General features: G+C 47.0%; 1 protein-coding gene across 2 annotated transcripts; it reads right to left on the bottom strand.

The window, feature by feature from the left end:
• Positions 1-90,823: 90,823 nt before the first annotated feature.
• On the bottom strand, positions 90,824-268,856 carry ZNF217 (zinc finger protein 217). Of its 2 annotated transcripts, none has more exons than XM_086932446.1 (6): positions 268,370-268,856; positions 253,365-255,061; positions 220,679-220,804; positions 218,673-220,208; positions 167,722-167,852; positions 90,824-92,704 (listed from the first exon to the last, which is right to left on the bottom strand). In XM_086932446.1, exons 2-5 carry the CDS (start codon positions 254,782-254,784, stop codon positions 167,743-167,745), a joined length of 3,192 nt encoding a protein of 1,063 aa, XP_086788572.1. In that variant the 5' UTR covers positions 254,785-255,061; positions 268,370-268,856; the 3' UTR covers positions 90,824-92,704; positions 167,722-167,742. The 2 variants fall into 2 exon arrangements, with proteins under 2 accessions (XP_086788572.1, XP_086788573.1); XM_086932447.1 differs by lacking the exon at positions 268,370-268,856 and adding an exon at positions 267,203-267,359.
• Between the last annotated feature and the right edge of the window lie 19,502 nt (positions 268,857-288,358).

Genomic DNA, 288,358 nt, shown 5'->3' with positions numbered 1-288,358 from the left:
GAACTCTGTCATATGAACTTACTTGTGGTGTGTGTAACACAAGCTAGTAGTAAGACTCTGTGGGCCAGATTCACAAACTTTTGAGTAAGCTTACTACTTTTGTCTATACACAAAATCTGAGTGTAAGTTACCACTAAAATAAGGAAAACAGTAGTAAGTCCAGCAGCACACAAGACCAACCACTGATACGGCAAGACCTTCCCAAAGAAAATAAGGTAAGCAGGGAATAACAATAAAACACATTCAGGAAATTATGCTAAATTAAATTAAATTACATAAATTTGTTAAAACATATAAATAAATATCATTTAATGTAAAAGAATCTAAAATTAGTAGATATTAATGATTTAATTATAAAATACTTTAATGCCCTATTTTGTATAAATTATGTAACAATTATTTTTCATAAAATATAACAAATTAGTTTTAATTAATTCTATTCACCACTTTTCATATTATTAACTATATTTTCATTATTTAAAGATAAATTGAAAAATTAAGTTAATATGGTTGTAGAATTTTTAATTTTATTCTACATTTAAAATAAATGAACTTACTTTAATATTTAATATATAAAAACATTTTAGTTAAATATTTGTTTTAATTTTCCCTATACTTTACCACGTCTCTGATATGACTGCAGAGTCTCCGTATGGAAGCAGATTGCCAAAAGGAAATGAAGACAGGAGCAGCCGGTGTTGTGAATGGAGTCTCTTGGTGTCCCTGAGCAGTCCTTGCTCTGAACTGTACCAATACTTTAAAGTTCCTAGCATTTTCAAGTCATTTGGCATCTCGACTTGTTCCTGAGAGATAGGTGCTGCCACTTCTCATGTCATTGTTGGAGATCCTCTATTGCTGCTGATGCAGATGCCTTGAATGGCCTGGAGGTGGCAACTTTCAAATAAACCCACCCACTAACAAACAGCCCAGAGCACTCATTTGCCCCACCCAAGCACCAGTCTGCACCTGACCTGGAAGGCCACTACTGCTGAAGACTGTGTAGCCTGCCACATTCATTCTGCATAGAGGCCAAGTTTAATTTTGCCGGAAGATTAAAGTCCTTTCTTTAAACAAAAAGATAAGCACTGAGATAAATAATACATTAGTGTGTCTGTTGATTTACTATTGAGTTCTGCACTATTGTCCCCCCACACTGCATTCCTGAGAGGCTTTTGACTGATGGCCCTCTCTACCCTGAGAGTCAGATGTCAGGTGTGCAGAGATTTTGCAGCAATGTTATCATATCATATCATATCATAGAATATGTCATGATGGTGTGATATGTGAGGTTATTAGCAGTGCATGGCGAGGGCACGAGTTATAGTTACTTTAGGGAATGAGTTATAGTTACTTCACATAACCCAGTGGGAGCAGAAATTCTGTGTTTGTCTGCCATTGACAGCTCAAGCAGGGAGAAACGTATCTGTTCCCACCAGGAGCATCTTAGACTTTGCTGCCAGTGCTTTTGTGGGACCGGAAACCACCTTGTCCCATGGGTTGAGGGACCTGGGGCACCCGTCCTAGAGTCGACCCAGAGGATTGGGGCCCACAGGGCCATACAATAGCTCAGGGAAGAAGGGCCATGTATGTCCTCCTCATTATTAAAATTCTGGCCCCAGAGGATGGGTCCCTGGGGCCTAATAGAGGGCTCAGGGAGGGGGGCAGACAACCCCAATTATCTTTATCAGCCTTGGAATGGGGTCTCCGGGGCTTTGAAGAGGCTCAGGGAAGGACTCCGCACAACCCCTCCCTTTATTAAGCAAATTGACCTCATGGGATTGTGTCCCTGATTGTGAATAGGCTCAGGAAGGGGGCCACTTGCCCTGCTCCCCTTTTAGTTGGGATCCACAAGGCCAGAAATAGCATTGGGGACAGGGCTGCATTCCCCACTCCTCCCAAAATGATAAATTCTGTGACCCGAGGCCCTGGCCCACCCCAGGGGTGTATTTTTTAAGTGTGGGATCCCACACTTTTTTGTTTTATTTTACAGCTGATCCGGCACTAATTTGCAGTATAATTTTTATATTAGTAAGTTTAGCGTCATTCTTGCCATATATATTTAAAAACAACTGAAGGTTAAAGAAAGGGATGTTATACTTAGGTTAAAATGTTAGTTAAAAATAATGTTTTAAACTAACAAAACAACAGGAAATTCACCAGTTATACTTATCTCAAGTATCTCAAGTACAATAACTTGTGCCCTAAATCAACTACAACTTGTGCCCTCTCCTTGCACAGTGTTGTTGTCAATGATGTAATTTCAGATGTCATAAGAGATGCTATCAATGCAATCATTGAATATGTCATGGCTAGTGTAATATGTGAGTGTACAAGCAGTGCAAGGCGAGGTTACAAGTTAAATGTTTTAACTGACTTTTTCACCTCACTATAACATCCCTTTAGCCTTTGTTTTTTTTCAATGAATTTCATAAGGTTTTTGTTTAATGTAAAGTAAGATATTATTATAATTTCTTCCAATATCATCACTTTAACCTTTGATTTTTCCAGTGAATATCTGTGTTTTTTAAGATGTCCATCTCCATGTCTGGTGTCAGATTAGGCGCAGGGCCTGGCCTCTAGCCAAACCCTGCACCCAACCACCCAAAGGCGGCCTACACCATGTTGCATACACCCTTCAGTCATGAGTGGCACAGGTTTGGGCGCAGGGCCTGTCCTGCAGCCAGACCCTGCCCTATTCCCCCGCCACAGGCATCCAAGCCCCTTCCATGCACAGCCTTCAGCTAAACTCCAGCAAACATCCAACACCCTTTTTTGTGTTATTATGTGCCATGGAACCAGTGATCTGATGAGATTCTACAGGGGACTGTACTGGGGCTCACAATGGAACAGTGGATCCACAGAACCTCCCAAATGCTTTTGGTGGTTTTTCTTTGCAGTAGGGGGTCTCTCTAGGGCTACCCCCACATGGCCCTGGATATCGGGGCACTGCTAACCTGTCCCCTTTTATCTTTTTTTACTTTATTTCAAAGAACTTGGGGATCAAGTCACCAAATTCTAAGTTGGTGGCTGCCACTATTCTTTAGATTCTGGCTAGCCAATCACAATGCTTGCGTGAGATTGCGGCTCCGCGGATGCACTGCAGCAAATACATGGTTGAACCATGACATGAAATATACATAACTCTTGAGCTTTAATTTAAAAAAAAACTACTGAACAGATTTACACCAAATAACAAAAGCACGCTTTCTGGAACAAGAATGAGATTTCTACCAAAGTTGGTGTATTTTTCGTTCAGCCATTTTAGGGAAATTTCATTTTGGGAGCCCTCCTTTTTCTATGGCTCCACTTTGCTGGTGACCCCAAAACTTTCAAGGGAGGAGCTGAGATGAATAAGACTTTTTTGGGGAAGATTCGTGAAGATTCGTCGCACGACCCCAAAGACATCCATTCCAAACTCCAATACAATTATTATCATTAAAATTAGTAAACGTATGTACAGCCAACAAGAAGTATTTCCTATTGTAAACATTTACATAAACATATAAAAAATAATGGTATGATAAATGTTACATTTAATATACAAATTAAAACTTTACCAATGGTAAGGAAAGTGTGGGACAAAGGAGGGGTTAGGTTTACTATTCCCACTCCACTCTAAACAACACTAGGGAAAGTGTTGGACATTAGAGTGGTTACATTTATTATTTCCACTCCAGTCTAAGCAATAGTAGGGAAAGTTTTGTACTTCAGAACAGTTAGATTTACTATTCCTAGGCCAGACTAAGCAACAGTAGGTAAAATGTTGGACTTCAAGGAGATTTGATCAAAAAATAAATCTAGTAATCATTTACTGAAAGTATTTCAACAACTAACAAAAACATATTAAATTATGTTACATAGAAAAGATATATTGATTTATTTAATGAAAGAAATTCAAAATTACAGTGTTGCAAAACAAGTACCAAATTATTTAATTTAATTCAAATTCCAAATTCAAAAAGCTTTATTCGAAATTCACAATTGAAATCATAAAAGCGTACATTTAAAAGGTGCATAACACATACGTTACAAAATGAAGGGGTTGTTACGTTCACCAACATTAAAATCTACTTATACCAAGAAGTATAAAAGAATCTAAAATTCAAATAATTTACAAAGTTCTTTACATTGAATTCCTGAATTTGATCGATAATTTTCAAAAACTCGATACAGCGTGTACAACAATATTATTTTCTAGCTGTTGCAACCTGATAAAAGCAGTTCTACAAGTGCGGTGGCCCCATGCCCTCAAAATTGGTTTCAGGAAGGCCACCCTAGGAGCTGAGTAAAATTTACAAAAAAGAATACAATGAATGTTTGATTGGGCGGAGGTTTCATCGCAAGGGCAAGTAAGCGTCTCCCTTGACCAGGTATTACAGACTGGAAAGGTGATTAAGCGAAAGAAGGTACCAAACCTAAAACGGATCAGTAACATTCTAGAATAAGAGTTGCTTATAGGATACAGTTGAGGGCCTTTATTGGCTGTAATTTGTTGGTAGTCCATGACTGAGTTTTTAGATTTTTCCATATTCCATCTTTTATTAGCTAAATAGTCCAGAGCCGTTCTTTTCAGTGACTTTCTTGGGACCACCTCCATACTAGATGGTCTCATAAAGTACTCTGGGTGGCCAATCTCGGTCATCAAATTTTTAACAGAAGCCAGCCATTTAATGTTGCTGACTCCGTCTAGGGTCAAGCAATCAGAGATCAAATTACGGTTTAAAGAAGTCTCCGGGGTGACCCACACCTTATGCCATAGTAATAAGGGCGCGATTTTTATGACATCTGAAATATACGTTAAGCCCAGTTCAATATGTGTGAGGTAGGTTTCTGCTGTTTTAGGGGCCCCAAGCAAGTATCTGAGGTACTGGTTCTCGGTTAGTTGAATCGATGGTGCATGCTCGATTCCCCAGATTCCTGATCCATATATGGCTGTGGAGATGCATTTGGCCTTGTAAATTAGGGTCAGTTCCTTCACTGGTCTGCCCCCTATTTTGGCCGCAAAGTTGTTTAGGGCTCCTACAGCCCGGGAAAAGGCTAAGTTTCTTGCCCTCATGGTAGTGCGCCAATTACCTCTTCTATCGAAATTTATTCCTAGATAGGAGAATTGGTCGATAGTCTCAATCTCCCTGCCCTCGAGGAATATTGGGCAGGATACTTTCTTAGAGCCAGGCCCACAAGCCATAGTGAAAGTTTTCGTAATATTTATTTTTAAGCCCTTATCTTTCAGGTAGTTGGAGAATTTCAGGATGGGCCTCTGTAAGCCTACCTTGGTTCGGGACATAATGGCAGCGTCATCTGCGTAAAGGAGTATTGGCATTGGCTGCCCCTTAATCGATGGATAGTCAAACTGTGACTCTTTGAGGTGATTACCAATGGAGTTTATATATAGGGTGAAGAGTAGGGGTGCTAATATGCACCCTTGTCTCACACCCGTCCTTATGGGGAACTTGTCCGAGCACTCTCCCTGCGTGCCGTACCTTACCCTGGCTCCAGCACCCCTGTATAATTCCTGGATGAATGTAAGAATTTTATTATCAATGCCCATATCAGAAAGTGTGGACCACAAGTTATTGTGGTCCACACAATCGAAAGCTGAACTCAGGTCAACGAAAGTGATATAGAGATTGCCCTTCTTTGCTTGGGTATACTTTGATAAAACAAGGGCTAGGTTTAATCCCTGTTCAACTGTGCCTTTGGCTGTTCTTAATCCGTACTCGAGACTGGAAGTAATATCACCCTCCTCCGCTCATATTTAATTTAAATTAATACTTAAAAAACAAATACAATTTAAAACAAAAATCATTCCACAGAGAACACGTCAAAAAAATCTCTTACCTTTAAATTAATTAAGAATTTAAATAAACCAAATATTTAACCTGCTAATAAAAATTGTACTAAATTATTTATCATTTAATCCATTACATATAAATAACAATTAATATAAGAAACAGTACAACTTTAATATCTTCCCATACTATTTCAGAAGCCATGTATAATAAACATATAAAAATTCAAATGCACTGTAAAAGAAATGAAAAAACTACAAACATTAAGCAACAATAAATAATTAAGTAATTTACATAATTAATATTGAATTAAATATTTAATTACCATGAAAAATACAATGTTAAATTTAAGGGGGCGTGGCGGGCAAGACAGCTGTGTAGGACGTCTTTCATGGAGCTCCGTCCCAACACGGTGGCATCCTTCATCATCTTGTGGTGTTTTTGAAGTACCGATCTCATCCCACACATCGGCCCGATACGGAGCGCTCCCCGGTTCAAGAATCAAGCACCGGGGTGCAGTAGATCAGGCGCACGAAATGCTGAAAATTGTGCGACTTTGTGATGGACCGCTATCTTGGGAGGGACGGAGGAACCGGCGTGTTCCTTGGAGGATGGGATCGCCTGAACACCTAGGTGGGGACCCTGTCGTCTGGAGAGGCATCACTGCGAATGTAGCAGTGGCGGCCTTTACGACCTGCAAGCCGGCGGTCCCGCGAACGGAGGTACAGACCTAGATCTCCACCATAACAATGAACATTGTACGGGCAGCGACACCATAGTGATTTGGACTGTTACCATGATGCACAGGGTCAGACTGATTTGCAAATGGCAATGTCTGAACTGGGGTGGCGGAGTGAGCTAAAGAATGGTGATGGACTTTGGGTGAGTGTTTGATTTGCTCAAGCGCACCGTCCATCATCCCCTTTTGTATCGCTTTGTTCGCCCTAAGTTGGCAGGGTACGCTCAGACGTGAGTCACTTGCTCACTTTGCCACTGGATTCAAGCTAGCCTGGCTAATCACGGTTGAAATGCCAGAAACCGGTCCCAGGATGCTTGTTTCCGGTCCAGGGAAGACATGGCTTTGGCAGTTCGAGCTGGACTGTTCCCATGAGGCACAGGGTTAGACTGATTTGCCTATGGCCATGTCTGAACTGGGGTGGCAGAGTGAGCTAAAGAATGATGATGGATTAAACCCAGATCAGTTGACTGGGGGTGAGTGTTTGATTTGCTCAAGCACTCCGTCGATCATCCCCTTTTGTATCACCTTAGTGATTTGGAAACGCTCAAATCGGTAGAAGCTCGGAGCTGGCTGGGTAGACCACCGCTATGGTAGGATCGAGGGGAGGGGGATGGGGGACCCCGTCTTGGACGGCGCGGATGCCTGGATCCTTGGAACTTGCCAGCTGAGGGACACCCCGGTGGGGGGAGAGTTGTCCTTGAGGGGCCACGAATGTGGGAGACAGTACTAAAATTACAGCTGACCCCCCGAGTGCAGAAGGTCTTTAATTGAAGGGCTGACGTCCATTGAAATACACTTACCTCAATGTCTGGACCTGAAGGGAGGTAGATGCCCAGCGCCTGAAGAATCTGTCAATGAGGGTACGAGAAGTATCGCTTTAGAGGGCGGACCCACCTGGCCTCCTTGATCCTTGGGGCTGGGAGACAAACTGAAAGGCCACATTGGAAGAGACACTCCCTGTTGGGGCAGAGCCGGGCTCCGAGGAGGGGCTGCCCTCGGCACCCATAATTGTTGAGGCTGGGGCCAACAGGAGATGTAGCAGCAGTGGGTGGCTATTATCTGGAGGAGTAGAGCAACTAGGATATCCCTTGCCTTTCCGCTCAGTCCAGCAGAGTGATAGAGGCTTGCTTGTTGGAATGTGAACACAAACTGGATCAGTGATACCACCAGGTACGGCTGTGTTTTGGGGACGCCTGGAACCCGGGAAGAGGTTTTGAGGGGAGGACTTTTTCACGAGGTGGCCCGGTGTTTGGATTGACTGGCTCGGGTGAGGTGCGACATCACTGCTTAACATGAGTAAAGATAAAGGCACCAGAGCGCAATCCAATAGAATATCAAATTATGCGCCACCCCTCATCCATATCCCTAATCACAGGGATGCGCATGGTGAAGATGGAGCTGAGATGGCGTGAGGGGAGGAACAAAGGGATCCCTCCATAAATTATATTTTATTGGCCATCCAGATTGCACGAGATGAGATGGTAACCGGAATCAATGGAGTGGAGTGGTGTGGCTCACTGGTTAGAGGCGGCAGACCCGAGAGCAGAGGACGGCCCGGGACCAGGGTTCAATTTCCGACGCGGCAGGGTTGTGGACCAGGGTCAGCGGACTTGATAATTCTCATCTCGGTGCCTACTCTAACCAGGGATCACACTCGGCAACTCTGGGCATTAGCTTGCCTCATCTCCACAACGGTCCCTCACAAACGCCGGGGATGCCTGGTTTCACCTTGAAGATACCCAGTAGAGACCATCTCACAGGGAAAGCCAGGACGGGTTCCCCAGCGGTCTACTGCGCAGAGATACCCCTTCGGAAGTCGATTCTAGCGCATTACAAACCCACAATTAATTTATTAATTAATTAATTAATGCATTGACGATTGATGTCAACCTCCTCCGATGTGACCTACCTAAGGTCTCGATCAGAAAAAACATGAATGCGACCCAAATGGAGGTTAAGTCACTGCAGGAGACAGTTGTGGAGCTTCAGAGGAAGACGAATAAGCTGGATGACTATGCTGAGGATCAGGAGAGGCTCTCATAAAGAAACAACCTGTTACTCGTGGGATTCCCGGAGCGGGCAGAGGGCCCCTCTGCAGAGCTCTTCCTGGAGGACTGGATAATTAAAGTGTTGGCACCAGGCAAAAGATTCAAGTTCTTCAACATTGAAAGGGTGCACAGGGCGTTGGTCCCTCCCCCATGTCCAGGGGCCCCACCGAGAGCCATCATAGTCCGATTCTTTAATTATAGGGACCGTGATATGCTCCTTCAACCCACTCGTGCCAGATCCGACCTGCAGTATGAGGGGCATCACATTGCGATCTTACCGAACTACAGGCAAAGAGTGCCAGATCTGCGACGCACCTTCTTAGCGGTCAAGAAGCCCATGAGGGAGGCAGGGATGAAATACAGCCTCCTCTATCTAGCCAAGCTTTGAATTGAACACCAAGGCAGGGCTCTGTTCTTCAGATCAGCTCAGGAGGCTTCAGACTAGAAGGATGCCGCGGGAAGCCCTGAGGCCTGACAGAGACCGCATTCCAACTCAGGAGCATTCGCAGACTCGAGGGACATGCTGGGGAGACAGCGGAGACGGTCCTAAGAAGCAGAACATAAAGTCTCAAATAATTCTGGAAGAGTTCAAGTGCATGAGGATGGTGCCCTACAGGTGGTTGACGGATCGCAGAACTCTGACCTAACCTCGTCAGAGGTTATCCCGGAAACTAATGTTGACTGAGATTCAAGGGAGATTGGGGAATGCTTGTTTGGGGTTCTGAATACTCAGATAAGTGACTGTTTAGAGAACTAATACAAATGATTTGTTTTTTTTCCTGTTTCTCTTTTGGGTAATGGATGATGAATATATTGTATACATATGCAGTGGAAGAACAGGGACTCGCCCCTCAATAGTGGCGGGGACCCATCTGGGGAGCTGGACGCTCCAGTCTCGTGCCCGGTTGAGTGCCCAGTCACTTGCACAACACCTATTTTGTAGCTCCTGTTCAGCTCTTTCTCATGACACTTTTAGTCTATGTAAAGCAAATATTGGTAATGCTGCAGTGCATGTATATGTTATCTGAGATTTCAGAAAGGGGTGGTTTAGAGCAGAGGATGGGATTGTTCGCTCTCTATGACGGTGGGAGGGATAGTCCTGTTACACTGCCCAGCGGGTGGGTGGGAGTTGTGGGTGTTCAAACTGTTGTATTTGTTCCCCTTGCTTTTCAGGGAAGTTTAAGGGATCCATATCTGGGTGGTAATTCTCTAAAGTGTGCTCAATTTAATGCTGAAATGCCAGGCTGGGAACGGAAAAGTGATACCCATTGTGTGATTTTATAGCTCCCTCTCTAACGAAGCTTCTTACGTGGAATGTACACAGGATGGCAAATCTGGAAAAGAGTAGAAGAGGAAAGCCTATCCTAGACGGTATAAAATTGGTATAGCCGGCTTTCACGAGACACATTTTTGGGGTGACATGTTACCATACTTTTGCCTCCGATGGCAGGGACAGCGATATGCCACTTCATACTCGAGATTTGCACGTGAGGTGCTTATTTTGGGGACTCCCTTCCAACATATGCATCACGTGCTTGACCCAGAGGGGCGATACGTGATCCTACACGGTAGGCTTGACGGAGATGAGATGTGCCTTATAAATGTATATGCCCGCAATTCAGATGCACAGACCTTTTGTTATAGCGTAATGGCTGCAGTGACACCCTACCTGGGAAGGGAGATAATCATATTTGGGGACGTCAATTGTGTAATGGACGGGATGCTGGACAGTGAGCCTCCCAGGCTGGGTACCAAACCGGGCATGACGGGGGCCTTAGTGAACATTACGAGGGAGATGGGGTTGGTGGACGCATGTAGGGTCAGACACCTAAACAGTAGGATTTTTTCCTGTTTCACCCCTGCGACTAATACGTTTAGTAGGTTGGATCAATTCTTTTTAATGTAGCATTGCGGAGATGAGGCAAAAGACACACAATTGATGGACGGAATGCAGAACAAATCAAAAATTCACCCTTAGTCTAGAGATCTGGGTTAAATCCATCATTCTAATATTGCGGAGATAATGGGGCATATTACCAAGCAATAGCGATAATTATCGCTATTGCTTGGTTAGAGACAAAAATTTACCGCTGCGCTGCGGCGATTTTTACCGCAAAAAAACCTTGGTATTACCAAGGTTTATCGCAAATGCGATAAAAATCGCTGCAAAGCATGAATATCGCTGAAAAGTCAGCGATATTCATGCATTACCGAGCTAATGCTCTTAGCCATGTTATCCACCTCCCATTGGATAACATGGCTAAGAACTGCTCAGGGCAGGTGTTAGCTTTTGGAGATATTTGCGCTTAGCGCGAATATCTCCAAAAGTTGGTAATAGGAGATAGCGATGTTAGCAACTGTTTTCAGTCGCTAACATCTTGGCACGCCCACTTTGCATATCATTAGTGATAAATATCACTGACATGCAAAGTGGGGCCCAAGATGGTCGCTATCTCCTACTAGCTGTCGCTAACTGTTGTTAGCGACAGCTAGGTAATAGGGAGATAATTTTATCTCCGCTTTCTTGGCTTTTAAAGCCAAAAAAGCGGAGATAAACCCCCTTGATAATATGCCCCCTTGTATCTACCGAGACATATCGAGGATCACTCCTCTCTACTCTTAAATTTAAGTACTGGTAGGCCCATAGCAGCAATTCACTCGTGACGGCTGTCAACAGAGGCACTCACTAACCCACCCTTCGTCGCAGAACTGGAAGAAGAGTTTGCTCGCTATTTCGTGACGAACTGGGGGTCGGCATCTTCAAGAGGTATGGAATGGGAGGCAATGAAGGTGGTTTTCCAGGGGTTTTGCATCAGCTCAACTTACAGGATCTGGGAGCAACTTGAGAGGGACTTTAAAATGTTTTAGAAAAGAACCTAGCCAAGCTGGAGGCGGAGCTACATGTGGACCCTGGTTGCTTGAATGAGTGACGGGAGAATTGGGTGGGGCTGTTGGCAGTGCTATGTAGGCTTGAAAAATTCCATTACACTGCATATTGACAGCAGCTACACATGGAGGGGGATCGTTCCGGGGCGCTATTTGCCAGATTGATCCGTAATGAGAAACCGGTGGCCCCATCATCCAGATGAGGCCCGGAGATGGAAGGACGGTATACAGTCAGGAAAAAATCTTAGACACCCTATCTGATCATTTAGCCGGGGTATATGCTGGGTGCCCTATGCCCACTCTGGAAGGAGTGGGGGAATTCTTCACTAAACTGAATTTACCTTAATTGGATTGAAAGGTTAGCCTATTATGGAACCGTACATTGATAAGCCAAACCTGACTATCCTTGGTGATTTCAATTTCCATTTGGAAAATTCGAATTCGGGTGACACCGTATTCCTGTTAGACTCTCTGGCGGCCTGTCGCAAGGGGTCGGAAGCTCCACTCACTTAGCCGGGCATATCTTGGACAGGGTATTCACTAACTACCCCAGGCTGGAAATAGGCCCCCCTACCCTTATCTTGGTCAGATCATATGGCCGTCCCACTTGAGTTCACACCTTGACCTCTCTCTGTGCCCACCCAACAACTGGGAACTGAAAAGGAACTACAGGGGCCTGAATAATGAGTCTCTTGCCACTGTGATGACCAATCTCAAGCCCCCTCTGACAATTGACACTGACACGGCTGCCCTTGATCTGGCCAATACTATTTTGAATGCTATTGATATCTTAGCCCCGGCTAAGCAGCATTATTCCGCCAGGAAACGTCCTTCGGCCCCCTGGTTTTCAGACTCCCTCAGACTGCTAAGGCAGGATTGTAGGAAACAAGAGAGACTCTGGAGGTCCCATCTTGATCCGAAGGAAAGGGCTAAACATAAAAGTCTGCTTAAGGGGTACAAAGCTGCGGTATTGGCAGAAAAAAAAGCACATTTGACTAAAATGACTGCCTCCCTTAGCTCCCCCAGAGAACTATGTAAAATTGTAGATGCTCTGTCTCTCTCTCAGCCACCCGATCCTATTGTTGCAACCCAGAATCTGTGCGATCAGATTTCCAATTTCTTCTACACCAAGATTATGGACATTCACACAGCCCTAGAAGTCCTTAATCTAGATCTACAGGCTGTGCCCCTCTTGGCTGTTCCTCCTTTGGAAGGCCCGGCTAATGGACCTTGCAACAACCTCTCTAACTTCCCCCCTCTCACTCCTGAACACCTGAATCGACTCTTGGATAAGCTTAAATCCGGATCCCCCTTGGATCCTTGTCCTCTAAAGATTCTTAAGGAGTGTAGAGAGGTTCTGCTGCCACCTCTTTTGGAGGTGATGAATCTGGCAATCTCCAAAGGTGTCTTCCCTGCTTCATGGAAGATGGCAATTGTCAAGCCCCTTTTGAAAAAGGCTACTCTAGACCCCACGATCTTGAAAAACTTTCACCCCATTTCCCTGCTTCCTGCCCCCGCTAAGATGTTCGAGGCCCACCTTAATCATCATCTGAGCACCTTCCTGGAATATTCCAGCCTGCTTGACCCCTCTCAGCACGGCTTTCGGAAGGAGCATAGCACTGAATCCGCCCTTACAGTGGTGATCAATAACATTTGCGCTAAGGTCGACAGTGGCCAGACCACCCTTATGGTCCTGCTCGACCTTACAGCTGCATTTGGCACTCTGTCCCCCACCATTCTGGCTACCCGCCTTAGTGAGATGGGAGTGGAGGGAAAAGCATTGAGCCTCCTGACGTCTTTTCTCAACCAGCGTAAACTAAGGTTCAAGCTGGGTGACTTCCTCTCCCCCGTTAAGCCTTTGCAGTGTGGGGTCCCTCAGGGCTCGTCCTTGAGCCCCACACTCTTTAACATCTATGTGGCCCCACTTGCCAGGCTAGTAAGATCGTTCGGGTTGGAAGTACTGTCGTACGCTGACGACACCCAGATTATGGTATCTCTCTCTCAATCAGTGGATATCACGGCCCTTAATTTCAGGAATTGCATGGAAGCAGTTGTGCGCTGGTTGATTAAGAACTTCCTGAAATTAAATGGGGAAAAAACCGAAGTACTCATCTTCAGAGGTAAACCGGAGGTCTGGTCAATGGACTGGTGGCCTCCGGCCCTTGGAACCTGTCCCACGCCGTCTCAAATCGCCCGCAATCTGGGCGTAATTCTTGACACCACTCTCTCCTTTGACAAACAAGTCAGCAGGACAGTTTCTACCTGTTGTGGTGTTTTAAGAATTTTGAGAAAGATCACGCACTACCTCTCCCCTGAAGCCCAGAAACAGATCACAGTGGCTCTCATCTCCTCGAGGCTTGATTACTGCAACGCACTATATCTAGGCATGAATAAAAGATTCGTTCAATACCTACAAATAGTGCAGAATGCAGCAGCCAGGTTTGTGGTGGATGCCCCTAGACGGTCATTTGGCTCCTCAATTAGAAAAAATCTGCATTGGCTCCCTGTGCAGGCCAGGATAAACTTTAAGGTCCTATGCCTTACCCACTGTGCTTTGCAAGGGTCTGGAGCCGAAGACATTAGGTCTCTTGTGTCCTTTTATGCTCCAGGCAGGGCTCTTCTTTCTGCCAACAAGAACCTGTTGTCTGTTCCTCGAACTGCCAAGGCCAGATGGGGAGAGAAGGCCTTCTTCTCCCTTGCCCCCAGATTGTGGAACATGCTTCCAGCTGAGCTCAAGGGCCAGGCATCCCTCGCGCTCTTCCGCAAAGCCTTAAAGACCTGGCTCTTCACAGAAGCTTGCCTGTAGTCGGCACATGTCTTTACATCTCAAACAGCGGTACCATCTCGATGCGCCTTGATGCCTATGGGCTAAGTTGCGCTTTACAAATTTTAACTCACTCACTCACTCACTCACTCACTCACTCACTCACTCACTCACTCACTCACTCACTCACTCATTATTGGATGACCCGATCTCGAAAGAGGAAATATTAGAAGGTATAAAGTCCCTGAAGGCTGCATAAAGCCAGGGTTGTGATGGTCCACCGGCCGAATTCTACAAGAAATTCACCCCCTGATAGCGGATCGCTTTCTGGAGGTACATCATGAAGCATTTCAAAATCGCACCCTCCCATTCTCCATGAATGAAGCACTGGTATTCATGATTCCCAGGGCGGAAAGGGATACTCAACTGCCGTGATCATACAGGCCTATCTCTGTTGAATATTGACATAAAATTTCTTAGCTGGATCATGGCAGCCCGACTGGAAACAAATACGGAACATTTAATACAACCTGATAAAGCGGGATTCATCCCCAAACGCAGCACAGCCCATAACTTGAGGCGGCTGGCTCACGTGTGGCTTTCGCCCCTCGTGCGACAGGAAGAATGTGCCCTGGCACTAGTAGATATCGAACAAGCATTTAACTCGGTTGGATAGATATAACTTTGGGAGGTCCTTACAGGCATTGGGTGTGGGGCCACAATTCCTGAAATGGGTGCAGATATTATTCTTGGCCCCTAGTGCTAGGATCAGAGTCGGGTGGCTAGTGTCACAAGCTTTTTGGTTGCACTGCTGCACAAGACAAGGTTGCCCCCTGTCGCCACTTCTCTTTGCCATGGCATTGGAACCCCTAGCATTAAGCTTGCGAAAGGTGATGGAGGCCTTTGGGATCAAGCTGGGGGAGACTACTCATTTGGTATCCTTGTATGCGTGCAAAACATTAGTGTACCTACAAAACCCGGCTCAGGCGATACAGATTCTCCTTGAGTTTTCTTGTAAGATTTGGACACATGTCAGGTCTACGGATTGACTCAGGGAAGTCCCATTTAGTAGACTGACTTTGCTTCCAGACGAGGGTTTGCCGGAGGTGGGACTCCCATGGGCAAGATCTGCGCCAAGATATCTACGAGTTAGACTAGCGGAAAAGGTTGAGCAGTACCTGACGCTTAACATAGGGAAAATCATTGAGGGACTGCGAGGTTTGGTTTGCTTCTGGTGTGAGCTACCCCTGTCCCTTATGGGGAGAATAGCCCTGTCCAAAATTGTTGTCTTACCCAGATGCCTCTATGCAATGCAGCATTCCTTTTTTAAGATCCCGGACACTTTTTTGTAATGTTGGGTATGCTCCTAACTGAGTTATTGTGGTGGCCTAAGCGTCGACAGGTAAGCGTGGCCACTCTTCAGAGAACCTGGCAGGACCAGGGTACTGGAAGTTCCATTAGTAACAGAAGAACAAACTGCTGACCAAGGTTAAGCACACCAAACACATGTAAACAGTCTATTTAGAGGTGGTGCAATCGCTTCCAGCATCCACCTTAAAAGGATGCAGAAAATGACAAAATGTTCAGGAATTAGGAAGGTGCACACAATGCGAAATCAATCGGTCGGGCCAAGTTTATCCAAAAATGCTTCTTTTATTAGGTTAATAATAAAAACTGGCACACAGCCAATGCATTTCGATTCCGGTTGCCAGAGGGAACTACGTCAGGACTGTAACAATTACAAACAAACATAACATTAATACCAAATCCCAACAAGATAAAAATAATAACAAAACCACAGACTTAAGATGACCTACATGAGACCACAATTATATAAAAACATCAACATACACAGAAAGCTTGCAAAATTTCCCATTCATTACAACATGTATACTTCACATCAACCACAGAGAAATCAGAAGAAAATCATAAAGCAATCAATTTATAATTCCAAGAGAGAGAAAGAAGGAAAGCAGATAATAATAAAAATTGAAAAACATACAATTGTCTATGGTGGATACACATATACATATATACAGTGTTATAATTTACTTACAATAAAATAGTAAGTTACTAAATGCAATAACACATAATTATATCCACAAAAAAAGGGAAGTGGGGAACATAAAAGTACCTCATATAAGGAAGGCAAAATACAGAGGAAAATAGAGATAGAACCTGGTAAAGCGGATAAGTGAGCATAAATATCCGCAAGCAGGAGACAGTGTGCTGTTTAGAAAGTTAAGAAGGTGAAAAAAATCTCACCTCAGTAGTGTTAAGCTTAGAAATAGACAAGTCGACTATAAAATTGTATATAATATGTAAGGTACGCCGCATTGACTAGACATCGTACAGGTAGGAGGGTGACCATATTCCTCACCTCTAAAATATCTGTCTTTGAGCTCAGTATGTAGGTTGTAACACTAATTATATCAATCCAAATTGACACAGATAGAAAAATCTATAATAGAAAAGAAAGATTAACACAGCTGTTGTCCCATAGATAACAATAACCAACTCATAAGCTCTATATAGTAAGTGCAAAACAGCCTGCTCTAATTTAAATAAAAGAGCTCCATAAGTCGGATGATCTGTGTGTTCCAAGGTAGAACCATCACCCATATACTCAAGATTATGGGTTCAAAAGAACATTCTCACTCATCATATACTCCAGACTCACCTCCAAATTAAGGGAGCACACGGATCATTATCTCAAGCATATGTGAAAGCCATAGGTTGCTCCTTAATCCAAGAGCTTTATGATGAATGGTTCATGTTATACGGCCTGTTAGAGAAATGTAAACAATCAGGGCATCATTGTGGTGTGTCAAGTTAAGAAAAGGAAGCCAAATATAGTGCAGTAACTCCAAGAGAGTGCAGAACCACCACCTCAGCAATGTTACAAATACAGCACAACTTCTCATTGTAGGTAGGCACTAGATTGCACAAGCCCAAATTCTACAAGGGCCCAATCCAGTGAAATGAGGAATAATCGCTTCAGCGGTTATACTGACATACAGTATCATCTCCAAATGATTGGAAACAAATTACATGTCTAAAGCAGCCGGTATCGAAAGGACATTAACCAGGAACGAAACGCATTGGCGGTGTGCCAGTTTTCATGATTAACCTAATAAAAGAAGATTTGTGGATAAACTTGACCCGACCAACTGGAATTTCCATGTCTAGAATTTTACTACACGGCTTCGCAGTTGCAACACGCGGTACATTGGCTGGACGATGATCTAGAACTAGGAGAAAGCCCTGCTGGCGGGGACCTTCGGGAGTGCAACAGTTCCTGAATTATTTATGTTGGGAGCACAGATTCCACTAACGAGCCCTTTTATCATTCGGCATGTGGCATAGATATGGGAGCTTGTCGTCCAGAGGGTGTTTAAAAGGGCCCCCTACGCCCGGGACATGCCGCTGTGGGCGATCCAACCTTTTCACCAGATTTCGGCATCCATGTCTGTGCGCAGATGGCAGGAGGGGGGGATGCCTCACCATGGGGGGCCTGTATATTAATAAACAGTACATCACACGTGAGCAGGGGGTAGAGGACTTTACGCTGGGACCAGGACAGTTCCTGCAGTATGGGAAAATCGCCCAGGTGGCCAGAGAGTTGTGTCCCATGTTCCCTGAAGAACCCCCTGTCTCTAATGTGTTACGGACTATGATATTGATGGCTAAAGGGCGTAGACTGATGCCGCACCTATACTGAGCAATCCAAGAAGATAAGGTGGTACAGACTCTCCCGATCCAGAGAAAATGGGAGACACTGACGGAGGACCCCATAACAGACAAAGACTGGACAAAAATCCATGAAGGGGTTAAGCAGGTGTGCTCGAATGCAAGGTTCAAGCTGATTCAGTTTAATTATGTACACCAGACATATCTTACCCCAAAGAGGTTACACAGGCTGTACCCAGAGCGATCAAGGGTTTGTCCCAGATGTGGGGAGGCGGAGGCTATATTTATTCACAAGGTTTGGTCCTGCCGAGAGCTTCAATTATACTGGACGGACGACTTGACTGCGCTGCGAGACGCGACGGGTTAGAAATATTAAGAGAGATCTGGGTGGTGATGCTTGGGCTGCTGCCCCGCCCAAAAAACAAGAACCTTAGTAGGATGTTTATCGATATGGGACTGGTGTTGGTGAAACGTCAGATAGCTATTCCCTGGCTCAGCTGCAAACCACCTAAAACGACCAATGGGTGCGAGACATGAAGGAATAGGCGACAGCCGAGCCGATTTAGATGCAACAGGTCAGACATGACGAAAAACTAGAGGATGATGTGAGGGCGTGGAGGGCATTGTTGGATGAGATAAAAAAATGTAGGGATAGACGACGAGCAAAGGGAGGAGGTCAGCGGGACTGAACAGCCGGGTGGTGAGCCAGAGGGTACCTAAATGAAAGGGGAAGGACTTGTCGGGGACATAATGGATAGCACTTTGATATGAATAAACGGCTAAAGAAACAGGTTAACATTACAGAGATGCATGCCAGCCATGGGGGGGTATGTTTTAGTTGAGGGTGGGAGGATAGACGTTTGGTTTAGTTGATAGAGAAATGTTTCTGACTACACTGAAAACTTGACCTACAGAATTAGGGGCTGAGGAAACGAGGGCTGATGTGGTAGAAGGAACGGCGATGGGATTAAGGGGCATATTCTCAAGGATGTATCACTGAGTTAACAGCACTTATTCGCAACCAAAGTGGTGACACATATATTGTCCCATTCACAAGCTGGTGCTAACAGCCCATATCACCAGTTTACTTGTGATAGCAGCCGCAAAAAACATCGCCACAGATGACCCCGGCAACTAATGCTAATGATTTTCAGAGTAGGCGAACCCGTGCAAAAAGAAACAACAACGCCATGGCACAACATTCTCAACGACTAGCCCGATCTACGATAAGAACACAAAACAGGCGATAAGGCGTGTTAGCAGCAGGAAATTAACACCTGCTCTTACCTGGTGTAAAGTCGGACGACAGCCTGCACCAGAAAAGGGAAACCATGCCAAAGCCACACCTGTAGGGCAACAGATGCTGTAAAGCCACTGATCATGCAGCTCGGAGCCCCAAGAGGTCCGCAACACCAACCACCGCCCCAGGAAACCCACCCCTCCCCCCCGGACCACCACAGAGGCAGCATAGACAAAGACAGCGACCTTCAGAAAACGCACCAACCTCACAGACCCAACTCCAGAGAATGTTATTGCCCACTACAGGCTCAAAAGGCCAACCATCCTCCGCATCCTGAACATCATGCCCACAGGCTGACGGTACCAACACAGCGGACAACCAACATCTTACCTCAGACAAAGTTGCTTGCCGTGCTGCACCTGTTGGCCTCAGGTACCTTCCAACCAACAACCGCCAGAGTCGGAGGAGTCTCACAGCCAGCCCAATCCAGGTTTCTCACAACAGTCTTGGATGACATCATCCGCTTGGTACCCCAACACCTCAATTCCCCCACACTACGCAGGAACAGCTGGAGACCAAGCAAGGCATCTACACCATAGCTGGCTTCCCGCACGTGTTAGGGGGCAATTGACTGCACACATATCCTACTTGTGCCCTCTGCCGACACTTCACACAATCACCGCAACAGAAAGCACACACATTCCATCAATATGCAGGCAATAGTGGACCACCGGGGACTCCTCACCAACGTCGTCAACAACTACCCACGCAGTGTGCATGACACCTACATCTACCGACATTACATCATCCGCCAGTGCTTCCAGAATGGCACCTACCGAAATGCACTGCCCGTTGGCAAGTACCAAATGAACATACCACACACCTCAACTTCACAATCATGTAACTCACAACACTGGGAATGCACACATTACAAACTTGCATACAACATGCCAAACAACATGCCCACCCACCAGACATGACAGCACAACTTACTGTGGGAACCTGGGCCAGCCATGTACATAATCCATCAACGGCAGGGCACCTCAGCCACACAATAGCAGATTGTGTAGAGAGTTGGGGACCAGGCATGTGCGAAGGAGGCAAGTGACCCATGAATGAGAATGTACACAATGCCATCTGTAGGGTGGATCATCACGGCCTACGCGACACAGGCCCGCAGTACTCCTTTCTCATTGATGTACTCCACCACTGCCTCCGGCCTACACTACGGTCAAGTAGGTCACACATTTGGAACTGAGTTTTGATATCCTGATGGCCAAGTTCATATGTTCATGGGACGTTTGATATCACTGTACTCCCTTCGATGTGGTGCAACCGAGTCTGTGTGTAGCATTCCAACCACACGTGTCTGTGGTCCCTCACTGACTACTGCCTTCGGCCCACACTGCGCACGAGTAGGTCACACATGTGGAGCTGAGTCTTGATTTAGCAATGGCAGAGTTCATATCATTGCACACAAGGAGAGGTGTAAGAGGAAGACACATGTCAGTCAGGAGGAAAAAGGATCATCGTTACGGAGGTGATTGAACACTACCAACAACTGCCCTGGTGTCACTAACTCTGTGCATCGCAAGCCAACGACACGTGGCTGAGGGCCTCTGCTGACCGCTGTTTCCGGCCTACACTGCGGTTGAATAGGTCACACATTGGGAACTGAGTCTTGGTTTAGCAATGGCAGCGTTCATATCATTGTACCGGCCTCATTGCAGACTGCATCCCCTTTCAGCCCTGATGCCACTAAGTCTGTTCCCCGACATTCATGGACACTCTCGGGTTGAACTTTAGTGGAGTCTGAATCTATGGACGGGGGTTATCTTCATCCTCATGTAGCTTATACCGAATTGGTAGTGAAAACGAGGCTGTAGCATTCCACTCCTCCATTTGCTGCTTCCGGACCGCTTCTGCCTTCTACATCATGCCCTGGAGGACACCTTCCACTGTCCCCTGCAACCCTCTGCCACATTCACCTTGGACATCGACGAGGACCCGCTCAGTCCGTGTGGCCCGACCTCAGTGCACCACAAGTCACCGTCCCATGGCGGTATGCCTGTGCTGGCCACTGTGCATCCTGGGCCGCTAACACTGCGCAGCTCAAGTCAGGGACCCTGTTTGCTGAGATATTGGATGGCCTCTGAGGCGATGGCCTTGGGGCCTTCAACGCCATGTGTCTGTGGCCCTGCGCTGTCCGCTGCTTCCAGCCTCAACTGCGGTCCACCAGGGTTTACACATCAATTCGAGTCCTGACCGGCCCGGACGTCGCATCACCGCCGGAGGCACAAGCCACCACCGCCAACACCACTGCCTGATCCCCTGCGCAGCACTTCAGGTGCCACTAACTCTGTGCACCACAACTCATGGACCATTTCTGATTGAGTTTTGTGCTGTGGTGAGCTCATGCAGCAATGTCACCTCAGGCAGTGTGGGAGACCTGGGACGATGATGAGGAAGATGATGCAGGTGTAACACACCCCACTGCAGCTGCATCAGGAATATCCCAAAGGGAAACAATCCTAGACAATTTGTTCACATGAGCACGCTCAGCTCTAGTGGCCCAACCTCAGTGGGCTGCAACTCACGGACACTTCTGATTGCATATGGGGTGACCTCTGTACTTGCTACTACCACCATGGTGCTCCGCAGTTTTCTCTGTGATGCTTCGGTTTTCTGTTTCAATAGTGTTTACTGTTCAAGTTGTTACTAGCACCATCCACTTCTTGAGTGGCTGGCCTACATTCACCCCACACACATCCAGCACAGGAGTCACTGTACATGTGACCCTGCCAATAAAGGGTCCGGGCGCATGTGCCCATTGCCACTTGAACAAACTTTCTGTGTGTGCCTGTGTGGTCATAATGTATGCATTAGAGCCCCGGGCCCTAAAATATTACATTGTGCTGTGTACAGCAGACACAAACATGTCACCGCAGGCAGCGGGTAGGACCTTGGACATGTAGCTTTGTCGTCACTGACTCAATCTGTAGGAGTGGATTGGGCCGTGGTACGCAGGTCCAGCGTAGGTGTGTGAATGCTAATTGCGGGGCTCTGGGCATGGCTCAGTACAGGAAATGTGCAAATGCATGTGTCTTTGTCACAGCGTGGGTCTCCTTTGTGCGGTGTAGGTGGTCCCTGATGGGACTTTAGACACCCACGTATGTGATGTTCACATTGTGTTGACATGTATGTTGGCGCATTGTTCTTGTTTACATGCAGACTGTATGACAATGTATATTGTGACTGTTTGGGAGGTGCTGCATATTTGATGCGGGACAGGGTACATTTGGACTACATGACGGATGTGAGGTTGTACACGTACATTTCCATCTCACAGTTTCCTGCTATGTTAGATGTGATTGGCCTGTTTCTGCGCATGAGCGGACCCAGTTGTGTCCTCCGTTCTGCAGTGTCAGTGTTGCACTTTGTACCACATTGTCGTTGGATGTGCTGTGAATGCTATGTGTCTGTGCTGCAGTGTGCCACGGGGATCAGGGACATGATCCTGAGTCATTGTGGGTGTGCAATGTGCTACACATCGTTGTGCATGTGTGCCATTGTGCCCAACTTCACCCGCCCTCCCAGTCCCTGGTTGTTACACACCCTGTTGATGTTGTGTCAGGTCCTATCGAGCTGTGTCCGTACTCCCAACTCCTTGCACCGCCTCCCCACTGATGACTGTGACCTCCATTTCCTCCATCTCCTCCTGAGGCGTAGGACTCCCACCTCCTGTCGCTGTTTCTGCCTTCCTGTTGGCAGCGGGTTTGTGCTTGGTTTGGCTTTTCATATCATGCCAGCGCCACTTGGCCTCCTCCATCGACCTCCTCGACGCTCCGACTGCATTCACGTTTGTCAAATTGATGTTCAGTTGATGGTAGTGTTCTGTCACTTCCGTGACACTGATCTAGTTTTCCTGTGGACTGCACCCCATCTGCCTCGTCCTCTTCTCCTTGGCCTTCCCCGACCACGAGGTTCCTTGCTGGTGGTCTGTGGGACTTGTGGGGTTTGAGTTGGCCTCTGCATCAGTCTGGGTGCATCCATGGTGCTATGCAGTTTCTTTTTTTCTCCCTTTTTGTTGTTGCTTTTATGGTGTATTTTCCCACCTGAGGCGTAAGAATTGCAGGCCTGTCGCTGGTTTTCGCTGATTTTTGTATCGCGATTTGCCTCATTTCAACTTTTTTTGCGTTCGTGTTTCGCATTTTTGCGGCGTCACATTGAGTATATCGCGGACATTTGGGGCCCGATGTAGGTGGCCGTTTCAGGCCATTTACCGACCGGTAAATGGCCAATCGGTATGTAGGGGCCTAAATCCAAGGCCACATGTAGGGAAATCTACATTTACAGAATCGGTAAAATTACCGATTCGGTAAAATACCGAATCGGTAGTTTTACCGATTCTGTAAATTCCATATGTAGGTGGGACTCTTCTGAGTCCCAAAGGCCTTAACGAATCGGTATTTTACCATGAAATCCAACTTCATGGTAAAATACTGATTCCGGTGTGCATGCACATGTGTGCATGCACACCTATGCCATGTGGCAGGCAGACCTGCCCCTAGGGCTTGTATGCCTGCCACATGGCATTCAATCCTGTTTAGGGGGTGCCAGGGGGTGTCAAAGTGACACCCCCTGCACCCTTGTGAAATTCGAATCGGTAAAGCCTATTTGCTTTGAAGCCCATAGAAATCAATAGGCTTTACCGATCCGGTATTTACCGAATCGGTAAATACCGACTTTTACCGATTCGGTAAAAGGGAACATCTGGATTCCCTACATACCCACCCCTCACATTTACCGATTCTTAATTACCGAATCGGTAAAATTCGGTAATTTTCGGTAATTAAGAATTGGTAAATGTTACTTACCTACATCTGGCCCTTGATGCGTTATCATGAGCCTATCGCATGGTACCGCCGTATTGTGAATAGGACGTTAACACTGCATTATTTTCCCACGATTGACTGTGATGCGAAGAGTTGCGTTAAGCTAATTTTGCAGTACTTATCACATGTTCTTGAGAATATCCCCCTACATTTTTTCACTGTTGGCTTAACACATATGCATGGATTGTATCTCATGTAGTTAATCTTGTGATCATGAAAAGGTGGCGATTCCTACTGTATAATCTCTGAGAATGTCCAAGTTGTATTGTCATAATTGTTGCAAATACCAATAAAGATATAATTAAAAAATATATATATATTACATTTAAATGCATTTTATTTTAATTACCTTCTCACCTATTGCCCTTCAAAACCAACAATGCGCTACTAAATTCAAACATACTATTTACTAATAATAAAATTGAAATACCCATTAAAATTAACAAAATAAACTGAACAATATATCTATATATAGAAGAATTACCTGAATTATATAATTAACAAGCAGATAAATCATGATTTCACAGCAAAAAATAGTTACCATTAAATATAAATTATTATTAGTTTAATTATTGTCCTACCTTACTCGCCTACAAGTTTACCAACAAACGCAACCACCAGCTACTACACTATAAAAGCCTGATTAAATTTAAAAATAAATCACTAAATCAGTTAAAATTGCAAACTATATTTTAAAAAGGTAAAAATCATGCTAACAATACTAACACCTTAAATGTTTATATTAGCTAAACAATTTTTTCAGAACCATATTAAGAAAAACAATGTTAAAAGCAGCCATATTCTTGAAAACTACACTTTATACAAATAAAATGTGATATTCTTGCCAAGGATATGTTTGTCCCAATCAATCCAGTGAGGCAGTTCCACCACTTTTCGGCTTGGGCACAACAATACATTCCAAGGAACCATACCGACACTTCTCAACAGGAGATTGAGGGGCATATTATCAAGCCTGTGCGCTAAAATTATCGCCGCTTTATCGGCCGAAAACGGCCGATAAAGCGGCGATAATGGGCTTGATAATATGCTCTGTGGAATTCCAATCGAAGCCCATGTTAGATGTCTTCACATCCGATTCGGTAAAATTCGGTATTTAAGAGTAGGTAAATCGGAATTACCTACATCTAGCCCTAGATCGTGAGACTTGTTTTCCATGTTTTGTTTCATTTGTTGGTTTTAAAAAGATAATTATCAATATAGTCGGATGAGAATATATATATATTCTTACATCCCTCGTGCTTTAGGGATCATTTCTTGCATACTTCCACTTGTGAGTGCCAATAGAAAAATCGTCTGTTTAAAAATCCTATCTTTCCCTAACTTCTCCGTGTTGTTTTAAGTTCAACATGTGTGGAAGTGGCCTGGGCAGCTAAGATTATTGTGATGCAACACTGCCATCGTGTGGCTAAATGTTATTATTGCGCCTTGCTTCAAACTTTCGCAAATGTATCCACTTTTTGTGTTTCAAATTTGAAACAAACATTTCTGCCTAGGTGTTTGCAGTCTCTGGAGCTGGAGCCCATGGTATTATTAACTGTAATGGCAAGGAGCCTCAAGCCTTTCATAGCAAACTGTCTCGGGTGAAATAACATCTTGGACAAGTGAAAGTTGTTTTGTATTCTGGGCTGTTCATTAACGAGACAAAGTAATTTCTTTTTTGGATGGAGCCGCCTTTGCTTTTCTAAGATTGTAGGCCAAATTTACTTGAAGTTGAACAGCACTGCATGAAGACCTGCAGCGTTGCCCGAACGTTTTCCAATGGGTAGTGCTCGGATGAGGTCAACGGTGCATTTACCAAAAAGAATGGCAGTTTAGCACGACACAAAGGGACATATGTTCAAGGAAGTGGTGGGTGGAGTTAGCCGTCATGGCTTAACGCCTCACTCAGCCACTTTATAAACCAAGGCTGCACCATATTTACCACAACATGGTGCAGCCTTGCGTTTCCCCCTGCGCTGGCGCTTTCCGTAGCAGTGTAGCGCAAACGCAGGCACCCTTGCACCATAGTGCAAGGGTGTCTGCGTGCAGGGCAAAGATTGTTTATGTACAGGAAGGTCTCACTTTCTGTACATAAACAATCTTTAAATGCCGTGTTGTCACTTCTTTGTGTGCTGCTTAATGCAGTACACACAAGAGTCAATTCAATTTCAAATGTCTTTATTTCGATTATTTCATCATAAAAGACAATGCCATGCTAAAATACATCATTAAAACATACATCAATATATACAATGGCATTTAAAAACATTTTATGTACAATTTAAAACATACAAACAATTTAAAATAAAGTTTCAAAAGCATTGTAGTGCAATCAAGTCAAATCACTATAGGGTCACTCCACTGTATCCTGTTTGGCCCTCAAAATCCACACCCATCCCCAAAATTTGGCGACGGCTATGACAATGGATTCGCTCGTGTCAGACCTAAGGATCCTTAAGGCCACAGACCCTACCCTTATGGACATATTACGGCAGATTGGTTTAAGCCATTTAGCCCGTGGGGCTGCATAGGCCGGGCACTCAAAGAATATATGGGCAATGGACTCTTTGCAGTCTGGGCACCAATGACAGGAATCAGACTCCTGACCCTTCCACTTTTTTGTAAACATTCTCGTTGGAAGAGAGCCTACCCTTAACTGGTGGTAGAGTCTTCTATCGCTGGACCTGGTGATAGTGTCCCAATAATGTTCTAGGTGAGGGTCTGCTTTGAGCTCCAGAAATAATCCAGACAGGGATGTGGCTGGCACTTGCTGAACATGTTTCTGATATATTGATAACCAGTAGAGGCTTTTAAATGCTTTTTTAGGAGGAAACAAGTTGGTAGCAGGATCAGTCCACAGATTGCCCAAACCCATACACTCCAGGAGTAATCTGATTTGTTTAAACCATGAGATGTTACCCAAACCCATAATAGATCTAACATCCATAATTGCCTTCGCAAATGGAGCTAGTTCGGGGCTGGTCCAGATCCTCCTCCATAGAGCCACTCGCTTAAAGTGAGCAATTTCGTCTTCAGCCTGGGTCCATTATTAATGGCATCATTGGGCTAGAGCAGGGAAGACCTGTGAGATTTCTTAGGAATTTATTCTGTAATTTGACTAGCGGTGACAGATCTGCAAAGCCCCAAAGGTCCGCACTGTACAGGATCGCTGAACCTATCCTGGAGTTGTAGATCTTCATAGCTGGGCCTATCCTTTTGGACTGGGATATTCTCTGCTCTTTAACCAAACACCCTGAGAGTTGGGCAAACTTAAGGGATAAGGCTTCGATCTGTGGCTTCCAGCTCAATTTGCTCTCTATGACAATTCCCAGATAGGTCATAACGTTAGTCTGCTCTAACTTTGTGCTGTTCATCGTAACATGGCCAACCACTGGTCTACCTTTTGTGAGAATCATGAATTTTGTTTTTGAAACATTGACCTGCAGATCGTGGTCATGGCAAAATTCCTCGACCTTATTCAGAGCCGCCTGCAGGCCCACCTGTGTCTGCAATAGTAGGAGGGTATCATCCGCAAACATTAGTAGCAGAAACTTGATGCCACCCAGGGAGGGTGCGTCTGTCGGGAAGGCTGCGTAATACTGCGCAACCCTGTTGATGAATAGCAAAAACAGGGTTGGCGCTAGAATGCACCCTTGCTTGACACCCCGAGACACTGCAAATTTATTGGTGACCTGCCCTTGCTTACTCCAGCGTACTTGTGCAAAGTTAGCCTCGTGCAGCTTGATCACAACGTTCAAAAGCAAAGTAATGTGTGCGAGTGGTGTAGGTGATGGTGAATCCTACCATCAACTGGACACCCATGTTCTTGAAGGGCAAGAGTAGGAGGGTTTGGAAGTTGAAGCTGCCAGGGGGGTGATGGCTGTCCGGACCTCTGGCTTCCCGACCCACTGGGTCGGGGCGAACTGCACCCTGGTCCACACAGGGGTTGGAGACCTTGTTCAGCTGAGTGGCTCAGGTAGGAATGGTGTGGTTGAAAGCCCCTTCCGTAGACACGAAAGGAGTGAAAGGCAGACTGGGGACAGAAGGCAGCTGAAAGGCCCAAGAACTTGGCCGTAGCCCGCGAGTCCTTAAAGCACTCCAGCGCCATATCTGCCTTCTCTCAGAAGATTGCCAAAAACACAGTTGATGCGCAGCCAGGCCCACGTATCTGCCTGACAAATGTCCTGCAAGAGAACGTCACGTCCCAAGGCAGTAGTGGCTGCCGTTGCCCTGGTCGAATGGGCACGCAGAGTCATAGGAGGCTCTGTTGTATGGCGTTTTAGATTCCAAATGGATTTTTCCGATTCATGCCTTACATAGGTATAATTCACGTTGCCCTTATATAGGCATAGAAATCAAGCCCTTATTTAGGCATAGCCCATGCTACCCAAATACAGGCATAGTTACTTCCGCCCGTTCACCAAACGTCACGATTTCTTGGAAAACCATCTTAAGCCCCTTGCTTGAATATTGATTTCTCCAAGAACTCAGTTTTACAATGAACAACTATTCCCGAGGGGTTCATTCATGACTTTCATATGCCCGACTTTACGTCAATCATAGCATTCCTAAACACCTTCAAGGTATAAATATACCTTCCATTGCTATAGCAAGGTACGGTGGTTCGGAGCAGTTAGACGACCTACTTGCCCGACACAGCTCGCTACAGCAAGTGCCAAAGGAAGCAGACTCTCAAGCTGACGCACTGGTCAGGAAGCTGCCCTCCTCTGCTGAGAAATCCAGCTCCAGTGTTTCTGACTCCCCGGCGGGGTGTTGGGAAATCGAGACAGAGATACCAGACCTCCTTCATTCTAAGGTATGGAGCTGATTAGAACCTAGAGAAACCTTTGGTAGTTTCTTGGCAAAAACTAAACCTATGCTAAATACCATACTTACTTATACCCATGTACTATATCTAGGTTAAGAACATTGGGGTAGGCGTATTTTAGAAGCACCAGTTGAGTATTTTAGCCTGTTTTATTTATGTATGTATTTTTATATGGCTTACAAACCATACAATGCTATTACAGTATTATTTTATAACACTATTCTCGCTGTACGCATTATACTTTGCATTCTGCCTAACGATTGTAGCAGTTCACCTCTCTTGCATGAGAAAGACGACCGTTCAATAAACCTTTTATTGAAAACGCCTGTCTCTCCATTTCTCTGCAACTTTGTAGAAATGAAGCATGCACGATTGGCTGAATAAAATAGTTATCTATTGTTTCCACGACTCTGAAGATAGTTATCCCAGTAATAGGAAAACAAAGTGGTCATGTTTTTGCGATTGTCAGAAACTAATCCCTTCTTGTGAATCCGAGAAAGTTTCTAATGACCTCTGAACTAGCTGGCACTCACAATTAAGTTTAGTATATTCGATAGAGACCTGACAAGTCCTACGTCAAATCTATAGGATATATTATTCCAATGCGCAGAGCCTATTAGGAATATAGGAACTACACTACATGGCGCCCAACGTCTGGCAAGGCACGAATATAACGCTAGATACTAAAGTAACTCAGTTGTGCTTTTCTCAGACACTCCTTTTGCCGTAATACTCCAATAGACGTCTGGAGTGGGTAAAAGGATAATATCCGCCATAGCTGAGTAGGATGAAAATCCTATGTATTAGCTTTTTGGTTTGTTCAACGGTGAAGAATACAGTGTTCCAAAATATTGTGCACCTTATCTTTGTTTCCTTGAAGCTTGCTCTGCAAACTTTCAGTCAACCACATTTCGAATAACGGCAACAACACCGAGAACGGTGGAGCTGCGGCTGATTCAACCGATGCAGCTCTTAACTTTTCAGGTTTCCAAGAAACCGACGATGATGCTATAATCATTCCTCAAAATTTAAGGAGAGCCATCACTATAAAACTTATAAAAAATGGCCTAACATCAAGAAGTGGTAGGGCAGTTTGTGTGATAGAGGCACATGAATATAACCAGACAGAGGTATTCTATTCTTGGATAATCTTACCTGAAGCAAATCCAGTAACAAATGTGATTCACTTATACAAAGAAGATGAACCACCAACGGAATACATTCCATTCGAGGATATAGAAATTACACTAACTTACCAGGAGCATGCGCTCTGGTTTAAAGGCACCCTAAAACATATAAATCACATAACCAGGCTCGGTCCACTAGGTAGACCAGAAGCAACGTGGCTAGCTTTAGCCAGCTACAGACCTGACACTGACACTGAAGCAATGTCGGATGAACAATTACTTAGTAATATACAAAATTTGATAGAATCATATAGTTAAAAGGTCTTTACTAAGACAACTCCTACTCCTATTAAAAAGAGGTGGGAGAACACTAAAACTTCTAAAGAGAAGCGTTCTCAATCCAGAGGTAGGTCTCCTCAAAAGGAGCCCTCTGAAAGAAGATATAACCTCAGGAACAGGGATAATTTGAGAAAACATGATAGATATCAAGATACTGATACACGTTCCTCTCGTACCTTTCAGACTTCGTCACAGAAATACGAAAGAAGAGGACGGTCAGAACACAAGGAAGAATGCGTGAAGTCCAAAGACAATCAACACTTTCAGAAAAACAAGAAACCTAAATTCACCAAAAAGAAAGTAGCAGGTCTAAAAATCAGACATGCCGCGGATCTTGAGGACACAACTCAAGAACGGGGAATGGGCTCAGACAATGTTGTACAGTGCAGCAGAAGTCACCATAGCTTGCAAGAACTTGAAGGATCATCTAGAGACAGTGGATTGTATGAATTCATTCAAGTTGAAACTGCAGATACCAGGGTTAGTTGTCCACATAAGTTATATGAAATAACACTCTGGATGAAGGGGGACATACCAAGAATAGTGAGAGCACTCTTTTGGGAGAGACTCTCTAAGGGTTATGACATTCTTCTAGCTGAACAAGACTGGCTACCATAATTTGTGAGGGAGTGCCCACATGGCGAAGACATCATTATGCCAGCCTTCTACAACCACATTCCAATTCGTTTAAAATATCCTCATGCCAGGAAATGTGCAGTGGCCCAAGCTCCTGCATTACACAAAAATCATGTAGGATGGGAAGAGGATTCTCCTCACAATAAAATCCAGTTAAAAAATCAATCAACTGCACAAAGGCAGTATCCAGTTAAGCAAGAAGCTAAAAAACAGATCAGGGAGATATTAGATCAACTTGAATACCAAAGGGTGATTGAAACATGCACCTCGTCCATGAACAATTCTTTGTTTCCAGTCTCCAAACCAGACAATACATATCGTCTAGTTTTGGATTACAGACATTTAAACTCTTGTTGCAAAACTGTTGCAGTACAAAATGCACACAGTGGAGCATTAATGAATAACATTGTGCGTAAAAAATATAAAACCACATTAGATATTTCTAACGATTTCTTCTGTCAAAACATTGCACCAGAAAGTAGGTAAAAAATAAAAAAGGAAGTAGGCCGTTGGTACCAGCATCTTCTCGCGGCAGCAGATAAGAAAATGGAACGCCCATATCTGGTCTGGGAGAAGTACTTGCAGAGTGAAGACCTGGAAAAGTTATGGCAAGTATCTTTGGAAATTTTATACCCTCTAATTAAATCTGCTGCACTCAGGAAAAATAATTTCTTCACGCTGCACAGGATATACTGGTCCCCCTTGAAGCTTGCCAAAATAAAGGGAGGTGGAGAGTCTAATTGCACAAGATGTAAAGCCCTGAACGCGGATGATGTTCACATCTTTGTGGCTTGTCCCGGGTTCAAGAGTTTTGGGGCAGTGTGGGGACGACATTGTCTGATCTATTGGGCATGGAGGTCGAGGTAAGCCCCGCTCTTATTATTTGTGGTATTATATTGAAGCCTGATGGTTTGTTGGGGTTCTCGGGGCTTTGAGAATAAATTGGTATTCTACCTCATCCTTTTGGCAAGAAGGGAGATCTGTAAGCTCTGGCGCCAGGCCCTCCCACCAACTTGGAGAGCCTGGTGGAATGCGGTACGATATTTTAGGGACTTGGATCAAAAGGTCAATCAGAATAGGGGTAGGGCAGATGTGGGGTTATTTTGGAACCTGTTAGTTGGTACTGTTGGTGTTTAATCCATATGTGCTATCCTAGGATTAGACCTCTTGGTCAGCTCCCGATGAGTGGTGAGGCCGGTCGTCTCCATCAGGGATTCAAGAATAGTCCTGGGTTATTTTCAGTGAGAGTAACAGACTTACTACAAACGTATGACAAAGCCTTACCATACGTGGATGACATCTATCTGACAGATGACGACTTGGATATGCACTGGAACAGGGTGAATAGAATTATATTGGGATTTGCCTCAGAAGGGTACAAATTCAATTTAAAAAAATCTAGAAATGCCCATTTAAACGTCCTCTTTCTAGGATATGAACTTTCAAGTGAAGGCAAAAGCCTTGCAGCAAACTTTCTGGAGAAATGTGCGCTGCGCCAACCTCTAAAAACGCTGAAAAACTTAGTCGATTTTAGGTTTCCTGAATTTTGGAAGAACCTAAGTTCAAAACTACGCAGAAAGGGTTAAACCTCTCTACGAATTAATCAAACTTGATTTCAAAACAGTGAATTGGACACAAAAACACACAGAAATGTTGCGTTCATTGCAAACAGACATGTTAGCAACAAAAAATGTGCAAACGAGTAAACATACGCAACTTAGTGATGAGAATAATTCCAGGACAGTGCGGATTCACGTACTTAACTTTTAACGAAGGTGAAAAAGTACCAATAGCTTACAAATCACACTTGTGCACACAAGCAGAAATGAAATTCACTACAAAAGAAAAAATTCTGACAGCGGTTCAAACTGCAGTAGCAAAAGAGAGAGCCCTCGCACAGGGTAAACTAATTATGGTCCTTACACCTGCACCTGCCTTAGAAGCAATTAAAAAGTGCACATTCCAAAAGCAAAAGCTTTACATCCGAGGTGGATAAAATGTGTTAATTCTCTTGCTGTAACAGACAAATACGTTTTTGATCCATATTTGAAAACACAAGCATTTCTACAATACGAACAAGAATGTCCTTTGCCTGCTAAAATTCTGCCTCCAGAGCAGTATGAATGTATAATTTACAGTGACGGATCAGCTCAACCCGCTACGGGGGGGGGGGGGGGAGGTTTACAAGCCTATAGTGCGGCATGCGCGATCATTAAAGGTCATTGGCGCGATGGCAAATTCCGACTAATGGTCACTAAAACTCAATCTCTAGGAGATTGTACAGCTCAGCGAGTTGAAGTACAAGCATTCCAAACACCTCTGCACGCCTGATCTTCGACATACCACGCCACAGCCACATCACCCCTCACCTGAGAAACCTGCACTGGCTCCCCTTCAAGCTCCTCATCCACGCACACAAGGCACTCCACAAGACCTGCCCAGCCTACCTCAACAGACTCTCCTACATACCCAACCGCCAGCTCCGTTCCGCCAAACTCGCTCTCGCCACCGTCCCTCGCATCTGAAAAACCGTCGGGGCAGATCCTTCTCCCACCTCGCCACCAAGACCTGGAACACCCTCCCACTGAGCCTATGACAGAGCCACGACCTGCTGACCTTCAGGAGGCTACTCAAGACCTGGCTGTTCGACCAGTAGCGCCCCCCCCCTTTTTTTTCTCCCAGCACCTTGAGACCCTCACGGGTAAGTAGTGCGCTCTATGAATTCTTGATTGATCAATTGATTGATTGAATCATCAACGTGATGGCGTTCACGTTGTAGGGAATTAATTGGCTGATGAAGCCGCAAAGGCAGCTGTGCAAACGGCTTCCGTAGCTGCAATCACTCGTTCAAAAACAAAAATAGACAGCAAAATAATGCTAGCTGTCAATGCTTCAAGCAAAGACAGTGGTAAAATATTACAGAAAGGCTTTCCACTCAAATACTCGTATATAACTGAGGTGAACAATGTTTCATTTGCTCGAATCCCTGGAGTGGGGGAGAGTAATTCCAAACATGGAACATAGATTAGGACTAATGAACAAGTTACTTACCTTCGGTAACGATATATCTGTAAGAAACAGTAGTTAGTATTAGATTCCTTACCTTAGAATATCCCCAGGCGTCAGACTGGATCCGGAAATTTGTGCGTAGCAATACCCCTGCGCGTCGTTCGGTGTCGTCTCTGGCTCCGCCTCCGTCATCGGCGTTGTCTGCGCCAGAATGACGTCGTCGGAGTACTTAGACGCCACCCATGCGCGCTGACGTCAGTTCTTAGACACAGCTTTTCCGCGCCAGATACGCAGAGCCATGCTAGAACCAACACTGGTGCCAAGAAACTAGGGCCCTGAAAGGGGATGACCTTAACCCTAGGTATCAGTTCACAGAACGGGGAGGATGGGTGGGGTGGTAAGGAATCTAATACTAACTACTGTTTCTTACAGATATATTGTTACCGAAGGTAAGTAACTTGTTCATCTGAAAGAAACAGGTTAGTATTAGATTCCTTACCTTAGAATAGATACCCCAGCAATACCAACCCCGGTGGTGGGTCTGCGAACCAATACTCACACCAGATAGTCCTGGAGGACGGAACGGCCAAAGAAGCCATCCCTCCGGACTTGACTATCCAGGCAGTAGTGCCTTGCAAAGGTATGCAGCGAGGCCCACGTAGCCACCTGGCAAATGTCCTGCAGGGGGACTCCCCAACCCAGGGCAGTAGTAGCCGCCGTGGCCCTAGTGGAATGGGCTCGCAGCCCAACTGGAGGCTCCTTTCTAGCCAAGGAGTAGCACGCCTTGATGCATAGAACGACCCACCGAGCGATGGTCCGCTTATGCACCGCCCGTCCTTTCTACACACCCACGTAGCCAACAAAGAGTTGGTCATCCACCCAGAACTGGCGTGTGCGATCCATATAAAATGAAAGCGCACGTTTTGGGTCCAGACGATGGAGCCGCTCTTCATCCTTGAAAGGATGCGGAGGCGGGAAGAAGGAGGGCAAAGTGATGGACTGCCCGATGTGGAAAGCAGAGACTACCTTGGGCAGGAAAGATGGTTTTGTACGCAGCACCACTTTGTCCGGATGCACAGACAGAAAAGGGGGTTTGCAAGATAGAGCCTGGAGCCCACTCACTCTCCTGGCAGAGTTGATGGCAACCAGGAAAGCTGTCTTGAAGGTGAGAAGACAGAGAGGACAAGAGTGAAGCGGCTCAAAGGGAGTGCACATCAGGAAAGTAAGAACCAGGTTCAAGTCCCACTTAGGCATCACAAAAGGAACAGGTGGAAACATGTGCATGATGCCCTTCAGAAAACGAGTTACTATAGGAGACTTGAACAAGGAAGGTTGATCAGGCAGCCTTAGGAAGGCCAAAAGGGCAGAAAGGTAGCCCTTGATAGTGCCCAGAACAGAGCCCTGCTGGGCAAGAGAAAGAAGGAAGAGAAGGACTTCAGAAAGAGGGGCAGAAAGGGGATCCACAGCCTTTGCTGTGCACCATGCCACAAATTTGTTCCACCGGCACGCGTATACCGACTTAGTGGAGGGACGCCTGGCTTCCAGAATAACAGTACAAACTTCAGGAGGAAAGTCAAATGGCCTCAACTGCCGCCGCTCAATCTCCAAGCATGGAGGTGGAGAATGGACAGGTTCGGGTGGAGGACCGTCCCCTGCTGCTGCGACACAAGGTCCTCCTGAAGAGGCAGACGGATCGCGGGACCGACTGACAAATTGAGTAGCTCGGGATACCAGAACCTTCGAGCCCAGTCCGGAGCCGCAAGGATGGCTTGGGCCCGGTCGCGCCTGATCAACTTCAGCACTCTGGGCAGAAATGGTATAGGCGGAAAGGCGGATGACTTGGGCCCGGTCGGGCCTGATCTTCTTCAGCACTCTGGGCAGAAGTGGTATAGGCGGAAAGGCGTATAACATACCGCAACTCCACTCGCGACGAAATGCGTCGCCGAGGGAGTGCCGCCTTGGAAATTCCAATTCCCAACAGGTATTATTTAAAAGACGGTTTCAATTGAGTATGCCACAGGCATTACTGAGAACAGAAAACAAGGAGTCAAAAAGGTTTTGAAGGAGGGGTGGTATTATTCACCAAGGACAAAGGGGCATTCAATATGCATTTACAGTTAAGACAGCACTGTAAAGATTAGATCTTGTGACAACCCAGTGGCACTTGGTGCAAGGTGCTATATACAGTTTTAAGTGAGGTAAAAAGTGCAAGTGCTTTTTAAAAACAGCATAAGTGGCGCATAGATGAAAGTATATACATCAATTAAAGCTTCAATTACAAAACAAGTTACAATCACTTGGAAAAACAATTATTTTCTGGTAAGAGCTTTAAATGCGATATGCGTCATATGATTCAGGCTGTGTGGTCGACGGCGTTTCGATCCCCTTGGGTCGGGATCGTCATCAGGACGGGGTTGTCGATGAGTACAGTGAAGAAGCCAAGCAAGGATGCGTGGCTGGCGGCACACGGCGGTTATTAAGGCCAGTTGCTGGTAGTGGTTCGTCCTAGGACTGCTCACGTAGTTGGGCAGCGTCTGAAGGAAGGAAGGGCACAGAAGGCAGGAGCTCATCTGGCGTGGCTGTTCGGCAATGAATGCGGGAGCTCCCGCATTCATTGCCGAACAGCCACGCCAGATGAGCTCCTGCCTTCTGTGCCCTTCCTTCCTTCAGACGCTGCCCAACTACGTGAGCAGTCCTAGGACGAACCACTACCAGCAACTGGCCTTAATAACCGCCGTGTGCCGCCAGCCACGCATCCTTGCTTGGCTTCTTCACTGTACTCATCGACAACCCCGTCCTGATGACGATCCCGACCCAAGGGGATCGAAACGCCGTCGACCACACAGCCTGAATCATATGACGCATATCGCATTTAAAGCTCTTACCAGAAAATAATTGTTTTTCCAAGTGATTGTAACTTGTTTTGTAATTGAAGCTTTAATTGATGTATATACTTTCATCTATGCGCCACTTATGCTGTTTTTAAAAAGCACTTGCACTTTTTACCTCACTTAAAACTGTATATAGCACCTTGCACCAAGTGCCACTGGGTTGTCACAAGATCTAATCTTTACAGTGCTGTCTTAACTGTAAATGCATATTGAATGCCCCTTTGTCCTTGGTGAATAATACCACCCCTCCTTCAAAACCTTTTTGACTCCTTGTTTTCTGTTCTCAGTAATGCCTGTGGCATACTCAATTGAAACCGTCTTTTAAATAATACCTGTTGGGAATTGTTTTTTTGTTTACATGATACACCCATCCCAACGTGGTCTATGGGTTCCCTCCTGTCTTTCCTATAACTAGCCTTGGAAATTCCAACGCGCAGAACTGATGACATTGCGCGTTCTCTTCGGTGGCGAATAGATCTAACCAAGGCTCTCCCCACTGCAGAAAGATGCCTTGCGCCACGTCCGAGTTCAGACGCCATTCGTGATCCATCGAGCACCGTCGGCTGAGTTTGTCCGCCCTGGCGTTCAGAGAACCTGCCAGGTGGTGAACCACCAGGGTCACGCCCTGATGTACCAGCCACTGCCAGAGCTGCAGAGCCTCTTGACAGAGGGTCCAGGACCCCACACCGCCCTGTTTGTTGCAGTACCACATGGCGGTGGTGTTGTCCGTGAACACTTGCACTGTACTCCCTCGGACAGAGGGGAGGAATGCCTTCAGTGCCAGACGAATCGCCCGCAGCTCCAGAAGGTTCATATGGAGCTGGGACTCCGCTGGAGACCAGAGGCCTCTGATTTCCGCCTCTCCCATGTGGCCTCCCCAGCCCTGGAGGAAAGCGCCCGTCACAACTACGTGCTCCGGTTGGGGAAGGGAGAGGGATCTGCCGCTGACCCAATCACGGTGCGTGAGCCACCACTGCAGCTGTCTCGCAGAGCCCTCCGAGATCAGGACATGGTCGGACAGGTTGCCCTGATGCTGGGCCCACTGAAACTTCAGGTCCCACTGCAGAGCCCGCATCCGCCAACGAGCGTGATGCACCAGAAGGATGCAGGAAGCCATCAGACCCAGAAGCCGCAGCGTCAACCTGACCGAGACTCGGGAAAAAGGCTGAAAGAGTGGAATCAGAGCCTGTATATCCCAAACTCGCTGCTCGGGAGGATAAAACCGAAACTGCGCCGAGTCCAGCACAGCTCCGATGAAGAGGAGCTTTTGGGAGGGGCACAGGTGTGATTTCGGCACGTTGATGGAAAACCCCAGCAGATGCAGGAGATCTGCCATAATCTGGAGGTGGTTGACAACTGTTTGGGGCGAGCCCGCCTTCAACAACCAGTCGTCGAGGTAGGGGAAGACTGAAACCCCTAACCTGCGCAGATGAGCTGCGACCACCGCCATCACTTTCGTGAACACCCGTGGGGCGCTGGTAAGGCCAAAGGGGAGCACGGTGAACTGAAAGTGCTCGAGTCCTACCGTAAACCGCAGGTAACGTCGGTGGGCCGGCAGGACGGGGATGTGAAAGTAGGCGTCCTGCAAGTCCAACACCACCATCCAGTCTTGCAGGTCAAGGGCACCCAAGACCTGAGCCAAAGTCAACATCTTGAACTTCTCCTTCCGGAGGAAGCTGTTGACGTTCCGTAGGCCCCCTTTGCCCTTCTTGGGTACCAGAAAGTAGTGGGAGTAGCAACCACACCCTACTTCTGGCCCAGGAACGCGCTCGATGTCCCCCTTGGCCAAGAGGGCCGTAACTTCCTCCTGCAGAAGTCGCAAGTGGTCCCCCGACACGCGGTGGTACTGCGGTGGCATGGCTGGAGGGGTCGCCTCAAAGGGGAGGGAGTAGCCCCTTCGGACGATTTGCAGCACCTGTGAGAAGTTGGCCTGATATATGATGCTCACTAGTTCTAGTGATCACCTTGTATCAGTCCAAACAACCCTTATGGTGAATGGTTGTAAGTCAACCTTATAGACCAGCTATCCTAGTAGCGTGGACAAAAGCAGTCTTTAGGCTAAACTCTTTATGGCATGTGAAGCCAGCTGTTTTACCACATATAACCTTGGAATACCAAATGAAAAGGACACCACACAGGTAGTTATGAAAATAAACAGATATTTATTAACTAACATACGCCTCTGAACTCTTTATGAGGTCAGAGGGCTAAGCACATGACAAACTCTTAAGAAAAATACGTTTAAGTTGCACGATTTACAATGGTGCCCTAGGGGCACGACAAACCATATACTAAATAAATGGAATGTGAAAGTCAATTAAAGAATGGAGCTGTCCAGAGGTTGTAGGATCGCTGGGACCACGCTATACTAACTTGAGGTAAGTAATAGGAGGCCCACGGAGCGCGTGTGCAGAGTGTGAACTCACACGCGAGATGCGTACAAACGTCTATGGACAGTACAGTTTAAAGAAAAGGTGAGTACGGACGTTCCTGACTAGATAGGACTGAAACGACAATGGAACTGGACACTAGGAGAGTCAAGCTCGCCTTGAGCACCAAAATGCTCGTGTTACCTCACCCACAGGCTGCGGGTGCATAGGTGCGAAGTTGTGTCGGGTTTCCGCGTCGAAGTCTATGGAGCCTTGAAGAAAGATGCTGCAGGCGACCAGGAGGAAGATGTCCGGTGCAATCCAAGGGTGGATTGGTGAAGAGAGGAACCTGAAAGCAGAGGGGACAATGTTCAAAGTCACTAGCCAGTGACTGGAGTGGAACCAGATGTCGTTGTCGCGATCAGGTGAAGGTGGATGCTTGTCTCTGCAGCCACGTGGACCAGGTGGTGTCTTCGACGACCAGGATGGAGGCACAAGCTGTCCCACGCAGGCTCTCGCTGTCTGCGGTGTCGTCTCCGGATTCGGGCTCAACAGGCCTTGGCAAAGGCAACCCACGCGGTGAGTGGAAACGGCGTCTGGAGTGGACCAGGAGGGTCCGGGGTGCTCCTCTTTTGGAAGGGAGCAAGGGCCAGTCTGGAGCAACCAGACCAGCAGCAAAGTTGTCGGTGTTCATCGTCTAGGAGGTCACTAGCCAGCCGGCAAGTGACCAGACAACGCGTCGAGCAGCAACCAGGCAGAAGGGCCCCACTCAGATCTCGGGGATGCTGAAGGGCTGATCTTCGATGCAGGAGCTGCTCGGGGTTGGGGCTTCTCAGTCCCCAAAGCACTTGGACGAGGATGCCTCGGACGTCGTGCTGGAGCGAAGTGCTGCTTCTTTCAAGATGGCCGGTCCCACGTGTCTCATCGCACCCACTGGTCTCAGCTCTGCTGCAGATGTGGGTTGAGGTCGGAGAGGTCTAGGAATCCGGGTCTCGTCGGGCTCTGAAGTCTGGATCCTTTGCAGGAAGACAACAAAGGGAAGTCGCGGTACGCTGATGGTGCCTGCAGATGCAGGGTGGACACTCCTTGCCCACAAGGGAGATTCCTTCTGTCTTCTGTGGAGCAGAATGTCGAGGTCCAGAGTTTCTTCTTGTGAAGTTGATCAGGATAATCTAATTTGGAATGGGACCAGCTCCTACCTTTATTCAGCTAAAGGGGGCTGCACTACGACTAGGTCCCTCCTCTGGGTGGGACCAGGAAGGGGGTGGTTACACCCCCTTTCCTTTGTCTGGTCTTGCGCCAGCTCTGGGGCTGGAGTGCCCCAGGAACTGGTTCTGACCGGTGTATGCACAGGACACCTTGTGTGCTCCAGGCATGTCTCATTCCTTTCAGCCCTGTCCTACCTAATACACAAAATCCTGTCTGGGGTGGTGCTAGCACCTCCCAAGGCAAGAAACCCTTTGTCCGAGCCTCCCTCGCTGGAAGGACTCCCAGCAGCAGGAGGTCAGACTTGTGTCTGTGGTGGCAGCATCCATTTTGTGATGCTGATGCTTGAGTTAACTTTAACCGGGGTTCACAGTTACATACATGTCGTGTCCCTCTAGAAGGGTGGAATGCTAACCCCGTCGCCAGAATTGGCGAGGGGTTAGTATTCCAATTCGTATGACACCTTACTCGACATGTTTTGATAATGCTATGCCAAAGTTAGCATTTGACCGCGAGGTTCATAATGCACTTAAGAGTATTGCGTTATCATGGAACAGCTATTAGGACTTGGTTCCGCAAGCTGCAAACGGGCTCAGCTCATGCCAGAGCACCATCTCACATAATTCCAAGCACTCTGCCTTCAGGATTGATAAGGCCTGCCATAGGAGTATTTGAGGTTCTGCGATGGGTTTGTGAGTTTTCAGAAATGTTTTGGCGCTCAACAGGTAGTGGATCAGTCAAAAGAAATGTTTGTTTATGGTTAGTGCAAATGGATCAGAGAAAACCCTAAACTCTGAGAAGCAGGGATGGCGGAAATCCTTCCCTGTAGTTAATTGTAAGCAAAAACCGATGCACACAACAAATCAGTGTGATATGAATGATCACCAACAAATTATAAGGATGGAGTGACACGGATGTGTTCTTTTTGTGTCGTTTTTTTATTGAAATGCATATATTGAGAACATGAAACCAGCCGACACATGTTTCGTCAAGCAGGGAGTTAACCTGTGACTCTTCAGGGCTGTTAAAAGGTCATGAGGAGCGGGGTCGGTGGAACGGTGATACTTCTAACCCGGTCCTGATCGGGTGTTCACGCAATGCGAGCGTCTTAATGGGAGAATATCAAGATTTACGTGGGAGAGCGATGGAGAATGATGCTTGCGGCGAATGGAGCCGAATAGTAATAGTCGTAGTATTCACAACTAGGGTTCGAGGTCGATCCGGGTGTTTTGAGATGTCTCGCCATCTACAAACACCCGGACAACGGGCCCTGCCCCCCACTGGCGTCACATGGGCCTGAAAACTCGGACTAGGAAGGTTTTGAGGCGGATGCTGCGGGAGCGGGTGCGGACTGGCCTCGCCTCGCCTTTGACCCCAACCGCCTCCCCGGCGGTTTCCACGGCCGCCACCGCGCTGAAGATTCTGTTGCGGCGTGTGGCTGGCGGTCCGTGTGGGGACACCCCTTCCTTGGCCACAAAAGGAGCGAAAGGCACCCATTTGCTGGTGCGGGGCCGAGAGGCCCAAGGACTTGGCCGTAGCCCTGGAGTCCTTAAAGCGCTCAAGCACGTGGTCTGCATGGTCGCCAAACAGGCGACGGCCATCAAACGGCATGTCCAGAAGTGTAGCCTGGACATCGGCCGATTAATTGGCGCACCGTAACCAGGCGTGGCGTCGGACCGCCACTGTCGTGGCCATCGCTCTGCTTAGTGTATCGGTGGTATCCAGTCCGCACCGGATAGAGTACCGTGCCACATCTCGACCCTCCACTAGGGCTTGGGCAAGTTTAGCCCTGACCTCCTCAGGGCATTGTGGCAGCACGTCCGCAACCGTGTCCCACAGGGTGTGGGTGTAGCGGCCCAAGAGGCATGCGGTGTTAACTGACCGCAGTTCCAGACTAAGGGACGAGAACACTTTCTTACCAAATTGTTCAAACCTCTCCCTGTCGGGAGGGGCCGACGGGAACGCGGTCTGGGAGTTAGAGGCCTGGATAACCAGGCTCTCGGGGGTAGGGTGGGTCGACAGGAAGCTGGGGTCACCCGGAGCCGGGCGGTAGCGTCTGGCCACGCTCCTGTCCACAGGCTGTCCTGAGGCGGGCTTGGACCAGGTGCCCAACAGAACGTCAGATAAGGCCTCATTGAACGGCAGCAGAGGCTCGACCGAGCTTGACTGCGGTTTGAGGACCTCGGTGAGGAGAATAGTCCTCACGGCCGCAGAGGGGAGCGTAAGGTTCAAGGCCTTAGCCGCCCGCATCAGAACTACGCTATAGGCTGCCCCCTTCTCCGTAGCCACGTTAGGAGGGGAGACAAAACCAGTGTCTGGAGAGAGATCCAGGCCGCTGGCCTCCCCAAGCTCCTCTGTCCAGTCCGCTTGATCCTGACACTCCCGTGTCAGAGGGTCCTCAGACCCCTCCCAGTCCTCTTCGTCACCCAATGCCTGGTAGCCAGGATCAACAATCGGGGCCCGTTCGTTAAAGTAGAATGTACCCACAGCTGTCTCGTACGGCACCCCAATGGGGCCGTGTCGACGGCTGAACGGGATCGATAGAAGGACTGGGGCCGGCGTCTCCCGAAGTCAGCGCCGGTGGTGACACCCTTGGGGGCGGCGCCGGCAAGGTTGTGAGGTCGACCGGATCCGGACCCGGCCGGGGCCGGCGGTGAGGTTCCGTGACAATTGTAAGTGGTGTTTTCGACTCGCACGAATATGGTCGAGTCTGGTATCTATGAACCGCAAATGACGAGTTTAGTAAGTGTGCGCAGTTTCGCTGTGCTAACTTAAACCGTTTGTTTGTTATGTGGGTTTTTCATCTATACCCACGGGTTCCATCTTAGATATGGCATCCATTTTGTCTCTTGCCCTCAAGTAGCCAGCGAACGGACGTTGTCCGCTTCGCGACCCTGGGACTCCCAAGATATTTGCGGAAGACACATGTTCTTTGTGAGTGTCTTTATGACGAGGGGGTTGCTACTGTAAGGCAGATGGCGCCGCTCGAGGCTCATCTTGCCGCACGGACTTATTGTCTCAGCCGTGCATCTCATTAGGCACGTCCCTTTGATGCCTGTATCTCGTGTTTCTCGATACCTCCCCTTTTACACCCTTTCCGATCTCCCCACTGTCTCCGTCTTCCTCTACACCTGTCCTTGTTCCTATTTCGATCTGTTTTACTGCTGATTGGAATTTTGCTAATGGTGGGAAGATGGTTTTTACAGTTGGGAACCGCCAAATGTTTCCGCACTTATGTTCCGGACCTCATGTGTTTCAAAGTGACCAAAGCGACCCCTCTGGGGGATAATGGTGGGAACCGGGTTGTAAACTTTTGTGTTCAATGTTATCCTATGGGTAAAAACTGTATAAAAGGAGCGATCCACAGAACCAATTTGAAGCAGTCTCCCCAAGTTGCACGCTGTGTACTTGCCGTGATCTCTGTGTTCCCTGCAGCAAATAAACCTTGAATCTTTGACGTCGAAGGAAGTGTCCCGTGTCTCTGTGATTTGTACGCCGGAGCAGGTTACCCACGAAGGTTTCAGGTGTTGTGCCCTGGCACCGCTGGGTCTTAAAGAACCCAGTCCTTCAGTTGGCGCCCAACGTGGGGCTGCATCAGTGGTACCGGTCCAAGCCCGACGATCGTGAGGAACTTCGTGTGAAATCTCCGAGGGAAGGTGCACTCCGCTTCATCGATCCTGTTGTCGAAATAAGTGGCCCGAAGACTTTTCCCGCGAAGATTCCCGCCTCCGGACGGCTGCGACGGACTGCTGCCCTGACTGTAGACCTGTTTTGGCGCCTGGCGTAGACCTTGGTATAGCGAGACGATTGACGGGCCTTCCTGGTGACGCCATCGATTTCTGAGTTAAGTATTTGTGGGTCGCTCCCATAGTTCTTGGTTGTTGACACTTTAGCGAGTGTTTTTGTTGTTAGCGCTGTGTGAGTGTTTTTGTCGGTGACACTTTGCTAGCGTACTTTGTTGTGTTGTTTGACGACTACAGCCGCCAAAAACCGAGGGTTTTGTTCTTTGCTGGGACTTGGTAAATCCCGTAACCCTTGAAGTTTGTGAAACTCGGCTAGTGTGCAAGATGCCTGGTCGCAGTACTTTGTTTAGTTGTTTCAGACCTTGTGGTACGGATTCCCGACTGGAGGACTCGTGTCCGATACCTCCGGTTGGAACTCCCACGTATGAGCTCTATAGTAAGCATGGGCTAGGCCCAGTTACCTTTAACGATTACTGGATTAAATATACGAAAAAGGACGGCGACCTTCGTTGGCCACCTCATGGTAGCTTCGAAGCTCCGATCTTAGATAATCTAGAGATTAAATTGTTTGAGAGAAAGTCAAGGCCGGCCATGTTTGATGCCTTTCGGTTGTGGCGCAAAGAAGCCCGACAGAAAGAAATCAGACAGACTAAACGTAATCAGCGAGATAATGTTGCTACCATAGTGAAGAAAGCAGAGCAATTTCAGCGAGATAAGGAGGATAAGGATAAGGAAGTGTTTGACCGATTACAGCGTATGACTGTAGATAAATGTTACCCCGCTTTGCCTACGGAGTCGGAAAAGAAGGAAGAGTCAGTTGAGGATCCCTTAATGTCTTATCTTATGAAGTCGCCACCTCCGTACGTACAGGGTACCGCAGCTCCTGTGGTCCCTGCCGTACCTATTCTTCCGCCTATTCCTCCTCCGCCTGTTCCTCAACCTGCACCCGTTCTTCCGACTGTTCCTGCTCCTTTGTCTGTTGCTATCCCTACTGCTCCTCCGCTTCCACATACTCCTGTTCCCGCTACTGCTTTTACTACTGCTCCTGTTTTGTTAACCCCTGCAGTTGCTACTGTTTCTACTCCTTCTCTTGTTAGTCCTGTATCGTATGCTTCTCCCTCTACTCGTAGTCGCAATTCTCCTCTTGCGGCTAGTTTCTTTCATTCGCTCGGACCTGTTCATGGGTCCGCTGGTTCCGATGGTCCTCAGAGACGTAGTCAGCTTCCTGGAAACAGAGAACGCGTTGCGCTATATAATATGGCGATGGGTTGGATGGTAAATCCTCAGAGAAGTCCACCCCGTGTTGTCCTCGAAACATTTTGTCAATTCAATATACCAACCCAGAGATATGTGTTTAACGAAATGTGTAAGTTCCTTTATGATCAAATAGCGGCTGATGCGCCTGACGAGGTGCTCACCGCTTTGTCTGATCTCCAGCTTCAGTTCGCAAATGGACTGATAGTGGATACTAACGTTCGACGTGCTGTTGAACGATTGTTATCTCTTCGTCCCGCTCCCATCCCTCACGCATTGTTCGTTGAGGATATTGAAAAACAGCCAGACGAGTCTGGCCAATACCCTATGCGGGAAGTTCCACCAGTGTGGATGCCAGGCGATGCTACTGCTATTCCTATTATTCCGCCGCATTTCCAGAGAGTATGGATACATCTCCCATGGAAAAGATCGGAAGTGTTGCAGGTGAAGCAATCTTTGCCTGACCCTCGCAAAAATCCTGCAGGGTATTACAAAGAATTATCGCAGCTCGTAGATGCTACGATAATGAATCTTGCCGATATCGACATGTTGTTTGGCAATGTCGTACCACAACCGGTATGGGCTAAGATTCGTCAGGAAAATCACGCAAATGAACTAGGTGGTGATTGGGCGGCCATTGTAGCGGCAGATGGGTTGCAAGTTGGTGGCGCTAAGCCTGAACAATTGATTGCTGCTCTCCCTCAAAGAATAATAACATTAATGAAAACTCTTATGCCAGCTATGAGGGTAAACTGGGACAAATTGTCAGCCTGTAAGCAGAAGAAAGAAGAGAGTGTTTCCGACTTCTTTACGAGGTTCGAGGAAGCATTCATCGACCATAGTGGTCAGGATATGGGCACGGAGGGTGGTCAAAGGTTGTTCGTGGATAAATTTGTTTCAAACTTACTGCCCGATTTGAGTAATAAATTGAGAAATTCGGAAAGTGCATGGGCCGTTTCTACTTCGGCTCAGATATTGGCTACGGCACAATACTATGAGAATAGAGAGAAAGAAGAGAACGACCGTGCTGATAAAAAGACGAAAGAGCTAAAAACTAAAGTGTTGTTGCAACAAGCGTATCCTCCGCGGTCAAATCAGAATAATTCACAACAGAATAGGTCACAGCCACAATCGAACAGATCCCAAACCCGTAATGACTCCTCCTCCCAAAGATCCTCGTTAGGGTACAATCAATGTGCTTATTGTAGACAGGAGGGACACATTAAATTCAATTGCCCTGTTTTAAACGAACGTAATAGTGGTAACTCATCTAGAGGAGGTCGTGGTGGTTCGCAGCAAACATCACGTGGTAGAGGTCGTGGTGCTCAGAACGATCGCTCAGACAACTCGTCTAATTCTAATTGTTTCGATCAACGTGGATCATCGCAAGGACGATCTGCGCAGTACAATGTAGACGATTATTACGTCGATCAGGGAACTGACGACAGTAATTACTAGGACAGCCATAGACAAGGAGAGGGAGTGGTATCAGTTCCGGTTGATCAGAGAGGGCCTTACGTCGCAGTTGCTACATCGGGCGTCGTTGAGCCTTTTCTGTTGGACACTGGTGCAGCGAAAAGTTCTATCATGTATTCGAAACTCCCTGGCGCACCTTTGTCTGGCTTAACAAATGTTTCCGTTGGATTCTCTGGCGCCCCCGTTAGCAATCCAGTTTCGTGCCCTTTGCCCCTTAAAATTGGGCCACGTGAGCTAGAAGCCCCGTTGATTTTGACTACGGGTTGTGGTGAAAATCTTTTGGGCCTGGATTTGCTTAAACGTTTGTACGCAACTTTGTATTGTTCTCCTGCGGGTGTAAAGCTTACGTTAGGAGAGAGGGTTGTCTCTCCCATGTACTTGTCCCTCGATAAGCTCCCACCGGAATTGAGTTCTCTTCCTGCATCTTTGTGGGCAACAGGTCCAAATGACGTGGGCCTGCTTGATATCTCCCCTTATGTTGTTCAGTTGAAATCTAATGTGCGATTGCCACGTATTCCCCAATATCGTATCTCCCTTGATGGTGAACGAGCACTGTTGGCGATCATCTATGATTTGATCGAGAAAGATGTTATCGAAGAGACTCGAGGAAACGTGTGCAACAGCCCTGTGCTGCCCATTCTTAAACGTACTGATCCTTCAAAACCGCCTGTTTATCGTTTTGTTATCGATTTACGGGAGGTAAATAAAATTGTGGTTCCTCAATTTCCTGTTGTGCCTGACATCACGGCGCTACTGACTCTGATTCCAGCTTCTGCATCATGGTTTTCGGTGATTGACTTGAAAAATGCGTTTTTCAGCATCCCAATTGCCGAAGAGAGCAGGGACCTTTTCGGTTTCTCTCTCGGTGGACGTAGCTTCCGGTTCAAACGCGCTCCTCAGGGCTACTGTGAAAGTCCATCTATTTACAGTCAAGCCTTGAAGGGTCAACTGGATGCATTTAGGTTGCCGGTTGGTGCGGCCTTGATCCAATACGTCGATGACTTATTGGTGGCTGCTGATACTCAGGACATTTGCAAGATTGCTACGGTGTCGTTGCTGCAACATCTCTGTGAGTTAAATCACAAGGTGTCACCTTCTAAACTCCAATATTGTTGTCAAGAAGTAACCTATCTAGGTCACTTATTGTCAAAGGAGGGAAGGAGATTGACCCCAGAGAGAATTGCAGCGATTGCGCGAATGGCTGTGCCAAAAACCCAAAGAGATGTGCGTGCCTTTCTAGGTATCACGTCGTACTGCAGGCAATGGATTTTAAATTTTTCATTGCTAGCGAAACCATTGGTGGCTCTTACGTGCAAGGATGTTTCAACTCCTTTACCATGGACGGAAGAATGTCAGAAAAGTTTTTCTGAACTGCGTGATTCATTGTGTTCGGCTCCTGTGTTAGGTACCCCTGATTACAGTAAGCCGTTTACGTTATATGTTCACGAGAGGGAAGGTTGTGCTTTGAGTGTCTTAACGCAACCTTTTGGTGGTAAGCAACGTCCATGTGCATATTTTTCCTCGACCTCGGACCCAGTAGCTAGAGCATTGCCGAGTTGTTTACGAGCAACAGCGGCAGCTGCGGTCTCCATCCGACAATCAGCAGGATTGGTCATGAATAATATGCTTACGGTGATGGTTCCGCATGCAGTCGATACTCTTTTGAATCGAACGAAAACTCAGCACTTGACGAGTGCGAGGTTGTCTGGGTACGAATTGACGCTCTTGGCAAGCCACATTCAGATAAAACGTTGTAACGTTCTGAACCCGGCAACTTTGTTACCAATTAGCACAGAGTCAGATGAAGTAGCAGAACATGACTGCTACTTGAGGACTGAAGAGGAAACGAAAGGTCGAGTGGACCTTAAAAACACCCCATTGGAAGATCCGGATGGTACTTTGTATGTGGATGGGTCATGTTTTAAGTTGCCGAATGGCGATGTGACTACTGCTTATGCTGTTGTAACATTGAATACTGTTGTTGAGACTGCAAGGTTGAATCAGAATTCTGCCCAAGCTGCGGAGCTGATTGCTCTTACTAGAGCATGTGTGTTAGCAAAAGGGAAACGTGTGAATGTGTTTACTGATAGTCAATATGCGTTTGGTGTTGCTCACAGCTTTGGACGATTGTGGAGAGAGAGAGGTTTCTTGACGTCGCACGGTACGAAGATACAGCATGGCCAGCTTGTGAATGATCTTTTGGATGCATTGACTTTGCCTACGCAAGTTGCGATTGTTAAATGTAGTGCACATCGTAAGGTGACGGATGATGTTGGTCGTGGTAACGCGTTTGCGGATGAGATTGCTAAGGAGACTGCCCGGAACCTTAGCACTCGAATGTATGTGACGAGTTCGGTTAGGTGGCCTACAGAATCGAGTATGTGTGAAGACACTATCGAGAGTGTGAAAGCAATTCAGAATGAGGCCACCGAGACTGAAAAGACGAAGTGGAAAGAAAGTACGGGAAAGTTGGATGCGAATGGTTGTTGGATTGATTTGTCGGATCAGAAAAGATGGATGTTGCCGGATGCGTATGTGCTGGCCGTTGTGACAATGGCGCATGGGTTAGCACATATCAGCGCGAAAGGTATTTGTAAGTTGCTGGCTGCTGTGTGGAAGAATGATGGCATTACGAAATGTGCTGAACGTTTGGTGAAGAATTGTATGGTGTGTATAATGTACAATCCTGGCAAAGGAACCCCAACTCCTCCTGGCAGTTTTGCTCCCCCTTCGTATCCCTTTGAGGTGATTCAATTGGACTTCATCCATATGGAGCGATGCAATAACCTGAAATACGTTTTAGTTGTGGTTTGCGCATTCTCCCGATGGATCGAGGCCTATCCCCTCAAAGATAATACTGCTTTGTCTACTGCGAAAATCCTACTGAAGGAATATTTTCCTCGGTATGGAATGCCTAGAGTCGTGTGGTCGGATAACGGAAGTGAGTTTGTTGGAAGTGTGATGAAGAGTGTGTGTAAGGGCCTTGGAATTAATCAGAAATTCCACAGCGCCAATCATCCCCAGTCAGCTGGATTGGTTGAAGGGTACAATGGCACCCTTAAACTAAAGTTAGCAAAGATTCAGGCTACGACTGGTCTTTCGTGGCCTGACGCTTTACCTTTGGCATTACTGTCAACTAGGGCGACTGTACACTCCCGAGTAGGGCTTAGTCCCTACGAAATAGTGTTCGGCCGTCCTGCGAATGTGTGGGGGGTTCCTAGGCCAGGAATGTTTTCTGATCTTGAGTACCCAATGCTGATTGATTATCTACATGACTTGACTGCTAAACTGAGGTTAATTCACCAACAGGTTTACGACGCATTGCCGACGCAGACAGAGGGTCCAGGCCACCAGCTCCAGCCCGGAGACTGGGTGGTGACAAGGAATTTTTCACGCAAAAATAACCTGGACCCGAGGTTCACCGGACCCTATCAAGTGCTCCTGGCCACGAGGACTGCCGTTCGTCTCGAGGGACGTAAGAATTGGGTGCATGCTACGCACACCAAACGAGTCCCCATCCCTTTGCCGGCAGACCCGTGGGTAAGGAGAGGCATTGCGTCATCTGAAACAGAAACATTGCCGGCGTTTGTGCCTTTTAGCGACGCACAGCTTGTTGAAGAACCCTCAGCGCAGCAGAAAGACATTGTTGAACAGTCGGCATCAAAAGACTCAAGACCAGAACACTCAACTGATCAGCAGGACGCTGTCTCTTCAACGGATCCTTTGTTTGACGAGCAGACACGTCCTGGGAAAACTCGATACTTTTTGCGATCTCGCACTAAGGACAAATAAAAAGATCTTGCCTTGCCGTATTGACAACTGCATTATCCCGTTTTCCGTGATCAGTTTTGAACTTTCGTATTACTGTAATCATTTTTGTACATATATTTTGAGCTTCACTCCTTGTATCTTTTTGCCTTTACAGCTGAAGACTTTGTTTTTGCATTTGTACATATTGTGCATTGAAGGCCGTAGGGCCGCGCGCGTACTTCCTTCTGGACGGTAGGTCTTGACGCTAGGTTAAAGGCCGTCGGTTCCTGGGAACTCCTAGGGATTAACTATTGCTGCACAGAACGAAGTGCGTCAAGAAACGTTGCGGACGGTCGTAGGGAATGGCATTCTCGAAGCTGAATGATTTGGAGGGAGCTCAAGTCCACAGATTCAAGCTGCAGCAACTCAGTCGTACCAAATGTTTCATATTCCAACTGTTTGTATTGTTTTTGACTGCTTCTGCATTATTGGCGGGTGGGGTGTATTACACGATGTCTTACTTCTTACCTGCTACTCCTACTCCTACTCCTTACCCTAATCTTACCTCTACTGCTTCTCCCCATTCCTTTCACATGTTACCGGAACACGAGCAGGCTAGACGTGTAGAATTCCGCAACAATTCCTTTATTCAGCTCCTCCATCAGCATCAGTTAGTGGTTAACACTACCAATTGTTGGGTGTGTGGGTTGATGCCACATACTACGGATAAGGGAATTCCATATCTGGTGTTACCGTATAGTTCCCAAGGGTCAGCTCGAGCATTTCAAACAATGTTTCGAAGCGCACTGGGTTTCCACCCCATTCGAGAGCCACGTTCCCCCTACTCTGGTCCTACCTCGTATCAAAAACCTTTGTCGATAGCAATAGAGGATTTGGATAGTGATATCTATGATCCTTCGCTTATTCCCGAAGAAGAGGTACAAGCCTATAGAGTCCTAAGTAGAGGTGAATATAGTGTGTTCACTAGCGAAAAGCAGCTTAAAAGCTCGCCTCCGATATGGGTCGTACCCCACACTGGTAATTTTTGTCTTATGGGTCGTGGCCGAAGATCGCAAGCCCGACTTGGAGCAAGTGCTTGCACTGAAAATTACATTCTGCCGATGTTCTCGTCCCCTGTGTTTCTGGCTGCCAAGGGTACATACTTTATCTGCTATGATCGTGCATACACATGGTTGCCCGCTGACTTCATGGGCTCATGTTTCATTGCAAATCTGTTGCCTCCGACGTTTACTGTAGATGCCGATTATCATAAGACTAGAGTTGTACGAGGCGTAATTAGCGAAGAGGATACTGCCGGTCAAGAGGCAGGAGACTTTTTCAAGGGTTTCCTCCCGTTTTGGGGACCTATGGTCAATAGTAGGAACCTGAGACAGTTGACTCGGGTGGTAGAATCGACAGCTAATATTACTGCCAGTGCCCTTGGTAATATCACCACAGAACTTCAGGCGGAGAGACTTATGACGTTACAAAACCGTATGGTTTTAGATGTCATCTTAGCAGATCGAGGTGGGGTATGTAAGGTGATCCATTCGAGCTGCTGCATTTTCATTCCAGATAATGCTCCTACTGTCTATCAAGCCATCTCGAGGTTGCATAAGATCTCCGAATCCATACACGTGGATGTAGGGGATTGGACGCTACTTGGATGGTTTTGGGGCCTGATGTCGACTTGGGGTTGGAAGATTCTGATGATCATCGGAGTCGTTGTAGTGTTCCTGTTCACGTGTTGCCTTTGTGTGCAGTGTGGTCCTGCCTTATGTGGCCTTTGTGCTACAACGTGTATGAGACAACCACCTGTTACCAAGGGGACTCAGTTGGACAGAGCTATGCTACAGCAACATCTCGATGGTTTGATGAATATCGAATATGATTCCGGCTAGTGCTTGCCTACATGAGGGCAAAAGGAGCGTCTGAGGTTCCGTGACAATTGTAAGTGGTGTTTTCGACTCGCACGAATATGGTCGAGTCTGGTATCTATGAACCGCAAATGACGAGTTTAGTAAGTGTGCGCAGTTTCGCTGTGCTAACTTAAACCGTTCGTTTGTTATGTGGGTTTTTCATCTATACCCACGGGTTCCATCTTAGATATGGCATCCATTTTGTCTCTTGCCCTCAAGTAGCCAGCGAACGGACGTTGTCCGCTTCGCGACCCTGGGACTCCCAAGATATTTGCGGAAGACACATGTTCTTTGTGAGTGTCTTTATGACGAGGGGGTTGCTACTGTAAGGCAGATGGCGCCGCTCGAGGCTCATCTTGCCGCACGGACTTATTGTCTCAGCCGTGCATCTCATTAGGCACGTCCCTTTGATGCCTGTATCTCGTGTTTCTCGATACCTCCCCTTTTACACCCTTTCCGATCTCCCCACTGTCTCCGTCTTCCTCTACACCTGTCCTTGTTCCTATTTCGATCTGTTTTACTGCTGATTGGAATTTTGCTAATGGTGGGAAGATGGTTTTTACAGTTGGGAACCGCCAAATGTTTCCGCACTTATGTTCCGGACCTCATGTGTTTCAAAGTGACCAAAGCGACCCCTCTGGGGGATAATGGTGGGAACCGGGTTGTAAACTTTTGTGTTCAATGTTATCCTATGGGTAAAAACTGTATAAAAGGAGCGATCCACAGAACCAATTTGAAGCAGTCTCCCCAAGTTGCACGCTGTGTACTTGCCGTGATCTCTGTGTTCCCTGCAGCAAATAAACCTTGAATCTTTGACGTCGAAGGAAGTGTCCCGTGTCTCTGTGATTTGTACGCCGGAGCAGGTTACCCACGAAGGTTTCAGGTGTTGTGCCCTGGCACCGCTGGGTCTTAAAGAACCCAGTCCTTCAGTGGCGCCGGGACCGAAGCCACCGGCGGCATCGGTGCCGAAGCCACCAGCGGCGTCGGTGCTGAAGCACCCGACGCGCTAGGCCCAGGAGCCCGACCCACTGGGCCCAAAGGCACCGTGGGGCCCGGTGGAGAAGAGAGCGACCTCATGGCCATGAGGTACTGCTCGATCTCCCGCATCACATCTTGCTCAGGGACCTGAAAGTGTGGGGCAGGATGCGGCGCTAGAGACTTCTGCGGAGCCGCGTGGGTGGTGCCACCCAAAACCCCGGCCGCGTCGGGCGAGCGTTGGGGGCGGTTGGAGAAGCGATGACGCCGCTCCGACCTCTCATGCCTCTTACGTGAGGAGGAACCAGAAGACTGATGCCGACTTCCGGAGCTGCGAGGGCTCCGTCCCCGTGACCGATCCCTCGACCTCCCATGGGACCGGGACCTCGAATGGCACGGGGCCGACTGCCGGAGCTCGAGCCGCTTGCGGGACCGCTCCCGCCTAGCCTTCGACCTCAGGGCTCAACAGTCGGAACAGGAACGGTCATCGTGGTCGAGGCCTAGGCATTGCAGACACCGGCGATGGGGGTCGGTATTCGACATCACTTCGAGCAGGGTTTGAACCCGGGCATCCCTACCGGCACCTGAAGAGTCGAGAACGACTTGAAGAAGATCAAAAATGATCAAAAAAGTTTTAGTCAAAAAATGACTAAGGGGTAGAGCTTCTCCGGATCTGCGCTAGCTGTCACGGAAAAAAGAAGAACTGACGTCAGCGCGCATGGGCGGCGTCTAAGTAATCCGACGACGTCATCCCGGCGCAGACGACACCGACGGACGCGGAGCCAGAGACGATACCTAACGATGCGCAGGGGTATTGCTACGAAAAAATTTCCGGATCCAGTCTGACGCCTGGGGATATTCTAAGGTAAGGAATCTAATACTAACCTGTTTCTTTCAGATCTTAGCAGCACATGAAGGGCTTGCCTCTGCACATGCAGGTGTTTCTGCCACAGTATCATTATGAAAACAGATATATTGGTGGCCATGCTTGAGGAAACAAACCAGAAACTATGTTTTGGAATGTGAAATATGCCAAAAGATGAAAGTCTCTACTGTGAAACGTCCTGCGCAGACGCCCCTGTTAATTTCAGATAAACCATTAGCTTGCGTTTACCTGGACCACTGCGATCCCTTACAGAGGGATGGTAACTATAAATATATCATGGTCGCATTGGATTTGTGTTCAAGGTTCATTTGGATGTGGCCTCAGCGCTCGGGTGACGCTCAAACTGTTATAAAAGATTTGCGAGTCATTATCGGCACATACGCAGTCGGCACGCCACATTCTGACCAGGGTACTGAGTTTAGCTCTCGAACTTACAAAGAGGGTGGGCCAAATTGGGTGTTGCATTGCGGTTCTCTAGTCCATTCCATCCTGAGGGAAATTCGGTAGTGGAGAGAAAAAAAAGGGACATAAAGCAGTCTATAACAGCGAGGCCCCTGTAGCTGCCTGACAGATGTCCTACAAGGGGACTCCCCGACCCAGGGCAGTAGTAGCCGCCGTGGCCCGAGTGGAATGGGCACGCAGCCCCCAGGAGGCTCCTTTTTTGCCAGAGAATAACAAGCCTTGATACACAAGACGACCCATCGAGAAATGGTCCGTTTGTGCACCGCCCGTCCCTTCTTAGCGCCCACATAACCAACAAAGAGTTGGTCATCCACCCGGAACTGGCGTTTGCGATCCAGATAGTATGAGAGCGCACGTTTTGGGTCCAGACGGTGGAGCCTCTCTTCCTCTTTCGAGGGATGCGGAGGCGGAAAGATGGTGGGCAAGGTGATGGACTGCCCAATGTGGAAGGCTGTGACTACCTTGGGCAGGAAAGAGGGTTGCATCCGCAACACAACTTTGTCCGGATGGACAGAAAGGAAATGAGGTTTAGAAGAAAGAGCCTGGAGCTCGCTCACTCACTCTCCTGGCAGAGGTAAAGGCAACCAGGAATGCAGTCTTGAGAGTAAGGAGACGAAGAGGACAGTTATGAAGTGGCTCGAAAGGAGCGCAAATCAGATAAGTCAGAACAAGGTTCAAGTCCCACTGAGGCATCAAGAAAGGAATAGGAGGAAACATGAGTGATGCACTTCAAGAACCTATTTACAACTGGGGACTTGAACAAAGAGGGCTGATCAGGGAGCCTTAAGAAGGCGGAAATGGCAGAGAGGTAGCCCTTTAGAGTGCCCAGAGCAGAGCCCTGCTGGGCAAGAGACAGAAGAAAGAGGAGAACCTCAGAAAGAGGGGCAGAGAGTGGATCCACAGCCTTTGCTGTGCACCATGCCACAAATTTGTTCCACCTACTGACGTATACCAATTTTGTGGAGGGACGCCTGGCTGCCAGAATCACATCACAGACTTCAGGAGGCAAGTCAAATGGCCTCAACTGTCGCCGCTCAATCTCCACGCATGGAGGTGGAGGCTAGACAGGTTCGGGTTCCTCCTGAAGAGACAGACGAATAGGGGGATCGACTGACCTGCTGAGTAGCTCCGAATACCAGTATCTTCGTGCCCAGTCCAGAGCCACAAGGACGACTTGGGCCCAGTCGCGCCGGATCTTTTACAGCACTCTGGGCATAGTCGGAAAGGCGTACAACAGACCGCAACTCCACTCATGACGAAAAGCGTCTCGGAGCGAGTGCCGCCTTGGAAATTCCAACGCGCAAAACTGATGACATTGCACGTTCTCTTCTGTGGCGATTAGATCTAACAAAGGCTCTCCCCACTGCTGAAAGAGACCTTGCGCCATGTCAGAGTTCAGACGCCATTCGTGATCCATCATGCACCGACGGCTGAGTTTGTCCGCCCTGGCGTTCAGGGAACCTGCCAGGTGTTGAACCACCAGGGTCACGCCCTGAGGTTCCAGCCACTGCCAGAGGCGCAGAGCCTGCTGGCATAGGGTCCACGACCCCACCCCACCCTGTTTGTTGGAGTAGCACATGGCGGTGGTGTTGTCCGCGAAACACCTGCACTACACTCCCCCGGACAGAGGGGAGGAATGCCTTCAGTGCAAGCCAGATCGCCCGCAGCTCCAAAAGGTGTATGTGGAGCCGGGACTCCGCCGGAGACCAGAGACCTCTGATCTCCGCCTCTCCCATGTGGCCCCCCCCAGCCCTGGAGGGACGCGTCCGTTACAACTACATGCTCCGGTTGGGGTAGGGAGAGGGATCTGCCGCTGACCCAATAGCAGTCCGTGAGCCACCACTGCAACTGTCTTGCAGTGCCCTCCGAGATCAAGACATGGTCGGACAAGTTGCCCTGATGCTGGTCCCACTGAAACATCAGGTCCCACTGCAGAGCCCGCATCCACCACCTGGCGTGATGCACCAGAAGGATGCAGGAGGCCATCAGCCCCAGAAGCCGTAGCGTCAACCTGACTGAGACTCGGGATAACGGCTGAAAGATCGGAATCAGAGCCTGAATATCCAGAACCCGCTAATCGGGAGGATAAACCCGATACTGCGCTGAGTCTAGAACCGCTCCGATGAAGAGGAGCTTCTGAGAGGGACACAGGTGCGACTTCGGCAAATTGATGGAGAACCTCAGCAGGTGCAGGAGGTCAGCCGTAGTCTGGAGGTGGCTGACGACTGTCTGGGGCGAGCCCGCCTTCAACAACCAGTCGTCGAGGCAGGGGTAGACTGAAACCCCTAACCCGCGCTGATGAGCTGCGACCACCGCCATCACTTTCGTGAACACCTGTGGGGCGCTGGTAAGGCCGGAGGGGAGCACGGTAAACTGAAAGTGCTCGTGGCCTACCGTGAACCGCAGGTAACGCCGGTGGGCCGGCAGGACGGGTATGTGGAAATAAGCGTCCTGCAAATCCAACGCTACCATCCAGTCTCCCGGGTCCAGGGCAGCTAAAACCTGAGCCACAGTCCGCATCTTGAACCTCTCCTTTCGGAGGAAGCCGTTGATGTTCCGTAGGTCCAAGATAGGGCGTAGGCCCTCTTTGCCCTTCTTGGGAACCAGAAAGTAGTGGGAGTAACAACCACACCCTACTTCTGGCCCAGGAACACGCTCGATGGCCCCTTTGGCCAAGAGGGCCGTAACCTCCTCTTGCAGAAGTTGCAAGTGATCCCCCGACATGCGGTGGTACTGCAGTGGCATGGCTGGAGGGGTCGCCTCGAAGGGGAGGGAGTAGCCTCTTCGGACAATTTGCAGCACCCGCCTGTCTGATGTGATGGAGCGCCAGTGGAGGAGGTGATGGCGAACCCTGCCCCCCCTGGTGTTGAATGGGCCTGAAAGCTCAGACTAGGAAGGCTTCGAGGCGGATGCTGCGGGGTGGACGTGGACTGGCCACGCCGTTGTCCCCTGTTACCGCCGCGACGGTAACCACGGCCGTCGTGCTGAATGGTAGTCTGCGGCCCGTGGCTGGCAGGATGTGGGGGGCGCCCCTCTCGTGGCCACGAAAGGAGCGCTGGGCAGGAGTTTGCTGACGCGGGCCAACAGGCCCAAAGACTTGGCTGTAGCCCTGGAGTCCTTAAAGCGTTCCAGCGCACTATCTGCCTTGTCACCAAAGAGGTGGCTGCCATCAAACGGCAGGTCCATAAGGGTGTTTTGGACATCGGCCGAGAAGTTGGCGGACCTCAGCCAAGCATGGTGGCGAACCTCCAGAGACGTGGAAATCGCTCTTCCCATCGAGTCCGTGGTATCCAGTCCACACCATATTGAATCCCGTGCTGCGTCTCTTCCCTCCGCGAGGGCTTGAGCGAGCTTCGCCAGGGCCCCCTCCGGGCACTCAGGCAGCACTTCTGCGACCGTATCCCACAGAGAGTGGGTGTAACGGCCCAAGAGGCACGCGGTGCTGACCGACCGCATACCCAAACTAAGGGAGGAGAACATCTTCTTTCCAAATTGCTCATACCTCTTGGATTCCCAATCCGGTGGTGCAGTCAGGAATGCGGATTTGGAAGTAGAGGCCTGGATAACCAGGCTCTCGGGGTGGGATGGGTGAACAAGAAACTAGGGTCGTCCGGAGCAGGGAGGTGGCGCCGAGCGACGTTCTTATCTACAGGGGTACCTGTAGCGGGTCTGGTCCAGGTGCCCAACGTCGGTGAGAGCCTCATTAAACGTCAGTAGAGGCTCTGGAGAGCTTACCTGTGGTTTAAGGACCTCTGTGAGGATGTTAGACCTCACCTTCGCGACGGGGAGCTCAAGAGCCAAGGCCTTGGCCGCCCTCGTTAGCACCACACTATAAGCTGCCCCCTCCTCCATAGCCACGATAGGAGGGGAGACAAAACCAGTGTCTGGGGAGGTATTCTGTGTCCAGTCCTGAAATGACTGGCACTCATGTGCCAGGGGGTCCTCAGACCCCTCCCAGTCTCCCTCGTCGTCCATGCCCTGAAAATCAGGTGTAAAGGATGGACCCAGATCCTCGAAAAACTCCGCTTCGGCCGGCGCCAAATGCGGCATCGAGCGACGCCGCTCCGATGCCAGACCCAGACCGAGGGGTGGACCAGGGACGGCGTTGTGCGGGGACGACGCCGGGGATGACACCCTAGGGGCCAACGCCGGCAGGGCTGTAAGGTCGACCAGCGGAGACCCGGTTCCGGAACCGGATCCAGCGGGTCCTTGCGGTTGTCGGGACTGAAGTCGGCGACGGTGCCGGGGCCGAAGCACCCGACGGCGCCGGGGCCGAAGCACCCGACGGCACCGGGGCCGAAGCACCCGACGGCACCGGGGCCGAAGCACCCGGCCCGCTTGAACTCCCAGTCGGGGCCGCATGGCCCAAAGGCGCGGCGGAACCAGACGGAGGAGCCATGAGGAAGGCTTCGATCTCGCCGGCGTCGCGTTCTGCCCAGGGACCGGCGAGTATGGAGCAGGCCGCGACACCTGCGGCTCCGGCAGAGCCGCGTGGGCGATATCACCCAAACACCCAGCCACATCGCGCGAGCATCGGGGTGGAGTCAGAAGAGAGATGTCGCCTCTTCGACTTCTTGTGCCTCTTACCTGAGGACTTGGAGCCCGACGAGTGGTGTTGACTCTCCGAGCTGTGATGACTCCGGCCCGCAACCGGTCCCTCGACCTCCTTCCGGACCAGGACCTCGAACCACGCGGGCCGACTGCCGGAGCTCGAGGCGCTTACGGGACCGCTCCTGCCTAGCCTTCGGCGTCAAGGCCAGACAGTCGGGGCACGACTTGTCATCGTGGTCGGGCCCCAGGCAATGTAGGCACCGGCGATAGGGATCGGTAACCGACATCAGTCTGTTGCAGTCGGCACAGGGCTTGAACCCACGCATCCCCACCGGCACCGCTGGAGTCGTGCGACTCGATACAGATCCAAAAAGGATCGAAAAAGCTTATTCAAAAAGTGACTAAAGGGTACCACTTTCTCCGGACCTGCGCTTGCTGGCGCGGAAAAAAGAACGGACGTCAGAGCGTGAGAGCGGCGTCTAAGTACTCAGACGACGTCATCCCAGCGCCAACGACTGACGCGGAGCCGTAGACGGCGCCTACCAATGCACAGGGGTACTTCTACGCAAAATTTTCCGGATCCAGTCTGACGCCTGGGGATATGTAAGGTAAGGAATCTAATACTAACCTGTTTCTTTCAGATACTATTCTCGCTGTACGCATTATACTTTGCATTCTGTCTAACGATTGTAGCAGTTCAACTCTCTTGCATGAGAAAGAAAACTGTTCAATAAACCTTTTATTGAAAACTCTATTTCTCTGCAACTCTGTAGAAACTAAGCATGCACGATTGACTGAGTAAAATAGTTATCCATTGTTTCCACGACTCTGAAGATAGATACTCCAGTCCTAGGGAAACAAAGTTGTCATGTTTATGCGGTTGTCAGAAACTAATCTCTTCTTGTGAATCCAAGAAAGTTTCTAGTCACCTCTGAGCTAGCTGGCACTCACAATTAAGTTTAGTATATTCGATAGAGACCTACTGACATAAGTCCTACGTCAAATCCATAGGATATATTATTCCAATGCGCAGAGCCTATTGGGAATATAGGAACTACACTACAGCTCCTTCTTGACCAAGGAGTAACATGCTTTGATGCAAAAAACAACCCACCGGGAGATGGTCCGTTTGTGCACAGCCCAACCTTTTTTGGCGCCCATGTAGCCAACAAAAAGCTGATCATCCACCCGGAACTGCGGAGTAAGCTGCAGATAGAATGCTAGCGCACGTTTTGGGTCCAGACGGTGGAGCCTCTCCTCTTCCCTGGAAGGATGCGGAGGCGGAAAGAAGGTGGGCAAAGTGATTGTCTGCCCGATGTGGAAGGGCGTAACAACCTTTGGCAAGAAAGGACGGGTCCTTAAAACCACTTTGCCCAGATAAACATAAAGGAAAGGAGGTTTTTGAAGAAAGGGCATGGAGCTCACTCACTCTTCTGGCAGAGGTGATAGCAACCAGGAAGACAGTCTTTAGAGTGAGAAGACATAAGGGACAGTTATGAAGGGGCTCAAAAGGAGCGCACATCAGAAAAGTCAAGACAAGATTCAAGTCCCACTGAGGCATTATGAAGGGCATGGGTGGAAACGTATGTATAATGCCCTTCAGAAAACAGTTAACAACCGGGGACTTAAAAAGAGAAGGCTGATCTGGAAGCCGTAGAAAGGCAGAGGTGGCCGAAAAATAACCTTTCATACTGCCCAGAGAAGAGCCCTGCTGGGCCAAAGAGAGAAGGAACAGAAGAACCTCAGAAAGAGGGGCAGAAAGGAGATCCACAGTCTTCGCTGCGCACCCCGCCACAGATCTGTTCCACCTGCAGGCATAGCCCGTCTTAGTGGAGGGACGCCCGACTGCCAGAACGACATCACACACTTCGGGAGGAAGATCGAAAGGGGTCAACTGCCACCGCTCAATCTCCACGCATGGAGGTGGCGGCTGGACAGGTTCAGGTGGAGGACCATCCCCTGCTGCTGCAACAGAAGATCCTCCCGAAGAGGCAGACTGATCGGGGGATCGATGCTCATATCAAGTAGCTCGGGATACCATACTCTTCGAGCTCAGTACGGAGCCACAAGAATGACTTGGGCCCGGTCGCACCTGATCTTCAGCACTATAGGCAGAAGTGGTATAGGTGGAAAGGCGTACAACAGATCGCAACTCCACTCGCGACGAAAAGCGTCTCTGAGCAAGGGCCGCCTTGGAAATTCCAACGCGAAGAACTGATGACATTGTGCCTGCTCTTCCGTGGCGAATAGATCTAACCAAGGCTCTCCCCTCTGCAGAAAGAGACCTTACGAAACGTCAGAGTTCAGACACCATTCGTGATCCAACATTCACAGGTGGCTGAGTTCGTCCACGCTGGCGTTCAGAGAACCTGCGAGGTGTTGAACTACCAAGGTAATGCCATGATGTTCCAGCCATGTCCAGAGGCACAGAGCCTCCTCACATAGGGTCCAGGACCCCACCCCACCCTGTTTGTTGCAATACCACACGGCGGTGGTGTTGTCCGTGAACACCTGCACTACACTTCCACGGACAGAGGGAAGTAATGCCTTCAGTGCAACTGGATCACCCGCAGCCCCAGAAGGTTGATATGGAGCCGGGACTCCGCAGGAGACCAGAGGCCTCTGATCTCCGCCTCACCCATGTGGCCTCCCCATCCCAGGAGGGACGCACCCGTCACCACTATGTGCTCCGGTTGGGGAAGGGAGAGGGATCTGCCACCGACCCAATCGCAGTTTATGAGCCACCACTGCAACTGTCGTGCAGCGCCCTCCAAGATCTGGATGTGATCGGACAGGTCTCCCTGATGCTGTGCCCATTGGAACTTCAGGTCCCACTGCAGAGCCCGCATATGCCACCTGGCATTTGTCACCAGCAGGATGCAGGAGGCCATCAGGCCCAGAAGCCGGAGGGTCATCCTGAAAAACCCGGGATAGGGGCTGAAAGAGCGAAGTAATAGCCAGAATATCCCAGTCTCACTACTCGGTAGGATAAACCCAAAACAGCGTCAAATCCAGAACCACTCCGATGAAGGGAGCTTCTGAGAGGGACTCAGGTGCGTTTTTGGCACACTGATGGAGAACCCCAGCAAATGGAGGAGGTCGGCGGTAGTCTGGAGGTGGGAGAAGACTGCCTGGGGCGAGCACACCTTCAACAGCCAGTCGTCGAGGTAGGGTAGACACCCCTGACCTGCGCAGAAGAGCTGCGACCACCGCCATCACTTTCGTGAACACCCGAGGGGCGCTGGTAAGGCGAAGGGGAGCATGGCAAACTGAAAATGTTCCTGGCCTATCATGAACCGCAGGTGAAGCCGGTGGGCCGGCAGGACAGGGATGTGAAAATAAGCGTCCTGCAAGTCCAACGCTACCATCCAGTCTCCAAGATCCAGGGCAGTCAGGACCTGAGCCAGAGTCAGCATCATGAACTTCTCCTTCTGGAGGAAGCGATTGACGTCCCGGAGGTCCAAGATGGGGTGTAGGCCCCCCTTTTCCTTCTTGGGGACCAGAAAGTAGTGGGAATAACAACCACTCCCTACTTCCTGATCTGGAACGCACTGGATGGCCCCCTTGGCCAGGAGGGCTGTGACTTACTGACGGAGAAGAGCCAAATGATCCCCTGACATGCAGTGGTACCGAGATGGCATGGCCGAAGGGGAGGACAGAAAGGGGAGCGAGTAACCTTGGCAGATTATCTACAGCATCCATTTGTCCGATGTGATTACGCGCCAGTGGTGGTGACGGACCCTACCTCCCACCAGCGTGGGGTGCAGCCTGAAGCTTGGATTAGGAAGGCTAGAGGTGGAAGCAGCGGGGGTGGAAGAGGACTGACCCGCTCGCAGGTTACCAGCCCCGTCCCTGCAGAAGCCACGTCCTTGGCCGTGCTGACTCTGCATAGGCTTCATGGAGGAGCGTGCTTGGGCACCTCTACCCTGGCCACGAAAGGAACTAAACCCAGGCATGGCAGGGCTCCTCGTGGAAAGACCCAAGGACTTGGCCGTGGCCCGCAAGTCTTTAAAACGCTCCAGGGCATTGTCAGCCTTGTCGCCAAAGAGTTGAGAGCCATCAAAGGGCCTGTTCATGAGCGAGCTCTGAACATCAAGCGAGAACCTGGTAGACTGCAACCAGGCATGGCGCCGCAACGCCAGTCTTGGAAATCACCCTGCCCAAGGAATCAGCCGTGTCCAGACCACACCCGATGGCAAACTTCGCTGCATCCTTGCCCTCCGCAATCGCTTGGGAAAGGACAGCCTGAACCTCTTCAGAAGACTGAGGCAGGACCCCTGCTACTGAATCCTACACGGCTGGGAGTAACAGCCCAATAAGCAGGCGGTATTAACCGACCGCAAAACCAAGCTGGCCAAGGAGAACAACCTCTTGCCGTACTGGTCCAACTTCTAAGAGTCCTTATGGAGCTGTGGGAAAGGCACTCTACGACGTCGAGGCCTGAATGACCAGGCTCTCAGGCGCTGGGTGAGTGGCCTAGAAGGCAGGGTCATCAGGTGCCGGGCGATGACCCCTAGCGACGTTCTTATCTCATCCGCCGGTGCCGACGCCGGCGGCAATCAAGTGCCCAAGAGGACTTTGGTAAGAGCCTCATTGAAAGGGAGCAGTGGTTCCGACGACATAGATGCCGTCTGGAGCACCTCCGTAAGGAGGTTGGACTTAAGGGTCACCGTAGGGAGGTCGCTATGGAGAGCCTCCGCAGCTCGACGCAGCAGCATAGTGTAGGAAGCGCCCTCCTCCATAGTAGGCGGAGGGGAGGCAAACCCCGGGTCAGAAGACACCTCAAATTCACCCACATCTTGAAGGTCATCCACCCGATCCTGCTTGGAATCACACTGCCGCGTAAGGGGGTCCTCTGAGCCGTCCCAGTCCTCATCCGGCTCCAGAGCTGGAGGAGCCGTCTGCGGGGGCAGGGCCGGAGAACGGCGCTGGCCGGGGCCAAACCGGAGCCGCATCCCAATCTGGATCCCAGGTCGGAACGAAATGGTCCGAGGGCGGGATAAACGGCACCCAGTGCGGCACCTGTGGAGGAGCCAGGGGTGAGGCTGGGGCCGGAGCCAGCGGTGCTGCATCTTGAGGCACCGGGGCCGGAGCCAAGGGTGCTGGATCCGGTGGCTCTGGAGCCGGCGCCAGAGGCGGTGCCACCGGGCCAACAGGATCTGGACATGGGACCGCGGGGCCCGCAGGCGGGAGCCCGAGGCCTAAACAGGCGGTCCATGGCAGCAAGAAACTCTTGCATCTGTTCGGGAGTCGCCAAAGTACCCAGGTATAGTGGGTAGGCCACAGGACTCCCAGGCCCCCTCGTCCGCCTCCGAGGAGCGACAGGGGGACGTCGGAGAGCGAACACATTTCTTCGACTTCTCATGGTGTCGCTTACCCGAATCTGAAGGTGAAGACTTAGAGCCCGAGGAGCGGTGGCTTCGATCCCGCGAGCGGTCCAGCGAACGGCCCATAGAGCCAGAGCAGTGAGAGGATGCCGGACCTCCTGCAACTTCCAACGCCGCTCCTGCAAGACCTTTGGAGCCATGACACAGCAGTCCCGGGAGTCCTGGTCGGTCTCCAGGCAGTAGAGGCAGACATCATGGGGTTCCGCCACCAACATATTACGGCGGCACGAGCCACAAGACTTAAAGCTGGGCATCCCTACGTGCACCAGGAACAAGAGGAGACAAAAGTCTCAAAGAAGTGGTAAGAAAATTAGAGGAACGTGCTGATTCGGCACTTTCGGCACGGAAAAAGAAACTGACGTCCGAGCGCATGGGTGGCGCCTAAGTAGCCTCTATGATGTCATCCCAGCGCTTACGTTGCCTATGGCCGACGCAGAGCCGAACAACGCCACCTACTGGCGCGCAGGGGTACTGCTAAGCAGAAAACTTTCCAGATCCAGTCAGACACCTAGGGAAAATTTTAAGGTAAGGAATCTATCACTAACGAGTCTCTTTCAGATATAGGTCATGCTTGGTATCAAACAATGTGGCTTCTCACTCCTGACACTATTCTCGAATCCTGGGTGATGTGGCATGCACCATTGTGGCACCTTGCCCTAACTTCTCTGTGTGCTGGCTGACCAGACCACACTTTCTTGCGCCGGCTGCCACCAAGAGAGGATTCAGACCTCCTGCCAGGCAGTGCGATCACTTCAAGGCGTCAGAAACAAAGTCTTGGGCAGGAAGGTCACATCTCCCTCCTTCCAGGCTGGCTAGTGAAGTGGCACTTCAAGATCACAAGCTTCAAAAGCTACGCTCTGCTATGCATCAGGGCTGACTCTCAATGGAGGAAACAAGTTACTTACCTTCGGTAACCCTTTTTTTGTGGATACAGTATCTGCCTGTGGATTCTCACCATATAAATATCCCCTGTGCCAGCATTCTGCAGAAACTTTTCCTAGCTGTCCGTGCCGATGAGGTAGTCATAGCGTCGCGGCTCCGCATGACGTCACCGGAGCCATAAGAAGTCCACATCAGCTTGAGGACGTCAGTTCCACCCATTTTTTCCATTCCACTGAGGCAAAACGGGCGAACCGACCATAGAGACAATGCATACATAGTACACAGTATTCACACAAACACACACAGTGTAAAGTGAAATAGGAAATAAAAAAAAGCAAACATTTCCTATAAACCTAACAAGGTCATAACAGCGGCAATATAAATTTCAACATGAAACAACCATATTAATCAATACCTCTTTTAAGGTATAAAAGGGTGAACAACGGAGAGGCGGGTGAGTCAGTGAGGAATCCACAGGCAGATATTGTATCCACCAGAAAAAGCGTTACTGAAGGTAACTAACTCGTTCTTCTGATGGATACATCTGCCTGTGGATTCCTCAAATTATGAATAGAATCACACAGCAGTCCCACTCCTGGAGGAGGGCGTCCACCCTTCTATACCAAAAAGTCTTGTAAAACAGAGCACGCAAAATGGCCATCCCTCCTCACCTCGGAATCTAAGCAGTAATGCTTAGATTCCGAGGTCCAAGTTGCAGCTTTACATGTGTCCAACACAGGAACACCTCTAGACAATGCAGAAGTAGACTATTTAGCCCTGGTGGAATGAGCTCTAATGCCTAATGGAGGCTCCTTACCGGCCAGGCGGCAAATGTTGATGCATAAAATGACACATCTGGATAAAGTGCACTTGTGCACCGCCTTGCCCTTCATACGACCAGCATAGAGCTGGTCATCTTGACGGAAGTCCTTTGTTCTGTCCAAATAGAAGCTAATTGCCCTCTTTGGATCCGAACAATGAAGTCTTTCCTCCTCTTTGAATGGGTGAGGGGAGGATAGAAAGTAGGAAGGGTAATGGACTGACCAAGGTGAAAGGGAGTCACCGCCTTAGGCAGAAAAGCAGCCCTGGTCAGGAGTACCATCCTTTCAGCATGTATGGTCAGAAAAGGAGGCTTTGAACTCAAAGCCTGAAGCTCACTCACCCTCCTGGCCGAAGTGATAGCTACCAATAAGACCGTTTTAAATGTCAAAAGCATCAACAGACCACCATGTACAGGTTCATACCTAGAACCCATTAAAACAGTTACCACCAGATTCAAATCCCACTGGGCAAGATAAAATGAGTGGGAGGAAACATGTTTGTCAGCCCCTTAATGAATCATAAGACTATAGGAGACTTAAATAAAGAAGGCTGATCAGGTAAACACAAAAATGCGGATAATGCCGACAAATATCCTCTGCGAAGGGAAGGGAGAAAGGCCTTGAGTGCCGAACGTATCGCCCGCAATTCCAGAAGGTTGATGTGAAACAACCTTTCCTCTGGAGACCAAAGACGCTTGATCTCCAGATCCCCCAGATGTGCACCCCACCCTAAGGTAGAGGCATCCATTATCACTTTGGTCACTGATGGAGGAAGATGAAAGGACTTTCCTTGAGACAGATTGCCCTCCACGCTCCACCGAGAAAGATCCGCTGCAGCTTCTCTGGAGACCCTCACAGACTCCGAGATCTCCGTTGTGCTGATACCACTGCCTGCGGAGACACCACTAGAGCATCCTCACGTGCCAGCGTGCATGGTTGACCAGCAGTATGTGGGAACCGAACAGACCGAGCAGGCGAAGAACCTTCATAACTGGAACAACCGCTCCATTGTAAAACAAGGGAATCATTACCTGAATGTCGAGAATCCTTTGTGGAGGAGGCAAAGCTTGACACACAGTGGTATCCAGTACCGCCCCTATGAACAGGTTGCGCTGAGAGGGCACCAGGTGAGACTTGGGAACATTTATCAAAAAACCCAATTTGTACAAGAGCTGGGTTGTAACCTGCAGATGACACCATCGCTCGGGACTCTGCATTCAAAAGCCAGTCATCCAGGTAAGGGAAAATCGGGATTCCCAACCTCCTGAGATGGGCAGCAACCACTGCCATCACCTTGGTGAAGACTCGAGGTGCGGTAGTAAGACCAAATGGAAGGATCGCAAACTGGTAATGTTGTGATCAAACCGTAAACGGGAGATACTTCTTGTGCGACTTCAGAATTGGGATGTTGGAATAAGCATCCCATGAGTCGATGGACACCATCCAGTCCTCTTGCTGCAGTTGCTGAAGAACCTGCACTAGGGTAAGCATCTTGAACGTCTCCTGCTTGAGAAACGGATTCAAAATTCTGAGGTCCAGGATTGGACGTAACCTGCAATCCTTCTTGGGAATCTGGAAATGCCGGGAGTAGCATCCCTGACCCCTTTCCTGCTTCAGAACTACTTCTATTGCACCTTTCTGTAATAGGGTAAGAACCTCCTTCTGAAGAAGAAAATGATCCTCCATGCAAAACCCCTGACAAGGAGGGTAAGTAGGAGGGAATTCCCTGAAGGGAAGGGCGTACCCGTTTTCTACAAGATCTAAAACCCAAAGATCTGAAGTTATTAATTTCCAATCTTGTAGAAAAATAGTAAGATGGCCTCCCACAGGACCCAGGATGGGGATCTAGGACTGTGAGGGGGGGGGTTTCGCACTCCGACTCACCCACCAGCAGGTGTGCCCCAGGAGCATCATGGTCGATGCAGTCTCTTAATAGTGTGTGCGCTATTACGTTGAAAGTGTGTCGTAGCAAGGTTGCAGCACCAACTCTGGACACCGGTGTTTCGGAATTCTTGTTCCTCGTCAGCAGAGTGTAGGTTTTTCGGGGTTAGCTGTGCAGGCTGCCAAGTGTTCTCAGGTATGTACCTCTCTGGCGCGGGTGCGATCTCCGAGCTCGTCAGCTCTAGCTCGAGGGAGCCAATCAACTTTGAGGGGGGGGGTTTCGCACTCCGACTCACCCACCAGCAGGTGTGCCCCAGGAGCATCATGGTCGATGCAGTCTCTTAATAGTGTGTGCGCTATTACGTTGAAAGTGTGTCGTAGCAAGGTTGCAGCACCAACTCTGGACACCGGTGTTTCGGAATTCTTGTTCCTCGTCAGCAGAGTGTAGGTTTTTCGGGGTTAGCTGTGCAGGCTGCCAAGTGTTCTCAGGTATGTACCTCTCTGGCGCGGGTGCGATCTCCGAGCTCGTCAGCTCTAGCTCGAGGGAGCCAATCAACTTTGAGGGGGGGGGGGGGTTTCGCACTCCGACTCACCCACCAGCAGGTGTGCCCCAGGAGCATCATGGTCGATGCAGTCTCTTAATAGTGTGTGCGCTATTACGTTGAAAGTGTGTCGTAGCAAGGTTGCAGCACCAACTCTGGACACCGGTGTTTCGGAATTCTTGTTCCTCGTCAGCAGAGTGTAGGTTTTTCGGGGTTAGCTGTGCAGGCTGCCAAGTGTTCTCAGGTATGTACCTCTCTGGCGCGGGTGCGATCTCCGAGCTCGTCAGCTCTAGCTCGAGGGAGCCAATCAACTTTGAGGGAGGGGGGGGGGGGGTTTCGCACTCCGACTCACCCACCAGCAGGTGTGCCCCAGGAGCATCATGGTCGATGCAGTCTCTTAATAGTGTGTGCGCTATTACGTTGAAAGTGTGTCGTAGCAAGGTTGCAGCACCAACTCTGGACACCGGTGTTTCGGAATTCTTGTTCCTCGTCAGCAGAGTGTAGGTTTTTCGGGGTTAGCTGTGCAGGCTGCCAAGTGTTCTCAGGTATGTACCTCTCTGGCGCGGGTGCGATCTCCGAGCTCGTCAGCTCTAGCTCGAGGGAGCCAATCAACTTTGAGGGGGGGGGGGTTTCGCACTCCGACTCACCCACCAGCAGGTGTGCCCCAGGAGCATCATGGTCGATGCAGTCTCTTAATAGTGTGTGCGCTATTACGTTGAAAGTGTGTCGTAGCAAGGTTGCAGCACCAACTCTGGACACCGGTGTTTCGGAATTCTTGTTCCTCGTCAGCAGAGTGTAGGTTTTTCGGGGTTAGCTGTGCAGGCTGCCAAGTGTTCTCAGGTATGTACCTCTCTGGCGCGGGTGCGATCTCCGAGCTCGTCAGCTCTAGCTCGAGGGAGCCAATCAACTCTGAGGGGGGGGGGTTTCGCACTCCGACTCACCCACCAGCAGGTGTGCCCCAGGAGCATCATGGTCTATGCAGTCTCTTAATAGTGTGTGCGCTATTACGTTGAAAGTGTGTCGTAGCAAGGTTGCAGCACCAACTCTGGACACCGGTGTTTCGGAATTCTTGTTCCTCGTCAGCAGAGTGTAGGTTTTTCGGGGTTAGCTGTGCAGGCTGCCAAGTGTTCTCAGGTATGTACCTCTCTGGCGCGGGTGCGATCTCCGAGCTCGTCAGCTCTAGCTCGAGGGAGCCAATCAACTTTGAAGGGGGGGGGGGTTTCGCACTCCGACTCACCCACCAGCGGGTGTGCCCCAGGAGCATCATGGTCGATGCAGTCTCTTAATAGTGTGTGCGCTATTACGTTGAAAGTGTGTCGTAGCAAGGTTGCAGCACCAACTCTGGACACCGGTGTTTCGGAATTCTTGTTCCTCGTCAGCAGAGTGTAGGTTTTTCGGGGTTAGCTGTGCAGGCTGCCAAGTGTTCTCAGGTATGTACCTCTCTGGCGCGGGTGCGATCTCCGAGCTCGTCAGCTCTAGCTCGAGGGAGCCAATCAACTTTGAGGGGGGGGGGGTTTCGCACTCCGACTCACCCACCAGCAGGTGTGCCCCAGGAGCATCATGGTCGATGCAGTCTCTTAATAGTGTGTGCGCTATTACGTTGAAAGTGTGTCGTAGCAAGGTTGCAGCACCAACTCTGGACACCGGTGTTTCGGAATTCTTGTTCCTCGTCAGCAGAGTGTAGGTTTTTCGGGGTTAGCTGTGCAGGCTGCCAAGTGTTCTCAGGTATGTACCTCTCTGGCGCGGGTGCGATCTCCGAGCTCGTCAGCTCTAGCTCGAGGGAGCCAATCAACTTTGAGGGGGGGGGGGGGGGGGGGTTCGCACTCCGACTCACCCACCAGCAGGTGTGCCCCAGGAGCATCATGGTCGATGCAGTCTCTTAATAGTGTGTGCGCTATTACGTTGAAAGTGTGTCGTAGCAAGGTTGCAGCACCAACTCTGGACACCGGTGTTTCGGAATTCTTGTTCCTCGTCAGCAGAGTGTAGGTTTTTCGGGGTTAGCTGTGCAGGCTGCCAAGTGTTCTCAGGTATGTACCTCTCTGGCGCGGGTGCGATCTCCGAGCTCGTCAGCCCTAGCTCGAGGGAGCCAATCAACTTTGAGGGAGGGGGGGGGGGGGTTTCGCACTCCGACTCACCCACCAGCAGGTGTGCCCCAGGAGCATCATGGTCGATGCAGTCTATTAATAGTGTGTGCGCTATTACGTTGAAAGTGTGTCGTAGCAAGGTTGCAGCACCAACTCTGGACACCGGTGTTTCGGAATTCTTGTTCCTCGTCAGCAGAGTGTAGGTTTTTCGGGGTTAGCTGTGCAGGCTGCCAAGTGTTCTCAGGTATGTACCTCTCTGGCGCGGGTGCGATCTCCGAGCTCGTCAGCTCTAGCTCGAGGGAGCCAATCAACTTTGAGGGGGGGGGGGGTTTCGCACTCCGACTCACCCACCAGCAGGTGTGCCCCAGGAGCATCATGGTCGATGCAGTCTCTTAATAGTGTGTGCGCTATTACGTTGAAAGTGTGTCGTAGCAAGGTTGCAGCACCAACTCTGGACACCGGTGTTTCGGAATTCTTGTTCCTCGTCAGCAGAGTGTAGGTTTTTCGGGGTTAGCTGTGCAGGCTGCCAAGTGTTCTCAGGTATGTACCTCTCTGGCGCGGGTGCGATCTCCGAGCTCGTCAGCTCTAGCTCGAGGGAGCCAATCAACTTTGAGGGGGGGGGGGGTTTCGCACTCCGACTCACCCACCAGCAGGTGTGCCCCAGGAGCATCATGGTCGATGCAGTCTCTTAATAGTGTGTGCGCTATTACGTTGAAAGTGTGTCGTAGCAAGGTTGCAGCACCAACTCTGGACACCGGTGTTTCGGAATTCTTGTTCCTCGTCAGCAGAGTGTAGGTTTTTCGGGGTTAGCTGTGCAGGCTGCCAAGTGTTCTCAGGTATGTACCTCTCTGGCGCGGGTGCGATCTCCGAGCTCGTCAGCTCTAGCTCGAGGGAGCCAATCAACTTTGAGGGGGGGGGGGGGTTTCGCACTCCGACTCACCCACCAGCAGGTGTGCCCCAGGAGCATCATGGTCGATGCAGTCTCTTAATAGTGTGTGCGCTATTACGTTGAAAGTGTGTCGTAGCAAGGTTGCAGCACCAACTCTGGACACCGGTGTTTCGGAATTCTTGTTCCTCGTCAGCAGAGTGTAGGTTTTTCGGGGTTAGCTGTGCAGGCTGCCAAGTGTTCTCAGGTATGTACCTCTCTGGCGCGGGTGCGATCTCCGAGCTCGTCAGCTCTAGCTCGAGGGAGCCAATCAACTTTGAGGGGGGGGGGGGTTTCGCACTCCGACTCACCCACCAGCAGGTGTGCCCCAGGAGCATCATGGTCGATGCAGTCTCTTAATAGTGTGTGCGCTATTACGTTGAAAGTGTGTCGTAGCAAGGTTGCAGCACCAACTCTGGACACCGGTGTTTCGGAATTCTTGTTCCTCGTCAGCAGAGTGTAGGTTTTTCGGGGTTAGCTGTGCAGGCTGCCAAGTGTTCTCAGGTATGTACCTCTCTGGCGCGGGTGCGATCTCCGAGCTCGTCAGCTCTAGCTCGAGGGAGCCAATCAACTTTGAGGGGGGGGGGGGTTTCGCACTCCGACTCACCCACCAGCAGGTGTGCCCCAGGAGCATCATGGTCGATGCAGTCTCTTAATAGTGTGTGCGCTATTACGTTGAAAGTGTGTCGTAGCAAGGTTGCAGCACCAACTCTGGACACCGGTGTTTCGGAATTCTTGTTCCTCGTCAGCAGAGTGTAGGTTTTTCGGGGTTAGCTGTGCAGGCTGCCAAGTGTTCTCTGCTGGTGGGTGAGTCGGAGTGCGAAAACCCCCCCCTCAAAATGGGGATCTAGGACTGCTTTCCTGCATTACCAGTAGGGGTTGGGGAAGCAGAGGAGGAGGAGGAAGGCTGACATCCGGCTCCATGAAGGCGACCTCTGCCTTTTACCCCTGTAGCTCTTATACAAGGGATTTTGCTAATGTTGCATCAGCCCACCCATTCGGCGAAGCTTCGTCATCTGGAAACCTAAGAGAGAAGGTTCATATGTAGCCAATGTTGCTCCAAGACTAACATACATGGGTACTAGACCTCATACTCTCAGAAGATCTCAGCCACTATGGTTGTTCAAGGTATGAGGACACACACGTTTATCACTTGCACTGCACTCCATCAGTTTCCTCATACCTTGAACAACCATAGTGGCTGAGATCTTCTGAGAGTATGAGGTCTAGTACCCATGTATGTTAGCCTTGGAGCCACATTGACTACATATGACCCTTCTCTCTTAGGTTTCCAGATGACAAAGCTCCGCCAAATGGGTGGGCTGATGGAAACTCTTCTCAAGCCAGGTATCGGGCAAGCTATGTAAAACTGGTGAACTGGGTATTCCTTAGCATTCGAGGTTCCTTTGTCACACCAAACAGACCAATTTCCACCCAGACATGGGGGACATTATCTATGCCGGGAGGTGTAAACCCCCAGATGGCTAGCCACACCTCCAAAGTGAGCTGCCTGGTCTGTAAACCAGTTTGATTTCTGCCATCTTTAGGAGTGGCAGAATTGAGTTCTGTGTGGAAAAGTTGAACTACATCCCAGGTGTGGTCACCTCAGGGTCAGATTAGCACTGGCTACTAGCTCCCACACACCTAAATCTAGGATTTGAAGGACACCCCCTTGAAATCAAATCCTCAGATCTGAATAACTTGCATCAACGAAAGAACAGACCCTGTCAGAAGGACCCATGCACTCCCTGGCAGAGGGACCATTGTGGAAGCCTGAAGCACCCTCAGACTCCACTGGACTAGTGGCACTAGTCCCCTGCAACCTGCAGGAAAATAAACTGTCCATATCTGACGATTAGTTGGCCATTGTGCCCTCCCTGGGATTGTCCAAATCCAGATGGACTAGTGCATTGTGGGAACTGTAGTCCTGCCTTCCACAAAGTTACCGGCAGCTACCGCGTTCACTGGGTCGTTCACCGGTTGACGGATGTAAATTGAACAGAAATCTATGCCGCGATGCTCGGATTGTAACGGCTGCTTTTGGTGTAATCGCCGCCCGAGTGGTGCATCTAAGTAAAGGCGGATGCGAAACACGAGCCACCCGTTGCCGGAGCACTGTGTCTTATAGCGGACCAAAAAAGCCTTGGCGCCTTCTGAATCATAAACACGCCAACCAGAAGGCAGAAGGTGACCATCGACTCGAACCTGTAGATACTCCCCGCCCCTCGCCAACATAAAACGCCCATTTGGGACCGAAAAGAGGGAGCTGAAAACGTGCCATCTATTGAAAAGGATCGGTCTTTACTCCTCTACAGAAGATACATAGTAGTGTCTTTTGAATTCAAGAGTGCCTGGATATCAGAATTATTTATCTTATTGTTCAGTACAACCCCTCCCCTTCCTATTTCCTGCCCTGACGAAGGTGCGGCCCATCTTTGGGCCTGGCACCGAAACGCGCGTCGGCGTTGAAACCATCCACCCTGAACTTGTCACCTTTATCCCCGGCCTATGGCTGAGAGGAGCATTCGGGAGGTCCTCAGAGCAATGTACCTCGAATTCCATCTGAGTTGAATGTTTGAATGAGTCCTGTATGAGTATGATTAATAGTGATGTTTGAATTTTGTTGAATGTGTGAATGGTGGAAGGTCTGATGGGTTGTGTATACACATTTATGTTTTTATCCTATTATCGTGAAACTTTTCAAAAAAATGATTTTGTACAACTGTGTTATTTATAATATATGAACCTATTAAGAATAAAAATTATATATTTTCTATAAAAGTGCCTCTGTCTAAAATATATATGTTTTTGATGAATTGGTGAGCGCCAAAATGGGTGATTTTTGAAGATTTTGGACTCTAATTGAGCCTATACCTGATCAAATACGGGGCAGATCTATTCTCTTTTTGACTTAACCGCGTTCACTGGGACCACCGAGCATCTGTTACTTTTCGCACTACTTACACATGCCAAGGTTTGTTGGTCACCAGTCCGACAAGAGACCCCTTTACTCGACACTGCAATGAGAGGGAATTCCATTCGACATGTGACCATCGCCAACAACCATAATCCGTTGTAATCCATTTGCATCTCTATCCCTACAGCATCATTTCAGTGGTAACAGCAGCTCTCCTGAGCCTCCTGTTCAGTACCATAGATAGAGAGGACAGATCTGCACCTGGGTTCCATGGGCAGGTAAAATTGAACTGACTGTTGTGGATTGGAACCAGGACCCAAATCACTTCTACCCTAGAAGGGTACAACGTAACTCTACCTGCCAATGACTGATTGTCACTAGTGGTTTTTCTCATTGACTGCAATGTTATTTTTTCTTTTTTGCATTGCTTTTCTATTGCTTCTAAAATCTATAACTCAGGTTACATGCATGCTATTCAGTTTGATTTGCTGTCTAAATGAAGATTAAAGTACTATATTTTTATAAATTGGTGTCTGATTTCTCTCGAGTCATGTCAATTACCTATCGCTCTTGTTCATACTCTGAAATGCTTAACACATGTTCCTCTAGTAAAGCCAGACTGCTCTTTGCCACTCTACCAGGACTGAACTATGTATCTATTAGTGTGAATTTAAAGACCATCTTTGGGGTATTGTGATAGTATTACATGGTGAGGACTAACCCCCACACCACTATACACCAGTTTCTTACACCATCATTCCAATAATTCTCAATACGGTACTCAACGTCAGTGTCTTCACATAAAAGTAAACCAGTTACTGCAAAGGAGCCACTCTTTTGTATGGGGCACCTTTAGTCTTCACTGTGTCAAATTCTGTGTTAAGAAATCCTGCGAAGACCAGATTGAGTACAATTTCTTCACATCGAGAATCCCTACCCAAAAATGGTCTGTATTCCGTTTCTTGATCATTTGGCATTGTTGGAATGTGTTTACCTTCACTAATGCTAATGTCTAAGTAAGGGTCAACATAAATCATTGGCTTCAAAGAACAAGTTATTGAACTTTTGTAATGCCTGTGCATGTTGGTAGTTGGCGATTGGCGTCACGCGTCTGCGGTGGAAGTGAAGTGTGCAGCAGCTAAATACCCGCCACCCCAGGGTGGTGCCATAAGTTTATTTCTTGACATTTTTGTACAAGAAAGCACAGAGCCACGCCAGAAGCTGATGGACCTGTGTGTAGATACTAAGGATCTACAGGGGCCTTTTAATTAGAAGTATCTCATTCCCAGAAGCCGAGAGATTGGAAGGGTCGGTAAGGAATCTGCAGCTAGATTGAGTGTCTACCCAATAAGGCATTACCGTAAGGAATTCATCTGAAAAACCTCTAGCCACAGATTCCTTACCTTAAAATAGATACCAAAGCAATACCTCCTTGAAGGCAGGACTGCGAACTGGTTCAGACAACAGTCCTGGATAAGTTCGACATTAGGGACCAATTGTCAAGGCAGTAATGTTTTGTAAACCTCTGCAGAGAATCCCCCCCCAAGAGGATGACAGACGTCCAGGACAAGGACTCCACAAGATAACAGTGGTTGCAGCCTTGGCTCAGGAGATATGAGCCCACAAGCCTTCAGGAGGTTGCTTCATGGCCAGTGCGTAGCAGACCTTAATGCCGAGCACTACCCATTTGAAGATGGGCTGTTTCTGCACTGCTTTTCCTTTTTTCACTCGGGTGAACTCAAAGAGTTGCTCATCCACTTGGTGTTGTCTGGTATGATCAATGTAGAACAATGCTCTTTGAGTCTAAGTGATGGAGTCTCTCTTTCTTTTTAGAGTGTTGAAGTAGAGCAGAGGTCAGCAAAGTGATGCTTTGGACGACGTGGAAAGGTGTCACCACATCTGGAAGAAAAGAGGCATGAGTGCAGAGAACCAGTTTCACTCTCAACAAATGGTGTATGGAGGGTGTTCAAAGAGCGCCTGGAGCTCGCTAACCCTTCTGGTCGAAGCAATGGTCACCAAGAAAACGGTCTTGATCATTAAGCGACAAAGAGGGCAGTTATGCATCTAAAAAGCTCAAACCCAAGTTAAGGCCCCAACAAGGAATAATGAAGGGTTTATGTGGAAACTGTTAAAGTCCTTCCTGCAAACGAGTCAAAACAGGTGACTTCAACCGGGAGGGCTGACCTGGCAACCACAAAAAAAGCTGAAATGGCCAAAAGATATGCTTTAACTGTGCCCAAGGTAAAGCCTTTTGGGGTTAAAACAAATAATACCTTAGACAAAGTGCAGAGAGACAGTCAATATGCTTTGTAGCACAGCAAGCCACAAACTTGTCCTAATGGCTTCCAGTATCTGTCAACTGTCACTGCACAATCTCCATGCAATTTCCACGCTTGTAGGTGGAGCCTGAGCAGATTTGGGTGGAGAACCCTGCCCTGTTGCCGCGACAGGGGATACTCCTGAAGGGATAGACTGAAGACTGCTGCTCAGGTGTTCTGGATACCACACTCTTGATGCCTGATCCAGAGCCAGAAGGATGACTTTGGACTGCAAGTCCTGATGATCAAGGGAGGGGTGGTATGGCAGGAAGGCATACAGGAGTCCTGAACGCTACTGAAGACAACACAAGAACCGCTTTGCAAACTCCAAGGTGCAGAAGTGCTGACACTGCATGTTCTTGTAGCAGAAAAGACCTTGCACCACCTCCGGATGGAGGTGCAAATTGTGATTCACTAGGCATCATCAAATGCATTTGTCTTTACTTGTGTTCAGAGAGCCCGCCAGGTGTTGCATGACCAAAAAAATGTTAGGACATTGCAGCCATGTTCAGAGATGCTGGGCCTCTTGATACCAGGCCCATGACCACACCCCAGAAGGTTTGTTGCAGTACCACATGGAGGTAGTGTTGTCTGTGAACACCTAAACTAACCTCCCTTGATGGAGGGTAGGAAGGCTTTTAATGCCAGGCAGATCTTCTCAGCTTTAACAATTTGATGTGAAACTGAAACACCGCATGAGACAGGTCCTCATCTCCTCCTCCCCCAGATGGCCGCCCAACCCACAAGGGAGGCCTCTACCGCTGACAATTGTAGTTTGTCAGCCACCATTGCAGGTCTTTTGCAGTTCCCTTCAATATCTGAACCAGGTCAGAGATTTCCCTGATGCTATGCCCACTGGAATTTAAGGTCCTACTGAGAAGTCTGCATATGCCAGCGGTTATGGTTCACCAGCAGAATTCAGCAGGCAATGAGACTCAGCAGCCTCACCAAAGTCCAGGATATAAGCAGAAATATCAGAATCACAGCCTGAATATCCTGGACTTGTCGCTCCGGAGGGTAGGCACAGAAATGTATTGCGCCCAGAATGGCTCTGTTGAAAGCAAGTGCCTTGGAGGAATCAGGTGTGATTTGGGAATGCTTACAGTAAACCCCAGCGAATGCTGGAGGTGGGAGACGACTGCCTGGGGTGAACTCAGTTTCAACAGGCCAGTCATCAAAGTAGGAGAAAGAATTGAACCCCTGACCTCCGCAGATGGGCTGCAAACACCACCGTGAACACCTGAGGGGGGGTGCTGGTAAGGCCAAAAGGGAGCACAATTAACTTTAAGTGCTATTGGCCAACCGTGAACCACTACCATCCAGTGTCCCGGGCACCCAGACCTAAGCTTATATGAACATTGTGAATGTCTTTCAGTAAGTAGCTGAGAGGGCTTAGGTCTAGTATAGGATGGAGGCCTGCATCATCCTACAGCCTCAGAAAGAAGCAGGAATAGAAACCACAACCTGCTTCTGATGTCGGCATCCTCTCAATAGCTCCTTTGGTCGAAGGAGCCTGTACTTCCTAAAGTAAGAGGGAGAGGTGGTGCTTCGTCAACCCATTTGAAGATCGTGGATAGGGTGGCATGGTTTCTGTAAATGGAAGTCCATTACCCAACTGGACAAGTTGGAGCACCCAGTTGTCCAAGGTGATATGCTTCCATTGGGGCAGATAGTGCTAGATCCTGCTACTGAGCAGTTACCCATGATAGAGAAAGGGCTTATTAAAGGGGTTTGGATACTGCAGTTGTCGCAGGGGAGGAGCTAGTGTCGCAGAAAGGGCAGATTGCTGGCCTTTTGTCTCACAAGGCTTGTTGGCAGCCACAAAACGACTGGGGTGTCTGCTGGCCGTGGTGGCTGGGCAGAACAGACGTGGCTGGTAGTCCGACCCATAGCCATAGAAGGCAGAGTGGGGCTGGTGTGGGGCAGAGGACAGTCAAGGACCATGCGATGGCCCTGCTGTCACTAAAGCATGCCAGGGAAGAATCAGCATTATTGCCAAACAGGTAAATGCCTTGAAGGGCATGTCCATAAGGGATACGTGGACCTCCCCAAAAAATCCAGGTGGCCTCAGACGTAGCAATAAAGTATCACCAACTAAGCAACCGCTCTACTTAGTGAGCCTGTTATGTCTAGCTAGTGAGTCTGTTGTGTTCAGTGCTCAGCATATTGTGAACTTTGCTGCATCACTGTCTGGGCTAGGATGGCTTGGGCATTGTTGAACAAGTTACTTACCTTCGGTAACGATACATCTGTAAGAAACATTAGTTAGTGTTAGATTCCTTACCTTAGAATATCCCCAGGCGTCAGTCTGGATCCGGAAACTTTTGCGTAGCAGTACCCCTGCGCGTCGGTAGGCGTCCCCTGCGGCTCCGCGTCAGTCGTCGGCGTCGTGCGCCGTGATGACGTCGCTGGAGTATATAGACGCCGCCTCCGCGCGCTGACGTCAGTTCTCTGTACACAGCTTTTCCGCGCCAGAAAACGCAGAGCCATGAGAGAACCAACACTGGTGCCATTTGCAACTAGGGCCCTGAAAGGGATGTCCTTAACCCTAGGTATCAGTTCGCAGAACGGGGAGGATGGGTGGGTTCGGTAAGGAATCTAACACTAACTAATGTTTCTTACAGATATATCGTTACCGAAGGTAAGTAACTTGTTCATCTGAAAGAAACACGTTAGTGTTAGATTCCTTACCTTAGAATAGATACCCCAGCAATACCAACCCCGGTGGTGGGTCTGCGAACCAATACATTCCTACACCAGAAAGTCCTGGAGGACAGAACGGCCAAAGAAGCCATCCCTCCGGACTTGACTGTCCAGGCAGTAGTGCCTCGCAAAGGTGTGCAGCGAGGCCCACGTAGCCGCCTGGCAAATGTCCTGCAAAGGGACTCCCCGGCCCAGGGCAGTAGTAGCCACCGTGGCCCGAGTGGAATGGGCCCTCAGCCCAACAGGAGGCTCCTTCCGAGCCAAAGAGTAGCACGCTTTGATGCACAGAACGACCCACCGAGAGATGGTTCGTTTACACACCGCCCGTCCCTTCTTCGCACCCACATAGCCAACAAACAGTTGGTCATCCACCCGGAACTGGCGTGTGCGATCCATATAAAATGAAAGCGCATGTTTTGGGTCCAGACGATGGAGCCGCTCTTCATCCTTTGAAGGATGCGGAGGCGGGAAGAAGGAAGGGAGGGTGATGGACTGCCCGATGTGAAAAGCAGAAACTACTTTGGGCAGGAAAGAAGGTCTAGTCCTCAGAACCACCTTGTCAGGATGAATGGAGAGGAAAGGAGGTTGGACAGAAAGAGCCTGGAGCTCACTCACTCTCCTGGCAGAGGTGATGGCAACCAGGAAAGCCGTCTTCAAAGTCAGGAGACGAAGAGGGCAAGAATGAAGGGGCTCAAAGGGAGCACACATCAGAAAGGTAAGAACCAGGTTCAAGTCCCACTGAGGCATCACAAACGGAACAGGTGGATACATGTGTGTGATGCCCTTCAAGAATCTCGTTACAATCGGGGACTTGAACAAAGAAGGCTGATCAGGAAGCCTTAGAAAGGCTGAAAGGGCAGAAAGGTAGCCCTTGATAGTGCCCAGAGCAGAGCCCTGCTGGGCAAGAGAAAGAAGAAACAGAAGAACCTCTGAAAGAGGGGCAGAAAGAGGAACCACAGCCTTTGCTGTGCACCATGCCACAAATCTGTTCCACCGACAGGCGTATACCGACTTTGTGGAGGGACGCCTGGCTGCCAGAATTACATCACAGACTTCAGGAGGCAAGTCAAATGGCCTCAACTGCCGCCGCTCAATCTCCAAGCATGGAGGTGGAGACTGGACAGGTTCGGGTGGAGGACCGTCCCCTGCTGCTGCGACAGAAGGTCCTCCTGAAGGGGCAGGCGGATCGGGGGACCGACTGACATGCTGAGTAGCTCGGGATACCAGTACCTTCGAGCCCAGTCCGGAGCCACAAGGATAACTTGGGCCCGGTCGCGCCTGATCTTCTTCAGCACTCTGGGCAGAAGTGGTATAGGCGGAAAGGCGTATAACAGACCGCAACTCCACTCGCGCCGAAAGGCGTCGCCGTGCGAGTGCCGTCTTGGAAACTCCAACGCGCAGAACTGATGACATTGCGCGTTCTCTTCTGTGGCGAATAGATCTAACCAAGGCTCTCCCCATTGCAGAAAGATGCCTTGCGCCACGTCCGAGTTCAGACGCCATTCGTGATCCATCGAGCACCGACGGCTGAGTTCGTCCGCCCTGACGTTCAGAGAGCCTGCCAGGTGTTGAACCGTCAAGGTCACGCCCTGACGTTCCAGCCACTGCCAGAGGCGCAGAGCCTCCTGGCAAAGGGTCGACGACCCCACTCCGCCCTGTTTGTTGCAGTACCACATGGCGGTGGTGTTGTCGGTGAACACCTGCACTACACTCCCGTTGACAAAGGGGAGGAATGCCTTCAGTGCTAGACGAATCGCCCGCAGCTCCAACAGGTTGATATGGAGCCGGGACTCCGCCGGAGACCAGATGCCTCTGATCTCTGCCTCTCCCAAGTGGCCACCCCAGCCCTAGAGGGACGCGTCCGTCACGACAACGTGCTCCGGTTGGGGAAGGGAGAGGGATCTGCCTCTGACCCAATCGCGGTCCGTAAGCCACCACTGCAGTTGTCTCGCAGTGCCCTCCGAGATCAAGACGTGGTCGGACAAGTTGCCCTGATGCTAGGCCCACTGAAACTTCAGGTCCCACTGCAGAGCCCGCATCCGCCACCGGGCGTGATACACCAGAAGGATGCAGGAAGCCATCAGTCCCAGCAGCCGCAGCATCAACCTGACCGAAACCCGTGATAGCGGCTGAAAGATGGGAATCGAAGCCTGTATATCCCGGACCCGCCGTTCCGGAGGATAAACCCGAAACTGCGCCGAGTCCAGAACCGCTCCGATGAAAAGGAGCTTTTGAGAGGGACACAGGTGTGATTTCGGCACATTGATGGAGAACCCCAGGTCGTGCAAGAGGTCTGCCGTCATCTGAAGGTGGTGGACGACTGTCTGGGGCGAGCCCGCCTTCAACAACCAGTCGTCTAGGTAGGGGAAGACTGAAACCCCCAACCTGCGCAGATGGGCTGCGACCACCGCCATCACCTTTGTGAACACCCGTGGGGCGCTGGTAAGGCCGAAGGGAAGCACGATAAACTGAAAGTGCTCCTGGCCTACCGTGAACCGCAGGTAACGCCGGTGGGCCGGCAGGACGGGGATGTGAAAATAGGCATCCTGCAAGTCCAACGCTACCATCCAGTCTTGTGGGTCTAGAGCAGCCAAGACCTGAGCTAACGTCAACATCTTGAACTTCTCCTTCCGGAGGAAGCCGTTGACGTTCCTTAGATCCAAGATAGGACGTAGGCCCCCCTTGTCCTTCTTGGGTACCAGAAAGTAGTGGGAATAGCAACCACGCCCTACTTCTGGCCCAGGAACGCGCTCGATGGCCCCCTTGGCCAAGAGGGCCGTAACTTCCTCCTGCAGAAGTGTCAAGTGGTCCCCCGACACACGGTGGTTCTGCGGTGGCATGGCTGGAGGAGTGGTCTTGAAGGGGAGGGAGTAGCCCCTTCGGATGAGTTGCAGCACCCACCTGTCCGACGTGATTGTGCGCCAGTGAGCGTGGTGATGGCGAACCCTGCCACCCACTGGCGTCACATGGGGGCGAAAGCACGGACTAGGAGGATTTGGAGGCAGATGCTGCGGGGGGAGGTGTGGCCTGACCCCGCCGTTGACCCCGACCGCCGCCACGGCGGTTTCCAGGGCCGCCACCGCGTTGAAAGGATTGTTGCGGTGCGTGGCTGGCAGCACGTGTGGGGACGCCCCTTCCTTGGCCACGAAAGGAGCGAAACGAACCCGTTTGCTGGCGCTGGGTCAAAAGACCCAAGGACTTGGCCGTGACCCTGGAGTCCTTGAAGCGTTCCAGCGCGTGGTCCGCCTTGTCACCAAAGAGGCGACAGCCATCGAACGGCATGTCCATCAAGGCATTTTGGACATCGGCCGAAAAGTTGGCGGATCTCAGCCAGGCGTGGCGACGAATCGCCACCGTCGTTGACATAGCTCTGCCCAGCGAGTCGGTCGTATCAAGACCACACCGTATTGAATATTTAGCTGCGTCTCGGCCCTCAGCCACAGCCTTGGCGAGCTTCGCCCGCACCTCCATGGGGCATTCTGGCAGCACTTCCGCGACCGTGTCCCACACAGAGTGGGTGTAGCGGCCCAAGAGGCATGCGGTGTTGCAAGACCGCAGTCCCAGACTCAGGGACGAGAAGACCTTCTTGCCATATTGGTCATACCTCTTGGATTCCCGATCGGGCGGGGCCGACGGGAATGCGGACTGGGAAGTAGAGGCCTGGATCACCAGACTCTCGGGAGTGGGATGGGCGGACAGGAATTTGGGGTCGTCCGGACAAGGACGGTGGCGTCTGGCCACATTCCGATCAACAGGCGAACCTGAAGCGGGCCTGGACCACGTGCCCAACAGAACGTCTGACAAGGCTTCGTTAAACGGCAGCAGAGGCTCCTGTGGGCATGACTGCGGTTTGAAGACCTCAGTGAGGATGTTAGGCCTCACGGCCGCGACGGGGAGCTCAAGGTGTAAGGCCTTGGCAGCCCTCATCAGCACCACTGAATATGCAGCTTCCTCCACCGACTCCACAGAAGGAGGAGAGATAAAACCAGGGTTAGGAGAATCGTCCAGACCACTGGCATCCCCCAAATCACCTGTCCAGTCCGGATCATACTGGCACTCACGTGACAGAGGGTCCTCAGACCCCTCCCAACCTTCCCCGTATTCTTCATCATCTCCATACTCGGAGTCAACGATGTAGACCAGCTCCTCGGGGTTCACAGGCCCCATCGGCGTCGAACCCGGCGTCGATCGACGCCGGTCCGACTCCGCGTCCGGATTCGGGGAAGGCATGGGGACGGCGCCGCCCGGAGACGGCGCCGGACCCCCGGCGCCGGCCGAAGCCGGCACAGGAGAACCGGCGCCGCGCGGGGGCGGCGTCGGGGGTAACCCCGATGGAATCGGCGCCGAACCAGCCGGCAGGCCAGCCGGCGTCGACCCCGAAGGCCCTTGCGGCGCCGGGGTCGGAGCCGTCGGCGGCACCGGGCCCGGAGCACCCGATGGCGTCGAGCCAGGGACACCCGACCCGCCAGGGCCCTCGGACGGCAGCACTGGGCCCGAAGGCGCCGTAGGCCCCGTCGGAGAACTGAGCTCTCTCATGGCCATGAGGAACGCCTCAATCTCCTCAGGCGTCGCACCGTGCCCAGGGACCGGAGGGTATGGGGCAGGCCGCGCCGGTGACTCACGCGGAGCCGCGGAGTTGGGGTCACCCGAACCCCCGGCCGCGTCGCGACGCGAGCGTCGGGGGGAGTCGGGGGTACGATGACGACGCCCCGACTTCTTGTGTTTCTTACCTGATGAGCCCGACAAATGGTGACGACTTCCGGAGCGCTTGGCGCGGCTCCGCGACCGCTCCCTCGAACGCTCCCTGGACCTCCGGCCGGACCGAGACCTCTCCTGACGCGGGGCCGACACCCGGAGCTCAAGCAGCTTGCGGGACCGCTCCCGTCTAGCCTTGTTAGTGAGGGCCCGGCAGTCGACGCAGGCGTCCACGTCGTGGTCGGGGCCCAGGCACCGGAGACAGAGTCGGTGATGGTCCGTGACCGACATCGTGCGGTCACACCCGTCACAATTCTTGAAACCGGGCATCCTACCAGGCACAAAAAGAGTAATAGAGTTGAACAAAGTTGGTCAAAAGACCGGAGTACTGCTCTTCGGATCTGCGCTTGCTGGCGCGGAAAAAAGAAGAACTGACGTCAGCGCGTCAGATACTCCAGCGACGTCATCACGGCGCACGACGCCGACGACGGACGCGGAGCCGCAGGGGACTCCTACCGACGCGCAGGGGTACTGCTACGCAAAAGTTTCCGGATCCAGACTGACGCCTGGGGATATTCTAAGGTAAGGAATCTAACACTAACGTGTTTCTTTCAGATAGAGACCATAGAAATAACTTGGTCAACAGTCCCAAACTCTGCAGAACCTGAGTGAGGGCTTCAATAAAGGGGAGAAGAGGTTCAGGGTAGCTGCCCTAGGTTGAAGCACATCTGTCAAAACAGTCTTGACTGCCACAGAGGCCGGTGTAAGGTACAGGACTTCAGCTCACCACGATGGCAAATACAGCCCCTTCCTCTGTAGCTACACTAGGAGGAGAAACTAGACAAGGGTCAAGAGGTATCCAGACCACTGGATCTGCTAGTTCCTCATACCTGTTAGCCTCTGCCAAGGGCTCTTCCAGGGAGACAAGATAACGATGGGGACCCTCAGATCTGCGCCAATCATATGCCCCATAAGTCATGTCAGTAAAGGGAAGTACTGTCTCAGTCCCAGATTATCTTGGTCCAGTCAGATGACATCGGAAAATGCTGGTCTGGCTCCATATTCTACCCGGACATAACAAAGTAGTCAGCGCCGTCAGGAGCATGCATAACTGAAAAAGACTCTGCGAAGGCTGCAGACTCACAACCAGAGCCGGTCTGGATACTGGAACAGACCAAAAGGACTCAATTGGTGCCGAAGGCAACCCTTTCGACTGAAATTCAGTTGAGTCATATGCATACCCCGTGAGGCCCGAAGGCGCTAGAGGTTGATTTATTCAAATAGGAGGTGCATGGCATCATAAAATAATTTTAGCTGGCCACAGATCGCTCTGGGTTCTGGGACCTTTGGGAGGCATGGAGCAGACCTAGACTTGTGCTCCATGATTGACATGTGGGAGCAAAACCTAGATTTGTGATGTAATTCTCAGACATCGCCCGATATCTTACAGTGGCGCAGCCCGAAATTGAAAAACGCTTCGACTTCTTAGATTATTTTTCTTGAACGACTTACCTAACAAGGATTTGATGCACGACAATAACTGTTAACGACACCAAGAAAGGGCCTGGTATCTTCTTCGCAACAGGGACCCGAAGCAGTGCAAAGACTGGTATCAGGACAGCCTTGGGGTGTATCATTCAACAGTCTGGGGAGGCATTTAAATTGATGCCCAGCTCCAAGCACCACTAGCAAATCAGGAGTAGGTCTGTCACAGACATTTGCCAGTGACAGTATTCACAGGCATTAATACCTAAAAGATTTTTAGAGGACATCCACAATGCATCCTTGGAGCTTCTTGCTAAAAATCTTTTGATAAAATTTGAACAGGTTAGTCAAAAAAGGGCTAAGGTAGCTCTCTCTCTGGATCTTTGCTGATGGTGCGGAAATAGAACTGATGTCAAAACACTAAGGTGGTGCCTGGGAAACATCCTCAACGACTACTCTGGAACAACGAGTTCCGGAGTCATGAAAGCCGAATGACTACTTGCACAAATACAAAGTGAAGGTAAATAAAAAATATATTACAATAAGCTTCGTCGCAGTAGATGTCTCACACAAGGTTCAGCTCAAATCACCATTCCATGGGCTTTAGTCCGTATAGGATTATAAGACATGCTTAAAGCAGTGGCAAATTTGGAAAATCGCGCTATTGAGGGAGGCCAGCCCAGGACCGCAGGCCCAGTATTCTAGCTAATTACAGAGTGTTGCTTCTTGTTCTTTTTTTGGTGTGCAAGACCTCTGGCTCTGCACTCCAGGACTATAATGGTCACCACAATCATGGGGGAACCTCAAAATTACATGGACGTGAGGACTCTACTAGAAGAACAAGTTGCATACCTTGGTAACGCTCTTTCTTGCAGAAACTCCATTTAGCCGTAGATTCATCATGTTTTGAATATTTCCCAGGGATCAGACTCGAACCTTAAACGTTTTTCCTCTGTGTGCCGGAAGGTGGTGCTGTGTGGATTTGCACTGACATTTCTGCCCTGGAAGCGAAGTGCGTGGGCCTATAAAAGGTGTTCCTCCCGAGTGCTTTCGAGACTATCCGTGTCTCCAGACTTGGAGACCCAAAAGCAAACTGGTAGGCCAGTGTGCAGATGACTAGCCTTGCTAACTTTATAATGGATAAAGTCCAATCACAGAATGTTGAGAATGGGAGGTACACAGTGTCTCTACCAGAAAGAGCACTAAGGAAAGTAAATAAATTGGTCTTCTCATATAGACTTCTGGTGCAGATTTCTCACCTTTTCAATATACACTAAATCAGTACCTATTTGGAGGCTGGTGTGCGAGTAGAAACAGAAAATCCTGCATGACAGAGGGCAAAATGCCACTCTTGGGAAACCTGACTGTACAGACAATAAATAGTGGCTCGTAAACACACAGAGGGACACCCATGTAGTCGCCTGGTTAATGTCTAGGACAGGGACTCTGTGTGCTATCGCACTGTTGTAAGCTTGGGCCCGGGGAGAATGAGCACTATCCAGCAGTAGATTGTCCGCTTTTGCCCTGCTTTTCCCCACAAAAGGCGAATAGTCCACCCAGGGGTCTTTGGTAAGATAGATACAAAAGCAGAGCTCTTTTGGGGTCCAAGCGATGGAGTCTCTCTATTCCCTTAGGGTACGCAGGGTATGGATTGGCTGACAACTTTCAGCAGAAAGTATGCCTGCATCCGCAGAAGCAGTTTGTCTAGGAAGGTGGTGTAAGGCGGAGTGACAAAAACAGCCAGAAGCTCACTTATCCTTTCTACTTGAAAGGTAGCTATAAGGGACAGCTGTGAAGTGGCTCAAACGGAATACACATCAGATAAGTCACAACCAGATTAAGGTTCCATTGGAGCAAGACAAAGGGAAAAGGTAAAAACATTGCAGCCCTTTTAAAAACCACATCACAACCAGAGAAACAATCAGTGATGAGCGGACAATAACGCCAGGCCAAAAGATAGCCCTTAAGTGTGCCTAAAGCAAGACTTTTCAGGGCAACAGACAGAAAAAACTGTGAAAAGTCAGACAGTTGGGCCTGAAGTGGGTCAATCTGCCTCAATGACAGGCCTATACAGTTTAGTAGAGGGACACCTGGCTGCCATGATCACATCAACCACCTCTGAGGAAGGTCGAAGGTGTTCAGCTGAAGGTAGATGTTGCAAAGGCCAAGGTGAAAACCCTGCCCTGTTGCTGCGACACTAGGCTCTCCTGCAGGGGCAGACGAACCGGAGGACCGATGCTGAAACCCAGAAGGTTTGGATACCCTACTCTGTTCCAAATCCAGACACACTAGGATGACTTGGGGCCAGTCTGTCCTGCTCTTCTTGAGAACTCTCGTCAGAAGTGGTATAGGCAGAAACGCATACAGGAGTCCAAAGTTTCACTGAGGAGGAACGCATCTCAGAGTGAGAGACACTTTGGAAACACCAACGTGCAGAAGCGCTGCACGTTCTCGGTGGGGGCAAATAATTGAGTCCAGGTTCTATCCATTTTTGTGGAAAAGACCTTGCACCACATCTGGCTATAATGCCACCTGTGATCAACTAGGAACACCACATCTGGCTATAATGCCACCTGTGAGCCACTAGGTGCTGATGGTTAACTTACACCATAGTGGCATTCAGTGAGCACACCAGGTGGTTCGCCACTAGGAAAATTCTTTGGGATCTAGCCATTTGCAGAAGCGCAAGGGCCCCCTGGCACAGCGTCTGACACCACCCCGTTTGCTGAAATACTACATGGCGGAAGTAATGTGCATGAGCACTAGCACCAGCCTCCTCTTAATAGATGGCAGAAAAGCTTTAAGCGCCAAGAAGATGGCCATCAGCTCCAGGAAACCGACAGAGCAGGAACTACAGAGTCCTCTGATGTCCACCTTTCCCAGGTGGCCGCCCCAGCCCATAAGGGATGCATCGTTAACTGAGGTTAGCTCAGAACAGGCACGGGAGAGGGGGTCTGCCTCTGACTTAATCGCGAGTCAGTAGCCACCACTGCAGATCTTTCACAGTCTTGTCCAAAATCTGGACATGGGAAGAGTTTCTCTTGATACTGGGCCCACTGCGACTTCAGATCCCACTACATAGCCTGCAAATGCCGCCGGTCGTGCTAGTCCATCAGGAGGTGGGAGACTATCAGTCCTCAGAGTCAACCACACCGAAATCCAGGACTGAGGCTGAAAGATCAGATCATAGCCTTTATGTCCTTTACTCTCTCCTGAGGGAAAGGCATGAAACCAAATCATATGCGGAAATGCGCCAATGAAGGGGAGCATCTAAGGAGTTGAGTGTTACTTTGGTACAGTGATTGCGAACCCCAAAGATGACAGGAAGATTATCATAAGCTGGACTAGGCCGAGCGAGCAAGTGGTAGTGGACTCTCCTTTAAACGTTCAAGAACAGAGTTGCCCTTGACTCCAAACAGGCGTGTCTCATCGAAGGGCATGTCCATTAGGGAGGACGAGATGTCGCCAAAGAACAGAGTTGATCGCAGATATGTATGACCACGAATGGCAACAATGGTCCCTATAGCTCTTTCATAGCGGAATGGAATAACTGTGGAGCGCACAACACTACCTTCTAGCGCAGAGGTTCTAGGAAAAAAGTTTTCAGATCCAGTCAGACGCCTGGGGATCAGTCAAAAGGTGTGGAATCCGGAGGAAGAAAAGTGTCTGACAATAGCGCTTTGCTTTTCCAACTTAAAATCTTACAAAAGTATTACAAGCTGAACAACATGATTAAGCTTGCTGCAGTATGGACAGATATAAAATACATTTTACTTTTTTTAGACCATAACAGTGTCACTGACATCAAATGCAGATAATAATGGATACCTTGAAAATGTTGGCGAGGACAGTTTATTTTTGATACAGACTTTTTCAGCTTGTGAGGTGAAAAGGCTCCACTGCCCCAGTCCCCACCCCAATCCACTGAACTTGTATATGCTTAGGATCAGTAAAATTGTGGAGGATGATAGGCTGAAGTATCTGAGCAAAGTTCCTATGCTATGCGGTTGGTCAATAGGAAAAACTGTGTACACATGGTACATAAGAGTGTGCATGATTTGTGCTTAGTTTCTTTACAATTCAACTTTGCCATATCATCAAATATAAAAGGAAGGCAGTCGCGAGAATCCCATAGACGGGTCATTTCCTGTTATACATCCAATAGTTCCACCATTTAGTTGGGCTTTCGGTAATTGTGTCCTTGAAGATCTCGTTCCCTGCTATTCTTCACAAATCTCTAATTACCATAAATCCAATATGGCTACTCCAAACATCTGTTTCAATGCTGTCTGGAAGGGGTCTCTTCCGAGAATTGTGATATCAGAGAGTGGTGTTTTCAGCTAAGTATACTCTTGTGTTGCACTGGTCACACTAGACCATAAAATGGGGACTGTGTTGCCTCTTAATGGTACATTTTCGTGTATAAATAATTTCTGACAAAAGAGTTATTTTGAAAATGTGTTTTGGAGTCCAGCAAATGTGTTGCAATATGGTAGAGAGTGTATTAATGTCAGAGATCCCCTCCCTATAAGGGGCAGCTCAAATGTTTTAATCATTGGATCAGACTGCCTTTCAGCCATCTTTCACTTAATTTTCACCTATTTTGGTAGTCAGAGTCTTATAGAATACCTAGTGCAGTTTAAGAAACTGCATTAGTTTTACATTTCAATCCTAATACATTCATGTTTAAAAAAAACAATCAATCACAAAATTGAAAAACCTGAAATTTATATTTACATTCATATACACAAACACGTTCCTACTGAATTGACATACATCAAAAATTGAGAGTAATCGTTTACTGCATGAAAATCTCAAATCATTGTGGAAGTATATAAATACAATCAAAACAATAACTTGCATCTTTATACACTCAGTATTTACCAGAAACAGAACAGTAGCATTCCAAAAGTTAATACTGATGAAAACAATTATGAAAAACTGGTTTACAGAACTCTGAAACAAAACCTCCCGTAACATAAATCAATACTCAAAGGAGTATGTAGTTTGGGAAGATAAAAATGTAGATTCTTAGTAGCTGTAGAAAGGGAGATTAGGATGCTACTATTAGGTTTGGTATTTTCAAAAGATTTACAAATATTATTAAATTCACAATATTCATTTAAAGAACAGCCAAAAAAACATATCAAGCATTTTCCCAGTGTATTAATCTCTGAAACACGGTATACAAAAGTGCAAAACCCCCAAAACAATCATTGGTATATACACTTGGCTCAGCCTATGAACAGGAAAGTGGCAAATCTAAATTCTGACAAACTAAGGGCAATAAAATATATGGCTATCTTCAGTAAGATATAGACATCAGGTTGCATTTAAAGGGGACAGTAAGAGAAGGCTTACCATTTTTGGTACCATATTGCATAATGAAAGTATTTTCCATTAACTTTGCTACTTGAACTCTTTAATGTTTGTAAAAGATGAGTATTCAAACCAACAGTGCAAACTAAATGCTCCGGTTCCAACAAGTGAAAGAAATCTTTCAAGGTCTTCGAGAAACAAAGAGGCACTTAATCGTAGCAAAACGAAAGCGGACCAGAGCTACACATTTTATTGCATTTGCTTATCAAAACCATGTTGCTGTCATTTTCAGACCAGTAAACTGCATAATTTGTTAATTTAGTTATAACATGAATTGAGTATGCAGAGCTTAAGACTTCTAACTAAACTTGAGCATTTATTTTTGAAGTGGAATGTAAGCGCAAGAAGCACCGAATAGCAAGTTTTAAGTTTAAAATCCAAAGCACTGTCAAGGGTTAGTGGACTGCAAATTAATACATACAATAGGAGTACCAAAATATACATTTTCAAAATGTTTGGCAAGTTTTATCACTGTGTAATGCACCAAATTGGTTTGCTCACTTGCTTTGCACACATACGCTTGATTTATTTTGCATTTCCACAGATGAATAAATGTAGCATGAATCACAAAACAGCACACTAAAATAATGACGAATGTGTCGAAAAACATTCAATAACTATTATCAGTGTCAACACCTGTAGGTGTACAAGCTTCAATTTAGAAACACCATACCGTGATAAACGCACAACATTGTGCTACGAAGGGGTTCACATCAATGTTTTCAAAGAAAACAATGTAGTAAGTGTCCTAATAGTATGCAACATGGAATTAATTTGGAGACAGTCTGCAAAAGGAAAAACATACAATTCAAGAGAATAAAAGTAAAATATCAAAAACTGCTCAAAATATTTGAGATAACCATTCACAAATCATTTTTAAATTTCTCTGATATTTATAGTTACCTGAGATGCATACAATATATTCTTCAAGACAGTTTATCAGCAGCACTCAAGTACAAAAACACTATTTGCCTTACATTTGGTCAATTATAAATAAAAAGTCTGTCAAGGAAGGCCCTTATATACTCAGGAGTAACATTTCAGGAGCTCAGAACACCATTTATTGCCATACGGTAAGAATTTCAAAATATAAATTATAAAACTGTAGTGTTCTTCAAGTGTAGAGTACAATCACAGCTTATTTCTTGAGTTGTCCCTCAATGTGCCATCTTGAAGTTCAGTACTCCTCTGCCAATACTCAGCATCCACATGCCTGAAAGAAAATACATTGATCAGCTGGAAATATTACACTGGAATAAATCATACTTTTCCACGTTTATCTAAAAGGCATGGAACAAAATCCAGTTTTGTCAACTTGCATGCAAAATAGTTTTTCATTTATCTAAATGAAGAGTGACTAAAACTTGGTCATCAAACTGAGCAACCACTCCACAAGTGTACGCTGGCATCAATGACTGACTTCAATGAGAAATTATCCAAATTAATTTTATTTAGATTGTTGAAGGAAAATAGGCAGACATCGAAGAAGTTCTTTATATCTGAAAACAACAAGTACAATGGCATGAGGACAGGAAACATTTAGCAATGTTCGTTGCTCCATGTAAGGTAATCTTCAACCCAGTGGAAGGCTCATCTGGTTGTCTAAGGTTCCAAAAATACTTTTTAATCCACCTTTTCAGATCAGGAGTAGATGTCCTGGCATCTCAAGTTCTAGGATGAACCGTTATACTAGCAATAACGTGTCCAATCTCACAAAAGCAATGAAAGAGGTCATTTTCTCTGGTCGATATCAGAACAAATTGCAGAGCAACCAGTAGACACCTTAAATGCAAGAGACTACTTGCTTATACCGACATTGCATATTTCCTACAAGCAGTGAACTACTTAACTAAAACTATGGATCAATGAACCGTGGTATTTAGAGAAATGACAACTTCATAGTAACTTTTGTCTGTGATTTGAAGTAATTTTTTTTAAAAATAGTAATTCCTTTCTTTTAAAGGGTTGAGATTCCTTCACACAGACATACATATTGGTAGTAATAAGGAGCCCATTAGGAAGACCCCTAGCACAGATGATGTATGCATACTTAACTTGGCATATCTTAATTAAATTCATAAAGACTAAGGGCCAAATTACGAGTCTGGAGGACCGCCAGACCCTGGTGGCGGTCCAGCCACCTCCGCACTGGCAGTCAAACTGCCATATTATGACTTGGGCAGTCGGACCGTAATTGGACCTATGGCTCGCCAGGAACCCATTGTTCCCCGACTGTGGCGGTCAGGGGCAATGTAATATGCAGGTGGTGCCACTGCAGAACCGCCATATATATTACAAGTTTTAGGACAGCCAGCAGTTTCATGGAGGTCTTTCCTCCATTAAAAGGCCGACAGTGCTGAAATGTGCCCCTCAGTCTGGGGATGCATGCAGTGAGGCACAATATGTGCCCCTGTGTGTGCATTCACGCAGTTTCCTGCACTGCATTGACTTTATAGTCCAAGCTGTGCAGGATCCCCGTGTGGTGTTCCCACTGTGGTGCCTCTTTCAAAGGCACCACAGCCTTTGAAAAACACACTGCAGCAGGACCACCAGGCCGCCTTACAGCACACCACAAAATAGGTCAGAATTTGGCTGGCGGAAGGGACCTTTAGTGGAGCGGTGGTTGGCACACTCGCGCCACCGCTCTGCCAGAAGTCGTAATTAGGCCCTGAATATCTCTACTCATTTGCTACATTTTGAAACAGGGCTTGAAGGCAATTTCCCTTTAAAATATGTCACACAGTTTATAATTGGAAAAAAGGGCAGAATATGACCTTTCCATACAGGCAAATAGAAAAAAAAGACCGTAAAGCCATTATCTAGATTTAATATACTTTTAACTCTTCGGCCAACAATTCAAAAGTAGGAAATGTTACAGGTCTTAGGGAGGAACTGTGCACCATATTCAAGTAAGGCTTCTCCAATACAAAGAAAGCAGTAAAAAGGCAGGAAGGCTCAGTACATTTTGACAGGACAGTGGATGATCGGTCTACAACACTAGTACAAACTAGTGCCCAGTCCGGAGTCACAAGAATGACTGTCTCGGTGGTTCTCGACTTTCTTCAGAACTCTGGGCCCAAGTGGTATGTGCAGAAAGGCGCACAGGAGGCCTGAGCTCTACTCTCAACGATAAGAGTCGCCGAGCGATAGCGGTCTTGAAAAACTGCTGACATTGCACGCTCTCTTTGGAGGCGAACAGATCTAACCAAGGCTCTCCCCACCACTGAAAGAGACCTTGAACCACCTCTGACTGGAGATGCCCTTCGTGAATCGATGGGCATCGACGGCTCAGTTAGCCAACCCTGGTGTTCAGAGACCTGCCAGGTGTTAAACCACCACGGTTATGCCGTGCTGTTACGAGACGTCTTGAGATGCAAGGTATCTTGACAAAGGGTCCACGACCCCACCCCACAGTACCATGTGGTGGTGGTGTCCGTGAACACGTGCACTAACCCCCCCCTTGACAGAGTGAAGAAATGCTTTCGAAGCTAGCTGGATCACCCTAAACGCCAACTAGTTGACGTGGAGCCAGAGATCAGTGTCCTCTGATATCCACCTCTCCCAGATAGCTGCCTAATCCCAGGAGTGATGCATCTGTCACTACTGTGAGATCTGAATGGGGAAGGGAGAGGGGTCTGCCTCTGACCCTATCGCAGTGCATCAACCAATACTGCAGGTCTTTTACAGTTCCCTCTGAGATCTGGAGCACAGAGATTCCTCTGATGCTGCGCCCACTGAAACTTCAGGTCCCATTGCTGAGCTTGTATATGCCATCTGCCGTGATTTACCAAGAGGATGCAGGAAGCCATGAGTCCCGGTAGCCACAGTCATTCTTGCTGAAACATCAGTATCAAAGCCTAAATATCCTGGACTCGCTGCTCGGAAGGATAAGCCAGAAACTCCACTGTGTCCAGAAAAGCTCAGCTGAAAGGGAGCATCTCAGAAGGATTAAGGTGAGACTCTGGCACGTTTATAAAGAACACCAGCGAATGCAGGAGGTTCGCTGTAGTCCGGAGGTGGAGGACAACAGCTACCAACTGCCATCCTCTTGGTAAACACTTAAGTGGCGTTGGTAGGGTCAAATTAAAGGATGGTGAACTGAACGTGCTTGTGGCCTAACGTGAACTGCAGGTAACACCTATGTGGGGGTAAGAAGGGGATGTGAAAATATGCATCCAACAAATCCAAGGCTAATAGACAGTCTCCATGGTCTAGGGCAGACAAGACCTGAGCCAACTTGAGCATCTTGAAATTCTCCTTCATGAGGAAGAGATTTATCTTGGTTGTTTTTCGGTATCAGAAAATAACGCAAGTAACAACCATTGTCTACTTCTGAAATCAGAACCCATTCTATAGCTTCCTTGGCCAGGAGAGCTGTAACTTTCTCTGGGAGTAATGCTAGAGGATCCTCCGCCAGCCGTGCGTGAATTAGTGGTAAAGGAGAAGGAAAATACAGAAAAGGAAGAATAGCCTTCCTGAATGATCTGCAAGACCCATTTTTATGATGTTATGGACCTTCAGCATAGAAGATGGCATTAAAATTCTCCCTTCGAATGGTGTAACATGGCCTTGCAGAATCAAACTAGGAATGCTTGGAGGCTGCGGATGCAGAGGGCTAGGTAGCAGACGACTTCTGGATACCACTGAGGTCTGAATGAACCGCATCCACATTGTCTCAACTTAGGAGTCATGCAGGACAGTGGTTGGCATATGGCTGACTTTGAAAACCCCTTCCACTGCCACGAAAAGGGAGAAAGCTAGACTGACCACGAGGTATTTGAGAGATCCAAGGATCTGGCCATAGACCAAGATGCCTTGAAGCGCCCCAAGGACTAGTCCGCTTTCACACATAAAGGACGAGTCCAGTCAAAGGGAACATCCATAAGGTTAGCTTGTACATCACCTGGAAAGCCAGATCTTCTCAGCTAGGCATGGTGTCAAGGCCACAGTTGACAAAACCACTCTGCCCAGTGAGTCAGTAGTGTCAATGCCACAGCCACACCTAATGGTAAATTTTACAGCATCCCTCCCATCCATCACTGCCTAAGACAGCATGGCATGGGCCTCCTCTGGGACCTGCGGCAGCAGTTGGCCAACCGTTTCCTAAAGGGTGCGCAAGAATAGGCTCAATAATCATGCTGTTTTCACTGACCGCAATGTCAGGCTGGTAGAAGGACCCATCTTCCCAAATGTGTCCAGCCTTCTGGATTCCCTATCCGGAGAAGTGGAAGGGAATGAGCCATGCGATGTTGAAGCCTAAACTACCAAGCTCTCAGTGGAGGGGTGTTGGCTGCGGAACCTTGGATCGCACGGTGCAGGGCGATGGCAGTGTGCAATTGTCCTGTTGACAGGAAACCCTGTACTAGGCTTGGACCAAGTGACTAGAAGGACATCTCTTAGTGCTTCATTAAAGGGCAATATGGGTTCAGACATGGAAGCCTCAGGCTGAAGCACCTTGGTCGAGAGACTTCTGACCTGCACAGACGGCAGCTCCAGGCCAAGGACCTCAACTGCCCTTCTCACCACCATGGCATAAGATGCCCCCGCCTCCATAGCCACACTAGGTGGAGAGGGCATACCAGTAGCTGGAAATGTGTCCAGTCCACTGGCTTCCTCAAGATCCTCATACAAGGCAATTGTTCCACATGAATATTCAATTGTTCCAAAGGAGTCCATAGACCCCTACCATTCCGCACTCATACCTAAAATTCCCTCAAAACACACAGGCAACAACGTAGAACCTCTTGGCTCGCTGGCGTCGAGCGGCGTTGACCCGACTCAGACGTTGGGTATCAAGATTTGGAGGGTGCAGTTAGGTGGGGCCAGCGGCAACGACTTCGGGCTAGATGTCAGAGAAGTTCGCGTTGGCGCGACTGACGTCGACAAAGCATAGGTTCCATGACACGTGGGTGTTGGCGTACAATCTGGTGGGGCCTCCTCAGAACGCACAGAGCCAGAAGGCGCCGCGTAGGGGTAAGCCTGCTGAAATACACAGCGCATGGCCTAGAAAAATTTCTCAATTTGAGCGAGGGTCACTTCGGCACCTGGATATGGGGCGAGGCACGCAGTTGAACCAGGCTCCCCAGAACCGTTCCTAGAGCGTTGATGCACTTAACTGGTCTTGTCAGTTTGGACTTCTTTTTGGGACTCTTCCTAGAGTGTCCAAAGGACCTCGAGTGAGAAGATGACGTAGGGCTCCTGAAGCATTACCCCTACATTATTTCTAGAACGGGACCGGGATCTCCAAGGAAATGTGCTTGACAGTGTGGACTACCGGGCCGCAAGGAGCTTCAAAGATTGCTCCAGCAAGGCTTTCACAGCCATGGGCAGGCAATCAGAGTACGACTTCTTGTTGTGGTTGTGCTCAAGGCACCACAAGCAGACAGCATGGGGTGGGTTACAGACGCCAGACGGTTTGAACCATGTAAATCTAGATGACATCCTCGACACACAAGGGAAAATCTCGACAAAATGTTGAAAAAAGCGGAAAAGGGGTAGCTTTTTTGTGAATCAGCACTTAACTAGCACAGAAAAAGAACAAACGTATGTCAGCATGCATGAGTAGTACCTATATAGGTGTCTGCAACAACATAAACCGATGCAAACGGCGCCAATGTCACGTAGAGCCAAATGGAGCCACCTGATGGTGCGCTGGTGTACTGCTCATGCAAAAGTTTCTATCACATTAAATGATCTGGGAGTTGATGGATGCCTGGAATTCTAAATGCATTCCACTACTTCAAAGGAGCAAAATGTGCTAATAGTATATGCCATTCAGCAGCCACACCCCCAGCTTGAGGCGCTTTAGGACCCCTGTGATAGGCGAAGTAGTCTCACTAGAGAGGAATGTAATGGGTAGTGCCAAGGAGGCTGGGCCACGATGTGAAGTAAGAGAGGAAACCAAAGTCTCCTCGAACAACTTGGTACCACTAAGAGCACTTTGGCTTAATCCTCTCATATGTTCTTTAATACTTGTGGGATCAGTTGGAAAGTGGAAAAACCATAAAGAAGCCTCGGAAGACACTAAGTTGGAATAGTCTATTGCTCTAGCTGTTATGGAAAGAATCAGAGCAGAACTGTGCTATGAAATGAAATGAAATGAAAAACAACTTATAACGCGCAACTAAAACCCGAAGGCATCAAGGCGCCTAACAAACAAGATTCCTCCAAAAGGCAGAGACAAAACTACGGGTAGGCTTTGGCAAAAAGACGAGTCTTCAGAGCCTTTCTAAAGGCGTGTAGAGTGGGCAGAGACAATTTCATCCGGTAGGGTATTCCACCATTTCGGCGCTAGGGTCGAAAAAGCTCTGCCCCCCCACTTAGCTCTCCTAATGCGGGGCGTACGTAGCAGAGACTTCTTGGCAGAGCGTAGATTTCTGGAAGGGCTATAAGGGACCAAAAAGTCAGCGATTCCTCCTGACCTATTTGTTGCCAAGGCTCCATATGTCAGGCAGAGAATTTTAAAAAGGATCCTGTCCTCCATCGGCAGCCAATGAAGGAGTTTCCTGGCAGCAGTGGCTGAGGAACGTCAGGGCAGGTCTAAAACAAACCTCGCTGCTGCGTTCCGGACCATTTGTAAGCGCTGCAGCAGGCCCTTATTGATCCCTGCATACAGCGCATTACAATAGTCTAGTTTTGACCCTATAAGAGCTACCACTACCTGTTTATTCGCTTGCGGAGACAGGTAGTATTTGATCTTCCTTAGAATATGGATCACCACCCAGCAGGTAGCAATTGTTCTATTTACCTGCTGCTGCATGCTAACAGTGAGTAGGACTCCAGGGCAAAGAGGTTCAGCCAAGAACCAAACCGCTCTTGAAGGTCTCTTAGAAAATGTGAGGTGAGAGACACAGGGATGCTGATAACGGGAACATTCGACTCAGCTGGTCCATTTCTCCCTCCCCGGAAGATGCACTGCAATTGGAGAACAGAGAATGTGTTCTGCCAACAAACATACCTTCCAGGAAAAGAGACACTACTGCCTCATCCTTCCCTGACGGTTCAGGTAAGCTCCAACTACCCAATTGTCCGTTTGAACGCAAACTGCTTGGTTCTTATTTAGGGGAGGAAAATGAAATAATGGTGCTCAAACCGCAGTTAGCTCCTTCCAATAAGATTTGAGGTATTTTTGTCTGCTTAACTGCCCTGCACCTGAACTGATCCAAGTACAACAGCACATAACACTTTGCTGGCCACTTTTGAGTAAGTCAGTAGAAGGGGAGCTACTAGTGAATTAGCCTTAGCTAACAGAATTGATCCCTTATTGAATGTAAAGCGGGATACGACAAGTAACAGGGATTGGGGCTCATGATTATGAGATGGTGGATACCACTATTGGGAAATTTTGTGGACAATAGGATAGGGCTGAAGATGACTCCAAGGAAGAATTGACAATGCTAAAGTAATTTCCCCCTGACTCAAGAGTCACGGTCTGCCCAAGGCCTTCAGAGAAGGGATGATAAGCGAGCCATTGGTCTGTTTTTTCTCCTGGGTGTGGAAAAAAACTTCTCCTAGGCCCATGTGGTAGAGGACTGCAAGGAACCTTAAGGACTGGGATGGATGAAGATGTGGTTTGCTGAGGTTCAGGAGGAACCGGTGATCCTGTAGAAAACAGCACACCTGTTTGATGTCCTTCTCAGTCTTTAGGAAAGCAGACGGTGCATTCAGCCAGTCACTGAGATAGGGATACAATTGAATTCCTTTAGCATGCAGGATAACCACCAATGGGGCCCAAGAGCATTTTAAAACATCTTGGTGCTGAAGCAAAACCAAATAGCAGAACACAAGACTGGTAGTGCTGATTCTGCGCTACAAATCTGAGGTCCTACTGGTGGCTTGGAAACATTGGAACCTGAAGAGCTAGCAAACATATTTTGGGATCATAGGTAGACTCCCATGATAACGAATAGAAAAATGTTTAACAGAGTCACCATTTCGAAGGTGCAATGAGAGATGAATAAATGCATACCCTTCAGATTCAACACTGGACAGTAATCCCCTGAGGCCTTTTGTAGTACAAGGAACAGAATTGAGTAGAATCCATGGCATTGTTCTTCTTGAGGAACTGGAATTAAAGCTTTTTTTTCTCCAAAGCAGCAACTGGATCCCCACTAAAAGATTTGTTGCCAATGTGGATTTCTTGGAAGGGGAGCTGTACTGCAAAATGAGTTATTTGTAAACTCTATATTATATGCCTGAGAGACTACTTCTAAGGCCCATGCTTCTGTTACTGACTGATACCCAAATGCCCTGAAAAAGTCACTGAATGATGCCAAGTGACCTGAAAAAGTCACAAGTGCATCTGGCAGGGTCGTCGTTCAAGTAATCGTGCTTTTGGAGGGGAGAAATTGGAAGTGGAAGCAGCTGGCTAGAACTAGGTTTTAGGGTTCCTAGGCACGACCTTTAATTTGACAGGGTTGGGAACTACCAGGTGGAAACTACCTGTTATATCCAAAACCCCTTCATTTAGAAAAGGTTTGGACCGGAGCCAGTGGCGTAGCTAGGCCTTAGGCGGCCCGTAGTGGCCCCTGAGTTTGCCACCCGCGGCGGCGTCATTGATGAGTAGAGGATTGGGGTGCTGGTGATTCTTGCGGCCGCAGGTAGGGGGGATGAAGAACAATTGTTACTTACTTGTAAACAGGTGGTTCTCCAGTATTGGTGTCTTTCATAGATTCACATGCTTGAATATTCCCCGTCGAAGTGAGAGTCCAACGGTAAATAAAATAGCAATAACCTACTAATAACATATGTATGTAAATACATAACACATAAAATATATACTAGAAAAAGTAGTAAATACACAAACACAATTCCTACATAGGAATACATGGTAGAGAGAGAAAACACTTGTAACATATTCCTGTCATTATGTTAGTCCAAACTACAGCCAATCAGGCGCCAGCACCCGTCCAGAACCTTCTCCTCAGAGCTCAGTCCCTCAGATTTTCGTAGCACAAGAGTGACAAAAGTCTATGAGGAGAAGCAACCCTCTGAGGGGAGGTGGGTGGGTCGCATGTGAATCTATGAAAGACACCAATACTTGAGAACCACCTGTTTACAGCCAAGTAACAATTGTTCTTCCCCAGTATTAGGGTGTCTTTCATAGATTCCCATGCTTGAATAGAACAGAGAGCACTAATAGCCGAGGAGGCTCAAATTGCCATGCAACAGCATGGAAGAAAGTCAATGAGACAATAATACAATCATGCAAGTACTGATAGCAATCATATAAAACCATAATGGAGGAGGGAAAACCGGCTCGCCTTAGTTAAAAAGATGGCGAAGCACTGCCTGTCCCACTGCTGTATCCGCCTCGTTGATGGCATCCAAGCAGTAGTGTTTCGTGAACGTGTGCCTGTTGGACCACGTGGCTGCTCTGCAGATCTGTTGAAGCGGCACATCAGCAAACAGGGCAGTAGAGGATGACATCGCCCTGGTGGAATGAGCCCTCACTGAAGATTGTAGAGGCTTGCCGGCTTCCCGATGGCAGAAGATAATGGCTGAAGAAATCCAAAGTGCAATAGTTGGCTTGGTAACAGGATGCCCTTTACGCATGCGTCCATAGGCAATGAACAGTTGATCGAACCTGCGAAAAGGGGCTGACCTGTTGATGTAAAATTTAAGGCATCTTTTAATGTCCAAAGAGTGCAATCGTTGCTCTGCCGGAGACTGAGGATTGGCAAATAAATTTTTTAAGAAAACAGGTTCATTAAGATGGAAATCCGTAGGCACCTTCGGCAAAAAGGTTGGGTTGGTGCGAAGCACTACACAGTCAGATATGAATTGGAGGGAAGGAGGTTTAATAGTGAAAGCGTGAAGATCACTCACGCGATGTGATGTCAGAGCAAGGAGAAGGGCTACCTTTCAGGTTAGAAACTTTAATTCCGCCCTGTGGATAGGCTCGAATGGCGCCTTCATCAGTTGGGCCAAGACGCCATTGAGGTGCCAAGTAGGAGGCAGATTCCGAATAGGTGGGAACTTCCGGAACAGTCCTTTGAAAAACTGACAAATAACTCTGGAAGAGCAGAGAGAGGAGGAGCCATCCTGCCAGAAACGAGAGATTGCCGCCAAGAAAACTCTCAAAGTAGAATGGGAAAGCCCTAATTGAGCCAGTTACAAAAAGAACGGAAGTAGCTGATCCGGAGTGGACTGAATAGGATGGATATTAGCAGCCGCGCACCAATGACGGAACCTCTTCCATTTGAGCTTGTAGGTCTTAATGGTAGACGGAGCTCTGGCCCGAGCGAGAATGTTTCTGCACTCTGGCGAAATATTCAAATGGGCAAATTCAAGGTGCTCCGGTTCCAGGCCAACAATTGCAGAGAGGAGGTGTTCGGATGGCAAACCGGACCCTTGTCCATCGTGAGGAGACTAGCTCGAGGATGGACTCGCACTGGGACAGAAGAAGCAGCTCCGAGAACAACGCCTGTCGGGGCCATCTGGAGGCGATCAGGAGAATGTGGCACGGCTGTCTCCGCATCTTCCACAGCACGCGAGGCACCAGCGGAATCTGAGGAAAAGCGTAGGCGAATAGATCGCACCAGTTCATCAAAAAGGGCATTCCCGCACGACCCATGGTGGGGATGCCAACTTGCGTAAGATGGGCATGTCCGGCTCTCCGGGGTTGCAAAGAGATCCAGAGACTGACGACCCCACAGTTGAAAAACGAGGTCGAGAGTTGGTTGATGTAACTCCCACTCGTGGGTCGACGACGTCGATCTGCTGAGGGAATCCGCTAGGATGTTGGAGATGCCTGGTAGATGTACTGCCGTCAGGGTAACTTGGTGACGAATTGCCCAATCCCAGATCGACTGAACCAGCTGATACAAGAGTGGAGATCTGGTTCCGCCCTGCTTGTTGACATAGTGCATACTGGTGGAATTGTCCGTCTGATTGAGCACCGACTCCCCTTGAATCACAGGATGGAACGACTTGAGTGCCAGACAAATGGCCATCAACTCCAGCCTATTGATGTACCAAGAACGTTGAAGCAGAGTCCATTTGCCTTGAAGGTGAGCACCCCAGTCTTCTAAGGAGGCGTCCGTTGTTGGAGTGAGTTCTGGAGTAGTGGAGAGGAAATAAGTCTGTGTTGCAAGGTTGGATGGCTGCGCCCACCACTGGAGAGCTGCTCTCATGCGAGCGGTGACACTGACAAGGTCGTTGAAAGAACCGGTGACCTGACGCCACTGTACATACAATTCCTCTTGAATGGGGAGAGTCCGCAGCCTGCAATTTGGGATCAACGCAATGCAAGACAATTCCATCCCCAGAAATGACTAAGATCCGGACTGAAACTGACTGTTTTGCCCGAATCAGAGACACCAAGCGGAGGATCATTTTGTGACACGAATGCCTTGGCAAGCGTTCTGTCTAAAGTGGCTGCCAGAAAGTTCCTGCAAGGAGCTGGGTCGACCTGGGACTGGTCGGCAATGATCTAGAGGCCGAGGGAGCAAAACACGTCCTGACAAAGGTGAGTGTCTTGAAGCAGCTGGTTGTGAGACTGATTTGAGGAGGCAGCCGTCCAGGTATGGAAATATTTTGACGCCCTGAAGACGCAGGTAAGCCACCATTGGAGCCAATACTTTCGTGAAGACACGAGGGGCGGATCGGAGGCCGAAAGGCAACACCTTGAACTGGAAGTCCCTACGTTCCACCCTGAAGCGCAAGTACTTCCGATGCCGTGGAAGAATTGGAACATAGAAGTAAGCATCCTGGAGGTCGATGGTGGTCATGAAGTCGCCCATGGAGAGAAGACGCAAGATCTCTGCGAGTGTAAGCATGCGGAAGGATTGGCTCTTGAAATACCTGTTGAGTGCTCGCAAATCCAGGATCGGTCGCCAGTCTCCTGTCTTTTTGAGTATTAGGAAAAAACAGGAATAGAATCCCTTTCCCCTTTGAGACTTGGGAACCACTTCGACTGCACCTTTTTGGATTAGAAGACGAACTTGATGGAAAAGCTCCTTGAGGTGGGGAGGAGGCGGGCCAGACGGTGGAGTAAGAGGAGGAATCTTGACGAACTCTAAAGCATGGCCCTTCGCTACAATGTCCAGAACCCAGTGGTCCGAGGTGATTGAGGACCACTGAGAAGAGAACAGGGAGATTCGACCTCCAACACTTGGGGGGAGAAACAAGTCATTGTCGTTTGGGAGTGGATCCTCTATAGGAAGACTTTCCCATGTAGGATTTCGAAGACTGCTACCAGGTGGACTGATGTTGGTTGGAGGAGTAACGTGGATTACCCTGGTGGCAGGAGCGATATGGAGTGCTTCCTCCGCAAAAAGTTGTTGAGGTGCCGCGTCTGTGTGCACCACGAAAAGGTTGCTTTCGAAACTGTAAAGTCCCCAATGAGCGAGCAGTATCAGTGTCCTTCTTGATGGACTGTAAAGCCTCAGACATGCGTTCCAAAAAGCGATTCACTGTCATACGGCATATCAAGGATTTTTGCCTGTACTTCCTGGCGGAAAGAGGTAGAGGCCTAAAATTAATAAAGCATTAGCCGCCCTCACCGTAGTGAAGGCCATTGTGGAAAACTTGCGTCCAGGCGACGAGCCTCCCGATCTGGAGGAACTGTAATTGGAGAAGTCCGATTTCGTGAATGACGTTGTGCAGCCTGGGTGACCACTGAGTCAGGCTCTGGTTGTGCAACAAGGCACGCCGGAGATCCAAAGGGCGCCTTATATTTTTTCTCAAGGCGAGGTAGTTGCGCCGGTATTGAATTTGGAGTTTGCAATAATTTCACTCCTTCAGTCCAAATGAAATCTATGATGGGTATGGTATCGACTTGCTTGAACGGTTGATTTTTAAAATCGTAGAGGAAACAGTCCTCCTCCCTCTTGACTCTGGGCAGTTTAAAGCATTGAGTCGCTCTATCCATCAGCTGATGGAAACTTGCGATGTCCACCAGAGGAGAATCCCCAGGAGTCACCGGAGGAGGGGAAGGCGTCTGCATTTGATAGTCGTCCCACTCAGCCATGTGAGTGGTGTCGTCATCATCGTGAACTTCTCCATCTTCACGTTCTGGAAGGACGTTGTCATCGTCATCAGCGTACACCGTAGTGTGTATTTTAACTGACGTCTGAACCTGAGAAGAAGGCGTTGGTGGCTGTGGTAGTGGAACAGTAGCAGGAGCCGCAACAGCCGCAGGCGAACCCTGTAGAGGGCAGGAAACGCCGGTTGTGGGCAGGAAACGCCAGTTGTAGTCATCCAACATATGCTGGAGATTGGAGATGAGCGACAGAGGCAGTGTTGCAGTTGGAACCTGCACAGAATGTTCCTCTGCCTGAGAATATTGGTAGTCATCATCTTCACCGTAGTCCTGACATTTGATAATTAAATCCGATGGACTGCGTGCCACTATGAAGGTATCATCCACATCATGGTCAGAATCAGAGTCCTGCTCAGAACCCTTGGCAAACAAGGGCGAGGGAGGCTGTAGTTCACTTGGGATGGACAGCTGGTCAACTGGCCGCTTGCGACGTTGGCGCAAGGGGTCGACGGTGGAAGAGCCAGACCCGGTGGAAGAAAAAGGCACCAAAGGCAAAGAAACAAAAGAAGATGGAACAGTCGTCGACAAGGTCATCGACGGTTCAGACGACAAAGATGGCATTGGCGTCGACAGAGTCGCTGCAGAAGGATCCACTGTCGACGGGGCCGCAGTTGATGGGACCAACGTCAATGGTACGTTCGTCGACTGAGTCGTCGTCGATGAAGCCGCCGTCGACTGAATAGTCGTCGACGGGACCTACGACGAGATTTCTTTAGAACTTTCGTTGACAAGGATTTTGCTGACTACGAAATAGATTTCTTCGTCGACGATGAAGCAATAGGTATCGTCGACGGAAAAGTCTTAAAGCGAAGTGATACCTTCGTCGACATGGATGACGTCGATGTTGCCGAAGATCCGGAGACTGATGTCGTCACTGTCACCAGAGACGGCAGACCTCGTCGTCAGGACGATCGTCGATGCTCCCGTCAACGAAGAAACATGTTTTTGAGCACAAACATGATGGGAAGCAGCAGAAGACGCCTGAGAGCCAGATCTCGTGGGCGTAGACGTAGCAGGAGGTGGTGAGGACACCGCAGGAGCCACAGATAGTTTTTCAGGAATGGAGAGGGCAATTCCTGCACACTGCTACGTTTGGGAAGCTGCTTTTGAAGGTCCAGACACCAGGCTTTCTGCATCAGGCAGAGCCGAGTCCTTATCCTTAAGTCTTTAAAGCCATAGGAGGAGAAAGCCTTCTCTGACCTAAAGAGTCTTGGTAGAGAAGGTTCTGCAAAATTTGCATTTATCAACCTCATGGCCGGGATAAAGACAATAAATGCACTTCTTGTGGGGGTCCTCAGAGTAAAGACGTAGTTTCCCACAAGAAGAACAAGGTCTAAATAAAGACTTCTTACTTGAAGACATGCTGGAATTCACAGGAAAACCTGAAGTTGAGAAAACTGAGCAGAGCTCAGGGAGACTCCCTTCACTCGACGTGCGGTAGAAAATCTGAGGGACTGAGCTCTGAGGAGAAGGTTCTGGAGGGGTGTTGGCGCCTGATTGGCTGTAGTTTGGACTAAAATAATGACAGGAATATGTTACAAGTGTTTTCTCTCTCTCTACCATGTATTCCTAGGTAGGAATTGTGTTTGGGTATTTACCACTTTTTCTAGTATATATTTTATGTGTTATGTATTTACATACATATGTTATTAGTATGTTATTGCTATTTTATTTACAGTGGGACTCCCACTTCGACGACGGGGAATATTCAAGCATGTGAATCTATGAAAGACACATAATACTGGAGAAGGGGTGGGGTCCTACCCCCCCCCCACCCCCCCAACTCAAGCCGCCTGGGGTTGTCCGCCCCATCACCCCTCTGCCCTCACCCCCCTAGCTACACCACTGACCAGAGCCATGAGATTCTTGATTGCTACCGATTTTTTCTTCAATCACGTCCTCAAGATGTTGCTCGAAGAGTATGGAACCATCAAATGGTAATTACATCAGAACCGATTTCTGCACTGTATCTGCTCTCTAAGAGCGCATCCACATATGATTTTTTGCAGCAGCAGGCACCAAGACACATAGATAATCAACTGTAATATTGCAAAGGAACCAGATTTTTTGCTGCATAATGGCCAGTGTTGGTAAACAGTCAACACTCATTTATCGGACCTGCAAGATATTGAAAATCTGAGAAGAGGTTAGACAGTGCAGGTGGTATAGAATTCTTTGCTCTCACAGAAAAATGGAAGCTCCATATGATCTGTAAAGGACTCCCCACTTTTTATCAGGAGGCAAGGAAGCTCCTGAAATAATGCTACCCTGCGATAGGACTAGACATGCGGTTGGCTGTTAATACTGCAGGGCATTCTTCTATAAACTTAACCAGATCGCATCTGGGAAGAAATGGGAAATGTGAGAGAGCACCCAGCAAATGAATCCAAGCAATGAAACTGATCTGGCTGTAAGCTGGTACTTGTGTTAAAGGCTCCATCAAGCTAGTCTCAAATGCTGGAAAATTTCTGCCAGATCCAGACCCTGACTAAACCACCCTCTCCTCAACAGGGTCAGTGGTTTTATCACCAGCCTCTTAAACCCTAGGAACCTTCTTTACTATACAACATTTTATTGATTGTATCTCAGACATCTCAATCAGGAACAAGGCCACATCCACACAAGTGGACCTCACAAATAGTTTCCACACCGAAAGCAGCCTCGTGATCACATAATAAAGACTTATTGCATCAACACCAGCCCTCCCCTTCTCCCAGGCGTCAAGAAGACAAGCCGTTATATAAGGTAGAGATGAAAACCTACAACAATGCCATTAAGAATGCTAGGAAACCCTATTTCGCGAAGCGAATAAATAATAACAGCAACTCTCCTAAAGAGCTTTAAAAATAGTAAGAGAACTATGCAAACCAGCAAGTATGTCCCAAACCTTGCTGCCTCCAGAAGAATGCTGCGAGAAGATAAGCAAATTCTTCTCTGATAAAATCAGTGAGATATATTCCTCCTTCAATAATCAACCCCAATAGACAAGACTGATTGGGAATCCTTGGATCCCCACCCTGACGCTCAATCCAGTTTTGGACGTTTTTCCCCTTTTACAGAGGAACAACTTGCAAAGGCAATAGCAGGGGATGAGTTATGACTGCACTTTCTTTTCTCTCGGATCATACCAGCACCATGTCAACATGTAACCCAACTATTCACCCAATCTCTGGACACCACTGTATTCCCAGAGATTTGGAAGAAAGCCATTGTGACCCCTATGCTGAAGAAAGCAGGCACAGACGTCCACAATCCAGCCAACTATCGTCCAATCTCCCAACTCCCTCACCTATCTAAAGTTATGGAGAAGCTGGCTTTTTAAAATAATTTTTTAAAAAAGTTTTTTGTTGTTTTTCAGAAAAAAAGGAAACCTAGCAAAAAAACATATTTCATATTGCAAAGTTGTGACTTGTTCCGGGAGATTATACAATTCCATATAGAAGGAAGCCGACATAAGAAGAAAAACAATTGTACATATAAACAGATACTACGCATTAATAATCTTTGAAAGAATCCATATTCAAGAACAAAAAATATGCCTTAACCTCGGAAGAGGGAACCAGTCTCTCCCAATACCCTATGGCAACCTAAATATCTGAAAGCTAGAATCATAACACCATGAAGCTCCATGAAGGGGAGTTGTAGCATATTTACAGCTTGAAAATGCCAGGTAATTGAAATTCATTGCAATTTGCATTACTGTAACCATTCTGTTATAGGGGTCAACAACTTTTACCCCTTCTCCTGCATCCTTCGCCCTTTCAAACGGTAAACTGAAAATTCAATATTATATATGGCTATGAGCCTGGCTCGCCAATCACAGAAAGTAGGGGGGGTCAGGGCTAATCCACTGGGACGAGATACACAATCTGACTATAGCCATTGAAATAAAGACAAACCCAGTGATAGCTTGCGTCCAATTCATATTTCCCTCTACTCCCAAAATTACTAGATCTGCAGTAATAGATAATGGAAGCCCTAAAACCTTAGTAAGAAAACATTCTGTAAAATTGTCACTAACCTAGGACAAGAAAAAAACATTAACTGTATCCGCTGACGGCATCCCGCATCTACTACATGAACCACCAACAGTCCCTCCCCACTTGGCAATTTTTGCCGGTGTATAATAAAGATCAAAAATAGCCATGAAATGTTGGCTCCGAAAGCTTCCAATAACAAAGTCTGGTTTGCTAATTCAAGTGAATCCTCAATATTGATGCCCTCCTTTCCAAATTTCCTATCTCATTTATCATTCTGGCTTAATAGATCATCAGGAAGAGCCTTCAATAGATTCCCACTATGCAAAATTTATTTTGCATTAATTCAACTAATGGGACCTTCCTGCACTTTAAAACAGATCCTTGCGTCTTACTATCTAATAAACTACGAATCTGTAGATACTTAATGAAATCTTGTTTAACCAGACCATATTTTTCTTGTAAAAATGAAAAAGAGGCTATTTGGTCTTCATGGCCCTAGTCCCCCACAGTACTATTTCCAAATTTGCCCCATCTGTATGTGGTTTGAACTTGAAAAATTGAAGGCAGTATCCCAGAGGCCGATAATGGCGTATAACTATTAATATTAGAAATCTTCAATCTGCTATGTAGCTTTCTCCAAATCAAATAAGCTGCCTTAATGGTCTTGAATCTAGTTTTATAGTAACTGGGTTCTAAGATCTTAACCAAGCATTGTTTAGCATCCTCTCCCATGCCTATTTAATAAATAGTTGGTCTGACCGCCTCGAAGCATTGGGCCTTATCTCAGACTAAGAGTACCCCCATATGTTGCAACATGCACGCCCAATAATACAGCAAAAAATTTGGGGTGGCCCAACCCCCCGCAATCTTGGTAGGGTCAGCCACTTAACCGCTCTCCTAGATCTACGAGCGCTCCATAAAAATCTGGAACACATACTTTCAATCTTGGCAAACCATTATGCAGGAAATTTGTACTTGTTTAGGAATAGTCCTAAACAAGTACAAACATTTTGGAAATACCATCATTTTAATGACATTGCTTCGCCCGCACATGGATAAATACAGATGGTCTAGCCTCTCCAAAGTCTGATTAATTGTATCAATTATGGGTCCTAGATTTATGCCCGGGATTTGATCAAAATCTGCGGTAACCTTGACCCCCAAATATGTTGCCACAGGCACAATTGGCATACCCGTAAAAGACTCAGTGCCAGAATAGAGAATCTTGTCGAAATTTAATTTATACCCCGAGTAAATGCCAGATCACTCATCCAGATCTTTAACTGCCGGGTATGCCAAGATGATATCAGATGTTAATATCTTATATTCTGTATCATTAACCTTCACTGGCTTGATGTTACTGCATTGTTCTCATTCATGAAGAAAGGGGTCAATATCCAGTAAAAACAAGAGAGAACAGGGGTACCCCTGCTGAGGGCCTCTGCTTATACTGAATCTGTTGGATTCCTGTCCCCAAATATGAATCCCGGCCACCGGCAGTTGATACAAAGCCTGAATTGCCTGGAAACACTCAGTAGCCATCCACTTCCATCATTGGACGGACCACAGGAACCGCCAGGAGACCCTGTCAAACGCTTTCTTAGCGTCCAACAGGATCACCCCTAGCTGAGACCCAGTGGCCTGAGCCCAGTCCAGAAGGGAGATAACTCTTCTGACATGATCAGTCGTGTCTCGCCCAGGAATGACCGCGTGCTGCCGTATGGAAACCAAAGGATTGATAATATCACAATCTAAATGCTAACATTTTTGAATAGATCTTACTGTCAGCATTAATAAGTGAGATCGACCTATACGAGGATGGGTTTCATTCTGGCTTGCCTTTCTTTTTAAATACAATTCTAGTAGTCCTATGCCAGGAATCAGGAATACAATCCCTCTGTGCTAACTGAAATAGAGATATTCGTTCTGGTCTTAATAAGTTCCAAAATGTTCTAAAAAAAATTCCAAAGGAATCTGATCCGGGCCAACAGCCTTACCGGAAGCTAGAGTATTTATAGCTGTTTCTATCTCTTCCTAAGTAATTGGGGCTGCAAGGATCGTATTTTGATCTGATGTAATCTAAGTAGTTTGAAGATCTTTAAAAAATTCCTCTGAGGATTCCTCTCTGCTTACATCGAGTCCTTCAGCTACTTCCTCAGTATAGAGTTGTTGATAAAAGTTCTGGAATACCTTCAAGACCCTTGTTGAAGAGTCCTGAATTTGGGGCAAGATGGCGGCCGCATAAGTGGCCGAGTGAGCTGACCACACATTCCCTTCCAGTTAGACCCCATCCTTCCCTGCTTTAAACTAGCTTTTTTTGGCAAAGAAGGCAATGCAGCATTGAATACTCACAAATTCCCACTGCTAATGATCTGGCGATCTTGGCTTTGGCTGTGTGGGATCCCGCTGCCCTGTAAGTTAAAGTGCTGCAAAATCTACGAGTCAATGGCCTTTTGTGGCTCGGTTACCAGCGGACCTACACGGATGCCGGCGAAATCGACCTCCAGGGGCCTCAAGTCACGGGGACCTCCAGCAGGCACTGGCAGTCAGGGAAGAACAGCTCCAGTCCCGAAGGGGGAAGGTGAAAGAGTTCTGATGCGGGAAAACGCCGCACTGGTATGGAAACGCCGGGCGCTGGTGCACAGTTCAAGGGGAGGGATGGCGCTAGCATTCACGCTAAGCAAACGGTCCCAGCCTTGTTCAAAGCGAAGACTTCAAAGAAAATGCCGGCAGCGGGAGTTAAGGCAATGCGAAGGCCGGTCTCCCTGTTTATCCCTGAGGCTGCCCCTGTAGCTGAGTATGCTGCTGATGCCGCTCCCTCAGCGGTGAGAGAGACTGAGCTGTCTCGGATTGTGCCTACGGAGGGGTTACCGCTGGGGGGACTCTGGGCAAAGGGCATGATCGCTCCTGTACAGATAGCCTCTGTCAAGAGCAGGGAAGTCAATGGTATGACAAGTGTGCTCTCCTTGGAGCCGGTAGCTGCTTCATCACAACAAGCTCAGTGCATTCTGAGGCATGCAGTACTGTTGAATGGAGATCATGTAAAAGGGCCATTTGACCAGGATCACACAGTCGGGGAGGCTGACAATTTGCAGGGAGGAGGATCTAGCTGACAAATTCTACTCCCTGGCAGACCAATCGAACTCTTCCGGTGATGACAGCTGTGCAAAAGATTGGGCGGGGGAAGAAAGTGACACCAGCAGCCTGCATTGGGAGGAAGAAAGAGAGAAATCTCTTATAAGTCCTGAGACAGTTAGAAAACTTAAAGATCAATCCGCCTTATCTCTGCAGAACGGGGGTGCCACTGGGTCAATGACCTGGGATTATTTCTCATCAAACTTGGGAGGAAAAGATGTAGTAACTGGGGCGCTACCTGGAACTGCATTATCTGGAGTGGCTAACTCTAACCCCAACGATCCCGAAGAAATCACCCTCTCTACAAATTTATCAGTCGATTATGGCCCACCGTGAGGAAACAAGAGCTGAGAGTTCTTGGACTCAAGGTGCGTGTCGGAAACTGCAGAATGCCATTCACAGGATCGCAAAGACATGCTATGATTTTGCGACAAGAATTGGAGAGGCTGAGACCAGAATTTCTCAGTTGGAAGATGAGCTGGCTGCACAGAAGATTCTGACTGAGTCCATGCAAGCCCAGAAGGATGACACACTTTTGAAACTGACAGACTTGGAAAATCGTTCAAGGAGGAAAAATCTCCGGATTTTGGGTATTCCGGAGAGCAAGGAAGGGGCAGATGCATGCCAGTCGTGATTGAACTTTTCTAGGAGACTTTCCCCGAACTCTGACACTGGGACTGGAAAAGGCAACTGCAAAGGGCCCATCGTTTCCCGTTCAATCAGCGAAAAAAAGGTGGGCAGGTTGATAGTCGACCACGTGCAATCCTGATTTGTCTTAATAACTTCCTGGCCAGGGAAGCCTTGTATGACCTAGCCAGGCCTTATCGGTAAAGGGCTGCTAAGGAGTGAGATTTCTTCATAAGGCCAGACTTCTGTCAGCCTACCATCGGAAAGAGATGGTTATTGAGGCAATTAATTCCGCTATTTCAGGCGAAGGGGGCTCAGGTTCTTTTGACTTAACCCGGCTAAATTGAAGGTGGTTTTTCAGGGGCAAACGCATTACTTCCAGTATCTTTGAGGGGGGAGGGGGGGGGGGGCTCTTATTAGGAGAGGGGGTGGTGGCCTAGCTCTGCATCACTATGGACTGTCGGTCCCCATGCCTCATGTAGTGAGAAGGTGGGTGCCTCATGTGGGGGGGGATGTGGGGGGAGGGCTTTTGGGGGGCGGAGTTATGCGTGGAAGGGGAAGTGGGTGGATGGGGGGTTGGGTGTGTAATGTTTTTTATATTTGTTAATGATTCTTGCTATTTATGGAAACAAGCAAACACTGGCATAGTCGGGAAGCTTTATAGGTATCATCTGTTCGTGCTCGGAGAAGAATATGGCGCTTTCAAAGATGGCAGGTAGAAGGGGCAGAATATCTACATGTTCATGGAATATCTGTGGCTTGAATGACAGGAAAAAAAGAGGGTTATTGGCCAAGGGTTTAAAATTCATGAAGATTGATTTGCTTTGTTTGCAAGAAACCCATATCCCTTATAGTAAAAGTGGGTCGCTGAAGGAACTCTGCCATGATCTTTTGGCATATACACGGCAGGGCACTACCATCGGGGGGGGGGCAATTCTGGCCAGGCGTGGTCTTGAGACATGTCAAAGAGTTGAGGAGGATCAACTGGGACGCTGGGAAATTATCGAATTCATAATTATTGGATGATCCTGAAGTTTTGAATTATTTAAGTATTGAACTTGCTACGTGGCCACACCAGATAATTCTCTGTGGAGATTTTAATATCCATTTGGAGAGTAATTTCAATCTGTTTAGTGATTCTTTATATCAAGGGCGGAAAATTAGGACATTTAAGGCTTTACAGGGACCAGTTAGGAAGCACGGGTTGGCTGATGTACGGTATAGGCACAAACGGAAGGACCCGGGATATACTTTATATCAGCCCCTCACAATAAGCTGGTCGGCCTTGATTACTTTTTTGTTTCATGTCAAATGGCAGAGGGAATCAGTATTAATATTCCCCCTAGGGTTATTTCAGACCACAATAGTTGTGGAGCTTCCATCCAGTGCTTTTGCAGAGGCCCTGTGGACGTTTGAACACAAGCTATTGTTGGATCAGTTGTATTGTGAGCATATGGTTAAGTGGGTGGCAGAGTTCTTCAATTTTAATAGGAATTCGGCTTCAGAAACTATACTATGGGATGCTTTTAAGGCGGCCGTACGTAGAGAGACTGACGAATGTCAGCAGTTAATTGCCATCATTAAGTCTAAAATACCTCAGCACTTCGGTGAAGAACTTGCTATCAAATATGTGCAATATAGAACTGAAGTGTATGAACTCGGAGAAAATACGGGCAGGGTTCTGGCTAAGCACCTACAACAGAGGGATGTCTCAAATAGAATCAGAGAAGATGGCTAATAAACCATTATCCAACTATCTCGAAACCAATGAACTACTAGACCCATCTCAGACTGGCTTCCGAGTCACTAACAGTACTGAGGCTACCTTCTTGGCTGTCCTGGACAATATAAGATCACTAGTCGATCAGGGGAGAGCCGCAGCCTTGCTCCTGTTGGACCGGTCGGCGGCTTTCGACACTGTCTAACATGGATTACTGTTGAGCACCCTACATAAAAAGGGTATACATGCCAAAGCCCTTCAGTGGCTCAGCTTCTTTAAGGGAGCTTTTTCCTCAAGCCCAACTCACTGAGACCTACGCTCTTTAATGCCTATGTAACATCTTTGGCTAAAATCAGTGAGAAATTTGGATTCAGTACCTGCTCCTATGCGGATGACACACAACTAATGATAGCCCTCGCAGAGAGGCACGAGGACACCAGGATCAAACTGAAAAACTGCCTCTCAGAAATGGCGATCTGGATGTCAGACCACTGTCTGAAGTTGAATGCTGATAAATCAGAGATTCTATTGTTTGGGGGAGCCCACCTAATTTAGGATGCATCTTGGTGGCTCCAATCGTTGCGATCCGCCATTGCCCTCAAGTAATTTGCAAAAAACCTGGGCATCCTTATTGACAACACTAACAATGCAGGACTATGTCCAGGCTCTGTGCAGGAGAAGCTTCGCTTTTTGGATCCCTTTGGAACCATCACACAGGCCATACTCCTAAGCAAACTGGATTACGGGAATACGCTGTTCGTGGGCATGGCGGACTATCTTTTCTCAGGCCTGCAGATAATCCAGAATGTAGCCGCCAAACTGATATGAAATAAAAGTAGGTATAGCTTGGCGTCAGAATGGATGAGACCGCTCCAATGGCTGCCATGCGTCAAAGGGCCAGAATCAAACTCCTGAGCCATGCACAGAAAGCCCTACATCACTGCGGTCCCAGAATTGTCGAAAACAACTACCGCTAGAACTACATCTTACTGATGACCATATGTCATTTAGAAAGGTGCTGAAAGCCCATTTGTTCCTTAAGGTCTAGTTCTGGATACAGTGGCATCAATCATCACCTCACCCCTATCGTGGATCTCGCTATTCCAGCGCTGTGATATCCTAATCCGATGAATGTTGCGCTCTATAAATAAATAAAAAGAAACTTTAGTAGGTCTGAATTTCATCATCTAGAGAATGGAGTGCGTCTCAATGTCGTTTGAGGAAAATTCCTCTGGATTGGCACCACACTGGCCATATTTTGTAATGTTTCTGTTGACACCCTCTGGCCACACACAATGAAATTTCCACTCTGTGTAGTCCGGTTTTCGAATCCCTCTAAAGACAAGAGAATCTTTTAAACCCTTGGAACCTAAGCAGGAAGGGGGACCTCTCGATCTCTGAAGGCCGTCTCAACTGCAGCTTTAATCATGCATTGTAAATTTGCCATAGTTCAAACCTCTGCAGGTTGCCCGGCAACGTCCCTTGCTGAATCATCTTGATAAGCCAAGAAAAGATTTGCCACTACACAGCACAGTTATCAAACGGTCCTCTCCCAAAACAGCTGCCAGCAGAGAAAGCAGAATTTCCCTATCGAATAGAGCACTCAAAGAATAAAAAAACAACCAAAATTTCCCGCTTCAGCTGATTTTCTATGCAACTCAAATATTGAGCCTAATCTTGCAAGAATCGCCTTCTTTGATTGGGCAGGCAAAAGTTTAATGGACCGAGCCTATACAAAGTACTGGCGAATTCAGAAAATCTCCAAATGTTCTGCGCGCTAAGGTTATGCTGAAAATATCGGCATTATTGGAGCCGGCTTAAACAACTCCAATAGGCAGCTGCATATGAAGCATATGAAGCTCCCCTGCCTGACCATGATAGATGGTAACAATCATGACCAAGTCAGGTTATTAACTACAGCAATCTCCCGTTTAAAAAAAGGAAACATTAACATATTAAAAGAAATACAATGCCTTACTTCTCTTAAGCATCAGTTGAGGCAAGTGTCTTTCACATAAATAAAACCTTTTTTTTAAAATACCACAGGAAGCACTCATTAAGTTTCTCCCCTTTTATGGTCTGCTGATTAACAGCAGCAATGTTGGGGGAACTATTTTTCAAAAGCTGGGGTAAAACTTTTATAGGAAAGATATTTCTCAACTTGTAAGTACAGCTTTGAAAAGGACAGATGGGTGAAGGGGGGAGGTATTGTTGGGAATCCACCTATCGAACAAGTTACTTACCTTCAGTAAGGATGTATCTGTAAGAGACAGTAGTAGTTATTTATTCCTTACCTTAGAATTACCCCCAGGCGTCAGACTGGATCCGGAGAAACTTATTCGTAGCAGTACCCCTGAGCGTCGATAGGTGGTATCGATCGCCCCTGCGTTAGCCAGGATGACGTTGCAGTGTCTACTTAGCCGCCTCCCCTGCGCATTGACGTCAGTTCTGACCCTACTTTCCATGCCAGAAGCGCAGAGCCATGCAAGACACTGACCACTGGTTCACACAACTTTTGCCCTGGAAGGGAGTCCCGAGCCCTAGAAGTCAGTTCGCAGAATGGGGAGGATGGAAGGGGCAGTAAGGCATCTATAACTACTAAAGTCTTACAGATACATGGTTACCGAAGGTAAGTAACTTGTTCATCTGAAAGAGACCGCAGTTAGTTTCCTTACCTTAGAATAGATACCCCAGCAATACCAAGCCCGGAGGTGGGTCTGCAAACAAAATTCACACCAGAAAGTCCTGGAGAACAGAATGGCCGAAAAAATAGTCTCTCCGGACTTAGCTGTCCAGGCAGTAATGCTTAGTAAACGTGTGCAGGGGGGTCCACATGGCAACCAAGGGAACTCTACATCCCAAGGCAATATTAGCTGCCGTCGCCCTAGTAGAGTGGGTGCGATGTCCTACTGTAGGTTCCTTTTTAGCCAAAGAAAAACAGATCTTAATGCATAGAACAACCCATCGAGAGAGGGTACCATTGTGGGCTGCCCGACTTTATACAACCCATGAAGAGTTGATCATCCACTAGGAAGTCTTTGGTGCGGTCAAGGTAGAAAGACAGCGCACGGTCTGGGTCCAGACTGTGAAGTCTCTCCTCCTCTATGGAAGGGTGCAAAGGCGGGTTGAAGGTGGGTAATGTGATGGTCTGACCTATGTGGAAAGAGGTAACCACTTTCGGCATTAAAGAGGGCCTAGTATGGAGGAATTTGTTGTACGGATGGACAGCAAGAAAGGGAAGTCTGGAAGATAGGGCTTGAAGCTCACTCACCCGGTGAGCAAAGATGATGATAAGCAAGAAAGCAGTCTTCAAAGGAGACGAAGAGGACAATAATGCAGTGACTCAAACATAGCACACATAAGATAAGTGAGGAGAAGATTCTAGTGCCACTGGGGCATTATAAAAGGAGAATGAGGAAAAAGAGGAGTAATGCCCTTCAGAAATCTACTGACAAACCAGGACTTGAAAAGAGAAGGCTGATCAGGAAGGCTAAGAAAGGGCGAAAGATAGCCTTTATATATGCCCAGAGCAGAGCCCTGCTGGGTCAAAGAAAGAATGAAGAGGAGAACCTCTGAAAGAGGGGTAGAAAGAGGATCCACAGCCTTTGCTGTGTGATAAGGCCACAAATATGTTCCATCTACAGACGTACACCGTTTAAGTGGAGGGAGGCCTGGCTGCCAAGATAACATTACTGACTTTGGGAGGAAGGTCGAAAGCTGTAAACTGTCGCCGCTCAATCTACAAGAAAGGAGGTGGAGACTGGACAGGTTCGGGGGGAGCACCAACCACTGCTGCTGCGACAGAAAATCCTCACGAAGAGGCAGTCGGATCGGAGGATCGATGGTCATGATCAAGAACTCTGGGTACAAGTCTCTTCGTGCCCACAACGGAGCCACAAGAATGACTTAAGCCCGGTTGCACTTGATCGTCACCACTCTGGGCAAAAGTGGTACCGGCTGAAAGGTGTACAGGAAACCGCAATTTCACTTGTGACGAAAAGCGTCGCTAAGCGAGTGCCACCTTGGAAACTCCAACGAGCAGGACTGCTGACATTGCACGTTCTCTTCGATGGCAAATAGATCTAACCATAGCTCTCCCCACTGCTGAAAGAAACCTTGCACCACCATAGAGTGAATACGCCATTCATGATCCATCATGTACCGGCAGCTGAGTTAGTCTGCCCTGGCGTTCAGGGAACCTGTCAGGTGTTGAACCACCATGGACATGCGCTGATGTTTCAGCCACGTCCAAAGTCGAAGAGCCTCTTGACATAGGGTCCACGACCTCACCCCGCCCAGTTTGTTGCATTACCACATGGCGGTGATGTTTTCCTTGAACACCTGCACTACCCTTCCTTTGACAGATGGAAGGAATGCCTTCAGTGCAAGACGAATCGCCTGGAGCTCCAGGAGGTTGATGTGGAGCCTGGACTCCACCAGAGACCAGAGGCTCTCAGATCTCCACCTCCCCCATGTTAGCCACCCCATCCCAGGAGTAACATCTGTCACTACTGTGAACTCTGGTTGGGGAAGGGAGAGGGATCTGCCGCTGAGAAAAATCCTGCTTCGTGAGCCACCATCGCAACGGACTTGCAATCACCTCCAAGATCTGAACGACATCGGAAAGAGTCCCCTGATGCTGTGCCCACTGGAACTTCAGGTCCCACCACAGAGCCCACATATGCCATCTCACACGATCCACTTGCAGGATGCAGGAAGCCAAGCAGCCTCAGGGCCATTCTCACTGAAATCCTGGATAGTGGCTGAAACATCGGTAGGTATCATAGCCCAAATATCTTGGACTCGCTGCTCGGGAGGATAGAACCAAGACTGCGCTTGTCCAAAATGCTCCGATGAAAAGAAGCTACTGAGAGGGAATCAGATGAGACTTTGGCACGTTGATAGTGAACCCCAGCGAATGCCGGAGGTCTGCCGTAGTCTTGAGGTGGTAGACGACAGCCTGGTGCAAGCCAGCCTTTAACAGCCAATCATCAAGATAGGGAAAGACTGAAACCCCTGATCTGCGACCACCGCCATCACATTCGTGAACACCCAAGGGGCACTGGTAAGGCCAAAGGAGAGTACGGTAAACTGAAAATGCTCGTGGACTACCGTGAACTGTAGGTAATGCCGGTGGGAAGGCAGTTCAGGGATGTGAAAGTAAGCATCCTGCAAGTCCAATGCTACCATCCAGTCTCCAGAGTCGAGGGCAGACAAGACCTGAGCTAAGGTTAACATCTTGAAGTTCACCTTCCGAAAGAAGTGGTTGACGTCCCGGAGATCTAAGATAGGACGCAGGCCCTGTCCTTCTTGGGTACCAGGAAGTAGTGGGAGTAGCAACCACAACCTACTTCTGCACAGGGACGTATTCGATAGCTCCCTTGGCCAAGAGAGCCGTAACTTTGACGGAAAAGAGCCAAATGATCCTCCGACATGCAATGGAATGTTGGTGGCATGGAGGAAGGGGTAGCAGCCCATTCAGACCATTTGCAAAACCCACCTATCTGACATAATGCTGCACCAGTGGGAAAGGTGATGGCGGATCCTGCGGCCTACTGGTGGCCCTGAAAGGTCGGACTAGGAAGGCTTAGAGGCTGCTGCAGGGGGAGGCATTGGTGGACTGGCATGCCCGCTGGCACCCAGACCCACGTCTCCAGCTGTGCAGAGGGTGGGTAGCTTGCACAGGCCTGAGGCTCTCGGCAAAATGTGGTGGGGTACCCCTTCCGCAGCCATGAAAGGCAGACTGCAGGGGGCGAGAGGTGGTAGCGAGGCCCAAGGATCTGGCCGTAGCCCTAGAGTTCTTTAAAAGCTCGAGCATGTTGTCCGCCTTGTTGCCAAACAGACGACGGTCATCAAAAGGCATGTCAAAAAGAGTTGATTGGACATCTCCACAAAAGCCAGTGGACCTCAGCCAGGCGTAGCATCGTAGGGCTGCGGACGTTGAAATTGTTCTACCCAGCGAGTCGGCGGTATCCCGATGGCAACAGCGTGGGTGAGCATGGCCCAGGCCTCCTGCAGGCACTGTGGTAGCACTTGCGCAACCGTGTCCCACACAGGGTGTGTGTGTGTAATCGCCCAAGTGACATGCAGTGTTCCCCGACCGCAGTCCAAAGCTGGTGGAAGAAAACATCTTCTTCCCAAGATGGTCCAGCTTCGTGGATTCCCTATCTCGGGAGCTGTAGGGAGTGCGCCTTTTGAGGCTGAGGCTTCGACCGCCAAGCTCTCGGGGTAGGGTGTTGGGAGAGGAAAAGCGGTTCGCCTGAGGCCGGAGGTGGCGTCAGGCAATCATCCTGCCCACAGGAGCCCCTGTGCTGGGCTTGGACCAAGTCCCCAGAAGGATGCCAGTGAGGGCCTCATTGAAAGGCAGCAGGGGCTTCGAAGAGGCAGCTGCCGGCTGAAGCTCCCCACTCAGGTGGTTAGTCCTGATAGCCACGTAAGAATCTCGAGGTCCAGGGCCTCAGCCCCCCGAGGCTCCCTCCTCTGTAGGCACGGTAGGGGGAGAAAGCATACCAAGGTCTTGGGGAGGTATCCAGACCACTGGCATCACCCAACTCCTCTCTCCAGTCTGGCTCTTCTAGTTGGTCTGCAAGGTCAACAGACCCCTCCAACTCCTCATCACTCTCAACTGGCTGCCACTCAGGGAGGTAGGGAACGCTAGGGATGAACGGTAGGACAAAAGTACCCTTCGACCCCGGTACAGACATCGGTTCAGTGCCATGTCCAAGTCGGGGGCAAGGCTGGAGGCGACGCTGGCTGTGGAGCGCAGCCTGCATCACCACTGGAATCGGCGCCGGGTAAGGTACCGTGGGGTTGATGGCAACAATATGTATCTAGGCCAGGATCCAGGGGGTCCTGCGGCACCGAGACCAGAGCCATCGGCGTCGAAGGCCTAGAGCCCCCAGATGAGTCTGCAGTGTCCGAAGGCACGCTGGCGGAGTCGGGCTGCCCAAAGATGGAGTGGAGGACTTGTAAAATGCACCAAGCTGGGCAGTGCATGCTCCTGCTCCCAGAAAGGGAGGGAAGAGCGGAGTCGTCCCAGACGGAGAGCAGCAACGCTTCGGGTCCCACGTCGCGTCAGCCAACGGACGGCGAGAAGACGAAGAGTGACAAAGCTTCTTCACCTTCTTGTGCTGCGACTTACCCAATGAGTGCGAAGACTTCGATGACGAATGGAGATGGCTGGGACCTTGAGCGGAGCGAACTGCTGGACATCTAAAAGCTTTCAGGACCACTCCTGCAAAGGCTTCCGTCGTGGTCGAGCTCCAGGCACCAAAGGCACATGAGACGCAGATCGGTGACCGGCATCAACTTGTGAGAGGAGTCCCAGGGCTTGAAACCAGGCTGACTGCACATCCCTCGTGCACTAGGAGCCCAACACTGAAAAAAAGTTGAAAAAGAGTTAGCCAAAAAGTGATTAGGGGCTCTTTGAGTCTGCGCTGGCTGACGAGGAAAAGGAAGAACTGACGTCAGTGCACAGGGGCTGCGTCTAAGTAGAAACCACTCCATCAACACACTGACCACGACGCCGACCGCGGAGTCGAATGACACCACCTACTGATGCTCAGGGGTACTGCTACGAAAAGGTTTCTCCAGACCCAGTCTGAGGCCTGGGGGTAATTCTAAAGTACGGAATCTATAACTACGGTCTCTTTCAGATGGTTGTTATGGTTTTCCACTCTTCCAGGTGAGACATTACCACTCTCCCTACGGGAGTGGGTAACAGGGAAGAAGGGTTGGGATATTAGTGTCTATTCTCTGAGAAATTTCACATCTAGAGTGTGATGTTTTTAGAGGCGTCCTTTTGCTCTTCTGATACATTCAATGGCATTGCAGTTTTTGGCTCCGTTTTGTTGATGAGGTTGATAAGGCCATTTTTTGTTTGGGTCCCTTTGTCTATAGAATTTTTTTTGCACATTACGTTCAAGAGCCTTTAGTGTCTCAGCTTCGTTTTTACCATCAAAGCATTTCCTTTTAGGTACACGGACCCAAAAGTTGTACCAGAAACCGGAAGACTGGCTATTTCCAAGCGCTTTTCAGGTTTTAGAGAGCAGCCATAATCCAGAAGATAGTTTTGTTTAAAAATTCTTTATTTGGTCATTAAAATGACCATAAAAGGGAAGAATTAAATAAATCCAGTCAACAGGCTTAAGAAATTTGGTAGTTTCATCAAGCATATCTTCTTAATTTGATAGCAGCACAAATGCAAGTAAGAACAAAAATACAGCTGCCAGGAAAACCTGTGTGTCACTCTGCCCTGAGCACTCCCCCCCCCCCCCTGATTTTGGGTCGCCGTTCACGCCGCGCAGCCGATCTAAACGCTGCTGCGGGTGTAACCAATCTCTTGCCGCCAATTACGAGGACAGTGAGGCCACGCCCACCGCCCTGAGGCCACGCCCCTTCCCTTCCAAAACATGTGCCTGAGCCGGACGCGCGCAGCTGGTGCGCCGCCAGCGCGCCGAAGGTAAGCCCGCCTGTGCCCATCCGCGACCGGCCAGGACTAGGGACTATACCCCCTGCTGGTTTGATTCAAAACTCGTCCACGCCCATCCGCTACTCTCGCAGTGAGTTCCTAGCCTTTCATAATGAAAAAAGGGTATAAAAACAAATCTATGTACCTAAACGGAGCCAGGATTGTCCTATGGACCAATCTCCTGCCTCGCTGGTCGCTGGTCCAGCATTGGTCAAACCCCATCAGGAAACCACACAACCCATGCAAAAAATCACCTGACTCTGAACTGTCTATATTTTAACGCTAGATCCTTACCTAGACATGCCCTGGACACTTGGGATCTACTCATATCCAAGACCCCGGACCTTGTTTTCATTGCCGAAACCTGGCTATCCGAGACCAATGCTCCAGACTTAGCAAACACCCTCCCCTCTAAATACAAAATCATTACGCAAGACAGACCTGGTAAAAGAGGAGGGGGGGGGGTTGCTGTGATATTCAGGGAACAATTAACATGCTTTGTGGAACCAACAACTGCCCACATCGAACATCAGACCTTACCTTTTAAAGTACTCTACGAGGGCCTTACCATCCTAGCTGGTGCAGTTATATACAACCCCCCTGGACAACAAGCCAGTCTTGGCACCAAATTATTGAATCAACTTCTGCCACTTTGTCTAAAACACAAAAATTATCTAATTGTTGGCGATTTTAACATTCACTACGAGAAAATGGATGCCTCGGGTACCTCCCAGCTGGAATATGACATGGGAATTCTCAATCTCAAGCAGTGGGTAGTGGGCCCCACTCATACAGCTGGCCATACACTAGACCTACTATTTACCAACATCGAATCCACCAACATAAGAGAGGTCCACCCCCTATCCTGGTCGGACCACTCCCTTATATCCTTCTCACTTGACCTTCCCGGTAAACCTCTGAAATCCGAGGTAGCCCCTCACATCTCCAAACGAGCTTGGAGGCTAATCAATGAATCCAATTTTGAGAAACATTTTCAAGAGGCTAATGTCAAACTATCGGAGGACTCCTCTGTCTGTAATGACGTCGCCCTACTAGATGCTGGAATATTGCAAACATTAAATAAACTAGCCCCGATGCGGAAATCCAGAAAAAAATCTATAACCGAGAAATGGTATACCCCCATCTAAAAAAATCTTAAAAAGGAATGCCAAAAAGCTGAACATCTATGGAGACAGTTTAGTCTCGCTTCACTGTCTTTGGACTATGTCCATAAACGAAAGCAGTATATTCTTGCCATCAAAAATGCAGAAAAGGATTACTTTACTCAGGGCATTCAAGAAAACAGCAACTCAGCGAAATAACTGTTTAGAATAGTGAAGGAGCTTAGCAAACCATCCAGCACTTCACAAACACTCACCCCCTCGACAGAGGCTTGTGAGCGTATCAGCACCTTCTTTTCTGAAAAGATCAAGAAAATATACTCTACCTTCACCCCCCAACATATCCACAGCAACTCAGACAACCCATTCAAGACTGCGATGCTACCAGAAGTACCCACAGCTCCACCAGACTCAAGAAATGCAACCCGCTTAACCAGCTTTGAACCACTCTCTGCAGATGAGGTTCTAGCAGTTCTAAACACAGTTAAAACTGGATCCCCCTCGGACCCCTGTCCCCACTTTGTGTTCTCAAAAATTGCGCCTACGCTCTGTCCCCTGATCACTCAACTTTTTAACAAATCGTTAATTACTGCCACCTTCCCTGATGCTTGGAAGCACGCCTCTGTGACCCCCCTTCTGAAGAAAGCGGGATCTGACATTCTCAATCCAGAGAACTACAGACCGATCTCCCAGCTCCCTTACCTCTCTAAAGCTCTGGAGAAATTGGTCAATGTACAGCTGACTAGGTACCTAGAAAGTAACTCCCTTCTAGATCCCTCCCAGACTGGTTTTAGAGCCAATAACAGCACGGAGGCAACGTTGCTGGCAGCGTCGGACAGTATCAGATCCTCCACCGATCAAAGTGGAGCGGTGGCGCTGATACTGCTTGACCTGTCAGCGGCGTTTGACACTGTATCCCACGAGTGTCTGCTGAACATACTTCAGAGCAAGGGAGTCCAATCCACGGCATTGAACTGGCTACACTCTTTCCTGAGCAACCGCACCCAGGCAGTACATATGGGTCAGTTCCACTCAAGGCCCAACCCCATCGGCTGCGGGGTCCCTCAGGGCGCCTCACTGAGCCCCACTCTTTTCAATGTCTATATTTCATCTCTTGCTGACATTGGAAGGAAGTGGGGCATTGGCATCTGCTCCTAGTGAAGTAGTGTGGCTCACTGGTTAGAGGCGGCAGACCCGAGAGCAGAGGACGGCCCGGGACCAGGGTTCGATTCCCGGCGCGGCAGGTTTCTGAACCAGGGTCAGCGGACTCGATAATTCTCTCGCCTCGGTGCCCACTCTGATCAGCGATCACACTCGGCAACTCTGGGCATTAGCTTGCCTCATCTTTGTTGGAGTAAGAATTTGTAGCTGCACAGCTATCCAAGGACACACCTGTCACCTGCACAACATGACCCCTGTGTGGGCCCTGCTGTTTAGAAGTTACAGGCCTCAGTTACGTTGACCTGAGCACTGCCATTTTCCCTTAGCTTAAGCAGAAAGCAGGTCTGACCCAAGATTCACCCAGCTGCTCTTGTCTGCAAAGCTCAGCACCCCTGCCAGGCCCCACCTCATTGTATATTTCGCACACACTGTAGAAGTCAAGTTCCTCTATAAATCTTACAACATGCCCCACGTCCCCCACCTAAGACATGAATAGAATAAGGGAAGTTCCCACCACAGCTACGTCAAGCAAGATATCCGATAAACTGAGGATAACGGTGGCGAAATATTATCGCAGACTGCCTGATTGACACATGAATAGAACCCTTCAAAGCAATAATAACACATTTCTGATTGATGACAAACTTCCAGTCAGAATGGCAGGAACTCAGTCTAGGCTAGCATACGTGCCACACAATTACGAGAAGGTAGTCACTTCTACACGAATGATGGGAAAGTCACCAGGCAGGGGCGTGAGAGGCGATAGAAGGATATGTGGTTCGAGGTGACGTAATATAGCGTGACCATAGGCCCCTCACCCCTGAACAAGTATAAAAGGGTGGTCCGCCCGATTATCGCTGAACTACTCCCGTCAGCACATGGGTGGCGGACAAGAGTTTTTCCCAGGGGTTACTTGAGATAGCCCTTGTTTCATGTACTTAGGTTTCATGTACTTAGATTCTACTCTATTGTATATTCTGCTGTAATGAAATGCGTTTTCCTTGTTGCATTTAAAGTTGTATTCCATTATTTGAAATGTTATGTTTTCTCTGACTTTGTTTTATCCGCACTGCATTTAAAGTCTTTGAACTAATACTTTCAGGACATCTTACAGGTAGTGGTGAGTGTGCCCAATAATATGTGCTTAACCTCTTCTATACAATATGCCTCATGCCTCACCAGTGTTCTTAAAGTATAGTTTCTCTCTCTCATAGCTGCTGTAATCTGTACTTTGTAATTTCAAACTGGTCCATGTGACTTTCAAGAGAATGCTGGGTACAGGACCAAGTACTATATGATTTTTATGCTATCACTGATTATTTCTAGAAGCTGTGTCTTCAAATAAATTGTACAACTCCAAGCTTCAGTCTCCAAAAGCTCATATGTATGTTTTTTCCTGTTTTAGAGCAAGAGGTCCAGGACAGCCCCGGTGCAAATTAAGCCGTCCCATTCCCCTTAGTTCTCACTCACGGTCTCGCCAGCGCGGCTTCTGAAAGCTGTGCGCTGAGTCCTCCTGGCCCCTCCTGCCCTTAATAAATCATCCCCTCCGACAAGTGGTGACCTCGACGTGATAATAAGGAGTTAAACTGACAGGATGCAGCTGGTTCCTAAGGAGGAAGTACTAAACTGCTAAACGACTCTGCAGCCATCCTGCTGGACCATTGTGAGGGAAACACTGCGCTGAGGGTAAGCATACATATTATTGTGTCTGCCCGCCGCTGCGCTGTCTCTCTCTTGGGTTTGGCCGAATGGTGGGCTTTGTTGTGATACAGTGGTACATCTGCCAATGGTCCAGGGGTTTCCTGTCTATTAACCTTGTTATTTGATTCCGCGCAAAGGAAGGGATTGTGTGCTATCTGGAGATTGAACCTGACAGTTGGGTAATTACTGAGATACATGTGCTTTTTGTTGCTAAAAGTAGCTTCATGTTTTTGCTGTTTCTTCTGTGATTGCTAAGAAGGATTGTAGCAGTCGAATTGTCAAGGCTTATTCTATATTTACTCTTAAGCGCGGTGCCTCTCTAGAGGGAGGGGACCTTTAATACATCTTTTAGGCTTTTTTTTAAGTGACCCTCTGAAGTTTCAGGGAAGGAGGACCGCACGTGGCAGGTCTCTCAGCTTACTGGAGCCTCTCCGCAGGGGGAGGGCCGTTGATGCATCTGCAACAGGGTGTCAAGGAAGGAAAGGATTGCGTCTAGCATCTTTTTCAGTATATTCGTGCAAGTGATCCTCTGTTTGATAGGAGTGACAGAGACGAGGTAATCTCTCATGTCAGTAGTCCATGAGAAAGAAGGAGTTTCAGCAGGTCCGATTAGCTACCGTGACCTTTGATCTTTCCTTAATTTAGCGGTGATATCCCCTGCTGTATGTCAAGGGAAGAGTTCTGTGGGGGACTAAGAAGTTTATTTACTCATATTGTAGGCATTATATTGTTGGTACGCCTCACATGTATAAAGAACACTCTAGCACTCTAATGGCCATAGAGCGTGATTTTTGTAAAAGAATTGTTAAAGTGTTTACATTTTACTTTCCTCTTTTTAGATACCTGTTTAGGCACAGACCTGCATGTTAGTGCCTAGTGTTTAATGTTGAATATATTTTTTTAGGTTTATAGAACAAACTTGTGTGATCCTTACTGTTTTTATGGTCTCTTTTTGTTGGAAGTCACTGGCTGGCACAGAGGCTGACCATAGCGAGACTACACTATACTATTGATATATAAGAGCATTGTGATTGTTCATCTTTCCTTGGCTAATTATAAACTGTGAACATCGAATTTCTGTGTAACACTGTGTTGTCTGGCCTCATACCAATATTACCACTTAAGGGTAAAAGGCCCGCTAAGTAGGGACTGCTGTGCACAACTGTGATGTCTGGCCCCGTACCATCATTATCATTTAGGGAGGGGCCCGCTAAGTAGAAGTTGCTAATATATTTTGTGACCATCATTTGAAGACTGTTCTTTTAGCGAGATTCAATAACTAGGGAGATTGTAAATGCATTTCTGTGTTTCCCATGTATGTTGATCTGCCACTGACTAACTGAAGAGAGTCTATAAGCTACGGCATTTCGAGCCACACGGTTGTCACACATATATATTGTTTTCCCTTTTTTCTTGCTGCTGCTCCCCTGTGTGCATCTGGCATTCAGGATTTCCCCTTCCCTCTACAAGCACTGCAGGCTCACGAGGGAAGTCTCAGGGAAGTGCGCTGCGTTATTTTTAAAATACAGATCGTTTAGAATAAATAAGAAATGTTTTCTTTTTTAACTGCATTCCACGCTAGGAATAGGATACATGAGTATAAGAGGTATCCAGTCATCATAGAAGCATTGTGCTTGTGGTAAACTGTCCCGACCCCGAAAACAACGGACAGGAGGTCAGCCTGTTTTTAATACATATACATACATATAACAAAAGAAAGTACAGATGAGCTATAGTGGACAACAAGTTGAGGTAGTCCTACACATATTGAACAATAAAATTGTATCACTGCAGAACGTGAGCGCACAAACTCATAGAGAATTTAACAGAAAGGAAATATCCTTAATATCTAAAGCGTGGGACTTGTTGGGAATCCCACTCACACAGGGTACTGAGATAAGGGCATCCACATTGCATCTAGTGAAACTGTGCCTCCCAGTGCCAACGTATACATCCCCCACTGATGACACACAACTTACACTTCAGTCAGTGGGTAGTGTAGTAAGTAACGAAAGCCCTGATACTGCTCACCAGTGTTCACTCACACCGCCTCCTACAAGCACCAGCTGCCCGGAGGGGCAGGGAGATTCACAGGATACCCTCACTCCACTAGGATGTGAGCATCACGCCCACGAGTTGCATGACCAGCTGCAGCAGCAGCCATCACCAAGACTCACAGAACTATTACAAAGACACCCTTCTACGACGCATTATCCAGAAATGTGGGCATATTTACAAAGCCGCATGTTGAAAGGAGACTAGTATTACCACATTCACTGCCACAGATAGCCTACCTCAAAGACAACTCGACTCTAGGAGATGAGCAGACAGCCCACACAAGATCCAAGACTACAGATTACGGTACACATAGTGAACGGCTGTGTTGTTGCCCTTTCTGAGGATACAGCAACATCCCCTGAGTCTGTCTCACCCCTGACATGTACAGTCATTTTGACACTAATATCAGCCCTAGGAATTGACATAACATACTTGCAGCAGGTAAGGCTGACAATAATACCCGGTGGCGTTGCACACTTACGCCAGCCTACACACCACACAGAAGGATAATGTCAACACCCACAGTACATCCACCAGCCTATGACGCAGATGACTTTAATTTAGGACAGGGTATAAAGACTGACATAGAAATCTTATCAGATGTCCAGGCAGCCAGAGGCCATGACGATGCCTCAGCCCCAGACATCTCAGATAATTCACAAGATAGTACACCAGAGAGTACATTAGGCCAGCTATCCCTAAGTTCGCAAAGTCCAGCACTGCAGGATGCAGCTTCAGTAATGCCAGGTCAAATTGACACGCTATTGATAATAAAAATGAGACGTGTCCAACTCTGCAGCCCCCAGCAGGAAGAAAACAAAGAGAGCCATGAGGCCTCTGGTGGTTCACAGCACAGCTCCTACATGACACTCCCCAGACTCGACAGCCCAGCACCCACTTCCCTCACTGAGGATCACGATACCCCAAGAACAAGAACAAGACATTATGGCCCATTCCGATTCCCGAGCCACCAGCATTGCAATACACAGAGTCAGTATAATGAGTGGCAGCCCCTTAACACAGGTCCTAATAGAGAGGAAGAGCACCTGCAACAATTCGATGAAGTAAAGAAAGACAGCAAACAGTATCCCTCTGAGGTAGTAACTGAGGGAGACATTAGCAGGAATAGGACAGAAAGTGACCTATGCCAAAGAACAGGTAAAGAAGTAGGGGACGTGTCACACACACAGTACTCAAGAAGCCCCACAGAAAATACAGCAGCACACCAGCAACTGTCATTATACCTAGCCAGTATAGGGGATAGAATGACTGAACAGATGGGAGCAAAGAAAAAACAGGCACCAATTGAAGTAGCTAGTAGTGTGAAGGAGGTAGAGCCACACAGTGGTGGAGTCCAATATATCATGCCACAGCAAGGGCCATGGATAGACTTACATCAGGAAAATAAAAGTGCAGCCATACCACAGATCACCATGGCAGCTTCTCTCACAGCCCACTTAAGTGTGCCTCAAGCTCCGTCTACAGTCATTAACTATAGCACTCGACCACCTACGCCTATGCCTCAGGCATCACCTCCAGTAGTTACACCACGTAGGCTGGAGAGACAACAGCTAGAGCAAGACAATTTGGATCTGCCAAAAATGTGCGAACAGGCAGAAGAGAGGAGAAGGCAGAGAAGAAGAGAGATAGAAAGAATTGCAGTACTAGGTGACTATGGGCGACTGGATGACGTCCAACAGGACTATGATGCATCAGGTACAGCACATCTGCACACCACCAGATCTGGTGTACTGCACCATATGACCCTTGACAGGCCAAGACCGCCACTGATCAATGGTCTGACGCCAAAAGAGATAGTGATACTTGGAGAAGGGAGTGACCTGTATGTCAATCCATTCTCAGATAAATTGGCAGACTGGACAGAAGCTAATGCATCTCGAATGAAGGTTTGGCCCCGAGAGGGTTCCTTTGAGCCAGATGAAATGGCCACTGCTGAAGAATGTATATTGCAGGGAAAAGGAAATGACGATTGGAACTATACCTACATGCACGAAGGCCTAAGGGTCTGGAAGAAATACGCACGCAGGTATTGTCACACAAGACCCACAGGGGTAACACACCAGCTGCCCCTGCTGTCCAAGGAGGTCAATGACCCCCCTACCTCAGTAACTTGGTCCCTAACGGACAAAGAAAATTTGAAGAGAGAACTCCCACCCCTCACGGAGGGTGCGGGAAAGTGGATAGAAGCCTTTGAAAATGACACTTCAAGTGTGTCATTGGCTATTTGGGATATGAAAAGCCTACTCACATCCCTGATTGGAAAGGATGCAGAGGATATGTTTTTACGCATCAACACAAGGCTTTGCACCACTAATTCAGAATTAGATGGTGACCCTTTCAATAAAATAAGATCAGCGCTATGGAACGAACTGCGCCAGAAGTTTCCAGATGTCTCAGACATCGGATCTCTAATGTCACAAATAAGGCAATTAGCTATTGAGAACACAACTGCTGAATTAGAACAGCAGAAATTAAAGAAAAGAAAGACTCTTGATGCAGTTAGGCTAGATACACCAGTGAGTCAAGTGACTACTGTCACTAATTTTTCACAAAGTGCCTTAAATATACCAGGAGGTAACACACAGGTAACAACACATCAGATACAACAGGTACCTCAGCAACACATGCCTGTGTACAAAATGGTGCCCCAGACACAAGCCCCTGTATCACAAGGAGCTTCAGTTCTGCCCCCCATTGATTCGGTTTCACAGGGCACCATCCAGCAGCACAAGGCTGGAGGCAATTCAAGTCAGGATAAAATCACAGACAACTCTAGTGTGTCCCTTGTTGTCATGTCTCACAAAGATTAGAGTGGACCCAGTTGTGAATGTCATGATTAACAACAACACGTATAGTTTTTTGATTGACACAGGTGCCACATTCTCCTGTATCAAGGGGAGGGCACTGCCCACTTCCAACTAGAGCGCAAACACACTAGATTTCTCTGAAAAGATATTAAGGGTCCCTTTCACAGAACAAGTACGAATAGAAATAGGAGATAAAGTTATTGAGGAGCGTCTACTTCATGCACCACAGTCCACGTGATCTGATGGTCAAATTAAATATGAAAGATAAGAATATGTTTCAATGAAAAAGGCACAATGCCCTTTTCGGTTCCCAAGTGCACGCAGACTGTCAGTTCTATGTTTGCATTTTTGTTCAGAAATAGATAGTTATGTTATGTGAATGGTCAAATATAATTCACACCGTATATTTCGCCATATATTGCGAAATTGAGCAACTAAATAAAATTATTTATTTTTACGTCCCAAAATTCAGCAGCAGCTGACACAGGCACAAGAAAGATATAAAATGATGGAATGGAATGCGCACTAGTTGCATCGCATTTCTTTTCAGATGTAGACACGAGATCATGTGCTGCTAGGCCTATTGAGCATTTCATCCTTCTAAGGTGGATTCAAGAAATACCTTGAGTTGGGGACAATAGAGATCTGCTGTTTACCATAAATATACCATTCTGAGTGAACAGGTGCATTACAAATAAGCCATCTTTATTTCTATAATACGATACATATATTTTACATATTGCAAATAGAGACAGCACATGTTTTCAGATATTAAAAAGAACTGAAAAGGCAACGGGGTTGTTTTTTTATTTTCAGATCGCGTTCACAAGTAGCTTTCCTGGCCAAGTGCATATTCTGGGCGTAGAGCCAAACAGGAAAAAGGTTTCCTGTAGTCGACAGTTACCAATAAGATTGATGAGAAAGGGAAAAGTATTGTGTAATAATACGTTGGTCTATGGAAATGAGCAAGAGAAATGAGTGGCCCAAGATCACACAGTTAGGTGAAATAAATAGTAAGGAATATGTTAAGATGGATGAGAGGAGATGAGGAATAGGTTTTCAGATATGCACAGCTGTACAGTAGTTACTTCACACAGCCCCAGTGCTGGGAAAGTAAAAGTGAATACAGATATAAAGTAGATTTCAATGTTAAGAGGACGTATGCAGGGAGAAAGAAATGCTCAGTATTAAAATGTTGTCAGACTGAAATGTGCGGATTTTAGAGGTGGTCGTATATCTGAATTATGAATATGAAAGCAGTAGCCAGAAGGCCCGGACATGCACCATCTCTATCCCCAGCACAAACTGACTGTGCCCTCCATTCTGCTTGCCCAAAATACACCCTCAACAGTGTAAGAAGATACATCATGCCCATACACTATTGGTAATACACAGCACTATGATTTCATTGCGCAGCTGCACCTTAGAGAGACACAGAGAAGTGCCCCACCTGAAGAAAAAAGTTGAGGAAAGAGAGGGGAGTACAACAGGATATTTCATATTTTGTACAACAGGATATTTCATATTTTATTTTGCAGACAGACAATGACAGGAAAACCTGTCATGCCACAGGCCCTTCTGCAAATAGCACTCAGTCAGTTGCACCTTCCTACACAGGCCTCACGTGATATCATGTCCACAACTTTGCAGACAGAGTGGTTCATCCCCAGTGCACATGAACAGATACAACCCTTTGTATCCTTTTTTAGGGTCCTTTTTAGAGCTCCACATTAACTATGTAGACATGATTGACAGATGCCTAATAATAAGACACATCATGTTAGTGGTGTGCCCCTTTTTCACTGTGGATTTAAGTTGGACCATGTGTCCATTATGACGCAAAGGCCGCAGCTAACTTCCTACTTCATGAGGTCATATGTCACTGAGGATTACTGGATACCGTTGCAGTGACCCGCAGTGACAGTGACAGTCATTTTTCAGACATCATTCTTTTGAACAACTGCGACAATGTTAGGCCTGTTCAAAGCCAAGATCACTAAGATAAGTGCCACGATTGGGAAGGAATGGCTATATTGCCTTCTCGTTGCTCTGTCTACACTTAGAAACACTCTCAGCTCTGATCATCACATCACATCTCATCGGCTTGTCACGGACAGATCAATGAATATGGTTGTTCTCTCCACCAGACTTAAATTAAGATACTGGGCCCTCTTCTGATATTATAAACGATGAATAGTTGTTCATTTATGTGCACTAATGCGTGCTCCAAAGTTCCTTTCCATCCAGATATCGAATAAAAGAACAAGGGTCCTATCTCTGATGAACTTCTGCCTATCTGCTTTGGGACACACATCTTTGTAAAGGAGCAGTCCGGAAGTGGAGAGACTTTAAATTCAACGAACACTTGCAAATGAACTTTTTGAGGTTCCACTCGTCACCATCCAAGATCTGAACATTGAAGACATCATGTACCCACAGACTCTACAAGAATGTGAAGATCGTGTGATGGCCTACGGACTGAGACGCAGCAACAGAACAACCCTCCATGTCAAGATTTCAATTATTAAGATATGTACAGCAATTATTTTCTTTATTATGTTTGTAGTTTCATTAACAGTATTGCACTGGTTAGCAGTGCAATCTGAGAGAGAGAGAGAAGATACTAGCAATATTAGATTTGTAACGACCATAAAGCTTCCCATGCACAAGACACTTCCTGCTAAAAAGAAAAATGGGATAAGCACCAGTAGTAACTATGACACCTCTGTGCCTATCTTGACACTTTCTATACACCATGCTGACCCTACAGGGAGGGACTTGACACTCGATATCATCTTGATCCCCACTGTGCCAGGTACCCCAAGACGATCCCGCCAAAATAAAAGAAGTCTTAGTCATAGAATGAGTAGCGAGAGAGTGCCAGTTAGATATACATCGCATACCCGACTTATGGCAGACTGGGTTAGAAATGTCTAAGACACAGTTGTTTACACATTCGACCAGCACTCTGTGCCTGATTTTTCCTCCCAGCGCCCTGGTGTGTCAATACAGAATGATGGTACCCATAACGCATTGTTAGACAACATGTGGTACGGAGACATGAGGGAGGTGGGAAGAAAGGCCACAAATGAGTCATGCTTTGTATGTTCTCACATTCCACACGCTGTAGCCACAGATGAATTGATCTTTCCTGAAGAAGTCCCACCACCCACAGCCAAATGTCTTTTACACTTGTTTCTTTGCCGCATACATGGTCAGATACAGCTCCACTCAGCCAAAGTGGATGATGCATTTGTAAATACAACAGAGTGGGATGACAAGTATGAGAACATTTAGGGACATCACCAATACATTGGAAATAGAAAGGAGAATGGAGGTTTACCGTGATATGAAAGTACCTGCCGACATAGTGCAGGATTGGGAACATCACTATAAGAAAATAGGGTACTTCACCTTCCCAACACCCCCATCGAAATGCCACTCACCTGAACATCACCGATGTAACAACACCCATGACACATGCCCTTGTCAGTGGAGACATATCCTGCACCTGAAGGCCAACATTTATTTCGACAATAAGTGGAATGGTCCACATGACATAATATGTAAGGCAGCCTCCTTAGGTAGCACAGCTATAGGACAGGAGCACAAACATAATTTAAATGTGGAGACAGAAAGGGAGTGTGATGAGATATGGGGTAGGGAAACTAGAAGATACACGTCCAGTGAGGGTACACCATACACACAGGAAAAAGAATACAAGCTAAAGTCTCCTCTCCTTTGCTTCCTAGGTAATGGAACGGTACCTGTGGGCAGGAATGCCAATTACAAGAGCACTAGTACTAATTCGGACTCGAAGTACAGCACGTCCATCCTCATTGGCATCTATTGGATATGCGGAGAAAATATGTATCTGCAGCTGCCTCCCCAATGGCAAGGACTTTGTTCTATCTTGACGATGCATGAATGGCATCTCGTCGTCCCAGCAGTGGACATTTCCCGCATCTACACACACCCAATGGCAGGTGATGTCACCCTGCCCCACCACCGAAAAAGAGAAGTCAATAAGTACTCCTCAGATGACACATTCCATGAGGTTCCGGAAGATTTCAACGATGCTGAACTTTTCTTTGGGGGAGTTATCCCCATGTTCCAGATCAAAGCCAATGCTCAATGGCTCCAAGTAACGAGATATGAACAGATGCAGCTTGTTAACAACACCCGTGATGGGTTCAACGCCGTGGAAGAAGAACTACGACCTTTGAGACTAATGGTTCTGGAACAACGCTATGTTCTAGACTAGTTAATTGCGATGAATAGTGGTGGATGCGACAGAATGGGAAAATCGTCCTGCTGTGTCTTCATTTTGGCCGATGATGCTGATAACGGAACACTTACAAAGGCCATTGAGGACTTGGACAATTTGGGGAGACAGATGCCTGAGGATGGAAGTGCAGAAGCAGATGTTTTAAGTAATTGGTCCAACTTGGACTGGATGCCTTCATGGCTATCTGCAGTACTAAAATTTATAATGCCTATATTGTGTGTGCTCGTGGTTGTGTAATCTTGAACACAGATTATGTTGCATTATGTTAGAAGATTAAGGTCTAAGATAGTTGAGATGAACTACACAAGTACACGCAGGGGACAAGGGGAAGATGTAGAGATAGCAGTGCTGAACATAGAGCGTACAATCCCTGACACTCACTTAGCGCAGGTCCCCTCTGAAAGTCAGTACCTCCCTATGAGACCATGTGTAAGAGATTGGACCAGAAGAGGGTTTGGGAACAAATTCTTCATAAAATTGCCCTGGCCACCCCCCATCTCCAGCTAAGTATGCAGTTCGAATGGTGTTTAAAGATGTTTGATTTAGTTCGAATTTCGAACTTGAGGGGGGAATGTTGGAGTAAGAATTTTTAGCTGCACAGCTATCCAAGGACACACCTGTCACCTGCACAACATGACCCCTGTGTGGGCCCTGCTGTTTAGAAGTTACAGGCCTCAGTTACGTTGACCTGAGCACTGCCATTTTCCCTTAGCTTAAGCAGAAGCAGAAAGCAGGTCTGACCCAAGATTCACCCAGCTGCTCTTGTCTGCAAAGCTCAGCACCCCTGCCAGGCCCCACCTCATTGTATATTTCGCACACACTGTAGAAGTCAAGTTCCTCTATAAATCTTACAACATGCCCCACGTCCCCCACCTAAGACATGAATAGAATAAGGGAAGTTCCCACCACAGCTACGTCAAGCAAGATATCCGATAAACTGAGGATAACGGTGGCGAAATATTATCGCAGACTGCCTGATTGACACATGAATAGAACCCTTCAAAGCAATAATAACACATTTCTGATTGATGACAAACTTCCAGTCAGAATGGCAGGAACTCAGTCTAGGCTAGCATACGTGCCACACAATTACGAGAAGGTAGTCACTTCTACACGAATGATGGGAAAGTCACCAGGCAGGGGCGTGAGAGGCGATAGAAGGATATGTGGTTCGAGGTGACGTAATATAGCGTGACCATAGGCCCCTCACCCCTGAACAAGTATAAAAGGGTGGTCCGCCCGATTATCGTTGAACTACTCCCGTCAGCACATGGGTGGCGGACAAGAGTTTTTCCCAGGGGTTACTCGAGATAGCCCTTGTTTCATGTACTTAGGTTTCATGTACTTAGATTCTACTCTATTGTATATTCTGCTGTAATGAAATGCGTTTTCCTTGTTGCATTTAAAGTTGTATTCCATTATTTGAAATGTTATGTTTTCTCTGACTTTGTTTTATCCGCACTGCATTTAAAGTCTTTGAACTAATACTTTCAGGACATCTTACAGGTAGTGGTGAGTGTGCCCAATAATATGTGCTTAACCTCTTCTATACAATATGCCTCATGCCTCACCAGTGTTCTTAAAGTATAGTTTCTCTCTCTCATAGCTGCTGTAATCTGTACTTTGTAATTTCAAACTGGTCCATGTGACTTTCAAGAGAATGCTGGGTACAGGACCAAGTACTATATGATTTTTATGCTATCACTGATTATTTCTAGAAGCTGTGTCTTCAAATAAATTGTACAACTCCAAGCTTCAGTCTCCAAAAGCTCATATGTATGTTTTTTCCTGTTTTAGAGCAAGAGGTCCAGGACAGCCCCGGTGCAAATTAAGCCGTCCCATTCCCCTTAGTTCTCACTCACGGTCTCGCCAGCGCGGCTTCTGAAAGCTGTGCGCTGAGTCCTCCTGGCCCCTCCTGCCCTTAATAAATCATCCCCTCCGACATCTTCACTAACGGCCCCACCAGACCGTCGGGGATGCCTGGTCTCACCCTGGAGATACCCATTAACCTCTTGGCTGCTAGGCGTTTTCCCGCTGTGTGCTGGAAAATCATTGATGCCATTATTCATGACGAGCTCAGCTCGTCATCAGCACACGACACCCGTGGGTGATGACGAGCTGAGCTCGTCATCAGCATCGAAAGGGTTAAGGGACCATCTCTCAGGGAAGCCAGGAAGGGTTTCGCAGCGGTCGAAGCGCCTTGGGACCCTCCGGGTAAGTAGTGCGCTATATAAATGCCTATACATGCGGATGATACGCAGCTGATGGTGGCCATGGACGAAGGGCCCGATGTAACCAAAACCAAGCTACATGACTGCCTTTCCGAAACGGCCCAATGGATGCATGATCACTGCCTAAAGTTGAATGCAGGTAAATCGGAGATTCTTTTGTTCGGTGGTGCCAAACGTATGTGGGATGCCACATGGTGGCCACCTTCACTGGGATTGGCCCCCACTCCAAAATAACATGCCAGGAACCTGGGAATCATCATGGACGATGCCTTGTCCATGAAGGATCACGTCCGATCCCTTTGTGGCAAGGGCTTTGCCATACTAAAACTTCTCGCCAGGATATTTCCATGGATACCCCTAGATTGCAGACGCTCAGTCACACAGGCCCTACTGGTCAGTCACCTGGACTATGGCAATGCGCTGTTTGTAGGGATGAACTAACATTTATTCTCCCGCTTACAGGTTTTGCAAAATCAGGCGGCCAAACTCATCTGCAACAAAGGTAAACGAGACTCGGCATCAGAATGCTTAAAGAAACTTCACTGGCTCCCGATGCGTCAGAGGGCTGCCTTCAAATTGCTTAGCCATGCCCATAGGGCTTTACATAAGACTGGCCCCACAATTCTCCAAGGGAAGATCGAATTTTATGTGCCCAATAGGAACCTACGCTCATGCCAATCAGCTTTGGCTAAAATCAAACACATCTACAAAGTCAGAACAGGCGGCCGCTCCTTTTCTTACCTAGCAGCAAAAAGGAGGAATGAGCTCCCTACTGACCTAAGACATACTACAAATTATCTCCAGTTACGTAAAAAGTTGAAAACCCACCTCTTCCCCAATCCTTAACATCTCAGCATACGCCATCAGTAGTCCTTATTTGGTATAAAGCGCCGTGATATCCCAAGGGATGAGTGTCGCGCTCTATAAAAACCGCAAATAAATAAATAAAAGTGATTTAAAAAAAATCAATCGCCTCTTGATGGTGTGAAATACTGAAGATTTAATAGTGGGCGTATAAAGGGGACTCTCAAAATGAAGTATAAAGCGCAAAACAGCATAAAGTGCACAGTAGTTTGAGTGGAAGAAGCATCACATGAACAGCATGGTAAAGATGCAAACCAAGATAGAGGACAAGAAAATGCAACTAGAAAATGGATAGTGTTTAATCTTAAACTTAAGTAAAATCTATGTTCTGGATTTACTATCCATTTTAAATAAGGTTCCATTCCAGAAGTGGTAGAAATTCATATATAATTCAATACTGAAGCCATAGCTAAAGCTTTCACTATTCAAGCCTCCTCTATATACAAGAAGAAACTTCACATTACTAAAGCTTTTGTTTGTGGTCCAATACTATCTGGAGAATCAAAAAGTGTTTTTAATTGTAAGGTAGAAAGAGTATTCCTAACATAGGCCAGCAATGGGATGGAGCTACTGTTACTTAAATTTTAACAGTCCTTCAACACACACCTAGAAAAAGCGTATTCTGGGGAGCTCCAAATATTAACCCACAATAAGAGTGTACTCCTATTTACAACATCTCCTAAAAACCTACTCAGTTCAAGGTATGAAATGAAGCTAGAGGTAAATTTGGGAATAGATAAGAGCCTACAGAAAAATGTATTCTAAAACCGCGTTATCGGCATAGAGTAATACTGGGACTGGATTAGAGCAGATTCTAGGGTTGTCATTACTACAAGAGCCCAGGGTTATATCCAAAGCATTAAATACAAATAAAAATAAATAGGGCTAAAATGCAGGCCTGCCTTACCCTATTGCCACCATTATTGGACATGTACTCTCTCTCTGCTGTGTACAGCAAACACTGGTAGTGGTATCCTACTGTAGGCCCCTACAAAAAGGTTCAAAGATGTTTGAATCCCACAAGCTCCATCAATTACCATAGTTTCCCCCTATCTACCAAGTCAAAGGAGAAGTCCATAAAAGCCAAGTGTAGGGTACCAGTCCTGGCCTTAACGTACTTTCCCATGATCAGGGAGATGTTTAATGCTTGCTCAGTGCATCGGAGACAAAAGGAAAAAAACATATTGAACCGTGGAAAAAAAAAATTTCGGCCAATTTTCAAGTTTTCCAAGTATGATATGCCCCAATACTTTTGCTGTAACGTCCAACGATAAAATAGGGAGGCAGCGTGCTGGGAGGTTCCGGTCTCCGTTTTTGTACATCGTTTTGTGATGGATCCTCACCACAAATTAATTGGGGCTTACCCAAAGTCTGTTCTAAGAATATTCCTACCCAATTGTCATCCAGAGTCCTAAATTACTCTTCAAAAGGTCTATTGGTACGCCATCGGGGCCAGGAGCTTTACCTGGTGCTGCATTCTTTATAGCCTTAGCGGCTGTTACTAGATTAATAAAGTCATTGAGCCAGTTCTCATTAAGGAAGAGTGGGTCAATTGCTGGTTCTACAGTAGGTTCAGCTGTCGAATTACAGGTGTTAAAAATTTCTGTAAAAGGACGGATATAGTGTTCTAAAATCTGGCAATCCATGCCACTGGCTTGGTCATCTGAGAAAAAGGGAAGGTTTATAACTTTACGCAAAACAACCTGCTATCTTTTAGGCTGTCTGCCATTTCAAGATCTTCCCAGGCTTTAGCTTGAATTTCCCTTTTTCTTGTTTCTATTGCCTGGTTACAGATTTTCCTTGCGGACCATATTTGCTCTACATTTTGCGGGATGGTGTTAGTGCCCTTCTTGAGAGATTTAAGTGCTAATGTACATTCTGAATTAAGCCAGGAATGTGAGAAGGGAGTATTAGATGACCTGTTGCTTCTTAACAAACAGGGAACAGTGCCGCATATGGCTATAAAGCTTTCTCGAATCACACTAGGCTTGGCGTTTGGAGAGAGGGAGCAGAGAACATCCCGACCAGCTTCAGTAAAGAGATCTTTGTGAAAAATGTGTGGCTCAATACGATCCCACTTTATTCCGACACCCCCGTCTGTCAAAAATCTTACAGGGAAATTAGGTGAAGTAAAAGGGCCAGTGTTCAGTGATATATCAAAACCAATGATTATTGATTGGATTGTGGTCACTATAGGGGTGAAGATAATAGGTTTCTTAACTGTAGCTACGGTTCTCCAGCATTGGCATCTTTCATAGATTCACATGTTTGAATCATTCTCAGTCGTCGAGATGGGAGTCCCATTGTAACATAATCAAGCAGTTGTCAACAATTGTCTTAGCTATAATGGCATTAGGCCATGAATGTAATAGCCTATCTATGTCCTTGTTTAAACAAAGGACCAAACCTTACATATAGCCAATCAGCACCCTCCAGAACAATCCAAGTAGAGGCAGTTTCCCTCAGATTTTCCAAGCACAAGTGGGAAGTAAATATCCCATACACCAAAGAGGGAAGCCTATACGGGGAGGAGAGGGGGTTGCATGTGAAACTGTGAAAACTAGCAATACTGGATAACCTAGCGAAAAAGGACCTCATTTTCTTATAATCAGTATTATGGTATCAGATTCACATGCTTGAATTATAAAAGTAAGCAGTAATACAAAGGATCCTAATGTCTGTAGTGGATGGGGGGGGGGGGGGGGGGGGGGGGGGGGGGGCGGGGAAGACATCTTAAGTATACACATGTTCCTATAAAACAAAACAGATACCGTTGTAGATGTCCTTATACGTTTCCCATGTAAACAGTGTCATTATATATATCTAGTCTGAAGAAAGACAATAGATATGCTCGAACACACTCTAAAATAGAGAATATGAGGTAACATACATGTAGGGTTAGCAAAGATGCTTACGTTTAAATTGTTTCTTAATTTTCACTTTATTAACACGGAGCACTAACACAGAAAAAGAAAAAAAGTTGTAAAAACTGATTAACTACACTATCCATAATGCACTTGGTCTAAACACAGGAAGTAACTGTGTGCTAAAAATAAAAGAAGTCTGTTTGCTAGGGCTCACCATCCCGTGACCAAGCCTTGTGAGAAGGTGAAACGCGTTGGGCTAAGGCAAGCGTCTGAAAATAAAGCTGCTGTGATTTCCTAAATTCACACGAGTGAGTGCGTTCTTATTTACTAATCTGAGGATTGGACTTTGATGGGATATATAGATATATATATATATCCCAACAGGTAATTTGCTGAGTTCATATACTGGAGCAGCACGCTCAGCACATTTTAACACTGGAGTGTCTTGCTATAAAGAAATCTTCTTTACTCGAGAGAGGCTCACCTCAGGTGCACAGATGACGTAACGCCACCTGACCGAAAGATGCATCTCTGCGCTGCACAGAATCCATGCAGTAGTGCTGTGTGAGAGTAAGGGCACTTTTACAGGTTGCAGCACAGCAAATTTTCTCCAATGCCACTCCAGCGAAAAGAGATGCAAATGTGGACACCAATCTGGTGGAGAGTGCCTTAGTCCATCTAGCGACAGTGGCTTTTGTAACTGCGGTTCCTTCCCTGAATTGACTAAGTAACATGCAACTGATCAGTCTTTCGAATGTCCTTTGTAGGTTAAAGTTGATCACCATTTGATATCAAGTGTATGCACCGCCCTCTCTACTGGTGTAGTTGGATTCGGGAAGAAAGACGAGAGTATGACTAAGTCATTAAGACGAAACGGCGATGGAACTTTAGAGATAAAGGTATGGTTGGACCAGAGAATGACCAATACCTCCATCAACTTAAGAAATGGCTTTTTCATAGGAAATGCCTGCATTTCACTAACCCTCATCGCTGAAGTGAGAACCAGCAGAGCTACCTTCCATGTGAGGAATTTTAATTCAGTTCTGTGAATTGGCTCAAATGGCCGTTTCATCAATTGCGCAAGAACATTGTTAGAGGTACAAAATGTAACTCAATAATTGTGTCTTATGCTTCATTTCATAAAGTCCCCAAATTGTGTGTGGTTACGACGCTTAAGGTGTATGGGGTGGTAATAGTGGAACTGAGGCCTCATGACGAGAGACAATTGCTCATTGCACTTAAACCTTAAAGGGCGGTTTCTTCCCCTATGATTGCCAGATGGATAATGCAAGAAGCGGGTATTGACACTTCTCGTTTTGGTGCCACTCAGTGAGGGAAGCTATGGCTTCCAAAGCCTTTTCCTTGGGGGCTAGACTGGAGGGCATACTTAATGCAGTGGACTGATCCTCGGACTCCAGCTTTAAGAGGTTTTACTTTACACCATTGCCTTTCCTGGCAACCCTAGCGGTTGAAGAGCTTTGAACTGGCTTAAATCCTCGCCTCAGAGGGTCCTGAAATAGAATGAAAAATTCCCTGGCAGGGAACATGGCGGCTGCAAGCTAGACGCTCGCGGGCGCCATTGAGGGAGGAGTGATAGCGGAGGAGAGCGGTAATTACACGGTAAATCCCGCTAATTTCACTGCTAAAGTCGTAATTAAGCTTCTGAAAACTTACAGAATCCCGGAATGATCTTGAAAAGAGGGTTTGGCGGGCCTGCTGGACACCGGAGGTTGATTTATGCTTCTCCAGTGACGCGCTGGAGTGAGGCAGCTGGGGAGCTCCGGCAAACCTGGGAGGCCAGAATTAGATTGGGTGGCAGAGGCAGAACCAGGCAAGCTTCCCAGCAGCACGCGGAGGAAGCAAGAAACACAGCGGGAGACCAGAGCAGCACAGTAGGCGATTGGAAGAGGGGAGAGCTGACCAGGAGAGTGGGGCAGTACCTGCATATGGAGACAGGTGTTACTAAGGAAGGTGAGGCACCCTCAAGGTACACACTGAGGACCAGGAATACTTGAGGTAATAAACTATCTTGTCTGACTCATTGTCCGAATCATCGCAAGGAGTGAAAAGCATTGTTAAGGCAAAACTGGGACGACGAGGAGGGAGTCTCCAAAGCAGGGGATTAGGAAAGGCATCATCAGGGAAAAATAACGAGTGGAAAAACTCAAATCCTTTTTCCGAGTACTCCTGAGTATGCAGAAAGATGGCACAGATGGTCTAATCCCCAGTATAGAACACACATCAGATACACCCGGTAATAGTGTTAATTTAGAGAGAACCGTAATTAATACGAAAAACTTGAACAAGGGTGCAAACAATGCTGGCGGTTTGTTAGAAATGAGGGAGTCAAGAGGCGATACTGGGGCATCCCTAGGAGACACCTTAACAATCCCTGTGAGAAACAGGCTTACAGTGCTTGCACCACCTGAGGATCTAGGAGCATCGGCTCAAGTGCCAAGAGGGAACAGACAGAGCAGTTCGGGCGCAGGAGCGTCTGAAGTGTGTGAAGATACAGAAGCCTTGTTGGTGAGTATATTATTGGGCCTCAAAAATGACATCAACAATCGCTTTGAGGTCTCGGAAGCAAATCAGCTAGGCATACAAGCATCATGTTTGGAGCAAACACAGAAGTTGGACGAGGTAACCTGTCACACAAAGCAGTTGGAAGAACAGGTGGATATAGTGATGTGGAGGAGAATGCCTCTGAGATTTCTAAGTTAAAAAGGCAAAATCAAATCTTAAGAGAAGATATTGAGAGAGTGGAGAACCATTCCCGCAGGAATAATCTGAGATTTTTTAATGATCCTGAAAAACGAGTTACTTACCAACAGTAAAGATGTATCTGTTGGAGACATACCCCCAGATTCATCAAGAACACATTTTGCGATTCCTTAATTGCGAAAAATACCGATTCGCTATTAAGGAATAGCAAAATGCTATGCATCAAGAAATCACTTAAAAAATAGCGATTTCTAAAAATTCCTTAATTGCGACTCGCAAATTATGAGTCGCAATTAAGGAATATCTCCCCATTCATTCCTATGGGCCTAGAGGACCATCTCAATTTTCTAATCACAATTAGCGATTCGCAAATTGAGATTGCGATTTCAAGGGTGCAGGGGTGTCCAAAGTTGCACCCCTGAAATTGATGTGAGCACATATGTTGCGCACACACATGAAACTTTGAAAAGTGCACTTTAGTGCATTTTTCAACGTTTTTGCTATTTACCACGTAGTTAGACTTCGCTGTAAATAGCGGCCCCAGATTGCAAATTCGCAATTTTAAAATGGTTCATGAATTGCATTCAAGGAATCTCAAATTGAGATTCCTTAAATGCAATGAATCGCAATTTCTAGAATTGTGATTTTTGCATTTGGGATGATGAATCCCAAATGCAAAAATACCGCTCGCAAAGGGCCAGATTCTCAGAATCTGGCCCTTTGCGAGCCAATTTTAGTTTGATGAATCTGCCTGATAGTCTAGCCGCAGATTCCTTAACTTAGAATATCTCCAGGCGTCAGACTGGATCCGGCAAACTTTCTGCAGCAGCAGCGCTGCCCTGCCGTCCCTCACGAGCCCCTCCTGGCACGCTGACGTCAGTTTTCATCAGAGCAACCTTTCTGCGCCATAACGCGAAGCCACCACTAAAAAACAGTTAGAATATGGGAACAGTGTACGAAAAGGATGAAAGGACATGGAATGGTGAAAAACACCATAAAGGAAAGTGCCAGGCACTGTATATCGCAAACCTGTAAAGGAAAAGAGCAGAGCACCGCTCTGGGAAGCAACCCCGAAACATGAAGGCCAACCACCTTTGGAGGAAATGAAGATGTAAACAACATGATGGCAGACGACAGAAAGTCAGCAACCTTAATGTATAACTGTGAAGTACAGCAAGTCTGGAACACAGGAGCCAGGACAACTGACCAGAAGACATCACCAGAAAGCGAAGTTGTATCCCCAAGGAGAGACCTCTAAATTGTGGCAGAGCCAATAGACTTCAAACCAATAGAGCACAGGGGTGGTAAGAGACCCCAGGGTGATAGAAAAGGGGAGAGCGGGGGAGAGGGAAGGGGACACAAATAGGACCCACACAGTACAACCCAGAGCATAGGGTTGGAAAGGATACATGACACATTGTTGTGTTTCGATTTAGATTCTGTATGCATGTCCCGATTCATGCCCTTATATAGGTATAGTTAACATTGCCCTTATATAGGCATAGAAATCCACCCGTTATTTAGGCATTGCCCATGCTAACCAAATACAGGCATGGCTACTTACATCAGTTCATCTAGGTCAGACCGAGTTATTGAAAAACCAGACTCTGAAGCAGTTAGGGACATCCCTTTGCTTGAATATTGATTTCTCCATGAAACTCATTATTATGCATGAACATCTATTCCTTAGAGGTTCATTTATGACGTTCATATGCCCGACTCCAACGTCAATACTTGCATTCCTAAATACCTTCAAGGTATAAATATATCTTCACTTGCTATGGCAAAGCACGGTGTGGTTCAGTGCAGTTCGACTACCTACTTGCACGACACAGCACACCACAGCAAGTACCGAAGGAAGCCATCTACCCAGCTGACGCACTGACCAGAAGCAGTCATCCTCCTGCCGAGAATTGAATTGAATTGGATTTATAAAGCGCATGGTTACCCGTGGGCGTCCCAGCCCTGTGAGTAGAGATATCAACAGATGAGGCGGACGCTTAAGGACCCTTAGGAAAAAGAAAAGTTTTCAAATGCTTGCGAAACTTCTGGAGGCTAGGCTCAGTGCGGATGCTAAGGGGAAGGGAGTTCCAGAGTGTAGCGGCATTGACGGAAAAACGACGTCCTCCTGTATGTGCCTTTTTTATTCTAGGGACATTAGCGAGGTACAGGTGGTCAGATCTCAGTGCCCTGTTGGCTTTGTAGTGGCCAATCAGACTTCTCAAGATGGGGGGCCCTTACCCTGTAAGGACTTGTGCATAATGCACAGGGATTTAAATTTAATTCTTTCCCGAATTGGCAGCCAGTGCAGGGATCTGAGGGCGGGTTTAGCTTAGAGCTTGATTGATGATCCAGTTCGCTGCCGAATTCTGGATGAGTTGTAATTTGTTTAGGGTTGATTGTGGAGCCCCCAAATATAAGGCATTACCATAATCCAACCTGGAAAGAATTAGTCCCTGAATAAGAAGTTTCCTGGAGTGGGGAGGTAGGAGAGGGAGAATTTTCCGTGCGGTACGGAGTAGGCTGTTTCCCTAAATAAAATTCCCCCTCTGATCCCACCGGTTCTACCACCAGCGCTGGGACGCTCACGGGCAGCCATGCGCTCTAGAAATCTGTAAACATGAACATAAACATATTCAGTAATTCCAAAATCTACATACACATCCACTCATTCACCAATAACACAAAGTGAGACACTGATCCAGATATTTACATATTTAAACATTACCCGCTAATACATGTATTCATTAAGATATACTTAATAAGTCAGTTATACCATCAATTTTACACAAAAAAAACATTTAGACACTTATTTACCCATTTATTCTTCCATCAATCCTTAGAGATACATATATACAAAATATTAATTTTTCAGAAAGACACACATTCACTGGATGATATCAGTGATGTCATGAGTGATGTCACTGACCAGGTCATGAGTGATGTAATATGTGACGTCATCAGCAGTGCATTGCCGGTGCGCGAGTTAGTTAGTTCAGCTAACTATAACGGGGGAATTTCAATGGTTTTGTACGGGTGAAATTTATGTTATGTTAATATTATTTTTATAGCGCACAGATGCCCCAGCAAAGGGGCGTCCTGGCGCTTAGACAGGTACTATAACATAACACACAAGAGGAAAAAAGAAGGGGGGGCGGCTACTCAGAAACAGGGAACAGGAAAGTTTTAATAGCACGCCTGAAGGTGGACAGATCATTCAGAGCTCGGATGTGCACCGGGAGCGAGTTCCACAGCCCCGCAGCAAGCACCCGGTAGGAGCGGCCACCCATTCTGCTGAGTTTGAAACGGGGGCAGACTGCCAGGTGAAGAGCCTCTGATCTTAAAGATCTCGAAGGGATGTAGGGGATAAGCAAGTTGGCAAGAGCTGGCGGCAAAGAAAGTTTCATGATTTTAAAGGCCAGACAGAGTGCTTTAAACTTGATCCTCTGTCTGACCGGTAACCAATGGAGGGTCGAGATGGTGCCCGAGACAGAACAATGTCTGGGAAGGCCAACAATGGCCCGCGCCGCGGCATTTTGAACCCTTTGAAGCCTGGATGCCTCAGCCTGGTTTACCCCTAACATCAGCGCGCTTCCGTAGTCCAGCCGGGACAAAACCGAGGCTTGAACCACGAGCTGCCGGGTGGGAGGGTCGAAATATTTCAAGACCGGCCTTATGCCACGCAAGATACCGTAGCAGGTGGCTGCAACCTTCTTCGTGTGGCCTGTGAAGGTGAGCGCGGGATCCAACCAAATTCCTAAGTTTTTCACTTCGGAGGCTGGGATAGGAGTAATACCCAGCTCTGGAGGCCACCACTGGTCTCCCCATAGCTCAACGTGTTTCCCCAAGACCAACACTTCAGTTTTGGTGGCATTCAACTGTAAGCAATTGGTACGAAGCCAACTCGCTACTGCCACAAGTCCAGCTCGGAATCTGGGGGCCTCCACTTCAGGGTCTCCACTCAGTGTCACCGCCAGCTGTGTATCGTCAGCATATGAGGTCATCGTCAAACCCCACTGTTTGACGACTGCAGCTAGCGGTTTCACATAAAGGTTGAACAAGGTGGGGCTCAACGAGGACCCCTGTGGAACCCCCAGGCCCAAGGGATGAATAGTGGATTGGCAGGGTGGTATTGCCACTTTAAAGGTTCGATCTGAAAGGAAGGATCGAAACCACTGAAGAGCGGTACCTGCTACTCCAGCTTCCTCCAGGCGCTGAATCAGTATATGGTGGGACACAGTATCGAAAGCAGCACTCAGATCTAATAGCAGGAGCGCTGCCGTACGTCCAGAGTCAAGCACCAGGCGTAGATGCTCGAAAATATGGAGCAAAGCGGTCTCGGTACGGTGTCCTGGCCGGAAGCCATTTTGGCTGGAGTCCAATATCTGATTACGGGCAAGGTGATCAGACAAGATCAAGTTAACATGGGCTTCGGTAACTTTAGCAGTCCAAGGCAGAAGAGATATGGGGCGGTAGTTCTCAGGCAACAGGGGGTCGGAATTAGCCTTTTTCAAGATTGGGGTAACTACCGCCTGCTTCCACGAGGAAGGGACCGTCCCAGTTGACAACGACAGGTTGATTAAGGTGAGTATTGGAGCTCGACACAGAGGGGAAAGCGTACTAATAAGAGCTGGATCCAGGGGAGAGCCTGATTTAACGCGGAGGCTAAGTTTGTCAAAAGCCTCAGTATGTCCAGCTAACTATAACATGTGTGAAACCTATTGTTTTTTCAGATATATATATATATATACACACACACACACACACATATACGTCGGGATTCATTGACTATTACTTAAGACCGTATGTAGTGGCACTTCCGTCGTATTTAAGAGATACAACCCATTTTCTGACCAGCATACAAGGTATACATTGGGAAGAGGACTTTGTCTTCATTACCCTGGATGTTGGTAGCCTTTATACCAGCATTAGGCACCAACTAGGGTTAAATGCTATTAGACATTTCTTTAAAACCCGGTCAATCTCCCTACTGGATCATTCCAATATGTATGATCGAATTCTGTCTGACAAATAATTTTTTTGTCTTTGATGGGACCATCTACAGACAGTCACAGGGCACCGCGATGGGCACCTGCTTTGCCCCCAGCTACGCGAATTTATTCATGGGCTGGTGGGAGGAGCAGGTGGCCGCATCGATGGCGGAATTTAACACCAAAGTTGCCCTGTGGCTCCGCTACATTGACGATATTTTCGTCATTTGGAATGGATCAGAACAATCAGCTAGAGATTTTGTGAGGAAGTTGAATGACAATGATTTGAATCTAACCTTCAGTGCAGATATTAGTAGAACCTTGATAGAGTTTCTAGATATTTCAGTGTGTTTCAAAGATCAGAATATTGAAACCAGATTGCACCGCAAAGCAACTGCGGGGAATAGTATCCTTAGGGCAAATAGTTCACACCCCCGCAATTTGGTACAAAGTATACTGTACGGGGAGCTAATACGGGCCGGAAGAAATTGTAGCTCAACTGAATCTTTTGAAAAAGAAAAACTCACAATGTGTACGTGGTATAAGGAACGTGGATATGGTACTAAAACTATCTCAGAGGCCTGTAAAAGGGTAGAGAATATTGAGAGAAATTATTTGCTTTTCCCAGTGAAACAGAATGATGAGATGGACAAAGTAAGATTCATCACAACTTACTGTGGACAGGCCAACAGCATTCGTCAGATTTTTAAAAAACACTGGCATGTCCTCTTGAGTGATGAACACCTGAAACCTGACCTTGGGAGTAATCCTCAGATCACGTTTCGGAAAAGTAGATCGTTGAAAGACAAACTTAGCCATAACCATGTCACACAAACAAATCAAGGTATACAACCAGGCTACAAGTGCTGTAACAGATGCAAAGCCTGTAAAGGGAGTTCTAACTGCAAGAAATTGGTAATCCCCACAACTGGAAAATAATTTGTAATTAAAAAACATCTAACTTGTAACACCACACATTGTGTATACATCCTAATCTGCCCATGTAACAAATGGTACGTGGGAAGTACCAAACACCAAGCCAAGAAGAGAGTCCTTGAGCATCTTCGAGCTATCAGGATTAATAACAAACTATATCCCATAGCTCTGCATTTTCACTCACATCACTTCCAGGATGAGACAGGAGTACGCATGGTTGTGATTGACTGTGTTGACCTGGGTATTAGGGGGGGTAATCGGGAATTATCCCTACGCAAATTAGAATCAATTTATATCATTGAATTCGAAAGTATTGCACCAAATGGATTAAATGTCACTGAGGAATTGGCAGTACACTTGCATTAATTTTACTGTATGAGCTAATAACAGTACTGTATCGCAGTCTTTTAGTATTTTAAATCTCTATTTTTATAGGTGCTTGGATGGTGTAAAATATTGTGGCCACAGGAATATTAATATTAATGCACATGGAGCCCCAACTTAGGCAGCAACGTGTTGTGGCATTAGGAGGCATACACCAGCTGATATCTGACAGTTCTAATGACCATAATGTCCAAGCCCACTCGGGCATGATTTCCCACTTCTGCCACATCAATTAAGATGTTGATTTGTATTATGGATTGTTTTTACTTATTCAAAGTTGCGCCTATTTGATTAAAATCTATTGAATGTGCTTGACAGGTTATGTTAACTATACCAGTATGTACAGAGGTGTTGACTGTTACAACTTAGCAAAATCCAACATGGCTGATACAAATAATGCCAAAGCCCACTTGGGCAAGACCGTCCCAGTTCGTTGTATGACTTAAGAGCGTGATTTATGAACTGCCATGACGCATATTTAAGCGACACCACTTGTACGTATGATTATGAATGACTAATACGGAATAGAGTATAAGCCACATTCTTAGCTATGTGCAGGTACAACTGTTTACTTGGTGGCCACAATAGTTTTGTACACCTTAAGATGGCCGATACATTTACCAGCATGGACACAGCACCAGAAAGTAGTCCTATGTTTATGATTGGTTTTACACCAATGGATTTAAATTTGATTGTGTGCATTGAGACTCTCGAACGTGATCAAGGCTTAATCGCCGAAACGCGTTGTTTGTTGCCGCAATAAATCACTTTTTGCAGAAGGAAGGTGTCAGAGTATCTTTTATACGAAAAAGATTGGAGGAGATATATATATATATATATATATATATATATACATACATACATACATACATACATACATACATACACACATCTATATATACACACACACATATTGGGGCATGACTATGGTCTCTTATGCTGACAACACACAGCTGGCGGTCACCTTGAGTGGTGTCTCCGACCTTGATGCCCCCAGATTCCGGGAAGGACTGTTGGCGGTAGCTAGCTGGATGACGATAACTGTCTCCAGCTGAATGCTAAAAAAACTGAGGTCATGATTGTGGGCAAGCGGACAGACCTTTGGGGTGACACTTGGTGGCCCCCTGAGCTGGGTGTAACTCCTATTCCAGTCTCAGAGGTAAAAAAACTTGGGGGTTTGACTTGATCCTGCCCTTAGTCTTAGTGGTCACACTAAAAAAGTGGCTGCTACCTGTTTTGGCATCTTACGAGGGTTGAGACCTATCTTGAAGTTCTTTGATGCTACCACCCGGCAGTTGGTCATACCGTCATCCATTTTATATCGGCTCGATTACGCCTGTCCTCTCCAGTTGGGAGCCAACCAGGCCGAAATCGCCCGGATGCAACATGCCCAGAACGCTGCAGCCAGAGCCCTGGTAGGATTACCGAGGTTCTGCTCTGCGGAAAGTACCATCCGTTCTTTGCACTGGCTGCCAATGGCACAGAGGGTCCATTTTAAAACCCTGTGCCTCTCTTTCAAGATCCTCAAGTTGGCCTCCTGTCAGATTCTTGAAATTCTCTTGGTGCCTTACGTGCCCTCGTGTTCTTTGAGATCTCTGGGGCAAAATCTGGTGGTTGTCCCACGGTTTAGACTATGCAGAGCTGGAGGCCGGTCCTTTCGAGTTCTGGCTGCCACATTGTGGAATTCTCTTCCGCTGCATATCCGTGAAATGGATGAGCTCCTGAAGTTTAGGAGAGCTATCAAAACGCTTCTGTTTCCCCATTCAGTTTAGTACTCTGTTCTGTGCGTTCTCGTCCTTGTATTGCTGTGTTGTGTTTGGGTCCTTTTTATAAAGCGCCGGGACGCCCCTTGGCTGGGGCAGCTGTGCGCTATAAAAGTGTTTTTAACATAACATAACATATATATATATATATACACGCATATACACACACACACATATATATATACATACACATATATACATATATACACACATATACACACACATATATATATATTATATATATATAATATATAACAGTAAATTCGCCAATCTACTCGAGGCAGCCGCCCCAGCCCAATCCAAAAGGCGAAGGAGCAGACCCAGGATTTTGTGCTTTAGTCAAGGTACTTTATTTCCTCCAGGAAGCCAGCCGCCAATACACAACAAATCATATGAGATGTCATCAGTGATGTCACTGACCATGTCATGAATGATGTAATACGTGACATCATCAGCAGTGGATTGCGGGCTCGCGAGTTATAGCGAGTCCAACTAACTATAACGTGGGAATTTCAATGGTTTTGTATGAGTAAAATTTTCAGCTAACTATAACTGGTGTGATACCTATGGTTTTTTCAGTGAATTTCAAAGGTTTTTTTAAATACTAATTCCTAACTATACCGAGTTTGAAACCTACGGTTTTTTAAGTGAATTATTAAGTTTTTTTATTAGCTAATTTTCATAAAAACCACTGGAGCAATTTTCACCAAATATAGAAAAGGCCCTACTACGTACCAGTCCCTACTATTTTGCCAAGTTTGGTGTAATTCCGTTCAGCTGTTCGGGATGTAGCCGTGTCTAAATGTCCTATGGAAAATTGCATGGGGAAACCACATTTGAAAGTGTTGAAATTTAGAACTAATTAAAATGTTACTTTGGTTTTGAATTTGTGTGTGATGGAGTTTGATTTGTTATGTACATGAACATATATGAAAAAGGAGAGGGAAACACAGCCATTTTGTGATAGTAGTGTCTGAGGTACATTTGTGAGGAATTTTTGGTGTTCAATTTCTGGTGTGAGATTTACACAGTACTAACTCTTCTACTGCTTTCTAAAAGGTGAGTTGTTAATTTGTAAGGGGAACTATGTTGTACACTTTAAGTTAATCGGAAGAAAAAAATTCTGTTAGTTATTTACTGTCCCTCTGTTATAGTTATGGATTGAGTTAGGCTTCATCACATGCAGTGATTTATATTTCTAGTTCCTGCCTGATACTATACACTGCCCAAAGATAACTTCACTGTTAAAAACTCAGAAGTACCTGTCTCAACTTGACCCCTACAGTGCCCTAACTCTACTGATATAGTTATATAAAGTATTTGAAAAAATGTGTGCCTATTAATTTTAAAGAACTAAATACTCGATGAAGCTAGTTTTATATTAAGTATTACTAAAAACGATAAATTAAATTGATTATTTTTTTCAGCAATTTACAGCAAGAAATTTCAAAATAAAATGGATCACAATGAAGAGACCGTTGAATTTTTTTTTTAATTTTCCACTACTTTTATTGAGATTTTGAATGTCCCGGTTATTGACAGCACCAGTAATGAAGAAGTTTCTGTTGAAGGAGATGACATGAGGGATTTTTTTGATCAGTCTCTGGACGGCGAATTTCTCAAATGTTTGGAGACCATAGAGTTCCAGGAATCATCTTTGCAGACTTTTGATGAGGAGATTCCTGATGATGTGATTGATGAGGAAATTCCTGATGATGACATGTTACTAGTTCTTTTAAATTATAAATATACAGAAGAATACATTTATATTTAGAAATTAAAAATTGTTTGAGACATTATTCATTTTTATTTTTTATTTATGAGGTATTAGCGAAGTGATTGTGGTATAAAGTGAGACTTATAGTATAGAGTGCAATATTTTTTAGTTGCATAGTAAGTTTACTCATAGTTACTTCCCTTCTCCCACTATATTTTCTCCAATGTGTATTTGACATCTCTTCTTCGTCTCCTGCCTCCTTTCTCTCACTGTCTGTCTCTGATGCACCCTTGTCTCTGATGCACCCTATCGCCGCCATTTTGTGTAGTTTCAGAAGAGAGTGAAATGTAATAGTTGAGAACGTGAAAAGGGGCCAGGGTAGAGTACCCCTGACCCCCTAGGCCTTCTCAGGTGGTCCCTGAAGGATCTGTTTCTGCTTTTCTGAGAGACTATGGTATGGGTTCCAAATACCAAAATAACTTGTGTTACAACATGCAAGATATCTACAGAAGAGACGGTGTACACTGTACAGAGTCTTTCTCTTGAATTTTAGACTCTGCATCGGTACCTACTTGTAGGTACTTAAATCACCCACATAGCACAACAGCTCTTTTTAGAGCTACCCTACCTCTAAGCACTCCAAATTCTTATTTTACACTATTTTCTTTCACGTTTTTTTTCCGGTGGTAGGCTCAGGGTACGCGTACCTGGAAGCGTACATGGGAACGCACCCAGCGCTTACCCCCCGAAATTTAAAAAAAATATATAATTAGTTTTTTTGCTCCTCAGGGTCCTTCTAGGCCCCCCTCAGAAAACCTAGGGGGTCAGGGGGTGTCTACCCTGCCCCTTTTTAATCATTTCCCCCTTTTTTTTTCACCTCGTGTCTCGATTCTACCGAGACACAAGATGGCAGACTCTCCAGACTGTTTGGAATGTTGACAGACACCCGAGAGCCAATCAGCTTTCCGCTCGCGCACTTCTGTGGCGCGCCGGGTGCCCTTACCGGTACGCGTACCCTGAGCGCTCGAAGCGTGCATATAGATATATACTTTTTTTAAAGTTCATTTTCGTAAAAACCACTGGAGCAATTTTCACCAAATATAGAAAAGGCACTTATGCGTACCAGTCCCTACAAATTTGCAAAGTTTGGTGTAATTCCATTCAGCGGTTCGGGGTGTAGCCGTGTCTGAACGTCCTATGGAAATTAATATGGGGAAAACACGTTTTGGGACCCCCCCTTTTTTCTCGGCCCCCGCATGACGAATCCCCCCGAAATTTCCAGGGACGGAGCGGAGCTGGCCTAAATTTTGGAAAATTTAACGCAAATTCCCCAACCGGCGCCAAAGTTATTCCCAATAGAATGTTGTGGATTTCCTATGGACACTAGGTCCTACATATATATATATATATATATATAAATAAAACATCCATTTACACACTTATTTAACCATTTATTCTTCCATCGACCTTTGCAAATACATATATAAAACATTTATTTTTCAGAAAGAGACACATTCACTGGATGGTGTCATCAGTGATGTCATGAGTGATGTCACTGACCATGTCATGAGTGATGTAATATGTGACGTCATCAGCAGTGCATTGCAGGCGCGCAAGTTATAGTGAGTCCAACTAACTATAACGTCGGAATTTCAATAGTTTTAGGTCAGTAAAATTTCCAGCTAACTATAACTGGTGTCAAACCTATGGTTTTTTCAGTGAATTTCATAGGTTTTTTAAATGCTAATTCCCAACTATATATAAAGCCCCAAACCTATGTTTTTTTCAGTGAATTTCAAAGTTTTTTAAATAGCAAATGTCCATAGCTATGAAATGTAATATTTTAGAAAATGAATCCTATATTATATTTCTATTTAAAACAATTTTTTAAATGTATATTTTTTTTCTTTTTTTGCCCTGGAGCGCTCCCGGTGAGCGCCCCGGAAAGCGCAGTCTTTTGAAGCGCCCCGGTGCGCGAAGCGTCCAGTTAGCGCCAATGTCGCGAACGAAAACATGATCGTGACGTATCGCGTAGCCGCGTCCGCGTGATACGCACGGCATAAGCGCACCGGGAAGCACTCGAGCGAATACGATCGCGCAACGTAAGCACCTGACACGCTTACGAGACGCGCCCCGGGGCGCGTAGCGTAAGCCCGTCGGGTCATGTGACCAGAAAATAACACTTTTTACTGGTTCCTAACAGTTTTGGTTTCATAATGATGAAACCCCTGTTCTTGTGACCCTTAAAATAACACTTTTCATTGGTTCAGAACAGTTTTCTTTTCCAAATGATGAAAGACCCCACCTTTTTTCCTCATTCTAACTTTCTGCTTTGAGAGAGGTAGACCTGCAGTTATTTCAGTAGAAAATGGCTACATTAGCTGCAGCTGCTGGATCTTCTGGACCACCACCCCCACACCACAAGGACCACCACAACTTCACAGTGGTGGAGATCAAGAAGAGGAGGAGGATGAAGAGGAGGAGGAGAGGAGATTCGTCCAAGAGGACAATATTACCTACAAATTCTAAAGAGCACATCTGGCAATTTTTTTCAATCCCCAAAGACAAAAAAAAAGTAAATGCGCCTAAGGCAACCTGCTTAATATGTCATCAGGAGCTGTCAAGGGGGAATCCCAACAAAAAATACTCCTTCGGCAACCACGCGATCAGACATATGCTACGAAAGCATCCAAAAAAACTATGCTAGGGCAGAGGTCAGGGAACTGGCCAGAAACCCTGTCAAATCTTCTGCCAGCACCTCCCAAACTAATGTTTCCACCCCATCGGGACCGGAAGTTAGGGAGATGTGCTCCACTATACAAACAGACTTTTCCAATTTTAAAATGGTTTGTATTTTTTGTGGACAAACAATATTCTATGGAGAGCAATGCATCACACTTATTAACAGTGCTTGGGATAACCACAAGTGCCCAAGGAAACATTAATTTTTTCAGCTTTTTTTTTTTGCTCCTGTTGAGCCCTTTAGAATTCCCCGTTTTTTGTTTCTCCCCTTAAAAAATACAAAAAAAATAAAAAAAATGTTCAGAAAAGTCAAAAAAAGAAAAAAATGTTAAAAAAACATAAAACAACAAAAAGAAAAAAAAAACCAGTTTTTAGAACTACCTACAATTTATAAAAAAATGCTAAATTTTTTGAAAACTATCATTCTTTTTTTCCCATGGTACGCTCCCCGGTCCGCTCCCCGTGCGCGTACTGGGCGCTCCCCCCGCGCAAATCGGAAAAAAACACAAACCTTTTTTTTTTGCCCCGCAGGGCCCTTTTATGACCCCCCCACATCAAACCTAGGGGGTCAGGGGGGGGGATCTACTCTGCCCCCTTATGGTCATAAACCTCATTTGTTTTTCCCACCTCTTGTGTCTCGATTCTACCAAGACACAAGATGGCGGCCGCTCCGGACTGTTTCGAATGTTTATCGACACCCGAGAGCCAATCAGATTTCCGTGCGCACCTCGCGCAACCTTTTTGTTGGATGTATTTACTGGCCGGTCCCGGCCAGGGAAGAGCCCTACCACATGGAAGTGGTCCAAGCTGCAGGCACATGGTATGCAGCAGAAACTGGCAGGCAAGGTCGTTTTTCAGGATGTTACTTGCAGTGCAGAGGTGATTGAACATTTTCCAGACCCACTCGGGTTCAAATTTGAAGTATTATTTTACTCTGGGAGCAGCTCACTGGAGCGTGATTTGTTGAACTACTAGAACCAGCAGGCTCTGGGGGCGCCAACGCCCACTGGAGCAGGTGCTACTCATTTAAAGACTCTGAAAGCTCCACACAGAGTTTACAGAAGCCTCTGAAGAAATGCTCAGGGGAGCATGAAACGCGTCAGGCTTGTAAATTGCATGGACTTTGTTTTCATCATTCCACGCTTTTTTCCTGAAAATAAAAAACGAAATTACAAAACCTACCTGAATGCTGGCTCTTCTAAATGGGGCAACCTTTTTGTTGGATATTATATATATATATATATATATATATATATATATATATATATATATATATATATATATATATATATATATACACACACACACACATATACATACCCGGCCACGCGTTGCTGTGGCTCAGTCTGGTTCAATGAAAGAGTAAGAGCACGTTTCTAATATGTTTAACCCCTCCCATGCTGGTGACGAACCCCAGCCGTCACGCCCCACGGTGGGCGTGTGCTGATGACGGCTGGGGTTCGTCACGGCCCCGCTCTGTTCTTTTGTTTACCGCACAGCGGTAAAATCGCGGCCGCAGCGAAGGGGTTAATTTCACAATGCTTGTGGGTAAACAATATGTTTTTGTGACTATTGGCTCTATGCGTCCCTTCTTGTTGTTGCGCAGCAAGCAAATAGATAGGGTCTGTTCGGCCTTTGACTAAAAACACGTGCTTATTCAAATCCAACATTGTGTAATATAAACACGTGCTAATGTTGCAAAGTGAACCAACTCCTCCTCTCTCCCTCCAACCACTTCCCGGTCTTCCATCCTGACACCAACTGTCCATCCTAATATATGTAGACTATTGTCTCTATGCGTCCATTGTAGTCGTTGCGCAGCAACCAAAATCGATGGGGTCTGTTCGGACTTTCGATTAAAGGCACGCGCGTATTGGAATCTAACGTTGTGTACATAAAAACACGCGTGTATTCTAATCCAACGTTGTGTCAAAATTTCAAAGCAATCGGTGAAGAACTTTCTAAGATTTGCGATTTTGAACAAACAAACATTTACATTTTTATTTATATATAAATATAATAACAATTGCTCCGGGGTCCCCGCACCTGGGCTGGACTATTCAGCGCTTATGACTATACAATAAAATCCCCAGCGAGAGAACCCTATTTCCACACATAATTTGTGTGCAGTATAATTTTATCAGTACAAGTGTTTGTGCAAAATTAGTGGCTAGTTCAATGCAAAGCAAGCCGTATGTAAATGAGTGCACTACTTCACAATGCTTTAGAAAAACAAATTTACTGCCTAATGTCTGTTAAAGCAAGGTGGGTGTGAAAATTTTGCTTTCTAAAAAGTTTGGGAAGCACTGGTTAAGGAGAATTCTGGACTAATTTATGGATACCACCAAGGAAGTGTTTATGATGACACAGAGTAGAGGAGTGATGTGTTTTGGTGGGCCGTTAGTTGACTCCTCTCTAAAAGCTTCAAACAGATGGGTAAAAGACACTCTCCTCCGAAGTATACACTATTGCAGATTATGCGACCCGTCCTTTACAGTATAATACAGTGATCTTTGTGGTGTAGGGACGTGAGGCCTCCTAGGAGATCAATGATTACGTAAGTAGGTACACACAAGGACTTATTTCTGTCTTAAGTGTGTAGCAATTTCTGCCATGTACTTTGAAAGTATTCATGCGGCTGACTTAAAATTGAAAAGGGGGGGGGGAGGGGGGGAGAACAGGGGACTCCGTATTGCTCATGCACATTGCCCAGCTGACATATCAGAAATCTGTTTCTATATGACGGGGATGTGAAAGTGGGCACCCTGAAGACCTGTGGCAAACCAATCCTGTTTGATGAAATTAGGGGTACATTTGATAAAATGCCAACATGCTATACAATTTATTTTTTATTTGCTGATCTCAAGTTGAGAATAGCACAGTATTCTCGCTTTGGTTCCTTTGCTTGACCCAGAAAGTAATGACTATCCTTTTCTTTTTGAGTAGAGGAACCAGTTCTACTGCCTTATTGTTCTGAAGGGTGCTGATCTCAAATTGAAGTAACTCTTGTTTGCACTTATAATTGCTGATGCTCTCCCGCCCCCAAATGTAAGTAGTTGTTGGGGGAGGGGGTGGAGTAGGGAACTCGCTGTTTGGCATTCTTGGAAACGCTGGTATCGAATAGCTGCTTCTCCCTTTTGCAGTTACAAGTCTTGTCAGACTTCTGACCTTTATGTCTCAAACTCCGCTTTCATGCGCTGCCCTTTCTTTTCTGCATATACTCCAACCAAAGCGGATTCCGGAGAATACCATTATTACCATTCTTATTATAATTACTTTCTGTAGTTATTATGTGCCTTTTTTAAAGTAAACAAATCCATTTAAAAAACTTATAGGCGGGACTAGGAGGTTTTGGGCAGTGCTCATGAGCAAAGTATCCCCCCGCCACCCCATGTTACACTTGCTAAAATCTTCATCTGTAGCAAATCCAGAAGAGGATGCATCAATTCTTTCCCATCTCCCAATAGGTCTGTGGTCAAAAGGGGCATTCAGATCATGTGTAGGAACCAGGAAGGAAAGTAATAAAGAGCATGAAATCTATTATTGACATTTCATTGCCATACAAATGGCTCTTCACAAGTCATGAAGACATGGTGGAGCAGGGCGCACTAAGCCAAAGTTTCAGATAAATTCAAAGCCTTTTTCAAAGACAATCTATCAGTCTGTCAGAGGATTTATCAACCAAAGCCTGCCAGATACTTATCCCTGCTGCCTTAATCTCAATTCCTTTGGGCGTCAGTTTCAAATACATTTTCTTTCTTCGTTCGGTCATGATCAGATATCATCCAGTATAAGTAATTTCAGATGAGAACAGGGAAACACAGCAGCTGAATAACTAGGCTAGTTTCCCGACCAGTTGAAACCTTTTCCAGTATGAGAAGACCACATGTGCAGGGATTGCTTTTAGTCCTAGGCCATATATTTCAAGCACTTCACTATTTAGAAACACAATGAATACCCCTTACAGTCTGAGATTAAAAAACTAAAGGTAGAGTTTCAAAAAGGACGGTCTGCTTCAGAGTAAACTGTGCTCAAACCACCCTCTACTCACCAAACGAACAAGTTACTTACCTTCGGTAACGCTTTTTCTGGTAGATACAGTATCTGCCTGTGGATTCCTCACCTTTGAATATCCCCCTGCGTCAGCAACGTTCGGAAAATTCTTTTGTAGCACGCCGGCGTGGACAAAGTCATAGGAGCACGGCATCTCGTGCAATTCCTGACTGACGTCACAGACTCCTTATTAGGCCTACGTCGGCGTGATGACATCAGTTCCGTCTGGGTGCCTCGAAGACACGGAAAAAAGGGCGGACCAATGACAGAAGATATACACATATACAGTGTACATAGTACATACAATTCAAAATTACACACATAGTGCGCAGCCAAGGTATGAAAAACCCAATATATATACACATATAAATATACATAAATACACATAAATACAGGTATAGAAGAGGGACAAGCGGGGAGGCGGGTGGGTCAGCGAGGTATCCACAGGTAGATACTGTATCTACCAGATAAACCTTTACCAAAGGTAAGTAACTTGTTCTTCTGATAGATACATCTGCCAGTGGATTCCTCACCTTGTGAATCGAGTCCCAACTCCCGGAGGAGGATGTCCACTCTCCTATACCAGAAAATCCTGGAGGACAGGGCGCGCAAAGTAGCCGTCCCTCCTCACCTCGGCATCTAAGCAGTAAAGCTTAGCGAAAGTGTGGAGGGAGGCCTAAGTCGCTGCTCTGCAAATACCCTCGACAGGTACACCTCTAGACAAAGCAGATGTGGAAGACTTTGCTCTAGTAGAATGAGCTCTTATACCCTCAGGAGGTTCCTTACCAGCCATGGCGTAGTAGATCTTGATGCATAGAATTATCCATTTCGAAAGCGTGCGCTTGCGCACAGCTTTTCCTTTTCTGCAACCAGCAAATCCAACAAACAGCTTGTCATCAAATCGATAGTCCTTAGACCTATCAAGATAAAAGCTCACCGCCCTCTTGGGGTCCAAACGGTGAAGCCGCTCCTCCTCCTTGGAAGGGTGAGGGGGAGGATAGAAGGTAGGAAGGGTAATGGACTGCCCCAGAGGGAAGGGAGTTATCACCTTAGGCAGAAAAGCAGCCCTGGTCCGAAGAACCATTCGGTCAGCATGAGTGGTCAAGAATGGGGGCTTTGAACTAAGAGCTTGAAGCTCCCTTACCCTCCTTGCCGAGGTAATTGTAACTAGGAAAACCGTCTTAAAAGACAACAACCTCAAGGGACAATTATGCAGAGGTTCGAAAGGAGAACCCATTAGATAAGGAAGCACCAGATTCAAGTCCCATTGAGGCACAATAAAGGGAGTAGGCGGAAACTTATTTGTAAGCCCCTTCAGAAATCTCAAAACAATAGGAGATTTGAACAAGGACGGCTGATCCGGCAGGCAGAGAAAAGCAGACAACGCCGAAAGATAGCCCTTAACTGTTGCCACAGCAAATGCTTGCTGCGCTAAAGAAAGAGCAAAAAGAAGTATATCTGACAAACGAGCCCCTCAAAGGATCGATTGACTTCTCTCCGCACCAAACAACAAATTTGGACCATCTATAAGAATAAATGGATTTAGTGGAGTCACGCCTGGCCGATAAAATGACATCCACCACATCGTGCGGAAGAGAAAAGGAATTCAGGTTGCCCCGTTCAACCTCCTAATCATGATGGTGAGAGGTCTGGAGGTGGGGGTGTAAACCTGCCCCTCTATCTGAGAGAGGAGATCTGCCCTGTGAGGGAGACGGATCGGCGGGCACGAGGAGAGGTGGAGAGATTTGTGTACCACACCCTTCTTGGCCAATCTGGGGCGATCAATATAACTTGAGCCCGGTCTTGGCGAATCTTCCTCAGAACGCGAGGAATCAAGGGTATAGGAGCAAACCCGTAAAGGAGCCTTGAGTCCCAACTCAACTGAAACGCGTCCCCCAAAGCTCCCTGCATCGGAAACTGGAGGCTGCAGAATGACAGGCAGTGAGCATTCTCGTGAGTGGCGAACAGGTCCACCTGAGGAGTTCCCCACGTCCGGAAGACGTAACGAACCACCTCTGGGTTAAGCCTCCACTTGTGGTCGGCCGAGAACCGCCGACTGAGACTATCTGCACGTACGTTCAGAACTCCAGCCAGGTGATATGCCATCAGACAAATCTGATGGTCCTGAACCCAGGACCAGAGACGCAGCGCCTCTCTGCAGAGACACTGCGACCCTACACCTCTCAGTTTGTTGATAGACCACATCGCGGTGGTGTTGTCAGTCAGGACCTGAACCGACCGACCGCGAAGGGAAGGGAGGAAGGAAGGCCTTGAGTGCTAGACGAATTGCCCGCAACTCTAGAAGGTGATGTGAAGCAACCTTTCTTCTGGAGACCAAAGACCCTTCACCTCCAGATCCCCCAGATGAGCACCCCTCCTTAGAGTGGATGCATCAGATATCACTGTGGCCACCGATGGAGTAGTCTGAAAAGGCTTTCCTTGAGACAGATTGCCCGCCACACTCCACCAAGATAGATACGCCGCAGCTTCTTTGGAGATCCTCACTGACTCCCTGAGATCTCCTTGGTGTTGATACCACTGCCTGCGGAGGCACCACTGGAGCGCCCTCATGTGCCAGCATGCATGGTTTGACCAACAGAATGCAAGAAGCCATCAGATCGAGCAGACGAAGGACCTTCAGGACTGGAACACCTGCTCCATTGTAAAATAAAGGATTCATTTCCTGTATGTCGTGAATCCTTTGAGGTGAGGGAATGCACGACATACAGTTGTATCCAGTACCGCACCTATGAACAGGTTGCGCTGGGAGGGCACCAGGTGAGATTTGGGTACATTTATCGAAAAACCCAACCTGTGTAACAACTGAGTTGTCTCTTGCAGATGATGGAGCACTATCTCTGGAGACTCTGCTTTGATCAGCCAGTCATCCAGATAATGGAATACCGGTTGCTGTTGGTTCTGCTTATAGGTACGAAAAGTAGACCTTCCAAAACCCTTGTACTTCTTGGTGAAAGAGCCTCTAGTCTGCAGACCCAAAGATCTTGCTGTCGCTCTGCTATCTTTAAACCTTTCCAAGGCAGCATCAGCTTTCTTTCCGAAAAGGCCTGAGCCATCAAAAGGCAAATCCATCAGAGCAGCCTGAACATCAGCTGAAAACTTGGAAGTCTTTAACCAAGCAGCTCTTCTATTGGCAATCGAAGACCCATGATCCCGGCCACTGAATCCGTCGTGTCCATACCACTTTGTATGAGCTGCCGAGCTGCAGCCTACTTATCAAATGCCACTTCACTAAAGTTCTTCCTATCCTCCTCAGGAAGCTTAGATGATAGCTGCTTTACTGTGTCCATCAAAGCATGAACATATCTGCCTAGCAGACAACTATCATTTGTCGATTTTAGGGCCATACTACTTGCAGAAAACACTTTTTTCGCATTTTGATCTTGCTTTTTAGAGTCTTTATCTCCAGGAACCTGGGGAAAAGCACCTGCCGATCTCTTTGAGCAAGCAGCCTGAACAACCAAACTCTCTGGTAAAGGATGAGTGGACAAGAATTCAGGATCTCCAGGTGCCACTCTATAGCGTCTTGCAACTGATTTTGACACCGCAGGAGCAGTAAGAGGCCTATTCCAGACTTCCAATATAGGTTCAGTTAGATCCTCAGTAAATGGAAGAGTTGGCTCAATCACAGAGGACGGAGAAAGGAGAACCTCAGTAAGGATGTTAGACTTGTACTCCACAGATGGTAAAGTCAAATTTAAGAGTTCTGCAGCTTTCTTAATCACCACATGGTAAGGAGCCACATCCTTAGAAGGAGTATCAGATGAAGTGGGCAACTCCCATTCCGGTGTAAGTTCCAGACTACTTGCATCCTGCAACTCTTCAGAGTAATCCTCCTGATCCTGAAGTTCGCCTTCTTCAACATGAGGTTCCTCATAATTTCTTTCCTCCAAAAGGCGCTGCGCTCTACGCCTCGACCACTCCATCCGAATAGATGTCGCCGGATCCAGTAACGAATCAGACTGAGTCGGGGCCGGCGTTGATTGAGGAGCTGGAGCAGCCTTTGAATGAGAAGCTGGAACCGACTTCGAACCCCGATTTTGATCCAGAGGTCGCTCCGGAGCCAGCGACGCTGTGTATGGAGTCGATGACCTCGGTGGCGCCGAGCTATGCCATGGTGGAATCGGCGTCAGCATAAACTACAAGAAAGGCACCAGAGCATAAGCTTGCGGCACGCCCAGATTATATGACAATGGACCCATGGGACCAGCCGGTGCATCAGAGGGGTACATTGCTCTCGCATATACGCCATACACGGCGTTTAGAAAATGCGAAGGGTCCTGACCTGGACCAGGAAACTGAGGGTACAAAACCACTGGCTGCTCCTGAGGAGGCTGTACTGGATTACACTCCTCCTGTTCCTCGGGTTGGTGTACCGGAGTCACCGAAACCTGAGGAGCTTCAACTTCCTCTTCTTCATGCACCGAAGACTGGTACGGATCCAGAGACGGATTAGATTCCGGATTCGGTGTCGGCTCCCGAGACTGTAAAGGCGAGGCCTCACCTTCAGGCTTACGAGCTGGAGAGGGAGATATCATGCCCTTATGATGTCTCAGAGATGATTACTTCTTTTTCGAATCAGACTTCCTGCCGGAATGGTATCTCGAACTGTGCTTCTTCCTCTTATGCTTCTTCTTCGAGGAGCCCGAAGCAGACTTCAAAGCAGACTCCGACCGAGACCTCGACTTCGAGCGTCTTGATCTTGACCTCGCAGTCCTCTTGGTATCCTTACCCTTAATTTTGGCAAGAAGGAGTTTCGCCTCTCGTTCTCGAAGAGCCTTTGTGTTCATCTTCGAACAGGAACAACAACCCTAGACGTTGTGATCCGACAACCCAGACACCACAAACAGTCACCATGAGGATCAGTAATGGACATCATCCTGGCACACGAATCACATGGCTTAAATCCTGTCTTCTTCTAGGACATCTCGACGGAAGACAGCACTCCAACAGATACAGTAACAAAGTTACTATCCGACAACAGAAGATCCCAAGAAACCGTTAGCGTCGACGACGCGGAAAAAAGGGAACTGATGTCATCAAGCCGATGTAGGCCTAATAAGGAGTCGGTGACGTCAGTCGAAGTCACGCGCGATGCCGTGCTCCTATGACGCCATCCACGCCGGCGTGCTACAAAATAATTTTCCGAACGTAGCTGATGCAGGGGGATATTCCCAAGGTGAGGAATCCACTGCAGATGTATCTATCTGAAATTTATAGTTGCAATGGAGTGCAACAATTTCTGCTGAAGTAACTATAAGGTTATTCATAACAAACATGTACCATCTACTCGTTAATCAACAGACATTAACATGCATCACACAACGTCCCCAATTTTATCAGGGTCACAACAAATACGGCTATTTGACGCAGGTTTCTTTTTGCAATTTACTATCATCACAACACACAAGGGGAGAGAAGATGCATGCCAGTTTGAAAGGCAAACACTTCACACTTCCAGCCTCAAAATATGGACCTTCTCAACAGGAGGGTTCTCTGAAATGGTAGAAGGACATTTCAAGTTGATAAACTGCAGAGTACTTTATTAGGCTCAGATCAGGCGTATATTTATTTCAAAATGGTTTGTAATGAAGGTACCCCTCTTTTGCAGTGAAAGCATGAACATGAAATCATTGAACAATGTCCACAAGAGTAAACTCTTCGTGAGGTAATTATTTGTACTGGATAAACTTAAGTATCACACAAAAGACAGATTTTGGTTTGGATGAAGTGACACGGCTCTCAAGTTTGAAATAAGTGGAGCTAAAAACACAAATACTCTTAGCAGTAGACATAAAACTATTACATACCGTTGTTTGAGAAGAAATTCATCACGTGTTTTTATCATTTGTTCCATAATGTGATTTACTAACAAGGCCCTCGTAGTTTCGCTTTGGCAGCATACCATGTGGTAAATGTTGATAAGCATTTGTCATTTTTCCTGAAATAATATAATTAAATGAAAAATATCAAACACTAGGAAGAAAGGTCATGAAATTCTGACTTTCAATTACACAAAAACAAGGACTTCTCTCTTGATAACACACTTGTATCAAATATTCATATTCTGAAATCGTGTTAAACTCTAGAAGCACCAAAGCTTGCAACTGAAGGAGCAATTAAAAAATAAACAAACTATAAACCATTATTAAAAGATGCTCCTGAAATTCTTCTCCAGTAGATGATTAATAATACCACATACTGTCCTTGAAGATATTTGCCTACCTTTGGCGGGGCGGAGCCAAGATGGCCAACTGAGCAGACGTGCTCGATCGGGACTCCGGCAACCAGCAGTTCGTGGGACCCCCCCTCTGACTCACAGATTGGCCACCACCCAACGAGTTCATTAATGCCGGCTGGGAGCCTGTACTGCGGCGGTTTAAAGGGGTGAGTGAGCGGGCCAGATGGGGCATGCTGATACAAGCAGTTAGAGCGGACAGGAAGGAGAAGCCAGGCTGAGGCAAAAAGGACAATCCGGGAGCCTGAAAAGAGGCGAAGAGAGTTGGAGAGCGAGGCGGCAGCAAACAGCGGCAATAAATGGTGCTGTTGTGCAACTCTACTGCCAAAGACCGTCGCAGGGAGTAACCGCAGACTCGCTCGGAGCAGTGAAGCCACACGGACGGAGCCGGGGTGTAACCGGATGGCTTCAGCATTGAGAGATCTGGTTGTGTTACGACCCCAGCCTTTGCACCTGTAATCATGAGGAATATGCTACTTACCAGTATTCATCTGTTCTTGGCATACAGGGCTGCAGAGTGGTACATTATGAATAGATCGCCATCTGGTGTTGGGCTCGGATGATTGCACTTGTTTTTCTCTTGGAGAGTCTTTTGTAGACTGGTGACTCCTCCTTTGGTTGCTAGTGCGCATGGGCATCGGCTCCATCCTTAGATTGTTTTGCCATAGTAGGGTTAGATGGAGTAGTATAATAGAATACAGATAGAAATGCCCGTATAAGTGTATCTAAATAAGATAGTGTTGGAACAGACACAGGTTTCCGGGGGGGTTGGGAGGGCATGTACCACTCTGCAGCCCTGTATGCCAAGAACAGATGCATACTGGTAAGTAGCATATTCCGTTCGAGGCATATGGGCTGTAGATGGTACAATATGAATAGACTATACAGCAGTTATCTCCCTAGCGGTGGTCACCCGTGTCTGTTGCAACAGTCTGAAATAAAGTCTTTAATACAGCTTGTCCCACTCTAGCTTGCTGTGTTGTGTGCACATCTACACAATAGTGTTTTGTGAAGGTATGCGGTTGTAACCCAGGTAGCTGCTTTGCATATGTCATCTAGTTGAATGTTTCCTAAGAATGCCATAGATGCTCCTAGTTTACGTGTAGAGTGAGCTCTAGGAGGAACAGTTAATGTCCTCTTTGCTTTTAAGTATCATATTTGTATACATTTTACAATCCACCTGGCAATGCCTGCTTTAGAGATGGGATTGCCCTTATGTGTTGGAGAAAACGCTACAAATAGCGGTTTTGTTTTTCTGAAAGTTTGTGTTCTTTCTATGTAGTACACTATTGCCCTTCTGACATCCAATGTATGTAGGGCCCTTTCTGCTACAGTCTGTGGTTTTGGAAAGAAGACCGGTAGTTCCACTGACTGATTGATGTGGAATGCCGAAATTACTTTAGGCAAGAATTTTGGGTTTGTTCTAAGAACCACTTTATTTTGGTGTAACTGCATAAATGGTTCTTGTAATGTAAACGCTTGCAATTCACTTACTCTTCTGAGTGAAGTGATAGCTATGAGAAAGGCCACCTTCCATGTGAGGAATTGTATTTCACACCTATGCATAGGTTCAAAGGGTGGTCCCATTAGTCTTAAGTACTATGTTGAGATTCCAGACTGGGGAAGGTGGTAGTCTTGGTGGAATGACTCTTCTGAGGCCTTCCATGAAAGCTTTTATTGCTGGTACTTTAAACAGGGAAAGATGTTGTCTATTTTGTAGGTACGCCGCTATAGCTGCGAGATGAACTCCAATAGAGGTGTATGCTAGGTTACATTGCTGCAAGTGTAGTAAATAGCAAATAATCTGTTTAGTGGATGCGTCCAGAGGGTTGATGTTATTACTGTTACAGTATACAGCAAACCTTTTCCATTTTGCTGCATAGCATGCTCTGGTTGTAGGACGTCTTGCTTGTTTAATGATTTCCATACAGTCCGGAGGTAAATCTAAGTATCCAAACTCTATGACCTCAGGAGCCAGATCGCTAGGTTCAATTGTTTGGGATCTGGGTGCATTATTTCTCCATGGTTCTGTGTAAGGTGCATGGGTAATAATCTCAGCTTTTGATGTGGTACCTGTGAGAGTTGCAGTAGCGCGGTGAACCACGGCTGTCTTGCCCACGTGGGTGCTACTAGTATCATTGTCATTGAATATTGTTGCAGTTTCCGAACCACTAATGGAATTAGTGGGAGAGGGGGAAAAGCGTAAGCAAATTTGTTGGACCAATTTATCCATATCGCATTGCCCTGGGACCGGTGGTGTGGGTACCTGGATGCAAAGTTTTGGCATTTTGCGTTCTGATGAGTGGCAAATAGATCTATCTCTGGTTGCCCCCATCTTTGGAAGAATGGCTGCAGTATTTGGTCGTGCAGTTCCCATTCGTGTACTTGTTCCGACTCTCTGCTTAGGATGTCTGCTATCTGATTTTAAACTCCTGGTAGGTGTTCGGCTAACAGGTAGATCTTTTGAGGAATGGCCCATCTCCAAATGTCCTGCGCAAGTCTGGATAGTTGGAGAGAGTGTGTCTCCCCCTGTTTTTGAATATAATACATTGCAGTCATGTTGCCTGTTCTGATCAGGACTGCCTTGTTGGGTATTTGCATTTGGAAAGCTTTTAATGCTAGAAATACTGCTAGTAGTTCCAGGTAATTGATGTGCAGTCTCTTTTGCTGTACACTCCATTTTCCCTGCACTGTGTATTAGTCCATATGTGCTCCCCATCCGGTGAGCGATGCGTCCGCTGTCAGGATCACTTTTGGAATCGGTTCTAGGAACGACCGTCCCTTGGAAATGTTTGTTGTGTTCCACCACTTCAGAGAGCGATGTGTGCGGTCGTCTACCAACACCAGATCTGTAATCGGACCTTGAGCCTGATTCCACTGTGTCGCTAGACACTCCTGCAGTGGACGCATTTGTAGTCTGGCATGTGGTATAAGCAGTATGCAGGAGGCCATCATGCCTAACAGCTGCATGAACACTCGAGCTGGTAGTGAGTGTTGTGGTTGAAATTTTTGGATCAGCGTGCTCATTGTTTGGATCCCGATTGGATTGGGGTATGCTTTGGCTCTTTCTGTGTCTATAGTAGCCCCTAGGTATTGTTGAATCTTGTTTGGTTGTAGGTGGGATTTTTTGTAGTTCACCGTAAACCCTAGCTGGTGCAGCAATTGAATGGTCTTCTGCGTGTTGTGAAGACATTCTTCCTGTGACTTGGCTTTTATTAGCCAATCGTCCAAGTAAGGGAAGACATGTATTTGTTGTCTTCTTAGGTGTGCTGCCACTACTGCTAGGCATTTTGTGAACACCCTTGGTGCCGTTGTGACACCAAACGGAAGGACTTTGAACTGATAATGTTGTCCTTCTACTACAAACCGGAGGTATTTTTTGTGGGCTTTGTGAATTGGGATGTGAAAGTAAGCGTCTTTCAGATCCAGTGTAGAAAGAAAGTCCCCTTTCCTCAGTAAAGGAAGTACTTGTTGGAGCGTTACCATGTGGAAATGTTCCGAGTTTATGTATGCATTGAGAGGTCTTAGGTCTAAGATTGGCCTTAGAGACCCATCTTTTTTGGGGATTAGGAAGTATAGGGAGTATACTCCTGTCCCCTGCTGAGGTTTTGGAACCTTCTCTATGGCATGCTTTTGTAACAGTGATAGTACTCATTGGACGCTGTCTGGGTGGGGGGATGTTTGGTGGGGTAGCTTTAAGTTCTAGGTAATAACCATGTTGGATAATTTGTCTCACGCACTTGTCTGATGTGATGTTTTCCCAGACAGGTAGGAACTGTGATAGACGTCCCCCGACCGGTGTTATGTGGTCTGGGGGGACTTGTATTAAGTCACTGTTTTGGGGTTGGGGAGTTGCGATTGTTATTTCCGCGACCTGTACCCATGTTGTTGTTACCTCTGTAACTGCCTCTTGAATTACCTCTGGGTGATGTTGGTGTAAAAGAGGTAGATTGCTGACTTGTGCCAGTATTTTTTGAGCCCCCTCTATAGGTGGATCTACGAAAGGAACCCCTTTGAGTTGGCTGTTGTAATGCTCCCATTGACTTGGCCGTTTCTGTGTCCTTTTTCATCTTTTCTAAGGTCTCATCTGTACCGGAGTCGAAAAGTGTTTTTTGATCAAAAGGTTGGTTCAATAAAGATGTTTGTACTTCCTGTTTGAACCCTGAGACCCTAAGCCATACATCTCTTCTTAGCATGATACTGGTGTTGATGGATCTTGCTGCAGTGTCAGCCGCGTCTAAGGCGCACTTAATGGAAGTGTTGGTTATTATCTTTCCTTCCTGTATAAGCTGATTTGCCCTTTTTTGATGTTCCTTAGGAAGATGTGTGATGAGTTTTTCTAACTCATCATAATGCGCCCTATCATAGCGCGCAAGTAGCGCTTGTGTATTAGCTATGCGCCAGCTGTTTGCTGCTTGGGATGCTACTCTTTTGCCTGATGCTTCTATTAACTTTGACTCCTTATCAGGAGGAGGGGCTTCTCCTGTAGATAATGAGTTAGCTCTTTTACGAGCGTTTGTAACTACAAGCGAGTCCAGAGGTACCGGTCCTTTGATAAATATTGGGTCCTTTGGGGCTGCCTTATATTTTTTTATCAATTCTTGAGTTTAACACCCTAGCCCTCACTGGGTCTTTGAATAGGTCTGTTGTGTGACTGAGAAGACCCTTTAACATAGGTAGAGTGCCTGATGTTCTTTGTGCAGCAGGTAGTGTTTTTAATAGGAAATCCTCTATTTGAGGTTCTGTATGTAGATCTACCTTATGGTATTTTGCTGCCCTATTAATTAGCTGTACAAAACCTGTGTTATCATCAGGTGGTGAAGGTTTTGAGGGGTATAACTCTGAGTCGTTGTCATCATCTGACCCTGCATCATAATTCTCCCATGGGTCTTCCTCATCTGGGAAAGTGTCATCATCCCCATGAGGTTCTCCCTCCCCTGTATCACTGTCTACATCTGTCTGAGGTGTAGATGGTCTTGGTGTAGAAGGTGGAGGAATAGCTGGCATAGTGTGAGGGATAGGAGAAGAGGGTGTGATTCTAGGCCGAGGAGAAGGAGGAGGAGTTGTATTCGTCCCCATTGCTCTCTTTTTAGGAGGAATAGCTTTGTCGTCTAGCTGTTCATTTTTCCTATTTTTCGGTGATTTCGTCACTACCTTGCCAGTTTGTGGATCGATAAACAAAGTCTTTTGTTTTGGATCTGTTTGCTGCTCCTGTGTCGGTACCGAAATCTTTGGTTCCGAAAGGTGCCTTTGCTTCTGACCGTCAATGTTTTGTGTTTTCGGCACCGAGGATCTGCTAGATTCCGATGTTTTCGGTATCGAGTGAGTTTAACGTCGAAGCATGTTTCGGTTTCGACATGGAATGTTTCCATGCCGAGCCTTCCTTTGTATGAAGCTTCGGTGTCGAAGTCGATGTCAACCGTTTCTCGGATCCGACATGTTGGGAGGCCGAGAGTTTCGGTTTCTGTTTCGTTGCCGGGCCCGAAGGCGGGGCGTCGGAAACTTTCTTCAGTGGTCTGACCGGGCTCGAAGGCGGGGTCGGTACCACACGGGGTCGGTTTTTTGGTAAGGGGACGTCGTCACTCACTGTTTGTTGAACGTCGATTTCCTCGACTTCCGACTCGTCCACTTCCGACCCCGACTCTTCTTCATGTTCCTCTTCTTCTTCGAGGTGCTTGTCTTCGAACAGCTCCGGGATTGCCTCCGACTGCATTCTCGAAACCTCGTGTCTTCGAGCTCGACGGTTTCTAATCGTCGACTTGGAGGAGAATGCTGTGCAGGCCTCGCAGTCCCTGGATTCGTGGTCAGGTGATAGGCAGAGATTGCACACCTCGTGTAGGTCCTTGTGTGGGAACTTAGCACCACACGTTGGACATTTCTTAAATGGAGTCCTTTCCATGGACTCCGGGCTGGACTACGTCGAGAAAGGCCTCTCGGTCGTCGATGTATAAGAAAATGTTTAATGTTGGAATCGAAACGCGTCGGAATGGAAATGAAATCGCGTTCGATAACAATACCGTCAAATTGGAAAGGGAATACGCGCCGAAATATCACTTCTTCTCGAAGTCGATCTGGAGCGCCTCGATCCTCATCCGAACCCGATGGCGGAAAAAAACAATCTAAGGATGGAGCCGATGCCCATGCGCACTAGCAACCAAAGGAGGAGTCACCAGTCTACAAAAGACTCTCCAAGAGAAAAACAAGAGCAATCATCCGAGCCCAACACCAGATGGCGATCTATTCATAATGTACCATCTGCAGCCCATATGCCTCGAACATAACAATACCCCCTGCTCTTACCAAGAGACAAGAGCCAGTCAACGTGCAGTAGTGCCCCAGGCCCTTAAGTCGACTGACAATAAAAAGAATGCAGGGCCCATTTACTGCATGGCCTGCGATAATCACTGCTTGAGGAATATGCAGTGAGCACGGACGGGCCATACATAACAGAATTCTACAGATGACTAGGGTAGTATTTAGCCCTGGGAACTGCAGCAGCAACCAGGCAGCTGAGTTGATCTACTGAATGGGGGAGGGGGGTGCAAGTGTGTGGGGGGGGAGCAATCAGAGCTAGGTGACCTCTACACCATTTTGCCTTCACTGTTGGTGCTTTATTTTTCCTTGCCCTGTGGTGAGAGGACATTAGGGCCCTTATAGATGCACTGAGGAGTACCCATTGAAAGATACCCGGAAGGGCCCAGGGTGAAGTGCCCTTTACAACTTTAAAGAATAGCCCTGGGCTAACTTGTGTATAGGAGGCCTGGGCAGAGTTTGGTTTTGGACCGAGCTCTGGCTAGTCGCTGTGTAGAAGTTAAACGGAAGCTCAGAGCTTAAGGGTAGGAATATGCTTTGCTGCCCCCAGCACATTTAAGAATTGATTGGCAAGGGAAGAGATATTTCTCCTAAGGAGGCCAGGCAGTTGCTGGAAAGTCATTGATGTACAGACAATGGTGAATGTTGATTCAGTTCAATGTCTAGAAGATGATAGATGATGGCTGGGAGTGCAGACACCATCTTAGGTAACCGAGGCGGGGAGGTTAAGCTGCAAGCGAATGAGAATAGTATGTGTTGGCAGGTAACTGGGATGGGTAAGTTATATATAACTTCACCCTTGGTAGGCCTGCTATCAATGGCATTGTTGCACCCAAGGGATCCTACACTTGGAACCACAGGGAGCATCGCACTATACAAGGGAAGTTAGGTTGTGCTATTGTAAGGTGGGGAATGACACCTATTGTGTCGACTGTGGTCAGCAACTTCGAGAGAGAAGACGAAGACTTCGGATTACAAGAGGGGTGCCCAGACCTTCCTTTCGACTGGTACCGTGAATGAGACCCATGGGGGGACAGAGGTCGTGCCAAACGCAGGCCTGCAAGCAGCTTTAGGGACCACTCACTCAAAGCTTTCAGAGCCATGGCCCAGCAGTTGAAGCACTACTTCGAATCGTGGTCATGTTTCAGGCAACCGAGACAAGCCAGGTGGGACACGTCACAGACGGTATGGGGACAGGCGTTGCACGGCTTGTATCAAAACGGATATAGTGGATTATTCATTTGAGAGACACCGTGTTCAGTTACTCCATGACACTCTAAATGAGAGAGTATTTCTTTAACAGGTGCTTTAGCATCCCGTTTAATAGGATACTGTGGTTGCACTTGTGGGCTGGATCATAAAGGAATTACATGATCAGGAGAATCCTTATCAAAGCCAATAGGATTGTGATGTGCAGGAGCCCATTTTGCTGCGCAAGCATGTGTAACTTGGCCAGGGAAAGAGAGCAGAAAACGGAAGATGTATGTAGTGATGTTTAACCCCTTGCATGCGGCCGCGATTCTGCGCCTGTGCGGCAAAATCGCGAGTGGGCGGGTTTATGACGGCCCCCAGCAGTCATCAGCACACGAGCGCCGTAGTGCATGACGAATGGGGGCCGTCATCAGCATGCAAGGGGTTAAACAAATTGTAGGGGCCACTCAACCTCCGCAAGAAGGTCATAATATAACATTTAATTTTCCCAGAATATGGTTGGTGTGCGGTATGTCACCCTCAATTTGAATGTCTAGATCTTATAATATACCTGGAAGGGCTACGTAGATGTCTGGGGTCTCAACTGTAATATAAGTATCAGTTGCTTGCACTACCAGAAACTCCTGGATATTATGGGAGCACTACGTGACTTCTGCCACACGGTTGAGGAGTCCCCTCCCAACTCACATTCAGGAGGAGGGTTTTCAGTGTCTGTGGCATATTTAGAGGTTATAGACGCTACTTTCTTTTTCTGAGAAGAGGCTTTATATTGAGCAAGCTTTTCCTCCTTTTTTACCCTAACTACAGATGAGCGTTGTGTCTCCCTATTAGATTTCACGTATACTTCTTGTCTGTGTTCAAATATCCCACCTCTGCGTTAGTGCTTGTCAGACGATTCCTGAAAGGAAGGAGAAGAACGTCTATCAGGAACCAGATACCTGTCAGGAGTCTTGATTTTTTGCAGTTATGAAAATCGTACGGCCTCTCCGAGGACTCTAGGGGTGGAGAACCTCCGCAAGGTATACCCTTCAATGGTTGGTTGGGTTTATCCCATGTTTTTTTTAACAGACTCACAGGAGGGCGTGGCTTCCTTGTGAGTGCTAGGCTTGTCAAGAGGAGCTTTAGTAGTTCTGGTTCCCAAATTATTGCATCCTAAGGATGTTTAGACATCAGCAATAATTATGGGCAACTGGCATTTATGGTCGGCTACTGCTACCACTGTGAGCTACTCGCGTATAGCTAGAGAACCTGCTTCACCTTTAATGTTTGAAAGAAACATTGCAGACACTAAGGGAACATTAGCCATTAGTTTTATCCCCAAATACAGGTCAGCAACTGTCCAGTGTGTGTCTGAAATTGTTTTAAAATGTGTGGTAAGACTGACATTGAGAGTGTGCCATGACTGAGTGTATAGACAGATTTGAAACTGTCCCCTAGGTGTTAGTCTCCAATAGCAGGAACTATTCCATGGCGTAATCACATCGCAAATATTACGTGTTTGTCTTGTGGTCCCATAAGAGTAAACACAGTTTCAAGTTGATCTACATATTGGGTGATTCAAATTTCCTCACGATTAGTGGATACTTTGACCATAACTGCGTGAACAATTATAGGACTTATTGTAGGTAATATAGGCACCTGGGTTTGTTTCAGTGGGCCAATCCTTGCAGGTTGTGCTAGCAAGGTGTGTTAACCATCTATATAACTAGAGATTTTAAGTCTGTGTTTGCATAAGTATAAGACATATCCAGCTTTAACCAGCCAGGTCACCCCATCATTACGGAGGGCACTGATGCGTACAGGTGTGGGAGGGTGCCAAGCAACCAAGTATTGTGTTCCAAGTAAGATAGTGGTATTTTCATGAGCATAAAATGTCTATATAGATCTGATGCTGCAGTTGTGGTGTATGCATTTACAATTTGTAAGTTCATGTTGGGGTACATGTGCATGGACAGCAGGTCTGCAATTTATAAGAATAATAGGCAGTGGTACAGTCAAAACTAAAACAAAGTGAAACACAAAAAAATGGGTTTTATCCTTTGACTTGATAAACCAACTGCTTATTTACTTCCTAAAAACCATTAACCCTAAACACCACGGAGGTCTTTGGTGGTAGGTGCAAGGGTACTGTGAATACGCACAAGCACTACTCAGTAGACCCGGAAATCAGTACCAGACCAAACGTTGGTCACACCATGTTGCAGGGATTCTGCTTAGAAACAGGATTATGCCTGGGACTACAGAACATCAGTAAGTAGGAACTGAGTCACCATATCACATCAGTAACTGTGGACCCAAATTCAGACTAGCTAATTGTGCCTTACTTAACCTCCTAAACTTTACAGAGAAACAAGTAAATGGGCACCCCGGAACACAACACTGTAGACCCTCTCAGGGATCGTGGTAGCAGCCCATCACCCTTTGTTCTCTAACTCATACGTATCCGCAATTAACTGAAAGACATGAAGAACGATTGCAGTATTTATTGAACTAATGAACAAGTTACTTACCTTCGGTAACGATATATCTGTAAGAAACATTAGTTAGTGTTCGATTCCTTACCTTAGAATATCCCCAGGCGTCAGTCTGGATCCGGAAACTTTTGCGTAGCAGTACCCCTGCGCGTCGGTAGGCGTCGTCTGCAGGCGTCCCCTGCGGCTCCGCGTCCGTCGTTGGCGTCGTGCGCCGTGATGACGTCGCTGGAGTATATAGACGCCGCCTCCGCGCGCTGACGTCAGTTCTTTGCACACAGCATTTCCGCGCCAGAAGACGCAGAGCCATGAGAGAACCAACACTGGTGCCATGTAAAACTAGGGCCCTGAAAGGGATGACCTTAACCCTAGGTATCAGTTCGCAGAACGGGGAGGATGGGTGGGTTCGGTAAGGAATCTAACACTAACTAATGTTTCTTACAGATATATCGCTACCGAAGGTAAGTAACTTGTTCATCTGAAAGAAACACGTTAGTGTTAGATTCCTTACCTTAGAATACATACCCCAGCAATACCAACCCCGGTGGTGGGTCTGCGAACCAATACAAAACTACACCAGAAAGTCCTGGAGGACAGAACGGCCAAAGAAGCCATCCCTCCGGACTTGACTGTCCAGGCAGTAGTGCCTCGCAAAGGTGTGCAGCGAGGCCCACGTAGCCGCCTGGCAAATGTCCTGCAAGGGGACTCCCCGGCCCAGGGCAGTAGTAGCCGCCGTGGCCCGAGTGGAATGGGCCCTCAGCCCAACAGGAGGCTCCTTCCGAGCCAAAGAGTAGCACGCTTTGATGCAGAGGACGACCCATCGAGAGATGGTTCGTTTACAAACCGCCCGTCCCTTCTTCGCACCCACGTAGCCAACAAACAGTTGGTCATCCACCCGGAACTGGCGTGTGCGATCCATGTAAAATGAAAGCGCACGTTTTGGGTCCAGACGATGGAGCCGCTCTTCATCCTTTGAAGGATGCGGAGGTGGGAAGAAGGAAGGGAGGGTGATGGACTGCCCGATGTGAAAGGCCGAAACAACCTTGGGCAGGAAAGAAGGTCTAGTCCTCAGAACCACCTTGTCAGGATGAATGGACAGGAAAGGAGGTTGGACAGAAAGAGCCTGGAGCTCACTCACCCTCCTGGCAGAGGTGATGGCAACCAGGAAAGCCGTCTTTAAAGTCAGGAGACGGAGAGGGCAAGAATGAAGGGGCTCAAAGGGAGCACACATCAGGAAAGTTAGAACCAGGTTCAAATCCCACTGAGGCATCACAAACGGAACAGGTGGAAACATGTGAGTGATGCCTTTCAAGAATCGAGTTACAATCGGGGATTTGAACAAAGAAGGCTGATCAGGAAGCCTCAAAAAGGCTGAAAGGGCAGAAAGGTAGCCCTTGATAGTGCCCAGAGCAGAGCCCTGCTGGGCAAGAGAAAGAAGAAACAGAAGAACCTCCGAAAGAGGGGCAGAAAGAGGGTCCACAGCCTTTGCTGTGCACCATGCCACAAATCTGTTCCACCGACAGGCGTATACCGACTTAGTGGAGGGATGCCTGGCTGCCAGAATAACATCACAGACTTCAGGAGGCAAGTCAAATGGCCTCAACTGCCGCCGCTCAATCTCCAAGCATGGAGGTGGAGACTGGACAGGTTCGGGTGGAGGACCGTCCCCTGCTGCTGCGACAGAAGGTCCTCCTGAAGGGGCAGGCGGATCGGGGGACCGACTGACATGCTGAGTAGCTCGGGATACCAGTACCTTCGAGCCCAGTCCGGAGCCACAAGGATAACTTGGGCCCGGTCGCGCCTGATCTTCTTCAGCACTCTGGGCAGAAGTGGTATAGGCGGAAAGGCGTATAACAGACCGCAACTCCACTCGCGCCGAAAGGCGTCGCCGTGCGAGTGCCGTCTTGGAAACTCCAACGCGCAGAACTGATGACATTGCGCGTTCTCTTCTGTGGCGAATAGATCTAACCAAGGCTCTCCCCATCGCAGAAAGATGCCTTGCGCCACGTCCGAGTTCAGACGCCATTCGTGATCCATCGAGCACCGACGGCTGAGTTCGTCCGCCCTGGCGTTCAGAGAACCTGCCAGGTGTTGAACCGTCAGAGTCACACCCTGACGTTCCAGCCATTGCCAGAGGCGCAGAGCCTCCTGGCAAAGGGTCCACGACCCCACTTCGCCCTGTTTGTTGCAGTACCACATGGCGGTGGTGTTGTCGGTGAACACCTGCACTACACTCCCGTTGACAAAGGGGAGGAATGCCTTCAGTGCCAGACGAATCGCCCGCAGCTCCAACAGATTGATATGGAGCCGGGACTCCGCCGGAGACCAGATGCCTCTGATCTCTGCCTCTCCCAAGTGGCCACCCCAGCCCTGGAGGGACGCGTCCGTCACGACAACGTGCTCCGGTTGGGGAAGGGAGAGGGACTTGCCCTCGACCCAATCGCGGTCCGTAAGCCACCACTGCAGTTGTCTTGCAGTGCCCTCCGAGATCAAGACGTGGTCGGACAAGTTGCCCTGATGCTGGGCCCACTGAAACTTCAGGTCCCACTGCAAAGCCCGCATCCGCCACCTGGCGTGATGCACCAGAAGGATGCAGGAAGCCATCAGTCCCAGCAGCCGCAGCGTCAACCTGACCGAGACTCGGGATAGCGGCTGAAAGATGGGAATCAAAGCCTGAATATCCCGAACCCGCCGTTCCGGAGGATAAACCCGAAACTGCGCCGAGTCCAGAACCGCTCCGATGAAAAGGAGCTTTTGAGAGGGACACAGGTGTGATTTCGGCACGTTGATGGAGAACCCCAGGTCGTGCAAGAGGTCTGCCGTCATCTGAAGGTGGTGGACGACTGTTTGGGGCGAGCCCGCCTTCAACAACCAATCGTCTAGGTAGGGGAAGACTGAAACCCCCAACCTGCGCAGATGGGCTGCGACCACCGCCATCACCTTTGTGAACACCCGTGGGGCGCTGGTAAGGCCGAAGGGGAGCACGATAAACTGAAAGTGCTCCAGGCCTACCGTGAACCGCAGGTAACGCCGGTGGGCCGGCAGGACGGGGATGTGAAAATAGGCGTCCTGCAAGTCCAACGCTACCATCCAGTCTTGTGGGTCTAGAGCAGCCAAGACCTGAGCTAACGTCAACATCTTGAACTTCTCCTTCCTGAGGAAGCCGTTGACGTTCCTTAGATCCAAGATAGGACGTAGGCCCCCCTTGTCCTTCTTGGGCACCAGAAAGTAGTGGGAATAGCAACCACGCCCTACTTCTGGCCCAGGAACGCGCTCGATGGCCCCCTTGGCCAAGAGGGCCGTAACTTCCTCCTGCAGAAGTGTCAAGTGGTCCCCCGACACACGGTGGTTCTGCGGTGGCATGGCTGGAGGAGAGGTCTCGAAGGGGAGGGAGTAGCCCCTTCGGACGATTTGCAGCACCCACCTGTCCGAAGTGATCGCGCGCCAGTGAGCGTGGTGATGGCGAACCCTGCCACCCACTGGCGTCACATGGGGCCGAAAGCACGGACTAGGAGGATTTTGGGGTAGATGCTGCGGGGGAAGGTGTGGTCTGACCCCGCCTTTGTCCCCGACCGCCACCACGGCGGTTTCAACGGCCGCCACCGCGTTGGAAGGATTGTTGCGGCGCGTGGCTGGCAGCACGTGTGGGGGCGCCCCTTCCTTGGCCACGAAAGGGACGAAACGAACCCGTTTGCTGACGCTGGGTCGAGAGACCCAAGGACTTGGCCGTGACCCTGGAGTCCTTGAAGCGTTCCAGCGCGTGGTCCGCCTTGTCACCGAACAGGTGACAGCCATCAAACGGCATGTCCATCAATGTATTCTGGACATCAGCCGAAAAATTGGCGGATCTCAGCCAGGCGTGGCGACGAATCGCCACCGTCGTTGACATAGCTCTGCCCAGCGAGTCGGTCGTATCAAGACCACACCGTATTGAATATTTCGCTGCATCCCGGCCCTCAGCCACAGCTTGACCGAGTTTTGCCCGCACCTCCATGGGGCATTCTGGCAGCAGTTCCGCGACCGTATCCCACACAGAGTGGGTGTAGCGGCCCAAGAGGCAAGCGGTGTTGCAAGACCGCAGGCCCAAACTAATGGACGAGAAGACCTTTTTGCCAAACTGGTCATACCTCTTGGATTCCCGGTCGGGCGGGGCCGACGGGAATGCGGACTGGGAGGTCGAGGCCTGGATCACCAGACTCTCAGGAGTGGGGTGGGTAGACAGGTACTTGGGGTCGTCCGGACAAGGACGGTGGCGCCTGGCCACGTTCCGATCAACAGGCGCACCTGAAGCGGGCCTGGACCACGTGCCCAACAGAACGTCTGACAAGGCTTCATTAAACGGCAGCAGTGGCTCCAGTGGGCATGACTGCGGTTTGAAGACCTCGGTGAGGATGTTAGGCCTCACGGCCGCGACGGGGAGCTCAAGGTGTAAGGCCTTGGCAGCCCTCATCAGCACCACAGAATAGGCAGCTCCCTCCACCGATGCCACGGTTGGAGGAGAGATCAAACCAGGGTTAGGGGAGTCGTCCAAACCACTGGCATCCCCCAAGTCACCTGTCCAGTCCGGGTCATACTGGCACTCGCGTGACAGAGGGTCCTCGGACCCCTCCCAACCTTCACCGTACTCCTCATCCTCTCCGTATTCGGAGTCAACGATGAAGACCGGCTCCTCGGGGTTCATGGGCCCCATCGGCGCCGGGACCGGCGTCGAGCGACGCCCGTCCGGCGCCGCGTCCGGCGTCGGAGAAGGTAAGGGGACGGCGTCGCCCGGAGCCGGCGCCGGAACCCCACCGCCGGCCGGAGCCGGCACTGGAGAACCGGCGCCGCGCGGGGGAGGCGTCGGGGGTAACCCCGATGGCAACGGCGCCGGGGAGGCCGGAAGACCAGCCGGCGCCGATCCCGAAGGCCCTTGCGGCGCCGGGGTCGGAGCCGTCGGCGGCGCCGGGGCCGGAGCACCCGACGGCACCGAGGCAGGGACACCCGAACCGCCAGGGCCCCCAGACGGTAGCACTGGGCCCGAAGGCACCGTAGGCCCCGTCGGAGAAGCGAGCGCCCTCATGGCCATGAGGAACGCCTCGATCTCCTCAGGCGTCGCGCCATGCCATGCCCAGGGACCGGAGGGTATGAGGCAGGCCGCGCCGGCGACTCTCGCGGAGCCGCGGGGTTGGGGTCACCCGAGCCCCCGGCCGCATCGCGCGAGCGTCGGGGGGGAGTCGGGGTACGATGACGATGCCCCGACTTCTTGTGCTTCCTACCTGACGAGCCTGACGAGTGGTGTCGACTTCCGGAACGCTCGGCGCGGCTCCGCGACCGCTCCCTCGAACGCTCTCTCGACCTCCGGCCGGACCGGGACCGCTCCCGGTCCCGACGTGGGGCCGACACCCGGAGCTCCAGTAGCTTGCGGGACCGCTCCCGCCTAGCCTTGTTGGTGAGGGCCCGGCAGTCGACACAGGAGTCCACGTCGTGGTCGGGGCCCAGACACCGGAGACAGAGGCGGTGATGATCCGTGACCGACATCGTGCGCTCACAGTCATCGCAATTCTTGAACCCAGGCATCCTATCAGGCACAATAAGAGAAAAACAATCGAAAAACTTGGTCAAAGACCGGAGTACTGCTCTTCAGATCTGCGTCCACTGGCGCGGAAAAAAGAAGAACTGACGTCAGCGCGCGGAGGCGGCGTCTATATACTCCAGCGACGTCATCACGGCGCACGACGCCAACGACGGACGCGGAGCCGCAGGGGACGCCTGCAGACGACGCCTACCGACGCGCAGGGGTACTGCTACGCAAAAGTTTCCGGATCCAGACTGACGCCTGGGGATATTCTAAGGTAAGGAATCTAACACTAACGTGTTTCTTTCAGATATGCTTTATTTTGTACTAAATGTGCTGCAATTAAATGATATACAGGTCAAAAATGTGATCATAATCAACTGACTGCACATAATAAAAAAGCTATATTATATTGAAAGACAGACCTGCCTAAGCCTACCCTCACTAATGAAGCACTGTTATATTATAGACCTCTGGGATTAGTAGGGGACCCCCATCCCTTGCATACATAGGTAGTTGTTTTACATCTCAGGCAGCAGAGCTTTCTCTCGTCTATGGACTTTTGCTCTGCGAGAGGGTGTCCTCGACAAGTCCACGCTTATATAAGAATTGCATGTTCAAAACAGAGGCTGTATTGGTCTATTGTGTCTATGGGTTAGTATCCGACCACAGAGAAAACAGAGCACAGTGTTTTTCGACTTTGTATGAAAAGGTTCAGTCAGAATCCTAGCAGAAGAACTAAATACCAAAACATGTGCAGCCTATTTGAAAAGTAGATGTGTAACGCAAAACAGTGTGGTCTTTTGGAACATGTGCAAAGCAAATGCTTTGTATTACATGCAGTTAGGCCATCATAAGGGAGAAAACTCGGAGGAGCTCTAGGAAATACATGACAAAGGCATCCTCCAAAAACTCTTGCAAGAATTTGAGCACAGAATGTTTCTCCCGTAGGATAACAATACCTCAAAACTGTTATTCAACTGTATTTTCTATATCTACAAAAATCTCCAACTCAGAAAGTACTTACTCGATTCTGATGATCTTGGGGTCTAAAATGATAAAAATCTGAGCTATTATTCTAAATGGGTCTCACATTTATTCTAGAGTGTGCATCTCATTTACGGACTGTGTGTACAACAAATGCTTAACTCTACCCTCTGATAAGCCTAAACTGCTCTACCACACGAAAACAAACAGAGCACCTGAGATTATTAATTTAACCTAGTAAACCAATAAGGGTTGTCTGTACGTTCTCAATAGTGTTCCCTTACATTGGAACTACCATATTAAAAGCCAGCTTCCTACAGTAATCTTAGTCTGAATAAGTAGTCTTCTGCCACGTTCTCTCCAAACACCAGGACATATTTCATTCAATTTTGTTGGGCTATACATAGTTTGCAAACCATATTCACTTGCTTCATCTTCCTGATCAGATTGCATAATCTAAGTCGGTTGTAATGCGGATACCTTCAATGGTGAATGCAGACGTGTTAAAACTGCATTTGATCACTTTGACGGAATGGTCATTGAGGGTATTGTAGTCATCAGCATAGTTTCTACAGTCAACGGCATGGTCACTGTTGTTGCAATGCTGCGCGGGTTTATATATGGAAAACTCGCACTGGATCTACGTCTATGTGGGGTTATTTAAATAGCGCAACGGTTACTCCTGGGAGTGTCCTGGCTCTACTGCTGAAAGGGTGACAGCAGGGGAAGAAAGGAACTAGCAGCTGGAAAAAAGCCATGTCTTAAGCTTTTTCGGAATTGCAGGAGCTGTCATGATACATCGGAGGGTCAAAGGCAGTTTGTTACAGAGGGAGGGGCCCAAGAAAGAAAGGGTTTTGACCCCCAGACCTTGCCTTCCTGATTGGCAGGATTCTGTCAAGGTGGGGATTCGCAGAGCGAAGGATACCCTGGGGGGAATAGAACTTAATTCACAAGTTACTACTTGTGTAACGATATATCTGTAAGACATTAGTTAGTGATAGATTCCTTACCTTAGAATATCCCCAGGCATCAGACTGGATCTGGAAATTTTTGCGTAGCAGTACCCTTGCGCGTCGGTAGGCGTCGTCTGCGGCTCCGCGTCAGTCGTTGGCACCGTGATGACGTCGGAGTACTAAGACGCCGCCTCCGCGTGCTGACATCAGTTCTTAGACACAGCTTTTCCGTGCCAGAAACGCAGAGCCATGCTAAAAACCAACACTGGTGCCAATGAAACTAGGGCCCTGAAAGGGGATGACCTTAACCCTAGATATCGGTTGGCAGAAACGGGGAGGATGGGTGGGTCGGTAAGGAATCTATCACTCACTAATGTCTCTTACAGATATATCGTTACACGAGTAGTAACTTGTGCATCTGAAAGAGACACGTTAGTGATAGATTCCTTACCTTAGAATAGATACCCCAGCAATACCAACCCCGGTGGTGGGTCTGCGAACCAATAATCACACCAGAAAGTCCTGGAGGACGGAACTGCCAAAGAAGCCATCCCTCCAGACTTGGCTGTCCAGGCAATAGTGTCTTGCAAACGCGTGCAGCGAGGCCCAAGTAGCTGCTTGGCAAATGTCCTGCAAGGGCATTCCTCGGCCCAAGGCAGTTGTAGTCGCCGTGGCCCGAGTGGAATGAGCCCTCAGCCCAACAGGGGGTTCCTTCTTAGCCAAGGAGTAACACGCCTGGATACACAAGATGATCCACCACGAGATGGTCTGCTTGTGCACTGCCTTCCCCTTTTTAGCGCCCACGTAACCAACAAAGAGTTGGTCATCTACCCGGAACTGACGTGTGCCATCCAGATAGTACGAGAGCGCACGTTTTGGGTCCAGACGGTGGAGCCTCTCTTCCTCTTTCGAGGGATGCGGAGGCGGAAAGAAGGTGGGCAAGGTAATGGACTGCCCGATGTGGAAGGCCGTGACAACCTTGGGCAGGAAAGAGGGTCTTGTCCGCAATACAACCTTGTCTGGATGGAAAGAAAGGAAAGGAGGTTTAGAGGATAAGGCCTGGAGCTCATTCACTCTCCTGGCAGAGGTGATGGCAACCAGGAAAGCAGTCTTCAGAGTAAGAAGGCGGAGAGGACAGTTGTGAAGTGGCTCAAAGGGAGCGCACATCAGAAAAATTAGAACCAGGTTCAAGTCCCACTGAGGCATCACGAAGGGAACAGGTGGAAACGTGTGTGTGATGCCTTTCAGAAATTGATTTACAATAGGGGACTGGAACAAAGATGGCTGGTCAGGCAGCCTTAGGAAGGCTGAAAGGGCAGAAAGGTAGCCCTTGATAGTGCCCAGAGCAGAGCCCTGCTGGGCAAGAGAAAGAAGGAAGAGGAGAACCGCAGAAAGAGGGGCAGAGAGAGGATCCACAGCCTTTGCTGTGCACCATGCCACAAATCTGTTCCAACTGCAGGCGTATACAGCCTTTGTGGAGGGACGCCTGGCTGCCAGAATGATGTTACAGACTTCAGGAGGCAAGTCAAATGGCCTCAACTGTCGCCGCTCAATCTCCAAGCATGGAGGTGGAGACTGGACAGTTTTGGGTGGAGGACCGTCCCCTGCTGCTGCGACAGAAGGTCCTCCTGAAGAGGCAGACGAACCGGGGGATCGACTGACAAACTGTGTAGCTCGGGATACCAGTACCATCGTGCCCAATCCGGAGCCACAAGGATGACTTGTGCCCAGTCGCGCTTGATCTTCTTCAGCACTCTGGGCAGAAGTGGTATAGGCAGAAAGGCGTACAACAGACCGCTCCACTCGCGACTAAAAGCGTCTCCGAGCATGTGCCGCCTTGGAAATTCCAACGCGCAGAACTGATGACATTGCGCGTTCTCTTCTGTGGTGAATAGATCTAACCAAGGCTCTCCCCACTGCAGAAAGAGACCTTGCGCCACGTCTGAGTTCAGACGCCATTGGTGATCCATCATGCACCGGCGGCTGAGTTTGTCCGCCCTGGCGTTCAGATAACCTGCCAGGTGTTGAACCACCAGGGTCACGCCCTGATGTTCCAGCCATTGCCAGAGGCGCAGAGCCTCTTGGCAGAGGGTTCACGACCCCACCCCGCTCGGTTTGTTGCAGTACCATATGGCGGTGGTGTTGTCCGTGAACACCTGCACTACACTCCCCCGGACAGAGGGGAGGAATGCCTTCAGTGCTAGACGAATCGCCCGTAGCTCAAAAAGGTTGATATGGAGCCGGGACTCCGCCAGACACCAGAGGCCTCTGATCTCCGCCTCTAGCATAGTTACTTCAATCAAAGAATGAACAGGAAGAGAAGGAGTCACACACCTCATTAATCCGTCTTAATTAGTGTAGCAATTCCATATAGAAAAGGCCTTTTATTGAACCCCTTTCACAATTCCTGCAGCTATACTACAAGGTGTACTGCCTGTTAAATTCCCCCCCCCCCCCCCCAAAAGGCCTGTGGCCAGTGAGTCATTTGCAAGGAAGGTAACAAATACTTAATATGGAGGAGTATATGTTGTTTCCAAAGGAATCATTTTTGTTAAAAGTGCATGAAGTGCTCTGAAAGATGAAGGTCTTGTTGATGGGTGTAGGCCGAAAAGTTGTCAGACTGGCAAGGAATAGTATCTGAGATCAATGAGACAAAATGAAAAGGCAGTCAATAAATTGCCTCTTTAAAATTGTATCAACAAAACACCTCAAGTTAAACTACTGAGTTCTTAGGTCCTTAAATGAGTTTTGCTGATCAACAGTCCTCCTTTATAGTCTAGTTTTTTCTCAGCTTTAGGATTTTGAATCCTTGGCTAGATTATAGTGTTACGTCTACCAGAGTGCTTCAATATTTTCTTCTTTTTACTAAGTAGTGAGCTTCTGCTCTAGTGCTGTAGGAAATGTTAGTAAAAGGCTTTTTTCACAGAAAGTTGCCTACCTATAATTCTAGTTCTTATTGAGGGCATGATTAATCAAAATCTGCCATTTTTTAAATTTCAAAACAATCTCAACAGCAAATTGTAGGTTATACAGGCCAATTTATTTTTCTTTTAAATAAAAGACTAATTTTCTTAGAAAAGTAAAGAAAGGTGATGAGAAATGAACTCCGCCAGGATCCCATCGTAGAAACCCATAGTTTATAAATAGAAAGTTAGTCCGGTGGATGTCTCCTCCTATGAAGGCTTATTGGAGCATCCTTCCTCCATAAGGAGCATTTAAAAACCTTCCACCTGAAGGCAGATTCTGAGAGAATTGCAGAAGATAAATTGTTTGAATAACATGGAAATCAGAGACTACCTTGGGAAAGATACATGGATAAGTCCTAATGAACACCTTGTTTATAAAATACTGTGTAGGCTTCAAGGGAAAAAAAGTTACTTACCTGCATACTGTGGTTCTCCAGTATTTGTATCTTTTATAGATTCACATGCTTGAATCTTCCCCGTCGTCAGTGGGAGTCCCACTGCAATAGTAAAATAGCAGTATAACAGCTTAAAGGATAATCTCCCCTGAAAATCAATAGCATTTAGTAACCAGTTAACCTCATTAAAGACCATCCAAACTCCAGCCAATAACATCACAGACCTAGAAAATCCATCCCCTGCAGGGCCACCATATCTCAGATTTCGAGCATGAATGTAGTTAGCAAAATAATAGAAGTATGGAAAAGTGCACCTGCAAGGGGAGGACGAAGTGCTGTATGTGACTATAAAGTTAACAATACAGGAGAACCACAGTGTACAGGTAAGTAACATGTTTTTTTCTCCAGTATTGTATCTTTTGTAGATTCACATGCTTGAATCACACTGAATTCAAGCAAGCCTGGCTGAAAACGGCTGTAATGCCAGAAAACGGTCCAAGGAAGCTTGTTTGCGGTCCAGGGAAGGTATGGCTTGGCAGTTCGGGCTGGACTGTTCCCATGAGGCACAGGGTCAAACTGATTTGCATATGGCCATGTCTGAACTGGGGAGGTAGAGTGGGCTAAAGAACTGTGAAGGATTAAAGCCAGATCTGTTGAAGGAGTGTGAGTGTTTGATTGGTTCAAATGCTCCGTCCATCACCACCCCCTTTTGTACCGCTTTGTTCGCCATAAGTTGGCAGGGTATGCTCAGACGTGAGTCCCTTGCTCACTTTGCCACTGGATTCAAGCAAGCCTGGCTGAAAACGGCTGTAATGCCAGAAACCGGTCCTAGGAAGCTTGTTTCAGGTCCAGGGAAGGCATGGCTTGGCAGTTAGGGCTGGACTGTTCCCATGAGGAACAGGGTCAGACTGATTTGCATATGGCCATGTCTGAACTGGGGTGGTAGAATGGGCTAAAGTACGATGATGGATTAAACCTAGATCTGTGTAACTGGGTGTGAGTGTTTGATTGGTTCAAATGCTCCGTCCATCACCATCCCCTTTTGTACCGCTTTGAATCAGACTAGTAAGCAGTACATAATAGATAAAGGAGGTGGGAAAAACAGGTGTAACGCCCCACCATGTGACCATAGTATGATAACCAGAACAGCAAACAAATAATATAACCTGTGTGTGCAAATATATACACACACTATATATATATATATATATATATATATATACATACACACACACACCCCTACACACACACACACACATACACACCCACACATACATATATATACACACACACACACACACATATATATATATATGCACACAACACATCTCAATAAAATGAGGCCTACATTAAGCAAACAAACGACGTGACGACGCTTGATCAACAGCAATATCCTTCTTCCGCAAAGTATCCAGGCAGTAGTGCCTTGTGAAGGTATGGAAGTTCATCCATGTGGCCGGCCTAAAGATGTTGGCAAACAGGGCAGAGGACGTTGCTATCTTCCTATTGGAATGGGTAGTTACTTAAGATGTTAGCGGGCGTCCCGCTCTTTCATGACAGTACACTATAGCAGAAGAAATCCAATGTGCAATAGAAGCTCTAGTCAAAGCCTAACCCTTCCTAGGGGAGGAGAAGGTGATGAGGAGTTGGGTAGATTTACGACAAGGTCTTGTCCTTTGAAGGTAAAACTTCAAGCATTGTTTGATGTCCAAAGAATGGAGAGCTCTCTCCGCCGGTGTAGACGGAGCAGGAAAAAATTAAGGCAAGTCTACAGCTTCATTCAGGTGGAAAGTGGTAGGTAACTTAGGGATGAACGAAGGATTCGTGCGTAGCACCACTCTGACCTGATGAAATTGTAGGTAAGGCTCCATTGCCGTTGAAGCCTGAATTTCACTAATATGTCTGGCAAACGTGATGACTAAGAGAAAAGCCACTTTCCAAAAAAGTTATTTCAAATCACACTTGTGAATAGGTTCAAAAGGTGTTTTCATGAGACAAAACTATGTTCAATTGCTAGAGCACTGGAAGAGGTCGAACTGTCACGGAGGCCGAACTGGCGGGTAGAGTTCAAAAAGACCTTTCATAAATTCTTTCACTAGACTGCAGGACCACATGGACAACTGATTTGGAAGTCTCCTATACCTTGAAATTGCAGCCACATGAACTTTAATCGAAGAGTGTGCAAGGCCAGCCTTGATCAGAGATACAGCAAAAAGTCCTCCAGAGGAGAAGAGAGTGAATGGCAAGAATGGCTTGCACACCAGCTGATTCTTTTCCATTTGGCCCAGTAACACTTTACAGTGGAGGGAGCACAGGCCTTGTTAAATATGGAGCAGCACTCCTCAGAGACAGCTAAGTCACCAAACTCCACGTGGTTAGGAGCCAGGCCAACAAGTGAAGAGAGTAAATCTGTGGATGAACCACGTGGCCTTGGTCCATGGAAAGCAGGCCCTCCGAAGGATGAAGGCGTATTGGAGAAGCCTCTGATAGGTGAAACAGCTCTGTGTACCAGAATTGCCTTGCCCACGCCAGGGCAATGAGAATGATGCAGGAAGGCTCCCTTTTTCACCTGTTCTCAGGCCAGGTCGATCCCCCACTGCTCCAGCGCTCCCTGCTAGTGCTGTACCCTCTACCTGCTGCCCCTCACCGCTGCTGGAAGTTCGAGGCCCTCCTCCACCCGCAGCCTCCCGCCTGCGCCTCATCCCTGGTGGCCCAGTGGTGGGCGGTAAGTATTTAGACTGACCTTTTTCCTCTGTCTGTTTTCTTTCTCCTCGATTTCCTTTTGTATCTTGCCACCTGCTTTAATGCCTGTACTGTATCTGTATTCTGCCTTTAGTCTTTGCTTTGTGTTTCTGTTTGCCTTGTTTTTTTCACTGCCTGTTTTCTAGTGCCCGTCTCTCCCTGCCTTTTTCTCCCCCCTCCCACCTCCCGCATTCCTTTCCGCCCGCTCCGTCCCCGCCCCATCCTCTCCCATTCGCCTCCCGCCACCCGCCTCCCAGCTGCTCCTCCCTCACTCCACCCTTCTTAATGCAGGCATGCTGCTGGCGCGCTGGTGGCATGCCAGAGGCAAGCCCGTCTGCACCCGTCCGCTCCTGGACCGCGCCCAGCGGCAAAACCCTGCACACCCCACCGCATCGGACCCAAACGACGACTGCTACGACGCAGACTCCCTCCACGCTCTCAACACCAGCCGAGACCAACAATGCATCTAGGCCGGCCCGAATCGCACCCACGGACCCTTCTCCTGCCGCAAATACAGCTTCACCTGCAACAGAACCACCAAACCATCAAGGACCAGACCCAACCACCTCCGCTGCATACTCCTTAACACCCGCTCCGCACACCGTCGAACTCTGGGACCTACTTGACAACACCACCCCGGACGTAGCCTTCCTGACTTGAGATGTGGTGGAACGACTCCTCGGCTCCAGACATAGCCATTGCCATCCCAGACGGCTACAAGATCACCCGCAGGGACCACGCCAACGGCATCGGAAGAGGAATTGCCATTGTCCACAAATCCACTCTCAAGGTCACCACCCACGCTGACGACACCCTCAACACTGCCGAACACCTGCACTTCCAGATCCACACCGACCCCAACACCACCCTCAGAGGGACGCTCGTCTACAGACCCCCCCGGACCCAGTTCAGCGACTCCATCGCCGACCTCGCCAGCACACACGCTCACCTCCACGGACTACATCCTCCTCGGGGATCTGAACTTCCACCTCGAGAACAACAACAACGCCAACTTCGCCACACTGATCAACAACCTCACCAACCCAGGCCTCCGACAACTTGTCACCACACCCACCCAGCCAACACGCTGAACGTCGTCTTCACCACAAGCACCCACGTCTCCTTCAACCACACCACCGAACCCCACTGGACAGACCACCGCTGCATTCACTTCACCTTCAAAAAACCTGCCACGCACCACCGCACCCAACAGCTGCCTCTCGCTGCTGGAGCAAAATCACTGAAGACCAGATGACCACCACCCTCTCCCTGAACCAACCCACCGAGCCCACCAACCTGGACGCCGCAGCCCGCAACCTCAGACAGTGGATCGAAGACTGTGCCAACACCCTCGCTCCACTGAAGAACCCCCCCCCCCCCCTCCACAACAACCACGCCAGCAAGAGAGCCTCCTGGTTCTCAGACGAGCTCCTGGCCTCCAAGCGTGCATGCCGGAAACTGGAGAAGAGATGGCTCCACTCCCGCACACCAGACAACCACGCAGCCCACAAGGACGCCACCCACAGACACCACCACCACTTCATCAGATCAGCCAAGAGGTCCTCCTTCAAAGACAGACTGGACAACAACGCACACGACAGCAAAGAGCTCTTCCGCATCGTAAAAGAACTCTAAAACCCCAGCGCCAATGACATCCCGCCCTCACAGGAACTGTGCGACTCCCTCACCAAGCTTCTTCCACCGCAAGATCGCTGACATCCATGACAGCTTCAACGCCACGACAGACCTGTCCGCACCAGGCCCCACCCCTCCTGCGAACACTATCAGCACCAACCTGCTGGTCCAACGTCTGCGATGACGAGACACGCAAGGTCATGAACTCCATCCACTCAGAATCTCCGACGGACCCGTGCCCACACCACATATTCAACAAGGCAGGCGCAGCCATTGCACCCCAACTACAGAAGGTCATCAACATCTCCTTCGAAACCGCGACATTGCCGGAAAGCTGGAAGCACGCCGAAATCACCGCCCTCCTCAAGAAGCCCAAGGCGGACCCCAAAGACCTCAAAAACTTCCGGCCCATCTCCCTGCTCCCGTTCCCAGCGAAGGTCATCAAGAAAATAGTCAACATGCAGCTGACCCGCCACCTAGAAGACAACAAAATCCTGGACCCATCAAAATCCGGATTCAGACGAAACCACAGCACCGAGACTGCCCTCATCGCCGCCACAGACGTCATCAGGCGCCAATTAGACAACGGCGAAACATCAGCCCTCATCCTCCTGGACCTGTCTGCCGCCTTCAACACTGTCTGCCATCGCACACTAAAGACTCGCCTCAATGAACCCGGTATCCAAGAGAAGGCCCTCGACTGGACCATGTCCTTCCTCTCCGGCAGATCCCAGAGCGTCCGCCTCCAGCCTTTCCGATCCGAAGACACCGACATAATCTGCAGCGTCCCCCAGGGCTCCTCCCTCAGCCCGACGCTGTTCAACATCTACATGGCCCCCTCGCACAAGTGGCCCGCCACCACAACCTCAACATCTCCTATGCGGACGATACTCAGCTCATCCTCTCCCTCACCAAGGACCCACGCACCGCCAAAACCAACATCCACGCGGAATGAAGGCAATCGCCGACTGGATGAGGAGCAGCCGTCTGAAACTGAACAAGACAGAGGTCTTCATCCTCGGGCCCAACCCCTCAGCCTGGAACGACTCCTGGTGGCCTACCACTCTGGGGACAGCACCGACACCCACCGACCACGCACGCAACCTGGAATTTATCCTCGTCTCCGCCCACTCCATGTCCAAACAGGTCAACGCCGTCTCCTCCTCCTGCTACAACACCCTTCGCAGGATCTACAAATGGATCCCGGCCGAAACAAGAAGAACGGTGACGCAGGCCCTCGTCAGCAGCAGGCTGGACTACGGCAACGCACTCTATGCCGGAATCCCAGCAAAACACCTACGACGACTCCAGCGCATCCAAAATGCCTCCGCCAGACTGATCGTCAACGCACGCCGCCGCCGCCACTTCACCCCCCACCTGAAGAACCTACATTGGCTCCCCGTCTCAAAAGGATCACCTTCAAACTCCTCACCCATGCACACAAAGCACTCCACAATGCCGTACCAGCCTACCTGAATAGCAGACTCAACTTCCACACCCCCACCCGCCAGCTCCGCCAGCCTCGCCCTCGTCCCCCAGATCCAACGAACTACCACCGGCGGCAGATCCTTCTCCTAACTAGCCAAGACCTGGAACACCCTTCTTACCCACCTACGTCAGAACGAAGACGTACTCCCCTTCAGAAAACTCCTCAAGTCCTGGCTCTTCGAACAGTAGTGTCGCCCCACCCCCCCCCCCTTCAGCGCCTTGAGACCCTCACGGGTAGGTAAAGCGCTTTAGAAATCCCCTGATTGATTGATTTAATGTTTTGTAGAACTTTTGGTATTAGTGTGTATAGAGGAATCCGTAAGCAAACGCCTCTTCCCAGGAAAAATGGAAGGCGTTCCCCAGAGAACCTGGCTGAGGAAATCTGCTGGTGTAGATTTAGCATTTTTTGTTGAGTCCTGTAGCGAACAGATCCAGGGTTGGAAATCCAACATTGAAATATTTTTCCCATCTGAGTGGCATCCATCTCCCATTTGTGACACTGCTTGGTGTCTCAGCTAAGCGCAAGTTGGGCTTGTAAATAAATATTGTGGCGAATCAGTCAATTCCAAATTCGCAGGACCAGACTTGAGAAAGCGGGAAATCTCGTCCCCCCTGGTTTCTGCAGATAGAACATGGTGATTGTGTTGTCCGTGCGGACGAGAATCGGCAAACCCTTTATCCTTGGTAGGAAGGAACTGAGCCCTAGGAAGACTGCTTACAGCTCCAACAGGTTTATGTGGCATAGAGACTCCTAATCCAACCACCTCCCTTGGACCAGAAGTTTCTGGAGGTGAGCTCCCCATCCTTCCATGGAAGCCTCAGTTGTCATTATCATCAAAGGGTTCGCTGGGAGGAAGGATAGGCCTTGTTAGAGATTGCTTCTTAATATCCACCCGGACATTGCCCTGATTAGCTCTGGCGTGATTGACACGGTGTCGTCTAAGGAGCCTCGAGCTTGGATCCATTGGGAGCCGAGCTGCTCCTGAAGGTCTCATCCGCAATCGATAGCGGGGAATCAACCGGATGAAAGATGAAATCATCCCCAACATTGATTTGTAAATCCTCACAGAAACGCACCTTCTTGAGGAAAGGGACTGAACCATCCGTTGAAGACGAGAAATTATTTCCTTGGTGGGAAAAGCCATTGAGCGGCTGGTATCCAACATTGCTCCCAGAAACACCAGAGACTTGGCGGGGAGGAGAAAATAATTTTCTCTGCTGAGATTGAGACCCAGAGAGCGAAAAAGATTAAGACAGGGGCTTGTGGACTCCCTTGCACCCTGAAAAGTTGGATCCTTGAACAACCAGTAGTTCAGATAGGGAAAAACAGATTGGCCGGAATGCAGGAGATATAGGTCACCACTGGCACCAAACACTTGGCGAAAACCCTGGGTGATTACTTTAGCCCGAAAGGTAGCACCTTGAATTGGTAGTGGCATCCTCCCACCTGGAACCTGAGGAAAGGACGATGCTTTGGATGAATGGGAATATGGAAGTATGTGTCCAAAGATCCAGGGGGCTCATGTAATCTTCTGTATCCAAGAGAAGGAGAACCTCCTGGAGCAACAACATCCTGAACAGCTGGTCTTTGAAAAATTGAGTCAGGTTATAGACCTCAGGTTGTTGAACAAGTTAATCAGTCTTTTTCTTTATCGGAAAACAGTGAGAGTAGAAGACCAAGTTGCGTTGACTACGTGGCACTACTTCTACTGCCTGTTTGTCGAGAAGGAGCTTTATCTCCCTTTTGAGGAGCGCCAGATGACGGAGAGCCGACTTTCCTAGAGGAAAATTCGGAGGTTGTTTAATAAATTCCAGGGTGTGAGCATCGTTTGTTGACGTCTAACACTGACCTGTTGGACGAAATGGAGTTCCAATGAACAAAGAATTTGGAGCAGTTTTGAACCAATTGAAGTGGAACTGGGGTGGTGGGTGCCAGAAAATTCTCATTGTCTTCGGTCTGTATCATGGGATTTTCCTCCAGAAGTGAGGCGCCTTCGTGCCGGAACACTTGTGTAAGTTGGTGTGGGTGCCTGACAAAAGGAGTGTGCAGAATATTGAGGCTGGAAACCCTGTTAGAAGTAGAGCTGAAAATGCTGCAGTAGCTGGGCCAACTTCTTCTGTTGTAGATTGGATAAAGATCTCGCTGTATCTGTGCCAGATTTGCTAGCTTGTTTACCGAAAAGGTACTCTCCGTCAAATGGCATGTCAAGCACCTTAGCTTGGACTTCTGGACGAAATGTTGTCGGCGTCAGCCAGCCCCATCAGCACAACACAGCAGCACCTGCCATCTGCCTAAAGGCGGTAGAAGAGATGCCCAGCGCCACATTGATGACTTCTGATGCTGCTCGCTCTACCTCCGAGAGCATTTCTTTCGACTCTTTTCTCTTATCCGCAGGCAGAAATTCCAAAAAAAGGAACACTGTCTGACCACATCTGCCTATCGTACCTCCCAAGGAAGGCCATGGCATATTGAAGCTCGGATGGCCGTTGCCACCAGCGCAGTATTGTCTGACCTGCGCCCTTCCTTTTCTGGTGGAGCGGTACATGGTGAAGCAGGGCTCTTAGATCGCCTTTGAGCAGCCTGCATTCTTTCGGAATCAGGCTTTGGATGGCCAATGAGACATGCAGGAGAGTCCTCATGTCCCCAGTACTTCTTGTCTAGTGTTGGAATAACTGCCGGCACAGAAGCAGGATTTTATCAACTTAATGCCTTCTTGCAAAAAGAAGTCAACAAAAGAGATTGCCCTAACAGAATGCTGCGTGGCAACCTTGAAATCATAAGAAGCATTCCGCTTGCTTTGCAGGCATGGGAAGGTCAAAACGTTTCTATGCTCTTTCGAGAAGGTCATAGAAGAGGCCGTTATCTGCTGGAGGATAATCAGCCACTGGCAGCGTGGGAGAAAGCGGTGTGTGTGCCACAAAGTCCATCTATTCATCATGGACATCAGAATCCACTTGTAGCTCCCCATCTTACAATTGTTGGTCACCACTGTCTGATGCTCGGGCAGGAATCTGCAGGGGAGGTAAGGAGTTCTGTTTTTGTGAAGTAGGTGGAGTTTCCTTTTCTGGTACAACAGGATCCGCCTGTCGAGGAACTGGCCTTTGAGCTTCATTAGCCTCAGGGAAATGTTTATAGTAGTCACTGAGCATCATATGGCAAGTCTGACCAGCGACATCAGAAAGTTAATGGAGGGTTCCTGTTGACAGTCCTCCTCTTCCTGCTCATAATAGATGTAATGCTCTTGAAGTGTCCATGTGCTGCATGCCTGAGCGTCTGTCTGAGAAAAAATATTCACCTTCCAAATACGCAGAAGGGTCATCTGGTTGGTCTTCTTCCTCGGATTCCTGGCTTTTTACTCTAAGTTGAGGGGCTGTAAGCAGGGCCAAAAGGACCTTCATCCTCAGATTCCTGGAAATCCAGGAGGCGAGAAGGAGGCAGAGGAGAAATCTTAGAAAAATCCTGCAACAATGAAGGAATTGTTTTAGAGATTGGCGTGCCCATTTTCCTCGTTGACGAGATAGACGACGGGACCGTCATTAGAGACTGCATCGGCGGCATGAACATATCTGTAGAAGGGGTGGAGACGATCATTGACAAAGTAGCTTCCAACTGAACTGCCGAAAGCAAAGCTCTTGGCGACGCTGAACTCCTCACAGATCTGCCAACATCACCACTTTAGTTTTTGTCGATGCCACAGCCGTCATAGTCTTGACAGTCGACGTTGTAGAGGTCGCTGAAGAAACCGCAGACGGAGCCCTCGCTTCAACTGTCGTAGGAGAATGCCTCGCCACAGGCGGATTTTCTGAGAGGGATTATGTGGCGCAGAAGGAGGAGCAGAACCAGACCTTTTTGGGGCCAGAGATGAGCCAGATTGCTCTTTTTTCACCCTTTATCCCACAGAAGGGTCCTGGCTATGAGATTTTTTACTTCTTTGTATCTCTCCAGACAGAGTGAGGATCTTCTTCCTTCCTTTTGTTAGAGGAGGTATAAGGGCTCTCCCCACTCGAAGTCAGAATCTTTTACAGATTTTCTCTTTTGAAGCCAGAGTATAAATCTTCCTTCCTGATCTTTGAGGGGTTTTGAAGAAAAAGTCTGGCAGTGCTTACAGTCTCTAGGCTTGTAATCTGGATAAAAGGCAGTATAAGCACACTTTGAGGATTTTCAGAGAATAGCCTGAACTTTCCACAAGTTTTGCAGGGTCTAAAAGGCCCTTTTTAGGTCTCGCCTAGCGACGCAGCGCATGCGCTACACGCCTTGGCGAGATCTATTGTTGTCCGTTTCTTGGCCAAAGGGGGATAGGACAGGAGTTGTGCAGGTGTACGTGCATCTCCTGCCCCGCGCTTTCAAATATTTAGTTGTCTTATTTGGAAAAGTAAAACTTGCACTGGTTTATCTCAGGTTCTGACTGCAGCATTGTTTCTTGTGCACTTTTCAAAATGAGACAAAACAATATGAGACCCTTTGCTCGTTAACTTAATTCAAGTTACTGCTGCTTGCTTTCCTGCTTCCATTTTATTTTTCTGAGACTTAAGTTGTATATTGCCTGTATTTAGTAAGTGTTCATCTGAAATGAAACCAGAGAAGCAAACTTTGTGCCCTAGTAGTGTACACCGTGGCATTCGAAGAACGCCACCTCATGCAAACAAAATTTTTAGCTACATTTTGGAATTCCGTTGAACTGGAAAAGTATACGAATATTTTCCACTGCTTTGAAAGTGTGGTCTATTGTCAACAGTCGTAGGGAACTCTGAAGGTTAATTAGTCTTTTCTGCCAACACATCACTGTCACGGATAAAGTCCTGTGTAGTTTGGTTTCTTGAAAATATATTAAGCTTCCATTGAAACACTTACGAGATTGAAGCAGTGTGACTTTTATTGTGCTGTAGCAGTGTTGCTTTCCACGGCTGGTGCGTTTACCCACAGAAAAGGATATGTAGAGTATGTGGGATTCATTGTGATTTTATGAAAACATCAAAACTAACAGCTGTGAAATGTTGTGGAGTGAGAGTGCTACTGTCCCTTCCTGCTCCTCTCTCCTTAAGCAATTAGTAAAGGATTTTGAAAGGGTTCTTGATCCTTTCACCATTAGCAGTGCACCCAGTAGACAGAGGGATTGTGAGCATTTGTTTCTTTGGGTCTAATACAGTATATTACTGTACGGTCTGGAAACTGCAGGCGTCCAACACGACCCCCCCAAATTAGATGGTAGTTGTATTGCACGGAAGTGCCATTGACTTGACCTCTGAGAACGGATTCAACCTCCAATGCAACGAGACCAAATGTGCGAGCTGTACAATTTTTAGGTTTGCACCGTAACAAAATTCCAGTCTGCTTTGTTAGTATGCCTCCAATAATTCAGAGCAGTCGGGAAATTGCTGGAATTTGCTCCATCAAATGCAGTGCTTCTCACCCTTCGTGATCCGAATCATAAAGGTGTCCTTTCGTGTCTGTTACCTCCTGGAAAAATCTCTGTCACTAGCTGCTCTCCACGGATTCGTACACTGCTACGTATACCTGTTTCCTCATAGCCCTTAAGTTAGTATTTGAAAGAAGTGTGTTTTCTCTGGCACTGATTCATTGGTTACAAAATAGGTTTGGTCCTTTCACGTACTCCTTGCAGTTTTCTAAATCAGTTTCTAATTTTTTGCTTTTTGACTCCTTTTCTGCGACTCTCATATGCCGTTGGTACATAGACTTAGTGAGATTTCTTCAAAGGTATAGTGATTTATTTGCAGTCTCTTCCTTCAGTCACTAAGACTTCTACACATGCTGTTTTTGTTTTCTCAAAAGCAGAGGATTATCTGCCAATGAGGAATTCATAACCGAGTTTTATGAATTTCTCATTGGCTTATAAGTTCTCAATCCATTACACCAGTCTGCTTACCAACTTTGTTGCAGAGGAATTTTTCTTTTCAGGGCTTCCCCCCTTAGCACTGAAATAATTCAGCGTTCACCACCTTGAATTTAGAAAAAGTATCCAAAGATAAAAAATAAAAACGCTCTCAACTTTTTCGGAAAGCCAATCTTGGATCTTTTCAAACTTTTGCAACATTTCATGTCTAATTGCAGAGGTATCCTGTTCCATCTTGGCAACAGGAGAGAACTTAATGTCCTAGTTTATTTGGTTTTGAAGGAGTACCAGGATTTGGGCAACCCGTTTAGATCACAACATTGGTTGCCAATATGTTAGCTAGTATGTCTGCAGTTTAAGGCAGTATATTTCTTAAGCCCGAATAGAAGTATCCCTTTAATAAATTTGGATATTGGACATCTCGAAAATGCTTGTAGTCAGCTAAATCGGATACTAGCATATTAATTTGATGCACAGTTTAGTGACATTTTGTTTGTTATTTATTGTTCATTTTATGTCTTTTTAGTTCAAGACTACCAAAAAGCGCAGCAGTGTGGTTGTAAAAGACATTTTGTGCCATACGCATTCAAAGAAAAAATAAGCAAACCATTGCACCAGCTTCCAAGCCCAGAACGAATGGTTTTGTCAATGCTTGTTTTAAACAAGCCTTTGCAATGCAATTGGTCTCTTATTTACGCAAGATTGAGCTCTTGGCATTGTAAATGACAATGCCTTCTATTTAGGTTTTAAATGACAAAACAAATAAAACGTATGGTCATTTACAATGCTACTAGCTCAAACTTGTGTAGATGCGAGACCTATTGCATTGCAAATGCTGGTTTTAGACTGACATTCTGCATCAAATACAGAAAGTAAAAGGAGAAACTTACTTTCTAGCAGCATCTCAGTTGATGAAAAGGTACAGGAAAAGGTACTGCTAGCTCAAAGTTAAAAAATTCAAGGTAGAAACACTGACTGAGCAGAGCTCAGGGAGACTCCCTAACACACAACGCACGGTTCTCTGAGGTATGGTGGCCCTGCAGGGGATGGATACTCTGGGTCTGTGGTGTAATTGGCTGGAGTTTGGATTTTCTTTAACGAGGTTAACTAGTTACTAATTGCTATTGCTTTTCAAGGGAGATTGTCCTTTAAGCTGTTATAATGCTATTTTACTGTTCCTGTGGGACTCCCACCATGACGATGGGGAAGATTCAAGCATGTGAATCTATAAAAGATACTATACTGGAGAACATGAATTCTGAATTTCACTAACCCTACATGCTGATAGAGCCTTCGAAAAAAGGTATACTGCAAGGTGACCCGCGGAATAAGTTAAAAAGGGGTGCCCATTAGCTTAAAAAAAATATCTATATATTTCCCAACAAGAAGGCCTTCCGATTGGTGGCAAAAACGTATAATGCCTTTCACAAGTCTTTAACAACAGTGACTCTGAAACCGGAGGCTTGTGGATTATATTTCTACTTTGCAGGAACATCAGCAGAATACAACTTTGTGAGAACCATAACTCACCCGGTCAAATGGAGAGGTAAGCAGTACTGCTTCTTCCAGACACTTTGTTGGACCGGTGTTTTTCCTTCATTGCTTCAAAAGCAGAATCCCTTCCAATAGAAGGCACAGGAAGGTCTAGAAATGGGTTTTGGCTTGCTTTATATGTCCATATAGTCTTTGGAAGGTTCAAATGTACATAGTTTAGTTGAACAGGAGCTAAACCCAAGAATTTTAAGTTGCAGTATAAGGATTTGGCCTGCTAATTTGGGAGATCTGGTCCACACTGAAACCTTTTGTGATTTTTCTGGCAATAAAAGGAAGATTATTGAACAACTAATGATGTGGCTATTCTGATCCTATGAGACTATCCCTGCATTGTACTAGGACAGCATGAAGGCGGAAAGAAGGATTTGTGGAAACGCGTACAGAATCGGTGACTGGTTGACCAAACAGCATACCCTTCATCTCTAGTTGATCGTACCAGAGGGTGAAGTCTAGGCATTTCCTGAGTTTGTGAAAACATCCAGTTAAAGATACCTGTAGGTATCAAAGTTATCACGCAGTACTTTGTTGTTAATGATCCATTTGTGGGTTTCTTGGATAAATCTGCTGTGATAGAAGCTTTTGCATTTTGAAAACCAGAAAAGTGATGCACTGTAATTTGCACGTCTCTGGTTCTGTGACATTTCCAAACTGCTTGCACTTCTAGAGACTGTAGTTTGGATCTTGCCCTTCCCTGCTTGAACATGTAAAGCATCACAGTTTTAATAAGTAGCTAATTTATTCTTATTGCTGAAAGGAAAACATTTTAGTGCCAGGCAGAAGGCACTCCTTTTCACCAGATAACATGGTACATACTTCCTTTGTGGGGGCTATGGGTCTTGTAATTGGAGATGATCCAAATAAGGCACCCCAAACGATTAGGGAGACATCTGTTATGATGCAAGTTGGAAAATCTTGAACAATGGACATCCCTGGAGAAGGTTTGAGTTGTACGACCACAGAGTGATTCAACTGCTGCTGGGGTGACTGTCCGTTTGTATTCACAACTGTGAAGGGTACTGGCATCACTGATCATAGAGACCCTGCTGACAGACCTCATGTCCAGATGAGAACATACAGTACAACATGGACTCCAGTGGTGAAGGGAGCTGGAAAACAGTCACTGGAGATCCTCAGATGATTGACACTTTGTGGAAAAAATAAGTCTCATCCAAAAGGTTACAGGTTAGTCAAGTGCATGTCGGTACCCACTCTCTACTAGTGGATAGAATTAACTTGATTTTGTGTGACTGACTATAAGTTACAGTTTGCTTAGAAAGCTTAAGTGTTTCCTGGAAATGAGACAAGCCTTGAAGTGTGGAGACCTTTGTCAGGTAGTCGTCCAAGTATGGGAGACAAATATTCTTGGTCTTCACAGACAGCAGATACTGATGCCATTCACTTGGGAGCATATTCTTGGAGTAGATTGAAACCTTATGGCAGGACCGTGTACTGGTAATGTTAATTTCCAACAATCAACCTCCAAGTCTTTCAATGTTTATTTATTACTGGAAAATGGAAATATGCATCCTGAACGTCTACTGCACAAATCTAATCTCATTACTATAACTTAGAGTGGATAGGGTGGAGGATTGATATCTGCAATTGTTTCCTTTTTAGAAATTGGTTTGATAATCTCAAACTACGAGCGGGGCATTAACTAAATCTTTGGCCTCTTTGTTTCGAACCAGAAAGGTACTAGAATAAAGTACTGATCCTTTTTTCCAGGAAGGCTAAATCAGTATTACAGCGGTTTCTCCATTAGTGTGCTGACCTACTGTTGAAGCTTCTTCAATTGGAAATGAGCTGACTTCTTTAGGGAAACAATTAGAGATGCAACTGTCAGAAAGTGCCATCTTTCTTGCATGAATTGCCCCCACTTTTTGCTGCATTGCTGATGTGCTTTGACTGAGTGTGCTTTGACTGAGTGTGCCCTGGGCTCCTGCCAAACAGGTGTCCAGGGCCTGTGCTCCTTCCCTAAAACTGTTGAAACTAAAACCCAATTGGCATCTCTGGCCACATGTCAGTCTCTGGTAAATGGTGCGCTAGGCACCTAGGGCATTGTGAACAGAGAAGAACCCTAAGGGCTGCAGCACTTATTGTGCCACCCTTAGGGGCCCTCTACCCTGACACCCACACACTGTCTTTGCAGGCTGAGGGTCCTGGTACAGAACTCAACAAAGTCGACATGGCCCACATCCCTGTGTGCCATGCCTTAAAACACACTGCCCTGGCATACACCAGTCACCCCTCTAGCTGGGTGCACTATGCCAGTGGTGTGGGCACAGTACAGTACAGTACCTAGGGCCAGTCCTGGGCACTAAGTGGAGTGATGCCATTAAAGAGTATATGGTGCTGGGAGGATTCCTTGCGAACTCCACAGCACCATGATGGCTACACTGAAGACTGAGAAGTTTGGCATCAAAGAACAAGTTACTTACCTACGGTAACGCTTTTTCTGGTAGATACAGTATCTGCCTGTGGATTCCTCACCTTGTGATTCCTCACCTTGTGAATATCCCCTGCGTCAGCAACGTTCGGAAAATTCTTTTGTAGCACGCCGGCGTGGACGACATCACAGGAGCACGGCATCGCACGCGACTCCGGCTGACGTCACAGACTCCTTATTAGGCCTACGTCGGCGTGATGACATCAGCTCCGCCCTTTTTTCCGTGCCTTCGAGGTACCCGGACGCACCAATGACAGTAGATATACATATATACAGTGTACATAGTACATACAATTCAAAACTGCACACATAGTGCGTAGCAAAGGTTTGAAAAACCCAATATATATATAAATATACATAAAAATACATAAACTCCGGTATAGCAGAGTGGACAACGGGGAGGCGGGTGGGTCAGTGAGGAATCCACAGGCAGATACTGTATCTACCAGAAAAAGCATTACCGAAGGTAAGTAACTTGTTCTTCTGATAGATACATCTGCCAGTTGATTCTTCACCTTGTGAATGGAGTCCCACAGCAGTCCCCACTCTCGGAGGGTGTCCACTCTCCTATACCAGAAAATCCTGAAGGACAGAGCACGCAAAGTGGCTGTCCCTCCTCACCTCGGCATCCAAGGAGTAATGCTCTGCGAAAGTGTGGAGGAAGGCCCAAGTCGCGGCTTTGCAAATATCCTCAACAGGTACACCTCTAGATAAAGCAGAAGTAGCAGACTTTGCTCTAGTAGAGTGAGCTCTTATACCCTCAGGAGGGTCCTTACACGCCAGGGAGTAGCAGATCTTGATGCATAATATAATCCATCTTGAAAGTGTGCGCTTGAGCATAGCTCTTCCTTTCCTGCAGCCAGCAAATCCAACGAACAGCTGGTCATCCATCCTGAACTCCCTTGTCCTGTACAGGTAGATGCTCACCGCCCTCTTAGGGTCCAAGCGGTGAAGTCGCTCCACCTCCTTGGAAGGAAGAGGGGGGAGGATAAAAGGTAGAGACGGTAACGGACTGCCCCAGATGGAAAGGAGTTACCACCTTAGGCAGAAAAGCAGCCCTGGTCTTGAGTACCATGCTTTCAGAAATTAATGGTCAAGAATGGGGGCTTTGAACTAAGAGCTTGAAGCTCACTTACCCTCCTTGCCGAGGTAATTGCGACCAGGAAGACCGTTTTAAAAGACAAAAGTCTCAAGGGACACCTGTGCAAGGGTTCAAATGGAGAACCCATCAAGTAGGGAGAACCCATCAAGTAGGTTAAGACAAGATTTAAGTCCCATTGAGGCACAATAAAGGGAGTAGGAGGAAATGTATTAGTGAGACCCTTCAGAAACCTTAAAACCACAGGAGATTTGAACAGCGACTGCTGATCCGGCAAACAGAGAAACGCCAACAAGGCCGACAAATAACCTTTGACAGTAGCCACCGCAAAACCCTGCTGGGCTAAGGAAAGTGCAAATCGAAGAATATTGAACAAACAAGCCCTTAAAGGGTCAATGGACTTCTCCCCACACCAAGCAACAAATTTAGACCACCTATAAGAATAGACGGACTTGGTGGAATCATGCCTGGCTGATAAGATGCCATCCACCACATTGTGAGGGAGAGAAAAAGAACTCCGGTTGCCCCGTTCAATCTCCAGGCATGAAGGTGTAAGGTCTGGAGGTGGGGGTGTAGAACCTGCCCCTCCATCTGAGAGAGGAGACCTGCCCTGAGAGGGAGACGGAGCGGCGGGCACGAGGAGAGGTGGAGAAGATCTGTGTACCACACCCTTCTTGGCCAATCCGGGGCGATCAATATAACTTGGGCCCGGTCTTGGCGAATCTTCCTCAGATCCAGAGGAATCAAGGGTATGGGAGGAAACGCGTAAAGGAGTTGCGAGTCCCAACTCAAATGAAACGCGTCCCCCAGCACCCCTTGCATCGGAAATTGGAGACCCCACCCTAGAGTGGATGCATGCGTTATCACTGTGGCCACGGATGGAGGCAGTTGAAAAGGCTTTACCTGAGACAGATTGCCTTCCACGCCCCACCAAGACAGATCCGCCGCAGTTTCTCTGGAGATCCTCACTGACTCCCTGAGATCTCCATTGTGCTGATACCACTGCCTGCGGAGGCACCACTGGAGTGCCCTCATGTGCCAGCGTGCATGGTCGACCAACAGAATGCAAGAGGCCATCAGACCAAGCAGACGAAGGACCTTCAGGACTGGAACAACCGCTCCATTGTGAAATAAAGGTATCATTTCCTGTAGGTTATGAATCCGTTGAGGAAGAGGGAATGCATGACACACAGTTGTGTCCAGTACCGCACCTATGAACAAGGTTTTTGCTCGGAGGACCACCTGTTGCTCGTGCAGGAAGAAGTCCTGGCACTGTTCAGAAAAGGTGCAATCGAGGTGGTACCGGAGCAGGAGAGGGGTCAGGGGTGCTACTCCTGGTATTTTCTGATCCCCAAGAAGGATGGCAGATTTCGTCCAATCCTGGACCTCAGGATTTTGAACCTCTATCTCAAACAGGAGAAGTTCAAGATCCTCACTCTTGCGCAGGTTCTTCAAGCGCTGTTGGAAGAAGACTGGATGGTGTCGATCGACTTACAGGGTGCTTATTTCCACATCCCATCCTGAAGTCACACAGGAAGTATCTCCGTTTTACGGTGGGGTCACAACACTACCATTTTGCGGTCCTTCCGTTTGGACTTACTACTGAGCCTCGAGTCTTTACCAAGGTGATGGCTGTGGTGGCTGCACATCTCAGAAGGTCAGGGATTCCTGTAGTCTCTTATCTGGACGATTGGCTGATCAAAGCAGAATCTCCAGAGATAGTGCTCCTTCATCTGCAAGAGACAACTCAGTTGTTGCACAGGTTGGGTTTTTCGATACATGTACACAAATCTCACCTGGTGCCTTCCCAGCGCAACCTGTTCATTTGCCGCGAAATCGGCACTTTTTAAAAAATGCCACGATTTTTGCAAAAGTGCCAGCGAAATCGGCACTTTTGTAGAAATCGCAGCATTTTGACAAAAGCCGCTATATCCTGGGGGTCTGGCTTTTTGTGCCTAAACCAAATAGTAAGCAATAAATCGCCCCAGGAGGTTTTCATAAATCAGAGGTAGCTCTGGCTACTGAAGAGGTCGGTCTACACTTGCCACTTGACCTGTACACCCGCATTCCCTCCCGCACACACTCACAGACAAACACATCATGCATGGGTCAATATTTCGACGCTCAAACACTGCGGAGATACATTTCCAGGCAGCAGTTTCCATCCAATGACATTTAGCCAATATTCCCCGACTTCGATCCGGAGGCCTACATGGAATAAGCTGGTGTTTCTTCTCACCACACCTGCCAGAGGACGGCTGTGCGTGTCACAGAAATGAAACCCACAACCGTCTCCGAGAGAGTGTGTCAGCAGAAGGGCTGCGATGTTCAGGGAATGGCATAAACAACCCGTTCTCTCACTGCGTGCTCCTTGCAGCGCCTCTCCCTCCCGGGAGATTGGAGGATATTTTTATTGTGGGAAAGGACATGCAGAGGAAGGTAAAACGAGACTACAATGAAAGGTGTGTCACAGAAAAGCGGCATTTCGAGAAGGGGAAGTGGAGGTGAGCAGGGAGGTTTAGGGAGGGAGGAGTATCAAAGGCATTAAAAGAGGAGAGCTAGTAAAGGAAGGAGGTGAAGAAAGGGGGGGGGCGTAAATCAGAGGGAAGAAAGCGCGGCAGAAGAGGAGAGAATGTAAAAGAAAATACTGGCGGGGGGGGGGGGGGTGTTGGAGTCCAGGCAGCTCCGTCGCTCAGAGGCACAAGTAGGGGTGCAATCTTCACTAGCTCGTGGCCCACGCACTGTAGGTCACGCAGGCGTCAATGGTGTTCTGTTTTGCCCCCCCCTAGTGACGCCACTGCAATAACCCCCACCCCCAGCCAGCCGATCGGAGTGAGGGGGGCAGGAGAAGCTGCAGGCAGACGCTGGGCAGAATTAGAATAACATAACAATTAGCAAGTCAAAGGCTGGCACTCAATTATCACCGGCCTCACTTCTCCCCTCACCCAGCTCGGCCCAGCCTGATCTATATCGGCCCCCGGGCAATCTTCTCACTGATAGGCTAATACTGGCATTAGAGCACCACTCCGGCCCATCAAAGGGCGCCGGGCTCCAGGCCTCGGCCTGGCGCATTTCAAAGCACCCCGCCCCCATCGAATGAGTGTCAGACATTGTGCATCTACCTGGAAACGCTCAGGTGGGCCATCCGTCTCAGTCCTGTCCATCGCCCCATGCGAGGCTTCCTTTACATGTAAGTGTTTTCAAAAGAAAATTGCCCCAGACTGACTTCACAGACTGCTGAAAGGCCACAAGAACAGCTTTTTCCAACCTTTCTGTCACAGGAGCACTGAGTCCCCCAAACCGCGCTGCAACAATCTGTGCAGTCCTCCTAGGAACAAAACAGCTGGTAAGTCACCTCATCATGACACGATTGAGCTCCATCAGCGTTTTGCATGTCGGGATTCTGAGCTCATCCTTTTATTTAAAAAAAACTACAAGTCCCAGAATTCCTTTTCTTGAATTCTTAAGAGTCAGGGCTGACTGAATATGTAAAAAAATAATTTCTTGAACAAAAAACGCATCTTGTGCAGTTAATTCTGTCATTTTTCGTCTTCCAAAAATTCCCAATATATGCAAGTAGGAGTGCAGGAGGTTTTAATAAAAAGTAACCCCTAAACCACAGCTTTACCACTACATTGTGGACATTCATTTTGTGTAACTGTCAAGCTGTAGGAAAAGGGAATTACTTAAACCCACAATCAAGAGTGTTTCTATGGAGGAATGCTTACATTAGTATACATCCACAGCTTCATGTTGGTAAATAACTAAAAAAACGAAGATATCTGCGTTTGTTGTAGGAAAAATTGACAAATAAAATGCCGCAAAATTGCCGCTACATTTCCATATTTGTGCCGCTAAATTTCCATTTTTGTGCCGCTAAATTTGCTAATCCATGCCGCTATATCCTGGGGGGTCTGCTTAGAGGGTGCATCAGAAACTGCGGGCAACTCCCATTCCGGCGAAGGTTCCAAACCACTTGCACTATGCAGCTCCACAAAATAATCCTCCGGTTCCTGAAGTTCGCCTTCCTCCACTTCAGGGTCCTCATATTCCTTCTCTTCCATGAGACGCTGAGCTCTACGCCTCGACCACTCCAACTGAACCGAAGTCGGCGGATCCGGTAACGACTCAGATTGAGTCGGGGCCGGCGTCGAGTGAGGAGCTGGAACAGCTTGAGTATGGGAAGCTGAAACCGGCGTCGAACCTAGATTCCGATCCAGAGGTCGCTCCGGAGCCGGCGAAGCCGTATGCGGAGTCGATGACCTCGGCGGCGCCAAACCAAGCCAAGGTGGATATGGTGTCAGCATAAACGGCAGAAAAGGCGCCGGAGCGTAAGCTTAAGGGACATGGGTCCATAAGACAATGGACCCATGGGACCAGCCGGTGCACCAGTGGGGTACATTGCCCTCGCATACACAACATACATAGCATTAAGGAAGTGTGAGGGGTCCTGACCAGACCAGGAAACGGAAGTTACGAACCCACTGGCTGCTCCAAAGGAGGCTGCACCGGAATAGTTTCTTCTTGACCCTCCTGTTCCTCCGGATGATGCACCGGAGTCGCCGAAGCCTGAGGATCCACAACGTCTTCTTCCTCATGTGCTGAAGAATGACACTGATCCAGAGACGGATCCGGTCCCCGGATCTGGAGAAGGCTCTCGGGACTGTAAAGGCGAGGCTTCACCTACAGGCTCACGAGATGGTGTAGGAGACAAAAAGTCCTTACGATGCTTTCGAGAAGAAGACCAATTTTTCGAGTCAGACTCCCTGCCGGAATGGTGCCTCAAGCTATGCTTCTTCCTCATGTTTTTTCTTCGAGGAACGCGACGCATGTCCCGAAGCCGACTTAGACGCCGACTCTGATCGGGACCTCGGCCTAGACTTCGAGTGTCATGATCTTGACCTCGAAGACCTCTTAGCATCCTTTCCTTTTACCTTGGCCAGAAGGAGTTTAGCTTCTCGTTCACACAGAGCCTTCGGGTTCATTTTAGAACAGGATCGACAGCCTTCAACATCGTGGTCCGAGCCCAGACACCACAAGCAATCACCATGAGGATCGGTTATGGACATCATCCTGGCACACGATCCGCACTGCTTAAAACCTGTCTTCTTCAACGACATCTTCGACGGAAGACAGCAACTCGAAAAAGATACAGAAACACACAAATAGCAACAAAGTCACTATCCGTAACAAAAGAGAACCCAAGAAACCGTTAGCGTCGACGATGCGGAAAAAAGGGAACCCAAGTCATCACGCTGACGTAGGCCTAATAAGGAGTCGGTGACGTCAGCCGGAGTCGCGCGTGATGCCGTGCTCCTGTGACTTCGTCCACGCCGGCGTGCTACAAAAGAATTTTCCGAACGTTGCTGACGCTGGGGATATTCACAAGGTGAGGAATCCACTGGCAGATGTATCTATCAGAACTTCTCAGCACATTAAATACCCACTGATTCCAGTGTGGGATTTAATGCCAAATGCACGACAGAGGGCAACTTAGAGTTGCCACCCGAACCTAACCTACAGTCCACGTCTGGTCTGAGGGTTTGCCTAGGCTGCCACACAGCAGACATGTTGCTGGACCCCTGGGTAGAGAGCAATCAGCTCTCCTGGGCCTGCAACAATGCACGTCCTGGGCGAGGTGCTAAGTCTCCTCCCCCAGGATGGGCAGGGGAAGCTTCAAAGGCATGCTGCCTTTGTGAGCTTCTCCAGGCCACTTGCTGTACTCAGCAAGGATTAGTTACTTACCTATAATCCTAGGTCTCTTCCTGGGGTATTCCGAAGAAAGTAAAAAGCACTAGAATATTCCCGCCCATGCGCGGGACCCTGGAAACCCAATCATATGTGCCCGCCATACATATATATAATTTTAAAAAAAGCACATGAAGCCTTACACACACTAGAGCTGAATTATGCTGAAAGGACTCCCCATTATATGATAAAAGAATACATTAGAAACAGGGAAAAACAGCAGAACATGTTTTAAACCGGTTTTAATGCTTAGCAATCAGTACAAACTCTCAGGTAGGACTGAAAGCATAGATAGCTCCCAGGCTGCATTGCAGAAAACATAGCCTAAAAAGGCTGAAAAGCTAACTCATAGCAAAATAGAGATAAACTGGCACCGTGCATTTAAGGCAGTCATGACCCCCAGCTTCCCATCATGCCTCGCGGGTGACAGTTAGGTCAGTTCTTTGCGGTGACTCAAAAGCCATAACACAAAGAGTTGACATTACTTTTTAAAGATACAATGATCCTTTGCCCGTGGAGGCGGGAGGGTAGCTTATGACTTTGATGAGGATACCCCTGGAAGAGAACTAGGAGTACAGGTAAGTAACTAATCCTTCTCTTCCAAGAGATCCTCATCAATAGTCATAAGCACTAGAATAGAATAGCGAGCCTCACCTCATCCCCCTACTGGCAAAGGAAACAGAACAGTAAATTAACAAACCAGCTCAGATAACCAAGCCTGGATAGATATATTACTATCCAAACAGATTCCTCAAGGAGGCCTGGCCCACTGGAGTATCCGCTCTGGAATCGGATTCTAGACATGCCTTGTGAAAGGATGAACCGATCTCCAGGTTGCTGCCTTGCACATTTCTGACATTGGAACATCATGCAAGAAAGCTACTGTTGCCACCTTTACCCTAGTGGAATGTGCTTTAGGGGACAACAAAAGGGGTTTATGTGCCAACCGGTAGGCCAATTTTATACAGGACACTATCCATCTTGAAATGGATCTTTTGGAGGGTGGGAAACCTGTTCTCATGGCACCATAATTCAAAAACAATTGATCCGATTTCCTTATACCCTTTATACCCTCCAAATAGAATTGGAGTACTCTTTTAAAGGTCTAAGGAGTGGAGAGACCTCTCCGCAGGAGTTGCGGGATTGGGAAAAGAGGACGGTAGTGAGATTGACTGATTAATATGGAAATCAGATATAACATTTGGCAAAAAAGCAGGGTGAGCCCTTAACACTTCCCTGTTGTGGTGAAACACAGTATATGGCTCTTTTGCAAACAGCGCTTGGATCTCACTTACTCTGTTCGCTGAGGTTATTGCCACCAGAAAAGCGGTCTTCCACGTCAGGGGCTGCAATGTGGCTTTGTGAATGGGCTCAAAAGGAGGACCCATCAATCTAGACAGCACCAGATTCAATTCCCAAGAGGGAGAAGTAGTTCCAACTGGGGGATACACTTTCTTCAACCCCTGTAGGAAATCCTTAACCACCTGCAACTGGAAAAAAGAAGGTTGGTTGGGTGATTTTCTGTATGGCGTAATGGCTGACAAATGAACCCTGATCGATGTGGGCCAGTTTGCAGATCTTTTATTGCATTTTGTTTGAGACAAATGCTGGAGTCAGTTGTGTGTCTAACGTGGCTCCCAAGAACATCTTTCTTTGTGATGTAACAAGACGAGACTTGTCGAGATTGATGAGACCCAGAGATCGAAAAAAGGGACAAACCTCTCTGAATGTGGGCGCTTGCGGCTAAAAAAGAATTTGCCTTGATAAGGCTGTCTTCTAGGTATGGAAAGATTTTGATCCCTTCCAGACGAAGGTGTGGGGCCACCAGTGCTAGAACCTTGGTAAACACACGGGGTGCTGAACATAGTCCGACAGGAAGGACTTTGAACTGGAAGACCCTGTCAGTCACTCTGAACCGCAAGAATTTTCTGTGTCTGGGCAGAATTGGTAAATGGAAGTATACGTCATGGAGGTAGAGGGTGGCCATGTAATCACCTGCAGAGAGGAGTAGAAGGATTTCTTGAAGCGTTAACATCCGGAAGGATAACTTTTTTAGGTATTTGTTGAGGGAGCGAAGATCGAGAATAAGGCGCCATTCTCCCGATTTTTTCATTATCAGAAAAAATCTCGAATAAAATCCTGTCCCTCTTTGCAACTGAATAACCGTTACGATTGCTCCCTTTCGAATCATCAAATTTATTTGGGACAGAAGCTCCGTGAGATGAGCTGGAGGTGGTCCTTTGGGAGGAGAGTTGAGGAATCTTTATGAACTCTAGAACATGGCCTCTGGCCACGATGTCCAGGACCCACTGGTCTGATGTTATAGCGGACCAGTTCTAATAAAATTGAGAGATTCTTCCTCCAACTTTTAAAGGGGCAGGTGGCAGAAGAGGTGGCGGTTCTCATTGTTTTTTAGATAAATACCGTCTGTGGTAGGAAGGCTTCCTTTTATTCTGCAAATAGGAGGCATTTCACTGTCCGTACGACTGCCGTCGTTGAGGCTGGTATCGTTGATTGCTTTGAAAGGACTGGTATGACTTGTTGGTTGTAGCCTCCTCGATTAGAAAAGGACCCACGTCCTTTAGCGCCCCGAAAGGGCGCATTCCGAAATTGAAGTGTACCAAGAGATCTTGCGGTCTCTGTATCCTTTTTAATGGCCTGAAGGGCCACTTCTACATGTTGGCCAAATACGATTCCCCATCAAACGGCATGTCAATAATCTTTGCCTAAACCTCCTGGCGAAAAGATGTCGACTTCAGCCAGCCTAGTCTTCGCAGTACTGAGGCACCCACTAGCTGCCTAAATCCTGTGGATGCGACATCCACGGGCGAATCTATGATCTCAGCAGAGATACGCTCCCCTTCTTGTAGGATCTTTAAAGCTTCAGACTATGATGGTTACGGCAACATGTTGATGTAGGGAGAGATGTCCGACCACATCTGTCTGTCGTACCGACCTAATATGGCCTGTGAGTTAGCAGCACGGATGGTCGTCGCTGCCATGGTGGAAACCTTTTCAATAGACTCTAATCGTCTGCCATCCCTGTCCAGAGGAGCTGTGATCGGAGAGGAGGGGTTTCTAGCTTGCCTTTGTGCCGCTTGGACAATAACAGTCAGCTTTTGGTTGACCTATGAGGCATGCAGGTGAGTTACATGGAGTCTTATATTTTCTGTCGAGCTAAGGCAGAACTGCAGGAATAGAAGCAGGAGCTGTCATGACCTTCAATCCTTCCTTCCAAATGAAATCAATAATAAGAATAGTCTGTATCTGCCTCCTTGGCTGATCTTTAAAATCATATAGGAAGCATTCATCCTTCTTTGTCTCCATAGGCAGAAGGAACCTTTGTGTTGCCCTTTCAATGGAGGAAATGAAAGCCTCCGATATCGACTGGAAGAGAATCAATGGGAGCTGGGGTTAAAGGAGACGGAGTTTGAATTTGGCAATAGTCCCACTCCGTAAGAAGAGATCTATCGTCCACTTCTCCTTCCTCCAGATCATCGTCAGAGGTGTTAGCATCACGGGAATGATGAGAAGGTGGTCTAGGAGACCTCAGTGTAGAAACGGAAGCTTGAGGCAAAAGTGTCTGTGGAATGGACTACACCGATTCAGATGGAGGAAAGCGGCGATAATAATAGTCTAACATGTATTGAAGACTGTTTAGCAGAGCTAAAGGTATCTGTGCTGTAGGTATTGTGTCAGGAGGCGGAGCTACAATGTCCGGGGAAGGATTTTGATCCTGGTTGTCCTCTTGATATTTAATGAACAATTCTGAAGGGCTTCTGGCAGTGTGAAATCTGTCATCCTCTTCATCATCTCCAGTATTCAGTAATTGCTTTGGTAACTGTAGATGTACCTTGGTAGGGGAAATAAGCAGTGGAGAGAGGGCCTCCAATGAAGAACCACGTCTGTGTAATAAAGTATGTTGTTGTTAATAGTGGCAACTACCCAGACACTGTAGACGGTGCAGAGGAAACTGTGGCCGTAGACGCTAACCAAACCTGCAACTCTGTGCCAGATGATAATTGTAGCGTCGACGAGGAAGCCGTTGACGGAGTCGTCGTTGATTGAGCTGGTATTAATGAAGTGACTGCCGACGAGGCAGTTGGACCACGAGGCAATCTTCGTCGACGAGGAAGTTCGTCAAAAAGGCGGCAGTCGACGACAAGGCGGTCGCCGTCGAAGAGGTAATTGTCGAAGAGAACTTTCTAACCTTCGTCGTCGTCGGGACATCGACGGTAGATATAATTTCCTTAGTCAACGAGATAGGCTTCACGGACACCGGACACTGAAACAAGCGTCGACGGAGACAAAGCCGATGACATGATCATTTGTGATCTCGGCGACGAGAAGGTGACCGTATACGTCAAAGTCGTGTCGACGGATTTTCATCGACGAAGCAGTCGTCTATTCCGTCGACGGGACTTTTCTCTGAGGTAATCCTTCTCAGAAAGTAGTTTTGAAGCCAGACTTCACAGGTTTTTCTTGGGGGCATAGTAGGCAGAGGCTTACTCTTAGAAGGTGGAGGAGCCTTTTCTGAGGTGGAAGACAATTCAGCACCCTTAGAGGGTTGTTGTTTTCTCAACACCTTAGCCCCAGGAGAAGACAGTTCCGCCTCATCAATCCTCTTCCTAGAGGACCTAGATGAGCCAGAGGCGACACTTCCCACCTCAGATAAGGGGTGGTCTCGATCCTTAATTTTCTGTAGCCACAGAAGTAGATGCCCTTCTCTATCTCTGAGGGCTTTCTGCTGGAAGGTCCTGCATATTTTGCACTCTCTCACCTGGTGATCCGAATATAGGCAATAAATGCACTTATTGTGGGGATCCTCAGAAAACAGCCGGAGCTTCCCACAAGATTAACAAGGTCTAAAGAGAGATTTCTTTGAAGAAGACATCCTGAAGTGAAGAAATTCCTGAAGAATTTAAAAGAGTACTGAGCAGTTCTCAGGGAGACTCCCTTCACACGATGTGCAGTAGAAAATCTGAGAGCCTGAGCCTCTGAGGAGAACATTTTGGAGGGTGCTGTCGCCTGGTTGGCTGCAGTTTAGCCTGTAGATAATGACTTGGACAAATAAATGTGGAAGTTTTTTTCCTTGGAGCTTATGGCTACTTACTTCCTGGTTTTATGTTACCTATGTTATGGTTATTATGTGCATAATTGTTGCTTTTTATGTACCGTGGGACTCCCGACGATGGGGAATGATTCAGGCATGTGAATCTATGAAAGATACCCCAATACTGGAGAAGGTAGATTACCAGGGAGCATTCACACTGTAGAATCTACCTGCAATACTTGCATATTTTCAGTTATCCATGCATTAAAATGTATGTATGTATGTATGTATACGCTTTGCTTGTTTTTTTTCAGAAGTGTGTAGAGTACACAATGTAAGCAACTATGTCAGGCAAGTCATCAATTTGAGTTACGTTGTTTTGCTGTGTTCACATAGATGTGTACGACAATGATTTTAAAAGATATGGAAAAGTAAATATTTTAAATCTACTTCACAGGTTTCTTTACATAAATAATAAACATGAATGAAAGCCTTATATCTATGCTTTTGAGTATATGCTTCACACTAATGTCAAATATTTAGGCGGGAATTAATAGGCCCCGAAGAAAGCTGAAGACCCACTATGCTTTTGAGTATATGCTTCACACTAATGTCAAATATTTAGGCGGGAATTAATGGGCCCCGAAGAAAGCTGAAGACCCACGTGGGCTGGTAAACGGATCCAACATGTAAGCAACTACGGTTTTTATGCGGATGCAAAAATCATTGGTGTCTTAATAAATACCCTTTTCTGTTTTTAAATTATGACCTGTGTACCCTTAGAGTAAAGAGATATCTTTATGGTATATCAAGAGGTTTTTATTTTATTTTAGAAAAATCAAACCGGATCATTGAACCAGAACAAAAATGTTATACCACGCTCCCAAATTACAGCTGAGCCCACAACAAGGTACTTTCCCCTTTTTTGGGGACCAAAGAGGTCAATACAGTTATTTATACAGTGATCGTGGATTCTAAGGAGCACCTTGGCACACAGACTATAGTGACCAAAAAAATACAACTAGAGAGCAAGAAGATAAACACAGTTGTGTCTTCAGAGCACTCATGAAGGCTCAATGTTCTAGAATGCAACAAATACATTCAGGGCGCTGATTAGACACATGGTGCCAGAGTGTATATGAAGAAACGACCATCAATTTAATCCGGGGCACAGGCACTATGGCAAAGAATTTGTACTAGGAGTTTTTGAAATAATGTGCCAGGAAAATCTGTCCTAGATTCCAGTCAGTTCACACATCTAATCACTTATGTGGATTATGCACAGGATCATGACATACTCTCTTCCTTATAGGGAGCATGCAGTTATCTTCTAGCAGTCCCGAAACATTTCTGCCTGCAAAATTTAGAAAAAAAAACAGATCACAGAAAGCCCAATTATCAACTATTATTGGCCTTTATGTGATGAAAGAATTCTGAAAATAACTTAATAGAATAATTATAACAATACATACCATGAGGCCTGCAGTCAGAGATGGGTCTATTTTCTATGTACCTTCTCTATAAAGGAGATGAAATCCCAAGTCCTTAAGTTTCCCATCATTGCACATCTGCTGGAGGCAAATCTGAGGCACAGCTTTACACTCTGGCACAAGGTAGGCATGCACTGAGTTGGTCTCTCAGACTCTATACAGATCACTTACAGAAAATGAGATGTAGCTTGAAAACCCCATATAGAGTGTACCACTAAGGAAACTCTCCAGAAAAACAGGGAAGTTTAGGCAAACACACTTTATTGCAATGGAATGAATGATGCATGCAAAGCCTCAAGAATGTTAGATGCAGCCTGTATTTTTTTGTTCTTTGACAGGAGTATTTTCCAGGTGTGACAAACAGTGGCTTCAGGATCCCATCCGTAAATATTTAAAGCTGGTCGGAAAAAGAAGGAGGGGGGGAAAAGGGCACCATTGGAAATAAACCAGCAAATCTATATAACCATGCATCCAATGCACATTTCAACTTCAATTTTTGTTCTTAAACCGAACGTATTACAGATCTAAAGTCATGACAGTTTTAATCTAATAACCAAGTGCATTACCTTCCATAGCTGGGCTGTACATCGGACTTCTGCCAGTTACATAACTGCTGTAAAGTTGGCCATTACTGTGTGATCCAAAGGTCTTAAACACATCCCAACGAGGATCAACAGAACTTGTGTTGAGAAGCCCAGACTTCGATGTTAATATAGATGCATTTTTTGAGGGTACATTTTCGCGTTGTAAAACACTTTGAGTTGGATGGATTCTTCCCATATCAACTCCTCTTCTAACTGCCCCACTTTCTAAATTACCTCTTTCATGACCCACAAAGCTTGGTTTAACTTTCTTAGATGAAGGTTCACCAAATTCGAAATTACTTTTATCCACAGCTTTATCATAAAAGTATTCTCTGTGTAGATCACCAAATAAGGCAGGTCCATTTTCAAAGGGATACTCAAAGTGGCAATTCATATTGCTGTAGATGTTAGAAGAAGGTATGTTCACGGGCTTTATGTCTGGCCTGTTCATTCTGTCGATTTGATTCATGGTTCCTCTGTGGTGCAATTCTGCTTTTTGATAAATGGCCATTTGTGAAGTATTGTTCCGTTGCAATCGGTTAGATTTAGAATTACTGGACTCTAAATACTTGTTTAAGTCTTGCCCTGGTACTGAAGGAATATTACTTTCCAAAGTCTTGAACTGCTTAGCCCTTTCAATGCTATGTGATTTCGAAAGTGCTGCTATTGGACCTTTGGTCTTGAAATCGGAGAATAAAGGAGATACGTCATTCCCAAGAAGAGATGGTGGACACCCAGTACGTCGGATTTTAGTTGAATCACTCTTATTTTTTAAACCATTTTTACTGGTCTGGCAGGGATTATATTTATGCAACAATTTTTGATGCATCATTAAAACTTCAGGATAAAGGGTTTTGTAAGTACAAAATGGGCATGTGCTGATTGCCAAGTGTGCCCGAGTGACAGTAACCGCAGAGCCTTCTTCCCCAGTCCGAATACAGAGGTTCAAAGGCACTTCTTGTGCGCAAACAATAGCTCTTTGATTGCAATTAACCAGATTGATTATTGCATCAGCAGTATTCGGAGCCCTTGGAATTAATTGTTTTTGGTCATCTTTTATTTTAGTCTCCATACAAGCATCATGTCTAATTGCACTTATTAGAATATTTTCAACTGCCTCCACGTTTGGCTCCGCTTGAGAAACGGCTAATATATTTCTATTGTTCCGATTTGAATTTTTGTTATCAATCTGGGCCTCTTTTCTCACAGCAGGATTAACAGCAACTTGCTTAGACCCTTGAACAGGAAAGACATCCTTTTGCCATTCAGCAGATGAATAGTCGACTTCTTTGGTGTCATATAAATGTCCCGGAGAAGTTTTGCTAATTTTAATATTTTTATTTCCTTCTGATGAGAGGTCTTCAGAGTCGTGTAGCAAGACTAATTCTCTATTTTCGCACTTAACTTCTCTCACTGCATCGGTTTGCTTCTCTTTGTGATGTCTATCCAAATGATACCTCAATGATGTTTTTTGAGCAGCTGCATATTCACAAAAATCACACTTATATGGTTTTTCACCTGAAAAGAGGAGGGAAAAAAAGCATTGTTGATTAAACATTAGAAACGTCTTTTAAAAACAAGACTATATATTACCGAATGGCCATCCGTATATGAATCAATTTTATCAAAGCTTTCTTCCAATCATTCTGTGACCTTTTAATGGCAACATAGCCCAAAAATAACGCTACACCTCGAAATTCAAAACTTAATGTGTAAAAGTGAAATAAAAACAGCTGATGCGCTGGTTCACATTACAACTAAATCAGGGCAAGATTTAATCAATGTATAATTAAAGATGCCAAATAGGTCCGTGGCATGATCATTTAGTGCCCAATGCAGGGCGTGAAACCTGAAGTTACATTGTTCACAGGAACATAAATGGAAAACAAATGCTCCGCCAACTCTAAGATGAAGAGCCAACACTAAAAGTCAAATTACTTTCTTTAAAAATGGGTCCAATTATCTAGGAAATCAAATGCATTACTTGCCTGTATGAGTACGGAGATGAATATTGAGGTAATAATTTGAACGGAAAGACTTTCCACAATAGCTGCACTCTTTGGAACAAGCCAGGTTTCTCATTTTGCTTTTTTCTGAACCGTCTTCACTTTTGTCTTTCATGTGGAAAAAGGAAAAAAACACTATGTGAAAAGATCGATATTTGCCACATCAAATAATAAACAGGTCCTTTCACTTGTTGCATCAGGGAGTAACCAACAAGTGAATCCTTACATAGATCTCTTTATATAATCCAGATTTTTTTTTTTTTAATGCTTCAATTGGTCTTAGTCTGCATCCAAAGAGTCAGATTTTTGTCCAATGCATATTAAAAAAAAACAGTTTGTTGCTTTGATGAAAAGACTTTCTATGGGTTCCTTCTGTACTGCATATTTATCTTACACCGACTTTTACTTTAGGAGTCTATGTTCAAAGCAATAGAAAAACCGCAGGAATCTGCAGCTGTCAACATTCATTGCTGCTTTGATAAGACGGTGGTTACTTACATCCCATTCCTATCTTTAGCAAACGTTGAGTCAAGGATGCACACAGCTGAAACAAACTATGTACTAAACAGGAAATCAGTCTTACATGAATGCATCGTTTAACAATAGTGCAAATTCATTTAGTCTACAAAGACACTTTGGGGGTCAGTAACCAATTTTGCCCACACAATTCACAGACTTCCCACGTATAAATCATTTATCTGAATGTACCTATTCCCTTTACTGCAGATCTGCATAAAGCCATAACTACCATTCCAGGGTATTTACAACATCGCCAACAAAATAGTTTAAAATGAAATGTCTGAGGAATGATCTATGCTGCACCAGTACTTCTTGTACCTCAATCTGTAGAGTAAACCCCCTTATATCAATGAGCAAGGACTCACTTAGGATAGACCGTTTTAAAATGTCATAAATGAAATTCAAGCAGGCCACATCAATCCCTTATTCTGGATTATATTCCATCTATAAAAATGTTTAACTGGCCCAAATACTTGTTTGTGAAAGTCTGCTGCAAAACATTCGAAATTCAACCTACAACTTATGGATACTCCACTAATCTTAATTAAAATGCGTTTCTTATTGAAATTGTTTACCACAAGCAGCCAGGTTTGCCAGATCACATTTTAGGATTGTATTTCTAGTGCCAGCATATCAAAGAAGGCAGATTAATACTGGTCTTCCATTTCTTGAAAACCATATTTTAGTATTATAAGGTAAATCCACTAGGACCTCATTACTTTATCCCATTACTTTTGCTCATTGAAGATTGACTGATACTAATATTCTTAACAACTGTGCTTGGAAATGTGCAAACATAAATGCACAGAGATATTATTTTAGATTGCCTCAGCTGTGATAAAGACATGGAGATCCCAAGGCTGGCTCGCACTGAACCGAGCCCGCGTACAGTTAACCTACAGCAGGTTTTTACTTACCCCAGTAATTATTTAAATAGTAATGAAAAACAGCTGTGGAGGACCAGGCCACTTCTTAAAGAATGCTTATGTTGAGTCATGAGGTGAGCGTGGCCATATTTATGATGTTAGCTCCACTGGATAATACCACTGGGTATCTGACCACCAGATCAAGGAGCGGTGGGAATGGAATCTTTTGTTCTGTTACAGGGCTGGCACAATGAAATACCTCTAGCGTTTGCCACTGGGTTTGAACATTAATCTTCATTCTATGGTAATTCTGGGCAAACAACGTCACATTTTAAGTTCTTATGTAAATTATAGGTTATGTTTTCAAAGAAGCACTTTTGATATCCCTTCTAATAGAAATTGACATTAATAACCTGAGAACCGCCTTGAACTTACTTTTTTAAAGGACGAATGAGGAGGAGATTTACATGGGCGCTTTTTTTTTTAAAGCAGTAGTGTGAGCCCACGGCACCAAGAACACTGCATAAATCTACTGCAATGATTAAACCTGTATTCTGCACTTCTCACACTTTATGCTGGGATTTTGCAATTTAATTTCTCTATTTTTAGTTATGCAAAGTTTTAAATTATTTATACTATATGTAATTTATTGTATTGCACTGCACCTTTATGAATACATTCTGTATTTGAATAACGTTTTTGAAATGATTTCAAAAGGCACCAATGTCTTTACAAAATAAACAAAGAAGGAACAATTCCGAATTCAAACTTGCTGCATTAAAGGGAGAAGATATTCTTTTTAATATCTCTGGGATCTCGTGCTGGGACCACAATAGGTGACAGACATGGGTGGTTTTCATTGACAAAGGTTTGACAACATGTATCGCCCCCGCTGGGATCCATGATGTGGCGCATAGTCGCAACCGATAAATAATAAAGGTGGGCGGACATTTCTGTCCCGCCCACGGAATAGGCGGAGATTTGCACTTTCCGCCTAGAAGGCAGAAAAAAACGGGGCAAATTTCCGCCCCTTCACGGGCGGAACGGAAGTTGGCCGCCCGCCTTATAAAATTAAATTGCTAAATATAACTTTAAATCAAACTTACCTTATTGCGTCGCAATCTTCCCCATCGCGGCTTCATCTTTAGAAACTGCGCATGCGCATTCCTGGCCAGGACTGCGCATGCGCAGGCTCCCGCGCATGCGTAGTTTCCAAAGATGAAGCCGTGATGGGGAAGATTGCAGCGCAATAAGGTAAGTTTGATTTAAAGTTATATTTTGCCTTTTAATTTAAATAGGGCCGGCGGCGGGTGGCCTCGCGAAACGTAAATATCGCGGAGAGGCACGGAGATTGGTTCAATCTCCATGCCTCTCCGCGATAGTCCCTTCCGCGACTTCCGCCCACCCCTAATAGTCGCATTTAGAAGAACAATACGTTTTCGGTTCAAATATCACTAATAAGTGCATCTTAGCGAGTGCACTGGTTTTCACTGGTCCTGAAGAAAGCTTAGCTATTAAGTTATATAGGCTGAAACATGTAGACCAATTCACAGATGTTTGCGATCAATTGAATCTCACACACACACACAACATCCCCTTTCCATGTTTTTAAACTTTGCCGTACGACCCCATTAATAAATATCTAGGTTGGCCTAGTAAGGAGGGAGATCCTAGAGGCAATTTTAAGTCCAATCACCTTTTCACTTGCACTGTCCAAACAAACCTGCTCCGCTGTAATTCAGGCGTCAAAGCACACCTGGAGGCAGTTTGTGTCCCAGGTGGGAAACCAACGATGAAGCATGCCACCAACTAGGTTGGTGGGCGAGGGTTCTTTTAAAAAAAAGAATATCTTTTCCCTTTAATGCAGTAAGTTTAAATTCGGAACTGTTCCTACTTTGTTTATATTGTTATTCCTTAGGGGACTAGGAGTAGTTCCGTAATACCCTTCCTCTCCTTGTTTTATTCTCACCAATGTCTTTACTACCTCACGCAGGTCTTTGGACATTCAATTGTCCATTTTATTTTCAGCAATACACTTCATGTTTGCACCTCCAAGTAGTTATATAATATTTTGGAGCCTAGTTGTTCATGGTTACTTTGCCTTCTATTGTGTTCCCTCAATTGCCATCCCAGCAGATCTTAGATAATTCACATCCAATTTCAATATTTCTTGTTGGCATTATCTTGACTTGAATCTTAAGACTAAAATGACATATCACCTTCACTTTGGCTGCCTCTATTCAAAAGCACGAATTGGTTAAGCGACTTACGACAAAGCTTGGCCAAAAGCATCAGAAAAGGCTAAAGCCGCAAGAACCTCTGCATAGGCTGAGTCTGGGTAAATTTCAGGCCCATTCACAAAAGAAAATATCGAGATATTGCTGTATGCATTAACTGAGAAGAACCGGATGCATTAAGTGTACAGACAGCAATACAATTGTATCCAGTTGTACACAAATACAACAAATTAAAAGCGCAATAGGGCAAATATTAAAATGAATATTTATGTGCATTTCAGTACAGAGAGGGCTTGAATTGGAGATTGCAACAAATTTGAACTTTCTGCATAAATTTGTGCCTAAGAAAAGCTACTACTTCATAGTTACGTTGAGTGTTTACTCCTAGCAATATAAAACCTAAACTTGGCATTTCAATATCACAGTAGAAGCAATGGGTATAAGAAGATGCACTATGGGTCAATGGCCTAGACAAGAGGACACTAGCAAAAATCCTTTGCTTTACATTCAATAGTCAAACAACCAGTAAAGCTGTAACACGCAATTTTAAATTTGTATACAAAAGAAGTGTAGTATCCTGCATATTATACTGCAAGGTGTTTTACCAGCCCTGCTCTGCCAGTGCCTGTGCTCTGACTCATTAGGATGTTGGAGTCTGATGATGCCTCAGAATGTTGGGACTGAGTGAGGCAGTGACAGTTGGTCATGGGCTGAGCAGCTGACAGGCAGCTCCTGGTGGGGCTCTGATCTACCACTTATCAACATGAAGTCCTGTACCTTACAACCTGTTGTCTGTAAGTTGTAGAAAGCACATGGCAGTGTAGCTGACTAAGATGGTAATGCCAAAGTCAAAAAGTACTTAATGTAGATATGCACAGCACGCCTTGGCTAAGGCCGGCCGATGGTGAGGCCACTGGTGGGGCTTAAAGGCGTAGTGCTTTGTGCTTACTTGTTTACATATTTTGGCGACGTGGTGACGAACCTACAGCTACAAGCGGATCTAAAGTACCTGGCGAACACAGGTGGACCTGGAGATGGCGCAAATAAAGAAACTAGAGTGGAAACAACCACAATTTACAGAAGAGGAGGTATCCACAAGAAGGTAAAATTGCTAAGAAGAAAATAGCGTTTTTTTTACACAGTAGAATGAAGACAACTACATGGAAGAAACTAGAAGTACAAAGAAAAGACAAAGAAGACAACAAGAAACAAGTAAGCACAAAGCACTACGCCTTTAAGCCCCACCAGTGGCCTCACCATCGGCCGGCCTTAGCCAAGGCGTGCTGTGCATATCTACATTAAGTACTTTTTGACTTTGGCATTACCATCTTAGTCAGCTACACTGCCATGTGCTTTCTACAAAGAGTACATAGGTTAGGGTGTGCCAAACCAGAAGCCTTTGCAGAAAAGGTGAACTGAGGATGTGCAGTAAGGAAGAAATGGGGCCTACCAAGCAGAGGGGGTGGGGGGGTAGTGAAAATGGGGAAACTGAAGGGAGATGAAGCAGCAATAGTAACGAAAGTCCTACAAATGGAGATAGTATAAGAAAAGAGAACAGGAGAGGACTCAAGCACTCAGAAATAGGTAGTGTTAGACCTGTCAGCCTTTGGGTAGTCCCTCCCATTATTTATTTTTGTCCCCTTTTTGCCCCTCAATCCGTTTTATTTTTATGTCCACTGGAATTTTTTTTAGGTGTTGCCCTTGGGGTTAGGTACTCCTTGGCCCTATAGTTTCCTCAGGCCTAGGTGACTCTTAAGAATGAGGGAAATCTAGTCACATAAAATGGTGGACAGTAACTGCCATAACTGTTACCTCAGGGAAGGGACCCATAGGATAGCATAGGGATATTCTAGAACCTTCCAGCTGGTTCTAGTAGCCTGAGGCCTGCCATTTTGTAGTGACCACTGAGTTGTTGTGGAACCTGGTCAGCAGAGGAGTGAGGCGATCTGGTAGGGAGGAAGGCGCACTGAGCGAGGGGAGATAGTCTAGTGGGCCGGCTGCCTCCTTAGGTGACGTGCCCCCTACTCATCGACCAAAGCCTGCTGTGCGGGGTTGAATTCCTACTCCCTACGTTGTAAAGTGCACCTAAGCTATCCTCTGGGTGCGGTAGGAAGCTGACCTGGGAAACCCTAAACAGAAATATTTGTAATCGCAGAGTCACTTACTGCGGAAGAGACCCTGGAGTGCTGTGAGGAAGTACGCCGGCGATAGCTGAAACCAACAGCCGTGAGGGCGCGAGCCTGCCGGGTGAGGATTCCCTCAGAGTCAGTGAAGGGAAGTCAGGCCAGCGCGGCTGAAGAGCAGCGGAAGCAGGAGCGCACCTCAGCTGTTGCCACGGTGACAAGGGGCGGAGAAGCGCAAGACAGAGGCCGGCCGTGGGCGGAGTTCCGAGCTCAATCGGAGCCCGCGAGAGAAGAGCCCAGCAGAGCTGCGAATCGCCCTGGAGATCAGCTGAATGGAAACGGTAAAGTTGCGCTTCGTTTAAGCGGACGAATGCAGCCTGCTGCCAGCGGAGCGCTTCAGAAGCCTAGAGTACTGCAAGGGCACAATGGGGAGACGAGCAGACGGGAGAACTCAGACAAAGTAAGCAGCGGTATCGGCTGGGCGGGAGGTGAAGCCGCATTCCGACCTCCGATTTCCCCCTCATAGTGACTCGCAACCCCAAACGGTGCTCAACTACTGTGAGACTGACGCCTTCAGAATTCACCAGGCTTAGGGTGGACCTTCTGAGTGTGGGAGCCTGCTAAATTAACTAACTCTGTTCCGTAGAGGGAAGCTGACCACGGAGGAGTCTCTTAAAGAGTGAGAGGGGAAGGCAGAAAGAGATCAATTGCCTTCAGTATTCCAATGGGGAGGGGTTCAGAGTGAACTGAAGCTTAGCCTTCCTGTAATTGTAATCACCGCACAAGTTAACTGGTAGTGGGATGTGACAGAGTAACCTACCTGGTACAAACCAGTGGGCAGCTAGGATAGAAATCTTTGCTAGTGAGCTCTTGAGGGATTACGTCCAATGTTACTTTGTGCCTCCTGAATTAATGGATTCCCTCACTTGTTATTCAGGTATACCTCTAATGAGTACAGATGCTAAAGGGCTAAGCGGGGTGTAACTGATGAAATTTGTATCCTGCTGTTAAAAATAGCCTTGAACCTCCGAGGGTAAGGATCAACTGTAATTAATTGTGTGGAAAAGTGAAATTTACTAGTTGCTGCAATTGAAGTTGGAAAATTCTTCCTTCTGAGAAAAGAAACGTGTGTGTAAAACTGAACTGGTGCTTCTATATATGTACACCAGGGTGGAACTAATTTGCTTATGTATTGAAACTCTATTTATTGGTGAACAAAGATTATTTTTATAAAACAGCTCGTATTTTCCTAAGACTGGTGTAGGGTCTTTCTTTTCTAGTGGATGGGCGCTGTGTTACTAAAAGGGTACGACGCAAGCATAACACTTTATGCCTTTGAGATAGACCTTCCTACTTAACGCCAAGCTACCCTATTTAGACTGGTAACCCCAGGTCTAACATAATTGGTGTCTAGCGGTGGGATGAGAACTGTGCTTGCGTCCACTCAATAGTAACGTAGTGTACTCCACAGACCTACACCTGGAGTTTTCTCCTAGCGGACTCCCTAATTATATTTTTGTTTTTCCAAATCTACTCCTGGTGGTGGGTGGAGGTAGCTTCTAATTACCCTCTAAACTAATTCCTAAGTGGCTGTCCCGAACTCTCATTGGCAAAATGGAATTCGCTCTGGAAGAATTAGAGACCTATACTGTGGCTCAACTCAGAGAATTTTGTCAAAATATGGGAGTGTTCTTCAAGCGTGGTGCTAAAAAGGGGGAACTCCAAACCAGCTTGAGGGCGTGGGTGGAACTCACCCAGATGGGAAGGAGGAGGAGGAGGCAGACCGGGACACTGTCATCGGGGTAGATGTATTGTACCGACCTGAGGGGGAGAACCTATTGACAGGTCCCAGAACACTCTCAAGGGAGGGCAGCAGTGTTTCCGTGAGAAGTTTGACAGAAACCGAACTAGCGGACAGGAGGGAGGAGAGACAGTTAAAATGGGAGTTGGTGAAATTAGAGAAGGAAAGGGAGGAGAGGAGGCTAGCTCATGAGTTGAGTCTCAGAGAATTAGACTTTAAGGCTCTGCAAGTAGGGACTCCCAGTCCTTCTAATGGTGGCAGCGAATCCAAGGACTTGACCAGGGAACCCAGACCTTAACTACCTAAGGACGTAGTCGCCAGCTACAGCGCAGGGGATGACATCGCCAAGTGGCTGGCCGCCTATGAGGTCTCCTTAAGAGCCCATGGGATACTGGAGAAACACTGGGGGGGGTGGCTTGTATAAATACATGCCTCCTGCAGGAAGGGATACACTTTTGGCCCTAGAGCAGGGAGAGCAGACCCACTACCCCACCATGAAAGTGGCGCTGATCAAGAAGTTTGGACTGACTCCAGAGAAATATCGGCAGAAATTTAGGGGTAGTCACAAACTAGGCACACAGATTTGGGTGGATTTCTTGGACTACGCAAAGAAGGCATTAGAGGGTTGGGTACAAGGCAGTGAGGTGAAGGACTACGAGGGGTTGTATGACCTTATTCTCAAGGAGCACCCACTCGAGAAATATTTTCCCGAGCTGCGACAACACCTGGTGGACAGCAAGCTGACCAGCCCCGGAAGCTTGCTGTGGAGGCTGACATCTGGGCTAGTACCCGGGTGTCCTCAAAGGGTACTGGAGGGGATTCCCAAAGGACCGGACAGGGCGCCCCCCAGAAGAAAGAGGGGAGGAGATAAAAAGAGGGAGTTCTCAAAAGGCCCCCAAAACAGTTTACAGGGAAAGGGAACAGGTTTCACCCCCAAGGCTAACCCGCCCAGAAACCCTCATCTTGGCCAAAGTCAGCAGCCAAGGGTTGTCCATTGCTTTGAGCATGGTGGTGTTGGACACTATAAGGGAGATGTCAAGTGCCCAAAGAGACCACCCCCTCCCACTGGAGGGAAAGCCCCGGGAGTAGCTAGTGTAGTGCTCGGGGAGGAGTTGCCCTTGGATGAGGGGGGAGAGTGGGCGGGTGTCACCTTAGTGTCCCTGGGAGATCGGGAGATGGTTCCTAAGATCCAGGTGCCCTCAAATACTACCAAGTATGGGCAGTGGGTCACCATCAATGGCCAAAGAGGGGAGGCTCTGAGAGACACAGGAGCCACTAGGACTATGGTAAGGAGTCAACTGGTGTCTTCAGAGAAGGTGATTCCATATGTACTCCACCCTGCCGCGATGGCTGACGGCAAATTGGGCCACTACCCTGTGGCCGAGGTTCCCTTTGAGTGGGAAGGGGTTGCAGGTTCACTTCAAGTTGCCGTAAGCCCTGCTGTGCCAGTTGATTGTCTGCTGAGGAATGATATGCAGCACAATGCTTGGAAGGAGGTGGAATACCGGACTCATTCTGAGATGCTGGGTACACCTGACTGGGCCTGTACTAGCACAAGGTCCGCGACTGCCCGGAGGGGGAGTTCGCTTGGGCTGGAGCTTGGAACAAGGGCCCAGCCAGCTGCCAAAAAGGGAAAGAACCGAGGACAGGAGAAGCCTGCCTCGGCTTCCACGCCCCATGAGACAGATAGGCCACCTGCAGTGGTGGACCAGGAGTCCGTGGAGGGGGAAGTTGTCTCCCTGGAGGACTTACCTATCCCTGCTGAGTGGCATGTGGAAGGAGGGCCTACAAGGGAGGAGTTTTGTAAGGGCCAGAAGGAGTGGCCTACCCTTGAGGAACTGAGGAGACAGGCCGAAGCCCAGGCAGCAGGGAACGTTACTGGGAGTTACCATATTTACTGGGAGGATGGACTCCTCTACAGTGAACCTAAGGCACCCGTGCACGGTTCATCACGGGCCTTGGTTGTCCCTCACCGTTACCGAGCCTTTCTTTTAGAAATGGCTCAAGAGATACCCTTGGCAGGACACTTAGGACAGGACAAGACCTTTGCCCGGCTTGTCCCCCACTTTTATTGGCCTCAGATGAGGGTGGCATCCGACACGTATTGTCGGACATGTGGGTCTTGCCAAGCCAGTGGGAAAACAGGGGTGAAGCTGAAAGCTCCCCTGGAACCACTTCCTGTCGTTTGCCCACCCTTTCAAAGGGTGGGCATCGACATTGTGGGGCCATTGGATCCACCAACTACAGCTGGTCATGGGTTTATCCTGGTTCTGGTGGATCACGCCACACGGTACCCAGAGGCAATTCCTCTGAGGACCATTACTGCACCTGCAGTGGCTAGGGCCCTGTTGAGGATCTTTACCCGGGTGGGTTTTCCCAAGGAGGTTGTGTCCGACAGGGGGACCAACTTCATGTCAGCATACATGCGGGCTATGTGGAAGGAGTGTGGAGTTACCTACTGGTTTACCACGCCTTACCACCCACAGATCAATGGTCTGGTGGAAAGTTTCAACAAGACCTTGAAAGGCATGATAAGAAGTCTGTCTGAGAGCCTGCGGAGGAAATGGGACATCCTCCTACCCTGTTTGTGGTTTTCCTACAGGAAGTTCCACAGAAGGGAGTGGGCTTCAGCCCCTTCGAGCTTCTGTATGGGCACCCTGTGCGTGGACCTCTCAGCATGGTGAAAGACGGATGGGAAAAGTCTTCCAGGAAGCTTCCCAGGATGTGGTGAGCTACATGCTGGCCTTCCGGAGCCAAATGGCTAAGTTGTGGAAGAAAGCTTCAGACGACTTGGAAGCCAGCCAAGCAGTGTTGAAGGAGTGGTATGACCACAACGCTCACCTGGTGGAATTGGAGCCTGGCCAGAAAGTGTGGGTGATGGAACCTAGAGAGCTTAGTGCCCTCCAGGTTCGCTGGACAAGCCCCTTTGAGGTGATGGAGAAGATGGGTAAGGCCACTTACTTAGTGGATCTGAAGACACCCCGGCAGCCCCTGCGGGTGCTCCATGCTAATCGCCTCAAACCCCACCATGAGAGGCCAGAGGTCATCCTGATGATGGTGACTGATGGAGCAGAGGAAGCGGAAAGCGAGCCTCTCCCTGATCTCTTTTCGTCTCAGGAAAAGGATGGGTCGGTGGAGGGAGTGATTCTCTCACCATCCCCGACTCCTGAACAGCTGAGGGACTGCCGCCAGGTCCTGGAGCAATATTCCTCGCTGTTCTCCCTTGTCCCGGGAAGGACCCACCTGTGTACCCATGATGTGGACACAGGAAACTGCCCACCAGTGAAGTCTAAGACCTACCGGCTGTCAGACAAGGTGAAGGCCAGCATCCACAGTGAGGTCACAAAGATGCTGGAGCTAGGAGTAATTGAACCTTAGTAGCCCCTGGTCCAGTCCGGTGGTTCTGGTACCAAAAGCTGCCCCACCGGGCACCACTCCAGAACTGAGGTTCTGTGTGGATTACCGGGGACTGAATTCAGTGACCAAGACTGATGCACATCCGATCCCTAGGGCGGATGAACTTATTGACCGGCTGGGAGCTGCCCAATACTGGAGTACCTTTGACCTTACTTCAGGGTACTGGCAGATCTCCCTTACAGATGGAGCAAAGGAAAGGTCAGCCTTCTCCACGCCTGAGGGTCACTACCAGTTCTGTGTAATGCCCTTTGGGCTCAAGAACGCCCCTGCCACCTTTCAGCGGCTGGTGAACCAGGTCCTCTCTGGGATGGAGGCTTTCTCCGCTGCTTATCTGGATGACATTGCCGTTTTCAGCAGCAGTTGGGAGGATCATTTGTGTCATTTACAAGCTGTTCTCCAGGCCCTGAAAGCTGGCTTGACAATCAAGGCCAGTTAATGTCAGATCGGGCAGGGGTCGGTTGTGTACCTAGGCCACTTGGTGGGGAGGGGAACGGTGCAGCCCCTCCAGGCAAAGATTGAGGCTATCATGGCCTGGGATCCCCCCCAAGACCCAAACTGAGGTCCGAGCCTTCCTGGGCCTCACAGGTTACTACCGTCGCTTTGTGAAGGGGTATGGCACTATTGTGGCACCCCTAACTGAGCTCACATCCAAGAAGCAACCTCGACGGGTAGTCTGGGCAGAGGCTTGTCAGCAAGCCTTTGAAAAATTGAAACAAGCAATGTGTGCTGCTCCAGTTCTAAGGGTCCCGGATTTTTCCAAGGAATTCATTGTCCAGACAGACGCATCAGAGCATGGCATTGGGGCAGTGTTATCGCAACTCAATGAAGAGGGTCTGGATCAGCCTGTTGTCTTCCTGTCTAGGAGACTGCTTCCCCGGGAACAGAAGTGGAGTGCAATTGAGCGGGAGGGTTTTGCAGTGGTATGGGCTCTGAAGAAGTTGCGGCCATACTTGTTTGGCTTGCACTTCCTGGTTCAGACAAACCATCGACCCCTTCGTTGGCTGATGCAAATGAAGGGGGAGAATCCCAAGCTATTGAAATGGTCCATCTCCCTACAGGGAATGGACTTCCGGGTGGAACATCGACCAGGAGTGGACCACGCCAATGCAGACGGTCTCTCCAGGTATTTCCGCCTTAGTGATGAGAACTCCCAAGGGATTGGGTAGCTCTCCCCACTTTCAGCTGGGGGGGGGGGGGGTCAGGGGGGGGGGGGGGGACGCGTGTTAGACCAGTGAGTCTTTGAGTAGTCCCTCCCATTATTTATTTTGTCCCCTTTTTGCCCCTCAATCCTTTTTATTTTTATGTCCACTGGAATTTTTTTTAGGTGTTGCCCTAGGGGTTAGGTACTCCTTGACCCTATAGTTTCCTCAGGCCTAGGTGACTTAAGAATGAGGGAAATCCAGTCACATAAAATGGTGGACAGTAACTGCTATAACTGTTACCTCAGGAAAGGGACCCATAGGATAGCATAGGGACACTCTAGAACCTTCCAGCTGGTTCTAGTAGCCTGAGGCCTGCCTATATAAAGGCCAGTGCCAGGGCGGCCATTTTGTAGTGACCACTGAGTTGTTGTGGAACCTGGTCAGCAGAGGAGTGAGGTGATCTGGTAGGGAGGAAGGCGCACTGAGCGAGGGGAGATTGTCTTCTGGGCCGGCTGCCTCCTTAGGTGACGTGCCCCCTACTCATCGACCAAGCCCTGCTGTGAGGGGATGAATTCCTACTTCCTACGTTGTAAAGTGCACCTAGGCTATCCTCTGGGTGCTATAGGAAGCTGACCTGGGAAACCCTATACAGAAATATTTGTAATCGCAGAGTCACTTACTGCGGAAGAGACCCTGGAGCGCTGTGAGGAAGTACGCCAGCGATAGCTGAAACCAACAGCCATGAGGGCGCGAGCCTGCCGGGTGAGGATTCCCTCAGAGTCAGTGAAGGGAAGTCAGGACAGCGCGGCTGAAGCGCAGCAGAAGCAGGAGCGCACCTCAGCTGTTGCCGCGGTGACACAAGGGGCGGAGAAGCGCAAGACGGAGGCCAGCCATGGGCGGAGTTCCGAGCTCAATCTGAGCCCGCGAGAGAAGAGCCCGGAAGATCAGCTGAATGGAAACGGTAAAGTTGCACTCCGTTTAAGAGGACGAATGCAGTCTGCTGCCAGCGGAGCCCTTCTAGAAGCCTAGAGTACTGCAAGGGCACAGCGGGGAGAAGAGCAGACGGGAGAACTCAGATAAAGTAAGCAGGGGTATCGGTTGGGCGGGAGGAGAAGCCGCATTCCGACCTCCGATTTCCCCCTCATAGTGACTCGCGACCCCAACGGTGCTCAACTACTGTGAGACTGACGCCCCCAGCATTCACCAGGCTTAGGGTGGACCTTCTGAGTGTGGGAGCCTGCTAAATGAACTAACTCTGTTCCGTAGAGGGAAGCTGACCATGGAGGAGTCTCTTAAAAAGAGTGAGAGGGGAAGGCAGAAAGAGATCAATTGCCTTCAGTATTCCAATGGGGAGGGGTTCAGAGTGAACTGAAGCTTAGCCTTCCTGTAATTGTAATCACCACACAAGTTAACTGGTGGTGGGATGTGACAGAGTAACCTACCTGGTACAAACCAGTGGGCAGCTAGGGTAGAAATCTTTGCTAGTGAGCTCTTGAGGGAGTAAGTCCAATGTTACTTTGTGCCTCCTGAATTAATGGATTACCTCACTTGTTGTTATTCGTGTATACCTCTAATGAGTACAGATGCTAAAGGGCTAAGCGGGGTGAAATTTGTATCCTGCTGTTAAAAATAGCCTTGAACCTCCGAGGGTAAGGATCAACTGTAATTAATTGTGTGGAAAAGTGATATTTACTAGTTGCTGCAATTGAAGTTGGAAAATTCTTCCTTCTGAGTAAAGAAATGTTGTGTGTGTAAAACTGAACTGGTGCCTCTATATATGTACACCAGGGTGGAACTAATTTGCTTATGTATTGAAACTCTATTGGTGAACAAAGAGATTATTTTTATAAAACAACTTGTATTTTCCTAAGACTGGTGTAGTGTCTTTCTTTTCTAGTGGATGAGCGATGTGTTACTAAAAGGTTACGACGCAAGCTTAACACTTTATGCCTTTGAGATAGACCTTCCTACTTTGCGCCAAGCTACCCGATGTAGACTGGTAACCCCAGGTCTAACAGGTAGGTTCTGTGAAGAGAGATGGACTGAGGGAGAACAGAAAATACTGAGAAACAGGCACGGCCCGTGCCGGGCGTCATACTGGGGCGGTGACGTCAGGTAGGGGGGGGGGGGGGGGGGGGAGGGGGGTCAGGGTGGGGGGTTGTAAAATGCGGGATCTAGACCATTAGAGGGAAGTACCAATAAAACGAATTTCGTTGCCCACGCTGCATCACATTTGCCGATGCAGAATGGGCAACGTAATTCGTTATTTATTTTTATCGGTACTTACCTCTAATGGTCCAGATCCCACATTTTACAACCCCCCCACCCTGACCCTCCCCTGCCGGACATCTCCGTCCCAGTATAACGCCCAGCACAGACCGTGCCTGCTTAGAAAGGAGAAACTGGAGGAGAATCTCAACAGTGAGAGAAATGGAGATGAATAAGGGGATGAAGACCGCAATAATGCTCCGGGGTTTGTGTCGAACATATTTTCATGCAGCAAGAAATTTGAACAGAAGGAAAAAGCTAAATTATTTTAAGATGAGAACTGACTGAGAAAAAAATATGGACATGCGGAGAGGAAAGGAGCACAGAAGCAAAGAGTGAGAGGATGCAAAGAGAGAAAAAAGTTTTTAGTAGAGGGGAGGGGAAGGAAGAGGGGGGGCAGAGCGAAAATGAGAAAAGGCTAGTGAGAGTTACCTTGAGATAGAAGAAGAGAGACGGGGTGAAGAAAAGAGGCAGAGAAGAAGAGGTGAGGGAGAGGAAGACTAGGAAATAAGATGGGGGTCTAAGGGGACGGGTGGTGAAACAAAATGGAGAAAGCAAAGGTGTGGCTAGAAATAGGGGATCATCATCAGCAGATGGAAAGGCTGCAAGAGAGATTAGAGAGTATAAGGGAGCGTGAGAAGAAGGAAATAGACAGGGAGATAGAAAAATTGTGGACATATATATGTGAAAGAAGTGTGTGAATGAGAGCAGTTGCGAGTAAAAAGGAGAGAGACTGATGGACAGAGGGAAACCAGGAAATCTGCGATGGCGAGAGAGAGACCAGTGATGTTATGACAAGTACGACGTCAAATGTATCAATGAATTATGACGGAGTACATGCTTTCAACAAACTGACAAGATCAGTAAATGGACACAGAACAACATCATATTAAATACCATTAGTCTCACAAGGTTTAGCTATGCTAACTCGGATACAGAACCTGCATTCAAGAACATACTGAACTGAAATGCAGGATGTGTCTCAACTATGCTTTCATGGTTATCTCAACACTAATTTTCAAGTACTGTCTCAGCTGTATTAAAAACAGATATCCGCAGAGCTGTAGGGTAGTAATGGTAAGCATGTACACCACAAGCACAAACGGGAAGTTGTAGAGCATGTACATCACCCCAAAAAAAAAGTGTGAACTAGAGATCAGACAAGATACTCCAACAAGGCTCCAGTACATACAAGATAGATCCACAGTTAAATATATTCTCAAATATAGCTTATTACACACCACCGGCGCATGACACGGACAGACCCACATACAATGGTAGGAAGGCACACAAAAGTCATGAAAACAGTCTAGAATTTTCACATACTAATTTTAATGATCCGTTTGCATCAAAGACATTCTCACACATTATGAAAAACAACAAAATTATATAGAACGGAGGTTGCAATTTTTCTGACACTTAAGAATATTCAAGTAAGAGTGAAACAAGTATAAGCTTCTGATGCTATTTAGTGGTTTCTACTAATGACCATTAACTGAAAATAAATGCAAATTACAACAAGCATTTACATTGCAATAGGTGCTGCATTACTAAAGGTTTGAGCTATTGGTGTTGTATCATTATTAGCAACGCTAATAGCTCAAACATTTATTAATGTGAGGCCTATTGCACTGCAAGTGCTTGTTATCAGTTGCTGCTAGAACACAGCCTCTTCTACTCTGGCACAAGACTTGGACCTCAGAAGACAGAACTTTCAACCAGAATATTATCAGGAATTGCTTGAAGTCATCCTTTCCCCTACAAATCCCTTGGCTTAACTGCATTAAAAGCTGTGCTCGAATTTAGGGCGCCAAGAATATTTGAACTCTTACAACACATTACCTTACATCAGTACAAAAGACCTCAAACAGGCTCATGTACGAGTTATTAAAACCCAGTGTTCCCAGTACCCAACGGACACTGGTCCCTTATGATTTTCGACCCTACGTAGTTTGTCCAGAATGTTAGACATAAATCTTGAGTGTAAAAATCTAGGTTAAACACATTTCATCGACTGATAACCTATCCGTCAGTCAACGACTGGTCAAAGTCTCTCATTAAATGCCCTTGTGATAATGCGTCTGATCAGAGCACAATGCACACTGTTCTATTATGTAAATTTTACAAGGCCCGCAGGAAGAAATTTCTATTACCTTGTTTACGTGAGCACAATGTCGTCCAGCGTTTGTTTTTAGTCACTCTCCACCCCTTTGCTCTGTTGTATTATGTCCTCCTATCTATCAGTAGAAAATCTCTTGCATATCTGCCACGATCAAGTCAGCTTATGAATTAATGCGCTTAGGTTTTGCCTGTACTTTCTCAGACCTATTAAGCAATTTATATAAGTTATTATAAAATGTTTTTAATATTTCTTCATGTTTTTATATTTATTGGCGTTTGGGTTTTTATGAATGTATTATACAATTTGAGTAAAGCAGAGTTTGGTGTAATGCATTCTGGCTTTTTTGCTTCCATTGAACTAATCAGACAAACATGCTGATAAATGTGTTTTGTAGGTGAACCGTTCAAGACTGAAGACAGACTCACCAACCTCAAAATTAAATTTGCTGCGTGAGAAGGAGGTGGAGCTTGATGCTGAGAACTGCCCAAGAGGCACTCCAGCCCCATCAGCCTCCATTCCCTCCCACACAAAAAAAAACTTTGCAAAGGCTGTGCTGATGTCGTGGGGTGTGCTCACACCCTATTAATGGACACAGACTGCTTCAAGCCTCCCCAAAGGCAAGCTGGAAACCCAGTGAGCGCAGGGGTTCCCAGCTCGACTTGGCTGCCTCCGTGTGATATTGAATCTTCACTGGGGGTCCGTGGGAAGGGAGCGGATATTGGGTGGAGGGCTAAGGAGACATTATCCGTAAAGGCCTGGAGAGATATGCTCACCCTCCCAGGCTGTCTGGCCAACAGAGATGCTTGGGTCCCCTCCTGCAGCGAACAGGTGTGCCTGAGATTTCCACAGTGGCCGTCCAATCTGCTCCATGAGCAACCCCCTGACCTTCGGCCTACCTGGGAAAGGGCAGAGTGCTCAGTGGCCAGACGGGCCTGCTTCGAGTGGGAGGGATGCAATACCGGTTCAACACCTTCCAAGCTGCAGCAGCCGCTCTTACAGGGAGGCCTGGCTTAGCTCCCCGTTTGTCCGTGTATCCCTTGCTGCTAATGTGTACATTAAAGAATGGCGGCTCCCCAATGAACGTGGCTTCCTCATTCACCCACGAACCAGGCCACACCCAGTCTACAGGTGCTTCTCGCTGATATCGGAGTTCCTTGATAACTTCTACACTGCTGTGCCGTTGTTTAAGGAATTATTTTCCTTATGGCACAATCCGCTCTAACCGTAAAGGTTACCCAAAAGAGTTTGTTTGCAAGAAGCTTCAGAGGAGACAGTGCAGTGCCTTGCGTAGTGAGGAACTGCCAGCTGGGAAATTTTTGGACAGGAGGGATTTGTACATGCTGACTACCATCCATGATGAGAGTACTTCACCTCTGGCTGTTTGGGGTAAGATTGCTGAAGTGCGCAAACCTGTGTGCATTGTAGACTACAATAAGCACATGGGTGGTGGCGATAGAGTAGATCAGAGGTTGGAACCTTACACTGCTGTTCGTAAGGCTTACATTTGGTATAAGAAGTTGGCCATCCATCTCTTCAATTTAGCAACTTTTAATGCTTTTGCTGTGTTCAACGAGTGTTCTCCTGCGTCAATGATGACTTTTGTTCAGTTTCAGGAGTCTGTGACAGGCAGCCTTGTTGTTGTGGAACACGCAGGTGTTCCTAGAGTTGCAGTGATGGAGGATGTGGCTAGATTGAAACAGCGCCACTTTCCCGATTTAATTCCTCCAACGCCCAAAAAAAACAATCCCAGTAAAATGTAGTCGGTTTGCGTAGAGGTATATGTAAGGAGAGTCGTATGCACAGTGACGATTGCCCTTCTAAACCTGGGCTGTGTGTGCCCACAAGTTACAGATTGTATCATACTGGAAAGAGTTTTTGGGAGCAACCGTAAGTCTAATAGTGTACTGCCTGGTCTGTATGGTTTTATATAGTTGTTGTTCGGTTTTATATAGTTGTTGTTCAGTTTCACTGTTGGCATTAGAATGATGGCTTTAGTTACTGCTGTTTTTGTAGTTATAGTTTTGTACCTAGTTGCAATTTGTGTTTTGAATCTGGTTAAAAGAAAACTGATGGTGTACGTGGACTGACGCTTGGCTGACTGTGCAAAGACTGGCGCTTGGCTGGCGGTGTGCGTGGACTCTGGCGTGCGTGGACTGGTGCTTGGCTGGCGATGCGCGCGGGCTGGCGCTTGGCTGGCGGTGTGCGCGTTTGGCTGGCGGTGTGCGTGGACTGGCGGTTGGCTGGCGGTGTGCGTGGATGGGCGGTTGGCTGGCAGTGTGTGAGTAGCGACTTCCTGCTGGTCACTACACACACTGCTAGCCAAACGCCACTCAATGCAATCCGTGAGCTGGTGTGGTTGCTGTGTCAGGAATATGAAAGTGATGGGCCCTTGAATGGCGCTGTCTGCTGTTGCGAGTGCTGCAATGTGCTGGGCCCACGGTTGGTGGTGTAAAAGGCTTTGTATGTGGCACACGTATGAAAAGGTGAATGAATGGCCTGTAAAGCGGTTGGTGCATTGTCGTGGCTTTATAGCTTACAAGCTGCGAGTCAATCGTTCAGTTTCTCGGCCTTTCAACTATTACCAGTGCATTTCATTTTTATTTTTGTGAAATCTCTGGTTAATACAACTGTATACACTGAATCACTCCCCCTCGTGCCAAATCCAACCAGTATGTCTGTGTGCTTGAAGAATAGGTGGCTGTGCAGAAATATTTGTCTTTTCTGTGTTTCTCAAGCACGGTGTACCAGGTCACTTTTTGTGAATGTTGTAATGTGTTGGTTTTGTGCCTGGTGGTGTGAATGGTCTTGTGTGTATCACGTATGAAAGGTTTGTGAATGGCCTGTAAAGCTGTTGCCTTGCCGTGGCTTTATAGCTCACGAGCTGCGAGTCACTGGTTCAGTTTTGTGTCTTTCTAAATATTGACAGTGCATTTCCTTTTTGTGAAATCTTGTTAGTGTGTGTGTGGTGTGTGGTGTGTGGTGTGTGGTGTGTGGTGTGTGTGGTGTGTGTGGTGTGTGTGGTGTGTGTGGTGTGTGTGGTGTGTGTGGTGTGTGTGGTGTGTGTGGTGTGTGTGGTGTGTGTGGTGTGTGTGTATGCGTGTGTATGTGTGTGTGTTTTGAGGAATAGATGGCTGTGCAATTATCTTTGTCTTTTTAGTCTCTCTGCCAAAGTGTACATTCCATCTAAGAATAACCTACCAACTGTAGATATTATCTTAAACTAAAAACCCATGGGAGTACATGGTGATGTCGCTCTTGTGGGTACCAACATCGTACCCACAATGTCCTGCAAACCTCAAAATGTCTGTCTCATTTTCCTTGCATTATTGTGCAAAATGTGCACGCTGCAGAAAGAAATAAAAATGTCCTACCCCGCCTTTCCCCAAGTATACCAATAGAAATGGTCCCTCATTTGTGTGGGAGGCCCAACTACCAGCGACAGGCAAGGGCCCAAAACATAGTGAGGCGATATCAAAATTGCCCATCGCAAAACAACCTGGTTTTGCAAGGGGAGGGGGGGGGGGGGGTCAACTGGGTTTTTGGCCCTGTGCTCGGCGGCCATCTAGGGAAACCTAAACATTTCTGAAAACTGGACGCCCGGGACATTCCAGGGAGCTATGGCTTGAGTGGATCCCCAACGTTTACTTACCCAGAATCCCTTGCAAACCTCAAATTTAGCTGGAACAAAATCTTTCGCACATGTTGTGTGGGAAAGTTGTGGCATCACCGGTCTGACACAAATTTCCTACCACCCAGCGTTCCCTCAGGTCTCCCGAAAAAAAGGGAACCTCACTTCTGTGGGTAGGCATTGTGGTTGCAACAGGAAATGGCCCAAATCGTATTGTGGAGACTTCAAAATTACCTATATGATAACTACCGGGGGGGCGGCACCCGGGGGAGTCCAATGAAGTTTTGCTTGTGTGGATCGCCCAACATTTTCCAACCCAGAATGCCCTACAAAACTTAGATTTAGATTTTTAAAAAAACCAAAATTTCCACATATTTTTGAGGGGAATCACCGTGCCGGCACAAATGTCCTACCCCACAGTGTTCCCCTGAGTCTCCCGAGTAAAATGATACCTCACTTGTGTGGGAGGGACAAGGGCCTTTGACTGGGAAGAGCCCAAAACATAGGGAATAAGCACAGAGAATTCTTAGGGCTACATTTGTTTTTAAAATAATTTTTTTGCAATTCTGCATTCGACAGCCGCACAATTGAGGTATCATTTTACTCGTGACACCAAGGAGAAATGTGCAAATATCTACTGTTTCTAAACTCTATATTTTGTTCCCATGTCAGAAATACATAAGGGTCTTTCATACCGATTTTTCCATGTATACATTTTCCCAAAATAATTACAACATACCCGGTCTGGTACATAATAAAAAAAAACATTTGCAAGTTGCCACTCAGTTTTTGGCTCTGGGTTCGTCGGGTTCTTGGTGAAGCTACAGGTCCTATATATCCCCACAACCAGTAAGGTCCCGCAAATGTAACAGTATATTGCTTTCAAAGAGCGGTCATAATTAGAAGTAACAGGTTTCCAACTAATTTTCAATTTTTTCTATATTTAACTGTTAGTTTCTATAAAGAAACCTTGAAGGATCTACACAAATGACCCCTTGCTGAATTCAGAATGCTGTCTACTTTACTAAAATGTATAGCTATAGGATCATTATTGCTTTCATACCCATTTCTACCATTAACTGGAAGGAGGTTGAAAGCACAAAAAATAGCAAAAATAGGCTATGTCCCAAAATAATGCCAAAGCTGTATAACATTTTTTAGTTTGCTGACAAAAGTCTGTCATCGCCTAAAAGCTGGGAAAATTGTGATTTCAGCCCCACAACCCCTTTTTCGTACCATTTGCAGGGAAACCCCCAGATGCTTTCGTTTGCAGCACTTTTTCCCCCCAAAAAACAAAATTTTGCTGTAGTTGGCTAATTTCTGGGTCCCCTCCAGGAGAATCCACAAACCCTGGGTACCTTCAGAGTGGGCTAAAGAACGGTGATGGATTAAACCCAGATCAGTTGACTGGGGGCGAGTGCTTGTATTGTCAACGCTCCGTCCATCATTTCCTTTGGTTTTTGTTTGTTCGCCAGAAGTTGGCAGGGTATGCTCAGCCGTGAGTCCCTTGTTCACTTTGCCACTGGATTCAAGCAAGCCGGGCTGAAGAAGGCTGAAATGCCAAAAACCGGTCCTCGGTAGCTTGTTTCCGGTCCAGGGAAGGCATGGCTTGGCAGTTCGGGCTGGACTGTTCCCATGAGGCACTGATTTGCATATGGCCATGTCTTAACTGGGGTGGCAGAATGGGCTAAAGAACGGTGATGGATTAAACTGTTCACTGGGGGTGAGTGCTTGTATTGTCAACGCTCCGTCCATCATTTCCTTTGGTTTTACCTTTAGAATCCCCATGATGTTGGAAGAAAAGGATGCAAATTTGGCGTGGATACCTTATGTGTTAAAAAAGTTACAGGGGCCCAAGCACGAACTACCCCAAATAGCCAAAAAAAAGCTTCCCACCGAAGGGGGGGGGGGAGGGGGGGGGGGATGGGGGGAAGCCTAGCAGCGAAGGGGTTCATAGAAAACATTAATTATTAGGTTAAGCGCTCTAAGCTCCGACAGAGGTTGTGGTATAAAAATGTGTACACACGTTTTCAAAGCTTAGCAATATGAGGCTCCTAAAATTCTCTCTGATTTGATGCAAATGTTTGCAGAAGCTTGAAAGCAAGATTGAAAATTCTTTGCTTTAAAAAAAAAAAGGTTCATTAAAAAAATTAAGTCAACACAACATTTTGGTAAACAACTGTCAAATTTCAGGTTCCATCTCTTTGCAGCATCATTCAGTAACATGTGTTGACGCATGCTAATATTTCCCAAAAATATTCTTAATAGAAAATGGCTAACCAGTTTCAATAAGATTATGGGAAACAAAAATAAACAAGCATTGGCAAACCAGTAGGTCTGAAATTGGTGGTCAGCATTTTAGTTTTGTCAATGTGTGACTTGTTTTGGCATGGTTTTGTAAACCCTTATTGATGTGGGGTTACAGTGCCCTCACCATTATAACAAGCACTGGCAAAAGCAAAAATTGTTTTCGGTCTCAAAAAGCACACACTGCCACAGTAGTTACTGGCACTGAACAAAACTTATTTTTGTGCCGATATGCTCCTCGTGAAAGAGAAGAATGCAGTCACTCACAGTGAAGCCAGCTGATACAGAGAGACAGAATTTTATTAAACACAAATGTTCATGGTCAACGACATACCAAATTAGAGTCCCAATTATTGAAGAAAGTCTCAAAAGTGCACCCAGGGCATATGGCCTTGCATGAAGTGCAGCTATACGGCTTGTGTGAATTCCCAAGAATTTACACAAGTAGGACAAGAAATGGTACTCCTAGAAAATATCTAGGAACTGCATTTTAGCTTGAGCAAATATGCATGTGTAGATTTGCTCATGCGAAAATCTGAGCGTTTGCAAGTTCACTTTCCTTCCAACTACTTTTTTCTCAAACCTGGAAGAAAGTTTACGTCTGCCATTGTCAGGAGTAAATCTACAACATTTCTCAGTATGGGAAAAGATTAGAGAAGTGTTGTTGAAAACCCTTAAAACATTTAAGTTATTTGGGTTTGCACAGACTCAAAAAGGGCATTCTAACCCTGGTAGGATTAGTTACTTACCTGTAATCCTAATTCTCTTTCAGGGGTATCCTCATCAAAATCATAAGCATTAGAATATTCCCGCCCATGCGCGGGACCCCGGGAACACCATATTACATATGCACCACAATATATATATATATATATATATATATATATATATATATATATATATATATATAGATAGATAGATAGATAGAGATTGAGATATATAAGCAATTGCAGCCTAATAAACACCAGAGCTGAATCATGCTGTAAACGAATTTCCACCATACATGAATAACATGCATTAGAAACATGAGAAACAACAAAGTTAGTTTAGAAACTGTTTTAACCCCTTCCATGCTGCCACAATTCTGCTCCTGTGCTGGACATTCCAAGCGCGGGTGTGGTCATGACGGCCCAAGCCGTCATCAGCACACGAGCACTGTAGTGCATGACGGCTGGGGGCCGTCATCAGCATGCAAAGGGTTAATGCTTAGAAAGCAGTAGAAATTCTCATAAAAACACTGAAAGCATAGAAAGCTCCCAGGCTGCATTGCAAATACACAGTCTTAAAAGACTGAAAAGCTAACCTGTAGCTGTACAGCAATAAACGGACACCGTGCCTTTAAGGCACTCATGACCCCCAGCTTCCCATCATGCCTCAGGGGTGACAGTTAGGTCAGCTGTTTTTTGCGGAGACTGAAAAAAACATTTAACAGGGAGGTTAACAATCTCCAAATTAAAATAGTCCTTTGCCCCGGGAGGCGGAAGGGTTGCTTATGACTTTGATGAGGATACCCCTAGAAGAGAACTAGGATTACAGGTAAGTAACTAATCCTTCTCTTCCAGGGGATGCTCATCAATAGTCATAAGCATTAGACTAGAATAGCTAGCCTCACCTCATCTCCCTGCGGGCAAAGGAGAACACAGAAAACATGATAAGTAAGCTTAGTAAAAACCAAGCTAGCATAGAGGAAACCACTATCCGAACATACTTCTCAAGGAGGACTGGCCTACTTGAGCATCAGCCCTGGAATCAGATTCTAGGCAGTAGTGCCTCGTAAAAGTATGAACTGATTTCCAGGTTGCGGCCTTTCAAATTTCTGACATCGGGACGTCATGCAAGAAAGCAACAGTGGCCGCTTTCCCCCTGTTGGAATGTGCCTTGGGAGGTAAAGGTAAGGGCCTTTTCGCCAACTGGTAAGCTAAGGTAATGCATGAAACAATCCATCTCGAAATGTATCTCTTAGCGGCTGGGAAGCTTGTTCTCATGGCGCCATAATTAACAAACAGTTGATATGTCTTCCTTATTTCCTTGGTACTTTGTAAGTAGAACTTAAGCACCCTCTTATGGTCTAAGGAATGAAGCGACCGCTCAGCTGGGGTCGCTGGATCAGGGAAGAAAGTTGGCAGGGAAATGGACTGATTGATGTGAAAATCAGACACCACCTTAGGGAGAAAAGAAGGATGCGCCCTTAAGACTACTCTGTTATGGTGGAAAACCGTGTACGGCTCATTGGCACACAATGCCTGGATCTCGCTTACTCTGCACGCTGATGTAATTGCTACCAGAAAAGCGGCCTTCCAAGACAAATGCTGCAAGGAAGCTCTTCGGATTGGCTCAAAAGGAGGGCCCATCAACTTTGATAACACCAGGTTTAACTCCCGCGGAGGATAAGGGTTTTGAACAGGGGGATGCACTTTCTTTAACCCCTGTAAGAAGTCCTTGGCCACCTGGATCTGGAAAAAAAGAGGGCTGACTAGGCGACTTCCTGTACGCCGTAATGGCTGACAAATGCACCCTGATAGAAGCATACTTAAGACCAGATCTTGCGAGATACAGAAGGTATGGGAGGATGACATCCTCCTGCCCCTTCGTAGGATCAAAGTGATGTGCTTTACACCAAAGAAAAAAACCTCTTTCACTCAAACGCGTATGACGTTCTTGTGGAGGGTCTTTTTTCTTCTTTTAAAATATGCATACAATCAGGAGGCATATTTAAATGTACGTATCGCAGGAGGGAAGGTTGGGATGAAGAATCCTCCCTCCAGTCTTGGTCAGCAGGTCCGGCCTGCAAGGTAGTCTCTTGTGTGGAAGTACCGACAGATGAAGAAGGTCCGGGTACCACCACTGCAGTGGCCAGTCTGGAGCTATCAGAATCATGGTCATGCTGGATCTGAGTATCTTGGACACCACCTTCGGGATCAGGGGCAGAGGAGGAAAGGCATAGGCAAATGTCCCTGACCAGTCCATCAAAAGAGCATTCCCCCCTCGTCCCTGGAAGGTGGAATCTGGACGCGAAGGCGTGGCATTTTGTGTTTGTCATCCGCGAATATATCTATTTCCGGATGACCCCAACGATGGAAAAGGTCTGCCACTACCTCGTCGTGTAGCACCCAGTTTGGCTGATATTCGAAGTGCCTGCTGAGTGCGTCTGCCATGACATTTAGCACTCCTGGAAGATGCACCGCCACCACCGAAAGAGCAGCCAGTGCCAGATCGCTTGTGACTCCAGGGAGAGAGGACGCGACCGAGTTCCACCCTGCTTGTTCAGGTAAAACATGGTTGTCGTGCTGTCTGTCCTTGACCAGGACTGAATCGGACTGGATTGCAGGCAGGAAAGCTTTCAGAGCCAGATGGACTGCTCGTACCTCCAACATGTTGATGTGGTAGGTCTGTTCTTTTGCCGACCACCGTCCCTGAATCTGAAGGCACCCCATGTGTGCCCCGCGGCCTGGCAGAGATGCGTCTAACCACGGATTGCACTGGTAATGGCTGGTGAAAAGGGACTCCCACCATCAGATTCCGCTGCAGAGTCCACAATGAGAAGGAGGATCTCGCTGCCTGGGAGAGAGAGATCTGATCCTCCCAGCTACCTGTCGACTGATCCAACTGGTCCTCCAGAGTCTGCTACAAAGAACGCATCCTCAGCCTGGCGTTGGGAATAAGAAAGATGCAGGATGCCATCGATCCTAGCAGGGATGCCACCACCCGGACTGTCGGATTCTGCACCTGGAGTAGAAGCCTGCACCTCTGTCTCATGGAAGACAGTCTCTCCTCCGAAGGAAACGCTCTTCCCACGCTGGTGTCCAGAACGAAGCCAAGGTAGTGGATGGACTAGGTGGGCTGTTGCACTGACTTTTCCATATTGACATGCAGCCCGAGGTCGTGCAGCTGTTGCAGACAAAACTGGAAGTTGTGCCTTACTTGCAGTGGGGATGGACATTTCAGCAGCCAGTAATCCAAGTATGGATAGACGAAGAGACCTTTTCTGTGAAGAAAAGCTGCCACCACTACCATGCATTTGGTGAAGACTCGCAGAGCCGACTTCCATCCAAAGGGCAGGACCTTGTACTGATAATGTTTGTGGCCGACCACAAACCGCAGGTACTTGCGATGACGCTTTACGATGGAAATGTGGAAGTACACATCTTGGAGGTCCACCGAACACATCCAATCGCCTACTTGCAGATGTGGACATATATGGTGAAGGGCCAACATGCAAAACTTCACCTTGATTATGACTTTGTTCAGAAGTCGAAGGTCCAGGATTGGTCGAAACTTGCCCTCCTGATCTTTTTTGGGGACAAGAAAATATCTGCCGTAAACTCCTCTTCCTTTTTGAGAGGGCGGAACCTTCTCTACAGCCTGATTATGGAGAAGAGCTTTCACCACTTTTCGAAGCAGCTTTAACTGATGAGGACGAGACTTTTTTGGTGGAATGTCCATGGAAGCGCACGTAAACGTAGTGCATATCCATTGCGTAGTATATTCAGCACCCAGCGATCTTCAGTGATGCTGGCCCACTCTGCTAGATGTTGAGAAGCACTTCCTCCCACTGGAGTGGGCAACGGAGGTGGAGGAAGCCACTGTTAATGGACTTTCCTCCTCTCGTCGTGGTAGAGGACTGCTGCTGGTGACAACCTCTACCTCTGTTAGATTTTCTTCCTCGAAATTGGGACTTGCCCGGATTCTTGTTCTGGGACCACTAGGGGGGTTGAACCCTCTGTTGAGCCCCCTTGCGCTGGTTGGTCTTGTATCGGCGCTTGAACTCTTTTTTCTTCTCCAAGCCGACCGCTTTGAGAGTGTCCAGCTCGGTTTTCATTCTACTCATCTCATCGCATAACCAGTCAGTCACTCAAACAGCCACACTTATACAGCCACTCGCACACCCACCCACCCATTCACATAGCCACTCACAAACCCAGAAAAACACTCACTCTTCCACATGCCCAGGGTCACACACAACCACTAAGAAACCTATACAGTCACTAACACACCCATTGAGATCCATTTGATATTTATTAAATTTGTATATCGCCCAAATCACCCAGTCAGGGGTATCTCTGCGCTATGACAGCATGTAAAGTCAGACAAGTGGACCTTAGTAGAGATACGTTTTTAACAGTTTCCTGAAAGGGGGATGGCTCTGGCAGTTGCCTAAATGGCGGGGAAGTTTGTTTATTGTTATGTCTTCTTTGGGTTCAGGAATTAGGTTCAGCACATTATTATTTTTTTGTATGCACAAAATACTATGATTTAGCACGATTTTTCATTCATCAAGGTATTAGGACATGGTTGGAGAATTATTTTTGATGATTGCCATATAAATTAAGCATTTAAGCTGCAATCTTACATAAACAACATTTGGATATATGAAGCAATAATGGATTGAGTACTTATGCGCATTTAAGCAGTTATTCTCCTTTGTTTAAATCTGAATGTAAATTTAAATAATTTAGGCAACAAATGTTAGAAATGATTTATCATTTAAGATATGTGGGCTAGTACATGCAGTATTTTTTACCATGTCCATGGTTTGTTCTTTATGCACTTGCAATTTAAATAGCAGGGATTGATTCAGGAGGGTTGTCATGTGATCAAGGGCGGGAGCGCCCGAAACGCGTAGTGGCAGAAGTGGCTGAATAAACGATATTGACTGCGCAATACTTTGGGTCCACGCTCGTTTTTTCTACAAATGAATAATATATATATATATATATATATATATATATATATATATATATATATCCGTTCTTCTTTCCCGGCTGGGAGAGGGGGTCTTTGGAGCTGTGATTATATATATTTTTGTTATATTTCGCCGATCTCCTGGTCACTTGAGTGGTGGCGGGCTCGAGCAGGGAGGCGATCCCCTTTTAATCTTCCCACCAGCTTTTATCTTTCCAAAAGAAACCAGACTCGTGCTCCAATCCGTAAGCGTGTTATTTATTTGACCAAAATGACCAACAATAAATAAATATTTATATATATATATATATATATACACACACACACACACACACACAGAGACACACACTAACGTTAAAATTGTAAAGAGTGACATCAATTGGTCGAACACACGGATTACTAAAATCCTATTGAGGTATATACAGTAATCTCTGTAAGGGAGGATGCAGGTACATGTGCAAGAATAAAGGAGCGCGAGAAGGGACATTAGGAGGATTCAAGAGAAGGATTTGCGGGAGCGAATGAAGTGCATTTTTTCAAAGTTGGCTCATTGAGATGAGAAGAAACTAGTCTGATCAAATTTAAATGTAGAGCGGGACACGAAGCAATATATGCTATACATAAAGAGGGGGGGTGGGGGACAATCAGGGTGGTGAAATCTCAAAGAATATTAATAATCATCCCCAGACCACAGAAATAACCTTGAATATATCTGTGGTCTGCCCAAAATATCACCGCCGATCAGAGGCAGCAAGAAATCTGCAGCTTGGCGGAGTCCGAAAATACATGGTCCTGCACTGAGGAGTGATCAAACACCAAGCCAGTGCGGCTGTGATGTGAAGGTAATCCGGCAACTAAGGCTTTCAGAAGAAATAGAGATGGGACTTTTAAAGGCACTGCGGCCATCTTGTGATGAGGACAATGTTGGCCATCTTGTAATGACAAAAATAGAAACAAGCATTGGAAATGCAATAGGTCTCGCAGTAGTAAAGTTTGAGCTATAGGTGTTATTTTTTATTTATGTGTTGTTTTTTCTAAATAGCGAAATTAATAGCTTTCTTCTTTACAAAGCCAATAGTTATAATTTTTGTAAATGTGACACCTCTAGCATTTGTAAAGCAACATGTTTTGTATTAACGGGACGTATATGTGACTTATATGTATTGAAATAAAAAAAAAATCAATGGCTTTAAAAAAAAATTAATAATTAATACGTAAATAAAATGGATTTTATTTTATATTGCCAATAGCTTAAAGTTTATTAAATATATTTAGTTTAAGATGCTGTGGTTGCGCTGAGTGAGGGTGAGGGGTTGAGGGTGAGTGAGGGTGAGGGGTTGAGGGTGAGTGAGGGTGAGGGGTTGAGGGTGAGGGGTTGAGGGTGAGTGAGGGTGAGGGGTTGAGGGTGAGTGAGGGTGAGGGGTTGAGGGTGAGGGGTTGAGGGGTTGAGGGTGAGTGAGGGTGAGGGGTTGAGGGTGAGTGAGGGTGAGGGGTTGAGGGTGAGGGGTTGAGGGTGAGGGGTTGAGGGGTTGAGGGGTTGAGGGTGAGGGGTTGAGGGTGAGGGGGTGAGGGTGAGGGGGTGAGGGTGAGGGGTTGAGGGTGAGGGGTTGAGGGTGAGGGGTTGAGGGTGAGGGGTTGAGGGTGGGTGAGGGTGGGTGAGGGAGTGAGGGTGAGTGAGGGTGAGTGAGGGTGAGTGAGGGTGAGTGAGGGTGAGTGAGGGTGAGTGAGGGTGAGTGAGGGTGAGTGAGGGTGAGTGAGGGTGAGTGAGGGTGAGGGGTTGAGGGTGAGTGAGGGTGAGGGTGGGTGAGGGTGGGTGAGGGTGAGGGGTTGAGGGTGAGGGGTTGAGGGTGAGTGAGGGTGAGGGTGAGTGAGGGTGAGGGATTGAGGGTGAGGGGTTGAGGGTGAGTGAGGGTGAGTGAGTGTGAGGATGAGGTGTTGAGGGTGGGTGAGGGTGAGTGAGGGTGAGGGTGAGTGAGGGTGAGTGTGAGTGAGGGTGAGGGTGAGGGGTTGAGGGTGAGTGAGGGTGAGTGAGGGTGAGTGAGGGTGAGGGTGAGTGAGGGTGAGGGGTTGAGGGTGGGTGAGGGTGAGTGAGGGTGAGGGGTTGAGGGTGAGTAAGGATGAGTGAGAGTGAACTCCCTTCTGTCTGTATGCCAGAGTTTACTATCCCTCACCCTACCTCTCCCTTGCCCCGCCCACCGCCCGCAGCACTCCCTCGAGGAGCCTCCACTGGTATTTTCATGCACCATAAAACTCTTGTATAGTGTTTACTGTGAACAGAGACATTTCTAGTCTGTGAGTCCAGGTTGTGGTGGGTGTTTATAACAGGCCATGACTGAGCGCCCTGGAGTTGAGGCAGAAGGCAGTGGCAGTTTCTCACAGTGCCTATCCGTGGGCCATAAAGGTGCTCAGCATACACGCCCATTTATTCATTGGCCTCTCTGTTGATCGCACAGAGCAATGGTCACAAGCACCAATTGTATTCGGGGTTCAATGTGAAAGCCTGCAAAAGAGGTACATAGCTGCCAAAATATTGACAGGGAGAAAGTAAATGCAGTGCTTACAGGTGAGTGGGAGCGTTGTGTGTGTACAGAGGTGTTGGAGTCCAGGAGATGCAAGGAGGTACATGCAGAATGTACAGATGGAGAATTTCAAAAGAGGGGGATAGCAACGAAGGTGTAAGTGTCTAAGAGAGAGTGAAGAGGGAAGTGGAGTGAAGCGGAGAGCGGGAGTGATTGAGACACTCCAAAGACCAGTACCCCTTCCAGAGGCCTTAGTAATGTGTATTTCACACAGTCTCATATTTTCAGATGCGTCGAGGGCAATTGATGTGGTTTTATTTTTTTATTTATTAAGTTATTTATTTTTACCTATCCGGTCGTCTGCCGACTTCCCCCCAACGCCACACCTCTCCGCTTTTACCTGTGCCAGCCACGTTTGAAGGTAGCGGTAGGCAAGTCAGATAACTGGAGAGAGGGTGGAAGAGAACAGGCACGGCAGACAACGAAGAAAAAAAAAATGAAAAAGCCAGGTACAGAAAGTTACGTAATGAAAATAAATGATGGTGAAGGGAGAGACAAAGATGTAAGACGGTGAGAGGGGATCTATTGCAAAAAACTAGAGTCCGAGCAGGTGCTGGACAAACGCATGCGCCGAGCCTAATGCTATCGGACATTATCCTTTCACTCATGATAAACATGCAACAACGCAAATTGGTTCAGTCATCTCTGGAGGCACCGCCGGGTTAAAGGCATCTGGTGCATTCTGAAGACTTACTGCAGTCTAGCCTCAAGAAAACAAAGGAGGTTGTATGGAGAAATATATGTCCCGTATGTTAGAGGTGATAACAGCGTAAGGTGCAAAACTGGATTAGCCTAAAAAGTGATAACAACCACAACAGCAACGACCGGAAGAGTGCGGGGAGACAGGCAAGCAATGGCGGGGGAAAGAGGAAGCAGCAGAGCACGGCGTCAGTGTTGGCATTGATGGGGGGTAGGGGGGAAGTGGGGATTTTAAAAAAAATGCGACACGGCGGGAAGGGGAGGGGGCGGAGCGGGTAAAATAAACAAACAAGCCGGAGGGAAGAGAGGGGAGGGGGGGAGGAGAAATGCGACACGGCGGGAAGGGGAGGGGGCGGAGCGGGTAAAACAAGACGGACGTGCACGCGCTTTTAAGCTCAATGCGCATGCGCATTGAGCTTAAAAGTCACGGGCACTGCAAGGAATCGCCACGATTCCTTGCAGTGTGGATAAAGAGTGGATAAGCCCCCATAGTCTCGCTTGCTCGATGCGCATGCGCATCGACAGGCGAGACCTAAAAAGGGCTGCCAGCCTGATGTAGATGGCTCAAAGTCAGGGGTTAGCCCAGCAAGCGACGGAGAGCAGCAAAATCCTGAAAGGCAGTTTATCAGAGGAAACCAGGGAAGACTGTCACCGGAAAGCAACTAATATACCCGATACGTAGATGACGCCCAGACAAACTAGAGGTAGGACTTTAGAGGCATGGCAGACACCTTGCATTATCAGAAATTCAAATTTGTCAAATCATAAAACTGTTCAATGGTTAAAACCGGATTCACAGTGTATTGTGGAATCCTGATACTTGAGGCACACAAATGAGAATGAGGGGGAAAGCATTTGGTGCATCAACATCATGTAACACCAGGGAAGCATTGTAAAGGCTGTAACGCGCAACATCCTAAACTAGTTTTCCACCAGGCACCATCAAGAAAAGTCTCTTGCTTGCATGTGTTTCGTTTCAGGAAAATGTGACATATGGAACAGGGTCCACAGCATGCTTACGGACACCTGCTGAACAGAAAAGAGAACAAACGGGAGCGCATCCGGTGTGGTTACATCATTTATGCAATAGGGTCTGCAATACCTTATAACTCCAGTTATGCTAGCAGTAAGAAAGTTTAATTTTAGTCTGTTTCTGCGTCAGGTTTACAAGGTCTGGCGCAGATAAATTTGGAATGAGAATTCATCATTACAGTGGAAGAAAAACCTGGAATTTACTTTAATGGTAGGTTTTATATAAAACTCATTAAATGGGTTTACCTGAAAAAATATGGAGTCCGTCTTCTGATCCATCTTCGGAACCATCCTCTGTCTTATCAACTATACTTTGGTTTTCAAATGAGGTGGTCTCAGGGGAGCCTGCACAGGACGGTTTCACCTCAGTGGTATTAGGGGACTCAGAATCGTTTCTTCTGTCTTTTTTATGAACCCTTGAGTGAAGGACTAGTTGGTGGTATGTTCTAAATGCTTTCCCACAATCTAAACAAAGGGTTGGTTTGTCAGTACTTTGAAACAACTTTTGATCTTCCTCCACTGAAGGAACATCACAACTGGTAAGCTTGATCTTTTCTTTCTCATGAGATGTCTGGATTTCAGTATAATTATTACTTTTGATTGGCTTTACTTTTCCTATGGGCTCCAAATGTAAAACTTGACAACCATTTTCTTCTATCCAAATTTCACTTAATTCTTCTTTATCAGAACTTGAATCGTCATTGTCTGTACTTCCATCTTGTCCTGCTTCCTTAACTTGACCATGAGCAACAGCAACTTTGCCTTTGGTAGCCAACTGCCAGGCTTGATATGTGTTGAATGGATCCAATTCCCCAATCCACTTACCAGATGTTTTAGATTTTTTGCTATTTTCTATTACCCGAGGCCCAAGATTTAAATAACTAAAAAAATCTTTTTGAGCCAATGACTTCTCTTCTGTACCTTCCCCTACGTCATTTGTTTTGTCTTCAATAGAAGCTTCTCCTTTGTTGTGTATTTTACTATGCTCCATTAAGCTATCCTGGTTGGGAAAAATAAATCCACATACCATACACATTTTATACGGGGATGTCACATTAACAGCTGCATGGTCCTGGACAACTTCATTTATAGTAACTGGACTTTCAGAACATTGCTGTGACTTGTGCTTTGCTCCAGGCTTACTGACGTGTGTTCTTCTGTGATTTTTAAGGAACCATGGCTCTTTAAATCTTCTCCCACAAATGTCACAACGGTACGTAAAAGAATCTTTATGCTTCTTCATATGAGTCTCGAGAGTAAGTGTCTCAGGAAGTGTTTGCCCACAGACTTTACAGTTAAATAAGTCTTCATTGCTGAGGCCATCTTCCATTGCAGGAATGTCTGTCCTCATTTGAAGTTTATCTAGAGGGCTGAGATACTCTGCCTCAACGCAGAGCACTGTTGGTTCACAAAGTGTTGGTCGATGCTGGTTTAATACATGTTTGCCAAGTTCTTCGTGGTGTTTGAAGGTTTGATCACAAAACATACAGTCCATAGACATGCATCCCTCAGTAAGCATTAAATATTTGTCCTGATGGTTCATGTGTAAAACAGTATTCGTACCTTTTATTGAAGTTGACAAATCAACATTTTCTATCTGAGCACCAACAGTACTGGCGAACACTTCAGGTCCTTCCAAGTAGGACAAAAGTGGCTGGGTAGGCATTTTCCTTATGTCAGTATTTATTTCCGAGTTGTGCTGGGTTATCTGGAGCTTCAGTGGCAGTTTGTTACCAGATGTACTAACAGCAGATTGTTTTACCGAGGTCTTTGGATGTTCACAGTGACCAGTCACAGTAATTTGATATTCATGTGACCACTCGGAACAAGGAATAAGAATCTTCGTTTAGACATTCTGCTCTCTCCGTAGCAGAAACAAAGCCACAAGCATGCTTTTTTTTCGATTGTGAAATAACTGCAGCATGTCCAAGGAGCGCTGGTACCTAGAATAGAAAAACTGTGAGTTACTTAACTTGTCAAGTCTTAGTATGGACAAATTACAAACTAACAAAATATTCTCTTTCGGCTCCAAGTACCTAAGGGTGTGACAGGTACTGTAGCCAAGGAAGGAAGGGAAGCAGCATACAAACAAATGACTCAGAAAACAGAAACTGAGATGGGTGGAGAAGCACTGGCAGCTTATTAAACATCCTAGTATTTTTTGCCATCTAAAGTACGTATTCACCTAACTGTGCAAAAGGAAGAAGAATGTCAAAGAAGTGCGCTACAATCAATGCACTGATGCCCAGGAATAACTATTTGAATCTGTATATAGGGCAAGACAATACTAAACTCAAACTGTTACCAAAAAATCAGCAGTGACTGAAAGCAATAAATAATTTTCCCCTCTAAATTTCTGCCCATAAGTAGCCGGGACAGATTAATGAATGCTTCCCTCAAAACGTGAGGGTGGAGATTGCATCTGGCAGTTGTTATCCATGCTTGAAAGCCACTATCATAGATAACATAGAATGAGGCATAATTACCATTACACCACAATCCAATCAGATTTAAAAAGCACTGGCAAAGGCAATAGGTCTTGCCTAGGCAAGACCTATTGGTTTTGCCAATATGTTTTAGCACGGTTGTACACCAGAGTGGCTGCTGTGCAGCATGGCTAAAAGTTAGTAGGGTAAAGGAGAGTGAAGAGTTGCAAAGTAGAGTAGAGGGGAGTGCTAAGGAGTGGCGTACAGTAGAGTTGAATGGCATGGAGAGGAGAGTCATGGAGTACCGCCATAGTGTTGTGGAGTGAGTAGAGATTTGTAGAGTGAAAAGGCGTAGAGCTGAGTGTAGAGTGGAGCATAGTGTCCGAGTAGAGTGTCATGGAATGTCGTGGAGTAGAGCAGAGTGGAGTGAAGTAGACTGTGTTGCATAGAGTGAAGCAGAGTGTTGTAGAGTAAAGTGGTGTACAGAAAAATAGATAGTCATACAGTGGAATGGCAGAGTGGAGCCCAGACAGAATAGCGTGAGGTAAAGTGGCATGGAGTGGCAGAGGGAGTTGGGTAGATTTGTAGAGAGGAGTAGTATGGCAGAGTGGAGTAGAGTGCTGTAGCATGAAGTGGCAGAGTGGAGTAGAGTGTCAGTGGAGCACAGTTTAAAGGAGAACAGCATCATAGAGTGGAGTGTCGTAGAGCGGCCTAGAGTGCAGTGGTGCAGAGTAGATTGGCGTAGAGTGCAGCAGAAGAGTATATTGGTTTTGAGTAAAGTAGTGTAGACTGCAGTGGGAGAGTGGAGAGGCCAAGAGTGCAATAGAATGGTGCAGTGTGGAGGGGAATTGAGTAGAGTGTCGCAGAGTGACGTAGAGTGGTGCAGAGTACAGTGCAGTGGCGTATAGTACAGTGCAGTGGCATAGAGTGCAGTCATGTAGAGTGTAGGGTCATACAGTGTTGCAGAGAGCAGGGGAGAAGAGTACAGTGGTGCAGAGAACAGAGTAGAGTGCTGTGGCATAGAGTAGAATGTTGTAGATGTTAATGCATACTGTGGAGTGGTGGAGAGTCGAGGGGAGTGGGATAGCCGAGTATGCATGGTATGGTAGCATGCTGCCATTACATACAAGACATTTTCGATTGAAATCACCATTACATTTGCACTCACATTCAGTTAAACTGATAAAAGTATACTGTGCACAAACAATTGTGTGGAAATGTCATCACCCAATGAATTGGCTTGATCAACAGCATTTTATTTACCGACATGTAATTTATTTTGTGTGCTAAAAAAAAATATGTACAGCCTTCTTCAAGCAGACCTCCAGTAACTGGCATGATTGTCACATAAACCCTCTCACTTTGTAGTCAGAGAAAGAAAAATAAACCCCAAGCTTCCTGGAAGACACAGCCCGACATTTTACCTGTATTAGAATGCATAGCAAATGTGACAGGATAAGATCAAGTTTTTAAGGCCTGTTTACAGAAAGCGAGTTTATGGAAGAAAAGAGTAAACCAGGTTTGGGCAACCGGAGGGACTAACTCCACAACCTAAAGCAAATAAGGTCAGAAAATAGAAAGCTCAGAAAATGGAGTTAAAATCCACAAAACCCAATGGTAAGCAACAGGCGAAATGTGTTCCTATGGTCAACTTTCTGAAAGTCCCTAAGAAGTCTTTAACACCTTGGCTGCTAGGGCAATTTTCAGCCTGTGCTGGAAATTGCTATTTTACATGATTAATGACGAGCTCAGCTCGTCATCAGCACAGCTCCACTGTGCCTCATGACGAGCTGAGCTCGTCATGAGCAGGGAAGGGGTTAACGAACCAGACAGCTGTGCTGCCTCGTGGGCTGCGACATAAAAAGGTAATGCAACTAAGTTAGAAGAATAAACATATAGCAGTAAGACTCGGGTAAATTCTCCCAAGCATCAAGTACAAATATGACAGGCTCTTCCACCACAGGCTGCTTTGCCCTCTTTTTTGCCAAAAATCAGTCACGTTTATTATAGATATAATGCACATAAGGTAGTGGAAAAACTATGATGCAGTTTAATGAACATGAAAAATTGTTCTAGAGAGGTCTGCTTAGGTTTGATGTGGACATGTGCAAAAGAATGCACCCTGGACCAGATTTTTCTACACATTGTAGTACCATATCACTTTAATAAAAATAAAAAGATAACCCACGCATACCGTTCTCTGTTAATTGCTCCTTGTGCACAGAAATTCTTATCAACTAATACAAAAAGAAACAAGCCTTTGCAATGCAATAGGCCATGCATTTACGAGAGTTTGAGCTAGTGGTATTGTAAATGACAATGCCTTTTATTTATGCGTGGTTTCTAAAAAAGATAAATGAAAGGCATTGTCATTTACAATGCCAATAGCTTAACCTCGCAAATGCAAGACCTATTGCATTGCAAATGCCTTCGCGCCCTTGCTATAAAGATTTTTTAGGTCTCGCCTACGCAGCGCACATGCGCTGTATAGGCAAAAAGACCTTTAGCTATCTCTTTGGCTTTTCAGCCAAAAACGTGCACGCGTTCCATTGCCTTCAATGGCAACGCGTGCACGTCTGACGATTCACTTGCAGGAGCAATCGCCGCCATATGGTAGCAATTATCGCTCTCGCAAGTGAATCGCGCAGCACCCCCTCCCCGCCCCCTGCTGACGGCAGCCTGCCGCGCTTGTGCTTGTTGGCTCTGGCAAGGAATCAACACATTCCCTTGTGAGATAAAACCTCCTTCTCACTTTATACTAGCTCTAACATTAAACCCACCTCGCTTGCATCTCAGATACTCATACCGTGACTGGTAATGTTATTAGTGATGTCATAAGTGGTGGTCTGTGTGATGCAATGCTTGAGGCGACGCCATCTTAATGCGTCTTTGTTTTGTCATCATACTTTGACTGTCACAGGTGTGCCTCAATGAAAATCCATGCATACAGAGTTGCGCTCTGAAGTTGGTGACCGTTCGTCACCCCTCCCTGCGGAGAGGCGATGGTGATGCCTGATTGCCCGGGTCCGGCTTGTCCAGTCGCTCTGTCTTTGTGCTCAGTGAGTTCCGATCTATTATCTGCGCCGCAGCTGTTCGGCTTGGGCTCTTTTATGTGCGCTTGTGGGAAAATGTATGTGACACCCTCTAACATTTCTGCAGAAAAGCCCTTTGATTAGCACGCGCCCCAAGTAACCCAACCTTGGGCTTACTGTGGATGACTCACTGTGTCCAACTGAGAGTCGGGTTTCCAAGATAATGCGCAGTAACGTACATGGATATATTTTATTTTGATTCGACCTCGGCCCCTTTAAGGGTGTTTGTATCAGGTAACGAGGTAAGGAACGCACACACTGGTGCCACCACAGCCAGAAAGCCGGAGTTGAGGGAGGGGTGTTTGCTCCTGAGAATTGTCGGTACTCTGCCGCATTCCTTTCATCACCTTGTTTTGGATGCATTAAATGTTTTGCAGTAGTGCTCAGAAGTGCAGGTACTCACTACCGAACAGTCCTTACCTAAATAGATAGCCAGTCCCTACAGACACTGTGTGGACAAAGCATTTTCACTCTTCAAGCTTTTGAAAAGGTTTATGAAATTCTTACAATTTCGTTAAAATACCCTTACAAGGTAATTGGGAGTGTTTTAGCTGGAAGCATATTGAGGTACAATCCAGAAAAGATAGCCCCTTAAATTGTGCTATGCAACAATAACTCACATGCTGGCCTGCTCGCGAACTCACATATGTCGTCATGCGACGTCCACACAATATCACCAGAGACATGACAGGTGATGTCACTTGACAATACAAAATGTAATGATGTGTGCAGTTTTCACTTGGCCGTAATTCACACAGAGGATGTATTGAAGTGACGTGCTGCGTGTACATGGCCAAGCCAGGCGGAATAGATGCAGCACACACAGCATAGCCGGAGTTCAGCCGAAGTGTTTAGTATATGTAGAGCCTTTCTACAAAGCAGTACACACAGGGAACGTCTGCCACATGCACAGTACATGCAGGGCAAGGCATGAGACAAAGTCAGGTTCCTGTGCAAATACAAATCATGGTGTGCACGTGTGCCCTTTGCAACATGTATACACTGCATGTATTGACGTCATATGCTTTGCCTGGATCTGCAGAAGTCTAATCTGAAATAATCGTGGATATGTCTGTTAAAGGCTAGGGCCTTTGCTCAGCACACGTGTGCATTGAAAACAAAGGGAAGAAGGACTGAAACGGTGCCCCATTGTATGCACAGGACAAAGTTAATACACCTGCACGTGGTATAGGCATGGCAGGTAAACATCCAACCCCAGAACTGACAAAGTACCGTACATACACTACAACAGAGGCCTGTGTGGAGTAGTTGGACTCTGAGCACAGAAGGCAGAGGTTCCATTGTTTATTACTCTTTACATGAGGAAGAAAGGTGAAAAAACATGCAATCTCATACAGTGCTTAACCAAAAAGAAACTAGCATTGGCATAGCCAATAGGTCTCGCTTTTGGGACCTTATTAGTATTTAGCTATGTAGCACAATATCCTTGGTGCAACAACATCAACTGTTGCATGGCTAAACACTTATAAAAGGTCCCAAAGGCGAGTCCTTTTGGCTATGCCAATGCTTGCTTTTTTGTGTTAGGAGAGAGCATGTCCTACCAGCAACTTCAGGCAGGACAAAGCTATTTGAGAAAATAGTACTCTGCGCATGAAATTAAAGCCTACCGAGTTACAACACACATAACGGGGGTTGTCCTCATGGGAGGATACAAAATGCGACAAGGCGGTACTAAGGAGGTAAAAGCCTATTGAACAGAGTGAACAGTGGACAATGACCCAAGCAATATAACGGAGAGTGGGCGGAGCTCTAAGTCCATACCTGAATGCAGCAAGCAGTGCATGTGCTGCCCAGGCTCGACCTTAAAAACCACAAATACTACAACTCTAATTATATAAAAAGGTGTTCAATAAGTCTTGCCTTTGCCAATGGTTTTTAGGCATGCTGTAAAGCATCCACAATGCAGGGAGGGTGGCTTAAGACAACAACAAAAATCACTGATGGGACAGACCACATTATGTTGTAAAATAATTACAATTATTTTGGTGTAATCATTGATAACGGGGGACAATTTGCCACTCAACTTGTGTCAATTAGAAGGAGAGGCTTGGGCCTAGCAACATCTTTGAAACAGCTAAATACTAAGCTGACAGGTCCCGGGATCTCTTCCTTACTTCAGGTCATTCAAGCAAATATTCTACCTACCATCTCGTATGGAAGCGTAGATTTAAGGGGGAGGGACGCTTAGCATCTCGGTAGCCCTATCATCAGAGCATACAGGATCCTCTTTAACATACCTACTTACGTGTCGGCAGTGCAGATCAGACTAGAATTTGGGCTTACCAACGCTTGCAAGACAAGGGGCTTACCTAACGAACTGGCATAAAATCAGGGAGGCCACTGAGCGCTCCCTAAACCATTTACTATGTAATGGGATACAGCTTAGCTCGCAACAGAAGGTCTTGAATTATTTAAAAAGCAGTTTGGCAACTACAGGTGTCTCCGTGCTCTGGGAGACACTGATCTCACATACACTTTTAAAGAAAGCAGTATGAAAGACAATCAGGACCCTATCGCTAGTTGAGGATAAAGCTGCATTTGTAAAACGGAGCCCTGCATGGATGAGGAGTGTGGCTCACTGGTTAGAAGCGGTAGACCCTGAAGCAGAGATAAGGCCCGGGACCAGGGTTCAATTCCCGACGCGGCAGGGTCTTGGGCTTAATGTCCCCGGACTCGATAATTCTCTCGCCTCGGCACCTACTCTAATCATGGGTCCCACGCTGCAACTCTGGGCAATAGCTTGCTTAATCTCCACAACGGCCCCTACAAGGCTGGCATACCTGGCTTCACCTTGGGGACGCCCAGGAGGGGCATCTCACAGGGAGAGCCAGGAAGGGTTCACCGTGTTATACAGCGCCGGGACGCCCCGTTGCTGGGGCAGCTGTGCGCTTTACAAGTATACTACATTTACATTTACATGACCATCAATAGCTATAAAACACACAACCCTCAAACATACTTCGGTCTGGGGTATGCAAGGAGCATTAAACAAACATGTCTCAAACACCGGCCAGGGAAGCTGCCATCTATCTTGCACCTTCCACCATGGCAAAGGGAACATGCTTCAACTTTCATCTTTACGATTCCTTCGGAACAGGAATTCCTCACGACAGCCCTCAATACGTCTTCAGGCTCTCCTCACAGAATAGCCAAGAATTTCGAGGGCGATATTCTACCAGCTCTGCATCAACTATGTAATCAATCTCTGCGCACAGGCTCCGTGCCCAAAGATTGGAAACTGGTGATCGTCAACCCGCTATTAAAAAAACAAATCTGGACCCCAGCTGCCAAAAGAGCTACCGACCCATATCCCTTTTACCATATCCAATAAAGATCATAGAGAGGTGGGTCAGTAGATCTCTAGCCCTCTTCCTAGAAACCAACAACATCCTGGAAGAGGAGCGGTTTAGCTTCAGACCAGTTCATGGAACGGAGTCAGCCCTGCTGACAGTCATGGATGACCTACGAATGAGGGCGGACAGGGGAGAATCAGCAACTCTGATTCTGCTTGACCTGTCCGCCGCGTTCGATACGGTGAACCACTGCATCCTGATAGAAAGATTGAGGAACATCAGAGTTGATGGGGTCGCGCTTGACTGGTTCCGCTCCTACCTGACAGATAGGTGGCAGGCAGTAGCCATCCCTCCCTATCAATCAGAGTTCATCAAAGTTCCGCACGGGGTCCCACAGGGGTCTGCCATCAGTCCCATACTTTTTAATATTTATATGCAACCCCTGATGCGGATCATCAAAAGCCATGGCATCAGCGTGACAAACTACGCAGATGATACCCAGCTGATAATCTCGCTGGACGGAGCTCGAGCAAGCTCTATGGAAACTTTCCACACCTGTATGCTGGAAATGTCTCTTTGGCTCAATCAAAACTCACTAAAATTCAACAGTGAGAAAACTGAAATATTGCATTGCACAGTAGGAAAAATCCCCAAAAATCTACCATCAGATTTCTGGCCTCAGTCGTTAGGGGACCCACCCACCCCAGTGAGCTCGGTAAAAAATCTTGGAGTCACTATCAATAACAAACTTAGCCTAGAGACAAACGTCAACAAGCAGGTCAGCTGCTGCTTCGCCTTATTAAGAGGACTCCGCAGGTTGCTACCTCTCCTGCCTCCACAGACCGGAACCGACATAGTCAGGAGCACTATCCTCAGTCGCCTGGATTACTGTAATGCCCTCTTGCTGGAATCCCCTGCCTATCTCATCTCCAGACTCCAAAGTGTCCAGGCAGCTGCAGCCAAACTGGCACTTTCCCGTGAGCGAAGATCTTCTACTACTCTTGCCCTGGCTGACCTACATTGGCTGCCCATACACCAAAGGATTTGCTTTAAATCCCTATGTTTCGTTTTCAGGGCAGTTCACGGACTAGGTCCCCGACCACTCCAGAATAAATTCAAGTGGTACGAGCCCACCCGGTCTCTCCGATCCTCATCCTTAAACTTCATTAGCATTCCCAGGATCAAGAAAGCCACCTGCGGAGGACGAGCTTTCAGTATAGCTGCAGCCCACCTTTGGAATAACCTCCCCATCGACATCAGAAAAACTAATGACCTTCTGACCTTTCGAAAAAAAGGTAAAAACCTGGCTTTTTCCAAAAAATCCTCCTAAAACCCATCACAACAAATAAATCTACTCTGTTTAGCACCCTGTCCATGTTCCTGTCCCCCCTCACAAAGCTTTTAGCTATGTACCCAAGCGCCAGGATGCCCGTAGGGTTACAGAGCGCTCTACAAATGCTATAAATAAATAACTGACTGTAGTCTATGCAGGAATGGAACGGAGGACATGGCCTACCGGATATGCTCATTCAACAATTGCAGTGGGTAAATCTATTATTATACATTTTTTCTGCTAAATTGTCTCAGAACGCTAGTGAGGAAATTCAAGTTTGAATAACGAATGGAGTGTTTAAATAATTGTAAGGGTTACTGCAGAGCGAAAGTTGAATGCATTTTTATGTGTCCCCTACAGTGTGCATGCCCTGTCACCGAAAGCTATTAAAAAAAAAAAAACGTTTTTTATTACAAATGAAAATGAAAGCGGGCTTTGAGCACACCCATTTCTTACCACCTCTCTCTAGTTTCTTTATTTACCATTGTTCTGCACCTTCTTTTTGCCTCTGCCTTCTGCCTCAGCTTTGAGTCTTTGATGGTGCTGTGGAGCAAGGACCAAGTAGAGTTCCTATGGCCAGTGACCTTCCACTGGCCCAGGCTCCTCCTGCAGGTACTGTTGTTACTTTTGGACATGGACTATTATCGAGTGCATGTCCATAAGTAACTTTCCTTCATCACCCGCCGGTGTTTGCCCCATTCCTTCACTGTTTTTAACCCATCCCACCCTTTGCCCCATTCCTTCACTGTTTTTCACCCATCCCACCCTTTTCCTGCTCCCCTATGTGTTGCAATCCCCCCAAAACATCCCCACACTGTTTTTACATGCTGAACAGCAACGTGAGCTGCAGTGCAACATGGCTTAAAGAAAAAAGTGATAGGGCACAGTCAATGCTGGCAGCATCTTAGGGTTGTTTTTTTCCACTCTGCCCAAAATGTAAAAAAAACCTGGACAAACCCAATACATTTTGCATAGGCGAAACCTACTAGCTTTCCCAATGCTTGTTACTTAAGGCAGGAGACACCATTAAGGGACGGAGGGACTAGTGCTCGTCTAGCTGTGAGGGCAAGCCACTGATTTTGCATCAAGCACCTCCTTGAATGGGTGAAATGAAATGCCACACCCGTAAAGCTGTGATGGCCATGCTAAGGAGTGAAACTGTTTCTGTGTTCAGTTGTACTTAAGCTACAAAAATACAATACAAAAAGTGATGAGGTCAAGGGAAAAAATAAATGATGTTTTTAGAATCCACGTGTACAATAACAAGACTGAATTTGATAAAGTGTGACTTCCTACAGCTTTGGAGATGTACAATCCACCCTTGTGTGTCACAATGAAATAGCTTCCAGAGACGGAATAAAACAAAGAGCCAAAAAAATGGGTAATAGAGGGGATACTCCTCAGGAACCAACAGTATTCGTCCCTTAGAAGAGAGGTGGCAAAAGCTCAGATAGACAGCTGTGCTATCAAGTTAGACCTTAAAAACCAAAAAATAATAAATAAGTAAATGTTTAAAAAAAAAAATATGAACACACACCATACATGCCACTGTACATGCAGCCATCAATGAAATCAGACAAAGCCACACAAGACATGGCAATATTCTATTGCACAAAATTAACCAAACACATTTTAAAACTCTCCAGTGCAACATGGTGACTACATGTCAATGGACCATAGTCTGACACTCCTGTGGACCACAGTGGATATTCCAAAACACTGAGTGTCATTTGTTGCAATAGCCCTCTTACTAGCATAACAGCGGATAGCGATCTCTTAGTGGAGTAGAACAGTGCCCAAAACAACATGTTGATTTTGAGGCGTACAGTAATGCTCAATTTGATGCATATACTGAAGCATTGCACCCTCAGAATCGGTCTAGAGATTTTTGGGGGCCTCACTGATACCACCTGATATTGCGAGAATACCAGAATTGATCAGACACAGAGCGGAGGCCCCAAACACCTAATAAGATGGCTCCTAGTTGGATCAATACATGATATTTTCTAGACTCAATGTTGAAATGATGGACCTGCATGTCTCTTTGCATTCTATAGAATCTTGTCTCGAATGTCAATATCACACCTGCTGTAATGTGTTACTTTCTCCCAAAAATATTTTTTTTTTTAAAAAGACAGTAAACTGTTACGCTAATGTAATGTTTAAATCAACTCTATATATATGGACCATTTGGGCTACAACAACAAAATTCTCCAGAACGAGTTTCAGCTCAGGCTTTCAGCCAGTTCTAGCATATGCAAGAGCATATGAATTAATTAAGGGTTCTTATCTGGATTATGGTAACAAGTAATAGAGGGAAAATAATGTCTAGCTGCAGTAGCCCCCCCCCCCCCCCAACAATGACCCACTCATTAAGACTTCCCGTCAATAAAACTAAAAATAAATTGTCATCTACAAAAAATTAAATATACAATTACTTTCTTTAAGCCACGATAATAATGACCGTTGAATAGCATGCATTTGCGGGGGGGGGGGGGGCACTCGAAGTGTACTTGACCGCGAAAATAACCCATTTACTTGACCAATGCTATACACCCAACAAGTAACTCAAGACCACTAGGTAAAAAAGAAAAGTTCAAAATGTTGTCATATAGTAAGTATACTTCATTTTAAACTGTTCCAGTCAAGGAAAATTGCCAATACATTTGCCTTCAGCAACGTAGTCCTTACGCAACGGAAGTAGGAAGTGCATCTACGGTAACGAGAACAATGGCGTAACTATGAAGTACAACGAGAGAGCTTATTGCTAATCATGAACAACGATTGTACACAGAATGAAAGGCAGTCAGAGCTGGAAGACAAGAGGCTAAATTATAGGTTCAAGGACGAGTATGGATCAATCACAATAAAAATTGGAGTGACCAATGTGTAATAAGCGCCTTGTAGATACAGTGGCTGCAGGTCCAACAGAGGAGGGCGAAAAAAAAAATGTTGGTTTCCATTAAAAGTTATCCACACATGTGCACTTTAAAAAGTGTGCATTTGCTAGTCGGGGATATTCCATTTAACCAACACAGCTTGTTAACCAGTGAAAACAAAAAACAGTACTATCAACACTGCCTCCCTTAAGCCCAAGTAAATAAAAATAGAAAATCTGAATAGACAGAATGTGTGCGGCGCCTCGCATGAACTAGGGGAAAAACAGTGGATACGAACTGTTTACAAAGTCGTCGGCACCCCCCAAACATGGCGTGAAGGCATTTTGCCACCTATTGTCATGTCAGGCAGCTTCCACCTCGCCCTTAGCAGACACCAGCCCTTGCAGCGCGTAATCATTAATCAGCAGCAGTTCAGTGGCTGCTCATCAACGCCCCCCCCCCCCCCCCCCTCGTAGCTTCCATAGGACTGCCTGCTCCTGGTCAACAGGGGTAACATACAAAAGAGAAGGTCGCTCCCCACCCCGTTACCTAGTTTTAAATGAGTCATCGTATAAACGGCGCATCGCAGAATTCCTGTTAAGAGGGGGCTGTTCATGTGCCTTTATCTTCGAAAGATTAATTTAAATCACGGACTTCAAGGTCATCTACGGACACATCCGAACAGCCGCCCACCAATCCACTGTAGAAATTAAACAGCTGTTTCAATAACAACAGGCAGGAACTTCCTATCCGGATTCTATCAGTGTGAAGATGCAAAGCATTGAACTCGGAATGAACACCGAAGAGCGAGCCAGTTAATTGTAAATCGTAAACACGTAAATCGCTTCCAAGAAAAGAATAGCCAAACACGTTAATGAAAAGGCCCCTTGTGGTTCTCGTGGGTAAGTAAACATGTTACTGATCCTTCTGCAGGCTACATGGCAAACGATAATCCACGTTTGAGCAGGTCTCAAAAATCTACCTTGACACCAGAAAAGATCGCCTATCAATAAAGTTCGCATTAAAAACCGTCCCCTCACCATATCCTCGATATCGGGACTTGGGAGTGTAATCCAGCTGGTGAAGGGTCGGTTGTGCCAATGGTTCGTGGGAAGAATCGGGGCTTTGGGTAGCAGCCACTGCACCCGCGGATGCAGCAGCAAACAAGTGTCCAGGGACGAGAACAATGATCAAGGAGAGGGGAAAAAAACCTGGCTTGTGAAAGAGGATCTGAATCACTGAACTTTGAATAGCTGCTTTGCATAATGTAAAGGCTCCTGCCCTCAAGGTCCCAACATCCCATCCTACCTCTGCGAGATCGCAATCCTGGGCAGGAGTGGGGGTTAAGGAAGTGGGGGGGAGGGGCATGGCGGATTGGGCATTTTAATAAGCACCGGGGGTGTTCAAAGAAAGACCTGTATACCGATTGTATTTAGTGCGATGGGCTGTTACATTTCCGTGATTATGCGCATGGTATCGTTATTAGAAGGACACGGGTAAATGCACTGAGTAGTTGGAGGGATCTGATTATTTCATGAAATTGGCATTTGACGCATAACTTTTAAGGTTCTTGGGCGAGGGGCGTTGCTCACTTTAATGCTGATTTTAAATCTATAATCCTAGGTTTGTGTGATAGGAGCATTTTCCAAACGGTGCATTTAAAGGCTTTGACGGCTCTAGGGTATTTATATATGTTTTAAGGAATAGAGGGGAGCCTCACGACCTAGAGAAGGAACTAATACTGTCACAAATCAAATGGGTGAGGTGTAAACATGGTACGAGTCTAGATTGTGAGTGTTTTAAAACCGGAATCCTCAATAATGTTAAGTGCCTGAAGTTAGATCATTCGTACTGAGTGGTGTTCTGGCGTCGAATAATATAGGTTGGGTTCGGCAACAAAAGCGCTAGGTGGGGATATTTGGGACTGCCTGGCATCAAGTTCATAATCTATCTCTTCTGCTGCACGTGTCACCCAACCCCCACCCTTTCTAATGTTGGAACAATTACTTGCTGCCACCGCCCTCATGCACACAGGATACCTCCCACACACACTCCCTCGCCTTCCAAAGAGTATGGGTTCCCGAGGTATCTGACTACTCATGCCTCGTGTATACTCCCAGCACATGCCTCATTTACGTAAAATGCAAAACAATATCCCCAGATAGACTCGCCCCCAAAACTTGAAAACAAACGGCGTCCGATTTTACCTGGATTCTGCACTCATGCCACCGGCTGCTCAGCCCCGGTGGGGGGGTGTCGGGAGTCCCCGGCGGCGACTGGGTGCAGATGCATGCTCCGTCCTCCCGCAGCTGTTGCTTCTACCTCTCTCCCCCCTCCCTCTCTTTCTTACGGGGCGCGCTCCCGCCAGCCCGCTGCGCACGCGCTCGTGGCGGGCCTATCTCTTGACAAACTGTCTCCCAACGACTCCTTTGCTCAGCTAGAGCTGGAGACGGCGAGGTGACGTCACGTGACCTGCCCGAGCCAAGGCAACTTCTTCTTCTTCTTCACCCGAATAACAAAAACATTTACGAAAACTCCAATCTGGTCAAACGCCTGTGACACAGAATAGCCACACTCTAATGCAGGCGGCCTCAAACTGTCAAAGAAATACCCTACTCGCCGATTATAAAGTTTTAGTTCCCTTGGGAAGAAGCGAGAAATGGGCTATGAAAAGAAGAGTTCGTTGAGGCAGTCGCGCGCGCGCCCCCTGCGGCGGTTGCTTGGAGGCGGTTGGCCGTGCGCACCTTCTTAGCCGTATTCAAGTGCCGCGAAGGTGAGGGAGGAGTGCACGGAAGGCAGGTAGAGGGAGCCGACTCTACTAGACCAGGAGCCTCGTCAATGTCTGCTCCCCACGTGCAACCTATCTGCAGTCAACAAGAAAAAGAAATGTCCCATTTAGAACTGTTCTAATATTTGCCCTTAGTGCTACGTTGCACTGTATTAATTCTAAGAGCGTGGATAATGCTCAAACGTTTGATGGGATGTCCAGTAAAGCCAGAGAGCGTTAAAAAAAACACCTACAACGTGTCTTTTTATGCATATGGAAAAGCATCGATGTATTTCTGTGACCTTCCAACTTGAGCATGTGACCCAATGCATAAATGACAATATCAAATTGGGTCATTACCCTCAACTATAGGGAGAGGTAACACATTCACACACTATGGTACATGTATTTCAGTGTTTCGAAAAATGAAAGAATCTTTTAATGTTTACAGCCAAAAGAGTTTTGCAGGCTTCCAGTTTTGCACATTAGTAGAAACACAATAAATGAAAATCCAAAACTCTCTTGAAGCTATTCTTGTAAAAAAAAAATATATATATATATATATATATATATATATATATATATATATATATATATATATATATTTCCGTCACATTTAGAGAGAATCTCGGCGATATTCGATGTTTATCAGCGATAGAACACAAATTACATTTTGTGTAAGCACATTTAGTGAATGTTCCTAAATAAATAGTTGTTTGACACCTGTTCTTCATGAGGTTTTCACCAGTTCTCTTGATTATACATGAAAGAATCATGTTTTTGTAGGGTGTAACAAGTTACTTATAGAAGCAGAAGTTGTCAACAGCCAAACCCCTCTAAAATGAGTTTCCCACCTTTTTCATTTCTGTGGTATCACAAAGCTTGTATGATGAAAGTAACAGACAACTTGCTGCTTTGTAACTGAAACCAAAAAATAAAATACAATTTGGTCTGTTGATATCAATGGAAAAATCAGAGAACCACCAGATTCAGAACAATCATTATGAATTATCCATTTTTTCCAAAATGTAAACAAAGTATCATGATTGCATGCCCCCAGAGTTTGTTACAATATGATGTATATATACATTGGAAGATATACAGATATTTTAGAGACATTCTCAACATTTTCTAAATGATGCATATGTGAGGAAGGGTGTACACTTAACTGTAAACATATTCCCATACACGAGGAATGCACAACAGCATCTTTGCCATTGGCACAGTCATGATATACATCCATGGGCATATTATGTAGGAGCCTGGAAAGGAAGGAGAAAGAAAAAGTGATTATGTAATGTTACACAGTCACCTTTTCATGTGTGTTTTTGAGGAAATTGAAGGCTAGCCCCATCAGCGTAAGTCACACCTACACTTTCTCACAAACTTGATTCTTCTCACGAATCATCAGAAACAAAAGATCACTACTCAACTCTTGTCGCTCATACCTCAACATCGCAGTCAAGTGCTGATAGGCAGCACTTCAGTATAATATCTGGGTAGCCCTAGCGTCTCCAACCAGTGGATTGTGAGCTACCAGTAGCTCGCAGAAACCTTCAGAGTAGCACCCACATTGAGTTCATTTTTAACCAAGAACTGCAATAAATAGGTGTTGAGTTTTACTTTAAAAGTTAAGGAACAATTATGTTTATTTTACATCATTATCAGGCTGCAGATAGCAGAGCCTGATAACGAGCAGTGCTCCACTCAGATTTATGACCTATGTGAGTCACAGAGGTTCAGAACTGAAGCATTGAGGTATTTAACTTTTAAATAATAGTTGTTCTCAACTCAATATTGAAGCATAAGAACAAAATTATATTAATGAATGGTTTTAAATGAGAAATCAATTAAATGAAAAGTTTACTTTTGATTAAGTTAACTCTTCATTATAATTTTCTCCCTTTCAAAGTGTCACATTTACAAACAGCAGGCATCTTGCTTCCAGTGGGTGGTAGACACAGTGCCTGGAAACTATAACTCAAAATTACAGTCATTTTATTTTAAATTGGAGAACTTTAAAGTGAAGAAAAATGTTTCTATGAAACGTTGTCTTGATGTTTTTCTCTACTTTAAATTAAGCCAATTAAGTGCTAATGTTTTATAACGAATGTTTCTTCACTTTAAATTCCTCACATTTAAACAAAGATCTCTATTTTCCTGTAATAAATATGGCACCATTTCTGCAGGCCACTGGGAGAAATATGCCTGCTGTTTGTAAAGACACTTTGACATGGGAGAAAATAAAAAGATGATGAGTTTTTTGTAATGCATATAAGATAAACTTAACTCTTCCTTTGATTTTTCTCCCGTTTCAAAGTATTGCATTTACACACAGCAGGCATCTTGCTCCCTGTGGCTGGTAGACATGCTGCCATATTTATAACTAAAAAATACAGCAATTTTTTTGAAATAGTAGAAATTTAAGGTGCAGAAAAATGTTCCATCAAGTAGAGCAAAATGATCCTTCTTCCGAACATTTTTGCATAACTTTTATCTGCACTTTAAATTTCTACAATTTAAAAAAAAATGTATGTTTGTGTTGTACATGTAATGGTGCCGCATATGGTGAAAAGTATTGGTAGATTGGGACGGTCCATATTATTGCTGTAGACGCCGTTTTGGAACGCCTGACTCAGAGCGCGAAGTGGGTGGACACATACTCGTGCCTCGCCGGGATTTGAACCGGTCCGCAATGTATTTTTGAATTTGATTACACATGTATTATACATCTTTATCCTCCACTGTGGTGTTTATTATTGGCGTCTTCTATATTACCAGCCTATTTGTGGCTCACTACCAATTCTTCCCCTTATCCTATTGAATTGTCTCACTACCCTGCTGGGTCGGTATTATCACCGGATGTGGGTAGTCCAATTTTGGATCCAGCCATATAGCCCTGAAGAGTTGTGGAATACCTTGTTCTGCAATGAAACACGTGTCGGCTGGCTGTGTGTAAACTGTACTGGATGCACGATTAAAGACAAGTTAATGACCTAAGACCTCATCCTGGGACTGTCCTACTTTTCTCCTAATACTTATCTATTGGATTAATTATTGCCTTAATGTGTGCACAGGTGTTCTTTTTATATGGTGAAAAGTATGTCTTATGCCATAAGTACACACAACACAGGTTTTCCGTCACCCATACACATATATCCCATTCCTTCACAAACATGTTCATACATTCCCTCGGACCATGCATTCACTGACGCTCATGGCAGCCTATCCTAGTATCCTTTGTCACATTAGTTCTTCAAACCATAGTTTCAGGCTCCATAAACATTAGGTTTAAAGTCAAATAATGAATCTGGATGAGTGAGTGTCTGGTAACAATACACATATTACTTAGCCTTCAGTAGCTCACAACGATTTTCACTGATCAGAAGTAGCTCTCATTACATAAAATATTGGAGAACCCCTGCCCTAGAATTTCATATATTTAAAAAAATAAGGAGCCATTAAGGTAACTCATGCACATACAAATGTCTATTTTCTAAAGCTCTACTTCATAGCCAAAACTGTTTCTTGCTATGGAGAGCATGTAGAACCCAAATGTAGAAGTGCTTGCTTTCTTGACTTCAAAAGAACGAAAGGCAGGGCAGTCCAATTAAGATTCTGGTTCAGATTTTATGATATCTGATAACTCACGCTTTTGCAAGAAAATAAAGGCAGATACAACACTGAAAGCACACTCACAGGTATAGAAATAGGAGAAGCTTGCACTTCCCAAAACCTGTTACTACAAAAACTCATGCAAACAATCAAAATCTTAACTCTTCACATGCCATTTTATCCACTTTTCCTCAGATGGAATGTCCCTAAAATTAAGCATTTGTCTGTAGTTCCTCTGATAACATTTCTGAAGTGCAGCTAGAGTGAATTGTTTTTCCAAATCCTACTCATAGTAAACATAGTAGAAGGTTCAGTCAGGTAAGTGCATTAAGCTCAACAGAGGTAAATGGAAAGAGGTTGGGCATGATTTTAAGATTTAGACTTGAGAAAAGGGTCCAACTCAGAGACAGCATGGTGTGAAAATTGTAGCATCTTCCCAGTCGGGGTACCCCACAAATGACTACGCCACACACAGAGTATTACACGTCTTTATTTGTCTGCGTGGAACTGAGAACTGAACATTCAAAATCAACCTGCTGAACACTCTAGCCATTACATCATAGCTCTACTGAGTTCATCAGGAGCCAAAAGGGTTACATCATTTTTAACTCGCAAGACACTACATCTCCCCTTATGTTAAACGAAAAGTATAAATTTTCCAAATATATGCACATATCTTAGCTTAATATACTGTACCCCCTTGCCCTCACGCTGCCTGTTGTCCCTGCGCTGCCTGCTGTCTCTGGCCTGCGGTCCCTGCTGTCCCTGCACTGCCTATACTAGGATCACCACCTTGACCACTAATGGAGGCTTCAGCTCAACCATGCAGCAGACTCGTGCAGCAGCGCGCCACCAACACACCGTTGGTGGTACAACGTCCTGCGCCCGGACCCTTGGGCCTCCAGCTACCTGACGGTACAACACCAAGGATCTCCTCGACCCTGGAAGTTGACCCAGCTGTGTCTCCTTCTCCCCACAATCCACCAAATGACCATTCATCTGCAGACACTGCCACTTCTCCTGTGACACAACCTACGAAAGACCCAGCACCATTCTGGCCCACAAGACCAAGACCACCCCGACCGGTCAACTGTATCCTGCTCAATGCCCGCTCACCCTGCAAACACGCCACTAAAATCTCGGACACCATCACCAGCCTCTTCATGGACGTTGCTTTCATCACCCAAACATGGCTCAACCCCTCCTCGAACCCCAACATCCCCACCGGCACTACCAAAGGTTACAAGATGATACACAGTGACCGCACCAACAAACAAGCCGAAGGCATCTACATCATCTTCAAGGAAACCATCAGATGCCCCATCACCAGCGATGACCCTACACCTCTCATGGAACAGCTCAACTTTCTACTAAAAATAGATATTAAGATGACAGTAAGAGCCACCTTCCCCTAAAGACCCCCAGGGTCCCGAGCAACATTCTGCGACGCCATCCCCAACCTCATCGCCCCTACATCAATCGACTCACACTACTACCTCCTACTGGGCGACCTCAACTTCCACTTTGACGACCCCAACAACGTCCCAGACCCCTTCGCCCTCCTGGAGAACCTTAACAACATCAGTCTCACCCAACTGGTCACTAAACCCACGCACAAAGCTGGAAATACTCTTGGCCCCATCTCTACCTCCAGCAACAGAATCAAATTCCACCACACCAAAGAACAACATAATCTCCTACGCAGACGATGCTCAACTGATCCTTTGCTCATCGTGGACCCCGCAAACTCCAAAACCAACTTCTGCAACGCCATGACAAACATCACCAAATGAATGAGAGACAGTTGCTTCCAACTCCACTCCAACAAAACTTAAGTACTGATATTCAGGAAGAACACTTCTGTATGGGACCACAGCTGGTAGTCTGCAGAACTCGGACCCACACCGACCGATCACGTACACAACCTCGGCATCATCCTTGACAGGTAATTGACCATGAAAGATCAAGTTAATGCAGTTGCCTCCTCCTGCTTCCTCATACTTCGCATGCATCGCAGAATCTTTAAATGGATCCTGATGGAGCAAGCTAAAGAACAACATTTTGTTCAAACTTGTGAAGTTAATCTCTCCTAACAAAAAAAAAACAGACTAAAAAGCTTGTGGTGAAATTATTAATCAACTTAGTTTTAAAGATGCATACATGAAAATACACGCGGGACTCATGTGCTTTTTGTTGCAAACACAAAGAAAAATTAATAAACTAACCTTGTCTATTGTCTTTGTCAGTATTAAATGCGACAGTTTAATTTAATGGCATGTGCTTATTTTATGTAAGCATGGGCGGAAAATCCGCTTCGCTCGCGGATTTTGCGGATTTTCGGTAAATTCGCAATCCGCGAGATTCGCGAATCTCCCGCAAAATCCGCAAATCCGCGAGCAGCGGATTTCATGGCTTGCTCGCACTGTTCGCGTGAGTTCGCAGCTTCCCAGTACAACTTCGCGCCCCGCGAATAAGCGCAAAATTGCAGAAATACGATCTTAGCAAAACTGAAACTACTTACCAGGTTCAAAAGTTCAGGCTCATCATTAGTAGCCATTTCCTGTAGTGCTTCCTGAGGGGCCCCTCCAGAGTTCAGTTGCCAGTTGCAACTATTATGTTATGTTATGTTATGTTATGTTATTTATATTTTTATAGCGCGCAGCTGCCCCAGCAAAGGGGCGTCCTGGCGCTTTGACAGACACTATAACATAACACACAGTAAAAGAAAGAAATTAACCAGACACAGGAAACAGGAAAGTTTTAATCGCCTGCCTGAAGGCGAGCAAGTCTTCAAGAGCTCGGATGTGTACCGGGAGCGAATTCCATAAACCTGCCGCTAGCACCCTAAAGGAACGGCCACCCATTCTGCTCAGCTTAAAGCGTGGACAGACAGCCAGATGAAGCCCCTCCGATCTCAAGGATCTCGAAGGCGCATAGGGCGTGAGTAGATTGGCAAAGATTTCAGAATTTTAAAGGCCAGACAGAGCGCCTTGAACTTGATTCGCTGTCTGACCGGGAGCCAGTGTAAGGCCGTGATGGTACCAGACACTGAGCAATGTCTGGGGAGGCCCACAATGGCTCGTGCCGCGGCATTTTGTACTCTTTGGAGCCTAGAGGCCTCCGCTTGATTCACCCCTAACAACAGTGAGCTGCCGTAGTCCAGCCGAGATAGTATTGAGGCCTGGACCACAAGCTGTCTGGTAGGGGGATCAAAGTACTTTAAAACCGGCCTAGTACCCCGCAAAATTCCATAGCACGTGGCAGCCACCTTCTTGGTGTGGTCCCTGAAGGTGAGCGCAGAGTCCAACCAGATTCCTAGATTTCTCACTCCAGCAGCTGGAATAGGAGTGACACCTAACTCTGATGGCCACCACTGGTCACCCCATAGCTTAGCGTGCTTCCCTAGTACCAACACCTCCGTTTTGGTGGCATTCAACTGAAGGCAGTTGGTGCGAAGCCAGCTTGCAACTGCCAAAAGACCCGCACGGAATCTGGGGGCCTCCACCTCAGGGTCTCCACTAAGTGTCACCGCTAGCTGTGTGTCGTCCGCATATGAGGCCATCGTAAGACCCCACTGTTTGACGACACCAGCCAACGGTTTCACATAGAGGTTGAACATTGTAGGGCTCAACGAAGATCCCTGTGGTACCCCCAGCTCCAGGGGAAAGGTAGCGGATTGGCCAGGTGGTATAGCCACTTTAAAGGAACGATCTGCCAGAAAAGACCGAAACCACTGGAGAGCGACATCCGTCACTCCTGCCTCCTGTAAGCGTTGGATCAGTATATGGTGGGACACAGTATCGAAGGCAGCGCTTAGATCTAATAGTATAAGCGCTGCAGTATGACCTGAGTCCAGTACCTGACGAAGATGTTCCGTGATGTAAAGTAATGCCGTCTCGGTACTGTGTCCCGACCGGAAGCCGTTCTGACTGGGATCCAAAATCTGGTTGCGAACCAGATGCTCAGACAGAACAGAGTTGACATGGGCTTCTGTTACTTTAGCGATCCAAGGCAACAGGGAGATAGGTCGATAGTTTTCTGGCAACCGGGGGTCGGAGTTGGCTTTCTTTAATATGGGAGTGACCACTGCCTGTTTCCATGCCGTGGGTACCGTTCCACAAGACAGTGACATATTGATAAGATTCAATATGGGGTCACGGCACAGCGGGGAAAGTGTGTTAATAAAGGCTGGCTTTAACGGGTCCGCAGGGGAACCTGACTTGACCCTGAGGCTGAGCTTGTCAAAGGCCTCAATCGACAGTTCAGGTAAAATAGCCAGGGGCTCATAGTCCATCGTATCAGGGACAATAGCCTCTCGATCCTGGTGGAGTGTGTCGAACCCATGGTAGATTTTTTTCACTTTCTCCACAAAAAAGGAGGCCAGTTTATCACAGTGGGAATCTGTGCAAATCACCTCTGATGAGGATCTATTTTTCATAAGGTCCTTCAGTACCTTGAAAATCAGTTTTGATGGGTTGGGGCTGGTGGCAAATTCGTGAGCGTAAAATGCGGCTCGTGCTCTGCAGATAGCTCTATGATAGAGCTTCAGCTCAGTAAAATACCGAGTTTTCAGAGCAGGGTCATAGGATCGTCTCCATTCCCTCTCTGTTTTTCGGCAAGATTTTTTCAATTCTGCGAGAGACTCATTATACCAGGGACTAGGTGTTTTTGTCCGGCCTTTCGACCACCGTAGAGGTATAAGAGAGTCCAGGGCATCGGTAATCCAAACGCAGAACTGTTGGTAACCTTGTTCCACATTAGTGAAAGTGCTCAGAGGTTTCCGCTCCAGTATACCGTAGAACTCTTCCAACGTAAGCTTGTGCCAAAGCCTTTTAAGGATAGGCCTGTCCATAGATATAAAAGGCTTATCATGGACCGGACAGAAGGCTTCTACTAGCAGATGATCAGTCCACCCCATCAACCTCGGATCTGACAACCTTAACCCGTCAAGTGTGGAAAAGAAGGGGTCAAGAATTTGGCCTCCAGAGTGGGTTGGAAGGGTGACGAGCTGAGTAAGTTGGAGAGCTTCCAGATCCGCCAACAGGGAGCTCACGGTGGTGGATGACCCATTATCGAAATGGATATTGAGGTCCCCCAGGATGTTAAAGTTAGCACAACCAAGCGCTATGGGACTGACCATATCGGCCAGTGCGGACCTAAAGACAGAATCATTGCCGGGGGGACGGTAGACAAGCAACCCACTGAAAGTGAATTGATGGGAAAAGGCAACTTTGAAAATAGCACTTTCACATGCGGGTAATCCCGACGGCTTCCATTGACCCTGCTCTGAACCTCAGAATAGTTACACATATGCCACAAAGGTCCTGAATTACAGCTAAGGGAGACAAGCAGGAGCCAGGCTGGAGGTTCAAATCCATTAATCAGCCCCTAATTCATTATTGTCAGTTGGGGCAGGGCAGGTGTTGTAACTAATTTTGCAACAATGAAAGCACTTAGCAAGTGCAAAAGATCACTAATCAGGAAGCACTAAGGAAGCAGGTGCCAGCTAAAAAAATATTCTGTGACACATTAATCAGCCCCAAATTAATTCAGGTCACTTGAGGCAGGGAAGGTGTGCTTGCGTTGCCACAATAATGTACACTGACTGGACAACCAGAGGGTGCTGTGATGAAACAGAGGGTGGCATGGGTGGGCCAGAGGGTGGCATGAGTAGTCAGAGAGTGGCAGTGGTGACAGAGAGTGGCAGTGATGAAGAAGAGTGTCCCAAACAGGCTGGACATGTAGAAACAACAAGTTCGCGAAACTTGCGACCCGACAGGTAAGTTCGCGTTTTGCGAAATTGTACAAAACCCTCGCGAACTGGCAGAAACCCGCGCGAACACAAAAAAAAAAAAATCCGCAAATTCGCGAGAATTCGCGGATTTTGCGGATTGCGAGTTCGCAAATCCGCAAAATTCGCGAACGCGAGATTCGCAAAATTCGCCCATGCTTAATTTTATGTGCTTATGTTATGTCTTTTGTGACAAAAGCTGTTGGAGTTCCTGTCAAATCGAAAAGGACAGGTGCATATAATGTTGCATATTTGTGCTTAAGCCAGGTAATATAATTAACAGGGTTAATTAGCAAAGGGGGAGGGTAACTGAAAGGGTCTCAATTCTTTAATTAATTTATGTCTTGTGTTTGTTTAATAATAGTTTCCGAAGTAAGGCCTAAAAGATGATGCAGAAATATGGCTGACTGAGCTCCAGACACGAAAGCTTGTCCAGAGTGATTTCCTGCACGTGTGCAGCTGTGAAGAATTTTGCTGCAAACTTGTTATGAAACAGAGAGCAACTTCTTTGTCGTGTTGTACGTGTTCACGGAGGCCAGCCAAGGACAATAGTTAGATATGTTTGCCAAGGTTAGGAAGCGAGCGTCCTGAGCTCGAGTAAAAGTAACTTTCTTGAGGAAATCGAGGATATAGAATCGAAAGACAATGGGCCTTATATGAAACCCGGATTTTTGGTCAAAAGACGAGTGACCTAATAGACTTTATCATGGACTGACTCGGAACAGCCAATGAGAAGCTCGAATTTCTAAGAAAAGATGTAAAATGTAGAAAGTTTAGCTAGAGAGAAAGGTATAAATTATGACACCATGAGCTGAGAAAAACCCTTACTTTCCGATTCCTGAATGGTGAGACATGCTGTTGGACTTTTGGCGCATGTAAGGACAGCAGACTTTATTGATTTATTCTTTTCTAGGTAAAGAGGGATTTAGACAGGGAAATAGGTTCAGGGAAAGAAAACTGTTATTTTGCTAATTCTTCATGTTTCTGAGCTTACTTTGAAATGTCAGTTCTAAAATTCATTTCCTTATTAAAATGCTGCTTACTTATTTGCTTATGAAATGAAGAATTTAAATGTAAAATGCTCTTTCATTAGGAAAATAAAGTAAATAAAATAGATTTGAAAAGACAAGCTGGTCTTGTTTATTCATGGTCTAGTTTCCATTAGTTGATCCATCAACCATTAGTGGTTTCATTTTTAGTTAATATTTGTTTCTATATAAATGACAATGAAAGATAAAACTACAGTTGTATATAATAGTGTAAAAAAATGTGAATAGATTTAAAATCAAACCACTTGATTCAGTTGCTCAAAAATTGTCTCAATAGTGTTATGGGCCTGTACAAGTGTTTAAAGGTGTATTGTGAGTATTGAGGTGATAAATAGCGTTTGTGAGACAGTTTTTCAATCAGAGTGCTGAAACTTGGTAGCAGAGGATGGTTACTATGGTAACTGACATGTTACATGGTAATTACATAGGATTACATGTCTAAAACTTGTTAAGTCTGTTTAGTTGTTATATGTAGTCGAAAGGTTTTTTCCAGCAGTGTGAAAATTCCTGGTTTTTGTGCCGGCATGAGTAGTGTGACAAGTAAAGTTACACAGTGCATTTGTTCTGTTTCAAAATAGTGGTATTGTCATACATCACTAGTGTTGTAGTCGTACAGCACAAGTTTAGGGATTTTAGGTGTGTAAGGTAAAATGTATAGTGAGGATTGTCTATGAAATCGTAGCTTTCGAGTATAGGGATTTTTTGTCATGTTTCAAAACTCACTGGGAAGAGGGTAGTAGAATTTATTCAAGCTTGAGTGGAGGGTAAGGAAGTGTCATCTATCTTACTGGCGAGTGAGGATTTCTATTGGTGGGTTAAAGTCCTACTAAAGAATTAAGTATGCATGGTTAGGGATTTTTTCTGTATGAATGTGTGTAAATGATTTTGTAATATACGATCGAGTGAAACTCTGAATTATCTCTAAGGAGGTGTAAAATCTCTGTATGTGCATTTGGAGAAAAACAAGTTCGATATTACTTGCTAGAAGGGTAGGGTAAGGCTACTTACTTTATCGACGAATTTACATATTCTGTGAAAATAGCGTCGTCTATTTCACGCGAAAAGAATACTTGAATGTATGAGAAAACTATCACTTTATTTAGCGAAACAGACAAACGGTTTGTTATTTGTGAAGTTATTAACAAAATTTCATCGAAAGTTTTGTAAATATGGCGCTGTGAACATTTTTTTGTAAAGGAGGGGTCAGTTTAAAGAGCGAGAGGCAGAGAAGTCTGCAGCGGGAGCATACGTCACAAGTGTCGTGCTGTGATTGGCTAACATATGTCACAGTGTTCGCGCACAGATTGGTTCACGTGACAAGACAAGCTTACAGCTGATTGGCTCATCCTGAAAACAGTAATTCTATTGGATGAGCAGAATAGTGACGTAGCTTAAACCTGATTGGCTTGTTAGTGAGTTTCGCGCACGTATTGGTTGGTGTTGCGGAATAACAACTTCCTTGTTACGATCTTTTACGAAGTTGAAGAAATCGTTTAAAAATATGGATTATTATTTTCAGAAAGAGAAAAAGAAACTTTCATGGTTTCAGAAATTGAAAAATAAAGTTAAACCTTACAAGAAATTGCAACGCGAGGCGGAAAAGTAATTCATAAGTACAAAACGCCTGCAGTCTTTATGCTAGGTGAATATGGTTACCATACTTGTCTCTGGATTGAGAATTGGATGAAATACACTGAAAATGATGGTGTGTTAGTGTTGAAAAAGGTACAGGCAGAAGACCTTTTTCGAAGTTGCCCGGCGTTAGCCGCCTCTATACCCAATCAAGTTTACCAAACAAAGAGGCAGGCGCTGGAGACTGGAAGGCAGGAAACAGAAGTTCATTCTCTCCGGAGGAGAAACACATCAGTTCGGACAGCAAGTATCGCCACGAGGTGCTCTAACTGCATCTCGGAGGCCTGGCCTCTTATACACAGGTTTATTACTTTATTGCATAAAACACATCTCTGTCAACCCTTTGATGTACGGAAAGACATCCTCGGAATCCCCGCTTCAGGCCCGTTCCCACACACATTTACAGTTGAAGTCCCCACCCCGGTCACAACGGATGATGATTATCGCGCAGCTGGACATTCCGCCGATTCACGGAATGTGTGAGGTTGATCGGATCTCATGGGGTGGGGGCTTTGATTAGCTCAAGGATCCTTTGATGGGGGGGGGTGTTTCCTACTGTACAGGAGGAAGGGGGCAATGACAGTCCCCGCAGGGCCAGGTGGCGGCTTGGGAACGAGTGAGACAAACGGGCACAAAGGAAAGAGGGGTGTTATCAAGGGATCCGGGACCATGAAAGGGATGGAAGGAAGTGTCGCGCTGGGAACAGGATGGGGTTTCGAGGCAGAGCTGCGTGGAAGAGGGGTTTATGACCCAAGGCATGTGAGAGCGGGGGCTGGCAGCATGCGGGGGGGTGAGCTTGTGAGGGTGAAGAGCCGTGCTAGGGGTCAGCGGCGTGCAGAGTGTGGTTCTGACCAAGGCACCTAAAATGGCGGGTGTGCACGACAAAAAGTGTGGCATTCGGGGGAAAAGGGCAAGATGACGCAGATAATGTTTACCAAACCGAATTAATTTTCCACAGTCCTCCCTTTAACATTCACAAGACATCTTGCTGGCCTATTTCCTATCCATGTCTACTGTGGCAGTCATAAGTAAAGAAGTAGGAACCCAGGTGCAGGAGCTGTGCATAAACATTACATTCAAAATCTTTCATCTTAGGAGGCGGGCCCATCGTTAAGCTCGTTGCAGGAAAGTCATAGTAATGCAATATCGGACAGAAAGGATTCTGCAGTGAGAGCGTTGGGTACATTTCATTAGATGCTTATAGTCATTCGGAATATGAACTGATAGGTTATTACATATGTAAGTTCATTTTGTACTTGGTTGGAGCATAATCAATACAATGGTAGCTGGGAGAGAAATGAGACGTAGTAAAAACGATAATCAGGGGTGTCATTGTTCGAAGAGGAGGGGTGTTGCTTTTCCCAGTGTCTTATTGTCGTGGACCATTATTAGTGAGTTCTCAGCATTCTTTGTCGTCTTCTGTTGGTACTGTTGAGCACCGGCGGTGGAGCTATGCGTCCAGCTCTATTCCAGGTCCTGCGTTGCAGGGCATGACCTTTTCTTCGTTTTTCTGGTCAAAAAGGTCCTTTTTTTTTTTTCGCCCTGTGTCCTAACTATTCTTTCACGGGTACCTTAGACAGGGCACCCAAGTTTCATTTGAGTTCGCAACAAAAACCCTATTCTATCTGATTGCAGTTTTTCTTTCTCGAGTCGATTGTCAAAGAGTTCAGGTGGAAGAAGGGGGTGTGTGAGCGGTCCTTAGGGTAGGTCGGAGGAAGAGGGGATGGAGCGGGCCAGATCGGGGACAGACCAGGGGGACGAAAAATTTCAGGTAGGTGGGCCCATGATCGGGCTCAGAGGGCGGGGACTTTCGGCATTTGTTGATCATCGAACAGGGGCATCAGGTCAGCCCTTTCCTTTCATTTGGTCGGAAACAATGCCTCGTCCTGCGACTCCTTACTGTTGCGGTCCCGCTTTGGTCAAAGTCGCAGATGTTCCACGATCAGCAGTCAGGCCGCGTGCTCCCACATCCGGTCTCTCTCTCCTCCGACGGTGGTACCCCGTTCTCAGAAGTCGAGGTCCTTCTTCATGCGTTTGTTCCTGGGTCAGTCGCACATTTGGAGGCAACGTAACGTGCCTTAGATTCGATCATTAATCCGGGGCTGAGCAACCATCTTCTAATAACCTTAAAAAGAGAACAAAACAGGTCGCACAGAAAAACCTTCCCGCTGATCCCACATTTACAAAAGTATGCGATACCTGTTCATAGTTTGAAAAACCTTTATTAACACGATTTGATCAGCATGTAAAATATGAGAGTGCAATCGTATTTGGCCGGACACGGCGTTGGTTGAAGCACGTACAGTATGGGGCTATTTTGCAGCATTAATAAAACATTTAAAAAGGGTTTATTTTGTCATTTTGCAGGAGAATAAAACGTCTATCAATAGTTGAGGGATCAGGGGCATTCGTTTCATAATTGGAAGCATAGTTAGACTAGTTGCAATCAAATTTCATAGATGCATACCGTGGGCGTGTGTCATAAGCGACGTTATGTATCAGTTACAATAATATCATAATAAATCGTACATTGAAACCAACATTTTAACGGGATCTTTTTACATGTTCGCCAAGTGAACCCTCCCTCTTTTTCGTCAAGTGTACAAAGGATCATATACATATTTCAGAACATCAAGTCTTATTAGCTAAAAACACCACGAGGTGTTCGTGAGTTCCTGTTGACACCGGCGCCATTTTGGGCGAGGCCGGGTTAGTCCGGAAGCAGCATCAGGGACAAAATGTCTCCAACAACCGGCGGTTGGACCAGAGTTCCTTTCGGTAGTTCAAAAAGACTTGTGCTAACAGAAGGGGCAGGCAATGTGGACCATCAATCAAAAAAAAGGGGGTGGGGAGGGAAGCAAAATTTCCCCTACCGGGTCACGTTGAGGTTCAGCCGGAACTTGCTCGAATTTGTTAGCCCACAATCTTTCTGGATGGTTCAGACTGAAGCTGGCGCTGACACGAGAGCACCAGCATCTTGTGGCTACGTCGTTAGTGATCAAAGCAGTTGTTCCCCACCGGAAGCCTGTAGGAGCCGAGGGCTCCTGGGACTCTTGTAGAATCTTCAAGGTCGTGGAGATGCTGTCGGAGGTGGGGACTCGTGCCCAGGGGGGCAAGCGTCCTAGTTACATAGACTTCTTAGGGCGAAAAAAACGGAACTGTGCTGTAGGAGCAGGACATTCGGCTTGGGGCGCTAGGGTGCAGCTGTGGTGCCTCCACCAGTACACTTGAGGGCCATCATATGTCTTGTGCTGCGCAAGTATGGTTGCGGGCCATTCTGTGTCCGGTGCTGCGCAAGTAGGGTGGCCAGCCATTCCATGTTCTGTGCTGCGCAAGTAGGGTCGTCGCCCGGCTGGAGGATTTCTGCGCCGGGCCGGGGCTGGGAAACCTCCACCTGGGGAGGCGAGGGAGGCTCGTTCGCGTCGCCTCCCTCTCCCAGCCCACCCTGCGCCAATTTTCAGCGGAGGTATTCGTGATGGCCGGACCAGAAGATGCGAGGGAGGGGGTCATCTGCATCCGCCCCCTCCCTCCTCGTGGCCCTGACCGCGGCGGTGAAAACCAGGAATCCTAACCGCTAGACCATATGGGAGAAGAGGATGGGACATGCCGGGCCCATGGTGCCTTCTGGACATCCCACCGGCGACCTCCGTGATTGCTGGCTGTCGGCAGGACCCCGCCCCACACGTGCTGAGTGTTTCACCTTCCGGATGGGCGTGACCGGTGACCTGTTGCATTTTGGGAACTTCCGGAGTGGGTGTAATATGTATTGTATTGCTCCTATTAGTATGGTTTTACTTTACTGGAATTAAATCTTAACTTATATTGACAGAGACTTGGCTTCCTTGAATCTTTTTACTACGAGAACCTCACTGCAGTGGGGGTAGGTATTTATGCCTGGGTAATGGGGGGTGGGGTGTCCACAAGAACAGTTTTCCTGAACGGGGGGTTGTCTATGCAGGCCTGTAATTGCTTTTGTCCACAGAGTGGGGGCAGCAGAGAGTAATCAGTCCCATTGCGCTCAAAGTTTGAGTTCATTAATGGAATGTGTACTAATCTGTCCGAAACTACTCTGTGTGTTGTTTCTGTATGTTATCCGAAAGGGTGGCTTTTGTGTTCGGGAATAGTAGCGGTAGTACGGGGTTTGTCACCGGGTAACCTAGAGCTTGACTGGGTTTCCCGTCTTAGCGCTGTTCGATCTATGAGAACTCAAACATGTCGCTGAAATCGGTCTGGCGAAATCTGTGCCATCGGGCGTAATCAAACGTGGTGGTTCTATCCGGCCTGTCTGTGTCAGTCTGATTCATCTTTGTCTCACGCTTTTTCCCTTTCTGCCGGCCTGTTATCTCTGTCGGCTCTCTGCTCTTACCCGTGTTCAGTAGAGTCGGGCATTGGGCTTTCCAGTGCCCGGAATATTTACAAAAAGCACATTGATTTTGTCCTAAGTCTGTTCGTCCTGCGCGTAATGTCGGAGGATTACGTTCGGGTCGTCGTGTCTTGGGGTTGTCCTGTCGGTACATCCCTTTACACCGTTCCCTTCCTGTGTTTACTCCTTGGAACCGTGTCGCCGCTATCCCTTCCTTTGGCCTTTCAGATGCTTGGAAGGTTGTCTGTCGCGTTTCTTTACCTACTCTGACTTCGTCTCTTTCTTTTCGTAGCATTGCTTCTTTGCGCCACATACCGAGACTGTCGAGCATAATAGGCGTTGTCTTACTACTACAAAGGGCTATTTCTAACGTTTCTATTTTGTCAAGGTCGAAGGATCCTATCAGTGGCCACTGTTTCTCTTGATTTTCTTTGGTATACTTGTGCCATAGCTTACTATAAGCTATGGTAATTAATCCATATTTTGTGAACATGTCTTTATTAGGGGTGCCTTCCAGCGGAGCTAGATGGTCCACCTCTAATAAACGGTCCGGGTTGAACCAGCTACCAATCAGTGAGGAGAAGATAGACATGACGGATCACAATGGGGTCAAAAGTCAGCACTACCTATCTTATCACTGCGTGCAAAGACTAGACAGAATATTTCTATTCTACGTTGTTTGCACGCGGTGAATACCTCAAGAACCAATATCAAACAGTCAATGTTCGGTCAATCAAACAATCAGTGGGGAGAATAAGTAGGCCCGCAAAGGTCTGCGTCACCTACCCTTTCACTATCTGCAAAGAGGGAATCTGTTCTTTCCTGTTTGCAGACAGAGAATCTCCAGAAAACAATCCGCGAACAGTAGTTCGGGTTCAATCAATTAATCAGTGTGGGAGAGGGAAATCTCCCGAAAACAATCCACGAACCGTAGTTCGAGTTCAAACAATCAATCAGTGGGGGAGAAAGATAGGCACGACGGCTGCGTTACCTATCCTTCACTGCTTGCAAAGAGAGAGCCGGTTGTTTCTCCGTTTGCAGACAGCGAACCTCCAAACAAATCCACAAAGAGTAATACTAGTATTTTCCAAACAATCAAACAATCATTTCGCAATTTGTCGTGTTTACACGACCTTACCCGGACCGCATGGTCAGTTTCTTGTCTTCCAAATCCAGCGCCCGATCGTCCTCTTTTCTTCGTATTCCTCGCGGCACTCCTGATGGTTCCCAGTCAGGACCGTAGATCACTCGAGAGAGGTCTGTTCGGAACCAGTGAAGTTCGGATGATCGGCTGCCAGACGAGGGTCTATTGGGCAGGAGCTCTCCCGATCGTTGCAGTCGTTCACTCTGTCGTCAGGACCTCTCCCACTGGATCCACGTGTCGCTGATGGGCCCCACGTTTGGGACGCCAATTGTTGAAAAAGGTACAGGCAGAAGACCTTTTTCGAAGTTGCCCGGCAGTAGCCGCCTCTATACCCACTCAAGTTTACCAAACAAAGAGGCAGGCGCTGGAGACTGGAAGGCAGGAAACAGAAGTTTATTCTCTCCGGAGGAGAAACACATCAGTTCGGACAGCAAGTATCGTCACGAGGTGCTCTAACTGCATCTCGGAGGCCTGGCCTCTTATACACAGGTTTATTACTTTATTGCATAAAACACATCTCTGTCAACCCTTTGATGTACGGAAAGACATCCTCGGAATCCCCGCTTCAGGCCCGTTCCCACACACATTTACAGTTGAAGTCCCCACCCCGGTCACAACGGATGATGATTATCGCGCAGCTGGACATTCCGCCGATTCACGGAATGTGTGAGGTTGATCGGATCTCATGGGGTGGGGGCTTTGATTAGCTCAAGGATCCTTTGATGGGGGGGGGGTGTTTCCTACTGTACAGGAGGAAGGGGGCAATGACAGTACCCGCAGGGCCAGGTGGCGGCTTGGGAACGAGTGAGACAAACGGGCACAAAGGAAAGAGGGGTGTTATCAAGGGATCCGGGACCATGAAAGGGATGGAGGGAAGTGTCCCGCTGGGAACAGGATGGGGTTTCGAGGCAGAGCTGCGTGGAAGAGGGGTTTATGACCCAAGGCATGTGAGAGCGGGGGCTGGCAGCATGCGGGGGGGTGTGCTTGTGAGGGTGAAGAGCCGTGCTAGGGGTCAGCGGCGTGCAGAGTGTGGTTCTGACCAAGGCACCTAAAATGGCGGGTGTGCACGACAAAAAGTGTGGCATTCGGGGGAAAAGGGCAAGATGACGCAGATAATGTTTACCAAACCGAATTAATTTTCCACATTAGCATGGCCAGAAGACGGATCATTTAACATCGCGGTTTTGAAAAACTTAAGAGAAAGAACGGTAAATCTTGTACCAAAACCCAGACCTACACAATTTGAGGCTCTAGTTGAATGGGAAGATGAGATGCATGAATTAGAACGGGAAAGTAGAGGATTACCAAAAAGAATAGCTTGAGAAACACATCAGAATAGAATGCGTCGATGAATAAGTGCAGATATGTGTGATGGCTTGTACCCAGTGAGACTAGTTAATGAGACAACTGGAAAAAAGCATTCCCGAAAGAGAAATAATACCAGGGAAGAGAGTGATTCAGAAGATGCGGTTCTAGAAGAAATTTATACTAAAAAACCGCCGCCTTATCAACCAGTATGTACATGAACTACTCCTCCAAGTGCCCCACCTAGAGAAATTAACGTTGAGAAATCTCCTGAAACAAATTTGACTAATAATAAAACTCCAGAAAGAGTAGAAACAGGATGTATTTCAAATATATCACCAGAAAATAGTAATTTTACTGAAACTCCAGATCAAAGAAATGAAACCCCAAGAAATGAAACCCCAAGGAATGGAATCAGAGCAGATAGGTATGAAGGGTCACCAATACCAGATACCTCAGAATATATTTGTTCAGCAAATGAATTAATACAGCAGTTAACCAAAAGCATGGAAGCAGTAACAGTGCCTGTA

The sequence above is a fragment of the Lissotriton vulgaris genome, chromosome 7 (assembly GCF_964263255.1).
Source record: "Lissotriton vulgaris chromosome 7, aLisVul1.2, whole genome shotgun sequence".
Taxonomy (NCBI): Eukaryota; Metazoa; Chordata; class Amphibia; order Caudata; family Salamandridae; genus Lissotriton; species Lissotriton vulgaris.
The sequence above is the reverse complement of the archived record's forward strand: the minus strand, read 5'-3'. Positions and strand labels throughout refer to the sequence as shown.

Bases quoted from the DNA above. Each gene is read 5' to 3' on its own strand.
- ZNF217 (XM_086932446.1), bottom strand. From the start codon at position 254,784: ATGCCTACCCAGCCACTTTTGTCCTACTTGGAAGGACCTGAAGTGTTC. The intron at 220,805-253,364 runs GTAAACCCATTT...TCCACATGAAAG, and splicing joins CGGACTCCATATTTTTTCAG to ACAAAAGTGAAGACGGTTCA. The intron at 167,853-218,672 runs GTAATGCACTTG...ATATTATTTCAG, and splicing joins GTACAGCCCAGCTATGGAAG to GAAAAATGACAAATGCTTAT.